At 39.8% G+C, this 242936-nt stretch overlaps 1 protein-coding gene and 1 long non-coding RNA gene across 4 annotated transcripts; one reads left to right on the top strand and one right to left on the bottom strand.

Moving 5' to 3' along the window:
• The first annotated feature begins 12144 nt into the window (after positions 1 to 12144).
• Positions 12145 to 212579, top strand: LOC134527889 (RNA-binding protein 5-like). Of its 2 annotated transcripts, none has more exons than XM_063360892.1 (17): positions 12145 to 12263; positions 20575 to 20655; positions 22056 to 22110; positions 58170 to 58610; positions 71768 to 71870; positions 71956 to 72025; positions 90464 to 90537; positions 97722 to 97808; positions 101450 to 101564; positions 101653 to 101883; positions 110733 to 110941; positions 111023 to 111133; positions 137536 to 137665; positions 161398 to 161726; positions 185432 to 185653; positions 200486 to 200658; positions 212154 to 212579. In XM_063360892.1, exons 2-17 carry the CDS (start codon positions 20595 to 20597, stop codon positions 212215 to 212217), a joined length of 2475 nt encoding a protein of 824 aa, XP_063216962.1. In that variant the 5' UTR covers positions 12145 to 12263; positions 20575 to 20594; the 3' UTR covers positions 212218 to 212579. The 2 variants fall into 2 exon arrangements, with proteins under 2 accessions (XP_063216962.1, XP_063216961.1); XM_063360891.1 differs by having other exon boundaries at positions 12162 to 12263; positions 22056 to 22158.
• On the bottom strand, positions 31928 to 37025 carry LOC134527891 (uncharacterized). 2 transcript variants are annotated; one of them, XR_010074307.1, is made up of 4 exons: positions 37011 to 37025; positions 35435 to 35644; positions 35040 to 35311; positions 31928 to 32264 (listed from the first exon to the last, which is right to left on the bottom strand). It is a non-coding gene; the product is annotated as an uncharacterized LOC134527891 (long non-coding RNA). The 2 variants fall into 2 exon arrangements; XR_010074308.1 differs by lacking the exons at positions 35435 to 35644; positions 37011 to 37025 and having other exon boundaries at positions 31943 to 32264; positions 35040 to 35170; positions 35246 to 35376.
• Positions 212580 to 242936: the final 30357 nt, after the last annotated feature.

Genomic DNA, 242936 nt, shown 5'->3' with positions numbered 1-242936 from the left:
TAACATCGTCTAGAAACGAGAGTGTGAACTGGCCGAGGTACCCTTCTAGAACCCGCGTCATCATTGCTTGGAATGTCGCTGGTGCACAATTGAGCCCAAAAGGCATGGCCCAGTACTGGAATCGCCTGCCATCAGGGACAGTGAAGGCGGTTTTCTCCCTGTCTTGGTGTTTGATTGGTACTTGCCAATCCCCGACTTCAGATCTTGCGTGCTGAACACACGGGCCCTCCCAAGGCCGGATACCGCCGTCTCGACGCTTATCTGCGGGGGTGGTGCGCTGATGGTTACGGGGTTGAGGGGGCGAAAATCAGTACAAAAATGCAGGGTACCGTCCCTTTTGGGGGCCAGAACGATACACGCGTTGTAGGGGTTGTTGGAGGTTTCGATCACCCCACTGTGCAGCATTTCAGTGACCTGCTCCCGTATGATCCTCTGCTCATTGTACCCATAACCCCGGAATGATTCATAGATGGGTTGGTCGGTAGTAGTCGGGATGGAGTGCTCAGCTACAGTGGTGCGCCGTAGGGGCTCGGCGGTCGCGAACACGCCTCGTCGTTCGTGCAGGACTTTGTTGATGGTGCTACGGAACTCCGGTGGTACATCGTGGTGGAGGTCGTCTAGGGTTATGGTCGGGCCTGATGGACTAGGTGTTCGACCCACCGCATACACAGCGAATCTCTCAGTTCGCCCCACATTGATTTTAGCTGGGGCCATATCCAACACAGCGTCGTGTTCTGCCAGCCAGGGTTGCCCTAACACAATCTCTTCCCTTAAGTTCCCCACAACAACATGTTTTCGGAGGCCCAAAGGCCAACGCACCCGCCTTCCACACATCCCAAATGTGCGCCCTTTAAGGGTAGATTGGGAGTCTGCTTACAGATCTGTATAGTCCAGAGCCCCGCCTTACTAGAGCTACCAGATCCAGAAAACATGTCCCCTCCACCACTACAGCACCCGCTGGGCTAGAACAGTGGCTTCACAGGAACCTGGAGACTGAAATCCCCAGGTGGAGCTACGTCCGGGTAAGGGTTCAAGTCAGGTGCTTCCACAGCCCAGCAACTAATTCCATTTTTTTTTATCCACTATATGTCCATTATATGCCCATTATATGTCCATTATACTTATATTGCCAGACATGCTTCATCACACTGCTACCCATCAGTCAATCCAGGTGTATCCATAATTGGGGACTCTCCACTGGGGCCAGTTCCCATTAGGGCCCTGACTTACCAGTAGTCAGTCAATTGCTCCTGGTGCGTGCTTTATACCCAGGAGAGCATATGCCAAGTATCTCAGCAGTGGATAAACCCTGCTCCACTAGCAGCTGCAAGAGGAGAACTGCTCACGGAGCTGGTGACCCATTTTCATCAGCCACTCGCAGTCTCACTATAACTCGCCAAGCAAATTCACGGAAGAGAACCCAACTCTCCTTCCGCACCACCACATTTGCAAGGTCATAATCACACCCAATCAGACCCAAATGGAACTTCAGGTGATCTCGAAGATCCTCAATTCTTTCACAATTGTACAGAACATGGTTGACATCATCCTCTGTGTGGCAATGCCCACACAGAGGATTCTCTGCTAGGCCAAATTGGTGGAGTTTGGCCTTAAAATTGCCATGCCCAGATAGAAGTTGAACCATGGCCCGCGTAAGTTCTATATGCTTGCAATGGAGTCGTTCTTGTACCCTTGGGAAGATCTCAAAGGTGTGACTACCTTTGTCACTTGCTTCCCAGTTACGCTGCCACTGCCCCATGGTCACTTCCCTGAGCCTTTTGTAGTCCTCTGGCCTGAGGGTGCCCGCAGCTTTCAGGGCAGCAAGCTGCCCCTTTTCAGCCGCAAGCAGATCCAGGGGGATCTCCCCAGCGAGAACATGCAGAGCATCATTGGATACAGTACAGTAGGTCCCGGTAACCGCAAGTAGGGCAGCACGCTGCGCCGATTGCAGTTTCTTCCTCATATGTACTAATCCTGATCGATGCCACCACGCAACTGCACCATAGGTCATGATTGGGATGAACACCCCCCTGTACAGACATGCCAGTGTAGGCGACGATAGGCCCTGGTTGGTCGGGGACAATCCTCGGAGGCGATGAAACATCACCACAGACTTCTGCGACACGTACTCCAAGTGCTTCGCAAATGTGAGCCGGTCGTCAAGTAATACTCCCAGATACTTATGTGTAGTGGTAAACTTCAGGCGCTTACCCCCCAGGCTCACATTTGGGTAGTGAGCCCAGGCTCTTCTAAACTTGCCCTTTAGCATAATGCATCTGGACTTTCCCGACGAGAACTGAAGTTTCACCGAGTCAGCCCAAGATGAAATCTGCCCCAAGATCTCATCACATTGCTGCTCAAGAGCAGCCCTGGAACCACCAGAAATGAGAATGAGTCCATCATCAGCGTACCCAAAGATCTCGCAACCCTCAGGCAGCCGAATCTGGAGAAATCCATCGATTAGTATGTTCCATAACAAGGGACCAAGCACGGAGCCCTGGGGGCAGCCCTGTGGCAAATTATTTTCTACCTCCGCATTCCGAAATTCCACCACAGCTATGCGGTTGCGGAAGTAGTCACACAACAAGGAATAGAGGTTCTGAGGACACTCCAGCTCTCTCAGCCGGCTGAGGATTCCCGGCCACCATGCAGTGTCAAAGGCACTGGCAATGTCCAGGAATATCCCCATCTGGTACTTTTCCGTACATCGCTCCACACCGCTGAGGAGGTTGTGTAGAGCGGTTTCTGTTCCAATACCAGATCGAAAGCCGTACTGACAGAAATGCAGTCCCCCCACTTGCTCAAGGTGGAGAGTCAGCCGCCTGTTGATAAGCTTTTCGAGGACTTTCCCCAGGACTGGCAGTAGTGTGAGAGGCCGGTATGATTTTGCATTAGCCGGGTCCTTCCCATCTCCTTTATATAGGGCTCGTAGAATACCCTTTTTCCAAGTCTTCGGAAATTTCCCCTCCAGTAAGGGATTTGTTACATAACTGCAGTAGATGGTGTGAAATCCTGGGGTAGACCCTCTTAAGTATCTCTGACGTTATTTTGTCATGGCCAGGGGCTTTCCTGTTTTTCATCTTGTAGACTGCATCCGTAAGCTCGTCCCCTCAAAGGGAGGAGTGTCCTCCGCATGATATGGTTGTGAGATTGCCATTCTGGTGTGCATATGCGAGTTGCTCTCCCCAACAAGAGAGTTATCAGAGAGAAGCATTCCCATCATCTCAGCCGAGCTCTCCACTATAGCCGTACTGAACTGATTCCCCATGTTCAGTCCATGCATCGCACTGGCCACTCGCCGTTTCTGAGCAGCTATTTTATATACAATTCCCCATGGATCCTTTTTACCTTCAGTTTCCAAAAAACTTCGCCATGACTCCAATCAGACTTCCCTTACACGGTGGATATACTCATGGCAGAGCTGCCGATACCGCAGCGACCCCTCCTCACGGTCAAATCCTTGCAGAGAGGACAGCCGACACCGAGCTGCCTTCAACCGCTTCCATGCACATTCTATTTCGCTTGTCCACCAGGGATTCCCAACGCGGTTGTTTTTGCATTGCCTCAGCACAGCTTCCGAAGTCTCCTGTATTATCTTCGTAATAGCTTGTGCTATCTCATCAATGGAGTTAGATTCTAGCGTGTCTTGGTACTCCAGTACCTTCTGCAGAAGTACATCATCAAATTGTTTCCAATTTGTACCTTTGTGGATGTAACAGGTCCTGGGAACAGTCTCAGTTATGGCATTGACAGGGAAGTGGTCTATACAGAATTGGATCATTCTATGATCGCTTGAGGTATGATCTGTTACCTCCCAATTTGGAATCACTCCCCAGGCACATTCCGTACATGCTGTTACATCAATAAATGTTTCGCTTCCTTGGGCCGAAACATATGTGGCCAGCCTCCCAGGCTGGTTTACGATATGCAAACCGTTTGCCAAGAGAAACCTGTCAACCTACTCTCCATTCCAGTCAACTACGGGTGAATGCCACAGCTGGGATTTGGCATTCACATCTGCACAGAGTATAACTCGCTTGTGCCCGATACTTCTTAGGATTTTATCCCAATGGTCCAGGTGAACTTGGACATCATCCGAAAACTTGAAGTAGGAGGAGACTAGGTATATATCTTCTCGTGCAGCCCCCGTTAACTGCACCACTATATGATATTTCCCAGAGAGGTGACCACATACCAGCATATCTATAGTCTCATTTCAGACTATAATCGCCGCCTGAGGGTGTTCTCCAACAAATACCTTTCTTCCCGTCAATCCCGACAGATTTTTGCCTACTGAATATGGCTCCTGTACCAGTGCAATGTCGATCTTATTCTCGCGGCATACAGCTTCAAGCTCAGCCGAGACAACCGAAGAACCTCGCATATTGAGTTGTGCACACTTAACCATAATCTATGCGAGAAGCCTCTAAGGCGGTCATCTTGACCAGAGTGGGACATGTGCGGGCAGTTACCTCATGATCGAGATCAGTGAGGTTCTCTCGCTTACAGTTGGCACTGCAAACCCTCGTGGACTCACACTGCTTATTAGAGTGCCCTTCTTTACCACATTGTCCAAATGTTTGTACTTGCTTACAGTTACCGGAGAGATGTCCATACCTCTGGCATTTGTAGCACCTCATTGGGCTCAGAAAATCTGTGACCCTACAAGAGGTGTACCCCAGGTAGATCCGACCCATCGAGATCATTGTACGTCTGGTTCTCGCATTACATTGAACCACCAGATGTACTTCCTCATTCTTCCTGTCCCCAATCATCCGCCTGATCTTAAAGACCGCCTTAAACTCCTCACGAGCTCCATCAGCTGGGCTACAGTTCTTTTTGTAAATCAAATCTGCCACAGCTTCAGTTGCCAGATGTCTTGGTACATCATAAACAATCACTGATGGAAGGAGCTTCCTAGGTTCGTGCACCCGAACCTCTGAGGAGTCCTTAAGCACGGATCGTATATGCTTAAGTGTGGCGTCATATCCGGCTTCAACCAACACTCCACCTTTGGCGACTGGCCTAATCGCCTTTATCTTGACTTCTTTTTTTGTCTTGTCAAGACCACCAACCAAGGCAGCTTTGGTTGAAGTACTCGGTGTAAGTGTGTTCACTGGATAGACAACCAACACCTTCTTTGCTGGCTGGATGGGGACAGGTCCCACTGATGTCTTCACCACCCAAATTGGTCCTGGTTGATATATATTCACTCCCCGGGCTTCAGCAGCGTATGAGGGACGCTGTCCCCACAACAACAGTGGTCACTGATGTAGTTAGCTCCCGAAGGCTTACCTTCACATACGCGTGTCCCATCATCTGGCCGGTGTGGGTGGTGGTTGCCAGCCGGAGCTCGCCCTGGTGTGGGCGCAAGGTGCTGGGAGGTATCAGCGAGGGGTGGATTAACACCTGGTTCGCCCCCGTATCGATGAGGGCGAGGGTCGGGCATCCATTCCCTCGACAGGCACGCGGAGCATGTGGTCGCTGGGCTGTGCGAGTTGTCCCATCCTGGGGGGTTGTTGTAACTGGATTAGTCCGCTGTGGCCAGGCTGTTGGGCGTGGTGTATGTCAGCATGGTGAGTGCGCTCAGCGGTTGAGCATGGTGTGGTGCTGGGGTTGCCGGGTCCTGTCGTGAGTGTCGTGGTGGGTTCTGTCGTGGTTGGCATACCTGGTCGTCTTCGGTAGCGAGGTGTTGTGGAGGCCAGCGCTTGTCGTGGCTCGTCGTGGTTGTCACCAATGCTCATGTGGCGTATGTCGGCATGGTGGATGCACTCAGCGGTTGAGCGTGGTGAGGCACTGGGGTCATCGCGCTCTGTCGTGAGTGTCGTGGTGGGTGGTTCATGTAGTGCTGCCCTTGTCGCGGGTCGTTTTGCCTTGGTCGTGGCATCATCTGGTTCGCGTGTCGGTATTGCGGGCGGGGGGCTCCATCTGTGTCCCCCCCTTACTCATTTCCAATAGTATCTTGGTTGTGCGAGGTGGTGGGTGTCCGGTAGGCTGGTTGTGTCGTGCGCAGGGTGTTTGCCCCCCTAGGACAGTCGCTGTGCCAGTGGTACGTGCCTTGGGAGCATCCTATCCTGCTCTGCGGCGGTTAATAACTCGCGCTGGCTTCTGGCGGCGTCAGAACGTCGATGCGTAGCGTTCTTGGCTCCCTGGAGTTGGGGCCCCTCGGTTGTGGTTGGGGTAGTGGTGCCTGGATTGCTAGCAGGTGTCGGTGGTTGGGTGGGCTGCTCCGTTCTCGCTCGGGGCCACGTGCACTCCTTCCCCACATTTTCTGAACATTTTGCTCCATCGCCACCGCGAGTTGCACGTTATCCATGATGGTGTTTACGTGGGTGACACGCATTAAAGGCTGGAGCTCGTCCCTTAACAGTAGGGTGATGGTGGGAAGTGCTCTGGTGGGCTCTGCGAGTGGTGCTATGAGCTTGAAGAGCTGTAGCTTGTGTGCCACGAAGTTCTCAACGGGTTCGCCATTTCGCTGTGTGTTCCCGTAGAATTGCATGGTGCATTGCACCATCGTCGCGCTTGCATCGAACCGTTGGCTGAAGGCCTCTGTGAACTCCTGCCACTCCATATCGAAGCGGCCTCATAGGCACCACCATGTCAGGGCGCTTCCCCGCAGCTGTTCGCCGGTCCGCCCGAGCCACTCGTCGATTGGGGTTCTGCTTCGCATGAGTCGGATTTCGCACTGGTGGAGGTATGAGCGAGGGTCCTCGTGAGATGCACCACTGAATTTGGGTAACCTCGATGAGTATGGGGCGGGTCGCACCGACTCAATGCGCGTGTTGGTGGGTCGTGTTGCTATGTCGTGCCCAATAGGTTGTGCTGTGGTTTGGTGTCGGGGCATGCCGTAACACGTGTTTGGCTTGTTCCCGGTGACTGGCACTATCAGTATGGGTTGTAGTGGTATTGTATACCATGTCTCTAATTTTTCCTTCCAAATCTTCTCCCAGTCTATGTTCCACTGTTTGTGGTTCGCTTGGTTGGTATTGGTTTGCGCTGCGCATTAGCACATGCTTTGCCAAGGTAGTTTACCTGTCAGCATGTCGGCTGTTCTTGGTTGCTTGCAGTGTGCGCATGTCCCGTTGGATGTTTGGTGAAACATAGTTGTGTTGCGACTCTTGGTGCTTTGGACAGCTGTTATCGTTGACGTGCCACACACTCCTTAGCGGGTCCGCGGGCTAGGTGCCTGGACAGCCGCACAAAGCGGAGATCGCGATTGGGAGGGCGGGTTGGTTGCGCGCGTTGCTCGAGTGGCCGGAAGAAGGGGGTAGTGCGAACACCAGCGTGAAGGTAGGGGTCGAGAGCACCCGGACTGCCACACAAAGCGGTGGACCGAACTGGCTTGGTGGGGGAGGGGAGTGTGGATAGCATTGCGCAGCGGCAGCCCAGAGCGCCGGACAGCCGCACAAAGCGAAGGTCAAGAATGGACGTGGCGGAGCAGGGGATGCGGATTGGCGTGCGAAGCGTGGGCCGAGAGTGTCTGGACAGCCGCACAAAGCGGAGGTGAAAACTGATCGTTAAGGGGAGGGGATGTCGGGCTGTGGAGTCGCGCTCCCGCGTCGCGAAGGTCACCAGGTGGGTCAAACACTGGGTCATCGGTCAGAGTGGGGATGCGGTGTTCGGTGACAGTGGTCCGCCTTAAGGGACAGTCTACAGCAATTACCTCGGGTCGGACAGCGAGGACCTTTTTACTTCAGTCCGGCAGGTAGGTGAGGACGTTGTGGCGCAAGTCCGTTAGGTTCAGTACTGTGCCCTGGTGGAGGGGCGTCTGTCCTAGAGCATACACCACATGTCTCTCCGCCTGCCCCAGGCTGAGGCGGGGACGTCTAAGCTGGACCGCGTCTTGCTGGGCCAGCCAGGGGTGTCCAAGCACTACCTCCTCGAAAAAATCCTGCACTACTACTACGGACACACGACTGTTTAGTTCCTGGGTACTCACCTTGATGTCGGCGTGTCCGAGCATCCGCCCGATGTGCGTGGTGGTGGCCAGGTGCAGTCCGCCGTTTCCCCGGCGCAAAGCGCCTCCAGGCACGAACGAGGGGCGCACGAACATGTCGCTCGATCCGGTTTCGATGAGCACAGCTGCTGGTCGGCCGTTAACCTTTACGGGGATGCGAAACAGGTTGTCCAGCAGGCGGCCCAGCTGTCCCAAGGTCGGGAGTGCGGGCGCCTCACCGGGCGCGGTGATGAAGGCCGGTGTGGGGGGGGGGGGCTGGAAAGGTTTGCCCTTATCCCGGTCCCTTCGTGAGCCGTTTCCTGGTGCATGCTGGTTGGTGCGCTGTGGTGGAGGAGGTCTTGCGGGTGTCTCCTGTCGCGGCGGTGTGGCGAGTTGCACTGTCCGTAATCCCCGCGGGCACTCACCGTGCCAGTGGCGTTCGCCACGCAGGCACCCCAAGCGACACAGGGGGACTAGTTCTCGTGTCTTGGTGTCCCACAGCGGTCGCTCCGCTCTCCAAGATGGCAGCGCCTCAATTGTTTATGGTCCTCTGGTTTGGTATGAGGGTGTGTCTCATGGTGCCGTGTTCTGCCGGGCTCCCAGTGGGCTGTCACTCCCTCGCAGGTCCGTGGCCAGGCCGCGCCTGCATGCTCGCTGGAGGTTACGCTCTGTTTCCCGTGCTTCTTGCACATACTCTGCTACATCACCGGCATGGCAGTGGCACAGGAAGGGCTGTAGTTCTTCCCTCACTAGGCCGGTGATGACAGGCAGTGCCCTGGACAGGTCGGTGCCGGGGGAGATGCGGAGGAAAAGTTGGAGCTTCGTGGCTATGAATGCTTCGACAGCCTCGCCGTCCTTCTGTCGTGTCCTGTAGAAGTGAGAGGTGCACTCGACAAGGGGCGATCCTGTTTCGAATCGGTGGTTGAGTGTGTGGGCGAACTCACTCCACGGCATCGGACCCACTTGCTGCACCAGCTCCGAGTGGCACCTCGCAGCTGCTCGCTGTCCCGCTCCCTAAACTCCGACGGGTACATGCGGCACTCGACTAGATGCGCCTCGCACAGCGTCAGGAATTCCCTCGGGGCTTCGTGCGGGGCTCTCGCGAACTCCGGCAGAGTCACTCTGCTAGAAGTGGCAGGGCTCGTGCCAAGTCCCCCAGGGAGGGGCCACATGCCTCTGTCGTCTCCGGCGCATGCATTGCGTGGTCGGCGTGCGAGCCCCAATCACAGGCATGGGTGGTCGGAGGAGTGGTGATAGCCGGGGTGGTGTGAACCAGCAATGGGGTGTGGTTCACCAGGGGTGTCCTCGCTCGTGTCTGTGTTCCCGTGCCGTTGTGCCACGATTCCTGCAGCCCTTCGGTCTTGACTGTCAGCGAATTATTGTACGGTGCGCATTTGCAAGTCTGTATTGGATTTGCTTTTTCCGTCAGCATGTCGCTGCCCTGTGGCCAGTAGCAGACTCCACATGTATTCGTCTTGAGCCTGTCTGCCATTGCGTCGCGCGTGGCTTTGATGTGTGTATCTAGTCTGCGCGTGCACGTGGCTCTGTTGACAAACTGCTACCGGCGGTTAATAGGGGAGAGGGGGGTTGGTGCGTGCGCTGATTCCGGCCGCTGGCTGAGAGGTACCCGGACAGCCGCAGAATAGAGAGGTCCGAGACTGGCCACTGTGAAGGGGGGATGCGGATAGCCGTGTGTAGCTGCGGCCGAGAGCGCCCGGACAGCCGCACAAAGCGGAGAGCGCGGGGATGTGATGGGGAGGTGGGGGTGGTGTACGGGCGAGGATGTTTGCTGAAGGACAGAAGGGGAGGGGTGAAAGTTGGCGGAGGGTCAGCGCGAGCGGTGATGCGCTCTTCCGGGTGGTCCCTATGTAGCTTCTCCTCTGTGTGCCAAATTCCACAGCACGCGTCCAAATTGGCCCTCTTCTGGCCCCTTTGTCTGATCTCCATGATTTTGGCCTTTGTACGATCTTGATCCGATTTTTGTGATTTTGGTTCCATTAATTATGCCCAACGCAAGGGCGCCATTTGCCATCACCCTAACTCTGATTAAGGCCCGGGAGGTACCTTACGGGCGCTACGGGCGTCGTGGTGCTGCTGATGTCCGGGGGGCGCCAGGCTTGTGCGATACTAGGCGGTTGATGGTGGGTCGTGGGTACTCTGCCCCCGCATGCCCTGCCAGGTACACGGCTTGAAACATATCCTGAGTTGCGGTGCTCGGCCGTGTGGAGGACGGAAGGGTGCAGAATGACAGTACTACACAGTTTATATTAAAAGGTGTTTAATTCATGTACTTTCCGGTGGTATTCCCTACACATACACTATTCATTACAATTTCGCTACACAAACCGTGCTATTGTGCTGTGCGGCATCTATGCCGTATTACATTTACACTTTAAACCAAAACACAACACTATAACAACCCTTGGATTTTACCGTGGCAGTCTCACAGGAATGTAATTAATGTTTGCTGGAAACGGTCAGTGCTGAGAGTTTACGAGTCTGGGAGGGCTCGACGAGCGTTACCCTAAATTAACTGTAACATTTACGTGTCGTTGGAGCCGGCAGGTGTATGCCTGGCGAATTAACTAAAAAAAAAACACTGTTGCTGGAGTCGGCCAGTACCGTAAGAGGCGTGATCCGCGATGCGGTGCGGAATCACTAAAAGGAATGTCGTGATAGGCCCGGTTCCGCGGAATACACGCCGAGTCGACGTAAGCAGCCGCGAATTAGGAGGTTACGTGATTACATTACTTACAGAAGTAGAGATCGGTGAACACAAAGGTGAAGGCTTCTCACGGACGAACACGTCTTGACCCGGCGCGGAGTGGTTCGCATCTGCCTAACATGTCCGCCTCGTTTGTTTGTAGGGGGGGGGGGGGGGGTGGAACTTTCACTTCCCTTGTGAGACGGCCCAAAAAACTTATATTATATTAATTGGTTGAATTATAACAAAAGACACATACCAGGAGCGTAAATAAAATCTAGCACCTGGTAATTGAGTGTTCAAGGCTTAACAGCTGTTTTGTATTATTTTATGATTTGAAATGTCGCACCAAGTTGGCGACTGTCAATATAGTGACAAATTGTCTCAATGTAAATCTTTTAGGTTGGATTACTCCTAACATGACTTGATCAGGTTCATGGGCACTTTAAATAAGGCCAGTGGCCGCGGCGACTGGTAATGAGGTTCGTTGCCCACTCCGTGCGTGCAGTGCTCGCACGGATTACCTACGACGCACTTGCTTAATGCTTATGAATAATTACTATTGTTCTAGTGTCTCATTCATTGATTGTTTAATGAATCAAGTCCCCAGGGTCTTTTGTCCTGAAGTTTATACGAGTTTATTGAGATCACGCCTGGGGCGCTCATTTGACTCATTCCGGGTGTGCTAGGGGTGCGCTCCGAAAACGGGATCCGGTACTGGCGGTGCGAAGCATGGGCTTAGAGTCCATGGTCGTGACAACGCCAAACGCCCTCCCCCCCCAGCGGAAAACCGTCACTGCCCCATGTTCCCGATCCCGCAGCTCGACGACCCCTAGACAGCCGGCACCCTCCGTGAAGTAATCCCGTGGATCGCGGTGTCTTGGCGCTGGCGGACGCCGCGGCGCACAATGAGTTGGTGCTGGTGGACGCCGCCTAGGATGCTGCATGTGCAGCTGGGCCGGGAGGCGGCGCCGCGGCACATGATGTGGTGGCGCTGGCGGACACCGCCTCGGATGCTGCATGTACATACGCCAGGGCGAGGTGACAATATACATTAGCAACTAGTGTGGATTGGCCTTCCGTAGGGCAAATGTGCAGTTACCTGTTGGTTTTCTATCAATGTTATACTCCAGGTTTTTCTTTGATTAACATAATTACGTTCAATTTAATTTATAACTGAAAAAATATCTTAAAGATATAGAGGGATTTAATTTTTCTTAAATGACTGGACCCCCTTCTACTTACATTCCTTTTTTCATGATAATGGGTTTCTGGGGTTGATAGTCCTTTACCTAATATATTTCTAGATTTTGTTTTCATATCATACATTCTCTGCATCTGGATAGTTATTGATTGTTGAATAAAAACTTTTGAATTTGAATATGAATTTGTATTTGGTCTAAGCTGATTTTATAAAAAATATTTTTTTTATTCATTGTCTTTACTTTAGCGCTAGTTGTCTTTAGGGTTTCGGATGAACCACACCTTTAATATCTCTAAATTTCTATTAACTATGAAGAAGACATTTTGTTTTGGATTTTGGAATTGCTGAAATCGTGTAATGTTTATTTTACGATATTCAAGTTGGAGTATTTATTAAACGGCTGTCCAGTCTTTATCTGTGTAAGAATGTTGAATTTATCTAATTGATCACTAACTTATCTTAAGTTTAATTTAGTGAATTAAGCGTTGGTTCAGTTGTAATTATGTCATTGTTTTTATTTTATAATATTGGCGGTGTTCAAATTCTTTGCTTTGAGCTTTAGTTCACGTTCCTCAGATCTCTTTATGGAGTTATTTCAGTAATTTCCTAGAGTAGGTGGTCTTTAAAAAAAATTGGTAATTCCGAAAATGATGTATTGTATACAACTTGTCTCAAAAAACGCCACCGAATATTTTTAAAGTATCTAACATAACCAAGCATTTCGAATCAGTTTATAAACTAAACAAAAATGCAAGAAATACATGATGGTTGGATCTAATTGACGTTTTCAATAACCCATTTATAAACTACGTAAGACGCAACATGGAACGTAAGCACAATTTTCAACTTCTTGCATGTCGGCTTGCATCTACGCCTTCCATATTTCAAGTGAGTCTTCTGAAATTTTCTTACTGTAAAGGTCGAATTTAGTCCGTTGCCTCCGTCGGTCATCCGTCCCTGCTGTCACCCTTTTGGTTGTTATCCACCCACCCGCCTGTCCGTCCGTCACTCGTCCGTCAATGCAAAGCATCTAGCCCAGCGATTTACAACTTGACTTAATCCGGCCGTCAGAATATTTGGTAATATTCTGTTTGACTTGATCCTGTGGTACATGATGCTTGCTGTCTTAGTTCAGTACGTAGGAAGATCCTGTATATGAAAGAAATTGCGAAATAAAAAGAATTATGATTGTAGTTGGAAAAAAATTCTTTTTATTCAACTTACGTACATAATTCATTAGTGTAAGATAATTTTTTTTTATGTACAGGATCTTCTAACGTACTGAATTAAAACAGGAAACATCATGTACCACAGGATCAAGCCAACAGGCTCATGTCATCAGGATCAAGCTTTCAAGATTCCAGGGATAAACTTCAGTATATGAAATGGAAGAATTAGCTTATTTTTAATCCTCCATAGTTGGCTGCAGGTCTGCTAAACAAAGAGTTACCATATCGCTTGTAAATAATAATTGGTGGCGGCAGTGTAAAAACAGGTATTATAAAGTAAGCATTAAAGTGTTAATTTTTCACGAATCAGTAGGAATTAATAAACTATGTTTTCAGGGTAAATTTACAGACATCTCTAGAACTTGAAAAACATATTTTCCGTATTTATTTACTTTTCGTTCCACGAATCCGAGACATCTGATGCTGGTATAGTAATGTAAGCTATAAACTATTTTTTTTCACAAACTAGTAGGAATTAAGAAACCATTCCTTTTCAGGGTAAATTTTGGGATGTGTATAGTATTAAAACCATGTTTTCAGATTTTTTGCTTCCCGTTCTAAAAAGCAGCAATGTCCGTATTACCTCTTCTGATGTACTGAACTAAAACAGCAAGCAGCAAGCATCATGTACCACAGGATCATGCCATCAGGATCATGCCATCAGGATCAAGCCTTCAAGATTCAGGGATACGTTGGGATACATGAAAGACCAGCCATATCAAACACAGAATATATGATGGCTGTAATCAAAGAATTCCTTGGAAAGACTTCAGAATTCAAAGTGTCAGCACTTGGGTGCACAGCACGTATTCCTCACAAATGTTGCAATGCAGTTGTTTATTTTTACCCTTATGTGAAAGCCAAAATACTCACTTTTACCTGCACTTCTAAAAGATCTGTAGTATAGTTTTATGCCAGGGAAAATGGAACAAAAGAGCAGTGAAACTAAGTTTTTCTGGAGTTATAACTTTATGATCTATTAATGCAAAAAAAATGTGGAAAATTAACTATATGCTGATTTTAACCTTTTTGGAACTGACATTTCTGTTTTGACAACTGAACATACGTATCAAATAAAATTAAAAAAAAAAAAACTCTGCATGTAGCGCTAGCCTAGGTAACCATGTGAAAATTGTTTTGTTTTACAAGAACTGAAAGCTGTCAACATCAAAATGTTAGTTCATATAGGTTGAGGTTAAGTAGTAGTTCAATCATAGATATGAGGCATTCCATGTCAGATCATCCATGGGTGTCCACTACACCATTTCAGATTTGGATGAAATTTTGTACCGGTACTCAGTATCTTCAGACAAATATAAGAACCAGTATCTTTCATTTTTTAGAATATTAGCTTTAGTTTAGAATTTAAAGCCCTTCAAAGTTTCCCTCTGTTGGAAATTTTTTAATCTGCAACCAAAGTCTATTGACACATCTTGCTTCAACTTACATTTGTAATAACAGTTATTAATGTAGAATCATGTAATTCAACCATACTTATTCAGAAATTTATGTAGATTTATAATATTCGTAAAATGTAATTAAATGCCCAGAAGTACGTGCAATTTATGTTAGAAGTGGAAAAAATGAATTACAAAAAATTGTAAACATCAGTTCAGTAATCCTATTATAACTTTTTATATTTTATTTTAGTGTTTTCTTTAACTTAATTTTAAAAAACTGGAAAACATTTAACATAAATGGCTCATTTCATCCGAATGGTGCTCAACTCATTTCTGGGGTTGTAGCTTCTGTTTGTTCTAGCAAATACCAAAATAAATCATTTTTGTTTTGGATATATGCTTTTATCTTCCCCATGTGAATGGTATTTTTTTTAAAGTAAAGTGATTTATGGTACTGTAGTTGGCATCAGTAGTGCCTGTGTAATATATCATGGGGGAGGATGAAATATAAATGGGTACGGTAATTATAACTTGAACATGAAGTTGATTAAACTACATGTTTAATAATTATAGTCCAGGAATAAGGTATTCTTTTTCACACACTGCAGTTTTATGAAGATTAAATTTAAGATAATTCTGAAGGAAAGCCTCTTTAAAAAAAATTCCTTTCCCCCCTTGCCCCCTCCCCTTTTCACTCTCTGACATTATTTTGATTTATCTAAGAGGGTGTGATACTTCAATTAGTTTACCATTTTAATGGTTAGATTAGGTTCATTAAAATAAGGGTCAAATCGTGAAAATAGTTTTTTGAATTAAGTTGCTACATTTGATATGCTTAAAAATAGTGTAGAATGTAGATGGTTAGTTAGGTTAGGTTAGCTCCATTTAATGTATGAGGGTCATTTATGTAGCTTAAAAACAGTTTATTTAATAAAAATAAAATTTTACCTATTTTTCAACATAATCACCCCATCACTTATACACTTGTCCCATCAATTCCTTAAGTTGCATATGCCCCTGGCATAAAATTCTTTTGGCTGCTTTCGGAGCGACATTTGCACCTGAATCTTGATTTCTTTTTTGCCGCCTAGAGCTTCCTTAAGAGGGTTAAACATATGAAAGTCTGAGGGGGCGAGATCTGGACTGTAAGGAGGGCGTGGAAGAATCTTCCAGCCCAGTTTTTGAATGCATTCTTGTGCTATCTGTACTGTATGCGGCCGTGCATTGTCATCAAGCAAAATCACACCACGTTTAGTGCGAATTGCAGGCTTTAATTTGTTTTCTAGCATTTTAGCCTGCTACTCCGTGCCAGGGTGAGCAGCCCACGTCCGTCCCTACCAGGACAGCCAGTTACAATCATTCTGTTTAAACCCAGCTGTCTTTGACTTTACCATGGCTAGTCGCGTAGACACGGTAGAGACGCAAAACTAAAATTAAACACTTGATTAGGTGTTGAGTAGATTATTGCAGGGTTCATACTAATTGCTTCGTAAGCAAACATTTAAATTTATTCTGACACATAAAAAAAAGGATAAATAATAATACACGTAATACTGACAAGTGGCATTTTAGACATAAAAATTACAATCCTTACGTGATGCCCGGCCGTAGCAATCACGTTACCTACAACACCAAGACCTTGCCTTCGCATAAGTCTTAAGTCCGTACTTGAAGGACGGAGGGGGGGGGGGGGGATGACCACACCAAAGCTTGCACACCATCCCAAACCAACTTCTTCTTCCACCAATAACAGTTAAAGTTTTACTTACAATAATTCTCGCCGTGTAGTAGAAATTTACCAAAACTGTAGCGCACGTGGCGCCTCCGGGTACCAGGGGTGTAGACTCAGCGTAGGTAACACATGTAGCACAGTCAAATGGCAGCGTCTTCGCACTTCGGGACGAGTTCCATTAACACTTGCGACTCACGAGAAGTTAAACATCGCTTACGGTAAATACGTTGCCGTTCCTTCCAATTTTTAAAATAAAATAAACCAGCTGATGCAGGCCGCGGCAACGATCACACCGTGTAGCACTCTCCAGGGTTAACAGTTAACAACGACCATATGGGTCGCGTCCCTACTCCCGTGCACGGAGCTACACCGAGACCCCATATTCATGGCTCTCCGCTCCAGTTCAGGAACTACCAGCTGTTCCGTCGTCGGTCAACGCCCGCAAGCCACTGTCCCCTAGAGTCCAAACAGTCTCTCACCTTCATACGTCACACACCCGTGACGTCATCCACCTCCCTCCGCTAATTCCCCTCTTTCATACATGGACATGTCCATTCAACTGAGGTAAATGGCCGCACGGAAAACCAAAGTCTGATTAATTTTAACTGAGACTTTTGAAGACATAAATAAAAATAAATATAAAAGCATTAACTAACATTAACATTAAAATTAAACATAATTAAACATTAAACATAATAACATGAGACACTAGAAGTGTCTCAGCATATTAGTGTAATATTGACTGTTGATTGTTTGTTGATCTTCATAAATCTCATAAAATAGGGCCTTGTGAGTTTCCAGAAAAGTGTAAGCATCGCTTTACCAGCAGATGGCTGAGTCTTGAATTTTTTACCACATTAGATAACTCGTGTGTTTTCATTCAAGGCTTTGTCTCGTCTATTCAGGCTCATATAGTGAATCCATGTCTCATCGCCCATTACAATTCTTTCAAAAAGAGTTGCTTTCTCAGTGGAACAACTAGCTTTGAACTGTTACTGATATGAAACGTCGTTTCTTTGTGGATGTCCGTAAGTTGTCTCAGCACCCCTCTCACGCAGGTTTTCTTCTATTGCAGTTTATTTTGAATGATGTTACGGACAGTTCCAACACTTGCAGACTCTTTTGCAGCTATAATTTTAACACTGATTCTTCTGTTGTCTCGAATTATCGTGTCAGTGCGAGAGTCAAAGGAGGAAGTGGCAACTTTGACTGATCGGCAACTTCGCTGCTGATTACAGATACTTTTGCGACCACTTTTAAATCGCAGGCCAGCGAGATGTCCTTGATTTCGGCTCGCCTTCGGTGAAGTACCTGGAAAAGATCGATAAGGGGGGGGGGGATCTTCTAGCGCGTGAGAAATGTGTTAGGGCTGGCGCCCATACGTGCTGACAGCCCTGGAACATTAGAATGGGGCATGTCTGGAGCTGCTTACCTAAGCTGAGCTCTGGGAAGAGGGCAGCCCTGAAAGGACTCGTAGAAAAGCACTCTTGCTCACGAAGCCAGAAACTGTTACTTGTCGTGTTCGTGGCCTGAGGCGGGAAGAAAAATTATGTCTTATACTTGGCTAATGAAATCACATCAGACTCTGTTGCGGAGTTGGGAAAACGTAGCGGGACTCTAATAGGAATGATTTTATCAGAATGAACAATGCGCTAACAAAGTTTATATTAGGGGTTTTAGGTGAAAAATAAATTTGTGCCAATTATTTCAAATTTGTGGAACAACGTGCCGACTAGGGCATGTTCATTGAAGATGCCCGGAAAAGAAATGTGCCCAGCGGTGTTTCCCCATGGAAAGGAAAGCGCCACGGCAGCAAGTGCAGAAGAGCGAGACCCATAGGTATCGCAAAGCGGACCTATGGTCCCAAAGAGTCAGAGGACGGCTGTGATGTTACATCTGTCAAGAAGTGGGCCATATCCACAACACTTGCCTGATGCATAGGATGGCTTTGCAGCATGATCCTCAACAGCACATTGTTTACCTGTTTGGAACGAACAGGTTTAAGGAGGGGGCAGTGTTACGAATGCGAGAGACCAGACCATGATGCCAGGTTTAGAGCTAGCTAGCGGCCCTGCATGGCCACTGGTATTAATGCGGCATGCCACATGCCATCTGCTGACATAAGGCATGCCACGCGTGACTGGCTGGATTACAAGGGTTGTCGCTACCCTCCTCCTCCCTCTGCTTCTCACCCATCGTCCTGCCTCTAGCTATTATCACCTTCAGCAGCCTGGGAATTTCAGGCTTACAGAAGATGCCACGTGGAGTGGCATGAATAAGTGTCACTATTCTCTATGTTTCTGGCATCGTCCCGGGATGACGCGACTCGTCATAGCTGCTCTCGTCGGTTCGAGAAGGGCACCACAGGTACTTAAGAACTTACGCCGGCCTCCGCGGAAGTCCCGCGACGAGTTCCGTGAGTGAAGAGGGTGAGACACTCCCTTGAGAGTGGCGTGACACAGAGTGATCGGATCGAGATAGTGCGAAGGAGTGGCGCGAGATAGTGTGTGTGTGTGGACAGGTGCGAGGTAAGGGACGAACCACTGTTGAGCCTAGCTCCAGTGAGATGTGCTAACTGTGGAACTTGACAGACATCGAGTGATTTGCGAATAAACATTTTTAAGTGCGAGTGATTGGTGATAAGACATTTTTAAGTATAATCATTTATTAGTAATGTAAATATTAGTAATTAATAAAACAGTAATAAAACTTAATTGGGCTATCCCTCACAAACCCAGTTGTCCCCACTCAGGTCGTAACAATATGTTTTTGTTCTTGAAATCGTTAACTTTGACACATGAGGAATGCACTAATTAGATCTTCCATGTTAGGGCTTTATTACTTGGTAGACATTTCACTTGCAAATTGATCCTGTTTAGCAATGGTTTTTGTTGTAGATTTTTTAGACAGAGATCTGGACATGATTGAGTCCACGTCTAGCACCTAATTATTGATAGAAACATCATAAATGGGTACACTGAACCCAAAGAAATCAGATTGTTTGATAAGAGATGAGTTAATGTTGAAAAACACAGAACCCTTGACAATTAACTGTAACAATCAAATAAGAACTCGAAGAGAAGACGGAGACGGAGCTCACGCACGACACGTCCATCAGCTTACAACTCCCTGCCACTTAGTAATGCTAAGTAATATTATAAATGTGGTTGAGAATAAATTTTATCGAAGTTGATTTGCTTTTTAAAACGTGTATAAATTGTAGTTAGAATTGTTTTCATGCTATAAGTTAGTTGGGGTCCTGAATTTCCTAGTATAACATTTTATGGTGTGATTATTTCAACAGTGAATATTTATTTATATTTTGAGCAGTTATTTTGAAGTGAGTAATAATTTCGTTAATTCATGTTTATTTAGGAAATTGTCTTCATCGCTTTTTCTTTCTTTGCCGTTTTGCTCCTTACAGCATAGTTACGAGTTAAGGTTTGGATTGCCAAATATGTTTTACTTCTGTTACAGGTACTGGGTTATACACACTTAATCTGTGTGTGTGTGTGTCTGTGTGTGTGTGTGTATGTGTGTAATTTCAGCGTTACTTTTTTCACACCCCACCTATGGGTACACAGTTAACATAAAAAATTCAAGAAATTGTTTTGTTATCTATTTGAAAGTAGAAACTACTTGTTTCTAAAATCATCTTGCATCTAAAATATAAGAATGAAGTTAGCTGTGATTAAAGAATTACTGTACTTCTCACCTTTTGACTTTCCAGGTACATTTACAAACATTCAGTCATTCCATGAGTTTTTAAAAGCACTAATAAAATATATGTTGTTAGTAGCTGCTTCGAGTGTAAAAGAGGGTTTATTTTACTAAGCTGTGATATACGATCAAGTTTAATTAGTTTTCTTCGGACTGTCTCTTGAATAACTTTATATGGAATTATACTTACAGTTTATTTTAAAGAAGAAAGAGAATGTGCTTATTTATTGCACTATCTAAAAAGCAATAAATAATTTAAATATATTTTTAGTAAGTAATTGTTTGGATTAATCTAATTAAAAAATTGTGCTGATGTTGGGACAAATGGAGGAATTTCAGGTGGGGGTGTGATTAGAAATACTAATTTCTACAATATTCTGCATAGTTGAAAACTTAGAGCCCTCCTCCCAACAACTTCCATGCAGTAATGAAGCTAATCCTTCGTCTTTGTTGGTGACTCTGCTTTCCAATTGCTAGTCAGTTTCATCAAAGCGTACTCACTATCTATGTTAAATACTGACAGACAATTTACAACTATATACATTCAAGAGTATTTATGGCTTTTTATTAGTTAACAATGCATACAGTAAAAGAATATAGCAGTGTGTAAAATTGAAAAATATAGGAAGAGTTGTTTGTACTTGTGCAGGCCCAGCAAGCAGTTCCAGCATGGTCACGAGAGAGGGCTACCCGCGGTGGCAGGCCGAAGATCACGACCCAGATGAAAATTGTGAGTAGTAAATATTATTCTTTTCATTTCGTAATTTCTCAAATCTCTTCTCTCGTGTGATAGACTTTTCATTTCATACTAAATTTTGAGATTTATTTTTTTTCCGTCAAAAACCAAACTTGATTTAACGTTTCTTTAAAATTGTATTGCAGCCGTTAAAATCATTCACTGTTCTTTGAAAATCACAAGTAGTTGCAGCTTTACAACTGCCCTTTTCTCATAGAAATCAATGTCCTTAAGAGTTCTAACTTTGTTCCCCTGGAAACTCAAGACATAAACTATTTTAATGAGCCTGCAAATGCTATTTTTCTTCTTTACCATGTACCGTGTTTTATCGCATAATCATCGCACATTTTATACTAAAATCAAGTTTAAAAAGTAGGGGTGCGACAATTATGTGAAAAAAAATCATTTTTTGTGAGGTAAAGTTATTCATAAAAACAAAACCTATTCAAGGAACGTACGTTCATTTAAAAAGTAGTATACAAAAGCACGCCAAACAATTTAAATTAAAAGTCGTGTAACAAAAACATTATGTTCAACTTTCAATAGAAAAACTAAAACTGTGACGCGAACGTGAGTTGGAGCGCATAACTATCGTAGCACACACCACGATAAAGCGTGGTCTATCAAATGTAGTTAACTTGGCACCAGTCAGAGAGCTTGTGGTGCATACAATCGATGAGCTATCTGTTTCGATATTTGACTACGTGCGCGCGCTCTATACGGTGAACAACATAACCCAACATGAATGATGCCAACTAGCGCTGGCTACATTTTTATAAGCGGTACACAGCAGCGACGAAGACGAAAAGATAAAAATTATAAGGTTTGAAAATGCCTTTAAAAGAAAATTTACACATCGGACAACTTCGTATTTCAGTTAATTAAATAAGTAAGCAGTAACATCCGAATGAATATTAGATTTCAACTTTAAAATACATTGTTTTATACGGGAAAACTACCTACACAAAGCGCTCGGAATCTAAGAACATCATGCAACATTTATGAGAGAAATTTTTTTCCTCCAAATTTTTATGTCCTAAAATAATGGTGCGAAGATTATGCGCATGCGACGATTATGTGATAAAACACAGTATAAAATTGGCTGCAACTTGAAAATAACACATTAAAAAAAATTTACTTTTTACCTTGAACGCAAAAGTATTTCATAAATGTGTTTTCACTTGTCAAGACAAACACCAGTAACAATAATTATGAGCCTGTTGACATGTAATCAAGTCTGGACAAATTATAGCTTATCCATGTCTATTGTAAAAATAATCACTACACAAAAACACACATCATGTAACAATTTAAGGTGATAAAACTCAATCAAAATGGTGTGATACTACCATTTCACATGTATCTTCTACATGTAAGTTTTTATAACATTTCAGATGATTACGATTATTATGAACACCGGAATGCCCAGATGCGTGAAGAATACAACAGGTATTTACAGCAAAACAACTACAATGAGAGACAGTTTAGCAGAGACAGGTAAGTAGTAACCCAATATATGTGTGAGATCAAGTTAGGGTAAGGGTAGTTCTACTGTAAAATAGCACAGTTCCGTAGTTTTGTACTTTTGCACCGTTTTTATCTATGATAGGCCATCAATAACAGTGTCAGTTTCAGTTTTTGTGAATGGGACTTTTCATTTACATTAATGATTGCTGGTTTTGGACTTATTTTACATAAAATTTAACAAGCAGTTATTAAAACAATTACTTATAATTACATATTGAACTTTCTTTTTATTTTTTTTCATACTAAATGTATGCTATGAAGTAAAAAAAAAACAGTGCATTCTTCCTTCTAGTTTACATAAATTACAGTACAATACCCTTCCTGAGGAAGTGCAGCAACAGCATAGTATTACCACTTTTAAACCTAGATATAGTAGTTAATTTTATATCGGTAATTGTAGTCACATGGGTACACTGCATCTAAAATAGATCATCAAATGTATCAGGTTAGTACATTTTATTATAATTTTATTGATAATTATAGTTATCACATTTGTTTAAATTATTTTTCTCAGTAATCTGGGGAAAAAATAAAAATTTTTGCATTGTATTCATAATATGTGCTGTAACGAAAGTAGCATATCGATGGCTTAGAATGATAACCTCGTACCTATCTCAATTTTTGGACAAAAATACGTTATTTATGTTTTTGGCTGGAAAACCTCGTATCTCACAAAATGTTTGGCTGAAAGAAATAAATTGTGCATCCTACTGCTTTCTATTGGGAAAAAAAGAAACCACGTAGCACTCCACATTGTAGAGAGAAAACCTCGTATGTTCGGTATGAGATACAAGGTTTTCATTCTAAGCCATCGATATGTACCAAATGTCGCAGCTCATTCTGTGAGTTTAAGTACTGTATGTCTTGATGCCAGGATCATACAAAAAATTTAATCTCTGAGGGGAGTTAAACCCTTTTGGTCCACTGTTTGCTTTCAGATTCTTTTCTTGTGTTGGTGAGAATTATAATATATATATTTAATATTTTGGAAGGGGGAGGGACACATTCACTCCCTTGTGCATGCACCCCTGCTTAATGCATACTGTACTTAATGTGAATATTTTTTCAAGTACTAGTTGCATGACTGTAGGTGAAATAAGTTAGTGTGTCTTTTTCAAGTAAGGATGTGAAGAATGAGGACTTGTGTCTACAGGAAAAGGTGTTACAGGAGAGTTAAATGTACAGTGTGACAGTGTGATGGCTGGTCTTGGTACGTGTAATCAATTTGTCACGTTTAGAAGACATGTTGGACGGTGTAGAGCATACCTGTCTGATGGCTGAATCAGGGTGTCTACCGGTCACGGAAGTCACGGAAAAGTCACGGAATTGAACACATGGTCACGGATGTCACGGATAAGTCACGAAAGTGGCCATATGGGTCACGTTTTTTTTCGTAATAGAAATAATAATTTCCAGTCTACAACTACGGGTGCTTGTTTTGTATTTTTTTCTTTTATCATACGTTAAGGCTTAATTTTTTATTAAAATTTTCATTCTTTTTTCAACTTTTCAGCGAAAACTAACCTACTTTATGCAAACAAATACCGTAATCAAAGAATGTAAACATCAAATATGTTTCGTCATGCAAGTGTCTCGCTTTACGCGGCATGATGGGTAGTGTATCGTTTTGTTGACAATATGGCGCCGCGAGCGTGTGTTATACGTGATGGCTATGCAGTTAAGCCCACCGCACACGGTACAATATTTCTACTAGTTTGCTTACTAGAATGCTTACTGGTTTCTGTACTGTGTAGGCTACAAGCTGAAACACTAGGTGCACTACAAGTTTCTGCTGCACACGATTCTAGCTGCCTTACTAGTTTTGTTAAGAGAATATTTTCCACAACAAATTTTTATTATGATAATTCACATTTTTTACTACATACAAGCAAGGCTCTTTTTTGTATGCATTTATTAAAACGAGGAGTTGGTTACTATTCCACTTCTTTCCGTCCATGTTTATCACGACATGCGCGCTTAAAAGTGTAAACAACCCCTCATGCTGTTTTCGTGAGTTCTGATTGGCCACTCCTTAAATATTGTAGCACACCAAGCAACGAAAATAGGACGCAGTCTATTACGCAAAACCAGTAGCCCAGCTAGTACAGCTACTAGTATCCAGTTTGAATTTGAGTGAAGAAACGAGTAGTAGAGCCAGTACGACTCCTAGCATACAATATTGTAAGGAATATTGTACCGTGTGCGGCAGGCTTTAATCGGTAACTTTTTAATGCTTGCAGTGAAAGGATATACGATGTAATGTATTGGTTAATTGAAGTTTTCTGCGTAAAAGATTACCGATAAAAAGTATCAAGTGTTTCTGTAAGATTTAGAAGTATTTTCTGGACGTGTGTTTACAAAAACTGTGTTTTCAACGGTTTTATATTGTTTTTTATTAGCATTGGGTGTTTGCATGTAAAGTTTTAATAGTTCAAAAAGCTGTGTTAAACGTATTCAGCACACCTATAGCACGCACGCCTCAGCAAGACGGAAGGAAGACCTAATTGATAATTGATAATATTTATTGTCATTAGACACAGGGTGCAATAGACATTGTCATTGAAAATACATAATAATAATAATATATAAATACACATTTTTATGTTTAAAGAAAAACATCTTAACAATAATATAACTTTACACAAACTTAAGGTCGTTAAAATTTAAATTGTTCCATTCGTCTAGAGAGCATAAAGGATTGGATATGAGCCATTGTTCTAAGATTTGTTTATACTTATCAAAAGATACTGTCCTTGCACACAAGGGTAATCTATTAAAAAAACTTACACTTACATTTTCAAAACTCATATATGATTTACATAGTCGTTTATAAATGACATCAATTAAATATCTATTTCTGGTAAGAAGGAAACATAACGAACAGGATGAGGTGTTAAATGCAAGAAAAAGAGCTGCACATGAAATCAAATTACTCGAAATGAAAAAGGAAAAATTGCTTGAAAAGAAAAAAAGGAGAATTATTAGAAATAGAGAATGAATTGAAAAAACTCAAGAAAAGTGTATAAACTGTTTTAGTGTCGGTAAATAGCCTAATATAGAATGTTTAGGTTAGATGATAGTGCATAACCTTGAAAATTTTTTGTGTACTCTGTTTCAAAAGAGTCTAATGCATAATATATATTAAAATTTTTGGTCATAAAATTTTTTTAAAAGGTCCCAAAAAGTCCCCAAAAAATCACTGATTTTGGCTTTTGGGACTTGGTAGACACCCTGACTGAATGCCTCTCTGCTCGTTGCTGCTAACACATTCCCAAATTACAAATATTTTTGAATAAATCAAAGGGGAAGATGCCAATTCTCTTTTATGATATTATTTAGGCAAGTGTGAATGTTAAATTTTCTTTGCAAATCGAAGTGCGAAGCAAATAGTAACAATTTGTATGAAGTCAAATTGAATGCAAATGGTTGCATTTTACAAGCAAAAAAATTTTCTTAATTGTTTTTATATCAACTCGCCAACCCCATTAATAAAGTGCCCCACTTTAAAAAAATTGCAGCTTTAATCTGTTTTATTTAAAAACACGAAACAAACTATTTTGAAAAAATCCTTATATGTAATATTAAATTATAGTTTTATAAACACGCACACTATCACACAACATAAATTGAAGTGCTGTTCTTTTGAGCCTTCAAAAATTTTTCATTGTTATAAGTATAATGAACTCTTTAATAAATTGAGAAAAATTATTGAACTCCAATGTCCATTTGGGGCAAGAAAAAAACACATAAACTATTTAAAAATATACACACACAAAACACCATTTAAATCTATTGGTATATAAAACATTTAAACACTAGGCTCTAGTTATAGCATATCAGCAGTTTATCTTTTACTTTAAGTTGGCATTTAAAAACACCAATTGCTCTACAGGTTGAAGATCCAAGTTTTCTCTTCGTGTTGAAACAAATTTCCCAGCTGCTGATAAGAGACGCTCTGTATTTACTTGTGTGGCAGGAACCCCCAGATACTTAAGAGCTACTTAGGATAAATATCGGTACTTTGTGCCTTCATTTTTCCACCAATACAATGGATTCTCATGTCTGCTGATGCGGGGTTCTTTTAAGTACCATCGCACCTCTTCTTCTCTTTCATCATAATCTTTATTGTCTTGCGCTGGAATATTATCCAAGATAGCCCATAAAGAAGACGTTGGTGCAGAGCTGAGAATGCTAGATTTAACTTCTTTAACTGCATGAATGGAATCCATTTTCATACTTTTAATTTCTGACAAAAGATTGGCTTCTGATTCCATTGTTGATAGAAGAACACCTTTAAATCTGGGATCTACCAATATTGCAGCACGTTGTAGAGGCTCTTGCATTTAGTTTGGAAACCTCGACTTAAGGTTTTTATGCAACGCTCTTGCAAGTGTCACTCCATCTTTTTGGCAGCGATGTGCGATTCAAGGTTACAAAGAAGACAGTGAAGTACTGGAATGATCATAGACAATGTTGGGTGTTTCCACTCATTTCTTCTGTGGTCTCTGCAAGTGGTTGTAAAACTTGAACAAAGTTCTCAGCATGTTTCCATTCCACTGCAGTCAGCATGTCTGTATCACCAGAGTTCACGTGGTCGGCAACAAGAGCAGGTTTTATTTCCAGCAGTCTCTTGAGCATTTGGTACTCTGAGCACCAACGAATATCAACATGCTGAATTACCTCTAGTTTAGGCATGTTCAACTGCTCCTGGAGTGTGTGTAGTCTTTTCCTAGCACGAGTGCTTCTTCGGTAATGACCAACTATACTCCTGGTCTTACTAAGATGTGTGGTTGTACCGGGGAAATTTAAAGGGTATGAGCAAAACATGATTTTGAACCATCTCTAAATAATTATGCAGAAGCCTGTCTGGAATTATGAGCATCGTCAGTGATACAGAATAATGGTATAGGCGACACTGCTGGGTCGATTCCCCAGTCAATGAGAACATGTTTTAGGGTAGCAGCCAAATGAACACTTGTGTGGGATTTATTTATAACAATGTTGCTCATTGCAAATGACATAGAAGTAAAGTCAGGTTGGAGATAATGGCAGGTAAGGCTGATGTAAATGTCTGTTGAACGTGAAGTCTGACGCTTGCCCGCCCTCTCTATATTAAATATTACGTTACTTTACGTTATAATTAAACCCAAAATGAGTTCTAATAAGCTCAGAAGCCATTCAGGGAAGAAAAGTATTTTGGCAGTAGGCCTACTCACGTAATATGCGGCAAGGAATCTATACGACGTCATAGGTTATAAACAAAGCGACGAACAATAGAATAATTCATTAAAGCAACCAACCATCTTGGCCCTTTATTTTTTACGTTGCTATAACCGCACATATTTACTTACTTCGGTATATAATAGTAAATATGGACGAGTTATGTACACAAATGGATATTTTTCTTTCGCCACAGCTGAACATGTATAGAATAATTTTCTGGCGCCCAACGTGGGGCCCGATGATTGTTCTACAATACCCATAAGGACCCATTGCAAGCCCTACCAGACGAACTAGCCAACAACCACTGGAATGGACCCCTGCCACCACTTGCAGCTCATAGAAGACTTAACCAACAACAGCAGGCACACCATGGCCCACACCAGGAACAGCAGCAAGCAGGCAAGTGCTCCTGACCTTCCTACCACCAGGGATTCCCGAGAAGCAGACCCAGACAGTGGAGGGGAACAGCCTCCCCTCCTGGCACATAACAATTCACCTACCTGTACATACCCAACGACGGCGGACACAGCCCATCGACTCTGCGCTGTAGAAGACTGCCCTGGCACCGGAATCCACCAGATCAACTGTGCTCACTTTGGACTCCTGTTCCATCACTCTTGTCTGGGATGGCCAGACGAACCCCGAGATCACACCGGACTAGAGTATCGATACCCCGCATGCCAGCAGAGACCATCCTGCTGCAGCCATGGAACCAATTAGCCCTAGACCTGATGGGACCTTACCCCAGAAGCACGACAGGTAAGTGCTTCCTACTCGTCGTCACAGACCTTTTCTCACGATGGGTCGAAGCCTTTCCCCTCGCAAAAGCTGATTCATTTTCTATCTTAAAAAAAACTCCAAGATGAAGTGTTCCCTCGATGGGGATACCCCAAAAGCATACTTACAGACAATGGGGTGCAATTCACTAGCAAACTATGGGCCGACACTTGCGCCAAATGGGAAATAGAAACCTGGGCCACTCCAGTTTACCATCCCCAGGCAAACCCTACTGAGCGCCGTAATCAGGAACTGAAGAAAGGGCTCAGGTTGCGTACTGCGGCCAATCATCGACACTGGGATCGCTACCTGGGAGAAATCCTCTTCACACTGTGGCGTAGGCACAATGAAGCAATCAGAACCAGCCCCAGCGAATTTAACTTGGGACGACAGATCCAGCGACCCGGAGATTGGTAATGGAGTTCCAACCCCACATACCACCCTTCAGCCGAAGCTGCCACCAGAATAGACGCCGCATGAAAGGCTCAACTAGGGTACCTAGCCCGCAAGTATCCTACACCGAAGAATCCTCCCAACCACCAGCTTGCTGAAGGACAAATGGTACTAGCCAAGACCCATCTACTCAGCAATAAGCCTAACCACTTCTGCGCCGGATTCGCACCAAAGTGGGAAGGACCCTACCAAGTCCTCCAGCGACAAGGAAATGTCTACTGTATAGAGGACCCACACGGGAAAATACGGAAAATATCTCGTGACCAGCTCAAGCCAGCACCCTCAACTACTATACTGAGGGAGGCTCCCAGTCCTCCTCCCACACAAGTAAGAAGAAGAGGCATCCTCACCCCAGCAATGGAAAATCAGGAAGATGAAGGTTGTCCGAGCTCAGTAGCTGACAATAAAAACCGGCAAGTCACCACGGGAAAGGCAAGTAATAAACCCATTATCTTGCCCTCTGTAACCAAATAAACTTATCCTCCCATGGCTTTCCAGCCAGAAGGCGCAATGCCTTCCACGAACCCATGGAAAGCACAGGAGACCCCGACCAGAATCCCACTCCCAACCACTCCAAGGGAGGTTCAACCAACCCAGTTCCAGGATAACCAGGGCTGGACCAGCCACTCCAAGGGCAAGGATCCAGAACATCTCCCAGGGAAAGGACAATCAATCGCTCCAGAGCAAACGTTTGCCTCAAGGCAGCCCCTGAACTCCAAGCAAATCATCACAGGACAGCACCCAAAACCAACGGAGCTCATACAGCAGAGGCCAGTCAAACCCTAACTAGGCCTCTAACAGCCTCCACAGCGACGCCAGATGCCGTGGCGGAGCTGCAAAGGACCTACAATGACGGTACCGAGAGACGGTTTGGCGGCCACCAAACCAACGGCCTTACCAATGGCAGAATCCTACAATCACCGGCAGCTGTCCCAATAGGCGTTCCCAGGAAACCACCGGCAGATGTCCCAATAGGCGTTCCCAGGAGACCACCGGCAGCTGTCCCCAATCAGGACTTCCAGAAAGCTAAAGAAGCCATATCCGAAGTGATAACCCAGAGACTCGTACACTACAGAGACTGACAGTTATCTATGTGTAAAGAGTTCCTCCAAGATTTCCTAGCTTCTTCTCGTAAAGTAACGCTCGCCACTAAGGGGGAAATTGACGCTTGCCCGCCCTCTCTATATTAAATATCATGTTACTTTACGTTATAATTAAACCCAAAACGAGTTCTAATAAGCTCAGAAGCCATTCAGGGAAAAAGGTATTTCGGCAGTAGGCCTACTCATGTAATATGCGGCAAGGAATCTGTGCGACGTCATAGGTTATAAACAAAGCGACGAACAATAGAATAATTCATTTAATCAACCAACCATCTTGGCCCTTTATTTTTTATGTTGCTATAACCACACATATTTACTTACTTTGCGATATAATAGTAAATATGGACGAGTTATGTACACAAATGGATATTTTTCTTTCGCCACAGCTGATCATGTACATTGGGACGCCATCTTGTGACCGGCGATCTACCAACTATATTTATATTTCATAAGAGTATAAATTAAGTTGTGAAAGCAAGTTTAAATACTTTTTAATACATAGGATTGAATATATATGTTTGTACATATCATTATTTATGCCACGTTTATCTTTTCTTTTTAATTATTAATATCTAGTTTATACTTCCACCACCAGGGTAGGCAAATTTCGGCGAGATTTATGCGCGCGCATCTCATCCCTTCCAAAGGGGAGTTAGTTCGCCCCTCCCTTCCTTTTTTCGTTCCCGCGCTTTTCTCCCTATATAAAGGGAAGGTCAACCACCTGAAGGCAGTTGATCGGCCTGACGGCCAGTGAGGCTGGAATCCGCCCACTGACCACAGGACGATCCTAGGGGGAGCAGCAGAACATCTGGCTATCCGTTTTCTGCAGCTCGCACCCCTCCTTCGCGAGTCAGGGCATCCGAGGACCTATCCCGGCATAGAGAATTTGTCCCCCCCCCCCCCCCCTTACTTGATGCTAGGGTGTATAGTGTAATTTTTGTGCATGTGAAAGTCCTCGCAGACGACCAACTGAACTGTGTAATTATCCAGGACAATTAAAGTACTCTTGTGAACATAACGTCATTCTCAATTAATAGTTTAGCCCCATCCCTCACCCCTCTAGCTATTCACCTGCATACCAGCCGGATGTGAATCCTACTGCAAGACCAGCTCGATCTTCTCCACAGGATACCTGGCACTCACCCAAGAGGGCTCAGTGCGAGAAGTCAAGCTATCAGATGTAAATGCTATGGATGATACTGTTGGTAAATCTTGTACAAGCATTTCCTTAGGGTTTGTTTTTTTTCCTCATAAAGAGCTGGAATGTAATTTTCAGAGAATGTAGTTCTATAGTCCATCCACGGTAACCTCCTACTTTTCTGAAGCCCTGCTTTTCACCGGATCTACTTTAATGTCACTATGTATCCTTCCGCCGTATGTAAACAAAAACATTGCCATGTGACAAATGTCAAATGGTTTGTTTACAATCACCAGCTGTCAAAACAATGTGTGTGTGTATGTATGTATGTATGTATGTATGTGTGTGTATATATATATATATATATATATATATATATATATATATATAAAAGTAATTTGAATATGATCTAAGTATACATGTATATGTTCATAACATTTATGATACCCAATGGTAAAAATATTAAAAAAATAAGTTTGTTAGCTAAAGAAATAACATATAATTTAAAGTAAATTTTTAGGAGAACATATAAATTTACAACATTTATGTAAGCAATAAATATCATCCTTTAGTACAGTTCAACACAGTTTTCTGCATCTGAAAAAAAAAAGTATTGTAAATTATACATATGGCTGTCCATCTAAGCAATCTGGAAAAGACTAAGGATTGAAGGTTTAATAAAATTAACAAATTCAGATGAAAACATTTAAAAATGAATTTTCTTCTTTTATTTAGTAAACTCCTACCATTTTGCCGGTTAAGGCCACAAATAAAAATATGGTTATATACATTTTCCTGAGTATACTTATTAGACAAAATCATAATTTTATGAACAGTAAAATTGTGGTAAAGAATTGACAGTAATTTCTATACCACTTATATGCATTATTTATTTGTGGCCCTGGATGGGGACTGGCTTTTTGTTTTCCAAGTAAGTTCACTGAAAAATGAAGACACACAACAAAATAAAATGTTTCACATACACCTATACGAATCCAGAAATGAAATTTATTATAAATTTATCATAATATGTGTAATATAAAGTTAATACATAAAGTTCCAGTAATCAACATACTTAATGGGAATGCATAAAAGAAAAAAAAATGTTTCAAACCCCAATACTTACAGTTGCCCAGGTGTTTATTACATACAGACCTCAATAAGAACACCCGGGTAAATCATCAAGAGGAACTGCCAGTACTTCACTGTCTCCATCTACTTGCTGTGTCGTAACCTCAAATTCTTCGCTGTCACTGTCTTCACTTGAACTATCCTTGCCGAGGTGGATGATGAGTGGAGGAATGGTGCCGCTGTCTATGTGGACTTCTCTCTCCCAGTCTGCTTGAATTAGCTTCTCCACGTGATCCACACACCTCGCCCATCTAAAAAAATTAATGTATACAGTAAAACCTCTATATAAATGACCTGTTTATAGCAAAAACCACTCTATAACAAAATATGTTTGTTTCTGTCAAAACGGCATAGTAAACAATGCATGGCATGCTCTTTATTACATACAATTTTGAACTCACTCCACAAGAAACTATTTTTAAACACAACAAAACTCATTTAATGTGTTTTCCTCAACTATCAAAGCTATTATTTAATACTTGAAGTAACATGTTTTGTTTTATGTTATCTGGAAAAAAAAATTTATAGTGGTTTATTCAAGATATAATAAAGCTGTAAATATTTTCTATGTTATCAATAAAGGCTTAGAATGCATATGATAAAATATTTATTTCATAAGTTTTGTGTTTGTTTTTGGTTAAAATTTGTCCCAGACAAAAACAGTGAGATATAGCGAAAATTTAATTTTTTGAATAGTTTTGATGATTTACTGTATATGTATTTCACTATAATAACATAACTTTTGAAAATACTAATGTGCAAGAACTACATGTGTAAATACCTATTCAAGTTCGCTAGATGAAAATATTTAAAATTCTCTACGTTGAAATTTTATCTGAATATTGAAATCTGCCTACAGCACTGAACCCACCATAACTTTAAAGTCATTGACACAAGATTAAGCATAACAGAAAGTAATATCACAATTACTAATAAATACAAAACTATTTATGGAAATGAAACAATTGCAAATGGACTGCAATTACAAAAAAAAAAAACCTTGCAAATAAGTCACCACTGTTAGATCTAGAAACTACACAGATATGTATGAATCACATGGGAATAAAATTACAAACACAAACACATACATGCAACACATTTTCAAAACGACAACTACACAAATTCAAACCACTTATTTTTACCAATTGTTTTAAAACTGTATTACTGGTATATGAATATACACAAAATGATAATCACACTATACACACACTAGCACACAAAGTTATCAAAAGGAATGGTAGGACCAGGCTGCTAGGCAACAATACTTACGTATTATGTAAAAATGTATGGTAAGGGTTTTGCTGAAGCTTGAGGAATGTTCTACAGGAAAATAAAACAATTTCTACTTCAAAAGGAATACCCCATTGGTCATGCAACATGAAAATACCTCTCTGGTGTGGAAGCATCAAGAGCCTCTTTCCAGATGGCTGCAACTGCATCATTGTCAAATCTCTTGGCCCGCCCCACGTTACTATTGTAATGGTGTTTACATTGAGCCCAAACTAGTTCGATTGCATTATAGTGGCAGTGATAGGGTGGGAGTCGTAGAATTTCGTGGCCATAGTTACGAGCCAACTCGTCTACCTCATATCTGAAAAGTGTGTTAGAACAAGGCGTATACGTAATTTTTTGCAACTATCTCACTTTTAAAGAAATGCTGTAAAAAAAACGAAATAATATACCGTATTCGGGGCTTGTTTTGTTTAGCTATTCTCAGCAGCTCCACTTTCAACAAATTATTTTCATGTTTTATCTCATTCTTCTCCAGCCACGCGATCAGTGCATCCTTGGTCCAGTTCGTTGTAGGTGTTTTCTCAACCTACGTTATGCCAACATTTAACTAAATACTCAAGTAGCTGATAAGAATTCATGACAGTAGAACCCTGTTACAATTTTACTGCTTATAAAGTTTTCCTGCCTATAATGTATTATTTTTCAAGTCCAATATTTTCCCTATAAGGACAATGTATTTAATTCCTGGATATAATGTTTCACAAATTATGCGTTTCGTGCTTGTAATGTTCACTTCATAAAATTTTAGAAGACGAAAAAAATTAAAAGCCTTTGTCTATACTGTCTATGTATATGTGTATGTTAGCAGTTAACTGCCTGTTGACACCCTTGGAAAACAAATAAATTCATAAATTTTTAGCCATTCTGTGTGTTTTCAAATGTATTCACTTAAATCACATGTTCAAGTGGCAAAAGAACTGGACTTAAGCATTTCCACTGTAAACACTGTCGTGAATTATGACAATTATACAGAAATGAGACAATTTTACAGCAATGAGACAATGTGTAAGTAAAGACAAAGCAGATAGAAGCTGGAAGCACCATGATGTTAAAGAAAAATTGTTTTTGGCTTGCTACAAGCAAATTGGAGCATCAAATATATCTTTATGCAGCTTGTTGAGTCCATTGGCAATAAATCCACACTAAAAAGTACTAAATTGAATTTCCTGCTTATGTTTTTTTTTCTTGTAGCCCCTTAAAAACAAATTATAACAGGGTTCTACTGTACTTATGCAAAGCAAACATGTGTTTTGGCATATTGTCGTAATGAATTTCTAAATTTAACAAAGCATGTTAGTTTAGTGACTAGAAATTTTTTTGAAAATATTATTTTAATTTATTAAGTAGGGCAACAGAGCATTCATAAAGTGGGTCCTTTTACCAAACAAGTAATTATGTCATTTTCAAATGCTATTTGCAATAAAAAAAATTTATTTGGTATTTCAAACCCTCTACTAAATTAGTTTGCACTACGATGTAATTCAATTACATTATATATATATATATATATATATATATATATATATCTGTGTGTGTGTGTGTGTGTAATCAATTTCAGCTCAAACATTATAGTTTATAAAAATGTAGTGTAGGCATACTATTAAGATAACAATTATTGCTGGCAAAATGTATTAGTCTCGAATATTCGTACTTATACACAATAATAAACACATGTAAATTTTTCACATTACAATTTGAGCAATAAAAAGACACTGCTTTACCATTGCACATACCTGGGTGCTGTGATATGAAGCATTGTCCATTATGATGACACTGGGTTCCTCAAGATGCACCAACATGTCTTCAAACCACATCAAGAAAGTTTCCCCATTCATCTCGCCATGGTAGTCTGCAGTCTTCTGACCTGAAACAAAAAGTAATCCTGCTCCTGGCACAAAGCCAGTGCGCCCTCCAGCATTAACAACAATAAACCTTTTACCATCTCCAACAGTACGTCTCTTCGCAGATTGTAGACTCTTGTCCTGCCATGACTTTGATACAGTTCCTGAAAAATATATGAAATGGAAATGAAATACTTTGTATTGGACCACAGAACAAATTTTCAAATAAATTAATGCCTTGCCTCTCTGGAAAATCCATGTTTCATCAACAAATATGAAATTGGCACCTCTTTCTTTTTCTTCTTTATACTTTCTCAAGAAATCTATTCGCTGCAATACTATGTTTTCATTCTCTATCAAAGCTTTTCGTCCATCAACAGTTGTCCATGAAAATCCCATCTTCTTTAACAATTTATGAAGACTTGATCTTCCACCATAATAATCTATTTGTCTTTCCCTGATTTCTTTCAAAATGGTGTCGACTGTAACATTCAAACCTGTAAATTTATTGCATACATTAACAATACATGAAATAACAGAGGTACACAAAACTAAGCGAAACCACAACCCCGTAGAAGATAATTTAAGTGCACAATTTACATTTATTAAATAGTTTTAATAAACTTACATTTCAAAAATACTTTTAAATTAATTTAAATTTTGTAGTTTGCTTAGAGGAATTCTACATTGCAGTATTTTTGTCTGCAATGATATGACGATTATATTGCGCGTTTGTATTGAAGTTGTGTAAAATATTAGTATTTCAGCATTCAATTTAGCAATCAATAAGTTACAAGCTCTACACTGTGTTATAGGTAAATGTTTTGTATCGTGTATCCCATGTGATCCCTAGATCTTTATGCATGAACCTGTACATCCTATTGATCGTGTGGTGCATGTTTTTTTTCATTTATTCAGATCAAAGATCCTGAACATAATCAAATATTGTGGTATAGCAAGAATAATTATCATAAGTTTAATAAAACATATATATTTTCATTATTATTCAACTTTAAATCATAACTCATTACTATATCACAGGTTTTTAGTTTTGGTTTTGTACAGGATTTTTAAAACGTAATAAATTAGAAAAGCAAGCATCATCAATCACAGGATCAATATTTGCAGGATCATGCGATCAGGATCAATGTATCGAATTGGATACGCGATACTAAACTTTTACTGTTTTATAACCTTCTGTTACTTCATACACTAACACACAGTTTGTCTGGCTAAGTTGTGTTTTCATATGATACTTCATTACAATTAAGTAGGCCTATTGTTTATAAAATAACAATACCCCTATATTTTCTAAAGGGTTAGGCGGGGCATGACACTATTTTGCAATAGAATATATATTGTACTGGACCCTGCCACACAGTACAATTTAGCCAATTAAGTATCCCAATTTTTTTTTAATAACCATGCTTGCTTAGACCACAACTCACTAATTTGTAACCAATTACTGCTAAAGCGCACAACTGGATATTATTGATACTGGAAATAGTCATTATTTAACCTTCTGATACATCATAAAAGTTGAGGTTATTTAATATGTATACTGTGTATAACGATATAAACATTACTTGTAGTTTTAGAATGTAACAATTTTCTTTCTATCTTTAACCTAACCTTAAAAGGACGTGTACCTATTTCATATGTTGCACAATATTCTATATATCAATACCATATCAATAAAGAAACCTAACAAACCACCCAAAAATGTTAAGTATTTTTAAAGGACAGATTATATCGGGAAAAAAACTGAACCGGTCAATCTGCATATGGATATATGAAATGAATACAATTAAGTAGGGCCTACCCCAGTGATATTGAAACTACTCTTCAGTATCAAATTTTTACCTTCAGCGTACATCCTGTAAATTGCATTCCTGATTGCATTTACTGCATCGACTGTGTCAAGTGACTTTCCTTCCTGTGGCCTTTTTTTCCTCTTTTTTCCTGGTGTTGAAACTTCTTCAATGTCTTTCTTGTAGTACCTAACCAAAAAAAAAAACATTTGTCATAACACTTTTCCGGGGACCCGTTCACAATACGCAGTTAGGCAGTGTTCCAAATATGGCATTTTGTCACAAATATTTGCTTTGTGGTCACTAAATGGAAACATGACAGACTTTGTCCACGAAATTAATGAAGTGTTTTTTTATTTATTTTGTGATCTCCCAAACAGATGAAAAACTAATTAAATGCAAATTATAAAATCACTCCCTTATGTTATAGTTAAACCTATCATAAAGTTTATAAACATCGTTATAAACAAACGTGTATCACACCCATAAAAATACTTGAAAGTGCCTATATTGTTATTGTTAGGATCTGAGTAGGCCTAATATGATTTTAGGTTAACTTTTCAACAGAGACGCCACATGGCGGTGTTGTCTCACACCAAAAATTATAAATTGGAAATAAAACACAAAAAACCTCGTGAGTTAAAACACAGGCCGACAATACTTAGGACACAGTCGATATTTTTTTTACGTGCATGAAAACGAAAAAAGCCTACTTACTTGAGAACAGTTGACTTTGCGATGTTGAGAAGAAACGCGGTCGTCTGCGTAACGTCACATTTCTTCAAGTCGCCTTTCCTAATTAAAACATATAAGTTCTGAGCGACGTTAATGATGTCCATCTGACGCTGCGAAGAAGTAGCTTTCCCCATCCCGGAACCAATTACCATTACAGCAATCACAAGAACCACACAAAATATCAAAACGATAACAAATTCCATCATTACAATAGTAGATAATAAATAATATAACAAAGTTAAAATACACAATATTAACACAAAATCCTGAAACACAAACTGTACGTTATTTCACGGTCAGTAATATATTAAAACACACTGCAATATGGCGTAACTGCAAACAAACGGCTGAAAGAGAAAACAAACAAGTGACTATTAACATTATTAATGCGCGACCACGGTTTCGGCACGTAATATTTTTTTACCGTTAACATAACGTTTTTATTTCACCAGAGATTTAAAAAAATGTTCAAACTTAACAAATACCCAAACAAATTCTTAAATACACGCGGAAAGTCAAAAAATATATATTTTGGCTATGGAACTATTTCGTTCTAATCATTGCCAACACACCACTTCTCTCACTGTTTCATTTACACACATGCGAGATCATTAATATTAATAATATTGTACATAGATAGTTACTTTTTTTGTAAAATTTTATTTAACATCATTATACGGTAATTTAGTGTTAATGCATGTTTAATATGCATATGATGGAAAGTATTTTTGCAAACGAACCAAACATGCTGCATCCTGGTGTGTTTTTTCAAAGGTTCGTTTAAAAAAGTAGGAGGTTACCGTGGATGGACTATATATGGTACTGTATATGTAGGTGCAACATTTTTGTGTACCATTAACTCTTGAAACCCACGCCCTTCTACAAACTCATTAGGCAAATGTTCTGTTGGCAACATTTTGGTAATTTGTTTTGTAATACTTTGTGCTTTAGGACCTGTTGGTGACATCTTCTGCGTACTTCTGAACATAGTCTATAAAGTAGACTGCAGCAATTGTGGTTTTTTCTTTGTAGAAGTTTCTTCAAGTTCATGAATTTTTTTCTTTATCTTTCAATAGCTACTTGTACAACACTGTGTGTTTTGCCTCCAAATGGTTCTGGAGTGTTGTTGTAGTGCCTACAAGAAATATATATATATTTTTTTGATAAGTCATAGTCATTTTCGTGAGTAAATGATTTCAATTGTAAAATCAACATAACATTTAAAATTTACTAGATGTGTTTTTAAAATAGAAAAGGTTATATTTTAAATATTTAAACAAAAGGCATTCAACTGTTTTCATGTTTTAAATGTAAATCATCTGTAATAACGAAACTGCCCTCCGATGGCAATTAAAAATATTGCAATATTCTAGAATAGGTATTCTTCTGAAAAACAACATTATGATAATTTTATTTTTGAGTTCCTATCATTTTAGTTTATGACTGGTAAACTGCATTGCAGCATTTTAAGTTGTTAATCGGTCGTTTGCAGTTCTTGTAACATTTGGTTAGGTAAGCTTAGCTTAGCTACATTTAATTTATTCTAAATCATTTGATTGGGTGGTTAGGGTGTTAACTACATGTAAAATAGGCCCTATTGTTTAAATGCTTTAACCATTGGTTAGGTAAGCTTAGCTACAAATTAAGATACTGTCAGTTGGCATTAATTGTTTGTTAAATTAGGTTAGCAACATTATAAATACTTTTTGTGGTTTTAAGAACAAATAGTAGCCTGCTCAAAAATACCATTTTCTGTATTTTTAATTTTTTGGTATAGTTCTAACAGTATTAGAAAAACACCAAAACCAGAATAATTATTTATTCCACAGATCACTAAAGTCTAATAATATTTGCTATTTTCTCATCCGCATCAAACTACTACTCAAAACAACTAAAAACTAGCGATAATTGCGATACGTGTTTTGTGGAAAATTCGGTATTGTAGAAAGATACTAAAATTTCCAAATTCGCTATCTAAACAATATAAATCTACCACACACACATTAACACTCTTTTGTAGCAAATTACTTCGTCATGGCTCCAAAAATCCCCGCAAAAACGTTATTATGAACGTTACGACAAAAATCTTGTCTAAAGTAGTCAAAATGAAACGTTATTAGTTTGAAGGCATAAGAAAACGAACGAAAAAAATACATTTCAAGAATGGTCGCAATGTGACATATTTGCGTTTTACTTTGTCCTTTTTACTGCTGGATATTGAATTACAATCGGAGAACAGTTATTACCACGCGTATAATAAATTATATCGCAGTGTACAACCTACACATTATAAAAACAATAGAATTATTATTGTAACATAACCTACCACGCAGGCATTTGAACAATTGTTTGCATTTATCGCATTGTACGAAACAATTGCCAACATCTGTGAAAAAATTCCATATTGCACTATGTTTTTTTTTCATTTTGACTGTATTTCTTTAGATTGGAATCATCCCTCTACGCCTTTATCCATTTATAATTTCGTTAGACGAAATTAATAAGCCCAGTATGCGACAAAGCTGCAATAGGTTACGTAACTCTTTAGATTAATCGCTTATGAAGTCACACTCGTGCGAGAGGTCGATCTTCCAAAGTTAACAGAAAATAAATCGCACGTGCGACATTACTTTCGTACTAGATCTAGTACTTTTATAAGTTTTTTAGTGGTCTAGTACATTTATGCTCAGATCTAGTACTTTTTTTCTTTAATATAATAATATTACAGTAACTCCAATATATTTTATTATTAAGCATAATTATTTTTAAAAACTATGGAATTTATGTGTGTGTGTGGTGTGATATTTAAGTTAGAGCATTGCAATTTCATAATAACTTACTAAATTGTTAAAACCATAACAAATTATAATTTAGGACTTTTTTTCAAATCTAGTACTTTTTTCTCGCTTAAGTTGGTACGAAATATTTTTTCCTTGTGGACACCCTGGCGATGTAAAAACTTGAATGATATGAAGCTTCGTTTAATGCGAATAGTTCATATCATTTCAAAGTGTTATCGAATATTAAAAAAACTTCAAATTTGATTGTACCATCGATGCTTCGCACATGCCTAATATTATTCTATCTTGAGTTACTGATACAATTGATTTCTATTTTTTCCTTCCAAATAATTGTATTTGACATACGAAACATTACTTTGAAGTTTCGGCTGAAAGGATGCAAAACAGAATGGTGTAGGTACTCTGCATTGCCAGTTTGATGGGTAGTTAGGGCAAGAAACAAAGCTTTTGTTGAGTAAAGAGCTTGTAATTACAGAAACTATCATTAGAATTTTGAAGGCTGTATTTTGCTGATATCAAAAAATCATTAAATGGTGATTTTTTGCAACTATTAAGAAAGTATTGCTGTAAAAATATAATTGATATAAGTTATTTAATTCAAGGTGGTTTTTATTTACAAACAAAAATGCTTAACACAGGTGATATTAAATGTAAAGTCATCATAAATAGGTCTAGGCCAATGATGTTTGAGATTCTAGTTGTCTTGTTCTTCAATGCCATGTATACATTAGCATATGGATATGTCTGTTGGTTTCACAAAGCACAGACATGTTTGATAGTTTGTCATCAGCACAACAATAACAAAGTATAATAGATGATTATATGAAGTGGGGAAATATTTAATGTTATTGATTTGAAAGGCCAAAACAATTTATTGAAGGAACCAAAATTGGGACTGTCACAAAAACACAAAGAGAGAGAGAGCGAGAGCAAGGTAGAGTGAGAGAGAGATGTAGAGAGAGAGAGAGGTAGGTAGAGAGATGTAGAGAGAGAGGGGTAGGTAGAGAGATGTAGAGGGAGAGAGATAGGTAGGTAGAGAGATGTAGAGAGAGAGAGGGAGGTAGGTAGAGAGATGTAGAGAGAGAGAGAGGGAGGGAGGTAGGTAGGTATACAGAAAGAGGGAGGTAGGTATGTATAGAGAGAGAGGGAGGTAGGTAAGTATAGAGAAAGAGGGAGGTAGGTAGGTATAGAGAGAGAGAGGTAGGTAGAGAGAGATAAGGAATTAGGTAGGTAGGTAGGTAGAGAGAGAGGTAGGTAGGTAGAGAGAGAGGTAGGTAGAGAGAGAGAGGTAGGTAGGTAGGTAAAGGTAGAGAGGTAGGTAGAGGTAGAGAGGTAGGTAGGTAGGTAAAGGTAGAGAGGTAGGTAGAGGTAGAGAGGTAGGTAGGTAAAGGTAGAGAGGTAGGTAGGTAGGTAGAGAGAGAGGTAGGTAGGTAGAGAGAGAGGTAGGTAGGTAGAGAGAGAGAGAGAGAAGGAGAGATAGAGGGAGGGAGGGAGGGAGGGAGGTAGGTAGGTAGGTAGGTAGAGAGGTAGGTAAAGGTAGAGAGGTAGGTAGGTAGAGGTAGGTAGGTAGGTAGAGAGGTAGGTAGATTTAGAGAGGTAGGTAGTGAGGTAGGTAGAGGTAGAGAGAGAGAGAGAGGTAGGTAGAGGTAGGTAGAGAGAGAGATAGTTGGCACAGTGCTTTGAACACAAAAGTTTTAAAATGTCAACTCTCACCCTGAAGGCTTCCATGAGCTTCATGGGACAGTGTAAACAGGTGAAGTACATTCACGTGAACCTTCAACTGCGTGTAACACTATCCTAAAAATACTGAATAAATTATGCTGAATAAAAGGTTTTCAAAGAGGTAATATAACAATTATAGCCAAGGATGGATGCAAAGGTTGAATTAGCAAGAATGAATTTACATACATGTCGTTTAATCCTGGGCAAAAGCCTCACGTAAAACATTCTTTCACATACAAGAGTAATACTGGGTTTTTAATAATACTGATAGCAAGAAAAATTAGCGGTACAAATGCTACGGCAAAATACGTGAACACATATCCATGTTTTCTTTAGGATTAAATGCTTGATTGAATACATAATATTAACTTGATAAGAAATTTTACAATTAAGTATTAACGCTTACACACAAGGATAAAGAACACTAACATGCCTCATTAGAGAATACAAAAACGTCAAATGAACATGCAGGCGACCGCGGCCTAACCTACACTAGGCGGTATAAGCTTACTGTAAAGCATGATAAGGCATGATATAAAAGGAAAATTTACATATTAATACATTAAATTCATTACGAAAAAACAAGTCCTAACGAAGACTGTAGACCAGACGGGGAGAGACGTCAAACAAACTATGCATGGTATTAATACAAAAACGATCAAGGAAAACAATAAATGCCAAATTGAATTTAGACGGTGACGGCCGAAATGGAATTTATAATACAGCTATTACCAAGTACCGTTTACATTACTGTAAGGGTCACCACCTTACAACACTTACGTGCATTCTCCCCGCTGTCACACACTCTCTCTAAAGCAAGTATCAGACTACATGCTTAAGTCACGACCAGCACCGACTGTGTGCTAACCAACAAGAACCTTCAAGGCATTACACCTAGTTTTAATTAAGCAAGAGGGCGCCACGCGCATGCGCGGACACCTCACGAGGGGAAGACAAAACACAGCACTGGACGCAGATAGGAGGGGGAAAGTAGGAAGGGAAGGAGCGCCGAAGTCCGCCGCGCGGCGCGAAATTCAAGTGACGCGCACCGACCACTTCAACTCCCCCACCCTTGACGAACGCAACCGCGAGCCTCGCCAACCAAGTCACAAGGACACGAGGAACTGCAGGTCCGGTCACAACTCTTGAAGTAACTCAAATGTCAAGCCAACACAATTCCATGTGTGTACAAATACAAACAATGTTTCTAAATAACAATTTCTTGATATCTAACTGATGATTTCTTGAAGTAAGTTCAACACATTTCTCTGTGTATACGAATACAAACAATGTTTCTAACTAGCAATTTCTTGAAGTGAGTTCATGACTGGCATAGTTTCCGTGTAGGACACCAAGTAAGGATTATCAGTGTATCCACAGAAATAAAGAGTCTTCAGCGTTTCCACTGAAATAAAGACTCTTCAGCGTTTCCACTGAAATAAAGACTCTTCAGCGTTGAAGAGAAAGTTTAGAGTACGGGACGTCCCTAATAAATTCAATTTCGAACAGCATCTTCTTCATCCCAGAGTAGCAGGAACAGCATGCCTTCCCCCAGCGCGACACCAGGGCAAGAACGGCGGGCGTCCCCACCGCCTGCCCACGCTCGACGCCTGGCAGGCAGGGCCATCCGAAGCGGCCGCTGCAGGAGAGTCAGTCTCCGCACGCGTCACGGCCCCTCACAGGCAGGAGACGGCGGCGACTCCATGCCACCGCTCCTCATCGGTGACGTGACGGCGACCAACGTCCCAGCAAGCAAGTGACCTCGCAGACACGACGAACCCGGCGGGCGGCTGCGGTCACGCTATCTCGGGCAGGGCGAGGAGCGTCGGGTGCGCTGCGGCGCGAAGTCCTCTTCTGGGCGTGGCGGGAGCATCGGTGGGAGGAAAGGAAAAAAAAAAAGAGAAGGAAACACGAACACCCAAACAACAACAAAAAAAACTAAGTCCAAAAAAAGGAAAAAAAAAATTATTGATGAAATTTCTTTAATTGACCCACATGGGCCTTTTTATATTTTCTAGAACCAGAAGGGTTACGCAATAGGACCGTGTTGTCTCCCAAAAATCTATCAATCACAAATGGCCCAACAAAAGCAGAAATCAATTTTGAATTAACATTATCAGCCAGTTTTGGCAATTTAAAATTCTTTAAGAGAACCAAGTCATTAACAGCAAAACCATGTGGTCTCCGCGTAGCATTATAAGAGGCGGCTACAGCCTCGCGGGCCTTCTTAAGATTACAACTCACATCGTCAAGCATGGCCTCCAGGGAATCACTGTCAGACGCGAGTTCCAGAGGCGGCAGTCCCCAGGAGTTAAGCAAAGGATGGGTCAACTCACGGCCCATGAAGGGGATGGAAGGGGGAAACCCTGTCGCCATATGGACAGCAGAATTAAACGCCACGTTGATGAATTCAAGGTCACTGTCCCACAATGACTGGTCATCCCTGTAATAAGCAGTTAGAGTGGCTTTAAGCACCTTGTTTACACGTTCAGACTGATTACCCTGGGGGCAATAGGGACTACTGTAAATGGGTTTAATAGCCCATTCAAAACACATATCCTTAAATAATACAGACCGGAAGTAACGGGCATTATCACAGGTTATCATAGCAGGAGCACCAAAAAATTTCCACACTTGCTCTCTTAAGGCTTTAACAATACTAGTCGCCTTCATATTTTTTAAGGGGAGTAGTAACACAAATTTGGAAAAGATGTCCAGAACCACTAGAATGCAAATATTTCCCTTTTTGGAGCGTGTAAGGGGGCCAAAAATATCCATATGCAGAACGTGCCATGGAGCAACCGGGGGATCCGCACAATACAGGCCAACCTTGGCACATTGCGGAGGTTTAGAAACCTGGCAGTCAACACAGGACCTCACGTGGTGACGCACGTCTGCACGTAGTTCGGGCCATGCCAGATGCGCGCTGATGCGGCGGAACGTTTTTTCGATACCCAAGTGAGCACCCAACAATGAGTCATGAAAGTATTTAAGAACCATCGGACGAAGGGAGGCAGGGACCACTGCCTTCCTCTGCTTGCCTGATTTCCCTGTGTAATAAATTACACCTTGTTCCTCTACGTAGGGCGTAACAGTGCCATGATGCAAATCCCTGCGTATGCGAACGCACAGCGGGTCATCCTTCTGACAATCACGGATACTAAGAAAAGACTCTGGGAAGACCTTGCACACCGCGGCACTAATCGGCTCAGAACAGGATACTGGCAAGGCACTGGTGTCAAACTCCTCAGGGGTAAACATCCGTGACAACGTGTCAGCGACCACATTGTCACTACCCTTAAGATGGTGTAGCTTAAAGTTAAAGCGGGACAGCCGTAACACCCAGCGCCCTAATTTCCCTAGCTGGTTAGGGTGGTTAAATAACCAGCTAAGTGCCTGATTGTCAGTGTACAGGTCAAATTCCTGACAGTCCAGGTACGAGGCGAACTTCTCAACGCCGAACAAGCATGCAAGCGCCTCCTTCTCATACACGCCGAGACGCCTTTCTCCGTCTGTCAACGATCGGCTAGCATAAGCTATGGGACGTAATCTATCATTTTCGAGGTGACCTAGGACGGCTCCTAGAGCAATACTAGACGCATCGACCTGAAGTGCGAACCTACGCTGAAAATCCGGAAGGATCAAAACGGGAGGAGAAGAGACAAGGGCCTTAAGATTATCAAAGGCTTTCTGTTGCGCGTCACCCCATTCAAAGGCTGTGTTTTTCTTGCGCAACTTATTCAACGGACCACAAACCGCAGCATAGTCCGGTATAAAGCGTGCATAGTAACCTGTCATGCCTAGGAATCTCTGAATTCCTTTGACGTTTTTAGGGGGCGGAAAATTAACTATGGGTAAAACCTTGTCAGGGTCCATAATGAGCTTTCCCTTAGAAATAATGTAACCAAGGAACTTAACATGGTCCTGGGCCAAACGAAGTTTGTCAGGATTAACAGTTAACCCAGCCGCTCGAAGACGGTCAAACACCTGAGTTAGATGTTGTTTGTGCTCGTCTAAGCTAGCGCTATAAACAATAATATCATCAATATAGTTAAAGACAAATTTATACTTTAAATCAGAAAGAATATGGTCCAGCACGCGGCTCATGGCCTGACTACCAAAAGAAACGCCCATGGGCACCCTATTGAACTGAAATTGTCCCCAAGGGGTAGAAAATGCGGTGTATTTACGGCAATCAGGATGCAAGAGGATTTGATGGAAACTGGCGTTCAAATCGATGACGGAAAAAATGGCTGCCTCTCCTAGGTGTTGTAGAGCGCTCTCTACCGTCGGTAATTCGTAAGAGTCCTGAATGACCTTATCATTTAAAGATTTGAAGTTGTGAACCAAGCGAAATTCTCCAGCCTCCTTTTTAGGAACTAGAAAAGTAGGCGAGCTAAAATCAGAAATAGATGGGGCAATGACCCCAGCTTCCATGAGGTGATCGACAATAATCTTCATTTTTTGTAGTTTAGGGGGTGATACTCTGTGGCCTTTGGCCTTAACAGGCGTGCGATCCTTTAAATAAAACTTATAGGGCAATACATCACACCTACCTATACGACTATTTATTACGTCAGGATAACGACTGAAAACGTCCGAAATCAGAGAGTCTCTGAAGGTCACGTCACTCATGTCAGGACAAGACATGACTTCAGGGGCGGCATTCTGCGGAATTAATTTAATTTTTAATGAAGGGCGAAAGCCAAAAACAAGATGCTGATTAGCCACGTCAATCAAACAACGAGTTTTCCCCAGAAAATCCAGACCAAGGATAAGTGAATGACACAAACCAGGAATAATGTAAAAATGCCAGTTCCAGGAAAATCCGGCAATTTTAATGTGAAGCTCAACTGTCATGTGAGCGCGTACTACTTCTCCGTTAGCTACACAAATAATGACGTCAGGGCACGTAGTCACACGGCTCCGCAATGCAGGAAATTTATTACATAAGGAATCAAAAAAATCAGCACTCAACAAAGAACGAGTGGCTCCGGAATCCACTAATGCCGGAACAATATCACTAAACAAATTAACATGAACAAAATTGTAAAATTTATGAAAGGCGGCTTTTCTCTGACGACGATCGCGGCGACCGCTCATACGCCCTGATCGGGGCCCGTTTCCCGGACACTGATCCCTATAGTGCCCTGCGCGGTTGCACCTAAAGCATTTGCGTAAATCACGGCTCACAGCGGGCTGCGTGCACTCAGACACCGCGTGACCGAACTTTCCGCAGTTGGCACACCTAGACCGGCTGGCCTTAAGGCCGGGCGCATTAGTGGGAGGGGCGCCTGTCGGTAGCGCGGCCGGAGCCGACAAGGGGCTCGGTTACACTAACCGCACAATCAACGAGCTGCGGCGCGCGCGTAGCACGAGCAGACTGAGAATAAACATTCACAGCAGGCTGAAATTCTAAGTTTTTAGGCTTATAAAACCGCGATGTAGATGAAATGGGGAATTCCTCCTTATATTTTCTAACAGCGAGCAAGCGATTCTCCACTTCAGAGCTCCACTTGCGTAAAGCATTCAAAGTTGTGGGAGGACTAAGCATGGCGCTATGTTGAAGCACAAGCGGAGAGACATTCCCTAATATAGTTTGTACTAACTCAGTTTCCGTGAGATTTAAATTAAGAACGGCCGCATAATTGGCCACGGAATTAATGAACTGAAGAGTGGGCTCGTTAGGCAATTGAAACCTAAATACTAAGTCACGTTTACAGCTCTCAAGCACACGTGGAGGACAGGCAAATTGCAAAACTGAGCTTTTGAACTGAGCAAAAGAAAGATTCTGAGTAATTGCGTCAGTAAGTAATTGCAAAAATGCGGCTCCACAAAGACTCAGCAGGGCCTTTAACAATTCTGCCTCACTAACTAATTTCAGCCCTTCAAGACGTGATGCCGCACATAAAAAATCCAAAACAGCTCGTGGCTCGCAGCTATCAAGCCGAGGAAGAAGCTTAAGGTTAGAAAAAAATATTTTTGTATTAAATTTTGAGTTCAAGGCGGGGCCAGAAGGGGGTGGGAACTGCCGAGACGGTACCTCATCAGCTGATTCCCAGGAGTTACGAACATGCTGGACGAGTAGGCTCCTCAAAACAGCAACAGTAGCGCCCTCCTCGAAGGAAACGCCCTCCTCGGAGAGGATTTGAACCAGCTCGTCACGGCGTAGACGATACACCCATCCCGTGACCGGTGACCCCATGGTGCATGCAAGACAAAAGAGAAAAACAAAAACGTTAATAGTCAGCATAACACAGCAGAGTTGCGCAGTTGAAGGCTTCCATGAGCTTCATGGGACAGTGTAAACAGGTGAAGTACATTCACGTGAACCTTCAACTGCGTGTAACACTATCCTAAAAATACTGAATAAATTATGCTGAATAAAAGGTTTTCAAAGAGGTAATATAACAATTATAGCCAAGGATGGATGCAAAGGTTGAATTAGCAAGAATGAATTTACATACATGTCGTTTAATCCTGGGCAAAAGCCTCACGTAAAACATTCTTTCACATACAAGAGTAATACTGGGTTTTTAATAATACTGATAGCAAGAAAAATTAGCGGTACAAATGCTACGGCAAAATACGTGAACACATATCCATGTTTTCTTTAGGATTAAATGCTTGATTGAATACATAATATTAACTTGATAAGAAATTTTACAATTAAGTATTAACGCTTACACACAAGGATAAAGAACACTAACATGCCTCATTAGAGAATACAAAAACGTCAAATGAACATGCAGGCGACCGCGGCCTAACCTACACTAGGCGGTATAAGCTTACTGTAAAGCATGATAAGGCATGATATAAAAGGAAAATTTACATATTAATACATTAAATTCATTACGAAAAAACAAGTCCTAACGAAGACTGTAGACCAGACGGGGAGAGACGTCAAACAAACTATGCATGGTATTAATACAAAAACGATCAAGGAAAACAATAAATGCCAAATTGAATTTAGACGGTGACGGCCGAAATGGAATTTATAATACAGCTATTACCAAGTACCGTTTACATTACTGTAAGGGTCACCACCTTACAACACTTACGTGCATTCTCCCCGCTGTCACACACTCTCTCTAAAGCAAGTATCAGACTACATGCTTAAGTCACGACCAGCACCGACTGTGTGCTAACCAACAAGAACCTTCAAGGCATTACACCTAGTTTTAATTAAGCAAGAGGGCGCCACGCGCATGCGCGGACACCTCACGAGGGGAAGACAAAACACAGCACTGGACGCAGATAGGAGGGGGAAAGTAGGAAGGGAAGGAGCGCCGAAGTCCGCCGCGCGGCGCGAAATTCAAGTGACGCGCACCGACCACTTCAACCCTCTAAGAAGTTTTCTTTTACTAAAATATTTTCTCGTGTAAAATTTTAGCTCATTTGCACAATATTAAATCATCCTGAAAGGAAAGTATGTAGTTAGCTAATGTTAAAATTACACATATACTAGCTGAAGTACTTGGTGTTGCCCGGGGCTAATCAAATCATAATATAAAGAACATCACTACTGAGTTTCAAGTCTGCAGGACATACACTTATAAAATGGGAAGTTTGGATTTTAAAGCCTCATTGATTGCACAATCTCAGGGCATAAGCATCAGCAAAACTGGGTTGACAAAATTTAGCTTCATTTTGTGGTAAGGCAGATAACCCCAAGGCAAGACGTGACGGACGCACCAAACGATAGCGCGTTACAAATTCAAAACAACTGCATTTATTGACAAAGTTCTAAACTGTTATTAGCGCTTTTAGTTTGCTAGCAGCCGCGAGTTTCACTAAGCAAATGGGTTTCGCCAAGGAGAAGGATAGGAAGTTGCCAGACCTTACTATATGACCATGTGGCAGACATACAGAAAAGACACAAACTCACTGTCTGTGTGTCTCTGACCTACCTTCTATGATTTTCTATTATAAAACTGAATTTACATAGTCCTTTTTCACTTATTTAGGGATGGAATTTCATAATTCTCTGGCTAATAAACTATCTATATGCAAAAAAAATTGTTTCGATCTGTTGCTCTGCACTTACACATTTATATTAGTAGGGATACAGCATACAAATGGTTGTGAGACACTAGACTTGGCTAAGTGATGAAGCAACAAGACAAAAAATTTAAGGGTGCCAAAGTATCACTAAATGACTGTCATTACAGGTAAGTACAGTATGCGATTGCATTAGATACAATTCATGTTGTATGTCATATATTATTTATATTTTAAGAACCTGTTGGTGTGGTGGTTCAGCATTTGAAATGATTTTCAATACTTCTCAAAAATTGATCCTTTGTTGTTTGTTGCATTGAATTGCGAATAAGAGCAAAACTATGCTCTGCACAGTCACTGACACAATATGTGTTTTTCACAAATTTTCGGCAGCTTCGAATGATTCAAACTCTGTCCAAGTTTTAATTGATGCATGTAGAAAAGTCTAGTCTATAGCAGCTGTTTGAAAGAAGTGTGAAATGCTCAGGTCAGCAACACTTTGAGGAAGGGATTTGATTAAGTGTGAACCTTGTTGTTTAATGTTCAGAATAAGTTTTTATTTTTTGTCTGATGACAGGATCAGTGAGAAAAGAGACAGGAGTGCAAGTTCTGGACTTAAATACCATGAGTGCTGAACCATTATCTTGGACCAATCTAGCTAATCACTTCATCATCGTAGGCAGATTGCCATTGAATTAAGTAAATATCTTTGATTGGTGCATCAGTTGCAGATTTGCATGTAAACCACAATTTTAAGTACACAGTGATAAAACGGTTTAATTTTTTAATTTCTTGGTGTCGGTACTGTCCAACACAGTTGCCACCTTAGGAGTTACCAGAATTAAGGGGTCTTCCTTTGGACTGCAACTTTGGCCCTCTGCTCAGGTCAACGTCTCACCTACAGTGCTTGGGTACAGCGTAAATAGTTTCTTTACAATCCACAGGGATGCTATGAGCTTCCACTGCATCTGCTCAAAGTTCTCGATGAAAACTAGTCGGATTTCACATATGTCACTCTTGATCTTCGCACAAATTACTGATGTTAGCTTAAGGGGATTGGTGCACCAGCATCGTATTAAAAAAAACAATATATTTGTTAATGATTCAGCTGCTAGAGAAGATTTGAACCATTCTAATGTAAAATTTATTTTTTTATTTTTTTATTTTAATTAAGTTATTGCTGATTTTCGGAAATTTTTTAAATTCAAGCTTTATTAAAAAACTATAAAGAATTCAGTGGTAAAACTTTCGCAGATAAATTTTCAGACACGGGAGATATGACTGTGACCATTATTTTATCTGTAATCATTATTAATTTAACGTATTTACAATTTGAATTTTAAATAATGAGCTGCTACGAAATTGCGTGATATTCATTTGCGAATTTAATAACATTCGCGTTTTCATTTGTAATTCAAACGCCTACATATATGTCGGCTGAATGATTGACTTTATTTTAGTCTTTAGCTTATTGCAGTCGGACCTAAAGTAAAAACGTAGCTGTAGAAATTTGAGCCGCGTGCAAGCTCGGATACGAGGAATTATGGAGCGCACTGGACAGTAGTGACACCTTGCGACAGTTTTCCAAACTTTTTGCAGCTCGTTCCCACTCTGCCACAGCTGTCTGCTGTTTACGAAGGGGAGACGGGATTTCGCGGGAAACTGATATGAAGGCCAACGTACTCATTTTCAGTAGATAAGAGAACGTGTTTGGTTTAGCTCGGCGTATAATTGAATGGTTATTCTCTGTTATTATTTAGCTAGATGTTTTTTGTTGCAAGCGTAAGATTTATTCAGGATTAAAATGCAGAAGAAACCTCCACCAAGCAGAGTACACAAAAGAACAAAACTATCGAAAGCCATTAGAGCGCTTAGAAAAAAGAATAAAGAAAGATAAGAGATTATTTTATTATAGCTTTTTTAACCATATATTTATTTTTCAGAGTTGCGTATGTACAACGAGATGGACGCGATGCGACAACAAAAAGATGTGTAAAATTGTAAACATGTTTTTTTTCAGCAATGCGTAAACCATTCATAAACTATACTCAACATGTATCCTTATAATTACGTTTGGATTTTTTTTATGACAGGCATCAATGTTAACAAGTTTATTAAGCCACAATAGACTTTTTTCAGAAAACTAAGTGTAGCAGAAAACACTCAACATAGTCTCACACAAAATCAGTTTACATGAATGCAGTTTTAAGAAGTATGCTACGTAAATAATAGTTAAACATTATTTAATATCTGCTGGTAACGTTTCCAAAGTATCAGCTTCGCCTTCATTCACGAACAATATTCGTGAGCTTATTTATGTATTTTGCTGGCTATTCGTTGGTGACTGTTAGGACTGCAAAATTAGTAAATATTTTTTACCCTATCCTGAGTTAAATCTAAGTGTGCGCGGTTAGATGAGGACCTAGATGTCTCTCAGGCTTACTCTACTCATGCGGGGCATTAACCATGCACGTAAGGGCGCGTTGCCATTGACCTGTAGGATAGTCTCAACAATCCTCTACGGACTCGAAAAATGTCACCTGCTCATTGGCTACTTGACTTGTGACAACTGTTTGTTGTAATGCCTGTGATTCATCGTTTATTTGGTTGATGAGTTTTCAGTGATTCAGAGCCTCCCATTTAACTGTGGCCGAATTGAAGAAGCAGTACACATGTTACATGCTTTAATTCATAGCGAATGGAAACCACAAATATTTACTGATGCAGTGGTTGGTAAAAAAAAAATATTATTCGTATCGCGTCCATCGCTTTGCGCCATGTTGGCTCCTATATTATATGGATTTACAAAATATAACGATTCATTTACGACACTTAAGATAAGGTGTGTAGGATTTTAAGAATTCACTTGAATTAATATTTAAGAACATTTTTCAGGATAACTTGTGAAGACGCTCGTACAGACGGCACCGGTTGTGATGACTCATTGTTACCAGAGCAGGGGCCATCTCGTGTACACGAAGTGGCATGTGAAACCTCAACATAACTCGAAAATCACTAAGTGTTACATTGAAATGTGTCCGCTACAAATGTTCAGGAATTATAATTTTGAAATCGAGTAGAAATATTCCTGCAATTAATATTAGGTATATTTTAATAGACATTGAAAGCGAATCATTAAGTAGCTTCAAAATCAAAATACCAGAATACAGATAATCTGTAACAATACAGACCTCACCGACTAGATATGGTCCAGATTGTTAATACTAACACATTTGAAAATCTGACTAGTTACTGAATATGTTGAAATTTTGTAAACCTGTTATTTTAGATGATTGGTGATGTAATAATGTCTCTTGGAAACTACATAAGATTTTAACTGCTTTTTTTTCTCCATAAATTCGCAAATCACCGTGGCGGCCATTTTACGATCACGATTTAGTTCTTAAATTTTAAATTAGTTTATTTGTTGAGATCCTGGTACAATGTGTCTGACCAGTAAAGCGATCCGAGCAGCGTAGTGTATACTACTGCGAGGTTGCCGAAGTAGGCTCGGGTCGGGACGAATTTCGCTGTGAAGAAACAAAGGTTTTTAATACATAGAAAATTATCCCAAAGCCGAAAATTTGTACAGTAGTAGAATGAACATTTCTTAGTAACACGTCAAAAGTTTAAGTACTGCCGCAAACCTTGTGCGTCACACCAAAAACGAGCAGTTAAGTCCAAAATGACAATTTTTGCAACGATCCACAATAATGGATATTGCAAATGCAGTTTATGGAGTAGCCCGTCAGTATGGAACCCAAAATAATCTAGAAACATTGCCCCATCTGAGGATAGTGATAAAAAGCACAAAGTTTAAACATGTTTCTATAAAATAGACCTTTTAAATCATTAAAGTTAACGAATTAACTTTCATTCAATTTTAAGGAAATATAAATACATCTTACATAAACTTAAAGAGCCCAAGGTGTAGCTTACAGTAAACGTTGTTGCATATTTATTCATCTTTAAATTGGTATATTTTTTAAGTGTCTCATACAATTAGTCTGACCACTAAAGCGATCCGAGCCGCGTAGTGTATACTACTGCGAGGTTGTCGAAGTAGGCTCTGGTCGGGACGAATTTCGCTGTTAAGAAACAAAAATTTTTAATACATGGAAAATTATCCCAAAGCAAAAATTTTGTACAGTAGTAGAATGAACATTTCTTAGTAACACGTCAAAAGTTTACCGATGAAACCTTGTGATCACACCAATAATGAGCAGTTGAGTCCTTAATGATAATTTCCACAATGATCCACAAAAATGTTTCGTAAATTTAATAACTTTAATTTTTTTTAAGCCGGTTCTCATTATGGCACCAAAGTAATATAAAAGAATGTCCTACATGGTAACTGTGATAAACACCTCAAAGTTTAAACGTCCTATTATAAAATTGGTAATTTAAATCATAAAAGGTAAGAAATATATATTATTTTATAGAAATTTGACTATACATGTTACATAAATATGTTGAGCTTAGCGTCAAAATCACTTCATAAATATTGTCTGTGTTTTTTTTTTGTAAGGTTTAAATGTGTATATTTTGAGTGTCTGGTACAATAGTCTGACCACTGATGTATTTCAAGCTGTGTAGTGTGTGTGCAGCAGTGTTAAAGTCGCTCGTGCTGGGACGTTTTTTGCTCCAGAAAACTAAGGTTTTTAATGTATGGTAATTCCAGACTGAATTTTACTCTGAAAGAATAAAAGTTTCCTAACTGCAAGTGATTTTTGCTGCAAACGTAGATAAAAATCTTCCAGAATGCGATTTGCTTAGGTAAAAATATTAGTATGATCGACTCTTTAATTTCTAAATTATAAATAAATAACAACAATAGAACTTCCCGGAAAGTTGTGATAAACTGACGATATTACGCGAGTAGCAGACCCGTACGTGACTACAGAGAAAGGCTATTTTCCTTGACCGTTAGGATTTCTGGGACGAACACCCTCTCACAGCTGGGGTCATAAAATATGGTCAAACTCTTGCAAAAACATCCACCACCGCTCTTTGCCACTAGCAATTCAACGAAGTAAGCTAGGTGCAGCACTCCAATGAATTAACTTCGAAAAAAAATACTAAATATATAATTCTATCAATACATTTTACAACACAACTTATGTTTTATTTATTTTCTGGAAAGAAAATAATATTATCACACGAATTATGTTATAAAAGTGACAAAACTCAATAAGCACATTTACGGTGTATCGTTTTCTTCAATTGTTATGTAGTAAACTAATTTCATACAATTAAATATATATATTTTATAATATAGGCTACATTAAAATTTTGCACAGTTCTGATCTAAAATAATATAATGTATTATAAATAAAAAATTATTATATTTTTTGGTATTAAAATAATTTTTAATAATAAAATTTTTGTAAGAAAATACAAACACACACATATAAAACCAGAGGTCCTCTAGAATTTTGATTTACAAGTTCCAAGCAGAAATTGTTTATTGTTAATTTTATTGTATCAAAAATCATTCATATAAGAAAAAAGAATATGTATATCTCAATAGATGTAACATGAATACACCCTATCATATGCATTAAATATATTTTGGGTAATCCCTAAATAAGACCAAGTTTATTGAGTGTCGCAGTACGCAGCGTGTTTCAAAGCCCGCCGGCCGTGAAAGATCAGTACGGCCGCAGTACACTGCAACGCTCGGGCAGCTTTAATGAGGCAACTAATTATGCTAGACTCTTTATAAATATACTATCTTAAAGCTAAAAGTATAACTAAAAACATTTATTTAGACATTTTTTCGCATTGGGCTCTTAAAATTGATGTAAATCGTATTTTTATCTGGGTGGCAAAGATAAAAAAATATATGTCGTGAATTAATCGCTTTATATCATATCTTAAATATTAAAAATTTAAATTTTTTATAACATTAATGGGTTTATTAAAGATTCTAGATTATTTTGGTAAGTTTACGGACAGTCAAAATTAAAAACTGTATAAATGGGTAGCATTTTAATGGACTGATGCAAGTTGCTGTCACCTAGGACTTAAATGCAAATTTTCGGTAATAACGCACAAGGTCTACAGCGGTAAACTTTCGGTATGTTATTAAGCATAGTCAACTCTACCACAGTACAAAAATTCAGCTTTGGACAAATTTTTCACAGGTTGTCTTGGTTTCCTGGAGTAACACGAAAGTCTACGCGGGGAAGGGCGGCTACCTGATCCGAGAATGAAGGATAGGGCGAGATGGGAAGCGAAGATAAGAGCTGGTTGGGTGTCCGTGTTGGAGAGAGAGAGAGAGAGAGATAGAGAGAGAGACAGAGAGAGAGAGAGAAAGGCGATATTGTGGAAGACCTTCGAAAGATTCCCGCTAGATGGCAGGCCTCAGAGCTGCAATCTTCGACAACCTCCCCTCACGGAAGCTCTCTCGCCACTAACTTGCCAAATCTCACCCGCTAGCTTATATACATGCTGGCTGGCCGTACAGTAGTAATAAACAAGCATTTATAAAACACTTAAACTCATTTCCAACAAATTCTGACGAATGACTGTTTTTTGTCCTGCACCAATCCCCTTAAGATTATATTTTTAAATGAAAACTTAACTTTCACTTGGTAGCTCAGGTGAAAGTATTTGTCAGTAACACAATTTTTCATTAATTCCTCTACAATTTTAGTATAAATAGCTTTGATTAGAATCAAATATACTATTTTGTCCTTTACTAACAATTCTTAGTTCACGAAAAAAAAAAAAAAACATGAATATCATTGCTCCTCAAAAGGCTCAGAACAAACTGTTTATTCCTAATCGTAGGTCGTTGGTATGTGCTATCAGCTGCTAGATCTTTCAACCAATCAGAATGGTTCTTTCAAAACTAATATCTACATTAAAGTCAATACAAATACACTTAAATTATTTTTACATTATAATTTAGAGCACAAAAATACACTTCTGTGAGTAGTATTAAACCTTGGTAAACCATTAGATAAAAATGTAATGCAGAATATAATTTTAGACATATTAAAAACGGGACTTTTCGTTGGTCATCAAGATCTTTAAGATAACATTAAAAACCAAAGAATAAAAATTATGTTAATTGGAAATCACAAAAGAATACATTATGTTCGAATAGAGAATGGGAATACAAAATAAAACTTCAAAACAAATACAATCACATGACTGTGGGGATAATACTCCTCACAAAGTGTATTACTATAACAATATATAAACACAAGGTATTTTAGTTGTGGAAAGTTGAAAATGAAATATATTCATCTTTTGAATATGGAAAATAATACAGAGTTATTGAGATAGCTCCACATATGTCACGTAGTTTGAGAACCAGCCACTCTACCTGGATTCTCTGCTGTGGGAAATGTGCTCTTGCCCAATGAAACACTCATGTGCTGCATCCCAATAGCTTTACACTGAACTAAACATTTTTATAAGATTTCATGTAAAGTTCCACCAATTATAAACAGAAGTGACAAGCAACAACACAAATTGTACACTACCAGGTTGAGGGCAAACTGCTGAGTGGATGGTTTTTGAGATAAGAAAATTTTCAGACAAAATCTTATGCTTAGGGCAAATACTTTTAGGGCATAAGTTCTTTATCTTACACATACTTTAAAACAAATGAAATTTAGTGCACCGTGAGGAATTGCTTCTTTACAATTTTCATCTGCATTATTGACATGTTGCTAGGTAGGGTTGTTAAATTATGTAAGTTTTAAACTCACGCTTTGACCTTTCTTACTTCAAATTACGTTCTGCTGTCTATTTAATTATCTGTCTCAACCATGTAAAATTATTACTTTCTTTTATTTTGTCAGTGGCTGGTAGTGAATACCATGGCTAGTTGTGAAGAGGTATTTACACTCTGGTTAAAGTGCTGATGTGTATCTCAAACTTACTGACATAAATATGTTTTGTGCTACTCATTGCTAATTTAATTGTTTTTGTTTCAGAGACAGGCGGCAAGGGCGAATGGGGGCGGATTACGAGCACGGGGGTTACGACAGGGAAGAGGACAGATACGAGAGGGAGTTCGAGGATGTGCGTGGGAGGAGGAGAAGTGACGACCGAAGGCTGCCGAGAGGTGGACGAGGCATCAGGAACGTGGATGCTCAGAGGATGTACGACAGGGAAAGGCGGGGCGTGAGGGCTCCCGTAGATGGCAGGTACGACAGAGACAGGAGAGATCTGTATCATGATGGAAGCAGAGAGAGTTCGCCACGGCTTCCTAGAAATGGACGGGCGAGAAGTGACTCCCATGACCGCAGTAGGGAACGGAATGGACCGCGTGATACGAGGAGGGATTCCCGAGACTACAGATCCAGATCAGACTTGTATCTCAGGATGATGGATGACAACAGTGAAGACAGCTCCGACTTCTACGACCATGCCAGGTATGCATAATTTGTTAGCTTAGAGGATTTGTTAGTGACTTAGCATAACCATGCCATTTAAAACCCTGTTTTTGTTTAGTGTGAGAAGCATTGTGAAACACTCCTAGGATCTTCTTCATGTATAATATACCATTTATTCACAATTTAAGACAGTTATATAGATCAAATTGACTATCTTAAACTTGAACACTAAATAAAGAAATTAGTTAATATTTGATTTAAAAAAAAAAAGATACAGTTAATAAACTACTGAGATATCATCAGCACTAACACGAGACTAAATGGTGTCGCTACCTCGGTTTCTATCAACAAAATTAGGGGTATCTAAAAGGCAAATGTAGAAACCTGATATAAAAAAACTAGGATACAAGTTATATTTAATATGACTCTCTTTCCTTTTCAACTAATGAAAGCAAGCTATAGTAATATCATGTGACGTTAAGCAGTAAATAACAATAACAACATTGATTTTACTTTACCATTCAACAGAATTACTTCCAATATGCGAATATTGTAGGGTTTTAAGGGCGCTGGAAGGCTAATGCAGTCGCCCGAATTCCGCTAGGTAGCAGAGGCTGCTCTATCCGCGGTGGCGGCTGGAAGCGCGCCTTATCTCAGTTACAATCTGCGGTTGCCCTCTCTCTCGCACCCGGGCCGTGCCGAGCCGCGCTGGGCGACAGGCAGGGATCAGCTTACCAGCGTTGTCAACTCCACGGGCTATCCTCGGGTGACATCACATCCGAGAGCTTTTATCCTTGAAGGAACACATGGCTCTTGCCGATGAGTACTCGGCTTTCTGAAGCCAGTGCTTGCCACCGTATCTTAGCATATGACCTACCCGAGTTAAATATAGACAAATTTGTATGATAAAATATTCTATAATGTACATTCCTAAACTTTTATACTTGCATATAATTGATAATGTATTTTGTGTTCCGTTGTTTTGTATACATTAGCTATATGTGAAATTGGAAATCTAAAAACTACAACGCCGAGAATTACGATTTATGTAATTATTATCTTTTAAATAAACACATATACAAACATAGCGTGTAATAAAAATTATATTCTAAAGGAATGGTGTCGCTTACGTATCACTAATGTGCCATGGGTCGTGGGTTTTATCCCAACACTTTTTGTCTTAGTTTATCAAAACTGAGTTGTTACCACAGTGATTGCATGTGTAATTTTTGCAGTCTAATTTGCACATTATTACATCGTTTATTATAAGATGTTACTAAATTATTGATGTTTTACTACACATAAAAAGTTTATTTAAAAGGAAATAAAAAAACGGGATTTTTAAGTTATATCTCAAACAGTTCTATTTAAAATTCTAAGTGATCTAAAATTCATACGTAACAGTTTTCTTAGTACATAAGAAATGGCGCGTGGCTTGATCGTTGAATCTTGATAACTTAAGTAAGACATGCGTACTCATTTTTAATGATAAACAGCCCTAGCATTAAAACTCTCTACAGACGGGAACACACAGTTTAAACTTTTAAAAACCGACAAAAGAAAAGGAATATACTTTATTACAAACCAAAAACTTTCATCAAGAAATATTCTGCTTACTAACAAATTGTTTGGGATCCCAGTTTTTCTGTGTTTTTTTTAATGAAGACATTTTTTAGTGATTAACTACCTACCGTGTTTATTGCCCTACAAATCTTTGTAGTTGTATTACAGATACATATTGTTTCGATATCGCCAAACATATCTAAATGCAAACTTGATTTATTTATAGTAGACCATAATATATTCTTTTATATACATACATCAATTACCATTTTTGGATTGTGTCATTATTGAGTATTACAGTCTATGGAAGTCTCCAAACAGCGTTTTATATTTTTATATACTGTATACATATTTACGTATAAAAACGTTACGGCACGATATTTAGCGAGATGCTTTTGTTCAGGAATCACTAACATTAATTTAATGAAACATTTATAACTGGCAATCACCAACAGCAAGGCCCTTCCTCAATTAAATATTAATGTAACAAGAAATTTGTAAAAATGTTTGTCCACTGCCTCAGAGAAAGCAACTGGAGGGAATTATTTTTATTTAAATATTAAATTCAAACAGCTAATATATTAACACGCACAAAGTGATTGACCAAATATGGTCAATTGTTTGATTTATTTTTTGGCAAACCTTTTTGTACAAAAGCAAACAGGCAATGTAATAAGATGTAATGTCTCATTAGCTAACTATTCAGCCAAATACTATTAGAATATTTTTACTGTAATTTTTGTTTTGATACTATTAACATATTTACAACACAAAAAGTAGAAACACATTAACAGTCATCTGAATACAAATTTAAACACAAGTTCTATAAGCCAATAAATTAGACTAAAAAAAGACAGTGCTGACGAATAATTAGAGGAAAGCTGGAAACTGTTTTAATGTATTCAGCATACCCCTAGTATGATCACATTAGGTTTTCCCCAATTTCCGAGTAAAGCTTCATCCGCCATTTTGAAAAAACTGAATATTTTTGTTTGTTTTTGAGGTTTTTCTCAAATTTCTCCAAAACGAAGCGACCAATCAAAAAGTATGTAAAGAAGTTAAATTTAGATAGTTGAATTTCGCTTCAAATGAATACCATATATACGAAAAGGGGTATTGCGTTTTCTTTAGAAGACAATTTGAAAATTACTCATTTATTTAGATTTGTGGGAAATTCCAAATCTATCGGTTTTGCACGTTCAACATCTCTGAAGCGGCTCATCATTAAACAAAAAAAAAGGGGTACATCATTTATAGGAAATTTATTTCAATATTTAGAAAAACCTAATTATTTTACTAATTTTTTACATTAACAGGTATATGCGATTTTACATGTTGAGGTGTGAATGATTTTGGTTTTTTTCCCACTTATAGATAATTCAGTAGAATGCTTGCATTTATTCATCGTAAATATGTAGGTTAAAATCAAGTATATTAAACATTTGATTTTATTAGATATTCATTAAGTTATGAATATGGAAACCATTTACATGTACAAGTAAGATGTATTACAGACAGTACTCTGGCAAAGTGGATCTCTTCAATGCCTGCTGCTATTGCGATTTTAGACCAAATTGAAACATTCTGTGGAGTGTCATTTGCGACAACTGAGCAGCATGTTGATGCCAGGGCATCACGTATATTAAGAGACGACATTGATGTACAGAAATTGCTGGACTGGTTTACCTCTCATTATCCATTCCCAGTTAAGGAAGAAGTAATGTCCATAAGTACTGGACTGACAAGAGAGAGAAGATTAACTGCCACCTAGTTTATGAAGCCGGAAATTTCAGCATTTCGAGGATGATTGGCAGTAATTTTGGTATTGTCAAGTTTCAGCGAAAACAAAGAGTGATGCCCCTACGATGTGTTAATTCTGCTGTGAAAATTCACAAGGAAGAAGTTACAGTCAACCCTGTTACGATTTTCCGCAGAATTTCATTACATAAAAAAATCAAATGAACAACTGAAACAATACTTTCAATTTGAGCTGGCTCCGTATCCGTTGTCCTTATTTGACGAAGTTGGTGTGCGTAAAACACGCAAATCAGCATTCTACGAACTGTTTACTCCTGAAAAGGATTCAATGGATATGAGTAACTCTGCTTCTGTCATAGATGGAGGCTACCTCTTACACCGTGTGTTGTGGCAGGCCCGAGAACCATTTTCGTCAATATTAAATAAATATGTCGAGTATGTTAAACATTACTTTGAACAAGGTGCAACCATTGTTTTCGATGGATATCCAGATGAAACAAGTGCTAACGGTATAAAATCTGCGGAACGACTTCGAAGAGGCAATAAGCTGACAGCAGCAAATGTTATGTTTGATGAGACAATGTCGGTGACAATGCCACAATAATTATTTCTATCAAATGAACATAACAAGAACCGTCTTATCTCCATGTTGAATGAGAAATTTAAAGCTGAGCAGTTTGTTGTAAAGCAGGCGAAGGAGGATGCTGACACTAATTGTGACCAGTGCAATTGTCATCGCCCAGCATGCTGATTGTGTGGTTATTGTGGGGGAAGACACTGACCTGTTGGTGATTTTGACTGCATTAGCTCCAGACTCCCCCAACATATATTTATTGAAGCCAGGAAAGGGTCAACATAGCAATGCACTTTACAGTCCACGCAATTTCAATTCATCCAAACCTGCTAAGGATAATATCCTATTCATTCATGCATTCAGTGGTTGCGACATTATATCAGCTTTTTTCAGAAAAGGAAAACTGAAATTCGTTAAGATGCTGGAGAAATAGAGTCAGTTGCAAGAAGCTGTAAGGGTGTTTAACAAAGCCGAAACTACTGCAGATGAGGTTGATGTGGCAGGACTGAAATTCATTGCGGCAATCTACTCTGGACGTAGTGATATACCACTAGATGAAATACGCTACAAGATTTTTCAGAAATCGCTACAAAGAAATGAATTTAACCTCGCTTCTTTGCCTCCAACTCCAGCAGCTGCTCGCCAGCATTCCTTGAGAACATATTTGCAAGTGCAACTGTGGAGCAACAACCACACCGATCCACTGCTATGGGGCTGGAAGATTTCCAAACATGGTCTAGTCCCTGCTACAACAAAGAGTTGCAGCACCCGAAGAGCTCCTCAAAACTGTGTCTTGCAGGTGTGCCAAAGGCTGTCATGGAGTCTGCTCTTGCCGAAAAAGTAATTTGAAATGTACAACGATCTGCAAGAATTGCAAAGGCCTATCGTGTGCCAATTCCCCAGTAGACGACATTGTTCAACCAAACTTCGTCTGCAACGAAGAGCATATAGACCTCCAAGAAGACAAGTGTTTATCAGACTATGAGAATGAGATCTTAGAGCAGCCACCTGAATTACTTTGTTCTAAAAGAAAGAAAACATAAGTGTGTGTATTATGTACTTAAAAAGTGATTTATTAGCTCACATGTTATGTACTGTTTTGTTTGTAAAAATTGTTTGTTATAACTGTACAATATAAATGATAATGAAATGTCTCTTGATTATCATAGATGCACTGCTGAATGATTTGTTTTAAGATGAGAAGGGAGATTGGTAAATCTACAGAGTTAGAGGCACCATGTATTACGAATAACTGTCTGATGTGATATTATTTTGAAAATATGTTAACATATCATTTGTGTTTTGTTTTAATCACATGTGTGGTTATGTAAGCAATAATATGTCATATTCTCAGTGTCGAGTTAACTGGCCAGTCTTTAAATCATTATAATATGTGTTTATTGTATTCTCTGTGTTATAAATATTTTATTTTGAATCGTTATTATTTAAAGAGAAACTGTTTAATTCTCCACGAATGCACAGTGCTAATTGATATTAACAAGTTTCTGATAATGTTGTCATGAGACTGATAAAGCCATAGTACATTATATTGAATATATTTGATAGAACAAGTTTCTAGTTTTTTTGTTTTATTATAATGTTATATTTGATAATCACTATTTTGTATTTATCTATAAAGATACTGGTAAAACATTTTAATGCTGTTTTTAATCACTGTGTTTCTATATTTTCGGTAGTATGTATGTTACGAGTATCCAATAAATCTATCATATATGATAATTCTTAAGTGCTAAAACTTTCAATGGATTGTATGTATAGTGTGTAAACGAATAAGTATGTATATTATTCCTTCATTTTCAGTAACAATAGAACTTTTTCGATTGTCAAAATTATTTCGGATTAGGAAACATTTATTTTATTTTTTACCTTTGTCGGCACCCAGCCTTCCATTGATTTTGATTACCTTATTTTCAATATATTTATTAAGTCACAAAACCATTTCTTATTCTCAATACAACAGATGAAGTAAAAGAAAAGTTTATATCACTTAAGTGGTTTAGCATGTGTGATCCTTTTTAAAGTGTTTTTAATCCTATGTTGTATAAAGTTTGCGTTTCCTACCAAATCAAATTAGATGGTAAATGTTATGTTTGACCAAATAAATATCTGCTTATCAAAAAAAAATTAATCGAAAAGAAAGATTTCTCACAACATAACCGTTTTACAATAGTGGCTCAAATTATTAATTTATATATACAAATGTATGTGTACTAAATAAAACTCAGTGTTCGTAAAAAGCATAATAATATGTTCTTCATTTTTTATTACATTAATTTTTCGGTTAGGATGGGCTATTTCGGATATATTGCTAGTAATTAAACTAAAAAATTAAATATTTAGAAAATACTTTTTAAAAGGTGGTTTTCAAAAAGTGTTAATTAAGTTAAAAAATAACCCATTTCAATGTATTTTGTACTCTTACGAATCGTAATTTAATAAGCTACATTTATCTTCGGAACAATTTCTTTGATTGGAAAATTCGTTTTCGAATATTGAGAAAAATCAGGAAAAAAAGGAAAAAATATACAGTTTTTTAAAAATGGCTGCCAACGCTCCACTCGTAAATCGGGGCAAACGTAGGATACTCTTACTACGAATGAACTCCGTCGATTTAAACCGATTCCAGCTTTCCTCTAATTATTCGTCACCAAAACCTTTATTTTACTGGCCTATATTGTCTACCAACAAAACACCAAATTACAAAAGCATTAACCCACAGACCGAATCGGTGGATGATAAGTTAGTTTAATACAATGTACACAAAACTCTGAAGTTAATATTCAATACAATTTACATAAAACAACCCGAATATCAAGTCAAATAATAAGAAGGGAAAATGTTTACACAAAGAAGTGACTAATCAAGGTATCAGAATTTATCCCGGTAACATTTATATACATTTTATATTGGCTACTAATAAAACTAATAATAACAAAAACATATTAACTCACAAAAAATGTCAAATACCTAACAGAGAAAACAAATGCCGATAGTAAAAATACTTTAAAAATAATATCACGTTATTTAGCATTTACAATGTAGGTATAGTGATTATTTAAGCTTCCTAATAATTTTTGATGACATACATATCTTGTATTGCCTACCAATAAAACTTGTTATTGCAAAAAAACATGACAACATACAGAATTACATGGCAGATGCTTAGAAAAACATTTCACTACACTATTCACAAAATAAATGTAATAATTTATTTGGCGTAAATATATCAATTATAGCATATACAAAATAGACTATATTATTTAAATGGATACATTCGTTACTAACAAACGTGTATGTATATATATATATATATATATATATATATGGTGTGTGTGTGTGTGTGTGTGTGTGTATTTACTGCTGCCACAATTTTTTATAATACACATACATAAAACAAAACATGGAAAAACGCATCAATATTTTTATCTTACATTAAAAAATGGATGGCTGGCACCTAAAATAAACTTGTGTTCTCAACAGTCATACAAAATTAAAAACGAGTGGGAAATATACACACATATATGATAACTTAAGACATAAGAGAGAATATTATTTAAATAAAAATATCAATATACAACGTTTTTAAAACGGACTAAAAAGTATAAAATAATTTATCCTAGTCTCATACAGATTTATAACCCCATCCAGATTCCTAACTCCACACAGATTGTCCTGTAATATTGTATTTATGAAATTTTAAAATCTATGAAAATGCCTGTCCACATAAAAATGAAAACAAATTACATTAATTTAATTAGTTAAAACAACTTAACACGTACTTCTAATGTAAAAATGCTTCTGGGCTCATGAATAAACCTAGTTATTTTTAATATGACCCACTACCATGGGCGCCGTTAGCGAGGGGCAGGAATTGCCCCCCCCCCCTCCTCTAATATTTTAAAATTTGTGCCCCCGGACCCTCCTGTGCGCAGTATTCCATATTCTCCCACTCCCCAGATTAGGTTTGTCCCCCTAATTAATTTTTCCTAACGACGCTGGTGCCCACTACTATGGAGGCACAGTTTTTTATGGTCTATATCATAGGCGGATTTATGGGGTGTACCCTAGAAGGGTAAAATATGCACTGGATAATATGACTTATGCAGTAATACACAGGTATTATACTAGATACAGACTACCCGTGCACCCCCCCCCTTCCCGTCACCCAAAGGTCATTCCGCTTGGGCCCCCCAAAGGTCATTCCTATGCCCGTCCCCCCCCCCCCCCCCCAAAAAAAAAAAGAAGGAATTCCTGGTTCCGCCCCTGGTCTATAGTAAGGAACCATCCCGGCGTTTGCCTGGAGTTATTTCAGAAAATATTGTGGAACGGGCCTTAGAAACACCGTAGCACCATGTAAAATTAGTAATTACAACCAACTCTATTTTAAATGAAGCATATATTTTTTAATTCACCCTAAGATAAAATTTAAAGAAAGTAACTGACAAACCATTTTACATTATTTTGTGTAATAACTTACCGCTCATCGGCACATTCTTGGTACATTTAACATTCACCGGAATTAGATGCTGTAGAAACAGTTAATTGCACGCATTCGGAAGTAGATGCGGTAGGTGCGCACAATTTTGAATCGGAACCTTCACATTGTTGTGAAATATAATTTTTTTAATTTTCGCTCTGCGTGAAATTTCTTTTTAATCCTCGCTTTCTTGTTGTTTTTTGTTTTCTTATAAGGCCGCCCAACCACAAATTTTTGTAGGGCCATTTGGAAACAAAATAAAATAAAATCTACTCAAACGCGGAAAAAAACCACTAGTTTGTGTTGCACACTGAGCGATGCTAGCCGCACGAGTGGAGCTACGGGCTGCTGCCTGCTGGCAGCGCGGCAACAGCGCGCGCCACGAGGCCAGGCCGTGCCGAGCTGCGCTGGCTCCAGACGCGATAACACCAGACACCGCGGCGCCTCCAGTGCTGCGGGCTGCATCCGATATATTCTCAGAATGCCAGGCGCAAAAAATACATGCACTGCTTGCATCCTACAAATCTGCTGCAATTTTATTACAATCCAGCATTGTGAAACATGAATAATAAAATGAAATCCAAACGCATTTCGCGCATGTTCTCATTTTCTTATAAGTATTACCATGACGTTTATATAGTCTAATGAAAAATGACTTATTTACATGCCTGCACACTTTTTTCGTAACAATTTATGAGTAATTTCATTTAATCCCTTCAATAGATTACTTAACATACTTCAGTTATACCAAATTTCATTGACATATCTTATCTTGTTTTCAAGATTTGTATAATGCAAAATTGAAAAAAACCAAACTTTGAAAGCGATTTATTTAAAAACTATTTGCCTAAATAATATTAAATTTGGTACAATCGATGCTCTTCGCAGGATGAATAAATGTTACAAAGAAAAACGAAAAAATATTTTGCGAGCAGCCCCCTTAACAGCTTTAGCACTGGGGCTGCATCCACATCTGCATCACTATGCATGCATCAACTTATGTGAGCATATTCACACTGCATCATTATCAATACATAACTATAATGTGCAAACCTTATGGTAACATAGTTTTCTTACTACGCAATTACTAGGGACAGAAAAATATGGTTTTATATTTTTGTTAATTTCGTTTTAAAAATTAAGGATTTCGGTGTTTTGTGGTTTTATAAAAAAAAAGCCCATACATGATTAGGTTACTCGCAAAAAAGTCTTTAAAACTGAAATATTTCCCATCATTAATTTCTGTAGTCAATTAAATTAAAAAATTATCTATTTTTCAATAAAATACTTTTATGCATTAAGCATAAACTACAATAATTATTATTTACGATAACGATAACCTCTAAAATGAACAAAATAATATACATTTATTAAAATCGTAGAACTCCTATATGATCCATATAACTGTTCTTCACTTCACTCATTGCTGGCAGAAGATTGCGGCACCTGTCGCTCACTACAAGTGAATATTGGGAGAATGATCTCTCACTGTCCACATTTCTGGTAGGCAACCATATTGCCTTCAAACATCCTGAAGCAAAATCACTATGGTCAGCCTTCAATGAGCACAGCAGATTCACCATGTCTACTTCAGAACAATCTGGCCTCCCTAGATCTTCTACGATTGTGTTTCTCATGGCATGAAAACCTTCTAAAAAGGTTTGCAGGGCAAGTTGTTTGATAAAAGGTTTGTTGTTCATATCCTTCTGAAGCTGTTTGTTGTCTGGGGTTGGTTTCATAATGTTTCATGGTCGGCATTAAGAACAAATTATAACCCTTATCCAGCTCCCTGGTCGGAATAATCGTTTGGGATGAATGCATGATGGCACACAAAAAATCTTTGGAGGCATTAGACAGCACAATGAAAGATTTATGAAACAACCAAAACCAGTTTGGTGGAGCGATGATTCTATTGCAGGTGATTTTCGACAAACATTACCAGTAATGCCTCGATCAGCGCCAGCCGACGAACTTAATGCATGTTTGAAGTCGTCCATTTTATGGAAATACGTCAAGACACTAAAATTAAATATGAATATGCGAGTCGTATTGCAAAATGACGAATCTGGTGAAGTATTTTCCAAACAATTGCTCGATATTGGTTATGGTAAAATTCCCGTTGACACATCGTCTGGATACATTACATTACCTGCAAACTTTTTTCACTTTACTGAATCAAAGACCGAACTCATCGAGATGGTTTTCCCAAACATTGCTGAAAATTACAAAAATCATGTTTGGTTAAGTGAACGTGTTATATTGGCTGCAAAAAACGTTGATGTCAACGAAATGAATTTTCAAATTCAAAGTAAGGTAGCTGGCTAATTGATGACATACAAATCGGTTGATTCCGTTACTAACCAAGATGATGATGTCAACTATCCAACGGAATTTTTAAATTCCCTGGAATTGCCCAGATTACCACCTCTTAATCTGCAACTAAAAATCAGATCGTAATCATGATGTTACGAAACATAAATCAGCCACGTCTTTGTAATGGCACCCGGCTTGCGTCATCGAAGCCACAATTTAAAAGGGAAGTATGAAGGCGAAGACGTTTTGATTCCATGCATCTCTATTATTCCGAACGACATGCCATTCGACTTTAAACGGTTAAAATTTCCAGTGCGGCTTGCATTTGCAATGTCAATAAATAAATCTCAAGGGCAGTCGTTAAGTGTTTGTGGCATTAATCTTGAAAATCCATGTTTTTCACATGGCCAACTGTATGTCACCTGTTACCGTGTCGGAAAACCATCAGCATTATTTATTTATGCGCCAGGAAATAAAACTAACACTGTTGTGTATCAACAAGCATTACAATAAACAATATGTTATAGTGTTATAGAGATAATAAAAATTTACAAACATATACAATATCAAAATATACAGCAATAGAAATAATTATTATTAGTATAGTATTCCAGTTTGAATTGAATGACAGGACGTCTGTCGGGTCAGCTAGTCTAGTTATAAATTACACAGAAAATCCAAATTGTAAAAAAAAAATTATATTCAGAATTTGGATACAAATATGTGTAAAAAGTTATCAAAAATTCTAACATGCAATAAACATTTATAACTACTCATAGTTATAAGTTATGTGTTTATTACATAGCAAAAAATAATAAATGGATTTCTCTTTTATAGCGATAAATAACCTCCATTTTCCACAATGTATCAAGCAGCAAATTTTATGTGTTGATAATTTGTATTATTCAAATGGCTTTCATAATACAATAGTAGAACAAACTTTTTTATTAAGAACTTTACTAATAACCTCTCAAATTGTTTATTTGGTAACTGTATTTACTTTCACTCACAAAAATATCAGTGTGTTTATTTTATATTGGTCTCAAGAAAAATACCAATATTATGGCCAACCACTTTAGTAATTATCACTTTATCATGATGCCTAAATTATTCAATAGCATTTGTACCTCTACTTTGCGAAATTTTACTGATAACCAACAAACATTGCTGGTGTTTCAACCAAGCACAATATCACAGGTATGAATTTTTAGAGTAACATTGTTACTACAAATTTATCGACTTTTACTGTCATCCACAAACAAATTTATATATGTATTTGTCAACTCACTTCATGAACCTTTACTGTCGACTAAATAATGTCAATGATATTCCAACACAAAACACCTAGAGAAATTTCTTCGTAAACTTGGGTGAGTTCACTCGGTTATTTCAAAAATATGTACATTTGCTTTCAACTTCGTAACACATTGCTTTAGCCGATTACAACTGTGCAGTGGAATAAAATAATAGCCAAAATAATAGCCTAGAGACCGTTACCAACATTTCAACTGATGGTCACACCATTTACAAAAATTAGGCATACTTCATTAAAAAATAATGTACAGCTTGTTATGAAAGTTAATTTGCACAGCATCGGGCAAACCAAAATGCTCATTAAAAAATTAAAAAAGTACTAAAAAAATTATACAACTGTACAGTATCTTCAAATATTCCAGGACGCAAGTTCCGTTAAAAAACTTAGTCAACTTTCAATTTAAGCACTGACGACTGATTTTAAATGATCATATATTAACTCTTCTTTCTTTCATCAGCTGAATGGTTATCTCATAAAATGACGGAGATAACTGATAACTGCGTCAGGCCAGTAGAAGCGCAATTATTCATATGTATGGTTTATTGATGTGTAAAATATTAAATGTAGGATACATGCTTCTTATATTTGAGTCAAATGGACAGCTTCAATTTAAATTTTCATGTCAATAAAGGATTGTGGTTTTCTGGTTTTGGTCATTTGGCAGCTTTTTTTGTTAGAAATGTGCTACCAAAACCAGCAGTATTTGCCTGCAGCGTCTTTTAGTTAGTCAATGCAGCTGGAGAAACAGTCTTTGGCAAGAGAAAATTAATTAAAATATCATTACGGCTTTCATGTTACCAAATACCAGTTTGAGTTGATGAGAATACGTGGATATTTGTTAGACATAAAAACATTTTTATTTGATGTGTTTTGTTTATATTATGTGTTAATATTTCTAGCAAAAAACATTCTACAGTGTTCCAATTGTGATACTTTAATTGAAAACAATTGACTTGAGTACTACAATGTGTAGATATGTATGTTTCTTAGGAGTGTATAATTGGCTTATTTCTAAAAAATATAATCTATGATAACGAGAAAACGAAGAAAAAAGTTTAGTATGAGGTTTATAAGATCTCTACATTATATACTTGGTAATATGATGATATTTGAGGAATGGTTTCGTGCTTGCCTGATGTGAAATGTTAGTAATTTATTCCGTTGCTTTGTGCCAGTCACAGCTCTCACATCGACTCTAAGGCGGAGGACTACCGGACGCAGACGCCGTCCAACACTGTGATCATACGAGGGCTCGCCCAGCACATCACTGAACACGATGTATGTACACTGCTCTTTGTGCTTGGTAGCTGCTTCTGCTCCACACACACACACCTACCATACACGTACGTCACTGTTCTTTCAGATTAAAGAAGATATCATCAAATGCGGTTTGATGCCAAAAGACATACGGCTGATCAGAAGAAAGGATACAGGTAGGTGATCCATCTCTTGACTTAAGTACGGTCGTACATGTTTGTGCTATGATTACTTTGATCATATTAAAAATGGAATGATGTTTAGGCTTCTGTGAATCATGTTTTTTAATTTTATTAGAATATAAAATTATTCACCAACAGTGAATATTTTTCAAATGAAATTTAAACATACAATGGAACTTTTTTTTCAAACTTCACAGATATTTAAGAGTAATTGATGTAAAATAAGTAAAATAAAAATAGAGAAATATATGGAACCATAATAGAGTAGTATAAATTGCAAGAAAATAAAAACTTGAAACAGTAAAATGTTAGTTTTGATAATAATTTTTGTAATCCAACTAATTTTATACTAAAAAATAGGGTATTTTTAATAATTTTGATTTATAATCAAACAAAACAATTCTAATATGTTTCAATAAATCTTTCAGCATTATTTATCTTAATTTTTTTCACTTTGTGTATAAAATAATTAAAAAATTGTTCTTTTTGAATTTTTCGTTGGATATCATATATATATATATATTTTTTCTTTCTAATCCTTGCAAGACCCCTATTGAATTTCTCAAGAGAAGACTTGTTTGGTTGGTGACAGTTAGGTCTGTTGGGTTTTTAGTATTACAGCTGTAATATATGTTTTCCACAATGTTTAAAAAGGAACTATCATTTTATTTTATTCCTGTGTTATTTCTATTTGGCATAAGTTCCTCTGATGGGGTGGCAAGACTGAATGATGTAATTATGAATAAAGTAAGAAGCTATTTTTGAGCTTTCCAGTAGCCAAGCTATATTATGATGGGCTGACTGTTTGAAGCCGCACTGTGCGCCTATACCTCTAATGAGATGAGAGTCATAAAGAGGTCTTCCCTGCAGGGCTGCAGCCATTTCTGCCTTTGGGGATGTCCCTTCTTGCCCAGAGCAGGGTGTGAATTTCACGTGATAAAATTCATTAAGGTTAAACATTATAATTGAGCTAGAAAAATTTAAGTTCAGTCTCACACATCATAATGGTTATGTTGGTTATGTTTTCTTCTTGTAATGTCATTGTTTTTACAGTTATTAAAGAGATAATTCTACAAGTTACCGTATTTACTCGCATATAGGTCGCCATCGCAGATAGGTCGCACCCATAATTTGAGGTCTTGAATTTGGTATTTAAGATTCCCCCCATATAGGTCGCACCGGTAATTCATTACACATACGCATTGCACCACAGTAAAAAAAATTAAAAAAAGGGCCGCAAATTGATGGAAATTTACCGTCAATAGCGCGCCGTGCTCGGAGAAAGGTCATTGTACTCGATCAGCTGCTGTTACGGTGCGCCGGCTGGCTCTCTTTGTTCACTGAGCTGCGCATGCGCAGTATAACTCACTCAACGCTCCGCCCAGACTCGTGACATTCCATCAGCAGCCAGCCAATAGATGCTAGCTTAGCGGAAAAAAATATAAGCTCCACCTACCGTGTACCAGTTTTGTCCAGTACCAATACCAGTTTATTGGTATACGCACCAGTTTTCTCGCTGCTGTGACGTGTTCAAGTTTACGTTCATCTTGATGTCTTGATACCAATAATTAATTAATTACGATCCCCAGAAATAAATTATTAGTTTAAAAAATATGCGTCAACTGTACAATACTTCCGAAATTATAAAATACGTATAAACAGTTACCAAGACTCCGCTCATTTTATCTTGTGAAGTTTGTCTCGTACCAGTATTTCGGCTAAGTTGTGACATAAATACAGTATCAGAACTTAACAATCAGCCACGTTTATACATTCGTGAGTTTACGTTTTTCCCTCGTGTATTTTAGATTGTCTCCTGCTATAATTACTCGAACTTTTACACGCCTAGGCTTAAATTATTACATGTTTAGAAATAAAAGCAACTTTTCATGTTATAAAATATGTATATTTTGCTATTTAAAATGTTCATTGCCGACTATAAACGTTACGTTTTTCACGATGTTTTTAGGCCTACTAGCTAATCTTATCTACTCTTAAAGTACCCACAGTATTTTCTGGTTGTTTATGGTTGTTACGTGACGTAAATAGCGGGATGGATTCGATTTTTGAGACGTAATTTGCGTGAAAGTATTGTATTGGACTAAATGGGAACTAAACGGGACCTAAAGTATATAGTGCAAATAACGGGAAAACGTAAATAACGGTAACGTAAACAAGGGGTTTCGCTGTATGTGTACATTGTAAATAAATTTGCCTATACAGTAAGTCCTCTATTTAGGTCGTACCGATTTACGTCGTTTCGGATTAACGTCGCTAATGTTTGAGTACTCATGTATCAATTTAAGTTGTCGCCGATTCACAATAACGTCGTTTACAATGACCGTAAATCTTTATTTTAACCAAAAAACCGTATATAATTCGTTTATAATTCTTTGTTTCCTTCGGTAGTTAATTTATGTTATGTAGCGTAAGCTACACGTTCACCGCCTTATCTTATCATACATCATGAGGGACGCTTCCTGCTCAATGCTGCTCTCCGCGCGGTGATGCAATACTACCAGCCCGCCCGCTCGGCCACCCTTGTATCTCGCACGTAGAAGTGTTATCTACTTCCCGCAACGACACAGCATTTTCTCCTACCCCTTTTCGTCCAACTCCTTGGCACTTCAGTAGAGGTGTAAAAGTAACTAAAAAAGTGTACACTGACACATACCACAATGTACGTTTACTAAAGCGAGTATCCCAGACCCCTCCCATATAGTCGTGATATTTTCCAACCTGCAGGGGAGGAGCATACGGCTATCAATCAGCATAAATAGAATATATCTTGGTGTAAGGGTAACTTTGCAATAAGGGATGACCACTAGTCTACTCATATACAAGAGAGATTTCAAGTATCTTTTTAATAGATCCCAACTCATCAAAAGGGAGGTATATAAACTTAAGATATACATAAGTATTCCATGAATACAAAAGTTTACAACACGTTAAGCTAAACAGTACAATATTGAGTAGAGCGTGACCGTAGTCGTCAAACCGTGTCTCTTACAATATGTGTTCGCTACACGGGCGAAAAGTCTTATATGTCAAACAGTACTACCTTAAGGTTAACATTGAATACTTAATTCTACTCCTAATTTCGTACACGCGCGTGTGGGGCGTATAATTTAGTTCGGTTATACAACAGTGGTTACAGACTTTAAACTTACGTACGTAAATATTACTAGTGTCACAGAAACATGTCTTTAATTACTTCTAACAACGTATATATTGGAACAGTGTTTCTGGACATAAGCAGGGGTTGGGCGCATCGCGCACATTTTCATAGTGAGCCTAAGCGGACAATATAAGGAAGCGAGGTGCGTTCTACGTTAAGTATACGAGAGACGCAACAGAAGGAAACCCGATAGTGCAAAATGTACATATCCTCCTAAGACGGGAGCGGGCCGGATTCCCGGCCATGGGCGGCGCCGAGGACAAGAACTAGTATAAATGAAAAAAGAAAAATTTAGAATTTTGAACGTGGCGGCCAAACGTAAGCGAAGGGGAATTCAAGCCACTACACACCAACACTCACCCACCCATGACCGGTGACCGGAGCAACACCCGCGACAAACTATTCGCACTAGAACTATGTACTATCTAAGAACGAGGCAAGCGCGCCCAGCCCCTTTATACTCTAAGGAAATTACTCCGGCGTAAGAACACACACATGCATAGTTACAAGCGACAAGCAAAATCCTTCCGCGCACCACAAGTGCCTAGAGAGGGGACACGTTGACGTCAACACTGGAGGGAGAAAAGGAGGGGTAATACTCCGCTCAAGGGACGGCGCACTCACAGGTGAAAGAAAACAAAAAAAAACATCACGTAATTAATAAGATATGACGGAAGCAGTGCGCCTCAGCACACTGCAACCACCCTCGCTTAAGGGAGAACACACCCCTGACGAAACAAGTGCTGGAAGGTGTAGACTTCGGCAATCGCAGACATGCAGGCGGCCAAATGGTGGGGGGGGGGGGGGGGGGGTACGATGATCTTGAAGAAGACTTCCCGTGCCCGCATCTTGTTTAAGGGCGCATGCGGCAAACTAGCGCACTGTGCTCCTTCCTTCGAGACGATTGCGTTCCGAACAATGCCGTGGCTCCCAGTGTTAGCGCAGTCAACGACTCAGAGCATGTAGTTGTTGAGTCGGGTATCAGAGTTGTCAATATACTCGCCACGCCTCACACCGTTGACGAGAGATTCAATGTGAGGAGCACGTGCGGTGCATCGATGGGGGAGTAGCAACTGACTCACCCCAAAGGCGCGTCTTCAAGCGTCCGAAGTTCCAGCATCCGGGACCACCAGTAGTAAGCGGCGGCGATGGCGGGCACGGTACTGCGAAGACTGTGGCAAGGGGAAGGGGGGGGGGGGGAAAGCGGCGAAGCGTGGATCTCAGGCGGTGACGTACGAGGGGGGGGCGGGCCCGGCCCTCCCGTAGCACGTCGGCTAAGGTGATCGGCGATGACAAGTCGAAGCGATGGCTGGGGGGGGGGGGGGGGGGGGAACGAAGCGAAGCACACGCGAATTGAGTCGGAGTATCGGAAGGGGGGAAAGAGAACTTCATTGTTCTGGCGCATAAGCGGAACACTAATACACAATCTTTAAGAGAAATCAACAATATTTTACTGCCATATTCATAAATATAAATAATAAACTCTAAAAAGATACAGAAGATACACCAAAGTTGTTTCACAACTCTAACGCACATAAGCCACCAACAAGTATACATTAAAAAAGGATTATAACCCCACATGCCAACCACAAAACCAAGCGTACGTAATAGATTACAAAATTACAAGATTACCAAAAGAAATTTTTGGAACACGCGCGTGTACTATCCTATAAACGATTTATTGTTAAGCATGATACGCTTTTAAATGGCTAACGTGGCTTTTCCTCAGACGCCCTCGTGTGCCGGGTTTTGCCAGGAGCACCGTGTTGGCCCCCAGAAACCTAGAGATCCTATACGGGCCGACGAAGGGGGGGATAAACTTAGAGCCCAGCTTCCCAATCTTTGAGGGGAGCGCAAAATTGCGTACCAAAACAAGGTCGCCTACTTGAAAATCGCTCGGATGTCTGCCAGTATTGTACGCATCGGAAACCCGTTCCCTGGCCCTTTGCAAATTAATTGCCACGGAATCTACGATAGCTTCGAGCGCTGAAGGGTCCCAAGCCTCATCTACGGGAGGGAGTCCCCAGATATTAAGGAGAGGGTGAGCGAAACTGCGGCCCAAAAACGGGACAGAGGGGGGGAACCCAGTGGCAGAATGAACAGCACTATTGAGGCCTATCGAAATAAATTCGATGTCTCGGTCCCATAGAGTCTGGTCTTCTCTGTAATAAGCTGTGAACACGCTTTTTAGGACTTTATTCACCCTTTCGGACATATTCCCCTGGGGGAAGTAAGCGCTGGAGTGAACAGGCTTCATGGCCCACTCCATGTACATGGCTTGCCATTCCGCTGAGCGGAAATAAGAAGCGTTGTCCGACACGATGATAGCGGGGGCTCCCAGTATCTGCCAGACTCGCGTCCGAAGAGCGCGAGTTATCGTAGCCGCTTTGAAATTCCGTAGAGGTAGTAGGATAATGAATTTTGAAAAAATATCAACTAGAACTAATAGGCAATTGTTCCCCAGCGTAGACCGGGTTAACGGCCCGAATATATCGACGTGCACGGTGTGCCAGGGGGCCACGGGAGGGTCAGCGGCATACATCCCTATTTTCCCACAAGAGGGGGGTTTGGAAACCTGACAATCATGGCACGCGCGCACGTATTGACGTACGTCGCCGCGTATATTGGGCCAGGCAAAATGAGCGGAAATTTTTTGAAACGTTTTCGAGATGCCGAAGTGACTGCCCAGGAAAGAGCCGTGAAAGTATTTAAGGATCAGGGGGCGTAGTGAAACAGGTACTAACATTTTACGCGCTCGTCCCGACTTCCCTGTGTAAAAGACGACACCGTTTTCAAAAACATAGGGTACGTTGGCGCCGGCACTAATTTGGCGACGAATGTCACTACAAAAAGGATCCGTAGACTGTTGCTCTTTAACATTAACGTAGGATTCCGGAAAGATTCTACTTGTATTCACGTGAGCCTCGACAAGTGGGCTAGTGAGCTTATCGTCCTCCGAAAGGTGGGTATCAACAGAAAATTCTTCCGGATTGAACATCCGTGATAACGAGTCAGCGACTACGTTATCAGTTCCTTTTACGTGTCGGATAACGAAATCGAATCGGGATAGGCGGAGGATCCACCGGCCCAACTTACCCAGTTGGTTGGGGTGGTTAAACAACCATTTAAGGGCCTGGTTGTCCGTATACAGGTCGAATTCGGACCCTTCGAGGTAGGAGTGAAACTTCTCTACGCCGAAGAGGCACCCAAGGGCCTCCTTCTCGTATGTACCGAGCCGTTTCTCCCCATCTGACAAAGTTCGGCTGGCGTAGGCAATGGGTCTGAAGGAACCGGCGATTTCGTGACTAAGCACCGCGCCCAAAGCTAGAGAAGAAGCGTCCACATGTAGAGAAAATCTTTTATCAAAATCGGGTAGAATGAGGACTGGGGGACTCGCTATGACTGCCTTTAATTTATTGAAAGCAGTATCACAATCCTCTGACCATGTGAAGGGGACGTGTTTCTTCCGAAGCGAATTCAGGGGCGCGCACAGTCGCGCAAAATTGGGTATAAAGCGCGAATAGTACCCCAATAATCCCAAAAAACGCTGCAGGCCCTTCAAATTCCGGGGGCGCGGGAAGTTTACTACCGGGGATACCTTGTCCGGATCCATCAACAACGTACCCTCGGCAACCACATACCCCAAGAACTTGACGGACTTTTGCGCCAGCGAAATTTTTTCGGGATTGACGGTGAGGCCTGCACCGCGCAATCGCAAAAAAACCTCGCGCAAATGATGCATATGTTCACCAAAGGAATTGCTATAGATGATGATGTCATCGATATAGTTGAAGGCAAAAACCATTTTAACGTCTCGCAGAATGTGGTCGAGAACCCGGCTAAGAGCCTGACTACCAAACTTTACTCCCATGGGTATTCTTTTATATTCGTACTGGCCCCAAGGGGTGGAAAAGGCCGTGTAGGGTCTGCAAGAAGGGTCTAAGAGGCACTGGTGGAAGCTATTGTTGAGGTCGATAACGGAAAAAATTTTGCTCTTTCCCAATTGTTGTAGGGCCATTTCTACGGTGGGCAAACCAAAATTATCGTTAATTATTTTCCTATTTAAGGGAATAAAATTATGAACAATGCGGTAGTCTACGCCTTTTTTCTTAACCTTTAAAAAGGTAGGGGTGCTGTAGTTGGAAGTTGAAGGAGCTATGACGTCGGCTTTCAAAAGTTTGTCAAGAATTTCTCTCATTTTAGTCATCAATATGGGGTTAGGCTTAAAAAATTTAGACTTAACGGGTTCCAGGTCTTTCAAATAGAACTTGTACGGCTGCAAGTCACATTTTCCAATTCTTTTCGTAAGGACATCCGGGAACTCCATACGGAGATCCTGCAAAATCTTATCCTCCGCGTTATCAGGCGTAACTTGATCGCTTTGAAGCACATAATTACGCGAAAGGGTTTTCGAGCACAAGGGCACGTCGAAAAGGAGTTCGAAACCAAAATTGATTTTACGGTTGGCAACATCCACCCTGGCTCGCGTTCTCCCTAAAAAATCCAATCCCAAAATCATTGGAAGGGAAACGTTAGGCACAATCAAAAAAGAATGCCGCCATGAAAACCTATCTATTTTAAGATGCAGATTTAGAAGAGACGTAGCATGAAGCAATTTGTTATCAGCCAAGCAAATACTTGTGCGAGCGTGTTCGCTAATAGAAAAATGCCTCGAATGGACGTGTTGTCGGAGTTGTTCAACGAACTTATCACTGACTAAAGAGTGAGTAGCCCCCGAGTCTACGAGCGCCAAAATAGAAAATCCAAAAAGGAACACATTAGCAAAGAGCAGGGAATTTTGCACCGAGAAGTTACCGTCAGCACTGGGGCCGCAACGCATCCCTACACGCGCGGTCCTCCGGCGTTTCCCGGACATTGGTCACGAAAGTGGCCGGGGCTGCGGCAGCGGAAACAAAGACGCTGGCTAACGTCACGAACGGGTTCAGTGCAATCAGACATGAGGTGTCCGTATCTCGTGCAATTACTGCACCGATAACGGCCGCTGCGGGGCGCCGGCCCATTAGATTCCATAGGTGGAGCAGAAGCGGCCATGCGCTGCGTGACGGGTGCACTTACACTCGCCGCGTGAGTTGCGCGAGTTACACTGGGGCTTCGCGGATTCAGGTCTCTCGCGCGAAATACTTGTCCTGCGGATGCAAGGTCCCCAGACGGAACCACGGCGCGCCTACTCAACCCGGGCGCACTGGGAAATTCTTTCGCATAACATTCATGCGCTACAAGTCTGTTTTGAATTTCTACGCTCCAAGCGCGCAGCTCCAACATGGTGGTGGGGACTGAGAGCATCGAACCATGTTGCAGAGTAGACGGAGATACATTCCCTAAAATGATTTCCACTAATCTTTCCTCCGGGAGTCCGAGATCTAGCGCTTCTGCGAAAAGACTAACAGAGTTTATGAAGTCTGAAAGTGACTCGTGGGGCCGCTGAAAACGGTAAACGAATTTGCGTTTACACGTTTCCAGTACTCTGGGCGGGCAAACCAATTTTAAAACATTTGCCTTAAAGACGTCAAAGGAAGAGCCGGCGGTGATAGCTTCACTGAGAAGCGAAACGTACGCGTCGCTACACTTACTCAAATAGGCTTTGAGAAAATCGGCCTCGCTCACCAGCTTCAGGTTATATATCCTGCTAGCTTCCGCTAATTGCATTATAACCGCGTCCGGGACATTTCCCTCTAAGCGCGGCAGGGCCTTAAGCGCAGACAGGAATATCTTTTGACTAAATACGGGCGCGGCTCTGGGTTCAGGTGCTACGCTGACAGGAGGGTGTAGCGCGGCGGCTGCGGTTTCCCGCACGTGAGCAATTACACGTATGCGCAACTCACGTACGGTCTCGGATTCCCCAACTTCCAGCCCGTGATCACCCAAGTAATCCAACAAATCTTCTCTACGCAAAGTGTAAACCCACCCGACGGCGGGGGCGGCTGAGGAACTGGCCATTACACTACCTATCTAGTGGTCACCTGTTAAGCTAATGTTACGTTGCTGCTCACCAAGTCAGCAGAGTGGCGCAGGTTGAAACATACCACGATGTACGTTTACTAAAGCGAGTATCCCAGACCCCTCCCATATAGTCGTGATATTTTCCAACCTGCAGGGGAGGAGCATACGGCTATCAATCAGCATAAATAGAATATATCTTGGTGTAAGGGTAACTTTGCAATAAGGGATGACCACTAGTCTACTCATATACAAGAGAGATTTCAAGTATCTTTTTAATAGATCCCAACTCATCAAAAGGGAGGTATATAAACTTAAGATATACATAAGTATTCCATGAATACAAAAGTTTACAACACGTTAAGCTAAACAGTACAATATTGAGTAGAGCGTGACCATAGTCGTCAAACCGTGTCTCTTACAATATGTGTTCGCTACACGGGCGAAAAGTCTTATATGTCAAACAGTACTACCTTAAGGTTAACATTGAATACTTAATTCTACTCCTAATTTCGTACACGCACGTGTGGGGCGTATAATTTAGTTCGGTTATACAACAGTGGTTACAGACTTTAAACTTACGTACGTAAATATTACTAGTGTCACAGAAACATGTCTTTAATTACTTCTAACAACGTATATATTGGAACAGTGTTTCTGGACATAAGCAGGGGTTGGGCGCATCGCGCACATTTTCATAGTGAGCCTAAGCGGACAATATAAGGAAGCGAGGTGCGTTCTACGTTAAGTATACGAGAGACGCAACAGAAGGAAACCCGATAGTGCAAAATGTACATATCCTCCTAAGACGGGAGCGGGCCGGATTCCCGGCCATGGGCGGCGCCGAGGACAAGAACTAGTATAAATGAAAAAAGAAAAATTTAGAATTTTGAACGTGGCGGCCAAACGTAAGCGAAGGGGAATTCAAGCCACTACACACCAACACTCACCCACCCATGACCGGTGACCGGAGCAACACCCGCGACAAACTATTCGCACTAGAACTATGTACTATCTAAGAACGAGGCGAGCGCGCCCAGCCCCTTTATACTCTAAGGAAATTAGTCCGGCGTAAGAACACACACATGCATAGTTACAAGCGACAAGCAAAATCCTTCCGCGCACCACAAGTGCCTAGAGAGGGGACACGTTGACGTCAACACTGGAGGGAGAAAAGGAGGGGTAATACTCCGCTCAAGGGACGGCGCACTCACAGGTGAAAGAAAACAAAAAAAAACATCACGTAATTAATAAGATATGACGGAAGCAGTGCGCCTCAGCACACTGCAACACGTATGTATTCGTTACTATAACAATTAGTACTCATTACTTTCGTATCGTTACTCGTTACTTCTGATACCGCATAACATGCTATGTTATGTAACAGCAACGAATCGAGTCGTATTTTGTACGCGTACAGTATGACGTCGCGTAAATAATAATAAATTGAATATAAACAATTAAAAGTATTTGATAATTAACAGCTTTTGTTAACCAAGAAACAATAAAATCTCATTAGAGCAGCTTTATTATAATATCTCTTTTAAGATAAGAACAAAAAACGTGAAAATACGCGATAATATAAAACAAAAACATACATATTTTTAATTTGTAAAAAATACTTTCTTACGTTGTTTCTGTTACAATCTCAAACTTTGTCTACACACACAATACCTTTAATAAATAGTAAAAAACTTGGACGACGAATTTCCAAATTATACTTTTCTTAATAAACAAACATCGTTCTTTGTAACGAATAAGCGCGCGCATGCGTAAAACATACGAAAAATGCGAGTAACAAAATGCATTCGTGTGTAACGTTTCGTTACTCGTTACTAGATGCCGCACCCGTTACTCAGTAACGAATACATACGGTTTGCTACAGCTCTACACTTCAGTTGCTATGATATCATTGAGTTGGCCGGAGTTTTAAACGTGCCGTTGTTAACTTTATCGTGATTAAATGCGTTTGTAGTAGGCCTACAGTATCAGCTCACTGCAATTTATGATTTTTTCTTCATAAGATGTCTTCCAAACGACTATATATCTGTTTTTATATTTCAATCAATAAAGGTAATAAAGCAGCTGGTTAAATGACCATTCTATAAAGCTGAGAAGTACTAGTTGGACTTGTTTCCCACGCTGTCGGTTGTAATTTGCTGATAAAATTGCCCGTTGTCACGTCTGTATGCCAGCGCTTCCGGCCGACCTTGGGCCGTGGTCGGCCGGTGGCATGAAACATGGCTTATTTTGCGTCGTTTCTATTTACGTCGCGGTTTTCAGGAACGTAACCCCGACGTAAACCGAGGAATTACTGTACCTATAAAAACTTCTTTTTCGCATTTTAGATAAAGTTTAGGAGTTGTACAATAAATTATAATAAATTTGACAGAATATCTATTAAAAAGAAGTAATGACATTTTTCTTTCTACTCTTGTTATTTCCACCCCTTTGCAGTAAAAATTTGTAATATAAAAATCACTTTAGACAAAAGTTTCCAACAATATTTAAAAAGTTGAACAAAAATAAACATTAATTCAATAGAGTACATGGTAGGGAAGTTTTATTTATTTTCTTATTTGAACCCCAGATTTTTTCAAACCCCTTGCAGTAGTAGTTCATCTAATAAAAAATTGTTTCAGACAAAAGTTTTAGATAAAAATTTTAATATGTACGACAATTTGAACAAATTTGATGGTGTGCCTACAAAGGCAGTTAAGATATTTTTTGTCTTGCAACCTTTGTTTTTTCAACCCCTTGCAGTTATGGTTGGTTGTATCAAAAACTTATTCAGACAAAATATTTTAGTATTACTCCTACGAGATATAATATGTTCAAACAGATGTGATATTGTCCATATTATGGGAGTCAAAGCAAATTTTTTGTTTGGTCGGATAATGCCCATTAACGAACTCGGTTGAGATTTTCCACTATTAGATTTTATGTATCAGTTTGGAAGTTATAAGTGAAAAATGGCAGCAGTTATCATGCCCACATGATTTTTTTTATTAAGTTCATGATGGTTTTGGGGTCTATGGACCATGAAACAAAAGAATTATATAAAAATTTTACAGAAGTAGTACTATGGTAAAGGCTACAATAGGTAGTATTTCTTTGAAAGCTACCTAATAAATACAATAAATACAAAATAATGGCATGACAATACAATAAAAAACAGAATACAATGATGATACTAAACAGGTAATTTTTTCAACAGAATGCAAAACAAAGAAGCACAGGCAAGCCCAGTGATCTGATAAAACAGATATTTTGGACACTGCAACGGTGACAGCAGACAACAGTTGCGTGACAAAACAGATAATATGGACATCACGATGACAGCACAGACAAGCACTGTAGGCTTCCTAGGTTGCAAACTGTTGTGTCTAGGAAGCTTACAATTTGTAATTTTAATTTTGTAATTTCAGACATTTCATTCTTAAGATCTGAGATTTATTTCCTCGAGTTGTTCAACAATGTTTTTAGCACTTGATTTTTACTTTTTTAGATAGTCGATTCTGGTGTACAGAGTTTTCACTAAATCAGTTAGTTCTGTTAATGTGCTGTCTTCCAATGGTGCTAACATAGATCCAGGGGTAAATTATATACTAAGATTCAGCTAACAATTTCAGTTGAGAGATTTTACTTTTATTGTATTTGCATTTGACACAAGCTAAAATGCTAACACATTTTGATATTGACCTTTATCTTGGGGCATTGAAAACCCCAAGAATTTCTGACTTTCATCAATGTAGAATTAATGTTACTGTTTCACGTTGCTATCAAGAACATACACAACAACAAACATTCGGCTGCTTGACTCCTGATGCATGTGAGTGAGCAATAAAACACGTCTTGTCAGCTTCAGACGAGAGGCCGCAGCATGAAACTATTATTGAAACAGGTTAAAAGTTGTCTTAGGCATGTTTAAATTTCATTATTGCAGTGCTACTGTATTGCTACTGTAGTCACACATTTAGGCTCGTGTTCAAGATTCTGCTTAATGGAAGGGAAATATTATTCATGGGGTTATGAAATGTTAAAATATTTATAATAATGGTTTATGGTACAAGATAATCATGAGAACTACAATGCTCTGTTTTTATTTAGATTGTTGGATCTTGAATTCACATTTTAAAATCTTCAAATTTTGTTAGTTATTTTACTACACATATAGATCATGCCATTAAATATAAAAAAATTAGGCTATAATTTTTTTTAACAACAAAAAATGTTTGAAGATATTCTTGGCAAATATTGCAAAATAATATTTAAAGGTTTCATGTAAGCATTAAAATATTTTTTTGGTATATATAATTATTTGAAAAAAATGTTTTTTAACATATGAAACATGCACAAGTAATGTTGCCTTCAAGAAAAGCAAAAATTTTTAGAATGCTTGGAGTTCTGAATCCAAAGTTATCATGACTGCTTTGCTGTCAGAAGTAATATCTGTTAAGAAACATACTCTCATTGGCCGAGAAACGAATCCAGGAGAACACATTCAAAAAGATAGCACTGTGTCAGCTTTTGATAGTGGCAACCCAGCCCACAGCCTCCTGTTTAGTGCAAACAAGACCTAATGCATACAACCTTCTTCGATACATTCTGTCTACAGCAAGCCTAAAATATCATAGATTCTGAAACATATTTTCTCTTTTGGGCCTTAGTCAGCCTAAAGAAATTAAAAGTTTTCTGATAAATCTAAAACACACTGCACTTTTATAAACAGACTTCTGAGTAAAAAATGAGTTTCAGTAATTATGCAGTCAATTTTCTTAAAGAAGTTAAGTAACACAACTAACCATGCTGCGGGTAAGGTTCTGCATACAGACTTGACTGGTTTGTAGTGAAGACTTCATCTCACTCCATCCTGCCTGTGTTACCAGGATATCAGATGTAATTATGAACTTGAGATTTTTATTGTTCAATTTCTTGTAAAATTGAAGAAATCACCAACTTTGTATGAGATAAGAGTTGTTTGTTGCGGCATGATCCTGACACAGAAGTACACTGGAAACTCCAATGTCACAAGAGTTTTATTAAAGCAAGATTGATAGTGTGCTGTATGGATACAAGAGGACCAAACTATTACCAGCATTATAACTTTGAGGTTTTTTTTTATTACCTATCTGATGGCTAGAACACCCAACACTATTCATCATGGTTTTACATGACTCCGACAGTATGTTACTGTACAAACAGTGCAGCCCTGTCCCCGCTGTCTTGAAGGAGATACAAGGTGTAAGTTAACAAATACACCAAGGGTTCAGCTACTTCTCTACAAAATAGAGATACTTGTCATACTGTAGAATCAAATTTTGGATTCCTGCGTTACTTTGAAAATGCTGACTGGTCTGGAATTGGTTGTGTAGTAAGAACAGTTGACAATGGGTGGGAGTGAGAGTTGACCACAGGGTAGAAGGGCAAACACCTCCCCAATAAATCCTGCAGAAGCATGGGCGAGTATCATTGGGGATCAACACAACACCTGCTTGTAGCCTCTCCCATGCTGCTTCTTTTGAATGGCCCTTTACAAAGTCCTGTGTTCAACGTAATAATCAGCATTCACCGTATCACCTCTGGCCAGGAAGTCAAAGTCCTCAACACACAGCATATCGGTTTCTGCAGTGACACTGCTTGAGTTCTGTTCTGAGCAGAGATCTTCCAGACTTGCGGTGATCCTGTTGAGGAATTGGTCCGTAAAATGTTGCCAGTTAGGAACCATCCATGCTTATCACCATGCGTTTGCTTTGTGCCTGGGCATCAGGTTCTTCGTGACAACACAGTGAAAGACTGGTTCTCCGAAATGCCTTGCCGCACCGGCACTGCTGTCAGCTTAATACTTCATCTTGGGCATTTTGACAACATTAGGAAACCTGCTGGCCATGATGTTCTGTTCATACACTTGACACAGCTCACACACATGGTGATCAGTGAGCGCTATGTTCTGTGCATTCAAAACTAGGACTGTTTCAGTACCTCCTTTTCCTGATATCCCAATTCTACAACCACCGATATCACCACAAGTACCTGATATTACAATCGACATTTACATTACTAGCCACACAATTTGAATAAATAATTGAAACACACACACACACACACACACACACACACACACATATATATATATATATATATATATATATATATATATATTTCTAATGAGGTTGGACAATTTCATTATTTTATTTCAAAATTCTAAATTCAAAGCAAGTGAAGCGAAAAATTGTGTATAATTTATTAGGTAAACAATATTTTTGTTTACTTGTAATTACGACAGTGCCTAAGTTTGTAACTTTTAAGGTTTTCTTTTTATAATGTTAGTGAATTCTCAAAAGATAAAAATATAATTAAAACTATGTACTATAAATAAACATAGCGTTCACGATACTGTACCTGTTCGACAAGCCTAATTTATTAAAAAAACAAACAAAAAAAAACATGTATTTCCCACCAGCTGCAAACCAGGTATTTTGAGTTTGAATCAATTTTTTGAGCAAATTGAAAATTAAGCTAGAAGTTTTATTTTTCATGATAAAACTGCAATTAGTTTCAAATAACATTTCCTTTTGTAAATCAGCGTAAGTCAGTTAAGTTCCTGTTGTAGAGATAACTTATACCAATTTTAATAACACACTTCCGAATGAGTAACCTTAACGGACGGGACTGGTGTCAGATGAAGGCTGCTTGTGGTTGGGGAGACCAGAGGGGCGGAGAGATGCACAGGCAGTTGACATAAGGAAGGAATGTCTTGTCATATCCCCAGATATCACTTGTCTGTGGAATGTTATTTGTTCTAATGTTAAAATTACCGTAACTTTAAAAAAAATTAAGGATCATGATACAAACTTGAAACCTGTTATGAAAGAACACCTTATTTATTCTCCTGTGAGAAACATGAAGTGAAGAGGGGAAGAGGAGGATGCAAGTGTCCGACCAGACCTGAAGAGGGTGGGGTCACCATGCCACCGCCGGGGCAGCCAGCTGGCCTGCTTGGTTCAGCCTGTGCACGCATCATTTTGTAGTGAAACATTACCAGTTAGCTGAATTTTTGCTGAAATTATACATACACCAAGACAAGTATTTAAAAAAAAAATCAAAATCCTACACATTTTTATACCGGCGCTGATACGTTGGCATCGCTTGAGAGCTAACAATAGGCTGATGTTATACACCAGTTTCTTGTGTCGAAACACCCCTATTCAAAACCTTTACCACAGACCTGACCTCACAGTCATTCTTCTCGGTCATTAGGACAGCGATATTGCGAGTAATTGCAAAGTGCCAAATATTGTTTAAAAAATCAAGCCCTAAATCTCTTGGGTAACATTGTCTAGTGTGGGAAACTTACTTTCTGTACAAACTTGATACAATAGACATTTTGTATTTTTTTTTCTTATTAGGAATGCTGAGTAGTGGATGACACTACAATACTTCAATAATAGGTTTAATACTCTCAAAAGGTTGCGAAATGCTTATCATTGGAGCCTGAAGCTACTCTCCTGCTGCCTTCCGCCCTTCTTAATTGGGTTCAAACATGGTTGCCACAAGTATGAAGGAGCTAAATAATGATGCTGTCACAGAGGTTTTTTTTTACTGAAATACTGCTAGTAGGCTACTACCAAAATTTTAACTTGCATTGTTACTTTTTGTGTATCACTCAGATGTGTATAACACCTCCAAAAAATTAATAATTATTTAAAAAAGCTTGTACTATTATAAATAATTGATGGAGTTTTTGTATGCAGTATAATTTGGTTAGGTGGTTTCAATTTCTCCTTATTAACGAAGACTTTTCCTTACCTTTCACACAGTTATAATTTGGAAAAATTTACTTTCCAAAATGAGAATTTTTTTTTTGAGACAAAACACACATGAACATGTGTAGCTTAAATATTTTATTGAATTTGACATTTTTTTGTTTTGTTATTCAAACAAAATGGTTGCAGCAAATGTGCTTGATCATGATGCATGGTAGATTGATAGTTCCAAGTAATCTAAGCAACCTGATCTGAAGAAGATGAATGTTAGTAAGTTCAGTGATTTTGAAGTGTGAATATGACTCAAAAGTGAGTCACTTTTGACCTTGGGGAATTTAATGCAGGGTGCCCCAGCCTAGTTCTGCAGCCCCTCCCCTCCAGTCCACCTTAACTTGTCACGTATTTGTTACCCATCTGGCATTCCTTCAACAGCCTGACCATTCCTCCATCTTTGGCCCTTTTAGCGATACCTCACCCTCTCTACTGCCCCATCCTGACCTTCTGCACTTCGTACATCACTTTTAATCTCCTCGCCCAGTGTCACTTCCCTAAGAATCAGCTCAGTCACATTCCCAATCTCAAAACTTCCTTTCCCCACCTAAACCTTGTGCTTTCTCACCTGCTTGCTTTGTGTATATCAACCTGCATTTCTTAAACCACGAGCCATTATGTACAATAAGACCTTATTAAGAAGCTTTTCACTTTAAAGGTGGGGTCTCGCACACTGAGTTGGTTTATTTAATTTTGTTGTCATTACTGTTGGTTAAGGATTTTTTAATAGCTCTCTTGCATTTGTTGTTGGGTTTCACATTATTCTCACCAGATATTTCTAACAATTTATTTTCGAGCTGTAACCAAAACATTAGCAAGTCTTAGTTCTCAAACCATTTTACAGTACATTTAGATAAGTGTTGTGCTCCTAGTGATGACTGGCAGGGTAGGAAAAACCTAGTTGCGTCTGGGTGTTTAACAATTCATACATTTGTGGCAACCATGCTTTGACCATCTGTGCAGTGACTGCTGATGAAAGCAAGCCCTTTTTTATATGGGTGCTGCTATTCTGGAATGATTTGAGACTGCTGTTAATTTATTTTTATCACTTCAAACTATAAATCCTTAATTTTTTATTCTCAGTTATATGGAAGTGTTAAACATTAGATTAAACCGGAATCCAGCTGTACTAGTGTTTTAACACAAAAATTTACTTGTGAATGTTGAGAAGAATAATGTGGGGTTCCATTGTATAGAAATTTAGACTGTTGACTATAAAAATAAATGTTCCTAATGTATGCATTTATCTTTGATGCTATGATTGCCATACAACATTTATTCATATAGTTTTGTTATATTTTAATGACAGAATATTTATTATAAGTGATTACTTATTATAATGTTCTGGCAAAATTTTGTTATTAATTTATTAGTGGAATATTTAGCAAGGGTGACTAGAACGAAGGGCAATACGTGTGTACTGAAAGTGTTAAAGAATTGGTTTTAATAACACAAGATTATGTTGATTCATCTCTGTAGGTGCATCACGAGGCTTTGCTTTTGTCGAGTTTAACACGAAGCAGGAAGCCTCTCGGTGGATCGAGACCAAACAGGTATTCATCTGAGTTGACTGTGATTCTCGGAGCCACACAGGCTTCTCTTCGTCGCGTCACTTGCAGATGTAAAGTAAACAACTGAGTTAGTCCGTGGCAAGTGGAGCATCATCCTCAATGGAGCGAGTTAGACAAGTCATAAGGTGGCCAACATTGTTGCATTTCTTTCCTTTATAATTATTACAAGCACAGAAAACATGGAAGGAGCACTGATTGACAGGCACATCAGGTTCATTACAAGTGGCTTGCTATCACTGTCCAGTTCCAGCGTAATGTGGTGTTTAGTATGACAATGTGGCCTGATTTTGTGCAGCTGTCAGAAAAATTGTATTAATTGTAGGTTTTATATGAAGCTCAGGCCAGGAAACTCCCTGTTGTGTTTGAATATGCAGGTTACTCATTTGTCACATTTTTGTCAGTGTGTATTTGTGTAAGAGATGCCAGTGTTTGTAATTTCATACTGTTTATATTTTTTGGGTGTGAATTTCAGATTGTTTACATTTTTGGCCATGAAAGTGTGTTTATGAATGTATTTTGAGAATGATTCTGCCGTTCCTCATAAAGTGACAAAGGGCACTAGAGTTGTCGTCAGAAATTTTAATAGTAGTGGATCTCTGCCATGATGAATTGTTGACATAACCGACTATAAAGAATGTTTTCTCCAGTTTTTTTTACATTAAGCCATGAAATAAAATACTAATTTTGCAATTAGAGGTAGTATTTAAACAACCCAAGCTGAGAAGGCACCAAATATTATCCAAAGTTTCAGCAAGAAAACATTATTTTAGTAACATGTTAGTATTTTCGGAGACCCTAATTCACACCCTTCGCGACTATTAGAAAAAGTGCCCAACGTGGGGCATCCAATGTTCTAAGTTGTGCATGTTTTAAAACTTGTGATGTTTGCTGTGGGTAAATAACTCACTAGTTTTTAATCCTATTCATTGGATGTGTTAGGAAATTGAGAAGTTTTTTTTTGGTGGTTTTATAAATGCAGACATGAACACATTTTTTGATTTTCATCACACGTACATAGATTATCGTTCGTCCAAAAAATACCTGGAACACATTAAGAAAGGGATGCTCCAGTCACACATTTTGGGTACGGCTTCATGATGGCGGGCGTCGGAGGATCGGGATGTGTTGGAGAGTGTTGTGAAGAGAAGTTTATCGGTGGCGTTGCACCATACCGCACCTTTGTGGTTAGGTATGGGACACAACGCGAAGGTGAAGTACTTGCGCAGTACATTTCGTTCACTCTCTTTGATGCAGTCATGTTGCCACAGGCGGGCACATTCCATGAGGTGGCGTGCCTCGTAATTTCCTTGACACAAACATGCTCCACATTTCGTTAATGCGTGCATGCGTTACTCGGTGTAATAGCCTCATTCATAACCTACGGCAGTCCTGCCTCCAAAAGTCCCACTTCATGCAAGGTTAGTAACACCTGATTCATTCATCCATAGTCATGTTCACACACGTTATACTAATTACAGTCCTCATGATATTACTCAACATAGTTCTCACGAACGTCTCGGGTACAGTCTTACTCATTATTTTTATGGCAGGTGTTGTGCATGGCCACATGATTGGGAATTCCAATGCGCACGTAATGGTCATGTAATGGGTTGCAGCCGGAGTACCGTTGGGCTGCGTGCTCAATGGTCGCCTCGCGTCTCGCGTTCCATGCAACAACCGCATATATTACACATCTTTAAGGATTGAGGGTACTAACTTGTCTGCCCACATGCTCCTGGGGGTCATGTTCATGTCATAGGGCCTAACAAGTCCTTCACATGTACGTTGATAGTGTGTGCTGCCTGAGCGCCACTGTATGTTTGTTGGGCACACAGACCTGGCGGAGACTTCTTTACAAGTCAAACCTCTCAGGTTGCTGTGTCCTAGAGTCTATGATTAGGACCAGCTGCCTATTCACAAAAACCCTTTGGCTAACTTCTTTGGCTCTCTGGAAGGAAAAATCAGTGAAACTCATAATGTACCAGATAATTTATTTTTATAAATCTGGATTATCACAACTTGCATCCGACACGAAAATAACTTTAAACCACTAAGCCTCCTGTTTATATTCTATACTTCTAAGGCTATGCTCTACTTCTTTACACGTAATTTATCTTAATTTGTAAATATAAAAAAAAAATATAAGCCATTCAGAGAATACATCAGTAATTAACTTCTGCAGACTGCTTAATGTTATTATGTAACTTCAAGGATTAATTAAGTCCATACTTGTAAAATCAAATAAAGTACTATGTTACATTTAGGCATTGCACAAAAAATCTGCTGAAACCTGTATTTTTCCTGAAAAACCGGTCTCTAACCATAGCCAGTATCAAATTACAAAAAAATTGATTCTCTGTATGATGCTATTTCTTGCACTGCTCACACCAACATACTAATTGTAACACACCAGATTGATGCGTAATACCAGCAGCATGATGTTACTCTTTTGCAATTAATTACGTCTATGTACCATGAACTATAAGTGCCACTGACCAGCAACTGCGAATAGAGTCCCCGTTTGTATTACCTACTTGATTTTACAACCTTTACAAATCTAGGTCATACAGCAACTGTTTTCACACCTAGTGAATCCTCTTCAGAAAACTGTGTTTCAGTGCAAATTAAAAGCTGCTTAAAACATAAACACCAAAACCTACAGTTTCTCTTGGATGTTGGTGCACGGCTGCACGCTCTAGCCACTGGCATGGTAATATGCATACATACTTCTTCTTGCTGGCATGCCCACTTAGTTATGCTAGGCTGTGTCAGATTCATCCCCTTTGTAGCTCTCTTTGTGGCCTTACACTCTTACAGTACTAATGCTAATGCTTAATCAAAAAAACATACTGCTTGTACAATATTGAATTCTGACTTTCTCGGTGACATCAATGTTAATAATTGTTTTTCAATACAATGTCTTTGTGCATCTTTTTCTTGGCTAGTTCAGCCCTCGCATCAACTCACTCTCATTGTGTTTTTTTTGGGCCTTCTTTCCACACTGCACATGAATGCATACCGTCCTGTGCAAGGATGGGCCAATCGAATCCTCAAATTCCCAAAGACCATAAATCCTTAGTATTCCAAGGATTCAATATTTGAGTAAAAAGAATATAAAAAATATTAGAGAAAATGAAGTAAGTAAAAAAAAAAAATTAAACACTGAAACATTTTTAAGTTAACAAAGTCAATATTTTTCTTAATACCTTTTCTGTTACCATTCCCCAAGATATTGTACTTTTAACATGTAATTGTATAAATAAAATTACAATGTGTTTTGATTCTGAAAACTTAGTTCATGAATTTAAAGAGTTGAATGTTTAAAATCAATTGCGGCATGTTTGTAAGATCACCACTTGAAAACTGCTCGACCGAGATTTTTTTTTTTGTATTCGTAATTGTCAAGACTTGGTTTGTATGAAAGAAAATTTTTGGGAAATCAACCAGAAAATTCTAAAAACATTTGTTCGGTTTGAGAGTTTGCTGTCACAGGTTTTCATAACAACAAAAAATTCCGCATTAAATATTTCAGTGTTTCATCAGTGGTTATTGTATTTTTTTTTTGCATTCAAAACCATCAAATATTTTCATAATATAACCTTAAAATTCATCAAATTCCACATTGATAATTTCAGTGTTTTACCTGTGGTAATCATATCTTTGGTGCATTCAAAACCGTAACATGTTTTCATAGCATAACATAACCATTAAAATTATCATATTGGAACTTAAATTGAATTTAGTTCGTAGTTAATTGGTATAAATACCACCAGTGAGGCATGGAAATATTGGTCAGCATACACGCAACACAAGCCAACTATATGATCGTCGAGTAAATGAGACTGACGAAGAGTAGGGACGCAGTTTGGAAGAAAATCAAATAAGAATTTCTCAAGTGGAATCGATTATGATACCAGAACAACGAATACAGTCGAGTACGACTCTCTCAGTTGGAGCGGCCACAAAACAAACTGCCAAGCATGACATTACGACATAAACATTTGGCGTTCAGAGATGATCCAACAGTCAATTACGCCGCGGATCGTCTATACATATAATATAGGAATTTTATATGTATGAGGTTGATAAACTTCGACACTGTTTGACCGATCGCCTTGAAAGTTGGCACATCAAAGTGTTTTTTCACAGAGAAGGTTTTTATGCTCTCCATTTTTTTTGTATCTTGCCGCTAGCTGGCGCTGTAACAACTCAACTTTTAAACCATTCATCCGATCCCCATGAAAATTAGTATACATAGATATTTGAACACTGAGAATATTTTTGTAATATCCATTTTTCTATAACTCACCACTAGATGGTGCTACAGTTTATCAACTTCTACACCGTTCAATCAATCTCTATGGAAATTGGTATACTTAGATATTTGAACACGGAGAATATTTTCAAGATATCCATTTTGCTATAACTGGCCACTAGATGGCGCTGCAGGGCATCAACTTCTAAACCATTCAACTGATCCCCATGGGTAAACAGAAAACCATAGGTCATAGACAAACAGTAATTGTGTGTCACTTCTCTATGTCCACTACACTGTCATATAGTGCTATCCATTTTGCTTTAACTCGTGGACAATATATCACTCTGTGTTCAGCACGGGCAAGGTTATGTACTGCAGCTAGTAGTGAATAATTTTTTTTCTTATAAATTATTTTATTTTGGACTCTTGGGACCTAGATTCAGAATCGAGGGGTGTATTCAACGTACTCTTTGGGATTTGAATTAGATATTCAAATTTGAGAAAATTGGGATTTGACTCATCATTAATACTATGTTTCATGGGAAACGCCTTGTCTAATCGGTAACTTCCTCCGCCGGTCGTCGCGCACCAGAAGCCTGTATGTAGTGCAGTACCAAGCAGTATGATCTCTGGTGCCAAAAGATTGTTCTAGAAGGGCTCTTCCTAAATTTTCTCTCATTGAGACTTTAACAGCATTACCAGGTAAATAAAAATAAAAATAAGTAATCCATGATTTAGTGAAACAATGAATAAACAATTATTTAAACACAAAAAAAAACTTATTTCATGTATGTTGGGTAAGAATACATATTTAATAAAAACATTTTATACATGAGATGCATGATACCTTATTACACTTCACTTAATGAAATAAAAAGATTTTCTTTCTTTTCCATTTGAAAGTTTTTTTATTGTCCGAAAGACGAAACAACCGAATCCAATCACTTTCAATAATTTTCTCACGCGTTCAGCTCATCCATCCAATTGTCGATAATTGCTTTTTGCTCGGGCGATGAAAATTAAGCAGAAAAAAAAACAAGCGTAGATTAAGTCCTTCAGTAAAAAGTTACTTGAAGTACACAACTAGTGAGGCCCCAAACCTGGCCGCACCTGGCGAAACACAGTCGCCACGAGCCAAAATGCAGACGAAGATGGTCACAATTTCTATTTAAATGGCCGAATGAAAATAAAAATGTTAGGTTAACTTAAAACTCGGCATGGCTCTGACCACCAACGTTAAATTTTCTATTCCACAATTCTCCTACATATTTGGCGAGAAACCACCGAACGCGCCCTCGTTTTGCAGCGATCGACAGACGACGACTAGATCATGGCACTGGTTCCTCCACGCAGGAAGGACAGTCACATGACCTCAGCGACCAATCACATACACTCTTCATTCACACTAACAATTACAAGCCAATCAGAACACAGAACATATACACTGAAAACCATTTTCACACATAGAAACAGGGGATTCACTTTCTCCTTCTCTCTCCAACACCGTGTGAAGAGTAGTCCTCCTCCAGTTCCCACCCTTTGACAAGATATCGTTACAGTCTCTCTCTTACTGGGGAATCACTGTTTTGTTCTCACTCGCACTTACAGGCCTCTTCACATCACCCCAGACACAGTCCCTTGTTCTAGAACCATTATGCAACATCTGCATTCTAATAAAAACGTAATATATAATTATAATACAATATTCAAATTTAAATAAATAATAGAAAAAACTCATTACACATAATATTAGGTAAATTTAACTAGCAAAACAAAGTTGAAAAGATGACAGAAGAAACGTGATTATTAAATTATTATAAATTCAGAATAAAATATACTGGCAACCTAACCCGTTCTTAGTAACAATTTTATTTGTAGAAAAGGCATGTATACTGCAATGCTACAACCTCATTGATAAATATGTTTTCTTGAAACAATTGAATGATGTTCTGAGTAAACTTCCATTTTTGTTAGCCAAGTTAAAAAAAAAAGACTATTGGCAACACACAACATTATTCAAAAGTCATAACAGACAGATAATCAAAACAGATACAAACTATGTTAATTCTTCATTAAAGTACTATGTTTTATGAATGAAATTAATAAATTAGAGCCAATGACATAATTTAATGCCCATTGTTACTGTCATAACTTTATTAAAAAAATTTGTAATATGGTGCAATTACTAACATTTTCATTGTTTTCATAATTTCATTTTTTTTTTTTTTAATTCTCTGCAGTTTTTAAAACTATAAGTCTTGCTTTTCGTAATTTCTTTCCTCAAGTTGTATTAAGGCCTAATGTTTTAGTAATTTTATTGCAAAAAAGTCATGTTACATGTCTTATTTGTTTGTAATGATGAACACGTTATTGCAAAAGAATATTTTTGCTAAAGTTGCTCTTTCTTAATTACTGTATATATTTTAGTAAAGAATTTCATATCAAAATATGTAGACAATCTGTGGTGTATTCATGTTTATAAATAATTTATGTATGTACAAAACTGGCACTATTTTACATAAATGTACCAATATGAGAAAAAAATGTGGCCAAAGAAATAAGTTTTGTTAAATTCGTATATAAAATAAAAATAATTTTTCTTGTTTTTGTAACTTACATTTTTCCAAACAAGCCTGTCATCAGTAAATTTACAGTAATCCCTTCCATGTTATTTAGTTGTGTACAGTTATTCACATGTGCATTTGCAGCACAAAGATCAGAAAGCCTGTTCTGTTGTTGGTTCAGTTAAATTAGAAGTGATTCCAGTGGACGCAGCTCAGGTTAATAGTTGGTGGATTTTGGAAGCATTAGACGCAATGTACGTGAAATTCCGTATCAGCGCGAACTGGTGATACCCTTGTTGCTATCCCACACGCTGACTATCCATCCTGTTTGCTGCTGTTTCCAGGGCGAGTTGATTCTGCACGACCAATACCGCGCTGTCATCCACTACAGCATCTCCGTCAAGTGTGTCAATGACTGGGTTTGTTCCAAGGTATTGGCCATGCTCAACACTTTGAAAAGAGTACCTATTTTTAAGTATATGTTATAGATGCCAAAGTAGATTCCTTAAGTGTTTACTGTATTATCCAGCCACTGAAAATCTGGGAGAAACCTGTGAATCCTTGAAAACTATCGGCAATTATCTGTCTGCCTAGCAAGTTGAACAGCTTAGTTTAAAAACACATAAACTACCTAAAAAAAGCATCACTTATTGCCACTTTTGAGCACTGTTTAATATGTCACACTTCGCATCAGGATGTGAACAGAACCCACCAAACAGACTGTAGTTGCAACAAATTTTTGAAACTACGGGCATGCAGTGATTTAACAGTATAAAACTGGAGCATGTCAATGGCTGGAAAACTTGAAAAGTATTCATCCCTGTATCATTCTTTACTGTTTAATGGTGCCAGGAAAATCTTTTCTGTTATTGCTAAAATATTTGCCAGATTTAAAGCCAGCCATGCTTTTTACACCACCATTCTTTCATTTGAAATTATAAAACATTAATCCCCACAATTTATTGGAAGGTTTTGCGGAAGACTGCTTAAAACTAATTTAAAAAAAAAAAATCATGTTGATTCCTTTTGTACCAGTGACCACAGAGATAGACGTTATATGAAGTGTGATGCCCTTGAGTTTGAGTTAAATCCTTAATTTAAGTAATATGCTTTTCTGTGAACCTGTAATTATGTTTGATTGTTTTTGGAACACTTCTTTTAATTGATGTCTTCATATTCAATTCATTAATTTCAGGAGTAATACTTTGTTATAATTCAATTTTAAATATACAATAGTAAGATCAGTTTTAACATAAAATTATACAAACAAAGTTTTATTTAGTCTTAACATTCAATAAGATGACTTTGAAAAACCTGAGAATGAGAATGTATCTCGCCATCAAGATCTGCAAGTCAGCAGTGATTAGCTCTATTCCATGGTTTAGGTCAGCTTGAAAATACATTTACTTAAAAAGTAAATATCCTTCTCTGTTCTGTGTTATTGAATTGTTTTCAATAACCTTTGAATGGTTTAGATAGAATGACAAACCTTATTCATATGTTTTGTTTAGCTCTGAGGAATGAAATTTTTTATTTGGAAATAAAATCAAAATAGAAAACCAAGGTTCTTGATGTAAAATCAAACCAAAAGAGAATGACCAATAAAACATGTAACCACACAGCAGTGATTGTACTTGCAGCTCTCGGTTCATATCATGGTATGGATTGTGTTTCATAGTAATTCACATAAGATATGTTTAAAAAGTACACTATGAAAGCATAGTGATTTTGTGTGTAGTATCATTATTATGAAAGAAAGATACAAACTATAAATTGCTGCTTTCGTAATGTGTTTGTTATCATTTATGCTCAATTCCACTGGTCTACGTTCATATACAAAAAAAAACCTTTATGTCACTTTTAACCAAATATATCACATTATCAAGGAAATGTTATTAAAAATTTGTCTCTCCACCTCCAACCCCCTCCCCCCTCCCCACCCCTTCTCCACCAATACCATTTCAAACTTTCCTGCAACTTACACATTCATTGTTACATCTTTAATTCATGCAGTGACATTAGTATTTAATGCATCCAAAACACTATCCTTATGATATTAGAATATTTTTATGTCAAAACAGTTAAAATTAAACATTGAACACCATTTTTTAACACTGTTCAATGTAAATGTTACATATCTATGCATAAAAATATTTTCAGTATAAATATAAATTGAAAAAGGTGCTACCTTTTAATTTCTTAAATTAAAAAAAAAAAAAATTGGCTCAGCCATATTTATTTACACAAAAAATATGTATAAAAGAACACAATATGATGTAATTTCGTGTCATGAAAGATTATTTTTAGGCTCATAGATTTAAAAAACTGGACTGCAATTGTAAATAAATAAAAGTGAAACATAAGGTCTTTATATTTTTTCACATTTTTTCATCTGTTTAGCTAGCAAAGATTTAGTTTAAAAGAAAATACTGAAACTTTAACGCAGAAGGTAAAACTTTTGTGACTGGTGTGGCTTGTGACTGCTTTGAGCAGTTTGTTCTGAGCTTTCTAAAAAAAAAAAGTCCTGCATTCACCTGATTTGTGCTTACATGAGGAAAACAATATTTTTTGTACTATCTTAAAATGAATGAACACTGTATATTTGCTAATAGTTACACGTGCCACTGTGAACTATGTAGGTATTAATACTGACTGGTCACCTCTCTGTCAACATACACTAACTAAAATGAACTAAAATCATAGTTTCAAGAATACTTAGTACAGACAGATGTATTATATTTTATCTAATTATGTGACAAACAGCTTAGCTAAAATAAATACATGCCCTACGTTGAATGAAGCTGTTCGCTTGCATTTGTTTCAGTCATTATGTTTACCGATTTTTCTTTCTCTTCTTTCTCCGCCAATAAACCAGAGTGTACATGGTATTATTACTCAGGAATAATAGCATTAATTCCTCCAGTGGACCAGGGATGTACATGATATCATTACTTTTGGATATCAGAACTCACTCCTCCAATGTCCAAGGAGTGTACATGGTATCAATACTTGTAGATAATAGCACTCACTGACAAATGTACCACATGTGTACATGGTATCATTACTAAAGTATAGTAGCAGTCAGGGTCTGATTGTACCAGGGGCATTACTGTATCATTACTAAAGTATAGTAGCAGTCACGGTCTGATTGTACCAGGGGCATTACAGTATCATTACTGGTGTTTTTTTAACATTGACTCCCCAATTTACCAGAAGTGTATCATTTCTAATGTATTAACAACACCTGGCTCTCTGATCCCTGTTGCGAGTGATTCCCTGTCGTGACGAGGGTGCCGACCAGCCTAAAACTCTAAACGGTTCTCACCTTCTGGCTTACAACAGGTGGCCAGGACAACAGCAACCCCTTGAGCTGTCGGCCGCTCAAGACGCCATTTAGTATGAATGTATGTCCGTAGTTCGGTCTATGTCATTAAGGCATTGGCTGCTAAACGGTGAACCACTCGAGAATCTCTAGCGGTGAAGCGCGGAGCAGCGCTCAGAGGCGTCCGTCGCGGATGAGAGGCGAGCTACGACTGACTCCCACGCACCGGCGCATGGTGAGTGGGAAGCAGGGGAGGAGGACGCACGAGATGCGTGGGAGACAGTACGCGGTCCGGATCCGATGACACCGTCGTTCGTCACACCAGCCGCCGCGTTAGGGTGCGTTCACCGCTCGAAGCACCACTCAAGGCACTTTGTTACACTCATGCCAGGACCAGACGGCTATGGGCAACAGCGGGCCTAGGGACCAGAATAGACACGACAGCCCCCCCTTCTCCGAGGCCGCTTTGCCCACCGACGCCGGACTTGGCTGCCTAACACTCCTGTGGCCTTAGTGTGTTCGTGTGTACAGGGATGAGGTCGGCGGCGGCAAGAGGATGCCTTCAGAGAAAAATAATGTCATAAAAATGAGATAACCAACATACCATGAGAGACAGGCTTCAGTGAAAGGATGTTATTTGCATGCCAGTGTGGAAGGTTTGGCGGGCTGCATGTGGCCTGTTATGTAAGATGCTTGAAGGCATTCCAGTAGGGGGTGATTGTTAAAATGAGGCTTGGGTTTGTCTGGTAGTGTGGAGGCCACAACTTCCGCCGGCGAGACACTTGCTATAAGTGTTGCACTTCACGGCTGGATTCTCGCGATGATGCAGAGGAGCAGGATGAAGTGAGTCGCCATCCAACACATGGTATGTTTGGTTGTTGTCGTGCTGCTGCATATACTGCCTGCCGTTGTATCGCAGCCTTGCCCATGTGCGATGATGTGTGTGTGCGCAGCCATTCTGTTGCGCAACCTGGACATATTGACGACAGAGGAAACGGTGAAGCAGGCTCTGAGGAACAACCCATCCCTCCCCATGCAACATGTGTTGAGCGTCCGTCTGGGGCGAGACCCCCTCACCAACACGTCTCTAGGAATGTGCTACATCGAGTGTAGCAGTGTGGCCAATGCCATCAACTTCTACCGCATCCTCAACGAGAGTCACTTGGAGATAGATGGTAAAAGAGGTGAGTGAATTGAGCCACATATTACAGCAGTTTATATCTCCTTGACCTTGTCACTCGCCTGCCAACAAGGTAAACCATGTTACATTCCATTTGAAAAACATGACACACATTGCGGTGCACGGTGGGTTTCTCTGGGTAATCTTGTTTTCCCAACTCAATTATTCCATCTCCACACTAATATCATAACCCTTCATGGTGTATCATGACCTCCATGCCTGCAAGCTGATAGTCTCAGTCCATTTACATTTTTAAATATTTTTCACAATATTAATAAACAGTTTTGTCTTTCAAAATTTGTGTAAACCATTAGTAACAGTAAAAAAACTAAAGATTAACAAGTTGCCTTTTAGCATTCACCACCCTGAAATCAGTAGTGCCACACCTAACAAGGCATCGGGGAGACTACAAGCCAATAGCTCTAGGCATACCAGACAGGTGATTAATGCAACATTAACAAAAATATTATTAGATCAATACAGTATTTCAACCAAGTTACGTCTTAAAATATACAAGAGTTGGTGTGTGCAAAGTAATAATAAAACCATGTAATATTAACTGACACAGGATCACCATCTGTGTTCTGATTAATGATTCATTCAAACGCGCTGAGATTGGGAAGGCCAACATCACACTTTCAGCCAGGCTGCACCATACATGACCCAAAACAGCGGATGCAGCTTCTAGCCAATCTGAATCAGACAGGACCCCCAAAAAACAGCAGATCTTCCAGCTGGACTGTCCAAAGCAAGACCCTCAAACAGAAGACACAATTAGAGCTAGACTGCGCTTGACAGGACATCCAAATGGTAGATGCAATTTCCTTCCAGACTTAGCAAAGAACCCATAAGAATAGATGCAGCTTTCAGCCAGGCTGTACCTGACAGTACCCCCAAGAGTAGATGCAATCTCCAGCTAGACTGCAGCTACTAGCTAGACTGCACCAGACAGGACCCCCAAACTGAACATGCAGCTTCCAGACAGACTATACCAGACAGGATCCCCCCAAACAGAACATTAGCTTCCAGCCAAACTGCATCAGACTGGTCTCCCAAACAGGAGACTCAATTTCCAGTTAGACTCCGATATACAAGCCACTTATACAGCAGACACAGCTTCCAGCTAAACTGCACACAAACTAAACCCCCAGCAGTCCCAAACTCCAGTTATACTGTACCAGATGGGACCCCAAACACAGCTTCCAGCCAGACTATACCAGACAGGACTACCAAACAGCAAATGCCTGCTTCAAGCTAGACTACACCAAATTGGACCCCTAAAAACTATATCCAACAGCTTATAGCTGAACTGCACTAGAAGGCACCCCGAAAGAGATTTGCAGCTTCCAGCTAGACTGCACCAGTCAGAACCCCCATACAGCAGATTCAGCTTCTAGCTAACCTGCAACAGACAGGTTTCTCAAATAGCAGACACAGCTTCCAATTAGACTTTACCAAGAACCTCCAAAGATCAAATGCAGCTACCAGCTAAACTTACCAAGAACTCCTGGAGTGCAGATGTAACTTCCAGATGAACTGTACTTGTCAGGATTCCCAAACAGCAGACAGGACTTCCAAACAGCAAATGAAGCTACCATTGAGACTTTGCCAAGAATAAGTAGCAGATGTGTCTTCCAGCCATACTGCACTAGACAGTGTGCTGTTGCATTGTCTCTCCTCGGCATACTTTTACATTTTTTATACATTTTTTTGGTTTACATTTTTGACTCTTATGTCAGAGACTCTTATTAAAATTTTCTTTTCTCCCACTGTATTTTCTGTACTGTTTCTGATTTAAACTTTACCCAGTAGGTTCCCTCCTTGTCTCAGCACCTTGGCTGGATGCACTATGGCTCGCATGCGGTGTTGGCAATACAATTCCTATTTTTCCTGCCTACCTGCATGACCCGGCATGTTATTTCAACCGCCCTCCATGACTACAGCTTCCATCCCATCACTATGCGTTGCGTAGGAGTGTTGGTTATGCGTGGTGCTCCTGTTTTTGTGCTCCAGAGCACACCGGCAGTATTGGGTCCTGCAGCATTCTCACAATGCAAGCTTGTTCCTCCTCTCCCCTAATAAGTTTTTTTACAGGCCTTCTCAGAACCAGCACCTGGCAATGGGCAGCCCCCTCCGTAAACCCCTCCCCTTTGAAAACGGGCCACGCCCATACTAGCACATGTGCCGCCCTTGGGCACAATCTCTCGGATGCCTTTGGAACTAAACTCTTATTAACTCCTGTTCGTCCCACCAGGGAGTGACAGCTCCGCGAGCTCTATAAACCTAGCTGGATCCGCCACCGACGTCTTGCTCCGTGCAATCTGGCAGCAGTCGTGCAAACTATAGTTTGGCACGGTCAAAATTTATCCTGGGTGTTTTGGACACCCCTACATCTCTCAGGCCCCTGGCCAATCAAGACAAAGTCTCTCCTCCCTCATCCCTTCTAGCCACACCTCCTGTTTTTCTCTTGCCCCCACCCTTTTTTGAGGACCTGTTGGGCTTTTAACTTAGTGACCCTCCCATCCCCTTAGGAAGTCCCAGTGCATCTGTCGTCGTGGTCACGTGTGGAATCACCAACAGTTTGTATACGAGCTTCCGTGTAACTAGCGAGTAGAGAGTTAAATTACAGTGAAGCATGTAGTTACTATATAAAGGGGTTTTTCCCTTTATTCCGTTTAAAGTTATAGATGTATTGAGTTTGTACTGGTTACTAATGTTTTCATCTCCGCATCCGTGGGTGTTTCTTACGATGGTTTAACTTCACCTCTGGACACCCGACACTATGGTGAATAATACTTCCGACTTTTCCCTTGTGGCGCTGTTTCTCAAGCGCCGTATTTTACTGGTCATTCCGGTATGTCTTTATATTTCCAGAACACTGTGTGAACTATGTTTCACAGTGAGGCCCCAGCGACGGGCTGAATATTGCACATCCCAAGCTGTGTTCCTTCTTTCGGCCTCCAAAAGTCCTTCAGGAGCTGCCCTCTTCAGCCACCCCTCTCTTGCATCTAGACTTCAAAATCTATGCCTTGCGTGCAGCTGAGTGTTAAAAGATAAAACTTAGCAATGTAAGACTTCATTTAAATAGTCATATTTGGAACCTACTTGTTGATTTTATTTTAAAATCCAAAAGACATGAAGACTACTACTTTGTATCATGGGACAGTTAGTAAAAAATAATATTTATCAATTTTAATATTATGTAATCTCATCAGTCATATAATGGTTAGTGTTTAGAAAACCTTAAGGCATGGTCATTAATAAAACTTTAGATAACCATGAGCACCTTGTGACTAATTGTTACTATTTTATTATTGTATTTGAATTTTGATGATTTATTCTAAAAGTGTATAAACTCAATCAAGTAAGTTTCTCCCAGAATTCTCTGAGTTATGCCAATCGAAGGAATGCCTTCAACTGTGATAAACCTTGCAAGGTAAAAACAAAAAAATATATCTCCACATTAAAAATTTTATATAGTAACCAGAGACCAGTTGTTATTTCATTATAAGTTTCCCTCGTACAATCCATCATTCACACTCGTGTTTTGTGCGTGTAGAATCCAAATTTGAAGTTCTCTCACTGTATACCTCTTCTGGTCTATTGCCTTTAACTTAATCTTTACCAGCACTTTTTGTAAGCACTCCAAGAGTACATCTGTTCTGTAAAGAACACAGGAGGTACAACAGGACCTCCAAAAAGCAGATGCAGCTTCCAGCTAGACTGCAGTAGTGATGATTGCCAAACTGCACCAGACTGGACTCCCGAACAGCAGAAGCAGCTATCATGTAGACTTTACCAAGATTACTCAAGGAACAGGCGTGTCTTCCAGGCAGACTGCAGTAGTCAGAATTCCCAAAGAGCAGATGCAGGTACCAGCTATAATTTATCAAGAACCCCTAAAGAGCAGATGAAGCTTTCAGTAGACTGCACCAGACAGGTGACTCAGTTTTCAGCATGGCAACATCCTCAAACAGCACACCTAGTTTCCAGCCAGACAACACTGGACAGATTCGTTTTTAGCGGTGAAGATTAGAGCATTTTAGAAAGCTTTCAGTTCGTGAAGAAGCAACATCATCTTCGGACAGTTGCCTCAGTAGTTCTGATATGTCACAAGGTAACTGTCATCGACGGTTCCAGCAAACTGTCTAGCAGCATGGCAGCGAGCAGCATATTTGCCCTCCCGGAAGGACTGTGGGTCATGCGCTTCTCAAGCATGACTACCCGCTCAGTCCTCTGTTGGAGGTGGTCTGGTCAAGGGGCTTCACCGGGGTCAGAAGGTCGGTGACTCGGGAGTCACACGCCAGCAGGTATGGCTGCTCGCAGAACATCGGAGTGGAGCAGTTTGTCTGGACACAGAGCACAGCCCTCTTTCGCACGGGTGACTTGGCCATTCGCAAGTTAGCACCAGTTGACAAGCATATGCACTCGCCCTACACAAGAGCGGCTGTGAAGACGTTTCACTGTTGATGATGACTCCGCGTAGTCCACAGCACCATCTGCCGGCGGCATTTCCCAAGAGACAGGACTGAAACAGGTTCAGCAAGATGAGGGGCGAGCAGGTAGTTCATCAGAGACTGCTCACTCAGGTGCTCACATCTCTTGCCAGATGAGAGCTAGCTGGCTTACAGCATATAGGAGCGACCACCAAGTGGGTCCGAGGGCGGGCCCTGCCACTGTGCCGGCGGGCGTCCATCTGACAGCTGGAAGTCAGTACTCACAAGACGACGATGGCAGAGAGGCGATAAGGTAGCTCAGCAAGAAACAGGTGCTTGGACCTTCCCCTGAAGTGGCACAGCAGCACCGATGATTGGTTATTTTCAGTCGTTGGGAGTATCTTTTTAGAGAGGGTGGAAGGGGGAGTATTTGATATACTTTCAATATTTTTTCATGCCTATGTTTTACATTTGTGTTAATTTAGAAGCTATAATTATTGTTCTAGAACAGTGTGTACGGTTTTGGGGAAAAAAAAGAATGAGAGACAAGTGCCAAATTTTTAAAACATTTTTTTTTAGTAACAGAGACATTCTGTATGTTCTTTCATGATGGGAAAATCAGCAGGTGTTCACTCCCATGGGAGACAGTAAAATTATTGGGCTTTTGTCACAGCCAATCAGAGAGGATTTTGCATTTTATATGTTTGTTTTTTTACAGATATGTCTCAATGGGAGAGTAAAGTAATTTGTATGCTGTTATTTTACAGAGAAACTGTGTTGTGATTGGTTGGTGAGATCGTGCACCTGCCTCCACTCGGCATGGCAGTAGTAGGCAGTTGTGTAGCCTAGTCAGTCGTTGTTCAAGTGCTGTGGCGATAGGTTGTACCGTTCTGCAGCTCACAAAAACTTATTATGAGTGCATAGAGGTGGAAATTTTCATGTCTGGGTGCCGGGGCCATGCTGCAGTAAGCTTTAACCTTTATATTTTTTGTCAATTTTCTGACGTTTTATTTAAAAATTTAGGACCAGACGCACAATGCAGGCCCAGGTTGTATGTTGGTCCACCGAGTTGTAATTCCAATTTATTCAGTATCTAGCTAGACAAGTTCACTTGAGACAATCTTCCATGCATGCGTAAGACTATGAGGAACTATTGGCAAAATAGTGTGTTTTATTTTCTGGTACATGATGGGATTGTGTAGCAGACATGTAAATTGAACATGAGAAGAATAAAAACCAAAATTCATTTGAAATGCTTATATTTGAAAGAGAAAAAAACCATTAACATTTCCGAGTAAATCAACAGTTGTAGACAGAACTTTACATTCAACTACCTGCAACATCAGACAAAATAATTATCAAGTGTTTTTGTTTGTGCAAGGAATGGATATTTGTCTTGAGGCAGGCACGATTGTGACTTGTCACAAATTAGCAAAATTATGTTTTTAAGGGATGTGTTAGAGGGATGGAGATAGTTTTTTTTTTTCAAAATCAAGTGCAAACTGTAATTTTCTCTTTATTTTCAACATTGAGTATGCAAACAAAAGTTTATAAATTTTTACCAGGTTTAATAGGTGAAAAGGGGGTGGTAGCAGCTTTTCTGTGTGTATTTTCTAATGCTGGATTAGATTCCAAGCTAGGATAAATTATTTTAAAACCATTTTACATTTTTTTCATCTCCTTAGTGCTAGAATTATATACATAATTACATATAGCCTTGTGTTGTAGTTGATCAAATACATTACTAATTAAAATGTTGATCAAAATCCGTTGAGTAGTTTTGATTGATGCCGGAACAGACAGACAACAAAAAACCGGGAAAAAATTTTTAAATCTGGGTTTGGGTTCTAAATAATATAAATAACCATTTCCAATTATTTATATATAGTTTCATCCAATTTACTAATTTATTACCTTAAACATTTTAATTAATGGTATAGATAGAATTAGGTCATCCTGAGTTAATAGACAGATCCTACATAGTCATTTTGTGCATTGTCGGCCTAACTGCAGTCCAATTCCTACTGCTTCTAAGTTTGTAAAGTTCTGCAGGGGAATGTATAAATGTGTAATAGAATAAAAATATAAAGGGTTCCACTTCAACCCTTCTCTGCTGAGGCCCTGAGGGGCCATGTAGGCAAGGTAAAAGAAGGTGGGGGGCAGTGACCACTAGGCCTGGTTTGCATATTTGTTTTTAGTAACTCACGTGACTGAGATTCTCAACATTCGTGTGTGTCCGCGGGAAATGTAATAATGAGTGCAGTGAATTTCGCCACTTTACCTTGCTGTTGCCACCGCTGATTGTGCAGGCTGTTGTGCCCACTGCAGTAACAGCATCTGGGTGCTGTGCTGCAGCCGCCTGCTGGCACCATGAGCATGGGTGCTGGGCTCTTTGGTAGCAGTAGTTTTCCGGGAAGTCTGGTAGTCCTATGAATTGTCTTAAGTCCGAGGTATGGTGCAATGCTTGTGCCATCAGGCAGTTCCAAGACTGGCTTGTTAGTGCTGACTGGCCAGATAGAACTCCATGGAAGACTAATTTGTCAAGGATTTCGTAGCCTAGTGTCTTTTTTAGCCTGAAGGACGGTTTGTATTAATTTATGGTACTTGTGTTTACCCTAATTGTACTTTTGCTGCTGTTGATAGTGCTCCATGTGATTGTCATATTGAAGTCAGCTCTTTTTTCAGTGCAGGTATGATTTTTGTTTGCTCTGGTACACTTTAGATGGCATACTCTAGCATCTAGGCCATCTTCGGCAGGTTGCTGCACTAGTGTTACTATTACTATTTGCTGGGTTTCCTCTCGTCTGCATTACAATTTGGGTCAGGCCCATGTTCGCTTAATGTTGGAGTCCTAACAAACTCAAGTCCAAGTAAATAATAAATTTGGAATAAACATATCACAATTACAAAAACAGCATGTCTGAATTAAAATTTTTGAACGAGTCATAAATTACTATATCTTAATGCTAGAATTTGTATTGATGTGAATATTTAAGTAATAATTTACGCTAAAGTTTTCAATAAAAGTTTTTTCCTTTTATTTCAGATGGATTGATTTTTATCCCTCAGAAGGTTTCTTTCTTTATGGTACCAATGTCATGATTCTCAGAATTAACTTTGCCTATTCTAAAAACTTCTTGCCTAAAATACGGCCTCTGTGCATAGCCCATTTTAGCATTAATGATGTGTTCATTAGTTTTGCTAGCATCATTCTCTTTAATGATGAAATGTTAGTATCAATTTCGGATATGGAGAATAACTTTACAGGTAATCTTAAAATACAAAAGGATTTAAAACGTGCAATAATTTACCGTATATACTCGTGTATAGCGTGCCCTTTTTTCCCCTCAAGTAAAGGAAAAAAATAAGGATGCGCGCTATACACGGAAAAATAAAATTAGTGGGGGGGCGGGGGGGGGGTAGGCGGGGAGGAGTGGAAGTCGTTACGTGACGGGTGATGTTTCTGACCAGCCCCCACACATACGCACAAGCAACAAGTCCTCTGTTTCACACACACACAGACTCACAACCTGGTCTCTCGCAAACACACACACTCACAGCACACACACACACGTGCGCACGCGCGTGCAAGCTCGCACATCATGGTCTCTTGTTTATTTTTCGACCTCCCCCCTTTACAGAAAGCCAGCTCAGAAGCTAGTAAAAAAAGAGAGAGAGAGAGAATGTTGTCACCAGTTCCCCCCCCCCCCCCCCCCCAGGGCTTTCTCCGCTTCCTCCATTCCTCGTCCCAGCAGCGACCGGTGAGTCATCTTGTTCTTCGCGCCAGCTTAGCAACGTAGCGCGGCACGCCTCCCTCCCTCCCTCCCTCCCTCCCTTGTACCAATTGTGACGATACAGGGCTTCATTATCTTCCGTCTACACAGCAGAGTTTAAGTATTTTCCTGACGCATCACCACACATCAATTTAAATAATCAGGTACCACAAAATGTTAGTAAAATTTATTTATGGGGGAAAAAAATTCAATTTTTTTTTCTTTGGAATTTGTTGCAAAAATCGTGGTGCGCGCTATACACGAGGGCGCGCTATACACGAGTAAATACGGTATAATTAGGGACAAACTTAATCAAAATAATGATTTTAGCACTGGGGCAGTGATGTGAAAAATGTAATGCTGTTCATAATACAAACCATGTTTTACTGTTTGAATATGAAAATTTGGGATTACTTAATGTTTGCAATTTAAAAAAAACCTATAATGCAAGCACCTTAAATTATATCATAGTCAATAGCGATGCTGTAAGGGTGTTGGTGTGTTTGTTCATGTGTATATTAACATGGTTTTGCTACCTATTGACAAGTGCTTTATGTGATATTAATCTATTGTGTAGTGTAATGTGAGAAAGGATAATGCAAGTTGGGGGTCTATATTCTTGCTTTTCCTGTTGGGTGTTGCAGTGTTGGTGTCGTACTGCAAGGTTAATGATGCGAACTCCCAATCAAGCTGTGGCGAAGGCATCTTGTACAGTAGTGCCGTAACACAGTACACAGAGAGCGACATCCCACGATTGGCAGAGTACAGTGCGTCTCTGTACGCAACAACGCCGCAGGAACATGCCACATACTTGCAGTATTACACGGAGTACTTTCAGAACCAGGTTAAAGAGGCAAGTACCCCTCCCATGTATGATGATGGTGCTGTGGTTGGAGTGGGGTGGATGCCAGTAATGGCTGTGTGCTTGATGCAGGGTGGCACGATATCGCTGCCTTCCCAGACGCAGATGGACTCTGTGAATGCCGCCGCGGCAGTCGCCCAGTCGGCCATTCAGCAAGTGCTGGCAGCCAAGGGCAGCAAAAAAGTGAGTGGTAGATCTGTGTATGTAATAATTTTTAGTTGCAAATTGAGTTAGAGCAATATATAGCAAAACCAGCTTAATAACATAATGGCAAAAAACAATATGTACTTTTTAAACAGGAAAACTTAATAAAAGGGTAAGTAAAAATGTGTAGTTTTCATAAGTTAAGGCTCGGTCTCAGTCATGAGAAATTGTCCTTGCGGCACTCAGGCCGTTGAGGGGTGGAAAGATGAGCAGAATTCATAACACAATGCCTTACCCCCTCTCTAGATCAGCGAGGGAGGTAGGTTTTCCTTCGCCCCTTGGTCACCCTTCACCCCTCCTACGCATGGAACCGGTATTTACGGACTGCACCCCTCCCCCTCTTCCTACCAGTAAGTTGTTATCTCACAGGCGACCGGGAGGGAAAATCCTTCCTTCTGGCCTAGGCTCAGTAGCCTCGCATTTTAGACATGTAATTTGTCACGGCCACTATTGGTAACACACCGCCCCAGTTAGAAGGTGTCGTCTGCGTGTCATCTGCTTTGATATTAGTTTGTATAGACCTAGTAACACAGAATTTTGCCCTAGTTTTATTGCTGGTTTGTTTTTATATCTCAGCGCTATGGATAAGCGTATCAGTATAAATAGTTTTCCAATAACAAATTGGTAAATAATAATAAAAAATTAAAAAAGATAAAATTTATCTTATTTTCCTAATTATGGTGTTTATAAGATCTTGTTTGGCTAGCCTTGCGCTGCATTCCTACTCCAGACATTACAATCTGTAAGTGCGAGGTTTACTTTTACCAATGCCAAACAGCAAATCGACACATAAACACACTGCATTTCTTGAAAACACTGTACCGTTGTCATGTAATTTTCATAACAAATCATCAAATTCGGCCATTAAAAATACTTGAAGGAAACTACGCAGGCAAGATTTAAATATGAGCTTTTTGACAATTTTCAAAATTTTGTTTTCTTTTCATATACTAAATAGGATAAAAACTAAAGGATCATCCTTAGATAATAAATGTTTAAATTTTATTTTAAAATACCATAATCCCACACCGTTTACTTCCTGAGATACGCACATATGCATACAAGTTGAGTCTCACTAAAAAAAAAACTACGTCCCCAGTCCTCTTGAATAGATGTATGGGAACGTTGTCAGTTTTCTGTATAATCAGTTTTAAGACAGTAATTTACAATAAAAGAATGTAAACATCAACGCAAGTTAGTCTCCAAATGAAAAAAGTTGTCCGATTATGTGTAAAATGTCAAAGAACCATATTCTAAACTCATCCGCTTAAATGTCATGCTGTAAACAAGGGAGCATTTCATGGAGTAAAGCGGGAGTACAAATTCGATACTAACACACACACACACACACACACACACACACACACACACACACACACACACACACACACACACACACACACACACACACACACACACACACACACACACACACACACACACACACACACACACACACACACACACACACACACACACACACACACACACACACACACACACACACACACACACACACACACACACACACACACACACACACACACACACACACACACACACACACACACACACACACACACACACACACACACACACACACACACACACACACACACACACACACACACACACACACACACACACACACACACACACACACACACACACACACACACACACACACACACACACACACACACACACACACACACACACACACACACACACACACACACACACACACACACACACACACACACACACACACACACACACACACACACACACACACACACACACACACACACACACACACACACACACACACACACACACACACACACACACACACACACACACACACACACACACACACACACACACACACACACACACACACACACACACACACACACACACACACACACACACACACACACACACACACACACACACACACACACACACACACACACACACACACACACACACACACACACACACACACACACACACACACACACACACACACACACACACACACACACACACACACACACACACACACACACACACACACACACACACACACACACACACACACACACACACACACACACACACACACACACACACACACACACACACACACACACACACACACACACACACACACACACACACACACACACACACACACACACACACACACACACACACACACACACACACACACACACACACACACACACACACACACACACACACACACACACACACACACACACACACACACACACACACACACACACACACACACACACACACACACACACACACACACACACACACACACACACACACACACACACACACACACACACACACACACCCCCGGCAAACGTTGTTTTGCCATATAAATTATTTCTAGGGAATTTCTTGTGTAGAAAAAACTAACTTATTGTAGGTGTGTAAGGATGTGGTATATGAGGATGTGGTGAAAGAGGCATGGAGCGCTGTGAACGATGAGGGAATATAAAAATAAACAAAACACCAAAAATTAATTTTTATAATTTATTTTAATTTATTATTTAAAATTATATATATCATTAATTAAATACGATAGTAACAATAACAATCAATGGCATTGGCAGCAATGAGCCCATTTTATGATACTTGGCCTCTGATTTTGAATGTACAATTGTATTGTTGACCATTTGCATTAGTATTTCGAACTATTTCTGTTGCTCCAAATGATGTCATTTGAAAGCATGAACTGAATGTTCGAATTGACTTCAGGAACACGTTAGAATCTGGATCCGTGCCGATAAGTAAACCGTTCAATGGTGGTGTTTCAATTTCAGGTAGTTGCACCTTTCCTGACGCGCAACACATCCCGGCTGGCTCATTTTTGAATTTCAGAGCATGACAATGCGGGCATTCCTTGTCCATAGCACCAATTACCGCTTTTGAATGAGCATAATATTCAATATCGCGTTCATACTGGAATGCTGGACGCAGGAATGAATCAGATGTAAATGCTCGATGTACCTGTTGGCGTTGTTGGTCATTTGTTCTGCGTCTATTGACTGTGAAACGGCGTGATTGTCGTTGTTCTAATCTTCTTTATTTATTGCGTTCAGCTCGAGTATCTTCTGATAGTTCTTGACGCAATTGCGCCATGCTCACACGCGCATCAGTATTTTGTTGCTGGATTTCTTCTTCGGTTCTTTGATCTCGTCTATTTCGCATGCTTCTAGATCTACTTGTATCACGGCTCAAATTAGCCCATTTGCGTTGTTTTGTTGGCATTGTTCACTGTACAAAACACACATAAATAAAACTAATTGAATTACTTAATGAAGAAAAAGATTATAGTAGTAATGTATTTAATCTTTGATTGTACACACATAGATATACATATACATGTAAATATTAGACTGTTTTACGAAAGGGAAAAATGTTACTTTTCTTAATTATATCAAAAATATATTGTTAGAAATGGTGAAAAAGAAAATATATGGAAATTACAACTCTTATAAATGAATAAAAAAAATTTACCCAATTATAATAAAAATCTAACTTTCACCTAAATTTTTATTAACATTTCCAACAATATATTTTCGATATAAATAAAAAAATATTTATTTTATAATAAATGTATAAGAATAATTTATACTTACAACACAAAAGCCGTTGTTGGCGGGAGCTCGTGACACGTGTTCAGTACTTTTGATGTTATGTAAATCACTTAATTAACTAATGGTGCGAACTACACTCAAAATTAATAATTTTATTAATTATTAATAAAATTGGAATAAATAATTATAGTCAATCAAATTAATAATAAATTTATTTGAGAATATAGTTAATATGAGAGTTACACTGAGATAGTAAAATTATAAATGTAAACGTTACTACTACGCTTGATGCATAAACATTAATAATGGCCGAAAATTTTTGAGGGAGTGAGAGAAGGCTTATTGTGTGAGAGAAACAGGAGACCGGCTTCGGTCTCATCCCTACTCCGTGCTGTTTACGGGGTGAGAAGTGACACGGGTAGACTCCTGGCGGGGAAGGTTGATCAAGTGTTAATTGATCAGCTATCGACCAGGGTTGAAAAATATAAAATTCTATTAAAAATTAGTGGTAGGTGATAGAAGGGTGAAAATTTATGGTTGTATGTATTTTTTTAATGGCACATTATAAAAAACTTAAAAAATTAAAAAAATTGTCCAAAAAATTAAAAAAATTGTTAGGGGTTGACAACCCTTATCACTTAGGGGTATGAAAAATAGATAGTAGCCGATTCTCAGACCTACTGAATATGCATACAAAATTTGATAAAAATCTGTTAAGCCGTTTCGGAGGAGTATTGTAACTAACACTGTGACACGAGAATGTTATATATATATATATAAGATATATATATACACACACACACAAATATAAAGAAATAAAATCGTACAGATATGGTACTTACTACACCAAAAAGTGAACTATAGTTGTTTCTGTAAGATCTCTTCCCCCGGCTGCAACAGCTACAACTGTGAGTAATGGAATGCCCTCATATTCTATGTGACCACGTTTCTTGGCCTCTTCAATTTCTTCCTTCACAGCTGTTTTCATTTCAGCTTGCGCAGCCTTCGCCCAATGTTCCTCCAAATTGTCATGATAATTTTTAAATGTGTTAGGTGCCATTCATGGGATATTCATTTCTTCTAGCTGAGACTGTCCTTCGCCAGTACTTATTGATGCTGACATAGCAGCAGTGTTTACATCCATGGACGTAGAGCTCCGTTTTATATTCGTCCAAACGGTGGATTTCAAATCGCACAATTTGGCATTTCAGTACTCTTCCCGAATTCAGGCCTTCTCTTTTCTCAGAAATGGGAATCATATTTTTCAATGAACAATGAAAGGGAATGTGATCATCTAAGTCTTTTAACAGTTGGAAAAGGAAGCCGATATCAACAATATGTCTACCTTTAAAGGAATATGCACTTTTCTATGCACTCGTATCAACAATGGTAAATGCGTACTGCGAATTGCAATAGAAAATAGTGTATTTATATGGTTGCTATTAAATACTTAAAAAAAAAAAAATTAAATAGTACGCTGGTACAATTTGTAAATCTTCATATACTTCACAAGTTTAAGGACAGTTTTTTCCTATGCGTAAAATGGCTAAGTTCCAGTAAAATAATATTTAGATCCTAAGGCAAGTGCACAATGGAAAATAAAGTGGTAAGGACTATGAGAGGCTGTTCAAATATACAACTTTTGTAAGGCGTTTCTTAAATTCTAAATTGTGTGTGTCTACCAAAGTATGCACAACACAGTGCAACTAGTTTCCTCTCGTCAATACGAATACAACGCAGTTAATAACAGTCTGCGAGTACGTTTAATTTCAGGGACATACAGAGTCAGGTAGGGACAATTTTCATATGTTGATTTCAAAAGACCTAAACTTACCGTGAACAGCCTACACTGTAAAACATTACATACAGTAAAAAATGTTTTATACTTTTTAAAAAAAAATCGAAAGTAGCTGGCAAGAATTTTATGGTAAAAATACACATCATTTACAATAAATTTTACAAGTAATTTGTGTGTGGTCTACCAGTATCACATATCTTGTCGAATTGTCGAGTGAAAATAGTTTTTTTTAAATATTTGGCTATAATTTATTTGTAAGTTCGCAAAAATCTATATGTGTAATTTTATACATTTTTTTTAAGTAGCTAATAATACCGTCATAGATAAGTGTAAATTATCTAATTTATTTAATTACCTTAGTTTGTATTATGGTACTTCTGTTAAAATAAATAATAGTTTAAGAAACTAAAAAACACGCTTTGATAGAAAAAAACAGACTAAAAAGTTAAAATTAATATTTTAAAAAACTAAAAATACACGCTTTAATAGAAAACCAAACTAAAATAAAAAGTGTAAAATAATTTTTAATAAATTAAAATTAATAATAGTGTGACTAACCAAAAACATTATTTAATTGTAAAAATGCGTGGGGTGCTTTTTAAGATATTTCCATAATGACTCTACTCTTATCAATAAAATATAACAATTGACATCAAGCACCCCACGTTTTTTACAATAATTTTTTTTGTTTATCACACTATTCATAAATTAAATTTATTGAAAATTATTTTCTACTTTTTAGTTTGGTTTTCTATTAAAACTTGTTTTTTTATTTTTTTTTTAACTATTTATTTTTTAATTTTTAGTTTGGTTTTCTATCAAAGCGTGTTTTTTTTTTTTAGTTTTTAAAATATTATTTATTTTTTACTTTTTAGTTTGGTTTTCTATTAAAGTGTGTTTTTTTAAGTTTTTAAAACTATTATTTACTTTTACTTTTTATATCAATTTATCATTAATGTGTGGTTTTTAATTTTAGACGATAATTTATTAAGCTCCCTCTGGAAACTTTATTTCATACGAGTACATGGTGCAAGACACTACCGTGTCTCCGGGTATAAAAAATCTCTAATCCTGAAGATCCTGATCAGGATAATAGGACAAACTGGTACTTTGTATAGAATGAAACTCGGTGGTCTTTGTCGTCTCGAGCTAAACAGGGTCCGCTCCCGCGCCGACGAAGCTAAAACAATAAAACAAATACCTGGAACGCGGGAAAGACAACATCCGCCCGACCGACCACATCGTGCATCTTCGTGTATTGTCGGAAGCAAAAAGAAAAAGAGGGTCGCAGGTAAGTTTTGGCCACAGCGGGTGGTACCCCACCCCCTAATCCGCCCTTGCGAAAGTCCAAGCTCTCGCTCTGCCGGTGGTGGGGGAACAGATCTCAGGGTCGCGCATTCTTGAGGGAAACGCCGGAACTAAATATAAATATTTGAAATACTCTTTATAAGCAAACCATCTATCGAATGTACACAAATGTATATATATTCAATATCCTCGTAAAATTTCCTATAGCTGTATTGTAAAATAAAACCAATTTTTGTTAATTAAAAAATGAACAAATATAATATTTTTTAAAACTTATTAAAAACAGTTAAGCCGCTAACTTTTACTATGCAGCCAATGTAAACCATGTCTACTTGCTGTAGATAATTAATTTTATGCTTTCTGATGTTTCTAAGCTGTGCTAAGAGTGCAGCAAAATTAACACTTTTTCCCATTGCATTTCTGCTATGAGACCGAGCCTTAAATTATTCTGATGTCAGAAAAATACAGTCCGTACTTAGTAAATTGTACATGGAATTACAGTTTACTTAAAGCATTTTTATTGGGATAGGAAATATAGACAAACTGCAGAAATGTAAAACATTATAACAGTTTTTTATGCAAAGTACTATTGACAAAAAAAAGCTCATTTTTTTCATTTTGAAACCTGTTTATTCTTCCGTTTTGGTCATTAACAATGGCTATGTAAACTATATTTTTAGTTCAGCAATATAAAGACAAAATTATTGCACCTTTTATTTACGTAATTTTGTTTTGGAGTTGCAAGGTCTTGTTCATCATAGATAAATACGGCAAACAAGCTGTTGCTGTGCCCATGGTTGGAAATCGATTTTGCCTATACAGTAATAATCGTAGTATTTATAAAAAGTTCTGTGACTGGCACGAAATTGCCTACTATCTATGTCTGTCATATAAACACCGTGGGTACTGACTCACAGTTTTGTTGCAGTTTTAACACCAAGGGGGGAAGAACATGTGCAGCACAACTGGCTGCCTGACCACTGAAGCCGTTGTCACACTCTGTAGTTGAACTAAAGTGGTTACCAGTTTATACTCTGTGATTACTTCTAGATCAGTTGTTTCAACGTTCAATTTTGATAAATTTACTTAGGGCATTCTTGAGAGACCTACATTGAGCCCTCTAAGAAAAGTTTTCGAAAATATATTCACCCAAAAAAGCAGCGGAAGTTGTATTTGCAGTGGCGGAACATGCTGTGTGACACTGGCCTTATTAGTCACCACATGCAGGAAAGTACTATGGCTAATCAAAATAAAATTGGAGGGTACCCATTTTAGATATTTTCTTCCAAATATTAGTAAAATATCATAGTTTTAGATTTTTACTTGTAATTTTAAGTCAGTATTCAAAAATTTAACTGTTCCAGAGTGTTGCTACTACATCATGATTTAGCCAGGTAGGTGATATATAAAAGCTTTGTCAAGTCCGCAGTAAAAATATTTATATTTCATCCAAAATTTGTAGTCATAAGGCTAAATTTTGTGTTAAAAACAGAACCTAAAAGTAAAAATTCTTCTAGAGGTATCTAATGAATTAATGTATTTGTGCATTCTTCACAAAAAGGTTATATAGAAGGCAAAAAATTAATCACGTCTTGCTTAAGTGCATAGCTGTAATACATAAACGTGTCAGAATTTACGTGAATCACTTTTTTTTGTGTTGTCAACAGCCATCCACACAGTGGACTATGGTGCTGTAACCATTTGAGTTAGGCCGTTAAAATTTTGCACAGCTTCATTTAAGACATTTGACCATTATGTGAAAATTTAAACCAAATAAAAAAGGGTCGAGCCAGAGCCATTTTCAAAATTTGGTAAGTTGATCTGGTATAACCCTGACTGTGTACATACTTAATACTAAAACTTTGTTGTTACAACCCCTCCGGATTTCCTGGTAAAGGGTTTTGGGAGGGGGGGGGTTGTGATAACCATTTTGCACTGACAAACAACCCTTTCCCCCCTCATTTCAAGTTTCCTGTACGTCAAAATACCTATGCTATTTTTCACATCAAGTCTGTGGTAAGTCCTCTCTGGCAAGAAATAGACAAGTTTTCATACTCAACTATGAATTTATTTTAATAGCACAGACCTCTTCTAAAACCAAAGGTAACCAAGAACAGCATATTACCTACTGTCACCTAAATGAGCATAATCATGGTGCAATGTGTGGTGTAACTTATATTTTTATGAGCAATAAGTTCATTTGACACAGACTTCATAAAGAAAATGAACAGAGTTTATGTTAAAATGTTAATTTATAAGACGTGGGCCGAAACTATATATATACACACATAGACACACACACACACTCACGCACACACCCATGCACACATAGACACACACACGCATGTGCGCACATGGTTAAGCGCTGTGACATTGCTTTGTTATCACTAGTGGGAATTGTTGAGACAAGACATGGATGTTTCGAAAAGTGTAGCGGGCAATCGCACCCAGCGGAGCAGTATGTTTAACGGAAAAGGGGCATAATTTTTTTTTTAAGCTATGAAGTGATCCCCCCTTCCCTTTTATATCAACCCATGGGAAAAAATAATTGCCTGAGCTGTCAAGGTAATCATCATCGGCAGCAGTTAAAATGAAGGGCGAAGAGGCAGACATGCATATGTAGGGTCGCTGTGTACAGTAAATTCCCTTTATTAAGTACTTGAGCGGACCAGAATATTACACACTACTTAATGGAGGTGTACTTTATATTGGAATCATCATAAGAAATGTTACAATTTGTCACTTAGCGCCAATTTCAACAACCTGATGGCTTTTTTATTGTAGGCCTAATTACTACATTATTTTTATTATTATTTCTAGTAGTGAACTAATGACATAAAATAAAAAAAGGTTAAATTTCAAGACTAAACAGCACAATTTAAAAAAAAAATTGAAATCCTGCACGACCTTTTGTTACAGTTGAATTTGACATGCCAAATGCACTGACATGCAATGGAACAGTACCAGTCCATGAGAAATAATTGGCAGAATTTGCATTGTGTGTGTACTTTTTCCCTAAGAGCTGGACATATTCAAACCCAATTATAAAATAATGTTCAACGGTACAACATACAGTACCTACAGTTTTTTTCATATAGTCAAGAATGTTTGTTTGAACTTTCCTTTGAGAAATGTCTTTCATAACTGCACACTCTATTTTCCTAAATAGTTCCATGTTTGCCTCTGGAATATCTGATGTCAGAAATCCCTGTGCAGAACATCCAGTTTATTTGTAGCCTCTTGTTTACTAGGACTTTTTCTTCAGATTCTGCTTCTTCCTCTTGCTGATCTTCATGATTAGAAGTAGAACTGTCATCCTCATTTTCTTGGCAAGTTACTAAAGCATTGTCAACATCAACAAAATCATTGAATGTTGTTGCCTCTACCATAAGACTTTGCGAGACTTGAGACCACTCAGGAACATCATCGTGGCCCTGGTCATCAAGTTCCAAAGTCACATCTGTAGAAGTGTCTCCCTTGAACCCTGCCCTCTTGAAACATTTCGCTATGGAAAGAGGTGGGATATTGTCCCATACCAGGCAGAGTCTTTGTATGGCATTAAAAATATTCCACTTCAGTTTAGAAACATCTTTTTGATGCCCCATCTGCCAACACAAGAACTGCACCAGCTACCGCTTATACAAGCACTTCACTTGTGAAATAACGCCCTGGTCTAAAGGCTGCAATTTACTAGTGCAGTTGGGTGGGAAGAAAATAATTTTTATGTTTCGTAGCTCAACACAAACTTTGTGAGCACTGCATGAATCTAAAAACAGTAAAAAAAATTCTGTTGTGTGCTCCCATTCTAGCATCCAAACTTTGCAACCATTCTTTGAACAAAACTGCAGTCATCCAGGAATTTTTATTATTTCTGTACGTGCAAGCAGAGATGCCAAGTACTACGGATTTTCCGTAGTTTCTACGATTTTCGTTACTTGACTACGGCAATACGGATGGTAGGTTAAAACTACGGATTTAATGCATTTGATGGTTTTTCGGTTTGTTTAAATCACGTCGCAGCAATATGCGGTATGTTGTGTTCGTGGTTCCATAGATATATGCATGTGTGATGTCAAACTTGTGAAACAAAATGCCCTAGACTCACGTTTCGTAACATTTTATTTTCAAGTGTCCAGTAATGACTCAATATATCTATGCCGTTTCGTTTTGCTTTGTTATTTTCCGGTGTGTCGGTTATGTGTGTATTGATTCCGTGTGTATGCTACACTACATTTGGCGTTTTATTTGCGATATAATGACAGAAAATGTCGAAACGTAAAAGTTCTATCACTGAAAATATGTGCGAGCCTTCAAGTTCGAAGAAATAAGCGGGCTACCGAATCAGCAGTATCGGAGATCTTACACGGATTTAGGCCGTGTTTTGATTGTTTCGTGTGTTTAGCAGACATTATTTGTTCAAATACGATATCAACCCTCCCAAGTCTCCTATTTCAGAAAATGTGTCTTAAATTAATATTGGTATTGCTACCAGGAAAATGATTTAAATAGCACCATTTTGTACTTACTAAACAAAATTTTCCCGGGGGAGGGCCCCCGTTCCCCCCCCCCCCCCCCTCCACACTTTATTATGCCAAATGTTGCTCACTACTGACAGACACTCCACAAGGTTGGCATCTCTGTGCAAGGCATCTTCTTGATATTTTTGAAGCACCTAGGTTTGGAGTACTTTCCAATGATAAAAGGTTTTAATTTTTCGGAGCCATCAGAGTTTGTGCAAAAAAGTACAGTGAATCTTTCCTTACTGTGTTTCCTTCCGTGACAAGCTTCCCCCTTTAGGCCTAATGTACTGTCTGGCAAAAGATTATAGAAAAAACCAGCTTCGTCAGTATTAAAGATGTTCTTGTCATCGTAACCTTCTGTGAGACTCTGTAAATTTTCCTTCCAATTGTCTGTTATTTTTGTGTCTTCTGTTGCTTCTTCGCCACATATCTGCAGTGTACTTAAATTCCACCTGGCTTTGAAGTGTGTGAGCCAGCCATTTGAGGCTTGAAGCCTTAGTGCCTCCATTCGTGCTTTTTCTTGCAGTGCTGTGTCCGAGATGGGTATGTTATTAGAGCATGCTTGCACAATCCAATCATAAAGAATTTTGTCAAGGTCACTATCGATACATTTGCTATATCTTTTCCTCTTCTGGTGCAGTTTTGCAGCATTTTCTTCAATTTTTGCTCTGTCTTATTGTGGACAGAGTTGTAGGTGCAATATTAAAGCGTTTTGCAACATCACACTTTTTCTTGCAGTTGTCAACAGCTGTAAGAATCTCTAGTTTTTTTGCAATGCTGATACCCACACGCTTTTGGGTACTCATAACTTCTGCGGGTAGGCCTACCTACATATGCTGCCATAATACACTAAATATAAAAATATAAACTAGTTATCCACGTCGTCACGTCGCCATTAAACAAGCTTCACGAAACGTCACAAAATGTTCACTAGCGTCGGAAACTTTGTGCCACTAGATCTGTTAAATAAATGTTGTATACGTAATACATTTGTGTACGATTGCGAAAGATGTCAATCTGAAATGATGTTTAAAAACAAATTATAGGTTAAGTCATAGTAATAGAAAACAAACGGTAATAAAAAACGCATTAGTAGTCGTTGGCCATCGTATAATCCACGTTTTATGTACCTAGCCAGATATGGCCGCCATCGCCAATATCCATTGCTACAAATTCAAACGCGAAAATATGCATTTTGTAGGATAAATATTATAATCAAATAGTTTTTTTCTTAATTGAAAAAGTTCAGGGTTTTTTATTTATAACTCTTGATTATTCCGCATAAATGTTATGTTGCTACACCAATCACACAAAAAATGGACATTTTTTTTATACAAATGAAATTTCTATCCACGGTTACCAGCACTGTAACTGCCATTTTACTCAACAAAATAAATAAAATGTCTGTAAACAATTTCCACAAGACCTGTCGTTAAACAAAGCTATAGAATTGTGAATGAAATGAGAAAATGTTTAATATTTTGTGTATTAATATCGGCAAAACGATACGTATTAATGAAAAATTACAGTCCATGGCTTTTTTTGAAAAACGTACGTTATATATTTATTATGCCTATTAATTTTCATGGTGTTTCAAAGGCGGCTTTATACGTTATACTGGATTGTACGTTAACAAGAGGGACGTACTAGAGAGAATTTGCTCAATATCTCCTCCAGAAAAATATTATATAATTTCAGGCAAACAAGGTCCTTATGTCTTACGTTTATAGCCGGATCTTTTCTACCTGTTCTACAGAAGTTCCTTAGCCACGTTTTGAATGGAACTAACCACTGGCCTGCCATTGTTGTCTCCTGTTTTAGGGACACATATAAGCCCTCTTATTGCATCCTTATTGGAAAACAAGAGAATAGTTTTTGTTCATAGAACAAGAAAGGCTGTGAGTAATGTGAATTTATTTTATTTTCTCACTGCATTCACCAGACAAAATCATTTACACATGCTCCCGTGGCAACACAATTCTCTCTTCATTTATACAGGCGTACTCGCTTGACTCCAACCTGGTGTGAACACACAAAGTATCAAACTATCAACAAGAAAAGTATCACATCATGGAAGGTACTACTCTGAGGTCACATATTAATTCTTAAAAACCATACACTAAGTTGATTAATTTAAAAAGCTTTGTTTCTATAGCAAGTTCTCAAGTTTACAGGGCTTTACAATACTATGCCACAATAATATTACATTTTTCCTAAGCTTCAAATTTAGCATTCATAAAACAATTACAATTTACTTGAATTTAACAGCTATCATGATTCATCAAATACTGAGATAGCTTCAAAGGCTGATAGCCATGACATCAACAACACTAAAATATACAAATATAAATTCCCCGCTATAAATAGGGAGTATCACATTGGCATACAGTTTGTACTATTAAATTAAGTACTCAACATCAATTACCATTCCTTCAGGGTCAATTTTAGGGATGTTTACATTCTGCCAGTTTCTCCACATTACTTGTCTACTCAGATGCAACCCCCTCTGTAATGGGAATGGAGACCACATCAACACTCGCCTTAAATAGTTGGTTGCTGCCTGCGAGAGAGCCCCCACAGTGAGTTGTCTTCTTCTCGCCACACAGCGCAGTGAGTTGGGTACTCATTCACGAGTACTCGTTCCAGGTTGACTCACTGGCGTGTGCTCCGTGCTGTCTCTGGACACGGCGTCTTCCGCAGCGTCTCGCCCAAACCACCGACTCTCTTTCGGAAGGGAGTAAACTCACACTCGTTCAGCACCTCTGCTGAACCAACTGACAAAGCATAATAAAGTCCCAAAGTTCAGTACTGCTTACTGTACGTTTTGGTCCGTCCCAGAAGTGAGTGAAGTCTAATTTATTCTTGTCCAGTATCGAAGAAACATATGTGCAAATTTTTAGCTGCCTGCCCTACATCAGCTGGTCTATACTTATTGTAGCTGCCACGCCGTTTACCATCACTGTCTTTCACAACTACGTTCTACTTGGTTTGCATCCACATATTGTTACTCACAGTACAAGCAATTCAACTTACACCACCTAGTTATTTACCTGACTCGTTACAGTAATTACCTTTTTTAACCAATGAGTGAGTTTTACCAACCACTCGCTGAGCAAGTATCCTGCTGCTCATGGAGTAAGTGAACTTCCGTATTCGCCGCTTGAGTTACTGTGGGACTCGTTCTGCTTTTGGTCCTTGATGATTGCTGTCTTAGTGACTGGCTGACTAACTAAGTACATTGCTTAAATACCATACTGTAACGAATTGTCTATGTCTGAAGTTGCCGGGACAGTGCACCGATGGGCAGCATGACATTACTGGCAGCAGCAGGCAGGACAGTGGAAACGTTTTCGTAGAGCACATTCTATACTAGGCTCGCTACCGTGATTGATTTCGGGTCATGCTGCTGTGACGTGGAGCTAGGCAGGGAGCCTAAACTTTCAGGGATGAAGCAAGCTTACTGCTGTGTCACTGGGAAAGGAGCGTGTGATATTCTACCAGGGGCTAACACTTAAGTCAAGTTCAGGCTCTCCAAACGAGAACATTACTACTTAGAGCTTACAACCATAAATAATTAAGCTTTTTCAGTTTGCTGACAGTGCTTGTATATTTTTACTCTCTTCTTAGTAAAGTAAGCCAATGATGCTGTTGTAATTTTCTGACCAACCATGTTGAATTGGTCTATTTCTGTATTAGTTTTCTCTTAATTTACATCATTGAGTGTTGAAGAAATTAAAATCCTCCACATCAAAAACCCTAAAAATATTCCAAATTTTTTCCTCCTCAAATTTTTGGCTCCCACACAGCCCTACATCTACTCATTTTACAAAAATCAGAATTCATATATTACATTAACAAATGTTGTGTTAACAATTGTTCAAAATCAATAAGCGTAACTGAATCTGAGTAAAAAAAAAAGTGATAGTCCATCAACAAACATAATCAAAGCCTGCAGAGATCCAAAATCACGCAAATCTAAGTCATAACAACAGTAGCAAACAGAGGGGACAATGTGTCCAAAAGCAAGTGATATCACAATGGTTGGCTGCAAGGTGGTTTATGGGCAGATAGACATGCCTGGTGCCTTGGAATCATTATCTGTGTGAGTAGGGAAAAGAGGACCAGTCAGGGGACGGGTTCTACTGTGCTGTGTGCACTACAGCATTCGCCAAGAGAAAAGCGGTGCAAAGCATTATAAATTTTCAGCCACTTTCATTTAAATTTTTTACTTTAAAAAATGTTTCTCATGGTAACTTGTAAAGTGGTCTAACATAGAGGTTGAAGAGTATCTTCAGTTTTAAGTGTTCCTATCTTATAGTTCACCTAAACTGAAAAGTCAGCTAGTGTAATTATGTAAATTATTAAATGTACTTAATAATTCTAGTTTCTCTAGCCTTCCTCTATCAGTTTTAAGAATTGTTTCTAGAAGTTTGTGTCTGAGAATCAAAATTACAGTGTGTCAAAGGTATGTTAAATGCTAATTTCGTGGCTAGACCTGGTAATGACGTGTTAACAAATTCCAATGTAATATTTATATTTGCGTGTAAGGTTTTGTGCAGACGGTGACAATATACTTCGACAAACACAATATTACAATTTATATAAATATCTTAACTAAAATAGTTTATGTTAAAATACAGATGGAATTTGTTATGATTCTCGACTTCAAAGATTCTACCAATTCTTTCATTAGAGTAATTTATCTTTAGGTAAAAATGTTAATCAATTGTGTATTATTTATTTTAAAACTAGCTTCAGTCCGCAGAGCGTGGACTACTGGGTACGTAACTTGCAGTACCCGTCAAACAAAATAGCAACATGTTCTTTCAATAGCAAGTTCCATCTATACTGTCTTATGTTATTAGGTTCGGGATCGCGATTCCGTAATTTAAATGATAAATCTAAAGATGAACAAGTACACGGTCTTTCTATACAAAGAATACGTTTGATAACCAAAAAATTCTAGTTCGGTGAAAATGTTCGTCTTGTTTAAATCGTCGTTAGTGAAGGTACTTGTTTAATCAGCGAGTCTTCGGGGTGATGGGGTAAGGGACCAAACCTTGCTGCAGAATACCCACGAGACGTGTAGGTTCTCGGAGGATCCTTGGTTCGCCTCAGTCAGGACTGCGAACTTGGTGTTGCTCCTCCGGTCTCTAGCGGGCGGCAGGAATACGCGCCGTCACGACTCCATCCTTCGGGCTGCGTGCGGGAACTGGGCTGGACTGCACAACGGTCATCCTTCCCGGGCTCGAACTGCGACTTTTCATTATTCGACTGAATTCTTCTTTCTTCAGGATGATCAACGACATCTATTCTTCGTAGTTTCAATGCAATTTATATTCATTCGACGCTCTCTTGAAATCTGGATATTCGTCGTTCTCTCTTCTTAAATAATGGTTTGAATTCTTGACGTTTGAGTTTTATCTTCGTTGATTCAAATTAGTAATTCCCTCGAAATCTGATTCAATATTAGCATTAATAAGCATTTTCAATTCTTCTAGGAATAGTCAAATTATCAATTAAGGTCGAAATCGTTGCGTTTTTAGATGTTGCCTTCATCGAGTCTCCATTTGTTCTAAAGAATCTTTTTCACCGTTACTAATAAACGACTCTCTTAAAGTTGTTGATAAAACAAAAACTATTAAATTTACTACCAATTACTGTCGTTGTTCATCTTTAAATTAGTATTAGTTTCAAAAAAATACTGCTATACTAGCTTTGACAATTATTTAAAATAAAATTTAACATTGAGTAATACATGTACAAAACGATAACCAAAGAACTTTAAATCTGAATTACTCATAGATGACAAAATGTAAACATGCGGAATAAATTGTAATTAAACAAAATACATACTAAGGAAATTAAATATTTACTTTCTATAAAGGGTAAATATTGCCTTTATAGAATTGCCCCTTTCAGAAATGTTCATAATGGCAATTATTCATGACGACATGATGACATTTCTAACAACTTAACTTGAAGTGTCCTTTCTATTTCGACTATCAAATGTTCGATACTATCGAAAACTAATCACCAATTAGTTAGTTCATGTACACACACTAAACCATAATCTGACAATAACAAACGATACATCTATACGTTAATACTTACAACAAAATACCATTATCATCAACCAATAGTATATTGTAAACGTCTGTGAGGTAATAACATATTTATATGAATTTACGTTACAGCAGGAGGGTAATATTCCCTGAGTTGTGTGATATTGTAGCAACCTACTACTTGATTAGTAACTCTATCAGAGATTTCATAACAATTGTTTCTAATTATTTTCGTGACAATATAAGGTCCTTCAAAAAGTAGAAATAATTTCTTTGTGACAAATCTCCAAAACTGACTACTAGGGTTGGTTCTTTTGAGAACGAGATCTCCACATTTGAAATTAATGTTTCTCGATGTTTTCTGCTGCTTCTTACGAATTCTGGCCGGCGATGTTTTGTCTTTAACCATTTCTTCTGTTTCTTTACTTATTACATATACTTCCATCTGCTCTTCGTTGGAAATTTCAGTAGTTGTAGTTTTTTCTATTTCATCCATGGCGGTAACTATCCCTCCGTTGAAATCTAGTATTACCTTATATGCGGTAAGAAAATCTACTCCTAAAATAATAGGTTTGGCTAACCCTTTGACAATTAATACGGGTACATGTTTCTTATGTCCCAATCCTTCTATCTCCAATAAGGTCTGTTTGTTTATAATGGGACTAGCCCTAGAAGTTACTCCTAAAATTTTCAAACTGGGTACAGGCATTAGTGGTAATTTTACTCCAGTAGATTCTATCATATTGACGCAATCTTCACTAATACACGATATTTCCGCACCACTGTCTAATAATATGGGTGTTTTAACTCCATTTACTGAAAGTGTGATTTCCGGACATAAAGCTGCTTTGCAATGTTCGGTGTTTTCGCTTGGTTCGCTAAGTAAAAATTCTCTTTCATTTTCTTTGAATAATATGGTATTAATTCTCCTCGTAGCATGACTATTATACGTAGTGTTAGCCCCTTTCATTTCCTCATTATGGAATGACGTACGGAGCCGTTTTTCGTCATTCCTACTTAGTTTCCCTCATTACCGACAAAACCTTTTTTATGATTTGGTAACCATGTTGTCGCTAAATTTTCGTTATTCTGAGGTGACGAAAACGCCTGCGTTTCTCCTTGCATTACTTCGGTTCCTCCATTTGCTTGCCTCGGCGTCCATTTTGTGTTATTACTCTCTTCCCTCGGTGGAATAGAATAATGTGTATTTCCTCCTTGTTTAATCTTATAGTTTATACTCGTAAACTCATTATCCCTCTGCGATGGTATAAAATTCCTAGCATCGACTCTACATGAATTAGGTGCTGTTTCCTCAGAACTTATAAATTGGTTATCTGCGTGTTCTGAATGTAATTGTTTGGATTTAAACCAAACTGCCCCTTCCTGACGTGGACTATGTGGTCGTTCCGGTTCTCGGCTATCTTGTCTCTTCCCGTTTTGATTTCCGTAACTTCGTCGGTTCCAGAAATTGTTATACCGACGTCGCCCCTGATAACTATTATTGTGCCAGTTATCATTAGAGTATTTAACGTGTAACGAATTAACTTGTGGTGGTTTAGTTCCGTGATTCTGGTCGTCTTTCCTATTTCTCCAATTCTGATATAACGGTGCCGACTGACTTGCGTTCTTACGTTCGCTAAATTCCTTTTGATTGTGAGAACGATCTAATTTTTCTAGTCTATCGTATGTTAACAGTTGTTCTTTAAAGTCAACTATACCGTTATACTGACGTCCTGTCAATTGCAACTGATATTTTAACGGCAATTGAGATAGTATCATGGCAATGAATTCCTCATCTTCCATATTACAATCTAAATATCTTGTTCTTTCATACATATCACTGATATGGGATTCTAAATTTTGAAATTTCTTGTTCTCGAATTTCTCTGAGTGTAGTTGAATCCTGAGATTACTTTGAATTCTGGTACTCCAAAATTGTTGCAAGAATAAATTCTTGAAATTACTAAAATTGGTGACAGTGTCTCTGAGTAATTCCCACCAAAAATACGCAGTTTTTTTAAACACTGACTAACGCATTTTAACTTCTCTCCATCTGAAAGATTAAATACCATACAACATTCTTCAAATTGTTTCAAAAATCTTTTCGGATTTTCTGTACTCTTTCCAGTATAAGTTGGCACATTATCTAACCATTTTCTGGCAGGGTGGTGTAATGTTAAAATAGGGTCAGTGGTCATTGGTAAAATATTTCTATTGGAAGTGTTTGGTTCAGTGTTGATATCTGTAGAACTAGCTACACTAACGGTTTCCTTGTTGCTAATACGTAGTTCATTAGTGTTTTGTCCCATTTCCTTTTCTATGTCACTTATCCTAAGTTCTACCCTATTTACTTTACCTTCCAGATTCTTTTGTAACTGATCTAGTTCCTTTTGAATTATTGTAACTGTATTTTCCTTACATTTATTTTGATGTTCATGTAAAGTATCATTAATGTTAGCTTGTATGCGAGGTATGGCATTTTCTACTGTTTCTAATCGTGTTTCCACTACAGAAAAGCTTTGTTCCATTTGTTGTTGTGTTTGTGTTACCTCTGCTCGAATTTGATCAGTTTCTGCTGCAATCTTATTCAAAGCAGTATTTAAAATTTTGGCAATATTATCTAACCTAGCACTCTGTTCCTGTTCTTTACGTTCGCGTTCCTGTTTTTCACGTTCGCGTTCTTGTTTTTCCTTATGCTCGCGTTCCTGTTTCTCACGTTCACGTTCCTCCTTCTCATTAATTTTCTCTTGCTGTATGAATTTGAACAATTGCTCTATGGTAGTAGTTTGCGATTCTTTTACCTCGGATACTATTTCTTCCTCCTGTCGCGGCTGATGATCGTTCGATGTGTTCACCTCTAGAAATTCCTGAACTAGTGCTCGCTTCCATTTCTTCGGTCACTAACCTCACTTCGTCAGCTACGTCTGAACTAGAACTGCTACCGATATTATCCTTGTTTCCTCTGAGGAAGTACGTTGTCCTATTTTCTTCTGCTGCCATAGTGTTAACTGCAAGTTTACCGTTACTCGAGCTTCAACTTTGGGTGCCAAAAACTGAAGAGTATCTTCAGTTTTAAGTGTTCCTATCTTATAGTTCACCTAAACTGAAAAGTCAGCTAGTGTAATTATGTAAATTATTAAATGTACTTAATAATTCTAGTTTCTCTAGCCTTCCTCTATCAGTTTTAAGAATTGTTTCTAGAAGTTTGTGTCTGAGAATCAAAATTACAGTGTGTCAAAGGTATGTTAAATGCTAATTTCATGGCTAGACCTGGTAATGACGTGTTAACAAATTCCAATGTAATATTTATATTTGCGTGTAAGGTTTTGTGCAGACGGTGACAATATACTTCGACAAACACAATATTACAATTTATATAAATATCTTAACTAAAATAGTTTATGTTAAAATACAGATGGAATTTGTTATGATTCTCGACTTCAAAGATTCTACCAATTCTTTCATTAGAGTAATTTATCTTTAGGTTAAAATGTTAATCAATTGTGTATTATTTATTTTAAAACTAGCTTCAGTCCGCAGAGCGTGGACTACTGGGTACGTAACTTGCAGTACCCGTCAAACAAAATAGCAACATGTTCTTTCAATAGCAAGTTCCATCTATACTGTCTTATGTTATTAGGTTCGGGATCGCGATTCCGTAATTTAAATGATAAATCTAAAGATGAACAAGTACACGGTCTTTCTATACAAAGAATACGTTTGATAACCAAAAAATTCTAGTTCGGTGAAAATGTTCGTCTTGTTTAAATCGTCGTTAGTGAAGGTACTTGTTTAATCAGCGAGTCTTCGGGGTGATGGGGTAAGGGACCAAACCTTGCTGCAGAATACCCACGAGACGTGTAGGTTCTCGGAGGATCCTTGGTTCGCCTCAGTCAGGACTGCGAACTTGGTGTTGCTCCTCCGGTCTCTAGCGGGCGGCAGGAATACGCGCCGTCACGACTCCATCCTTCGGGCTGCGTGCGGGAACTGGGCTGGACTGCACAACGGTCATCCTTCCCGGGCTCGAACTGCGACTTTTCATTATTCGACTGAATTCTTCTTTCTTCAGGATGATCAACGACATCTATTCTTCGTAGTTTCAATACAATTTATATTCATTCGACGCTCTCTTGAAATCTGGATATTCGTCGTTCTCTCTTCTTAAATAATGGTTTGAATTCTTGACGTTTGAGTTTTATCTTCGTTGATTCAAATTAGTAATTCCCTCGAAATCTGATTCAATATTAGCATTAATAAGCATTTTCAATTCTTCTAGGAATAGTCAAATTATCAATTAAGGTCGAAATCGTTGCGTTTTTAGATGTTGCCTTCATCGAGTCTCCATTTGTTCTAAAGAATCTTTTTCACCGTTACTAATAAACGACTCTCTTAAAGTTGTTGATAAAACAAAAACTATTAAATTTACTACCAATTACTGTCGTTGTTCATCTTTAAATTAGTATTAGTTTCAAAAAAATACTGCTATACTAGCTTTGACAATTATTTAAAATAAAATTTAACATAGAGTAATACATGTACAAAACGATAACCAAAGAACTTTAAATCTGAATTACTCATAGATGACAAAATGTAAACATGCGGAATAAATTGTAATTAAACAAAATACATACTAAGGAAATTAAATATTTACTTTCTATAAAGGGTAAATATTGCATTTATAAGGTGGTCATAGTAAACGAGGTCTTAACAATTCGGTTTGTCTGTATTTTTTTCAAAATTAGATATAAAAAAAATTATTTTCATCTAGTGTACAAATTTTTGTCAAGAAGTACCAAAATTCTACTTAATGGGTTGGAAAAGGAAGATGTGATGGTTTTTCCAAATCGCATGTGAACAGTAAATTTTTTAGTGTTTTGAAACACATGTAAATAGTAAATACAAATACAAGAAAAAGTGTCTTGGGAGGGGCCAGAGGACGCCGACCACGGATGAGTCCTTTTGCTGGAGGGCGAAAGCAGATAGTTCAGATCAAAATCTGCAGTGTAAGGCAATAGGGAGGGGGGTAATTGAAGAAAGAAAAATTTTAAAAGTATTTTGGAACCATACTTGTGTCTAAGCAGGAATGCTGACGAATTGCGGAAAAGATCTTGGACAAGGGGAGCGTGGTAAGAGTGCAAATTGCTTTTGTGATAAGTAGGTGGGAAAGGGGCATGATTCTGAGGCCCAGTAGGACAGGAAGTGCCAAAGCAGCACACTGACTAAAAGCGAAACAAGGCTACTGACTAGTGAAGGTGATCTGAAGAATTGTAACTTTCAGGCAGAAAGTCTTAAATAATAAAAGTGAAATGCTCCAAATTTAAAATTCCCCTTAAAAGAAATTACAAATCAAAGTTAGGTACAATGAAAAATCGAAATTTGAAGCATTGGATCAGAGAAACCTTCAATAACTATGTTCTATTTTTGATGTCTAATAAAGTAATTTGGACCTTAATTCGATCTAAAAACAATGAAACACTCGCACATGATACACTGAATTACAAGTAACAAAATTATAGTCAATAATTCTTAAGTATTACCATGGTTGGCCACCCAATAATACATACTTCACTTCTTAAGAGTTAATTTTTAGGTTAACCTTCTGCTTGAATTTCAATAATTTCATTTAGAATGAAAGATGGGAATTATAATTGGAATCAAACCTGTAATTGAGGGATTTTGTGTAATCTGAATTGGAATCGAAGAAATGTAGAACCGAACCCATCCCTAAGCAGTACTGTAGGGAGTGGAGGGAGGGTACCTAGTGCCGGAGGAGGGAGGGGTGTTATTACACCGAAGGTAGAACAAGAATTCCCAATGTCACCACACAACTTCGAGCAAGAACGACAGGCTATTCACACTGCAGCGCGTTTGCACGCCAGCCAAATGGTGCCCTGAAAGGGATCTTTTGTATTTGTCACTTGTGTGGGGGAGCTCCCAAATCCATGTTTCCTTGTTCACTCCACATTCAATAGTTCTAGAGTGCCATTCAACTATTTTTGGTGCTCATTAATTAGCTGCCCACATGGCGTCTTGCTTAAATGTTTGGCCCAGACGACCAGACACTTAATTCAGCATCACATCTTGTGGACTGACCCCTAGGCTTTAGTTCTCTTTGTAATTTAACACCTCGAATATTTTAGTGTAACCATGTGTAAACATTCAGACAACTCTAAATTATGCAGTGACCACATGCTGCCTTTCTCCAACGACCGCCCACGCTACGTAGTATAAGTTCTACACGTAATGCCACGGTCACGTGCAATAACTGGTCTTGACCTCATTAGTAGAGCCAAGATTATATGGTTTTATGCGAAATCGCGAATTTTCACGCGAAATTCATCCCAAACCGCGAAAAATGTGAAATGTTTTCTAACCACAAATAAACACCTCAATATTGATATAAATCGTTAACTACCGACTATTGGTTGATTGACAAAAATTCCGTATCTGTTTGTAGAAGAAATGGTCGTCATCCAACTGCAGTGTGGTGGTTATTTAATGCGTTAATTATTCATCTTAAAAAATTACAAGATATCACAAAAATTGACGATTTCACGAACAAAAAAAGATCGTTATCGGAGTTAGGTTAGAGTTTTTAAACGCATCTAGCCACTAGAGATCACGCAATATTAACTGACGATCGTAAACTTAAAATTATCAAGTTAACAAACACAATAACGTGAAAAATCTCAGCGCCTTGTTTGCTGTATCCTTTGAAAAATACACGTGAAAAAAAACTGCATTCATTAAATAAATACGTATGAAAATAAAATAAAAGCGAACATTGATATTTAATGATCACTTAATATTTAATGAAATTTCACTGTAACGCAATTTTGTGTGCTTGAATAAGCAGTTTACCGTGAAGCCTTCATTTTCATTTCACACTTCACAGGCGAGAGTGCCAAAATCGTAACATAATCGAAGTTTTCCGATCGCTAATGAAGAAGCACCTTATTGCAAGGATTTATTTATTTTACGGTCATTAAATATTTTAAATAACGCTTACCTACCCAACCCTCCCGGAAAATAAATAAAAACATTTATTTCACTGACCTGACATAACCTAACCTTTTACTTCGGGTTGAGTTTATGGCTCTCTCGCCTGTAAAAAGTAGGCTTCCCGCGGTTTATTTTTTCGCTAAAACTTCAGTAAATACTAGTTTTTGGTACCTCCGGGCTTTGTTTACAAATGACGGGCATAAATGAAAGCTAAATTTCTTAATCATGCCGAAAAATAAAGATACTGCGGCATCACGTGCTGACGAGTTTAAGAATGAGGGATTATATGTCAGTGACGGAAAAATACTTTTCTGTAAATATTGTAATTGCCGTTTGGAGCATGAACGTAAGGACACGGTAAACAAGCACATAATTAGCGACAAACATGTAAAAGCTAAACGATCCCCATGCACTTTGAAACGACAGCTTTCTATCCCAGAAGCAGGAGTGGCGCAAATATGCGCAAAAAAACAAAAGGAAGATTTTGTTCTCGAAACTGTTGAAGCCTTTGTAGCTGCAGGTATTCCTCTTGAGAAACTTGACTACAGCAAGCTGACTGCATGGATGCAGAAGCATGTAAGTGGTGCTGGTGATCTTCCAACAGCGGATTGGATGAGGAAAAAGTACATTCCCCTACTTAGAGAGAAAAAAGAAGTGGAAATCAAGCAGCAGCTCTTGGGGCAAGATGTGGTCATACTCGCAGATGAAACCACTGACAAGAGTAATAATTGTGTTTTCAACATCTTGTTTAAAATTCTGAAACCAGGTGCTGAACAAGATGTTATCTTAGGGGCTTCTTGTGTCCTTGATGCAGCAAATGCTGTTTGTTGTTCTCGGGCAGTGATTGATGTATGCTACAAATATGAAGTCAAAGAAGAAAACATAATTGCGTATGTTACAGATAGTGCCAGGTACATGACAAAATCTGCTGGTACCCTTGAAGGTGTATTTGGTGACCATATGTACCACATACAATGTTGGGCCCATAAAGTAAACAAAATGAAAGCGGATTATCCTGAATTTGCAGCTGCTGCTTTAAAGTTAATATGGATACCTGCAACGAATGTGGACTCAGAAAGATCTTTTTCTAAGTATTCTGTAGTTGTAAGTGACAGAAGAAGATCTCTAAAACCAGAGAATGCTGAACTGCTGACAATGGTGGCTTTTTCCTGAGCTTAATTATATTGCATTTATAGAACAAAAGTTTAACTGTAGTTTCTATTTTAATTAATTTAGACTCTCTCCTGAACTCAGGAACAGTACTTACCTGCATAAGAATACTAAATATTTTAGTTGTTAATTTTTTATGTACTCTCAACATAGTATTGTTTAATGTGCATATTTTAAGTCTCTAACCACGAATTATTGAAGCATTTGATCAAGGCAGCTCTGCTAGGTGTGTACATGTTATTACATGTGTTTTAATTTTTTATGACGATAAAGACGAAATCCATAATTCTTAATGACGAAAAGTCCTTTTTCATAACACCATAAAATCTTGGCTCTACTCATTAGTCATTGGGGACAGATAACGTCCACATGAATACTGTGTACTAGGGCTGCTCTGCAATAAGACACTATTAACGGAACCATGTCTAGTATTGTGTGTGTGTTGATAGCACCTGGGCCCGGGGGGTGGGGGGGGCTGACACCTCGTGATAACACAATTTTGCCAACTTACTACTGTATCAACTGCCACATGGTGATGTAATGTCCTGAGGACACTCCAGGTCTCTACGCATGTGGGTAACGACACGTCAACTGGTGCCCCAGCGATTTTCAACCTTGACATACTGAGACAGGCAGTAGGCTTCTAATCTATTTTGCTTATACAAAAATTTAGATTTCTTGTGGTATTTTTGATGCAAGGTAAAAGATTAGTTGCCATGTCGAACCATTCTAATAAAAAATTTACTTCCTCCATTGCTGAAACCCTACCCACTCTTGACTGTAGCCTATCACATCTTGCTGCTTGTCTCAGTTGTGTTGTCTTCCTCAGTGGGTATTACCTAATGTAGAGTGCCTGTTGGTATGCTTGATGCAGGGTAAAGGAGCATCGGTAGTGGACAGTGCAGCCTACTACGCAGCGAGCCCTGCGACTATCTCCGCTGCCCCTACTATAGCTGCAGCACCAGTCCCTGCCACCTCGGTGGACACTAGTGTCGCTCAGTATCGTACGTATTGCTGCAATTACAATGGCTTGCCTACAGGTTTATTTTATTATTATTATTATTATTATTATTATTATTATTACTTTTTTAAAATTGTATCATGAAAACAGAAATATGTCTTAATAAGTGAAAAATACATAACACTTATAAATTAGTTGTTCTAGCTTCTACTACAGTTAACACCTATGCATATATATACAGTTAACACCAATGCACATAATTAATTACATTATTGTAATGTAGCTAATTTATGCTTAATTGTTATTTGGCATTTTCTAAACCATACATTTTCAACAGTAGAACCTTGTATTATATATTTTTTAATTTATAACTACAGTCAAACCTCTCTGAAACGACCCCTCACGGTTCCCAGGAATAGGGTCGTAATAGAGGGGGGGTCGTAATAGATGTTTTCCGAAATTTTCAGTTGATTTCAACCCCCCTTCCCAAACCGCTACTCGCTAAGAAACCAGCCGTACAATGGCAGGATTCTGTCACTCAGAATGCTAGACGGATTTGCTTTAAACCCACTTCAACCTTCATGACAAGTCCGTCGCCCTACAGGCCACCTCTAAAGAAAATATGTCAAAGACAGTTTATTTTTACTGGTTAGTTTACATGTACGTTTTCTGCTTGCCGTAGTTAAATACACTAGAACCCCGATGTCACGAACCCCAGATTAAACGAAGCAGTGATTTTACGAATAAATTCTCGGGAACCGTCAAAAAATTGGATATTTTGACCAAAAAGTAATATCAGAAAAAAATTAAAAAAAAAAAAGAAACTAAATGAAAGATCATTAAAATCTGTTAATTTTAACACACAGCGTATTTTTGTGTCAGCTTTATTACTTCCAGTAATGTTCATGTAAGAATAACAAAAAATGTGACATTTCCTTAAAAAATATGGCAGCGGTAGGTTCTGCAACGCGAGTGGATGCTCGCCCGGCTGGCTGGCGGCAGAGGCTTCATGATGCATAAGCTCACCCCTCCCTCCCTGCGGTAACATTCTTCAAGGCTAGCTCATCCCTCCCAGACACACAAACCATCTAGTCTTCTAGTGTCCTCCCTTATAACACCCCAACTTCGCTCTCCTTTGAAAAACCTTCAGTGAGAAAATGCTCTTTTCACCCTCCCTTCTCCCATAAAATATGGCTATTATGAATGGGGTACTAAAGAAGTGAGGGAGGGGTAAGATCATTGTAAATATTTTCGAACCCCTTCCTCCACACCAAACACGCCCAAAAAAAAGAATGTCAAAATATGTCACTTTTCACACCAAGTTTGTGTTCAGTCATCTCTGGCAAGGAATTTACAAGCTTTCAAACTTAAATATAAATGTATTTTAATAGCAAGGGTCCTATGAAAAGTAATATACCGAATAAAATCAAGCTGCTGTCACCAAACAAAGCATAAAACGGCCCAATGCGTGGTCGCTTCGTTATTGCTCGCGCGAGAGGCGAGACGTGGAATGTTAGAAGAAAGATAAATGCGGGGGAGACGGTGGCAGCCAGTGTGTTTCCTGCTTGGGGAATAAGTGGCGTAGCCTTTTTTTTTATGCTGGGTGAAGTGACCTCTTTCTATCAACCCACAGGAAAAGATAATTGCTTGAGCTGTCAAAATAAACATCGCTGCGGCAGTTAAAACAAGTCGAGGGGGGCGTGCATCCAGTCGGTCGCTGTGTATATCTACTCGAAAAACATAACGTCTCAATTCATAACAAGATTCCTTATAACCTACACGTATTGCCGGATGTTTTCAGCCTGATCGATGCAAGTTCTTTAGCCACGTTTTGAATGAAAACAACTGGCGGGCCAGTGTTGTGCCCTGTTTTGCAGACACACAAAGCTTTTATCAATTTGCTGACAGTTTTAATATATTTTTACTCTCGTTAAAATGAAGCAGACAACGTGATTGATAACAAGTACAAGCAGCATCCGAGATTGGTCGCAGCGCACGGTACGGGGAGAGGGTGAGCAAGGGCGAGCGAGCGGCCGACTACCATGTTCACACGCTGCGGCCGGAGGGTTTTTCCTGCATTGTATTAATAGTAGGGATGGGTCGGTACTGGTTTTCGGTTCTCGGTTCCTACAGTTCTCAGCATTTTAACCGGCACCGAGAACCGCAGCTAAAATGTCGGTGCCGGTACCGGTACCGGCAGTATAGCAAAACCCTTTACGAAAATAGTCCTTCACTACAACTTAACTGCAGCATGAAATGGCCCAACTCACATTAATTTCACATATGATTTATTTTTTTGGACTTCTGTGGAATAATATTCATCTCTAACTATAAAATAAATTACACGTGAAAATATTTAATGTTCTTGTCACATCTGTAAACAAAGTACGTTATACGATCAAAACATAACAGCCATAGATGTATGTAGTTCATAGTTGTGTGCAACTCTATAACGTTCCTCAGCAGAGATGTGAGAACAGGAAGACGCCATTTTTGTTTCAATTTGTTTTTAAAAATAGGTAGTTAATTGAGTTGTTGACATGTTAGTAAGGGTGACTGGTGTATAAAGAACAATTAAAAGTGCAAAATTCCACAGAATATTTGTTTAATAGAATTAATGGTTGATTTAAAATTTCCCGTAATAATTTTCGTCATTCTAAAATTTTATGCTTTTTGTGCAGTGCCTTGGACTGTTAAGTTCACTGCATCTGCAGCCATCTAGCCTCTAGCGTAATGGCTAGTAACTTTCTCTTTTAGGTAAACGGGATTGTTTTGAAGGGGGAAGGTTTTCTTTTTATTTTATTTTATTTTAGTAAAGTGGTGTATGGATGTGTGGATGTATTTTACTATTGGCTGGTCAAACGAAATGCTTGTTGACACTTGTAAAGTATAATTATTCTGGCCAAATAGAGCAAATTGTGTAAGAAATGGCATCAGAAGTGTGGCAGTAATTTACTGTTGACTGTGCAAACAAACTGAATTCAATGTAGGCAATAAGTTTGATGGACAATTTAATATTTTAATTCCTTGAAGGTTCGCCATCATTGTATTTATTTCCATTATTGTAACATTTTCTTTTTATTCCTATGTTTTAAAGGAGGGTGTATGTAGATTTCTTGAGGTAATTACTAGATTGATATAGTAAATTTTAGTTTTATTAAGTGTTCTCTATATTATTTCAAATTAATTTTTTTATTAATACATATTACATTTTTAATAGGTTGGTGTGTTTACTGTAGCTTGAAACAGTGATTTTTTTGTAGCCAAAACAATAAATAGTTTATTACTTAAAACACCTCATAAATAATGTGTGAATAATATTTATTTTATTGTTTAAATCAGAACAGAGAACCGATAACCGATTTTTAAGAACCGGTACCGAACCAAGAACCGGGAAAAAACAGGAATTGACCATCACTAATTAATAGTAATTAATATTTAATGGTATTTTATTTATTAAGTCATAATACACAAAATCGGAAGGAAACAAAAGAAAAACCTGCATAAGTCATCAATAGGGCCATACAATTTTCGCGATCGCGAAACACGACGTAAAACGCGGAATATTCAATAAATCTGATTTTCCCCTCGAAATTCACTTTTTTTTTTTTTTTTGACAATTCACAATAAAACACGCAAAAAACGCAAAAAATATTTATTAACTCCTTTGTTCAACACAACAGAGACAGTGCCAACTTGTACCACCTTACTACGGAAATAATATGCAATACGTTTTATAACTGTAAACACGCCAAGAAATTTCAACAATCCTTAAAAATCTGACGTGAGTAGAGTATTAAACTTGTATTCTCATAAATTCATGCGGTAAGGGATGTGGATTGGAATCCAAACGGTATTTTTTTTTCCCCGTGGCAACGTTACCAATTTATAATATATTTTTTCTAACCTCAGATAAATTGTCGTATATATAAAGCTGTCGTAAAAAAATTAAATAGAACTATCCATCGAAGCGATCGTGATAATATATTTTATTAATGAAGTCACGCGCCATCTTCTTTGTTGATACTGCAAATTTGACCAAAGGGTCACAGACTCTTTCTATGCATAGATGTGTCTATCCAGATGTAGAAAGCCGCTCACCCGAACAGTTCCGAAGTTTTGCGATCGCAAGTAAAAAAAGCACCATAATTAAAGGATTAAAATAGTTTTATTTTACGGTCATTAAGTATTTTAAATAACGCCAACCTAACCTAAGATAACGTTTAACTTCGGAAGGTTTCAGGTTGTGCTTGTGGTTTCTATTTGAACTGTAAGTTATCTATCCAATACAGCACAATGTTTTTAAAAGGCAATATCGCCACTATTCCAACATGGCGCCGTTGTGGAAATGTTCAGTATTCACAATGAATGCAAAAAAATTAAAAAAAACTTTCTTGGAAGTAATTAATTGTTGGTTATTTCAACATGCCAAAAACGTGTAAAGGAATTTAAAACTGATGGCTTTTTTATTTTTGATGAAGGAAGTAAAATTATGATGTGCAAGTATTGCACAAGTATTGTATACAGTAGAACCTCAATGATACGTTCCCGTTTCATACATTTTCCCGTGTCATACGCCGATTAATTTTGGTCCCGCCGAAAGTACTATATTTACAATGGTTTACTTTCCCGGAACATACACTTATAAAATCACGAATTTCCCGTTTCATACGTTTTTACAAAGCGGAAAAGTCCTAAAATTCACAAATTTTTTTGTTATATTCCTCCTGAAAAAATACGTTTTAATGCTTTTATTTTGAAAAAAGTTCATTGTTTACCTTTGCAAACGTAAAAAAATAACTTTATCGCACCATAGATATGGATAGTATCAGGAAGACTGTGCACCTCGCTACTAGCATCTATGGCCAGCACCAAGCGAGACTAGTGGCGCAAACTAGCAATGATTAGGTTTGTTTGACTCGAGGTCTCTTTTTGACCTGTCAACTCTCGGGGCGCCCTTTTCCGGAAGCAGTATGGCGGATGGTCGTTTTACTCGCGGGGGCAAGTTGCTCTCAGGTCACTCAGGTCATGCTCTCGATGCTCCTCCTCTCGAGGAAGAGTTGCGAGGGCAAGTCGTCTTCTGGTTGTTTTGGCGCGACTTTGACGATGGAGTCAATATGTTATCAAGCTACATTTGGTGATGATGGTAATATTTTAATAGATGACGACATTGAAGCGGAAAAAACATTACAATATAACTTATTCGGCGTCCTTTATTTAACAATCAAAAGATTTGCAATAGTTTCCTAGTACAGGTTAGCTTATGCATACCACAGGCGGTTTAAAGTCAGAAAGCAATAATTATATTTTTTTTTTACCTTTATCAAGCTCTCTCATAATTTGTAGTCCAATATATGGTAAATCAATAGCTACTTCATCTTCAGATGAATCTTCATTTCCAAACAAATTTCTCACGATGTCTTCTATATTTTCCGCCATCATTGTTTTACAACAAATCGCGTTTTCTTCGTGTATTAAAAGTTACCAACTCTTTTTGCCCTCAGGTCAACTTGCTCCCAACTCTTTCAACTCCCGAGGAGCACGAGAGACCTCGAGTCAAACAAACCTATTATGAAAATGGTCAACGTGCTTTACCAAGGCACGGATCTCATATTTTGTGTATTCATTAATCTTTGAACTGAATATAGCCGTTTGTTATTGTTTACTTACGATCGGATTGTTTTGTATGGTACGTTTCTCAAGTTAACATTTTATTGAAAATTGTTCTGTTGCATAAAGTTGTTTGTAAAATGAAACAAACAAGCAAAAATTTCTGATTTTCTTTTTACAATAGCCTAATTTTTTTAATTTTTAATTTAGGCTTGGTAACCTTTCCCCCCCTCCAAGAAAGGACTGCTTTACTTGGTTATGGACTGTATTTTACATTTCTGGTGGTTTTATTGTATGTATATATAATGATGAATTCATATCTTTCATTAATATAATGCAATTATTTACACATTATGTATTTAAGTTTAATCAGACATTGTGCTGGTATGCTAGATTGGAAAAAAATTTCATTATTGCCATTCCCTTTTCATACACTTTCCCGCATCATACACCATTTTTGTGCCCTCCGTTGAAAAGTGTATGATAGGGGTTCTACTGTATAGTGTGGAGTGGCTGCGAAAAGACTTGAATCCTGTAACTGCCGTCTGATACTTCAGGCCAACCATTTCAAGCATACAACATTGTTGTACATTTTAAATAAATTATCAATATAAATATACCTATATATGTATATATTTTTAAAAATTATTGCCAGGTATATGCATTAAGTGGCTTGAATATAAATGCATTATATATTATATGCAAAGTTAATTAGTTTTAATATGCTATTCTAAAGTTAATAAAGTGTATATATGCATATTTGTATAAGAAATTCAATGGAAAAATAATTTTAAAAAATAATATTATTTGCCGGTAATTTTTTTTGCCGTTTTTTAACACCGCTTTTCAGTTTTTTTAACGAATTTTTATACCGCTTTTACCTGTTTATAATGACGAAATACCTCATTTTTATTCACCACTTTCAGGTGGCCCTAGTCATCAACAATAGTTCACAAATTCAAGCCAGAAAATATACCAAATCGGACTTCAAAACTAAGCAAACATTGTCAACTGATAGTAATCAAAATCAAGAGAAATCCAGCAGGTAGCTTTGCCTTAACTGCGTACCACACTAGACACTCGCAAAAAGCTAAACGTAAACATGTTGCCACAAAAACCTTTATCTGCACCCTGCCGGCAAAGGGACGTGGAATGGGGGTTGTCAAGCGCTGACAGCGGTCGACAGGAAGTGGTATCTATTTTTAGATATGTGCTGCCTACGGCAGTACAGAACTCGGCAAGAGAAACGCAGTAACACGCTACTCACCACAAGAAACTTATTTTCTGTCCGATTTTCTTCGGATTTTCGGCAATTTATTCACGGTTCCTCGAAATCGGGTTGTAATAGAGAGGTGGTCGTAATAAATGGGGTCGCAACAAAAAGGTTTTACTTTATCTTCTTTTAACTACCATTGAAACAGTTCTAATTTGCTCAGCTCTCCAGGAAACAAGTGAGATAGTTCTCACCCAAGGGTTAGGTTTGCTTATGGTTTTGTATTTTAATTTTTTCGGTAAGCCCAGTTTTATAATAATTATTTTAATTAGTTTCTATAATTAAATTTGTATCTATTTGCAAACTTTTTGTGACCATTTTAATTTAATACATATAATATTACTTAATGTCTAAAAAAACCAGAATAAAAAATATAAATTTTATAAATATATCTGTTTATGTTTTATCAGTACCTTCAATATTGGTAAGTTTTTAATAGTAAAGTTAAAATCAAGTAGATAAACAAAATTGACTGAGAACTAATGTAAATATTTTACTCAGAATTTTTTTTTCCTGTTTCAAAATATTAATTTAATCTCATTAGAACCATCTGACAATAAGATTAATTACTTGGCATTTTGCACATTTTTATTGTATCAAGAAGAATTTTGAAGAAACTGTACAAAAATGCACAACAATTGTACATCAATTTTTTGGGATCATTGACGAGCAAGGTGCTTGGTGACTATATATATTTATAAAACTATCTGATATATCTCTGCTTTGCTATGGCAGTCTACAGAAAGATAGTCTCGCACTGCTCATACAAGACCCTTGTCTCTACACCAATACATTATAAACCATTAACAATAAAGCAGCCTTGCCAGGAGATGAAGAAAGTATCAACACTGCAATGGCCATTGCTAGGAGATGAATACATCAACAATGCTATGGTCTTTGCCAGGAGAGTTAAAGAAATAAACAATCCAATGACCTTTCAAGTAGATAAAGTATTAACAATATAATGACCATTGCTAGGATATGAAGAAAACATCAACAATGCAATGGTCATTGCTAGGAGATGAAGAAAGCATCATCATTGTAATGACAGTTGCAAGGAGATGCAGAAAACTTCATTACTGGAGTGGCCTTTACCAGAAAATAAAGAAATCATCAGACAATTGCATTGTTAATTCTTTCTTCATCTCCTGTTAACAGCCATTGCATTTTTAATGTTTTCTCCATCTCCTGTCATTGTTAATTTGCATTGTTGATGGTTTCTTCATTTCTGGAAAATTGCTATTGCATTGTCATTACCAGTGATGAATAAAACACTAACAATGCAATGACCATTGCCAGGAAATAAAGAAAACTTGCATCAATGCAATGGCTATTTCCATGATATGAAGAAAGTATTAACAAGGCAATGGCCATTGCCAAAATATGGAAAGCATCAATATGGCAATGACATTTGCTATTCTCGGGCCTCTCCGTCATGACTAGCCAGTGCGAGTGAGACGGAACCATTTTACCTCTCTTTTTATTATTTCACGCGTTAGCGAGTATTTTTCGTCTTTGGCCGTCGAGTGCCGAGCGTTCTATAGTTATCCTTACTAATATTATAAATGCGAATGTGAGTTAGTTTATTTGTTTTATTTTTTTTTGTTTCACCTTTCACGCGGAAACTACACAACCGATCATCATGAAATTTTGTGCTCATATTTTCAAGGGTATATATAGTAAAGGACAGAGAACACTTTATATATAAAAAAAACAGAATTTTACCGAAGAGCAAAAAAATTGATATTGGTTGGATATGTATGAACGTCCGATTGTGATTTTGAGTAATTTTAATGAAATTTAACGCCATCTGGCATTTCAATAAATAAATTAAATAATTCGCCATTTAATAATATTTTACCGGTGGTAAATTCACTATTAAATTTTATTTTTCTGTCACCACCAAGCAATACAGTAAAACCTTTTTGTTGCAACCCCATTTATTGGGACCACCTCTCTATTACAACCCGATTTCGAGGAACCGTGAAAAATTGCCGAAAATCCGAAGAAAATCGGACAGAAAATAAGTTTCTTGTGGTGAGTAGTGTGTTACTGCGTTTCTCTTGCCGAGTGCTGTACTGCCGTAGGCAGCGCATATCTAAAAATAGATACCACTTCCTGTCGACCGCTGTCAGCGCTTAACAACCCCCATTCCACGTCCCTTTGCCGGCAGGGTGCAGACAAAGGTTTTTGTGGCAACGTGTTTACGACCACTGTCAGCGCTTAACAACCCCCATTCCACGTCCCTTTGCCGACAGGGTGCAGATAAAGGTTTTTGTGGCAACATGTTTACGTTTAGCTTTTTGCGAGTGTCTAGTGTGGTATGCAGTTAAGGCAAAGAAAGCTACCTGCTGGATTTCTCTTGATTTTGATTACTATCGGTTGACAATACACAGCGACCGACTGGATGCACGCCCGCCTCGACTTGTTTTAACTGCAGCAGTGATGTTTAGTTTGACAGCTCAAGCAATTATCTTTTCCCGTGGGTTGATAGAAAAATGTCACTTCACCCAGCATAAAAAAAAGGCTACGCCACTTATTGCCCACGCAGGAAACACACAGGCTGCCGTCTGTCTCCCTCGCATTTATCTTTCTTCTAACACTCCACGTCTCACATCTCGCGCGAGCAATAACGAAGCAACCACGCATTGGGCCGTTTTATGCTTTGTTTGGTGACAGCAGCTTGATTTTATTCGGTATATTACTTTTCATAGGACCCTTGCTATTAAAATACATTTATATTTAAGTTTGAAAGCTTGTAAATTCCTTGCCAGAGATGACTGAACTCGAACTTGGTGTGAAAAGTGACATATTTTGACCCCTCCCTCGCCGCTTTAGTACCCCATTCATAATAGCCCAATTTTACGGGAGAAGGGAGGGTGAAATGAGCATTTTCTCACTGAAGGTTTTTCAAAGGGGAGCGAAGTTGGGGTGTTATAAGGGAGGACATTAGATGGTTTGTGTGTCTGGGAGGGATGAGCTAGCCTTGAAGAATGTTAACAAGAGTGGAGGGAGGGGTGAGCTTATGCGTCATGAAGCCGTTGCTGCCAGCCAGCTGGGCGAGCTTCGTGTGCGCCCACTCGCATTGCAGAACCTACAGCTGCCATTTTTTTAAAGGTAATGTCCCATTATTTTTCTGTTATTCTTACATGAGCATTATTGGAAGTATTAAAGCCGACACAAAAATACGCTGTGTGTTAAAATAACAGATTTTAATGATCTTTCATTTGGTTTTTTTTTTTTTTTAAATTTTTTTTTCTGATTTTCACATTTTGGTCAAAATGTCCAATTTTTTGACAGTTCCAGAGTATGTATTCGTAAAATCACTGCTTCGTTAAATCCGGGGTTCGTGACATCGGGGTTCTAGTGTATTTAACTACGGAAAGCAGAAAACGTACATGTAAACTAACACATATTTTCTTTAGAGGTGGCCTGTAGGGCGACGGACTTGTCATGAAGGTTGAAGTGTGTTTAAAGCAATGCCGTCTAGCATTGTGAGTGACAGCATCCTGCCATTTTACGGCTGGTTAGCGGGTAGCGGTTTGTCGGGGGGGGGGGGGGGGGGGGGGGGGGGTTTGAAATGAACTGAACATTTCGGAAAACATCTATTACGACCCCCCCTCTATTACGACCCTATTCCTGGGAACCGTGAGGGGTCGTTTCAGAAAGATTTGACTGTACTTAACCTTTTTTTTGAGGTTAGGTTTTTGTTTATTTTCATCGGTGATTGTTGTTTGGACATATTTGCTGAATGTTATGTTTTACTTTCAATAGAATTTTGTAATTTAGTGAAAATGATGTGGATCTAATTACTCAAGTTTTCCCGGACTTGCAGCAAAATTTAAATAGTGATCGGTGGTTGTACGCAAGAGCAACATTGGCGTCAAAAACTTTATATCGTTAATAAAATCTACACTTATATTTTAAAAGAGGTGCAAGGTAAATTGTAGCAGTATTTGTCAATAGATACAATCATGGATACAGAACAAAGTACTTCATATCCTGCGGAGTTTTTAAATTCACTTGAACTTTCGGGTGTACCCTCACGTAAACTTCAAATGAAACTAAATGTACAAGTTACGCTTATACGAAATCTAGATGCTCCTCGACTATGTAATGAAACGAGTTTTCGGATCACACAATGGGGGCAGAATATTTATTTGTTTATTCTACGTTAATACTTTGAACTTTTTAAAATGTTAGAATTTAAAATTTTTTTTTTCTTGTAATAGTTTAACATATTTCAATAAAGCTTGTGGACATTTTTTTAAGCTAAATAGTATGTTAAAATTTTTAAATACTGATGATCCCAGTCATGCAATAAAAAAAAATTACCATATTATTTTTTTTGCAATTATCTTTGATAATTATTTAAGGACATAACGCGAGCGAAGCCGCGGGTAAAAGCTAGTATCTATATACATTTATGTATGTGTGTGTGTGTGTATATGTGTGTGTGTGTGTGTGTGTGTGTGTGTGTGTGTGTGTGTGTGTGTATATATATATATATAAAATCGGTGTATAAGCGCGCTTTTTTAAATTGAATCATGATGCTTATGGCACGTCGTTTTATTATTTATTGTCAAAAATAGTGAACCATAAATAAATAAAAATAAAACAATATTTCATTTTAACAGAAACCAATAGTTTCCGAAACCATTTTAGTAATTGTTTAATAATTTATAATTATTAATTAATAATTTTAAATATCCCATCTTTTATTATTTGAAAATTTGTAATCAGTCATCACCTGTTACTAAAATTTTGTTAATTATAACTCATTATAAGTCGTTTATAGTTATCTTAGCATTCAAATAATTAATGTTATACTTTTATTTTCGTTAAAGCGTTTACTAATTTTGGGCAAGCCTTTCCTTAATATATTTTTAATTATTATTTTTAATGTGTTTTCTATTACTATATACATATAGTATAGAATTAAGACGTAATGTTTTAAGAGTTTCAAACTATACTCGCTAAATGTCTGCTTAATAAGTTTGCTTATACATTAAAAAAGATTTACCCAAACATTTCAACATATCTTTAAAAGTTTTTTTTGAAACTTTAAGATTTCTAAAATAAAAGAAATAGGAATAATAAAATGTCTACGCTAGAATATTGTAGACATAACAGAATATACAAAGGTCCCGCCTACAAAATAAAAACATGTGTGTACAGCAATTGTTTTGAGAACCACGTGACAACCACGTGTAAAATAGAAGCGGAGCAAAATGTATCCATGTTCCCAAAATATTAACAAAAAAATAGCTCATAGAACGTTCAACTTCGTGCAAATTTTATAATGAAAAATTCATTCCTTACAACAAAAAATTTTAATATAATTTATTATAATTATATTAATATTTTAAATAATTAAAAATCATATATTAGTCAATAATAAATTGATTAACAATTAGTAAATATTAATTTATATTTCTTAATTTTAATAAATTGACAACAAATTATCAATAAATAATAATTAATAAATAGTTAATTGATAAACAATTATTAAATGAGAAAAAAAATTAATTTCATGAATTTATTAACCAATAATAAATAAATGCTAAATGAAACAGAATTATTAATAAAGAATAATAATAAATTATTAAAAAATTAATTAATTAATAACCGAAAATTTATAGAAATTCTAAGTGAATCTAATATGTCCGAGTTCTTTCTATTACAATTATAATTGTATATGAAAATAACATATGCGAATATTGAACTTACCTAGATACCTATAGTTAAAAAAAAAGTTCGAAGTGCGTACATGCAGCATACCAAACTCACACAGCACAACACATTTGCAAACTGAAATATATAACGTTTAAACAAATTTTCTGCTCCGAATCGTCCTACGGCTCAATACACAATTCTACAAAAAAAAAAAAAAAGTAATAATTACAACAGTAATAACAATTTGTACACGAAACGAACAGAATACGATACACGAAGCCGGAGCGGCCCGTTTTTGACGTAACAACGTCTAATAAATCGAAGAACGCCGGCTGCACGCACGAAAAAGAGTTCCGTTATGCACATTGCCCTGTTGCGCTGTGTCCCGTTACGCTCATTGTACGCTTGTGCTGCATCTATCTTCAGGGTGTCTACTGACCCTGGAAAACCTGGAAAAATCAGGGAATATTGTAATCAGGGAATAATCAGGGAAAAATCAGGGAATTTTGTTAAAAATCAGGGAATTTTTGTTTGGTAGGTTGTAGTTGGCAATACATTTTTTGTTTATTGATCTGCTTGCATTGACGTAGCATCAAGTGTATCGCGTCCCATTATTTTATTTTTGGATGGAAAATAACGAACAGTTCCCACCTCCATTTTCTTTTATTTACCATCGGATTCGGAAATGGCGTTAAATCACGTGATACAAACTGGTTCAAGCTGGTCTGTTATCCTGCTGCCGTACGTACTGCAGCATGTGCTTCCCACGTTCGGATTATACCGACAGGTGCATTTAATTTTAAGTATTTATGGATGCCCTCAACGTAAACTGGGCATTTTTGTTAGCTTTGAAAATACATATCACAGACACTTTTGGTGAAGATTCGCCATCGTTGCTAGAAATTGGTAGCTGTGGGCTTCATACGGTCCATGGTGCTTTCAAAACTGGAATTTCTGCTATACAATTGGACGTTGTTAGTTTTTTTCAGGCACAGTTACTATTTGTTTATGTATGTACCTGCAAGGAGGGCAGATAGATTACATTAGACTAACTGGATCAGAGCTTTTTTCCAAGAAATTTTGTGCAATCAGATGGAATACTGCAGTTGCTGAGCGTGTCATGAAAATGTTACCCCACCTAAAGAAATTTGTTAGTGAAGTTTCTATTTCATCTGTGTCTTTTAGTGTAGTGAAAAGTGCTCTTGAAGATAATCTTCTAGAAGTAAAATTGACATTCTTCTACTCTTTGGCATCAGAGCTGGAATATTTTCTCACAATGTTCCAAAGTGAAGCACCCATGGCACCTTTTCTCTATGATTCACTGGTAGACATTTTATTAGCTTTGGCAGGAAAGTTTTTGAAACCAGAGGTACTGAAGAGCTTTAGAGAGAAACGCAATGTATCTCGATTGGATGTAGATATCCAGGAAAATCTATTGACTGCTAACAATATCAAGTTGGGTTATGCAGTATGCCATGCCATCAAGAAAGAGAAAGTACCAGTAAAATCTGTCCTGTTACTGAAAAATGATGTTAGGACTTGTCTAAAGGTTATGGTAAAAAAACTTCAAGACAAAAGTCCCCTGAAGTACAAACTTACCAAGGGAATTTCCTGCTTATGTCCGTCTGTGGCTTTAAATTCGGGTGTGAGGAAACAGCGTGTGAATTACAGTTTAGAATTTTGTCTTCAAAACAAGTGGCTATAAGGACAAGAAGCTGATAACATTGAGTGATCATATCAGTTGGTATGTTCCTCGCAAGATTCTGAACCACTGTTCTCGTCTTTTTATCGAGAAGACTGGCGCTTTGATCACATGTGGATGCTCATCCTTAAGGCATATACAGTAGCTGCCAAAACAGGCCTTCTAAAGTTTGTGAGGATGATGTTGGTACTTTCCAATGGAAATGCATCATTGGAAAGAGGATTTTCAATGAATTCTAATTTGCTGACTGAAAACTTGCAGGAAGAAATACTGATCGCACTAAGACAGATGTACGACTTTGTTCAACGTTCTGCAGGTGTAGAGCATGTTGATATCACCAAGTCCATGTTACAGTATGTAAGAAATGCTAGTTGTAGGCGTAAGAAAAGGAAGCTACAGACAAGAAGAAGGTAGAAAAAGAAGAGTTGAAGAGGAGATCAAGGCATTGCAGTTGAAGAAGGCTCGAGTGTTGGATTTGGCTCGTTCTGAAGCAAGTGCAATAGACGCAAAAGTTGAGTCACTGCGGAATTGATGGGCGCTTCTTTTTACTTATGTTTTTGCAAAAGTAAGTGTGTGAAATATTTGTAGCAGCATGTTTTATTTGCCATCAATTGAGTCACTTTAGCCACGTCTGGAAGAAGGTATTTTTTTTTTTTAATAATTTAAGTGAGTTGAAATACTTTGAAACCCGTCAATGTACTGTTATGCAGTTTTTTCAGTTTTGTGGAATGTCGTAATTGTGTTACAGAAAACCTGGAAAAGTTCAGTTTTAGACCTGGAAAACCTGGAAAAATCAGGGAATTTCATTTACTAGATCTGGTAGACACCCTGATCTTCCACTCGATTGGCCTATGAATCTACTATTTTATTAAATAGGTTAAGGCGGGCTTTTCAAAAGTAGCTTTTAAATTTAGTACTTTAACTAAACTATTTAAACTTTAATTAAACTTCTTTGTATCCATACAAAATAGTGATAATTCAATAAAAATGATTCATTTTTATTCATAAAAGTATGCAATCATTTCATCAATGTTTTGTTATGACGTCACGTTAAACTAACGTCCGTAAACCTACTTTGCAGACAACCACAGACTTGCCAACTTGTACGATTTTCCCGTACAATGTACGGAAAACGACTTACTTGTACGGTTTACGGGGACGTATGGAAATCTTCCGGATTTTTTGCATTTTGTAGTGTATGTTGGTGAAAAGTGAAACGTTAGTTGCTCGCGCTCATGTGTCATGTTTAGGCTTACTGGCAATTTTATTTTTTTTTTTTTGTGATTTACTGTTAGTCACGCCATACCCTTTTCGCCGCCAACCAATACAAATATTTTCACAAATAGAAAATATACTGGTAAGTTTTGGATAATTAACATACTACGAATACGTTTGTGTGGCCGGCCGTCTTTTGTTTAGATAGCTGTATGCAGTGACAGTTGCGCGCGCACAGGTCAGTGTAAATAACATGGCGTCTCGCAGTGCGTGCCTTTGTTGATCGTTAAGGTTTTATATGCATATATTCTTTGCCAACTCATGTAGAAAGTTCTTTTGTGCAGTGGATCTAAATCTGGTTTACATTTTTGTGCTCACACTTTCGCTCTCCGCCCGCGAAGATTTAATTTCCTTCATGTAATTATATTGTTGATAGTTGACGACGCTTCAGGTGGGAAATGCCTCCAAAGTTGAAAAAACAGTATATGCAAGTTTTCCTTGACGTTTACGCGAAAGATTTTCCGTGTATGATTAAATCTAGAAAAGGAATAAACTTCGCGTTTTGTTCGATTTGTAGGTGTGACATAAATATCGGACATGGTGGCAGAAGTGATATAAATGCTCACTTAAAATGTGCAAAACATGTTTCGAATATTATGAGTAAGGAGACGAGTTCAAAATTTCTTGACTACTTTGCTAGGAATGAAAAATCTGACAGTGCTGTGATAAATGCTGAATGTCTTTTCACAAGTTTTCTTGTGGAACATAACATTCCGTTAAGTGTTTCTGACCATGCCGGCCCACTCTTTAGGAAAATGTTCCCAAATTCTGAGACCGCCAAGAGATACGGTTGTGGTAGAACTAAGTCGACAGCTATTATGCAAGAAATGGCTGCATCTGCCACCGAGGATATTATTTCTTTGTTGCAGTCTGTACCATTTTCGATAGCAACAGACGGCAGTAATGATTCAAATTCTAAATTATATCCTTTGGTAATTACATTTTACGATGAACATTTGAAGTCTGTAGTGTCCAAATTGCTTTCGTTGCCAGTTTTAAAGGGGGATGCCACTGGCCGAAATATTGGCAACCTAGTAATTTCAGAATTGGAACATTTGAATGTCCCTTTAACACACTTACTTGCATTTTCTGCAGATAATGCTCCAGTTATGCTGGGAAGCAAAAATGGTGCAGCTTCTGTGTTAAGGGAAAAACAAGAAGCGCTTATTGTAGTTGGGTGTCCCTGTCATCTGATTAATTTGGCAGCGGAGAAGGCAGCTGCTGGTCTCCCTTGTAATGTCCATGACATTTTGATAGATGTCTACTACTATCTTGAAAAAAGTTCAAAAAGAAAAGAAAAACTGCAGAAATTTCAGATGTTGCATAACAAAGAAGCACGAAAGATTCTTAAACACGTGTGCACTAGGTGGTTGTCTCTTGGAAAAGGTCTTCTTCGTTTTGTGGATCAGTGGGATCCTTTATTAAGTGTTTTTAAAGATGAGGTTACTGTTCAGAAAAGTGATTCATCTCTTCAAACATATAAAATTCCTAAACAAAGTACTAGTGCTGCACCCAAAATCCCCACGTCTTCAACACAAGTTTCGCCATTTCTAGTTGCCACTTCCAGTAAAACAGTAGGTCTATGCAGTTCTGATGTAAGGAAGCCTGATAATGAGAAGGAAATTAAGTCCAAATCAACTGAAGCTTCAAGATCAAAATCTGGCCTGTGTGCAAAAAAACGTGAAACACAAGACATTTCGACTTCATTTGGAAAGAAAAGAAAGTTGGATTCAGACAAGGAAAGTTTGACTCATTCTTCACCAGGTAATGCTAAGCAGAGCTTAAAAAACATAAATTCAAATATCACAAGGGAAGAAAAAATATTTATGTTTTTATCCTCACCATTGAACAAAGCCATATGTTATTTTTTGCTTCATGTGACACCTTCTTTTGATAAAGTAAATGTCATTTTGCAGTCAGCGACTCCTCAAATACATGTTGTCAGGAAATTACTTTGTGGACTTCTTCAGGAACTCTTATCCAAATTTGTCAAACCAGTAGCAATCAAGAACAAACAATTTCATGAAGTGAAGTATCACTTGCCTGGAAACCAGCTAGAAAATTCAGAAATAGTAGTTGGTTGTCAAACTTCAAGGGTTGTTGACATGTTGAGTGAAGCTGACAAAATTGTTTTTTTCACTTCAGTTAAAAAGTATTTGATAATTGCCTGTGACTATATGTTACATAAGTTTCCTCTAAACGAAGAAGTGTTGCAAAAAGCAGAAGTTGTAGATGTTGACAGGATTGAAAGGGCTTCATTTTCTGACATAAAATTTTTCCTGGAAAAATTTTCCTTTATATTGCCTGTAAAAGAAAATGAGAGTAATGACTGTGCAATTGACGAGCTACAAAAACAATTTATTTCACTTCAGCTAGAAGATGTATCTTCCATCATAAATAAGGAAGACAGAATTGATGCAAAGTGGGTTAAATTAAGTTCTGTTGTGGGTGCTGATGGACTGCCAAAATATGACAGATTAGCAAAAGTAATGCTCTCAGTGTTGAGTGTTCCTCATAGCAATGCTGAGTGTGAGCGGGTATTCAGTCTCGTGACCAAGAACAGAACTAAGTTCAGACCTCAGCTTTCAGACAAATCTCTAGAAAGTTTGCTGGTTATGAAATGCAACAAATCAGGTGTTTGTTATGAACAGAAATTTTCTGATGACTTTTTACAGAAAGCGAAGAAAGCTACTGCAGCTTCTCTGAAGAAGCAGTGATTTTATCCAGTTTTTTAAAGTGGTATTGTGAGTGTGTGCTACTTTTATGGACTGTTAGGAAATTTAAAACTCTAAATATGTGTTTAAAATTGTTTGACTTTAACTAAGAATCCACTTAATATTCAACCAAACACCATTATAAGTTTTAACACTTCTGGGAAATTAAGGTAAGTGTGACTTGAGTTGTATATCTTAGTATGTTTAAGTTTTAACTTGTCACAGTTCCTCTTTTTTTTTCTTCCAGAATATTTATTTATTTGAATGCACATATTTTGTATGCCATTAAGACAGTGCTCAACAGGTCATGATGCCATAAAAGGTTTGATAACATCTCTATAAGGACATCAGTTTTTACAGATACTTGTTCCAAAACTCCCGCGAGCATTTTACGCACTTTTTAAACATTTTTGCTTATTGTACTATTTGAGAATTTTAAAAGTTGGCAAGTCTGCAACCAATTTTTTGATCAGTCACCTTGTTCATAGAACTATCACGTTTTTTTTATTCATAACATTTTCAATAATTTTAATTTGGGAATTAAAATTATGTACATAACTGAATGTCCTAAATTTTATTGTGAGAATTAATTATATATATATATAATTTTATTAGAGTTATAATTCTGTATATAATTTTGAATTCTGAATAAAATTCACTGAATTTGATTTTAAATATTTGCTTTATTCACATCGTGAAAATTGGCAATGACATTTTGTGTGGGTTAAATACAAATTACGTGCGATATAAAATTTATTTCAATTAATTGAATTTTTATAATTGTGGTATTTAAATTTTTAGTTTGAATTAGCACGCAGTCGTAGTATAATTTTAATTCATCGAATTTAAATTCCAAATATTTTGAGGCCCATCAAAATATTTTCCTGCAATTTTATCGACTTTGAAGCTGAAAAAATGCATTAATGTTTCTTATACCATAATAAAAATGAACTAAAATTATATCTAGACAAAAAATCAATTCTAGGTTTTTATTATCCTTTTCTGTATATTTAAAATGAATTATATGTATGGACATAAAATTATACTTTTGAAAATATGTATTCAATTTGATATACAAATTAATATTTTATGCGGCAAAAAATCTATAAATAAAATTGTATAAAATGCTGTATTTACTAGGAATATTTTTAAAATTTTTAATTTTGTCTTAAAAATAATACATATTCAATTTGAACAAATAAATATTTGTGAGGCAAAATATTTATATCAATTAATTATATCAATTAATTTTATGTCCAGACACAAAACTATTTCATTATTTTTACTCTTGACTGAAGAAAAATGGTTTCGGAAACTATTAGTTTCTGTTAAAATGAGATATTGTTTTAATTTTATTTATTTGTGGTCACTATTTTTGACTATAAATTAGAAAACAACGTGCTATAAGCAACACGATTCAATTTAAAAACGGCGCTCTTTTACGCCGATATATATAGATATATAGAACGCTCGACACTCGATGGCCAAAGACAAAAAATACTCACTAATGCGTGAAATAATAAAAAGAGAGGTCAAATGGTTCCGTCTCACTCGCACTGGCTAGTCATGACGGAGAGGCCCAAGAATAGCCGAAGACCCTTCGTTTGTGTTTAGTTCACATGTACGCTCGCACGTACACTAGCCCCACTTTTACAATTAACAGCTTTACTACTTTCTTTCCAATATTTCTCGCTCATGTTTGCAAATACACAGATGGACCTGGGAACCTTTTTTTATGTATTTTTTAACTCTCCACAACTTTTTTTTGAAACCTTTTTCGCTTAAACGCCTATATTCTGAGAAAAACTGAGTCAAAATTTTTTTTAACCCTTTTCTCCAAAAACTTCAAGTCCGATTTCAAAAAAATTAGTACCATTCGATTCAGCGTCCTCGAATTACCCTTATATCAAGTTTTCAGGTCTGCTGGTAAAAAGTGCTTACTTTGCCTCTTGTTGACTGGCCTAATAGAGAAATGACACTCACTCACTATTTGTATGTTATGACCTATGATTTTTGTTATAAAATGAAATTATCACTTTTTCACTCCCTTAGGGATGGAATTTCATATTAATATGGGGTCTATGTGTTAATCCAGGTTATAAGCTAGCTGTAGGCCAAATTTCATTCAAATCCATTCAGTAGTTTTTACATGAAAGAGTACCAAACATCCATCCATCCATACTTACAAACTTTCGCGTTTATAATACTATCATAGTATATCAATTGCAAAATAGAATACTACCTGCCTTCAGAATTTGAATTTACAAAAAAATAATGACTTAACTATACTGTACTTTTTAATGTAAATTAGCCAATAAAATTTCCTTTATAAAATAATTTTTAGGAACTAGTATAAATAAAAAATAATACGTATGTCTTAAAATGTAATGTTGCATTATAGACTTTTAATTTAAGGTGTTGATTTGTAACACTTAAATGAAAATTTTTTATACCAACACTATCATTTTATTGCTATTTGAAATATTTAAGTTGGAAATTGCCCTGTATACTGATCCTACAATTTGTTGCGTGGCGCTATCCCATCAGAGGCTACAAGGGCATCCTTCGCTCACCAATCTTATTTTCTAATTCAGTCTGCTGGTTTTATCATGCATTGACTCGTCTTTGCCTTAGTGTAGGTTCCTCAGCGGGGTTGGTGGGAATGCCCTGGTAAGTTAATGGGGTTGTTTCCATTGGGGAAAGCCCTAGAAGTGGTTGTAAGTGGTCCCTAAGAGCTTTCAAGGGGATGGCTGTCCTGTAGGGTGTTGGCTTGCCTTCGATACTTTGGCGGAGGGGGTCGGGGCTGGTATCAGCCTGATGGGCGGGTGTGGGTAAGAACACTGTGGCCCGGCTTGTGGGCCGCTACATCCGCATCCTTTCAGCCGCCGCATAATCTCGGGCCTTTGTGTATACACATGGGGCCTTGTCAGGCAAGTCTCCCTCCACTGGAATGGGTCTTTGCCTGGAGGGGGGGAAAGTGCAAGGGCCTGGCTGGGCCTGAGGGGTCTTCTTTCTCCCGCTTCTGTGTGTGAACGTCATCAGTTGACTACTTGCAGGCTGCTGTCTTCTCTGATGGCTGCTGGTTGGCTGGTCTCGACTGGAGAAGATGGTGCTGGCTGGCTATAAGTCTGATTAGGTTCTCTGGTACAGTCTCACCTCCCCCAAAAAATTCACGTATTCACGGGTACAATCAGTGTATTCTAAACAACCTCACAGCCCCTCCTTATACACTGGTCTAAGATCTTTTGACTTCCACTACTCCTGAGGCTTATAAGCAGGCAGGTCCTAACCTCGTTGCTCTCTACCACTTGTACTCTTGACTGCGGGTACACGGGTCTCTCGCGGATAGATAATGGACACTCGGGTCTTGGTCTCTGACAGGCGATACTCCCGGCATCCGATGCAGCCAGCAAAGGTCCTGACTGGTCGAAGTAGCACGGTGAGTGAGGCATGGCTGCTAGAATAGGCGTGGTGAGTGAGGTTTGGCTGCCGTTATAGCCGCTGAGACACCGCCTGCTGTTCTCTGCCCAAGGGCCGGCCTTATATACCCCTCCTGAGGGCCCGGGAGTGACGTTAAGAATGGAGGGATTCTGGGAATCCCTGGCCACTTGCAAGAATTCCAGCCGGCTGTAGTACCGTGCGCTCTCGGCAGGCCTGGTTGGAGAGGAGTTAAGCGGGGGGCAGGGCCAGTTGGGGAGGCTCGGACAGCTTCGCCTGCGCTTGGCGTGGTTGCCCCGCCGAAGACACTGCTGTTGTCGTCCTGGCAATGGGCAACTCTACTTTGGCCAGGCGGCTCTGGCAAACATGTTTAGGAAGGAAGGGGCTGACGGCTTCGGGATTATAGCCGTGGGCGGCACGTTGAACATCAAATTTATACACCAAGTATGAAAATACTCTTGAGTTTATGTTATCTTATATTGGGTTTATGCTCAGCACTTTAAGGAGCCTTCATAGTCAGGGGTGTACTTGTATTAGTGAAGCAGGATACTAAGTACGATGCTCGCTGGTGCCTCTAAGCGCAAGGATCGGAACTGGCATACATTATTTCCGTAATGCATGGAACTTTATAAATTTGGGTGGCAAACATTATATGGTGGAGAAATAAAGATAAAGGTTAACTGCAAGTCCATCGAAAGTTTTCAAGAATCTGTATCGGAAGTATTTAATGCCTAAAAATTATAATGAAAACACAAGTTTTAGCCTTTTTTCACTTTCCTAAAAATTCCGTTTAAAACAAAATACGGAAACAGAACTACTCATCTTTCCTCAGCATATTATTAAATGCTTTTCGTAAACTTACCCCACTCTGATATCTTGAGCAGTTTACAAATTGTGTGGATTTTTTCTGAAGCTCTAACACATGGTTGTATTCAGGCAGACCGAGTCTTTAAGCAGCAGTTCTGTAATATATATAGTAACTATTATACTTTGTTTTTATTTCTCACTTGCTGATTATTCTTTTCACTTCATTTGTGCTATTATTTTCAGCTAGACGGATGGTAAATAATAGTTGTTTATGTTGTATGTTTATTACTTTCTAATGACACATGGTACAAATATAAATTGTGTGGAAAAGGATGTCTGTAGCATATTTTTTAATTATTTACGTTGTTTATTATAATGAAAAAATAGGAGAAGATGCATTTCATACTAAAGTACATACTTAATTTGTAGCAAATGTGATTATAATCACGTTTTATACTGAACTGTACTCTACGAGATTAAAAATTTCTTAACACAAGGTTTGTGTCAGTAATTTTATTTTTTCGTTAACCAAATAAATAATAGCTAAAAAATTTTTATCTTTAAATTATGCTGGTGTCCAGTTCTTAAACGTAGATTCAATTCAACATGTTGAGTACTCGTGCACCCCTACTTGTATAAGGGGCTTCACTCATGATGTGCACGGGCTGTGCTATGTAAACATGCTTGGCCAGGGTTGCTACAGGTAAAGAAAATAAGGAAGATCAGGGACTACCTGAAAAAGTTAGGGATATTCCAAAATATTTCAGTATTTTTTTATGTGACATCAAAATTAACCCAAAAATACTGCTGCTGCCAATGTTTAGGTGCCTCAAAAATTGCTCAAACGTTAACCTATCACGTAATTACATAGGTTGATTTTTCTTTTTGTCAAACCCTGGGCTTTTTACCTGAAACACAAAGGGGGAACTTATATTTCCACATGCTTCCATACAAGTTTGATAGCCTACATTCCATAGTTTCAGGTGAATGTATAGCAATTGTTTACAAATATGTGTATCTATCTGAAGTGATGTTAATTTTGCTAAGGTGACACATTTGAATGGTGTAAAACATACAATCTCTCTTTCTCCCAGAAAGCAAACCAAATGGGCCGCGGTAGATTTGTGTCTGTCAGGTCAGGAAAACTTGTTGATTATGATCTGGAAATGTTGGAAACGTCAAGGAATTTGGTAATTTCAAACTTGTAGCGACCCTTTTAGTGATAACAGTCACTTAGGTGTTGCTGTTGTGCTCTGTAACGCTGGCTTGTTTGTGCGCAGCAACGCCGGATGTGAGCACCTACCAGTTGGACAAGGCGTCGGGCTATTACTACGATCCTCAGACGGGGCTTTACTACGACGCATCGTCGCAGTACTACTACAACTCGCAGACGCAGCAGTTCCTGTACTGGGACTGCGAGCGCCACACGTACGTGGCAGCGCCACAGTCCAGCCAGCCCAGCCAGCCCAGCCAGACACCTGCCACCACGCCCTCCACACCCACTGCGACGCCTGCCACCGCACCAGACGATGCAGACTCCAAGGACGACAAGAAGGGCAAGGAGAAGGAGAAGCAAGACCGGGTCAAGGTGGCCAAAAAAGTTGTGAAGGTATGCTGTCCCAACATTGCCTCGATGGATTTCTCTCACCTCACATGCTCCCTTCCTTTTTCTGTCTGGCTCGTCTGCTTCGTGAGCTCTTGCTTCTTCCTGACTTCCTGTTGAAATTTCCTTGTAAAGCATGTTTTTGTGTATGATGTCTAGGGGATTGTTGGAGTTGTTATTCTTAACGTCGTCAGTGGATTCCCTGAGGTGCCACCACGTGAAAAGGCATGTGGACCCAGTGTACTTTCTCTGCTACATGACCATGACTTGGACCGTGTGGGGGCAAGATTTCATCTGACCACAGGATCTGATCTGCTACAAGTGTCTGCAATATTAATTTATACTTAAGAGAGATAAATACCCGTGGGACTTAGCCATCCCACATGCCTCGATCCCCAAGTCATCGAACAAGTGGTCGCTTAGAAAGATACACTATGATATCTGTTAAGAGATGATTTATTTAATGCAGGTCTTTTTCATTTTTATGTTATAATTAAAGGACATGTAAAACTGTTCAAAGGCACACAAAAGTGCTATCCAGGTCATCACATGGCCTGGTCTATATTCAGAATTTGTCATTAAGTGGAAAATATCTGTAATAATAAATAATTAAGGGAAACTGTCCACTACCTGAAGGAAGAGCGAAAAGGTTACGAAATATTTAAGCAAACAGCGGCAGCGACTAGATCAGTGATGAAAACGGAAGTCCTTGTTATGCGGCAGTCTTTACCTCTGGGTGGCACAATGGTCACAGGAGGGCGTTAAGTTGATTAGAAAACCTGCCAAGTGCAAATTTTAAATATTTTTTTTTTAATTTCTAATATATATAAATATTTTGAATAGGGTGTCTTTCAAAATTTATGTTCATAGCATGGCCACGTACTTATTGTTTACTGTTGTAACAGTCACACATACACTTAAGAGGTTTAAAAAGAAAAGTTTACAACATTAATTATTAGTTTAATGAAGGTTACTGGCACTGAATGAACGATTCCCTGTAAGGAACACTCACACACGAAGGCAGGGTAAAAGTATTGGGGAGATGGGTCACATCTGACTCACAGGAAGGAAATCAAATCTGCACTCAGTTTGGCTAGGTCTGAAGGTATTATTACTGATTTCAGCTTGGCTCGTCACAAAAATTACAGACTCGTTGATAACTATAATAAGTAGAGGTACTTGTTTGTGTTTTCATTTCATGGTATATAGTGTTGTTATTTTTAGCTTAAAATAGTGTAATTTTTCTAAGTTATTTTGTTTTTTATGTAAATTTTTGTCTAAATGCTTACATTTTCTTTTAGAAATACCAATTTAATCATGTAATTTATTAGCGCTACAGCTAATTGCTAGTACTATCAGTACAAAGTAATGTACTGCTCAGCAAAATTATAGTGATATGTCAGTCTCGGTTCTCAGTTCCGCCTGTTCTCAGCATTAAAACCTGCTCTGAGAATCGTTAATACAATCTCGGTACCAGGGTACCACAGAAAGCTTAACATCCTAACCTTTTGTAAATCTTTGAAAATTTCCAGCAGCTACAGCACGCAGTCTCCTTATCCTTTCCTTCTCTCCCCCACTACCGTGGATACCTTGCGCCCGCCTGCCCAGATGGTCAGACAACATTGGCAGGATGTGTCTTAACGTAAACAAAACCGTTTTTGTGCTGGAATCCCAACTTTTTTTGTCCATATTTTCTCTAGGAGACAGGAATGGTCGTTTCAACTGAAAGTATACCTATGGAAAAATAACAAAAGCTGAATATACTTTTAAAAATTCTAACTAAAAAATAAACTACCATGATTTGTGGTTGTCTACTACTTATGAATTATAGGTGTTTGGTACTACTTTGGCAGTGCTGCAAATTTTTAACTAAAATAACAAGTCATGTGTATATCCTTAAAAGATCTGTTTTAACATCCTGTACCAATTATAATGCAGTCATAACTGTACTTGCAATTGCTTTGTGGTGTTGCGACTGCTGTATAAGTTTTTATTTTTGATATTATACTTTATCTGTTGTTAACAAATGTATTCATTTTTCTCAGGCAATATAAATATATATATTTTTTCCTAATTAAATACTGTCCCAGTGAAAAAACGATGTTAATATTGAACCGGTGAAGGGATTAATGGCCAAAACAAGAACGAACGTACGGTCTAACGCCCTTACTGATTCACATACAATCATAGTAATTACCCTCATAGGACTCAAGCTAGTTCACAGTTGCTTGTAAGGAAACAAAGAGGGTTCCATGCAAATAGCTTTATATTCTCTGATAGCAGGTCATAACTCATGCTGCCGCACATATAGCACATCTGCACTGCAGACACAAAGTAAATCGTATGAACAATTCAAATCTTAGCCCTGGATATTAAGAACGTAATTAATATACAATATTAAAAGCTGCAGACATTACAATCCCAAATGATTAATAAGCAAAATCAAAAAGAGTTGCAGAAATTACAGTAATGATTACTAAACCAGTGTCTTCATTAATTACAGGAAATACAAATCACAAATATAGAATAAAAACGATACAGACATTAATGATTCACGCTAAGCATGCGCATTGCATCAACGACCCACACAGATAATTTACAGGTCCCATTAGACAGCGCGGGCGCTTACACGAAGAGAGCTAAGCAGATCAAATAGTTGGAGGTTTCTGCATGACTAACCGATAACTGAAGAAACATGGCCCAGACAGACATTAAATTGAAATGGAATTTAGAAGGATGGTGCGAAACAAAAATTTGAAATTAAGCCGCAATGTATTAAGTCAACTTACTTGGCACGCCGTCCTCGTGACCACAGTCCAGAAGGGATCCCCTGCTGCTACCTCAACATGTTGGTCCGTTCCCCGCTCGCTCAAAAAACCCCCACACCTCTCAAGCTTCACGTTTACAGCTTGGCGAACTAACAGCGCAGGCGCCACGAAACCAAGACAATGCACAAGGGGAAGGGGGAACAAGGAGGGGAAACATTTCAGTCGAGGCGGATCTCTAAAGCAGTTTTGGCGCTCCGTAGATGTCTTCCCTTGGCGACCCCGGCGCCGGCTCAACCCCCCATCCTAAAAGCCCCGAGTAGGGGACCAGCTCCAATGTTAATCGGCAAATATGCAGTCTTCTCGCGCTACTGTCCTCTCCGATCATCCCTCGTCATCCATTCAGGTCCATAAAGTCAAAGGAAGAGAAAGCCACCTGGCATTCTGAAGTGATGAAGAGTAGACAGAAGATGCGAAGTTGAGCCAAAAATGAAGAAGTAGGCCCAGCCTTGAAGAAGGGATCGCTAGCGATGTGATCAAAGCGGCCAAGGGCCGAGCGCGTACAGTCCCCGCTTCGCAGCGGCGTCGTGAGGGAAGAGAGACTTCAGGCGCTTGATCCGCCGGCCAATCTATCATCCAAGCGTCCACTCCATCGGTGTAGAAGGGGAGCTGGCAGCGGAGGTCGCCAATGTGCAGCTCCACACATCAGTGTCGTAGCAGTCCACTCTACGTCGTCCTCTTCTTCCTCGGCTCAACGCCCGACCGAGATGCGGGATATAAAACAGATAAACATTTTTTAACAGACTCTGCTGGACAGGAAGAACACACCAGAGGATCTTACAAAAGAGGATGGAGAACTCAGGAAACACAATACAAGAATACGGAGCAACCTGCACCGAATGCCATCTACCCGGCTCACAATTCAAAAGGTTTACTTGTGTTTCCTTTACATTATTTATAATTATCATCAAACTTGAAGTACTAGAAAATTGATTATTAGAGCCATTGATAAAGTGCTTAAGTAAAATAACACAAATAATTCCTTAGCAAAGGACAACCTATAAACAAGAGAATACAGCATGACCAAACACAATCATAAACAATACGCAAAGCTAACATACCCTAATCTACATTTCAAATCTTAAAAAGAGCATCAGTACAATCCTAACCTCTTGTCCTAATCATTTAGACCAAAAATGCATGGAGTTCACCCAGGTCACTATTTAATCCACTTTTCAAAACAAACTTACAATTTACACACATTCTACACTAAATTTACACCTGTTATAAACATTACTCCTTTATTACTGACTACATATCAGTCCTACCTACAGTAGTCATACCAAACAAACCCTAGCTCCAATCTGTGAGGTTAACAAACAAATTTCTTTAATTGCGTACAGTGGGCCTTCCTGTATATCTTGCCGCTTTCAGCATGTCCCAGCAGAAAAGTGTTGGGACCCAAAGCCTTCTTTATTAAAAAGGGCCCAACAAATTTCAGAATGAACTTACCACCTACATAATCCGCTGCAACTGGCAGAACTAAGTTCTTACATAAAACCAACTCCCGTGGCCGAAAATCGTGCTCAATACGCGTAGCATCATGGCGTTTTGCAACCACATCATGTGCCTTCTTTAAGTTACTGGCCACCACCCTGTACAATGCCTCGTGGGAGGCCTCATCGTCTGGAAGGAGAGGAGAAGGAATTCCCCACTCATTCAGAAGGGGGTGGGTGAGATGCCTACCCAGGAAAGGGATGCAAGGAGGAAAGCCCGTAGACCCATGCTCCGTGGAATTAAAGCCCACATTCAAGAGGTCTAAGTCCTCATCCCATCTAGTGTGATCTCTATTGTAGAAAATAAACAGGCAGGCCTTGAGGTTGCGATTGAAATGCTGTACCATATTCCCTTTCGGGAAGTAGGGAGTGCTATAAATAGGGCTGGGCCGATGCCGATTCCCGATCGTAATAATCGGCCGATTTTGTTAATTTTGCCGATCATAATAATCGGCAAAACGTAGCCGATTATTTGAGCCGATCATTGGTCTCCTACTGCAAACTTATAACATTGAATAATTACCTATACCTAACAACTTTCCATGTTTGTTTACGGTACTTTTCGGGGAGAAAATTCAATTATTCATCGAAAAATTATAGGTTTTAATAATATAAAACTAACCACACACGAAAAAAATATACCAATAAAGTAAACAAATAGAGTAAGTTTTATAAACATTGAACAGTTACATACCTAAGTATCAATTTCCACGTATATTTACGGTAATTTTGGTAAAATAATTATCCATTATACCATTTGCAAAGTTATTTCTTATCATTTACGAACCAAAAACTATCCATTTACAGTTAATATTACCACAATAGTGAATGGCGACTGTTTAGGTTGGTTATGTAACACCAGAGATTAGAGTGACGCGCGTCACGCGACGGAATTCGTACGGATTAATGGCGCTAGTAGTCTCGTGGTTAGTAAACAACTACCTCTTCGGGAATTCATCTATTTAATTTTTTCTCGCTAAATATGGCCTATTGAAATGTTTGTGTAGCAAAATTAATATTCTTATCCTGTTTAGCGGTAAATAGAGCTTATATTTCTTTTGTATAAAAACCTGGTTGATGAAGAGTTTTGTTCCCCATTTAGTGGTATTTTGTATTCACAAATTAACTTACAATCGGGAATTATTGAAAGTTTGTTGGCGGCACTGGGGGGAACGAAGGGCAATAAAATTATCGCTGACGTCTACCGGCACACACAGATCACAGAATGACGGAGTTGTGATTATAGGTGAAAATTTGGTTTGACCTTATTACATTTTAACGCAGTTAAGTGTGTGTGCGTGTTTGTGTGGTGATTTATAAGTAATCATGTCAAAGAAAAGTAGTTTTGTCTGGGAATATTTCACCGTTTATAGTGATCCGTCAAAAGCAACGTGTAATTATTGTAACGCGATAATTTCACATGGCGGTACCAGTTTATGAGGATTCACGACAACAAATTTATCTAGACATTTACTGACGTTTCATAGCAAAGCAATGGAAATACAGGTGCATGAAGATCTGACCAACAAATCACAAGTATCTGATCTTACAGCAACAGCAAGCATTGTTTCAAGCAACACAGCCTCATTTATCTGGTATTCTGGTAGGCCAAGTAACATAGACTTATAGCAAAGTAGCAGTTGTGCAATGTTCATTGATTGTCAGTTTTCTGTTCAACATTATTATTTTAATTAGAATTAAACAGTGTGTTGATTGACCAATAATGCATTATTGGAATTGAAGCATGCACGACTTTATTGTGAAATATAGATTTAGTAATATGGTTTTGGTTGTAATTGTAATTAGTATTGAAAATTTAAATTTTAAATTCTCACCTTAAGTAATTCACACTTACATTAAAAAACTGTCAATTTTAAATCCTGTAATGTTGCTTCGATAGGCCACACATTTCCAGTTTTTTTTTTCTTCAGGTTTTTTAAAATTTGGTTTATTACAAAATTAATCAATTCAGATGTACATGAAAGGCTCTAATCGGCTCAGAAGATCGGCAAGATCGGCAGCAGATGATCAGCATCGGCATGATCAGCAAAATAGGTGATCGGCCCAGCTCTAGCTATAAATGGGGCGCATCGCCCACTCAAAGCACATGTTGCAGTAAACTGCAGACTGAAAGTACCGAGCATTGTCAGAGACCAAAAAAATGGGAGCCCCGAAAATTTTCCATACTGAATTGGTTAGGGTCCTCACGATGGTGGTAGCCTTCATGTTGCACATAGGCAACAAGAAAACAAACTTCGTAAAAACGTCCAGAGCAATCAACAAACTAATTTTACCCTTTCTAGATCTAACTAGGGGCCGAAAAACATCCAAGTAGACAGTATGCCAAGGAGCCTCAGGAAAGTCGGCCGTGTAGAGCCCAACATTCGTCTGTCGAGGAGGTTTACAAAGTTGACAATCCAGGCACTTCTTAACAAAGTCCTTGACATCAGAAGCTAAAGTGGGCCAAGCAAACTGCAGTGCTATCTTTTTGAGTGTTTCCGCCACACCCAGATGTCCACCGAATACTGTAGAATGGAAATACTTTAGCACCATGGCTTTTAGAGAGGAAGGCACTAACACCTTTCGAGCCTTCCCACTTTTCCCCGTGTAACACACGAGCTCCTTGTAGATAGCATAAGGCACTTCCTCCCCTTGTTCGAATTTCTCTCTAATTTCTATGCATAGAAGGTCTGACGCCTGAGCCTCCTTCAAATTTAGGAAGGACTCTGGAATGACACGCAAGGCAGACACCTCGTTCGCAGTCCCTGATTCATCGTCAGTACAAAACTCATCAGCATTAAACATGCGTGAGAGCGCATCGGCTGTGACATTCTCTGAACCCCGTATATGCTGGACCCTGAATCTGGACCTAGACCACCGCAACACCCACCTACCCAGCTTGCCCAACTGGTGTGGATGATTAAGCACCCATGTTAGCGCTTAATTATCCGCATACAAATCAAATTCTGCACAATCAAGATATGAGTGAAATTTCTCCATGCCGAAGAGGCAGGCAAGAGCCTCCTTCTCGTATGCCCCTAATCTCCTTTCCGAATCAGATAAGGCACGGCTCGCATAAGCCACGGGTTCAACCTCCCTTTCTCCAAGTGCCCAAGAACTGCGCCCAGCGCAGTAGAGGAGGCATCCACATGCAGGACAAAACGCTTCTCAAAGTCAGGAAGTATCAAAATGGGAGGAGTAGCTAGCCTATTCTTCATTTCCTGAAAAGCGACCTCCTGCTCCTCACCCCACTCAAAGTCCTGTCCCTTCCTTTTAAGTTTATTCAAGGGAGCTGCCAGCCCCGCAAAGCTCTCAATAAACCGGGCATAATATCCGAGCATTCCCATGAACCTTTGCACACCCTTAACATTTTTTGGTTTGGGAAAGTTCAAAAGAGGCTGAATTTTTTCAGAATCCATACTGATCTCGCCTTGAGATATCACACCCGAGTTTTACCCAGGGTTACCTTATCCGGGTTCAGCGTAATCCCCGCAGCCCTAAGTCTAAACAAGACCTGCTTCAAGTGTTCCATGTGTTCTTCCCAGTAGTTACTGTACACAATGATGTCATCTATATAATTAAAAACACCCTGAAACTTCAGGTCTCCTAACACCTGGTCCAGAACACGAGACAATGCCTGAGAGCCAAAAGAGGCCCCAAGAGGCACCCTATTATATTCGAAATGGCCCCAAGGTGTGGAAAATGCTAAATGTTTTACGGCATTGCGGATGGATAAGACACTGGTGGAAACTCGAATTCAAGTCAAGAACCGAACATCCCCAGATGTTGGAGAGCACTTTCAATGGTATGCATCGGAAATGGGTCAAAGGCAATCTTATTTATTTACCTGAGTGTAAGAATGCACTAATCGGAATTCGCCTGGTTCCCTTTTAACCACCAGGAATGTGGGAGTGCAAAATTCAGACGTTGAGGGTGAAATCACACCCTCATGCAGCATGCGGTCAATAATGCCGCGCATAATTTTAAGTTTCGGGGGAGAAAGACGATGATGAGGAGCCCTCACTGGGGTGTCATCCTTAACATGGAATCTATACGGCAAGATATCACATTTCCCAAGCTTCTTGGTTAAAACATCAGGGTACAGAGCCCTTAAGCCGTCTAACGACCTCTGTTCCAGACTGCCAACCTTGTCATCCCTACGGTCCCTTGTCATTTTGCCAGTAGCCAGAGAACCAGTGCTGACGAGCGCAAAATTACCTACTAAATGAACTCTTTCATGGGGGGGCAAAGCAAAAACTTAAACAAAGCTCTGACGCATCCACAATTCATTGCACATGGCTCAAGAAATCAAATCCCAAAATAATCTCAGAAGTGAGATTAGGAACTACCCAGAACACATACATAATTCCAAGAAAATCTACCTATTTTCAAATGAAGTTTCACAGAAACCTTCGCTTCCACTATTTCCCCATTGGCTACACATACATACAAGCGCAAGTCACGGGAACACGCCTAGAGGAGGTGCGGAAATTCCACACACACCGTCAAACCATGATTGGCTCACTATACTGCGGGAAGCCCCAGTGTCAACCAATGCCGGCAACTGACGTCCATACAACTGTACCTAGACCCTACACATTGACAATGGCTTTTTTATACCTTTTGTTGAGTTCACGCCATGCACACCTTTTACATGCGCGGAGCGGTTGCGTTTCACGGACAAGCCCTTCGCTCGTGACTGGGAGAATTACACCGAAAGCACAAACGCCTTTCCGCCGGCACCCTCGGCATCGAGCATTCCCAAGCCTGGTGTCCAAAGCGATGGCAATTAGCGCACCGCGACCCTCGTCCCCCCGGATGTGTGACCGCTCCACCAGCGGGTTCCCTCCGTCCCGCGTCCGCAGCCTGTAACCAAGGCCGCGCGCCGTCCGCAACGTGTGCCATGGCCTGCGGGCTAACACCCGCAGCCACCCGGGCCCTACTTGACTGTTGCGTCGCCAAACCTGCCAGAGCACGCGTGGAGTGACGGCCGGAAACTGCGTCGCGTATACACGCGTGGCAAGCAGCCGATTTTCCACCTCGCTCGCTAAAGATCTAAGCTCGTCCAATGTCTGAGGGACGGTCGCAAAAATGCAGTGTTGACGAGTCACCGGAGAAACATTTCCGAGAATAACTTCCACAAGTTCCTTCTCAGTCAATCCCACCTCCAAGACGTGAGCGTAATCAACAATAGACTGAATGAAATCCACAAAAGGCTCGTGAGAAGCCTGAAATCGGAACACCCAATCCGACTTGCATTTCTCCCGAACACAAGGAGGACATGCGTACCCAAGTACTGCCCGTGAAAATTCCTTGAACGTCCCGTTGCATTTAATGACCTCAGCTAATATTTGCAAAAAATACCCAGAACATTTGGTCAATAGTGACCGAAAAATCAATCAATCTTCGAAACCAAATTAAGCTCCGCCATTTTCCCGGCGGCTACTAGAAAATCAAGAACGGACGCAGGATTCTAGGTCGACAGAATGGGAATGGAGTGCAAAGACTTGAAAAATAGTTTTTGACCTAAATGCGTTATTGTTCGGACTCACGTCAGGGGGAGATGAGGCTTCAGGCACCGGCGCGGTAGCGAGCTCTGAGCGAAGATACTGCACCGCTCTCCGCCGCAGCTCTTGCATGTTGTCTCGTTCGTCGGCCGCGACACCGGCGTCCTCCAGGAAACGTAAGAACTCGACCTTCGTCACGGTGTAGACCCACGACAGCGCCTTGCTCGAAACTCAAACAAAAACAAACAACAGGCAGAGTTGCGCAGATTGAACTGGTGAAGGGATTAATGGCCAAAACAAGAACGAAAGTACGGTCTAACACCCTTCCTGATTCACATACAATCATAGTAATGAGCCTCGTAGGACTCAAGCTAGTTCACAGTTGCTTGTAAGGAAACAAAGAGGGTTCCATGCAAATAGCTTTATATTTTCTGATAGCAGGTCATAACTCATGCTGCAGCACATAGAGCACATCTGCACAGCAGACACAAAGTAAATCATATGAACAATTCAAATCTTAGCCCTGGATATTACGAACGTGATTAATATACAATATTAAAAGCTGCAGACAGAATCCGAAACCATTACGTAAGGTTTTTTATTTTGTTTTTGAGCTGCAACCAATAGAAGGAGCTTGTAAGGTGCAGGGAGCTGGTTGGAAATAATGGGTTATAGGTAGAGACCTGAAATTTTCGCGATCGCGATAACGCAAAAAATAACGCGAATTTCATTGATTTTCGCGAAATAATACGATTTCGTCTAGTTTTCTGTATACACGCGAAATTTTAAGAAATGTACAGTAACAAAATTGGTTTCATCTTGAGTTCGCCGGCATCGCCATTGTCAGAACTAAAACTAACCAACCTTAGCGGTAGCCTGCCACTGTTTACGTTTCGAAAATCACATACTTTACATGTATGTATGGAAGAACGAAATATATTGCTGCTAAGATGTGACCACAACACAAAATAAACATAATGTACGCAACCACAACTCCACGTCATAAATGAGCGATACTGTTGATGTAATGGCTGGAAGGAGGCGGCAAGTTGTGAGCAAGCGGAACCAGCTTGGCCAACCCTTCAGCAAGAAATGTCCGTACGAAAATGTCATTTGGACCGTATTTCCCGATCCAGGTCCGTACATGAATTTTTTTTTACGATTATATTAATAAAACTATTGCACAATAATGACTTCGTGATTTAATTTTGCCATGAAATAGAATTACGAAATAAACGAATTAAAATCTTGTTCTCACACAACGCAGTTATGGAATAAACGATTTGTGACGCCACAAAAGATTGCATGCTGGGAAGAATCAGCTTTTATTTCACAAACAACCGGCACTGGCAGTCATGCGCACGTCTGCCGTAAGGATCAATGCTATGTGTTTGTAACGCGATTCCAGCTGAAGTATAAGATAAACACCGTACAAACATACATTGCCACTTCTTTCGTTTAATGTATCGTATTTTATTGCTGCATGGGAACATTAAAATAAAATAACTTGAGTTTGTGTAACAATATGCCGAAAAATGCTGCAAGTGCGCGGCAACGTGCCGACGATTTCAAAAGCGACAGACTATATGCACCCGATACGGCGACGTTAATGTGCAAATTTTGTAATTGTAAAGTCGCATTTGAGAGAAAAGACACCGTGATAAAGCACACTAAGAGCGAAAAACACATAACTAAAAGAAAAAAATATGATGATGGGTGTGCTGATAAAAAAATTCAGAGCTCTGTTGCAGAGTGCTTTGGTAGTGCTAAACGTAAAAAAGCAGACGTCGAACATTTGGCACTGAGGACAACAGAGGCCTTCGCTAAAACTAACATACCTCTTCAAAAATTGGATGATCCTAACATAAGGGCATGGTTAAATGAATTTGTGGCAGGTTCTGGAGACATGCCTTGTGTCAAAACACTGAGGGAAAAGTATGTTCCTAAACTTGCTGAATACCACTTTGAAAACGTGATGGAAATTGTTAAAGATAAACTAATTTTTATCTATTCGGATGAGACTACAGATAGTCAGGGAAGATGTGTTTTTGTGGTACTCTTTCTAGTGCTCCAAGAACCAGTAGGCGAACCTCAGGTAGTAGTAGCTTCAGTTAATTTTCTTGCAAAAGCGGATGCGACCACATGTGCACAAGTTATTTCAGAATGTGTAAATAAGTATGCAATTTCATACAAGAACATCAGAGGTTTGGTTACAGACTCAGCTCGCTACATGACAAAGTGTGTCAACAGCTTGCAAGTTCTGTATGGAGATCACGTACTCCATATTCAGTGCTGGGCCCACAAAGTTGCCCTAGTAGGAAATGTGTTGTCATGTGAACTTGTTGAGGTAAACGATGTCGTAGTGAAGGTAAAGTCTGCCTTTTTAAACACTCGCAAGAGGAAACACCAATATTTGCAATATTTGCGAGAAGAAACTGTGAAACCAGATAAATTGTTTCCAATGCCAGTCAATACTCGTTGGAATTCATGGTTTCGTGCAGTGTTCTACCTGGCTGAATATTTTTTGGAAATCATCAACTTTTTCAGAAATAGTGACTTTCAGGAAACTAACAATGCAGGAATTAAGTATCTGATCATGCTTTCAGACAAAGAAGTATCCGTAATTTTAGCACAGTGTATTTTTGTACAGCAGCATGCTTCTGAAATAATGGATTTGCTAACGAAACTTGAAGGGTCTAAGTACCCTACATCACATACTCTGTATGGGGATCTGGAAAATATACAAAAAGGTTTGGACTGTGCAGCAAAGGGTATATTTTCCAATACGTTCGAAAACAGTAGTGTCCTCAAAAATTTGAACACCACTGACATTGCACATGTGAAGCACAACTGCCAAAAAGCCACAACACTGTGCATGAATAAACTGCAGACACTCATGAACAGTGATCCTTGTGCACATGTTTACAGGTCATTGAACCAGCTTTTCAACCCTAAGAACATTCTGCTTAACAAAACAGAAAACATAGTTACACAACTAAAATCCATTGCTGACCTGAAGATGATAGACAGTGTTGACCTTTTTAAAGGGTACCAGTCTCTAAAAGATGCAGCAGAGTCACTGTGCAGAGCTGGTGAAGTTGTTGATGTAGTGAAAATTCTCACTGCACTGACAACTGACTGTCAACAGTTTGCTTCAGCTGTACTTAAATCAATATGGATGCCTACAAATAATGTTGAGAGTGAGAGGTTGTTGAGTCACTACAATATTGTTGTTTCAGATAGACGGCAGAACTTAAAAGAAGAGAATATTGAAGTGTTTACAATGCTCTCCTTTGATGATTGATATATATATATTTTTTTTTTAAGAATTTTATGCAACAGTTATGTTAAGCTAATGTGTGTGTAAAATTTTTACAAGGAAATTATTAACACATAGTGTTCAATAGTGAAATGAAATGTTTTTGTGGTTCTACATATGATGAACAGTTCTTTAATTTATTATGTTATGTACTGAACAATGCATTAAGCAACCAAGTGACTAAAAAATTTCTGTATGGAAGTTTCACAGTCAGTGGTGAGCAATTTTTATGTACAACTGGAAATTTAATGTTTTCATTGTTATTTATTTTTGGTTTAAGCAAATGTAAAGAGTGTGTTTAAATTAGGATAATTATAAGCTATGCCAAAGAAAATTAATTACGTAACAAATATTAAGCCTATACAGTTAAAACTATTTAATTTAATTATACAGATAAAAAAATAACACCGCTTTTTTACACCGCTTTTTGGCAAAAATAATACCGCTTTTGGCCAAAAATAACACCGCCAATTTCAGGTCTCTAGTTATAGGCCTTTGTTTGTACGCCTCTGCCCAAACTTTTCCGAAACCCCCATGAAACTGGCTGGCCCATCCAGAGCCGCATTTGCACATAAACGCGAGAAGATGTTGGTGTGCTGCAGCACTGGTTGGGGGAAGAGTTGCCATACTTAAAGTGGATTTATAAGCTGAGTCTTATAGCATTTGTACAGCAGCTCATCTAGAGGCACTTGCTTGTTTCTACTGTACAAGGCAAATATAAATTTCTTTCCATCTGTGAAGATGATCTTGACATCAATGTCTTTGTAATGTTTTTTGGACAGCAACAGAAGGCTGAGGTTGGGGTTTTTGTCCATAGTTTTCAAGGTTTTCACCTTTCCTAGTTTAAACTAGGTGATGTAGTATCACATCCACATAACAGCATGCAAGTAAAGAACATGTTGAGACAACATTTCATTTAATTTTGTGTTTTAATGAAACTACATAGGAAAGGCTCTTACTCCTTCTCCCTTGTTTGAGAAAGTAGATGTTGGTTGGAGCTGACAGGCCTATCAACAGTACAAGGAGATCAACATCCTCCCCTACAACTGCCACTGTGTTGTGATCAGATGATAATTAGTTGGCAGAGGTGACAATCAGTCTGTCAGCATCCTCCTCCGCTTGATAGGACACAATTTGGGCCTCGTTTAGTTTCGCCCTCGACAATAAAATCATGCGACTTTTGTTGCATTAGTTTGCCAGGAAGAGTTCTTGAGAGACCTTTGGTGACGTATCTTCAGTGAAGACCACTTCAATGGCATGCATACCTGCCAACCCTCCCGCTTTAGGCGGGAGTCTCCCGCTTTTGTGTGTAGCCTCCCGCCCTCCCGCTTTTGCTTCCTTTCGCTTAGCGGCACTAGAAATGGCCGGTATCAGGTTTCAAGGTTATGTTTCTCCATGTGCTCGGCGCTGCGCTGTGGCGCTCGCACAGCTGTCTCAGCTCGGCGATCGGTAACGTTCGTCTCACTTCGGCTAGAACACGAAGGGCGTAGCCAACCCGTAATCAGCGCTTAAAATAATTCGCCAATAGAAATGTTGCATTCTTGACCTTCTTACATGCTTTGTCCAGCTTGGGTTTTTTTTTTAGTTGGTCATCTATGGTAGTTTGTGTCGTGATAAATATCAATATGTTTACAAAATTAATTGCACGGCGAATGTGTTTATGAAATGAATTATGCGGTTAAAGCAGCAAGTAAGGTTCCATACCTCAAGTAACATGGCGGAAAATAAAGTGACTAAATACTTGACTGTATACAAGAAAGCTTATAGTGACGAGTTTCCTTGTATTTTAACTTCCAGAAAAGGAGATCATTTTGCTTTTTGTTCGCTGTGTCGTTGTGACTTTGCTGTACCGCATGGGGGAAGGTGGGACGTCGTGAAACACATCCAAACCATGAAACATCAAGATAATGTACGCTGTGTTGATGCAAACAAGAAGTTAAGCTTTTGTGGCAGTGCAAGCCGGCAAGAAGAAAGTGTTACGAATGCCGAGTGCTTGTTTACGTGTTTTGTTTTAGAACACAATCTCCCTGTTAGTTGTTCAGATCATGCTGGGTTGTTGTTTCGCAAAATGTTCCCTGATAGCGCTATAGCTCAACAATTTGGCTGTGCACGTACAAAAACGTCAGCAATTATATCTGAAATGGCAAAAACGGAAGAAGAAAAACTTGTGCAGACGTTAAAAAACGGTGCATTCTCTGTGGCGACAGATGGGAGTAACGATAGCGATTCAAAATTATACCCCGTTGTTGTAAGTTATTACAGCAGTGAAGCAGGTAAGGTGGAAAGTTCAGTGCTTTGTGTACCTGTACTGTCTGGAGACTCTACTGGAGTTAATATTGCAGCATTGGTCATACAGTCTTTGAGGTCACGGAATATTAAACTTCAAAATTGAATATCATTCAGCACTGATAATGCTCCTGTAATGATAGGCTTGAAAAACGGGGCAGCAGCACACTTAAAAAAAGAAATGCCCAAAATGTTTGTTGTGGGTTGTGCTTGTCATTTAATCAATTTGGCTGCAGAAAAGGCAGCAGCAACTCTTCCTTGCAAATTTGATGAGATATTAGTAGATATTTATTTTTATCTTGAAAAAATTGCAAAAAGGAAAGATAAGCTAAAATAATTTCAAGTATTGCATGACAGATGTAAAAAAAAAAAATGTTAAAACATTTTTGCACTCACTGGCTCTCGCTAGGGAAATGTTTGTCAAGAATGCTGCAACAGTGGGACCCCCTAGCTAGTTATTACAATTTTGAGGTTAAGTCTTCACGCCTACATGAGAAGTCGGGACAATTAGATTCGTACAGGATACCAAAAATGTCCAAAGCTGCCTCTTCAGTAAATATGTAGGGTAACGGTATATGCGAAAAAAAATGCTAAAAATCCGAAAATACTTTTATTCTATGCTCTTTCACTTCCTCTTTTCAAATCAACCGGCGGAGATAAGAAATTCCAAATACTTTAGGAGATATGGAATTTTTTAATTTTGATCATGTAGAGTAGCGGTATTTGCGAAAAAAAATTCTAAAAATCTGAAATTACTTTTATTATATGCTCTTTCACTTCCTCTTTTCATTAAAACCGGCGGAGATAAGTCATTCCAAATACTTTAGGAGATATCGAATTTTTAAATTTTCATCACAATACCTGTGAATTCAGGCGGCCACCATTGTTTCTTGTTTACGAGACGAGAATGATTTTTTTTTTCCGCGACGTAGGTGAACGACTACATTGTTGCTTGTTTAGGAGTATCTATTAAAATCTGAAAATACTTTTATTATAGTTATGTTAGGTTAGCTACATTAAAACACTTTAAAACACTATGGACGGTTTGTTAGGTTAGTATAGCTACATTAAAATAAACAGAGAAATATAAATATTAATAATTAAACCCGAGGTTGGCCGAAGGTAAATTGTACGGGTGTAATCGGGAATGGCAGAACTTAATGTGCATCTTGATTTACCGTTCGTGAATGCCTAATTAATTAAAATGGTCGATTAGGTCAGGTCAGTTACATTATTAATACTTTCAAACTAAGCAGACATTAAAAATAATATAAATTAATTTTAATGGTTGTTTAGTTTTAAAGTATTTATAATGTAGCTGACCTGACCTAACAAACCGGGACAAAGGATGAACGGTAGGAACTCACGTAATTTTTTTTTTTTTTTACTTATTACTTGCGCAACACGCAACAAATAAAACATTAAAATTTGAAACGTTAAAAACTCACCTACATTAGAGGCGGGTACAATTCCTTTGCCATTAGTAGAAAATGATGTAGTAGTTCTACCTACGTCGCGAAAATAAAAAAAATCATAAACGTAAACAAGCAACAATGGTCGGTATTGTGATGGAAAATAAAAATTCGATATCTCCTACAGTATTTGGAATTTCTTATCTCCGCCGGGTTTATTGAAAAGAGGAAGTGAAAGAGCATAGAATAAAAGTATTTTCGGATTTTTAGCATTTTTTTCGCATATACCGCGACTCATATTTACCGCCTCTTCTGATAGCCAAACTTCAGTTAAATGTTCTAGCTTGAAACGAAGTTCTGAATCACCAGGTCCAGAGTCAAAAGTATCAAAATTCCACCCTGCACAAAAAAGTGGAAATAGTTCATGTAATCTTTCAAGAGAAGAGAGATTATTGATGTTCCTAACATGGCAACTAAATAAATCATTTTGTCTGTTCCTTCAGAATACATTGCCAGTATTTGAAAAACCAAATGTGGTTTTGCAATCGCAGAAACCACAAATTCACTTGTTACGCTGTATTCTAATAGAATTGTTCAAATATGTCATTACAAAATTTGTGAAACCTACTGTTGTTAAAAACTCTTCATCATTGTTGGAGGTTGATTATCACAAGAGAATGAACCAAAAAGAAGATAATGACATTACAATTGGAAATTCTACTTCTAGGGCAGTGTGTGACCTTAAACCTGAAGAAAAGTCAATTTTTTACTCGTCTGTTAGGGCGTATTTTGTACGTGCATGTGATTACATGCTTCACAAATTTCCCTTCAATGATAAAGTTTTAATCAATATTGAGGTAGCCCAGATTAATAATGTTTGTAATGCATCATTCTCCAGTTTGACATTTTTTGTAAATAAATTTCCATTCATGTTAAGTTATGAAGACTAGGTTTTAGATTCTGCCATTGATGATTTGCAGTCGGAGTTTTGTCAGTTTCAACTTGAAGATCTTGATGAAGCCATCAAGAAAGAAGAAAGGATTGATATTCAGTGGAGTTTGGTGGGAAAAATTAAAAGTGCATCTGGAAGTTTGAAGTATGAAAAACTGTCTAAGGTTATTCTGGCAATTTTGACAATTCCCCACAGCAATGCTGAATCTGAGAGAATATTCAGCCAGGTACGAAAGTCAAGGACACATTTTAGGTCATCCATGTCTAATGAGACATTCGACAGATTGATGGTGGTAAAATCAAGGCAACAGGGATGCTGCTATGAACAACAATTTGACTCTGCTTTCCTGAAGAAAGCTAAATCTGCAACCAGAGAAAGCTTGAAGAAGTAATTTATCAGCCAAGTTAAAACTACCTGTAAGTAACTAAGAGTTATATTAACTAAATTAATTTTTGCCATTGATTGTTATTTAGTATCCTGTATGTTTTTCTTTGAGTTTGGTGTTGAAACAAACTTGCCTCTAGAAATGCCTAACTGTATTCTGTGGTGGTTACTTGCGACAATAATGAGATACAAAAGATTGAGAGTTCTGTGTTGTGAATTTCCATATTGAATAGTGATTTCATTGCTTTAAATATTGCCAAACTTGTATTGGATTAATTTAGATCACGGAGCATTGCTTTCCACAATGCTCCAGTGGGTGTAAAGAGTGGGTGTAAAAAATGGTGCAGAAAATATTTCTTAAAAATAGCAACTAGCCCCATAAAAATATAAAAAATTCCACCATCTAATTTTCAATTTTTACTTCGAAAAATGGTTAAATAGCGCCATTTTGCACCTTCCAATCAAAATTTTCCCGGGGGAAAAAACCTCTCTCTTTTTGACTAGCCAAGGTTGGCAGGTATGATGCATTTTTGCTGCCCATAAGCGTTCCATGTATGGTGCTGGTGGATGATTCACAGTATCTTTCAAATACAATGACAGATTCAGAGGTGTAGTGGCAACATATGTAATTGATAAAGTGTCACAGATGTTGGAGAAATTTTGAGTACGTATTTGGCCACACCATTCTCCATCAATTACATGTACTGTTTTCCCGGCTACCATGTTGTCTGGCACAAAGTTGAAAAACTTGTACAGACTGGACTTTGTTTCTTTCCTCATTTCCGCTACGTCAGATAATAACATGTAATAGGTAATGAGTTTGTATGTTAAGAAGTTTGGGGAAAGGGTTTAGATTAGTGATGGTTCGAATCCCATTCTTCTCGAATCCGAATCTCGAATCCGAATCCCAAACAGTACCTCGAATCCACCCCTCGAATCCGAATCCAGTTCTCAAGGGTTAATTTAAAAATATTATATACGTTAAGAGAAAAAATTAAACATTATGCAGAATTATTTAACCCTTTAAATTTTTTAAAAAAAACAAGGATTTTGACACGGTCTGGATCAAGACGATTCCGTTTTTGGTCACATATGTTTCCTGCAGTGCTGAACAAACGTTCAGAGAACACTGTCGCAGGTGGTGAACACAAATATTTTTGGGACAGTTTATGTAGCCTGGGTGAACACGCAGACAGTTTTCCAGTATTCGAGAATGTTTATTTCTGGGTTAACTGTAGGATCACGTAAGAATCTGGTCACTTCATCAATTGCTGTAGAATCCGACTTGGTGGATTTAAGGCATTCAGGCATTATCTGTGAGTACAGTGATTCATGTATCCACGGAAATCTGAAAACGAAATTCAACATCCGACGGAACAATATTTTGTAGTTACCAACTTGACATTTGTTTAAAGTCCCAAATGAAGGTAAACGCTTTCCTGAAATATTTAATGGAAACTGAAAGGCGCCATCTTGGCTTGAATGGTTTTAGGCCATAAGAAATATTGTTGTGCGTCTTTTAAAATTAAGCCTCAATAAAGCATAGTGATTAATATGCCCGAAGTTAAAAGTGACGGGGTGTTTTCTCTAGTTTACCCATTAAATTTTTTTATATTAATATTAGTTATTTTTTATGTTGCTCAAAATGATTGGCTAACAAATTCATTGGTTGGCCATCATGGAATTCTCAGATAATACATATTTTAACGTTGGTAGTCTACACAAACCAAACTTGGTCCTAAAAAAATTCATAAATAGAACGTGTATCAGAATATTTAACATTGAATTGCGATTAAAATTGTGCCGTTAATTAGTAATTTCGACACGATATATTTTAAATTTTTATTATGATTTTAAATTTTTGTGTGGAAATTTTATTTGCTCTACTATAGTGTGATTTTACTTTGTTAGTCTGGTGTACTCCTCTGAGTTAAACTTTGTCTCAGTGCTCTGAAGCCCCTTTCCCATCGGCGTATCGGATATTTTGCTGGCCTAATCCCTGACATGCAGACAGCTTACCATTTCCCCCGCCTTCAGTCACGCCTCAAGCCTGTAATATCATTTCTCTTCGTGACCCTAACTGCATAGACAAGCCTGTAGCTTGCAGGCGACCAGTTCTCAGAGACGAGCTGAGATTGGCCTTTTTCATCACGTATTAGTGTTATGTTCGCTCCTCTGCAGCCACGACGGGACGCTTGTTCTCCGCGCCGTGCACGGCGCAGCACAGCGCCAGAGAGAACACCAGGCCCAGCACCTCGATGACGACGATGGCCAGCCCCACGCCCAGGACCACGTTCATGTGCTGGCGAAGCGTGTCGTCATCGAGGTGCTGGGCCTGGTGTTCTCTCTGGCGCTGTGCTGCGCCGTGCACGGCGCGGAGAACAAGCGTCCCGTCGTGGCTGCAGAGGAGCGAACATAACACTTATACGTGATGAAAAAGGCCAATCTCAGCTCGTCTCTGAGAACTGGTCGCCTGCAAGCTACAGGCTTGTCTATGCAGTTAGGGTCACGAAGAGAAATGATATTACAGGCTTGAGGCGTGACTGAAGGCGGGGGAAATGGTAAGCTGTCTGCATGTCAGGGATTAGGCCAGCAAAATATCCGATACGCCGATGGGAAAGGGGCTTCAGAGCACTGAGACAAAGTTTAACTCAGAGGAGTACACCAGACTAACAAAGTAAAATCACACTATAGTAGAGCAAATAAAATTTCCACACAAAAATTTAAAATCATAATAAAAATTTAAACTATATTGTGTCGAAATTACTAATTCAGGGTGGCCAGCCAACCGGGAAATACGGGAAATAGCCAGGATTTCTTAAAAAAAACCAGGAATACCTGGAATCAACCAGGAATTTTTATTAGAACCGGGAATTTTTTTTATGAAGTAACAATCACAATAACATACGGCTGTTAAATGAGCACGTTCACCACCCGTCGAAGCACGACAGTGTGCTCGTGTGCTATATTTTGTGAAAGTTAATTTGTTCATATTGCATTTAAAAACTTTTGTAGAACGTAAGAAACCGTTAACATATCAGACTTCCATACTTATTATGTTTCTGTATTCAAAAGCAACAGCATTTTGGCTGAAAATGTTGTTGTAGGATGGTAGTAATTTCTCGCACGGCATGTTGGTAGCACTAGTTTTGTATGTATATTTGTTTTTACTTTGCGCTCATGTTGTTGCGTCACGGTATCACGGATACTTTTCTCGAGTTTTTTTTAAAAGTTTTAGTTGTGCGGGACGTTGTTTTGAATCTTTTAATCTAACATGTAATTGGAGCAGACTATCAAAATGTCAACGAGTTCGGTCACCACATACAATGACAAATGTACGGAAGAGTTTGAATGGGTGGAGAAAGATCCAAAGTGCGGGACGAACGCTATTTGCAATTTCTGTAATGTTAAAATCTATATCGGTAGCATGGATGGGAAGAACAGCATTAGCCAGCCACGCAAGAGGGGCAAAACACGTGCGTTTGGTGTCAAGTAATTTTTGTGACGTGAGATTATAAATTTTTTGTTGGTGGTAGGTTTTTTTTTAAGCAAGTTCATTGATTTAATTTTTAAGCCTATAGTTAAGTTGTCTATTGTTTAACGGCAATAAAACATCATATTGTGTGTGCTTTGTGTAACAAAAATGCAAATTGTATGCAAATATTGATAAAAACCACCCTTGAAAAAACCTGGAAAAAACCAGGAATTTTATTATCCCAGAAGAGTGGCCACCCTGTAATTAACGGCACAAAATAATCATTGTATGTATAATGTATTAATTTTTGTCATTAATTATTTCATTGTTATTACTACATGTGCGACCGTAACTTGTGATGAAAGTCTGCATTATTGTTGTATTACTAATTAACAGATTTCTCAGTAAAGTTATTAAAAAAAAAAAAACAAGATTCATATTTAGTCTAGATTCTAAATGTGCTTTATTTTATTTTTTAGCATATTCTGAGAATACATATGTGATTTATGCCTTATTTAATGCCAATATAGTGACAATGCATCCATGTTCATGAATATAAAGTAAGTTTCCCAAATCAGTACATGCTTCATAATTTTTTTTTATATAATAACGAATTAAAAGTACAATACAGTAGAACCTCGTTAATCCGTGATGCGCTAATTCTGGAATAGGATAATCCGGGACGATTTAAAAGAGAAGAAAAAAAAGAACCGACCCTTTGTGTCGCCCCCCTTTCAGCGGTCACATTTGTCACTCTTTAAACTTGAGGGGGATGTCCTGACTTCTGCTTCCTGTCTCCCTTTGTTTGTTTCCACCCGCCAACGCACGGCAGGCACCTGGCGAGTGACGTGTCTGGCTGGCATTCGGCTGTACGAGGGGGAGGGGGGAGGGTGCAAGGTCAGCAAGATCTTATCTTTCTCTCTTCGGCTGTTGTAAATGACCGTGAACTAATGGCTAGGCAGTGCTGTATTTTTTTAAGCCGAGAAACTAATTCGAAGATGGCCGGCACTTACCGGCCTTAACCCAGCTGCACGCCGGTGTCTGAGAAACTTGACAAGACTTTCCTGGCTTTTAATCGCTAGTCCGTGAAATTCGGTAATCCGTGATTATCTCGGTCCTGACCATCACGTATTAACGAGGTTCTACTGTACCTCAATAGGATGTGTTCCAAGGAAAACGTAAACAGGCCAAGTAAATAGTAAGCATTTAAGTTTTTAAAGTACTAAATTTACATCAACATTTTTCCTCGAATCCCGAATCTTTTCCCTCGAATTTCGAATCTTTCGAATACTAGAGATTCGGTGGAATTCGAGGATTCGAGGATTCGACCGGCCCATCCCTAGTTTAGATCAAATTCCAAAATCCAATTATCTCATTTGTTTTAGTTTTTTTGAAAATTATGAGTCAACTATTAGATCTACGTATTTTGTTTTGTTCTAGAATTTAAGTTAAATCTATTTTCTTCATCTTCACTCATGATAAATTTCCTCATAGTATTATAATGTTTCCCAATATTAGGTATTAGGTTCAAAATTTGACCCAGAACTTAAAATTTCACTTTTTGGAAAAAATTACCAATTTTTTATGTGAACTATATTACGTACAGAGCTGAAGTTAAGCTCAAATTGTGGAACATTTAGTCTGATTTAAAAATGGTAATAATGAGTAATAAGCTGTCTCACATACTGTTGAAATTAGAATTGAAAAATCAAAAAAGGGGCAGAAATTTTGCAATTTTTGTGAATATCTCAAAGACCACCATGAAATTTTGTTGGATAGCTCCAGATTCGGATTCAGCACCCCAGAAAACATAAGGAATGAAAATAAAACAAACTAATCGATTTTTTGCAACATGATACTGAATTGTTTGTAAAATAGCAAACAAACTTTAAAATGATATCATTATATTATCTCAAATATATACTTTTTCAGCTAAACTGTCAGTTGATATTATCACTGTTTTTTTTTCCCACCTAGAAAATGTTATATATTTTTAGTATTAATTAGTTCTCTGTGAATTGCTGGAGAGTTGACTGGAGATGGTGCCCTGTGCAGGAGATGGAGAAGTGGGCTAGAATGCTGAACCAGAAGAAGGAGAACGCTCAGCAGAATCTGACTCTGGCATCGGCCAGCCTGATGCAAGCCAAGTCGAGCGGGACAGCAGACATCGGCTATGCAGTCCTGGAGAGGAAGGACCTCCAGGCTGCGCCCGTCACATCTCCCAGAAGCCTGCCGTTCACCTTGAGCGACCCCGAACCCAGCGTGCTGGCAGTGCAGGTCAGTGCCGTACCATGTCCGTCAATGTGTTCTTGTCCGTCATTCATTTCATGTCTGGTAAAAATAGTAATTATATCAGTTTCAAAATGTGGTGCAGTAGAGTGGAGGTTTTGCTGTTCGATCACCATCTGTCTGAAGACCTCGTGATTAGCTGTTGTGGGCAGTCATTATATTACTTTTGTGTAGTGGCAGAAGTTTAAAGCTTTAACTGAAAATAAATATTGCAGTGGAACCTCAAAACATACTAAGAACTTCACTTAAATTATTTTTTTTCTTTAAAGTACTGTATGTCCAGGGAAACCCCTTATTTACTCTTTGCCAAGGACCATTAGTAAAGCCTCGGTTACTGCTTTAAATCATGCTATGCAAACAGCTTTAGTTTTTGATGATATTGTAACGTTTTCCACCCCCGACTCACTTTTGTTCGGGCGCCATTGGTTGTTGCACAACTCCCCAACCAAAGGGATTTTCCAGCGGTTCAGTGGTTACCGAAAAATGGCTACACAAGAGTTTGTCGCATCACTTCCACTCAACCAACTCGCAACACGTTGATCCAGTCCTTTTTCAGTCTCGCTTCCTTCCTCCTCCCCTGTGCACCTTACACCCACGTTTTCTCACAGCGTCCCCTCCTCCATCTTGACCTCCTTCTTCCTCAGTCCTCTCTTCCGCCGGCAGTCCGTATCCCTCCGCCACACTCCAAATGAGGGAATTTGACTTCACCACTGTTTAGCAAGCTCACTTATTCTAACGAAGTCTAATTTCAGCAAATGTTTAACCACTATTATTGACGTCCTACAAGTTAGTTCACACGCAAAAGTTTCAAGCTAAAAACTAAGTGGATCCGGGCGCAAGAAAGTAGTTCCTAGCCAATAACAGCCCCCTGGCTGTAGACAATACTGCTATCAAAGTTGGAAAAAAGTGGCTTAACTGCCATTTTATCAGGGCATGGGGATAAGCTGCAGTCCACCTCACAATATCAACCCAATCCCTTTTGATATTGAACCTTATTTAATGTATGAATAGTCTAAATAACCTATTGAATTCTATTTTTAATATCAGTTAATCAGGGTTCCTAAGGCAGGGAGAGTTTGTAGAACAGGGAAGAATCTGGCAATTCAATTGTCTTCAAGTCCGTAAAAGCACAGCTGAAGTGGACCAAATGTTGTCTACTTTTATGTACAGTTAACCCTCGATTAGTCGGACCTCGATGTTCCGGACATCGGATAAGTCGGACAACCATTAAAAATAAATAAATAAATTTAAAAAATTTGCAACAGACAATATTAATTTCCTTAACGTATAAGACACCACAATAGCAATGGCGGTGTTCAATAATGTGCAAAAAAAACAAACAAAGTATGTACAGCGTGGTATGGGCCGATTCTTGGAAGGGGAAAAAAGTGGCAATTCGGATTTCAGAGACTTGACAACGCTGCCTTGCCGGCGGAGACGTGGCGTCATAGCCGGCCGGCCGCTAGCTAGAACACGTCCTTCTCTTCCCCTCTTTCAAGTTCTTGGCGGCAGGTGCATGGACTACTGTGCGTCACGTGCTGTTAAACAGCAGGTGTACATGTCAGTATGCGGCTAGCTTATTGTTAACACTTGGTATACTTCCCCAGTTCCGCACGCCGCCATTTTTTTGTGTTATGATCATTCACATTTCACAATGGGGCTTATAAGAAAGTGCGTGACTTTGACTGTTGCTGAAAAATGAAAATTGATAATAAAAAAAACTTCAGTCTGGTGTTTCTGTGGCGAATCTATGTCTCGAGTACGGTATTGCGAAACAAAAAGTGTCGGACATTAAAAAAAATAAAGACAGGTTTAAGCAGTTTGTGTTAAAGTGTGACTCGGAAAAAATTGTTTACAGCAGAAAACGGCTTAAGCAGCCTACAGAAACAGATCTTGAAGAAGCAGTTTACAAATGGTATGTACAGCAACGATCAAGTGGCGTCGCAGTGCATCGTGTAGAGCTGCAAGCAGCCACTGAAAGACTATAGCGATGCACCTGAACATAGAGTCCCGAGCAAGTGATGGCTGGTTGTGGCGTTTTCGCAACAGACACGGCATAATCAACAAGAGAATGTTTGGCGAAGCCCTAAGTGCTGATACTGCTAGTGTTGAGCCATTTAGAAACACGGCTTAATAATCTACTTGAAGAAGAAAACCTATCTCGTGCACAACTATACAACGCTGACGAGACAGGGCTGTTTTGGAGATCACTACCAGAAAGCACACAGGCCTACAAGCATGAGGGTACTGCACCTGGACGAAAACTTAGTAAGGAGAGACTTTCAGCTTTACTGTGTGCAAACGCTGATGGAAGTCACCGCCTTAAATCAGTTGTGTGGAAAATCTCTCAAGCCGCGTGTCCTCAAGGACATTATGAATAACCTGCCTGTTCACTTTTACAACTCAAAGAATGCGGGGTTCACACAAGAAATCACAAACGACTGGTTTCAAAACCACTTTGTACCTGAAGTGCATCGATTCCAGGAGGATGTTTTGAAGATTTCTCCTTATGAAGTCAAAGCTTTGTTGCTCGTCGATAATGCCCCTTCCCACCCCCAAAGTGAGAAGATGTGTAGTAGTGACGGCACAATTAAGTGTGGCACTGCCTCCAAACACAACATCCCTGATTCAGCCTATGGATCAGGGAATTATCTTGGCCTGGAAGAGATTGTACAAAAAGAAATTTCTTTTTGAAGTGATGTTTGTATTGGAGGAACCACAAGATGAAAAAGAGGACACACGGGGCCAGAGAACACTGCAAAAACTGCGGGCCTACAACATAGTCAGCCATTTTCAATTGGGCCTCGGCTTGGAGGGAAATAAAAACGTCCACGCTAGTCAATGAATGGAATAAGCTTCTCTTCGACAAAGACGTAGAGCACGACTTTAAGGGGTTCGAGGCCACTGATTACCAGGAGACATTGTTGGCATGTGGCGAAACTGGCCCCACAGAAGCAGATATCCATCCGCGAGTGGTTAGATGCTGATGAGGCAGAACTTCGTTGTCAGATACTGCCTGGCGAAGAAATTGTTCTAGAGGTTATGTATCTAACACAGAACATAGCACAGATGAAGAAGAGGAATTAGAACCCCTCTCAAAATCAAAATTATCAAGTGCCAGAGATGCGTTAGATACTTTAATTAGCATTATTGATTCAACCACTGACACTGCCATGAAACCACTGACACAGCCATTCTATCATCATTTCCGGTCAGCACGAGAAATTGTGATTCGAAAGCAGCACCACAAGACCACACAGCTGAAGATTGACAGTTTCTTCCAGGCAACACCTCTATCAACTCTGACAGCTCCCACCACAGTGCCACAAAGTGTAGACGAGTTTCCATCATGTTCATACAGTAGGCCTAAGGAAAGTGTAGTGTTCCCTATCCCGAAAAGTGTTACTGATTCCGACAGTGATTAAATTGCTACTCGTATTAAATGAAGGTCCGAAAGTTTGTGGTAGCCTAAAATTCACAGTTTTTATACCATATATTGGTATGTATAAGCAGCACCGATATTTTGAGCCTTCAAAATTGGAAAAACTTAAAATTTATTATGCCCGGTGTTGTGTACGAGGTACGTGCGGCGGCAACGCAGCAACAGCTGAGTTGATAGATACGCACAGCACGCCGGCAGACTACTGTGACCTTGCGCGCGACCTTGCCCAGCCGTCTCGTGCTCGCTGCTCACAGTTGACCTTGCTAGCGGCCATACGCAGCTATGGACTTGTGTTTCGCTGCAGAATGTTTGTGCCGTGCTTTACTTAAAAGACGCTGAATAATAAATTATGTATTACATTTAGTGATGGGATTTTCGATACCTCGATACCTTCGATGCTTGACGGTATTGCAAAGTATCGAGTATCGAAACTGTAAGTTTGATACATTTTTTCACCGGAATGCTTGTTCATTTGTATTGAATTAAGTTTTGAGTCGCCATCGTACAAAATACAACTACAGTAGAACCTCGATGATATGTTCCCGTTTCATACATTTTCCAGTGTCATACGTCAATTAATTTTGGTCCCGCCAAAAGTACTATATTTACAATGGTTTACTTTCCCGGAACATACACTTATAAAATAATTAATTTCCCATTTCACACATTTTTACGAAGCGGAAAAGGTTTAAAATGCACAAATTTTTTTGTTATATTCCTCTTGATAAACTACGTTTTAATGCTTTATTTTTAAAAACATTCATTGTTTACCCTTGCAAACGTAAGAAAATAACTTTATCGCACCATAGATACAGATAGTATCAGGAAGATTGTGCACTTCGCTAGTATCATCTATGGCCAGCACCAAGCGAGACTAGTGGCGCAAACTAGCAATGATTATGAAAATGGTGCACGCGCTTTACCAAGGCACGGATCTCATATTTTGTGCATTCATTAATCTTTGAACTGAATATACCCGTTTGTTATTGTTTTCTTACGATCGGATTGTTTTGTATTTTACGTTTCTCAAGTTAAAATTTTATTGAAAATTGTTCTGTTGCATAAAGTTGTTTGTAAAATGAAACAAACAAGAAAAAATTTATGATTTTCTTTTTACAATAGCCAAATTTTTTTTATTTCTAATTTAGGCTTGGTGACTTTTCCCCCCCTCCAAGAAAGGACTTCATAACATTTTGTAAGGCCACTGTTTCTCATGTCAGCTTTTCTTGATTATGGACTGATATTACATTTCTGGTGGATTAATTATATGTATATGTAATGATGAATTCATATCTCATTAATATAATGCAATTATTTACACATTATGTATTTAAGTTTAATCTGACGTAGTGCTGGTATGCTAGATTGAATTCATATACTTTAAAACTAATTTATGTTATTTGTAATAATTGTTACTTAATGGGAAAATATTTTTTCCTGGAGTATCGAAAGTATCGAAAGGATCGAAAGTATCGAACTGAAAAAACAATACAGAATCGAGTATCGAAAGTGTGGTATCGTCCCACCTCTAATTACATTGCAACTGTCTTTAAACTGATACCACTTTGTATACTTTTATTTCGTAACACTGATATGTATGTAGTTATCTTTGGGTGTAACCTAAAATTATCCACTCGATAACTCTTACAAATCATAACTCGGACAACTTCTCCCCCCTTTAAGTCCGACTTATTGAGGGTTTACTGTATATACATACACACACACACAGACACACACACACATGCATGCATGCATACACGCGCACGCGCACAAGCATTAGTTGTTCCTGTCAGTTTTTTTGAAATCACAAATTCTTGTGTAATTTAGAACCCATCTGTTTTCATCATTAATTAAACCTAAGAGAATCATCTGTGAATCAACTGTATGTTGATGTGATGACCTGGTCACAGTAGTATATTGGTTTAAAATTTGATTAAATATTTGTACTAGTTTAACATTACAGACTGCCATTATTGGTTGCATAGAATGGCCTAAATATTATTAGGATTGTGTTGTTTTGGATTAAAGAAGGGAGCTACAGTTGCTTTTTTTTTTGTTATAATGTTGAGCTAAAAAAATAAGGGACGGTTCCTTTGATAGTCCGTGAACTCAACATTGTTGGCATGAATACACAATCGGTCCAGCTCAGAAAAATTCTGTGGACAAGCTTGGAAGGCAGCGCTTGAGCACTCAGCAGGATTAATGCCATTCAGAATGTTTGTAACTATTTCAGATTCTGAAAACACCTAAATGAAGGACTTGTGCTGACTCTTTTGTGTCAGCAATGTAACGTGGTAAAGCTCTGGCCTTTTCTGCAGACAATTTAACCTAGCCAGTCTTATATTGGTTAGCATTTGAGAGGAAATAAAAAAATTAAAATCATCTGCATAATACTGATCAAAGAATAAATTATTTTCTATAGCTGAAGAAGTGCATTCATTCACTTAGTGGTGACTAGGTTAAACTAAAGGAAACATCACTTCAAACAATTGCTGTCGCGTATGATACCCTTCTGATGTAACTTGAGAAAGCGACATAAAAACTCAATCAGATTTTTTGGGTATACGATTAGTTTCTGGGAGCCTAGCAAGTTGACCCTAAATGGGGTGAGGAAATGTCGTATAAATAGGGGTATGCAAAATTCACATTTGCGATAAAACGATTTTTTACGGGAATTTTGAAATTTTAAAGCGAATAATCACGAATTTGCAATAAAATAATTTTCACGCGAATTTTAACAGTTTAAAACGAATAAACCTGATATCCACATTATAGGATACTATTTTTACGTGAATATTAACATTTGAAAACAGATATACCTGATATCCATAACTATTATATTAAACTATGCTAAAAATACGTACTTCTGACGAAGTCCGTAACGTAGGCCTAACCTGGTGCAGAATTAGTAAATCAACACGTCCGCCATAATTCATCTAGAGTACAATGCGCTGCTTCCTCTCACACGCGAACATGTGACGATGTTTTTAGTATTTATGGTAAGAAAAACGGTGTAAACATGTATAGAGGCGAAATTGAATGTTTTGAATAAATTGAACGATGTAAGCAAAGACGTGAGTATAGTTTGATACACTTGTACACAAAACATCAAACAAATACGCAGTAGCTACACAACACATCGTTACTCGCTGAGCTCACACAATGATGCAATCAGCAGCAGCAGTGCAGCTGGCAGCCGGTAGGCTGCGCGTGCAGTCATGCTCACGCACACTCACACGAAGTCACAACAAAACAAAGCTGTTTACGGCCGTGCCCGCGTGTGGTTGAATACGACAAACTTGTAAACGGAATTAATTGAACTTGCGTGGCATGGTAGTTGTGCTCTAATACTTACGTGGTGTAGGCCTACGTACTTATCCGAAGTAATAAATATTTTTAACAAAAATGCGTTAATTTACCGTAATTACTTTTGTTGACAAAAATGCCGAAACCTGCTACAGTAAGTATTTAAATAAGAATTGAGAAATGACTTCATACTTTTCTCCACATACTGGACATTCAATTTCAATTATACCTTTTTAATGTCATCTTTTTTAATATTAAGTAGTTAGTATTTGGTGTGTATTAAGTGTTAAAACAATTTTTATGACACTTGAGATATGAAATTGGTATTACTGTTATCCATTTTGGTAGTCAAAATAACCTCCCTTTCAGAGAAAAATAACACAGATTTTCCAGAAAAATAACCTCGAATTCTTTGAACAAATAAACACGAAAAGTGCATACCCCTACGTATAAAACTGGTATTCATATCCAGTAGCTGTTGTGGGTTGAAAAACCTGATCTGGGTTTGATGGTTGGGGCTGTGGGGGTGTATCTTGTTAGAGGGATGCAGGAAGCCTTGCAAGGCGATATGCGGTTCAGGGCCTGAACTGAGAGGGTGTCAAATGAGGTGAAACATGAGACTGTGGAGCAATGGATGAGGGGAGGGTACACGAAAGATTAGTTCCTGGGGGAAGAGTAGTAGTTTTCCATGATGTGAACACAGTGGGGAACTGCAGATAGGGGTTGAAACTGGCTGTAGTGGCAGTGAAGGGTAAAAACATCGCTGGAAGGCTGTAATGAAAATGCTGTGGAATGATTTCTGGTAAAGGGCGAGAATAGATTACATTTGTGGCAGGCTGGGTGACCGGCATCATTTTAGGAGCGGTACTGAAATGCTTGGGAGTGAAGGGATGGGTAGTGGGAAATAATGTATGCACAATTGAAATGGTTTTGGAAGGGTGATATATGGTGGGAGGGAGTGAAGGTGGGTGCGGTGGTGACAATGGCGACAAGAGGTGAAAGTGGTATGAGCGTGCAGCAGCTTCAGGTCAGATGGTGAAACTACTGGTGGTGGAGTCTTTGCCTGAACAAAATTAGCCATGGTTTGTACCAAGCAGTGTCTCCTAACTCTTTTCGTGTGGGTTTAGGAGGGTGGCATCCAACATTCCTAATTTGTTTCTCATCTTGGAAGTGAGAACAGGCACTTGTTGTGAACATTTCTCAATTAATTTTTTTACACTCCATTTAAAATGTTTGCAGAGACTAATGCCAGATTTGAAAATGTGCATGTAACATTCTCAAGCCTAGTAATAGTGTGTAGAACGTTGTATCGACTTGTTTCATTTTCAAGGTTATGGGTGGAAGCCATGATATCCTGTTACTTCGAACAACAAATATTAAACTTTTCGAGGATATCTAATGTTAAATTATGAAAGGAAGTTTGGAGGTTGTCTTGGCATGCTAGACTTAAAATGTTTTCTAAATGCCTGAGCATCACCTGAGGAGTCAACTCCTCTCAGAAGATGTTTATAAATAAGTTCATCTTTTAAGAAATACTCCGGTACAATAATGTTGTTCATAAAAAAATTTTTACTGAAAATTAATTAATTAATTTAATGCACAAACTAAGCTAATGGAGAGCATTAATGACTGAAGAAAAACAAGTACCTTATGGGGGTGCCTCTAATTTCAGGTCATGATTTTATATTTATATTAATCCCTGATCAACTTTTAGACTTTTTCAATTGTTTAACTTTCACGAAATGAAAAATAGATACAGCGCATACTTTTTGCATAATTAGGTGCCAAAGTTACATTTTTAACATTTTTGGGTTGTACAAATAATGAGAATTTAATTTATTGCAGAACTGAAACTTTTTGGGTTTAACTGCAATGCCACTGGCTACTTCATGATATGGTTTGCATTTCTATCACAAAAACCCATTTCATGTTTCTTGGCTGTCAAAATCCTAACAAATTAATTAATATTTTCTGAAAGAAATTCAAACCATTTCTTGAAGTAGCCAGTGGCATTGCAGTTAAACCTAAAAAGTTTCAGTTTTGCAATAAATTAAATTTTCCTTATTTGTACAACCCAAAAACATTAAAAATGTAGCTTTGGCAGCTAATTATGCAAAAAGTATGCACTGTATAAATTTTTAATTTTGTGAAAGTTAAACAATTGAAAAAGTCTACATGTTTATCTGCAATTACTGTAAATATAAAATCTTGACCTGAAATGGGAGGCACCCCCTTATAGCTGGGTAGTAAGAGGTTAGACTGCAGCTATATTTGTAAACCCGCTAACATCACAAGCGGGTTTGGGGTCACTTCGCGCTGAGACATACCTGGGAAGGTTGTCCCGCCACGTAGGCTGAGCAGGAGGGGATTGTTGACATCCAGCATGATAACACAAGGGAAGGGCGACGGACAGCTGCCGGCCACGGGTAATGGCTGAAGTAGGCGGGGGTGGGGTGTTTGATGTAAGGAGCTGGTGACACAAGTAGCCCAACCTGTACACACTGTGCAGTGTGGGGGGGGGATCAGCAGGCTGACAGGCCAGCGACCGGGAACAATGGCCACGCCGAAAGAAAAAAGGAGATAAGCCAAAGATTTACGTTAAAATATATGAGTTTAAACTCATAGTAAAGCGTGCACAAAGTTAGAGCAACAATACAAAAAATAAACATCTGAAAATCACTATTGTGGGTCTATGTAAACAAACCCCAAAATTTAGCTTTAAAGAAGAATAAGCTTGTAGACAGAAAATTATATCAATTATGCTCTTAGGCATATGGGAAATGGGTGTTATATTTGCATTTAAAAGGGGAAAAATTGCTGTAACTGGTCTAAAATATGTAAAAACTTTGTCTCATGCGGCATGCAGTTTACACAAAATCCACATTTAGCAATAAACTGAGGTCATATTGCTTGCTGCCTTTAGTGAAACAAACAAAAATAAAATGATGATAAGGAATAAACTTTGGCTCAAACTGACTTTACCAGTCAACATTAAATAATCATGGGAACAGCTTGATAAATATATAGCACACAATGACTCTTGTAAGTACTAGACAGCTACCTACTTAGACACTATTAAAACAAATCACGCTCAATTGCCTTTTGCAGTCAGCGATAATGACCAATGTTAAATGCTACCAGTTGCCATGGTGCCCTCCCTAGAGGTTCATTATTGGTCTGTTTGTCAAGAGTTAAGATGTACACATGTCAATATGGAAGGCGTACTTGAGGGAAGGAAAACATCATTACAAAATAAATTTAAAATATGTATGCAGACATTCATTTGCTACCTGCATTTCAGTAGATCGAAAAGTTAACCTTGTGAAAACTGGATGTCGGAAAGAAATAAAAAGATAAGAAGTAAGTCTGGTTTGTCGCTCATATTTACTGATTAATAAACAACATTGTAAACTCTTTGTGAAGAGAACAAAACCACAAATGGTAACAGTAAAAAAAGTCATTTCCTCCAGAAAAGGAAACTTGCTAAATGCGAAAATAAAACTGGCCAGTTAACAAAATATTTTAAATAATTAAGAGTCTACATCATTTTAATGATTACAATACAGTAATATTTATCGTTTATTTTATTTTAATGTTTTACAAAGACATAATTATTTTAGAATTTTAATATGATGAAACATTGCATGCATTTTTGTTTGATGAGTCGATTTGAGATCTCTTTGTTTATGATTAGGGGTGAGCCGATGCCGATTGCCGATTATTAAGATCGGCCGATTTTGGTCATTTTGGTCATTTGCATGATCGGCTTCATGCATGCCGATCCTTTTTGCCGATTACCGCTTTCTGAAGACAAAAAAATCTCTACGTAACACAAAAGCGCCGACATATTTTTTGCTTCAGAACTGTTGCTTGACGTTTTAAAGTAACACTTACGTTACTTACGTGTTTTAATCTTTTCTGCAGAAAAAAAAATTAAGTAAAGTTATTCTTAAATATAAACATATTCATGAAAAGTACGTTTGTTAAAAAATAGTAAACAAAAGCACACCAAATCGTTTAATAAGTCATGCATAGGGGCCTGTTCTTTTCGCGATCGCGATTAAACGACGATAAACGCGAAATCGCCATAACACAGCGTTTTTACACAAAATTTAGTATTAAAACGCAAAATCGCAGTGTTTTTAAGCGAAATTTAAAAACTGGGTAAAATACTGTCTCGTCACTGATAAACAAACACCGCAACATGGCCGCCACTGAACATTAGTCATAAACAGGGTCTCCAGATTGAGTTTTCAAAATTTCCCCAAAACAGACAAAAAATTTCCCCAAAATGATACAGATTTCCCCAAAAATCTTTAACCTACCTTATCTACCTATTCCTTTAAAATATTATTTATTATCAGAGTTGGTCGCTTAAAGGTGTGGTATTATATGTTCAGAGCTGTAAAACTATCGTACGTATCAAGAATCAAAGTATATAAATTATTTTTTTTATATATAAATAAAAAAATTCGTCTAACCAGAAAAATAAAAAAATAATAAAACCTGCTGCACGGGCGTCACTTTTGATTTTTTTATGATTTTTTTTTTTCGTTCTATTGATTTACCGATCACGATGGGTTTTTTTTTAAATTGTATACAAGAGAGCTAATTTGTGGTTTAATGACTGACTAAAGTAAAATTAAGTACAGCAGCATAATTTTATTTATTAATTTTTGATAATATTGAGTACCTATATACCAACACAAAATATACATTTTCTCTGTCATAAATATTACAGTAGATTGACCTATTATAGTAAAAAGATTGTGTTACATAGTACAATTAACGAATGAAATTAAGTGAAATCTACTATACATAACTATTTTACTAATGAAAACACTAAATATCATTTATGCTGGAATAAAACAACAATAATATCAGTACAACCATACTTATGCCAAAAGCAACATGATACCGGCATCGTATGATTATTATATACATCCTCTGACTTAAACTTGGCAAGCCTTTTAGTGCTTAGCTCAAATTTATTACAGCCTTCGTTTCTCAAACTGTACCGCACTCTAATTATGTGATCTGCTGTGCTTGTATGCATTCTATTTCTCAATTTGTTTTTCACCACATTCATTATGGAGAATGCTCTCTCCACACTAGCATTCTAGAACACCAATACCTATCAACTTATTCAAATCAAGGCCATCTGTAGCTAGCTGCTTTTTAAATGCATTCAATAAGTGAGTGTTTAAAAAACTAAACATGTTTTGTTTGAAAAAAGGATTAGAGATGGCATTATAAGTAATACTAAGCAGGCAGATTAAATAGTTCCCCATTTTTCCCCGTTACCGAAATATTTTTCCCCAAAAATTTCCCCAAGGATCTAGTTTCCCCAAAATTTCCCCCCAAAAAATAATTTTCCCCAATATGGGGAAAAAAAAACCCAATCTGGAGACACTGGTCATAAATGCACTAAAGCAAACAAAAGCTTACACACGCTCACGTTATAATGTTAAACTCAAAAATATACTGTAAAAATACGTAAAACTACAGCGTTTATTTTCCTTTCCGGCATAATGTTTGGATAGATAAGACAAACAGGCGAAGTTTTAAGGCCTACGTACACCGCTCGGGGCACTGACGTCACCTTAGAACAGCGACACCCGATAAATACAAAAGCACGCAGATGATTGGGCGAACGGTGGCGGTGTTTGGAACAGCCTTACGTGAGTGGCCATACCACGTCAGCCGGGGGCGCTGGCATATAGTTGGAACAGTGTCTTAATATCAAGCAGAAAGCATTTTAAATCGCGCCAAAAAGCGGAAAAATGTAAACAAACATTCATTTTCGAATGGTGTGACGATGATGATTAGTTGGTTAACAGTGTGTTATAGATTTTGTTAAAGGGATTAATAGATTTCCAGATTAGTTTATGGGAACAACTAATAATCAGTGTCTAAATCAAAAGTTTGTCATATAAATATATGTAACCTATTTGTTTAGGGTATTCAGTAATGAGTAGTTTCAAGTAAAATTATTTAACTTAAGTAATTTGGAGCACATTCATTTTCGAATTGTGTGACGATGATTTTTTAGTTGGTCAACAGTGTGTTATAGACTTTGTTAAAGGGGTTAATAGATTTCCAGATTAGTTTATGGGAACAACTAAAAATCAGTGTCTAAATCAAAAGTTTGTCATATAAATATATGTAACCTATTTGTTTAGGGTATTCAGTAATGAGTAGTTTCAAGTAAAATTATTTAACTTAAGTAATTCGGAGCATATTTTACAACCAACTTAAAAAAGCACTAATCGGTCAAAAAAATCGGCATGATCGGTACCACATTTCTGGCATCGGCATGATCGGCAAATGTGGTGATCGGCTCACCCCTATTTATGATCCAAGTTATTTTTTAAAAAATATACTTTGACCAAAGAAATAATGTAGAGTAAAACAATTGCAGGATAATACACATTTCGTTGGACTTGGCTGATAAATTGTGCGCTGGACTTTGATTTGGGGGTTGGTCCTGCTGGATGCTAATCAGTGAAATCCACTGATTAGCTCAGGCTTTCAAGTGGTCATGCATCTCTCGAGAACATGGCAAAGAGTGCCAATAGAGTCATCAGGATGGCAGGCAGATGTGTGAACCCGAAGTCTGAAGGCAGAGTAGTCCCAGACGGGGAAACCCACTGCGCGCACAGGAACAGGCAGTGATAGTTACAAAACTACTAGAGAAAACAAACTGAATGGAAAAGGACTTAATGAATTAAAATCTTGATCAATAGATTAAGTTAGGTTGATGGTTTTAAATGTCGGGGTATCCAGAAATTAGTCCATTTTAGCAACAAAAAAAAATCCAGAAGCAGAATGCAGGCACAAAACCATAAAAAGTTTAGGAAAAACAGTGTGACTACCAAATAGAAGGCTCAGGAGGGACTAAATCCCTAGTTTATCGGAATTACATGCTGATTAAATCCCTGCAGCAGCACTTCTGAATCCATAGATGTAGACCAGTAGGATCGCGCTAGGATGACATGACGTACCAAAAAGACTGCCTCTGGGTGGCAATTGACAAACACCGTTAAAGCTGTCCTTCGGTAGGGTGAGAGGCTGAAGGAAAAAAAGGTGTTGGAAGTGTGGGACAAAGGGGTCAAGGAAAGGGAGACTGAAAAATTGTGCTTGGAGTTGAAAAATAGCCAAACTATTAGTCCTACTTATTTGGCAAGGTTTCTGTAAGATGGTGGCCATAGCACAAAGTTAAGCATAGGAGAGGATCTAGGGAAACCCATTAAATGGCTAAAGAGAAAGGGCGGGAGCTATGTCGTAAGGTTGATGTTTTGGGAGCTGGTGCTTCGAAGTGGCAGAGCACTACAAGAAGGGGAGGCATAGTTTAGTTCCTATTGAGTCCTACAGATGGTACACCGAGGCTATGGGCATCCCCTGAATGGGGGGGAGGGGGGCATTGGTCTTTGCACAGCCCTGTGCACAACAGAAAAGAGGGGGGAGGAACTTCTGGCATGGTGCGGACTCTGCTCAACACGCAATGCCTAGTGTGCCCTAGCAGGCCAGAATGGGAGTCAGGTACATTACAAAAGTTGCAGAGCTCCCTCGGGTACCTAGCCAGGCTCATTCTTTGGGCTAGCTGACGGTAGAGAGAAGCACCGAGACAGGGACAGATGATGATCATGCTGTAGGAGGGAAGAAGTTGAACACCCGTACATGCAGAGAGGCGAGGAAAACCGGAGAAGCACTGTCAAGGCAGGCAACATAGAAGAAAAAAGGCAGCTAGGGAAAATGCGGCGATTGACCAGTCTGGTTGGCGGACAAGCCTCTGACGAGAAAAGATTACAAATACTCACTAAAATCAAAGAAAAAATAAATAATAAAGATTGTGCATGCAACATTCCGAATTAATGGCTCAGTACTCTCAGGGCCTAGAGTATAGGCAGGGAAAAGATTGACTGATAGCAGGTTATTTTTGTTTGTAAAGACTTAGTAGCAGAGGCAGGAGCATCGTTGGTGCTCTTGTACTGAGCCAGCAAGGACAGTGAGGTTAAAGATTACCTTCAGGGCCAAGGGTATTGGTTGCAGGTCATGTTTGGTTTTTGCAGAGCCGCACAGCAGAGTCAGGATCATCGCTGGTGCCTAGGTACGGAGGTGGCAGTGACAGTGAAGATGGTGACGATGCCCTGACCCAATTAGAGGACTCTCAACTTACAAACTGGGTTAAGCTGGCGTGCTTACTGTGCAAGAGACAGTTTCCTACGAAAGATGCTCTTGTCAGGTAATCACTTTTGTTCTTTGTTCTTGTTAATAAATATTAGCTATTTTTTTATAATTACTTTTTAAACAATCCTTCTATCTCAAATAAAAATATTTACAAATTTTTTCATATATACACACATACTGTAACAAATTTACTCTATCAGACTTGCCATTTTTATGTATTTTATCTGTTTTCACGGATATTTGAAGAGTATAACAGATTTGCGGTAAAACGCCGCCATTCACAGATATTTACAATCGTAGGACCAATATTTTCCCATTAAAATTACATTCCGGTAAATACTATTTACATTTTACTTCACAATCAACACAGAGATGTCCTAAAGTGAACAACTACCATCACAGTGGTACCATTACACTTCCAAGCTTTATATCAACAGACCAAAAACATTTACCCAAAGTATCTTTTGTACAGCAATATCTATGAACGTGAGGTAAATGGTTTTGGTATGTTGAAAGATTAGAAGTGTCATGGCGGTACTCTGTTTTTAAATTATTTGCAGTTTGAGTTTTCGATGCCATGTTGTTTAAATAAGTTTATATGACTTTTAGATTGTTATGATGGAGAAAAGGCAGCTTACGTAAAATTAATCTTTGTAAAAATAAAGTAATCTTATAAATTCATAACAGCCGTTAAATTGATTGAGGCGTGTCAAAACAATATGTTCAACGGTTAGTTTTCCTGAGATTCTGAACAAAATGTGACAGGGTGTGTTGAAAGATCTTTGGCGGCACGAAAGTATGTAAACATTGTTCATGCTGTAATTGACGTGTTGCGTAGCAAAGTCGATTGTGATAATTTTTTCGTCTTAAAACCAGACAGCAAAACGACTAATACAAAAAAACTGTTATAGGAAAACTTTGTGCATGAACATTGGCGGAATCGCCAATGCTGAATGCCCTGTGCATTGTCGAAAGCTAAAATCTAATACGTTCATTTTGAACTTGTATATGTGTAATTTTAATTTTATGTATTAATATTCAAACAAGGAAAATACTGAGGATGCCTAGATTTTATTTAATTTATGTTTATACTTAAAGCAAATGTATTTAATGAAATGTAGTAGATTTAGGTGAAATTTTAGATTTTTTTAATGAAATAAATCTTTTTTTAAAGGGCTATGTACCTTATAGTGAAAGTTGCAGCTTATTGGAAATAAGTAAGAAATTAAGGAAATGTTTTTGCTTGTAGAAACATTACCAAGTTGTTTGCTATACACGTGAAATATATATAAGTGATTTTTACATGTGAACATTGTAGAGTTGTGGCTTCGAAGAAATAAGTCAAATAGTAACTAAATAAAAGTTTGGTTAAGTTAGGTAAGCTACAGTAATTAAATGAGTTGTCAATAGGAAAACCTGTTAAAGGCATCATAAATGGAACAGAGAAAATCGGAAATAACATTTTTCGCCCGACTCGCATAATGCACAACAATGATTTTTGTTTTAAAAAAAGTGCAAAAAATAATTTTTTGACTGTGAAAATTTGTATAATCATACTCAACTGGTTTTTAAATTTTTATAATTTTATTTTACACTTAACGGGTTTTGGATCTGTAACACAAATTAGACGGGTTTTGCTCATTGATGTTCGGCCATCTTTAGAATGTACCCACTAGCAAAACCTGTTAAATGCATCCTACTCTTTCAAAACCTGCTGAATTAATATGTTTTCAATAATAATAGCTTACAGCTTGTGTCTTTTGGCAGGGAAATTTTTAGTCAATTTTACAGTATACATAATGGGGAAATAGTAATTACAAAACAAAAGTCTTTGTACAGTTTGTTAAATTGTGATGTGCCAAATACTAAAACACTTTACTTGAGTAACTCACAAACACAATTTAGATCCAAATAATTTGTTTAACTACAGTAAACTCCCGGTATACCGCGCCCCGATAGATCGCGGAATCGGGTATATCGCGGGTCAAACCATGTCCCCCAATCAGAAATGAATAATAATAATAATAATAATAACAGTAGAACCTCGTTGATTCGTGATGGTCGGGACCGAGATAATCACGGATTACCGAATTTCACGGGCTAGCGATTAAAAGCCCGGAAGGTCTTGTCAAGCTTCTCAGACACCAGCGTGCAGCTGGGTTAAGGCCAAGGTCATGTGACGTAACGTCTACCGAGGCTTACTGCGCCTTGGCAGCAGATGGATAAAAAATAGTAAACTCTCCATTATTCGTGTTAATTGGGACCCGCCGATGCCCGGATAGTTAAAATCCTGTAAAAAAAGGTAATAAACCCGGATAATCCGTTCAAGGTAAGGACCGTCTTCGAATTAGTCTCGGCTTAAAAAAATACGGCACTGCCTAGCCATTAGTTCACGGTCATTTACAACAGCCGAAGAGAGAAAGATAAGATCGTGCTGAACTTGCACACATCAATTTTGGGTAGCCCCCCCCCCCCCCCCCCCCCCACTCATCCCACTTCGTCCAGCCGAATGCCAGCCAGACACGTCACTCGCCAGGCGCCTGCCATGCGTTGGTGCGTTGGCGGGTGGAAACAAACAAAGGGAGACGGGAAGCAGAAGTCAGGACATCCCCCTCAAGTTTAAAGAGTGACAAATGTGACAGCTGAAAGGGGGACGACACAAAGGGTCGGTACAAACAGCTTTGCAGAGTTTGGCGGCCCATGCGAAGGCTTGCAGTGTTTGCCGGCCGCCGGCCCGCGTGACGTTAATTTTAAGCGCTGACAAATTTTTACTTCTCTTTTTTTTTCTGCACTTTTAAATCGTCACGGATTAACGAGTTTCTACTGTAATAATAATGGAATAAATGGTTGACAGCCGATTAGGATAATTTTGCTTTGTAACTCACAAACTAAGCACCGGGAAGAAAAAATCCTAGGCGTAGAAAATGTCCGCAGTGAAATTCTAAACAAGATATCTCCGTACATTATTCCTCTATCTTGTAGTGTTTTCAAATTATGGTCCAATCCAGCCCAGTGTTATTTTCTGAAACACTAGTTCTTAACATTTTTTTTTAACCCACAAATAAAGCATCGGAAAGGGGACCCGATAAAGCCCACCGTCCAGCGACATTATCCAGCGTGACTCGGCTGGGGATTGATTTTGGATAGGTTTGGTTGACGGCCAGCGTTTGGAGGGGAGAGGCGAGCCGAGAATATGCGACCAAGACACCCGGGTAGACGGGAGGAGTGGAATATAAGCGCCAGTGATGAGAGGGGCGATTAAGCCGAAAGGGGGGAAGTATGGTGACCTTGAGTAGTTCACTCATTTCCGTCTGCACACTTCTCGTGGTCACGTGTGTTGACAAGCGGAGACATATAAATGTTTTGTTACAACTTGAACCTACAGACGTAATATTATTCGTTGTATTATACACGTTCATCTTTTTACTTTGGTATAATGTTTTAACATTAAATAGTAAAGTAAATCGGCTAGCGTATTTTTAATCTTTGCCGAGGAATTCCCAGTGGTCCAATACTTACGTGAACCATACTGTACCACTTTTGCCGTGAGGTAGTAAACAAGCCCCGGAAATGTTTATGTGTAGCTGCCTCCCGACCTTTAACCAGAGGCTGGGGAATATAACACTTGCCGATCCGAGCCACACACACTCAGCAACTCGACACAGCGTTTGATGGAATAAGTAAAGACAACGTTTAACAGACTTTTTAATACGGCGCCACTGATTGCGCTAAAATTATTTTGGCGCAATTTTTGTATCCCACATGTGACCATTTATAATTTACTATAAGCATGGATAACAAAGTTTAACCACTTTACACGATAGACGATTCTTTATTTTATATTGTACGAATGCTAGAATCGTTTTTTACGTATCTGCTGCATACTTCTGCAAAAGACACGCTATCTGTAAGTACGTAAATCTAGAATTTTTATTTTGTCAATCAAACTCGGTACTTTGCGATTCATATTCGGTTTGAAGTATTACTATGGCCTTTCTATTTAGAAGACTTTGACCACAGAATCGTGTGTAACCGCACACACTGCACTTACTTTGTTACGGACACTTAGACGAAGCAGATACTGTGGCTGACACCACGAGACTGGCAGCAGCTTGTGTGCCGCACGTGTGTATGGCGGCTTGTGGCGCGCTCGTAGGCCGTGCGACAAACTGTGCGCGGCATGCGGAAAAATAAAAAATAAAATTCAACATTTAATATTTATCTTTAAAATTTATTATTTTTATTTTTTCACCCGCGTTTAGTGAAAACTGCGGATGCAAAGTCCGCACAAAGGCGGGCCGTCTATACTGTGCGTGCTTGCCGACCTATTAGAACACAGGCGGTGTTTTATGCCTTTTGACCTTGGTCACATCGAAACATCGCGGTTATGCAACAACGCGGGTAAAAGTTATGTCCCCCGACAACCGCGTTAAATAGGGAGTGTACTGTATTAACTTCATTTGGCCAATTTGTACCTGTACCCAGCTTTCTAACAAAACCAGCACAAACACTGTGTTAGATGAGAAAGATTAAGAAGTTCACATCAGTGTTATCAATTATAAATAAGGGCACATTATTTACGTAATTTCAGTATCCTGTTTGTCTATAACATATCAAAATTAGCGTCAGCATCGTTTGTGTCTTCTACTATTCCCAGGCGTTCTTGCTCTCTAAAAATATCTGAGAAAAAGATCAGGCTTTCAGAGTCTTCCCACTGATTGCCATAATGTTTCTTCAAGAGTGTTTTGATGTCTTCTGCCTTCTTCGATTTCAATGCGACACCTTTGGGGACAAGTGTTGATAGATTATGGTTCGTGTTGTCGCAGTAAGAGGTGCGCTCTACCAGGTATCCCTTGGCCCCATTATGGTCGCATGGGGTGGTTCCCTAGTGTAACGAGTCTTCACTCTACGTCCATTTATAACCGAGACTGCCTACTCGTGTGGATGGGTCGGGTTGGTGGAATAAGTGCAGGTTCCGAGGGGGTGTAGGAGGGAAGGGCCTGATTAGTTCAGGTGGACATCCCCACCAGGGAATTCCCTTCAGGTGGTCCTTGGCGGCTCGTGGTACACCCTTCCGTGGCTGCAGCCTAGTCGTGGTGCTATTGCCCTGGCTACTGGAGATAGCGAGAGTGGGTTTGCCTCCAACTGGGGTGTGGTGCGGAGGTACTGGCTGGAAGGGGCCTGCGATGCTCTGGCGGCGGGCTGCCGCTGCTCGGTCTTGAGCCTTCTCGTAAACCCAAGGTGCCTTGTCTCGGGAGTCGCCCTCCACTGGAATGTATCTGGGGTAGCACGGGGGTATCGGACTAATCCCTGTGGTTTTCTGGGAGTTCTTCTGGACTCCTCTCCGTGAGTAAGGCATTGGTGATAGTCGTCTTACCCAGGAGTAGCTGAGATGGCGGCTGCGGCGATGACCTCCTCCGGGTGCTGATGGTAGTTGTCCAGGTGATGGCGGCAATGAGGTTTCCTCTGGGATGGTCCCTCTCCCCGAAAGCACAAGTCACTCGGTTTGGAGATACACCAGTTTATTCAGTACTGGCACGGGCCGACAGCCTTCCCTCTACAAACTATCTCCTGTTTATCTGCGGCCTATAGATAGGCAGATCCTATCACTCTTGCCCTATATACACTCGACTAATCTGGCGTCGAACTCGCGAGCGACGCGGAAAACAGACTCCCGGTGGCCGGCGCGGTTGCTCGGAATCTTGGCCGGAGTTCTTGGTTAGCGAGGTGAGCCGGAGCTCATCAGCTAGCTGTCTGGAGTGGCGCGGTGAGTAAGCTCGGCAGCCTTGGTGCCTCCAGGACACCAACTGACCTCCTGGCCCAAGGGCCGGCCTTTTATACCCCTCTTGAGGGCCGGGGCGTGACGTAGGGAGGGCTGGGGGTTCCAGGAATTGCGGGCGCTTCCAGGAATTCCAGGTGGCCGTAAGGCCGTGCGCACCGCGCTGGCCTGGTGGGAGAGGAGTATACGGGGTGGCTGGGATCGGAGGAGGAGCGAGGGGTGTAGGGGGGAGAGTGCGCGCACACTCGGCTGGCCTGGCGAGAGAGGGGTAGGTGAGGGGTGGCAGCCACTGAGTGGAGTGTGCGCGCGCACCCAGGGGCAACCTAGGACGTGGCGTGGTCGCCCTGGCAACCGGTGATGGCTGTGGCTGAGCGGTGTCAGCTGTCGCGGCCGACGGCGGCGGCTCGCACACGTGTTTAGGAAGAGAGGGGCTGACGGCTTCGAGATTACAGATGTGTGCGGCATGTTGCGCGTCATGGTAACTCTTTCCTCTTTTATTCACAGCTTTGGGCTCCCCGAATTCCAAATTATAGAATGGTTAGCCTTGTACTAGACAAGCATTCTTGTTCTTGGTTTTGGTAATGATAATTTTTTTTGCCTTTTCAAACTTAAAATGCCTGTTTCCTGGTTCTTTTAGCTGATCATATGCATACGTCTTCCAATCTCGGACTGGGCAACATTCTCCTCCCAGGCTGATGACAGTCGCGTGTTTTTTCTTGATGTCCATGTATATTTCTGGCTTCTCAATCACGTCAATTTTCCGGAACTCTCCTTCTAAATTTCTGAATACTCTATCGGGAGGAATGAAGGAGTGTCCCACAATAGGAAACCACATATGAATTTCTTGAATGGTAGTGGGAGCCTCGTTCAGAAACCAGTGCATCAACATGCCTATTACAGTTTTGTTTTTAGTTTGTCCCCCACACCCATCTGCAAACAAGCAGATCTTTGTCACCCCATCAAAATCTGCTTGCTGGGATAGGTTTTGATGGACGGCAGAAGCTATTTGGTTCGATGCTTTAGCAAAATCATTTTTTAGCCACGCATAAGTGAACACATTTTCCAGAGTTTGGGAAGAATGAGAATTTCCTTGGCACACTGTGAAGTTGTACAGGTACATCTGACGTAGGTAATAAGCAGCTTGGTCCAGGAGTTTCGGTAGCACAAGGTTTTTCTGGCAATCGTAGCTGAACGTGAGCGTACCTTCCACATCTTCTTTTCATCTTTCGTAGAACACATCAGCTCTCCTTTTGTGCGCCATTAGCTGACGTCTCAGATCCCCCTAGAGCTGGGCCGATGCCGATCCCCGATCGTAATAATCGGCCGATTTTGTTAATTTTGCCGATCATAATGATCGGCAAAACGTAGCCGATTATTTGAGCCGATCATTGGTCTCCTACTGCAAACTTATAACATTGAATAATTACCTATACCTAACAACTTTCCATGTTTGTTTACGGTACTTTTCGGGAAGAAAATTACATTATTCATCAAAAATAGTATGATTTAATAATTTAAAACTAACCACACACGAAAAAAAATATACCAATAAAGTAAACAAATACCGTAAGTCTTATAAACATTGAACAGTTACATACCTAAGTATCAATTTCCACGTATATTTACGGTACTTTCGGTAAAATAATTTTCCATTATACTATTTGCAAAGTTATTTATCATTTACGAACCTAAAACTATGTATTTGTTTACCATTTACGGTTAATATTACCGGAATGGCGAATGGCGACTGTTTAGGTTAGTTATGTGACGCCAGAGATTAAAGTGACGCGCGTCGCGCGTCGGAATTCGTACGGATTAATGGCGCTAGTAGTCTCGTGGTTAGTAAACAACTACTCTTCGGGAATTCATCTATTTAGTTTTTTATCGCTAAATATGGCCTATTGAATGTTTTGTTTAGCGAAATTATTATTCTTATCCTGTTTAGCGGGAAATAGAGCTTAACTTTCTTTTGTATAAAAACCTGGTTGATGAAGAGTTTTGTTTCCCACAGTAGATCCTCGTTAATCCGTGACGCGCTAATACGGGAATCGGATAATCCGGGACGATTTAAAAGTGCAGAAAAAAAAGAGAAGCTAAAGTTGTCAGCGCTTAAAATTAACGTTACGCGGGCCGGCGGCCGGCAAACACTGCAAGCCATCGCGTGAGCCGCCCAACTCTGCAACGCTGTTTGTACCGACCCTTTGTGTCGCCCCCCCCCCCCCTTCTCCCTTTCAGCTGTCACATTTGTCACTCTTTAAACTTGAGGGGGATGTCCTGACTTCTACTTCCCGTCTCCCGTTTGTTTGAATGTTGTTTCACGTGCTGCTGTGTTACTTTCCGCCCGCCAACGCACGGCAGGCGCCTGGCGAGTGACGTGTCTGGCTGGCATTCGTATGGTCGAAGGGGTGGAGGGGGGTGGGGAGCTACCCAAAATTTATGTGTACAAGGTCAGCACGATCTTATCTTTCTCTCTTCGGCTGTTGTAAATGACCGTGAACTAATAGCTAGGCAGTGCCGTATTTTTTTAAGCCGAGACAACAATTCGAAGGCGGCCCTTACCGTTAACCGATTATCCGGGTTTATTTATTTATTTTACAGAATTTCAATTATCCGGACATCGGCGGGTCCCAATGAACACGAATAATGGGGAGTTTACTATTTTTATCCATCTGCTGCCAAGGCGCAGTAAGCCTCGGGAGATGTTACGTCACATGACCTTGGCCTTAACCCAGCTGCACGCTGGTGTCTGAGAAGCTTGACAAGACCTTCCGGGCTTACCTGTATAATCGCTAGTCCGTGAAATTTATGATGTCGTGATTTTTAAGTAATCATGTCAATGAAAAGTAGTTTTGTCTGGGAATATTTCACCGTTTATAGTGATCCGTCAAAAGCAACGTGTAATCAGAGGTACTTGAAAGGCTCTAATCGGCTCAGAAGATCGGCAAGATCGGCAGCAGATGATCGGCATCGGCATGATCGGCAAAATAGGTGATCGGCCCAGCTCTAGATCCCCCCTATCTTCTTCAGTCGTTGCAGCTTCGATTCTTGAACAAAGACTAGCGCATGTTGAACATGCATCGACACAGGGTGCGCCAAAGCCAATATTAAAGTTGTTACAAAGAATTCTTCTGTAGTACTTGTATTGAACCGGAGTTCTTGGGTATTCTTTGTTAAACACCTCATGCATCTTCGTAATGGTAAGATCTGAGCTGAGGTACTGTCGTTCACAGTTTTTGGCTCTTAAGTAGTGGGCTTCAAGTGGGATAAATTTACCAACGTGGCTCTTTACTTTTTTTTTTATCTCTGAAAATTTTGCCGATGTGCGGTCTCCTCCTCTCTTTTCGGGCGGGGTTTCTGGACTTTTCAGAATCTTCTAACAAAAACATTGCAGCCTGTTATGTATAGCTACAATTATTATACGTAAAAAGATTGTTATAACCATTTAAATTATTAAAAAATAAATTTAGTTTTTAGTTATGCAACTAACCTAGTTTACATAACCTAACATTACCAACCAATCTTTCATTTCAGTTCCTATTTGCCTTATTTTCCACAACATGCTACTCTACATACTGATCCAGAAAATTTTTGTAAACTGCAAATTACCTTGAAATCCAAACAATTTTTCAAAATGCTATATTCCCAAAATTAGTGATTAAATGAGCTCATATCTCCACATATGAACCCTAGTTATTCATGCATTTTCATTGTTAACGTCAGCCAGATAAATCATATTTTAGTTCAGCAATATTATAAACGCAATTTCCGCTAGTTTCATCTAAAATACGAAACCATTATTTGCTTTTTTTTATTTTTTTTTTTGAGCCACAACATCTGTTTCGTCATTGATAAATATATATAACAAGTAAGCTGCAACTGTGTAACGTGGTGTTAAATAGATTGCAACTATCAATTTATATGTTGTTGAAACTATGGTTTTCACTTCTTTTAATGGCCATCACAATGGAGTGTCCGTATTATGGGTTATTGTAGTCCATGGTTGTGATGTTTAGTTATTTATCCCACATCTGGTATGTGTGATGAAATGAGTACAAATAATGTTTTTTTTTCTCCCAAGTTTTAAATGTTACAAATATGCAGTGTTTTGTAAAACATTTGTGTGATTTTTCCATTACTGTTTAGCGAGACAGTAGTTTAAAAAAAAACTTTGAATACTTTTTGAATGTTTAAATGTTGATTATTGTTCATATTTTGAGTTAGGAAGTCCTAAGTAAACAAAAAAAAAGTATTTGTATTGCACAAATGACAACCTCAACAGTGAACGTTTCTATATGACAAACTCACGAGGTATGTTATATCAAATATTCACAAGCAAAAAAAAATTTGTTTTTTTGTGTTAGTATTGGAGGTTAAATTGAATACAAATACCCCCTTTTATCGCATAATCGTCGCACCTATATTTTAGACAGTCAAATTTGGGATAAAAAAAACATCTCGCGTAAACGTCGCATATTGTTTTTGTTCCCGCTATTAGATGCCGAGCGCTTTGTGTATGTATCTTTTCCTTACAAAACTATGTATTTTAAAGTATAAATCTAATATTTATTCGGACATTACCACTTTTTTAATTAACGTAAATACGAAGTTGTCTGACGTGTAAATTTTCTTTTAAAGACGTTTTTAAACGTTATTTCCTTTATCTCATCGTCTGCGTCGCCGCGGTGTACCGGTGTAGGTATCTTTTCCGTTTAAAATTATGTATTTTAAAGTAGAAATCTAATATTTATTTGGACATTACCACTTATTTAATCAACGAATCCACGAAGTTGTCTGAAGTGTAAATTATCTTTTAAAGACATTTTTAAACGTTATTTGCTTTATCCGATCGTCTGCGTCGCCACAGTGTACCGCTTATCAACATGTAGCCAGCGCTAATTGGCATCATTCAATTTTGGTTATGTTGCTTCCCGTATAGAGCGCGCGCACGTAGTCGAATATCGATACTGATATCTCGCCGATTGCATGCAACGCGCGCTCTCTGTCGAGAGCTGAGTTAACTACATTTATTAGCCCACACTCTTTCGTGGTAAGTGTATACTACGATGGTAGTTACGCATTAGTTCACGTCACAGTTCAAGTCGCTTGCGTTCGGGTTACAAATTTTGTTTTTGTATTTAAAGTTGAAGAAAGGTTTTTGTTTAATGAATTATTAATATAAATTGTTTGGGGTGCTCTTGTATACTCCACCTTTTTTTTAAATAAACTTATTTTACATGAACGGGTTTTGTTTTTATGAATAACTTTACCTAAAAAAAAAAAAAAAAAAAAAAAAACATTTTTTCCCGCATAATCGTCGCACCCCTAATTTTCAAACTTGATTTTAGAATAAAATGTGCGACGACTATGCGAGAAAACACGGTAATAAACTATTTCCATTCGTATTCCAAAATTTGAATATTCACACAGCCTAGCTGCCCATAAATAAGGATTTTTTTGTAACTATAAATAATCTACTTAAATTATTCTAGAATTATAGATACATGTCAAGTGTCAAATATATAAATGTTACTGGATGCAAAAACTTTGATTACTTATGGAGAACATGGGTTTACATGCATATTTTGTAGGACTTGCTATTAGTAGAAACTCAAATGTTTTTGATATTATTTGAATTTCAGTTATGATGTCATTTTTATTCGTAGGTTTCAGTAATTTCAGTGTGGCAAGTAAGTGTTTTACTCTGGTCATGTTTAGTTTGTAATAAAATCATAATGATAATAATTTTATAATTTTAGATTTTTTGTTTTCAGGCATCAGCAACTGTCGGACCTTCACAAGGAAAATCTTGCAAAATGGCGGTTGTCAAGAAAGTAGGCTCCATGATGTACAAGTCAATCACTGTATGTTCCGTGTTTGTGTAAATGTTTCATGAGATTATAGATTAGTTGTAATACAGTTTTACATGATTTCAGTTTTTATTTTCTGTACACTTGGCTTTTAAAACATTCTTATCAACTTATATTATGAACATAAATTGTGTGTGTGTGTGTGTGTGTGTGTGTGTTGTACATAGATGATAGTGTACATGTGTGCACAAACTATAGCTGTACTATAGTTTTCTGTTTATAAGCTGATCAGCTAAAATACCATATTGGTTTGGCTGATATGCCGGTTTTTTGCCGCTACAGAATAAATGTACCATTTGGTAAAAATAAAAATTATAAGAGCACCCAAAATGTCTCATTTATGAAAAGAGAAAACAATGCATACGATACAATTATGTATGTATTTGCTAACTAAATTAAAATTACATGTTGTTTACTTAAGCAATAAAAATTAGCAAATTATTTTTTATGCACTACCCTCTTTTTTTTTCTTCTTTTTTTTTAAAAATTAAGTTAAACAAGTTTCATACAGTCATGTCAGGGTTTCTAGACAGCTCGTCTCCAAGCTCTTAGTTTTTACCGGGAACAAGTCGTGGGCTTGCAGTAGCATTGCCCAGCATTTTACATTTGGATCTGAGGCCTTGCATGGTTGCCAACCACTTAATCGCTGCACTGACTGTGTGCAGAATAAACTACTGTCTTTCTAGATGGTATGGTACCGCAATAAGGTGGGGTCTCACAATGCCATGTTGATTTTTTTTTCTTGTCATTACTAATAATTAAGGGGTATTTCTGTAAATTTAGCACTAAACATCTCCTAAATCTGTTGTTCTGTTACATATATTTTAAACATTATATTTACTAAGTGTTATGTAACAGGTATGAAATGCTGCCCAAGTATTTGTAATTATTATCACTTTCACAACTTTTTACACCCATTATATCAAATGTAGTAAATATCTGTTGCAAATATTTGTGATAGAACAAATGCATGAAAATTAAAGAAAAAGCCCTTAAATAATAGTAATTATGAGAAAATTAAAAAAAAAAAAAATCCTACATGTTGTGTGAGACTAGGTGTGCATGAGTACTGGAAATGTTGAGTCAGTCAAGTTTTAAGCACAGAGTGGGGCAAAAGGTATGGTTACGGTAGGTGGTCTCCATATAGAAATGGCCGATGAATTTGCGATAGGTACATGGCTTGAAGGAAATGTGTGGACTGACAACCTTGTAGAAACTCGTGTAACAACATTGGAAAGAGCGGAAGTAATGCTGATAGTGTCGCAAATAAAGATAAGTGTTTACCACTCCTCAAGTCCTGGTAGAGATAGCTTATCTAAATACAAAAGAATAAATACATGAAACATTTAAAGAATAGATTAAGCGAAGATCGGAAGATTCGGCATCTAGAGCCAAGATTTTATGGTGTTATGAAAAAGGACTTTTCGTCATTAAGAATTGTGGATTTCGTCTTTATCGTCATAAAAAATTAAAACACATGTAATAACATGTACACACCTAGCAGAGATGCCTTGATCAAATGCTTCAATAATTCGTGGTTAGAGACTTAAAGTATGCACATTAAACAATACTATGTTGAGAGTACATAAAAAATTAACAACTAAAATATTCAGTATTCTTATGCAGGTAAGTACTGTTCCTGAGTTCAGGAGAGAGTCTAAATTAATTAAAATAGAAACTACAGTTAAACTTTTGTTCTATAAATGCAATATAATTAAGCTCAGGAAAAAGCCACCATTGTCAGCAGTTCAGCATTCTCTGGTTTTAGAGATCTTCTTCTGTCACTTACAACTACAGAATACTTAGAAAAAGATCTTTCTGAGTCCACATTCGTTGCAGGTATCCATATTAACTTTAAAGCAGCAGCTGCAAATTCAGGATAATCCGCTTTCATTTTACATAGTATGTCCACCATGTCTATGTAGTTCACATGCGGTTTCTTCTGCTCTTGGGAAACCAGGTTTTGGAGTGTTATGTAGCCTGTCGCTACAGAGGTCTTCTGCACCTTGCAAAGGAAAGGTAGGTTCCCAATATGTTTCTGGAATTCTTTTTCCTCCACACGAATGTTTCCTACATTTTGAGGATTCATTAGAGCGCTGATTCCCAGAAATAGTTGACGAGATGGATCAGTGTTCACCAGATCAATCAGTTTTATAAGACTGAGTTTAGCTGTGTTCTTGAACTGCTCTTTAAGGGCTGCAGAGTTGACAGTTTTCATTTCAGCCAAAATGTCTTCAACATTTTCAGGAAATATTCCCTTAGCCAAGACATCAAGAGTAGTTTGAAGTTTACTCAATTTTGTGCACAACTGATGAGCAGTAGGATACTTTGTTCCTTCAAGAAAATTAATTAGCTCTACAAAGGTGTTACAGTTTTGAGCCACAAATGTAAGAGTGGCCTCAAGACATTGTAACTCTTCCTTCTGGAGTCCCTTGATATATTTAACACCAGAGTTATCTTCGCTAAGCTGCTCAAAGAATTCCACAATGTCATGCAGATGGAGTGCGAGGTATGATACAGATTCAAACCATGTGTTCCAATGTGTAACAACTGGCATGGGGAATAACTTGACCAGAGCCTTGTTTTCTCCATGTTTCTGGAGAAGAAATTGAAGGTATGCATGCCTCCTCTTTCTGGTGTTAAGAAAGGCCATCTTTACCTTACAAACGAAGAGGTTCAGTTCTTCCAAGTTGTTTTGCCAGATCTGCCCAACAATGTTTACTTTATGGGCCCAACATTGTATGTGGTACATGTGGTCACCAAATACACCTTCAAGGGTGCCAGCAGATTTTGTCATGTACCTGGCACTATCTGTAACATACGCAATTATGTTTTCTTCCTTGACTTCATATTTGGAGCATACATCAATCACTGCCCGAGAACAACAAACAGCATTTGCTGCATCAAGGACACAAGAAGCCCCTAAGATAACATCTTGTTCAGCACCTGGTTTCAGAATTTTAAACAAGATGTTGAAAACACAATTATTACTCTTGTCAGTGGTTTCATCTGCGAGTATAACCACATCTTGCCCCAAGAGCTGCTGCTGCTTGATTTCCACTTCTTTTTTCTCTCTAAGTAGGGGAATGTACTTTTTCCTCATCCAATCCGCTGTTGGAAGATCACCAGCACCACTTACATGCTTCTGCATCCATGCAGTCAGCTTGCTGTAGTCAAGTTTCTCAAGAGGAATACCTGCAGCTACAAAGGCTTCAACAGTTTCGAGAACAAAATCTTCCTTTTGTTTTTTTGTGCATATTTGCGCCACTCCTGCTTCTGGGATAGAAAGCTGTCGTTTCAAAGTGCATGGGGATCGTTTAGCTTTTACATGTTTGTCGCTAATAATGTGCTTGTTTACCGTGTCCTTACGTTCATGCTCCAAACGGCAATTACAATATTTACAGAAAAGTATTTTTCCGTCACTGACATATAATCCCTCATTCTTAAACTCGTCAGCACGTGATGCCGCAGTAGCTTTATTTTTCGGCATGATTAAGAAATTTAGCTTTCATTTATGCCCGTCATTTGTAAACAAAGCCCGGAGGTACCAAAAACTAGTATTTACTGAAGTTGTAGCGAAAAAATAAACCGCGGGAAGCCTACTTTTTACAGGCGAGAGAACCATATACTCAACCCGAAGTAAAAGGTTAGGTTATGTTAGGTCCATAGAGTAAATAAAGTACTAGTACAGAGTGGACACTCAATGCTATTGCAGTTCTACGTTTTTTTTATTCAGAAATGCTCTAGTTGCTATACAAAAACGCAAACTTGACAAACATTAAAATGAAGTTGCAATGGCTTAAAACCGAGATAAAATACCTTCTGGAGTAAGACTTACGTTTCAAATTATAAGTAAATTTTAATTTAAATACAACATTGTTCGTAGAAAGTACAATTTGCAGTTAATATGCTTAAAACACTAATTTGAATAGTAGGGAAATTTGTAGCTTCAACTGAATGATGGCGAGCTTGTGACTTTTTTCGTGCATGCATTAATATTTATAAAAATATGGATTTTAATTTTTTTTTCCTTATAAGCAAATCATTTAACTAAATATCGGTAAACGTAACATAAAATGATTTAGGAGAGCAATATTTTTAAAACAATAAGTAAATTTCTTACCTTCGGGACAGTGTTTGCCTTAACCTCATTTCGGTTAATAATGTTTTGTTTACGTATCATAACATTTGTTAAAATGCATAACATGTAACATATTTTTGGATTATATTAAATTGCTGCATTTTTTAATGTCCAAGAAACAATTTCTGTTCTAGTAGAATCACGTTGATTGAAGTTAAGGTTAGGATTTTCGTAGGTACCTACCGAATTGCATTACAAATCGCAAGCAAAACTAATGCATAAAAAAACGTGCAGAAGTATTTAATCATTAACACAGGCAATGTGTATTTCTGGCAAATTTAACTGCCTAAGTTGTACAATTTTCCCACAAAAACTGAAATGAAGCTGTTACCAATGGCATCAATTCTTTATGGATTAGGTGAAAGTACAAATCATTCTCGTATCTTCACTTCTTGAAGACAGGTGTATAGCAATTGTTACGGAAAAAAAACCTTAATTTCAACATAAAAATTTAAAAGACACTTCATTTTATCGCAACCCTCACCTCGGTAATTGTTCCGTATCACGTATCCAAGTTTATCCCTTGATACTGTTGGCATGATCATGTATGATTTATCCGGTGGCACATGATGCTTGCTGTTTTAATTAATGTTAAAACAGCAAGAATCATTACCACAGGATAATGCCATTAGTATCAAGGGATAGACTTGGATACGCAATACAAAATTTTTACCCACACCTCCCTCTCGACCAAAAAATAAAATTCATACAAAACATTTAGACTAATTAAAGTATATAAGTAGCAAGTTTGAGCAGAATTTGAGACTCATTGACATTTAGAACAGTACCTAGGTATTAATGTATTGTGTGCTTGTCCTCAACGTGCGACTACACACAGCCTAAAAAGAGGAAATTCTGTAGGGCATGAAAACAAAATACTCATCACTATTTTAATTACAAAAAACTTTTATTTTGTATCGTTTTAATAATTTACACATACCTAGTTTCGTCAAGCGGAAACTTAAAGTAAAATTAATTATTATTATCTCTTCTCTTGTTGTACCAGTAGTTAACACAACACGTAGCCGAATCAGGCATGTTTCATAACAGTCAACAGTGATTTATAAAGTAGTTCATGAAATCATTGATATTATTTAACGAGATTACTATTTAAACATGATTGAAAGAAAATTTCCTTAGAAAGTTTTTTATTAAACCTAATATTACTTAATTCAACGCCGACGCCATTAATTATGGTGTTGTTGGTTAAACAAGTGGTTCAACATGCCAACGAAAATTTGTTTATTTTCTTTTAAGTAAATATATTATTTTCATTTCAACAATACCAATTTATGCCATAAATTTGATAAAATGTTAAAGAAATGTAATATTTATTTAATCAACGTGGTATTTTGATTATAATTTTCGTGCTCAGATGTTGGATAAAACTGTATAGCAACTGGAAAAATGCGATTGCCTTGCCCTATGAAGTGTCCCCCCCCCTGGTTAGGCCAGTGAAATAAATGTTTTTATTTATTTTCCGGGAGGGTTGGGTAGGTAAGAGTTATTTAAAATATTTAATGACCGTAAAATAAATAAATCCTTGCAATATGGTGCTTTTTCATTAGCGATCGGAAAACTTCGATTATGTTACGATTTCGGCTCTCTTGCCTGTGAAGTGTGAAATGAAAATGAAGGCTTCACGGCGTTGCTTCACGGTAAACTGCTTATTCAACAAGCACACAAAATTGCGTTACAGTGAAATTTCATTAAATATCAAGTGATCATTAAATATCAATGTTCGCTTTTATTTTCATAGGTATTTATGTAATGAATGCAGTTTTTGTTCACGTGTATTTTTCAAAGGATACAGCAAACAAGGCGCTGAGATTTTTTACGTTGTTGTGTTTGTTAACTTGTGTACGATCGTCAGTTGTTATAATTGCGTGATCTCTAATGGCTAGATGCGTTTAAAAACCCTAACCTAACTCCGATAACGATCTGTTTTTTGTTCGTGAAATCGTCAATTTTTGTGATATCTTGTAATTTTTTAAGATGAATAATTAACGCATTAAATAACCACCGCACTGCAGTTGGATGACGACCATTTCTTCTACAGATACGGAATTTTTGTCAATCAACCAATAGTCGGTAGTTAACGATTTAAATCAATATTGAGGTGTTTATTTGTGGTTAAAAAACATTTCGCATTTTTCGCGGTTTGGGATGAATTTCGCGTGAAAATTCGTGATTTCGCATAAAACCATATAATCTTGGCTCTAGTAATATGTCTGCATGAAGAACAATGTTTTTCAGTCTACTTAGGCTGTGCAAACATCAAACTCACGTTATCTGATTCCCTATGGGCTTAATCAAATGAGGTAATGACTGATCTTTTACATGGCAGGTGGAGGTACAAGTACCCGTCACCTACCATGGGCCCCGAGAGCCAGAATGATACGCTATTCAAACACGGCATGATACTAATGGCTGTACGGCTACGCAGAGAGGTTGAGGAAACCCATCTCAACATACAACGCCACCGAACAGCCACCAGCCGCCGTATACTCTCAGGTTACTACCAGTGCTAGCCCCCAATGGAAGCCCGAGTAGTACCGACACGGACCCATACCTCTCACATCCTTGGGACCCCTCTGCCATCCAGTTACTCGTGATCCAGCTGAGGCCATCCGCCTCTACTTGCAGGCTAGTACCCGAGCGTTAAGTAGCTCACCACTTCCACTCGTCAACAGAGCGGGGACTGCTCTGAGTGTGCTCCAAGCTTAGGAGCGACCACTGCCACCAAGAGTCCATCTCCAATTCTGATACAGGGCCGTAAGAGGAAACCTCAGCGGGAATCTGTCTCATTAAGGATCAGTCCCATGGCACACTTCGTCTTCAAGTATAGTGCTTTCCCAGACGAGTCTTCCAACCCGATGACCACCACCCCCATGGTCATATATATTCTTGGATACTCACCTCAGATGCTCGCACGCTATAAGGTTACAGCCAATGAAGGCCCGGGTTGGCCCAGACCATGGCAGTCCACAGGCCATCCAACCGCCTTGAGACACCACTTAGGGTTTGGGGGTCCAAAACCCCCTAGTAGGTTTTCGGTCGAGACTAGTGGTAGCCACCAGTCTGCATCCTATTAGCCCACCAGATGCTCGTTTCACACACCAAGGAAGTTGAGGAGTGAGCACCCCCGGCATTGCCCGTATCTGTTATGTCAACGCTGGCGCCACGAGAAGGCTATGTGTGGCCTGCGTGAGGAACAGCCTGATTCGCTTGGATATGCACATTGGGCCATGCATGTGTTGGACCGGTTCGCACAGGTTTACACAACACACCGCACTCAAAATTAAGTAGGACACTTGAAACTTCAGCACACTCACAAGCCTACAATAGCTCAGACAACACTACACTGCAACACACCAATTAGCATATATAACTAATTAGCCAATATAGGGTTAACTGGGGTAATTGTAAAAACGGGGTAATTGTAAACAATTTGATATTTTTTGTGTAAAATATTTAGGTTGGTGAAACTGCAGTCAACACTAATTTAGTTCCCTCCAAAACCATATCAAGGTTTATAGTCTACAAGTTAAGTGAAGAATTAGTAATTGATCATTTAAGTCTCTTGTGTAAATTTATTTGTATTCATAAACTGCTAGTAGATAGGTACTAAAAGTTTTGATGATTTTTCTGTGACTGCAAGGTACTATTAAATGATCTAAAGGTAAGTTAAATACCTATCTAATTTAAAAGTTGTGTTTGTCATTTTACTTTGTTTTAAAGGTTATGTGAATAAGGCTTTATTTACATTTTCCCCTTTGAAAATAATGCTTGGGGCAATTGAAAAAATCTAAAAGGGGTAATTGTAAATCAATGTTTTAAAATTATGAAAGGATTCCAAACCAGATATGAGAATGAAATTGTTTATTAAACTGCTTTATGCCAAATATAAGTAAATAGTTGGCCTATATTTATACTAACTTTAAAGTATTAGTTATGGTGGGTTGCTTGGATAAAATATTTTCACTACTTCTTGGGTATTGTATCAATGCAGTAAATATATATATTTTTTTTTTTCAGATTTTTCGCAATTATGTGAGAAAAGGGCCTGTTCGTTACTCAGAGGAAGATATTATAAGTTCTGTTTCAGATGTATTGAAAACAAATAAAACCTTCCAACAGGCAGAAGACTACTACAATGTGCCCAAGAGTGTCATATTTCACAGGATTAAGGGCAGAAAACTACCACTAGAGAAAATGGGTGCTGGAAGGAGATGTGCCCTATCACCTGAAGTTGAAAATGACTTAGAAAACGGCATTAAAGCTAGAGGACGTATGACAAACAAGACATGTGACAAACAAGACATAAAAATTATAGTCCAAGAATTTGTTAAAATTAACAATCTAACTACACCAGTTACTGATGGCTTGCCTGGTGATGACTGGTATTACAGTTTTTTGAACCGTCAACCATTACTGTCTTTCAAAAAACCTGAACACTTGCAAAAGAATCAAAGTGATGCAAGAAAACCTGAAGTTATTTATGGGTTTTACAGTAAACTTTCACAGACTGTAAAAAACAATAACTTGGATACTCCGGACAAAGAGTGTTTCATTGTTAACTGTGATGAAAGTGGGTTTGGGTTGGCTCCAAAGTGACAAAGCCATTGGAGAGAAAGGAAAGCCACTAGAAAGAGTGTCAAGTGGACATCAACGTATGCTTACCCTGGTACTCTATATGCAACATCAAAGAGTGGCTGAATGGAAGAGCCCCAATTCTTTCAGTGGTTCACCGATGGTTTTATTCCACATGTAACTAGCTTACGGGAAACTAAAAAGATGCCAGAACAACCAGCACTGTTGATATTTGATGGACACAGTAGCCACATGAGCTGTAGAATCTATAATTTTAATAAAAAATTCACTTACATCATGGAGCTCGGATCTTTAGTTCAAACCCGGTGAGGACGAAAAAAATGTTGACAGGTCCTTCCTCCACGGAGGGTACCAGGAGATTAATCCCTTTCTATTAATACAAGTGCCTATATTATGCCAACTATATGATGCCATGGTGGACATCTTGGATCTTCCATTTTGTTTTCTCGTATTGTGTTGTTCTGTTACCCACTAGAGTGCAGTAGTATGTATTACCAGACAAATAGTATCCACTATCTTATCTGTCATCTTGGCCGCCATCTTGAAATTCTGTAATTATTAACCTATAAATTCAGAAATAATTACAAATATCAACAAAATAAAACTAATAATATATTTATTGGTTTAATTGATTTCAGCCCTTGGTTCAGTCCTTAGTCAATGCTAAAAAGTTAATTTTAATTTAAAATAATTGCAGTAGTACCTCTCATATCCGACCATGATGGGACCGAGCCATGGTCGGAACGGCCGAAAAGTTGGATATCCGTAGGAGTCAAAAAAACGCTTGTGGAAGTGTCCCTCAACCTTTTTTCCCACAATACATCCATTGGGGTTGCTTATGGATGTTGCTCGATGTATTTCAGCACAACTTCAAAGGCATCCTTAGCAGCAGAATGACTCACTACGTTGTCACTGACTGTTTTGTCTTCATCCGAGTCTGTTTCTTCCTCGACTTTGTTCTGCACAACAGCAATGATTTGGTCATCGTTGAGATCTTCATTTGTAACTTCTGAAACATCAGCGTCAACAAGCCACTCTTCTACATCTGTCATCTGGAGATTATTCTGAAACACTTTAGATTTTGTAATGTTTCTGTTGTGTCTGTCTCAACTACTGTTTCTGTCGAGGTCAGCTCATGATCAGTCTCAGGTGCTTCTTGTTTCAATGGTGGTCAAATTTTTTTCCAAGCCCTCTGAAGGGTGGTTTGATTAATTTCGTCCCAAGCTGCAGCAACGATGTAGATAGCATCTTTGATTAAACTTTTCATTGCCTCAAGAAGGTTACATCCTCCTGTTTTGTTCAACAGAGAGCCGACATATTTTCTTCTGTATCGTCTCTAATCACTCAATGACGCCCTGATCCATGGGTTGTATTAAAGGTGTCACATGGGGTGGTAAAAATATAGCCTTGATGTTTCCTTTATTTAGTTCACATTCAGAGGGGTGACTGGGAGCATTATCTAAGAGCAAAAAAGCATAAGCAGGTAAGTTTTTAGACTTTAAATTTTTTTTACTGCAGGGACAAATTTGTCGAAAAACCACTCCTTAAAAATTGCAGCATCCATCCAAGCAGATGATTGATTCCTATAGTAAACTGGAAGTGTTGCCATGTTTATATTTTTTAATGCTCTTGGTTTCTTGGATTTTCCTATGATGAACAGCATTTTGTGGCATCCGTTGGCATTTCTACAAGTTGCGATTGTGAGTCTGTCTTTAGCAAGCTTTGTTCCTAACACAGGTTCATTTTTAGCAGCAAGAGTTTGGAAGCATTTTGTAATTAAGGCCCGTTTCGTCTACATTGTAAACTTGTTCAGGTACAAGATTCTGTTCTGTAACCAACTGCTCAAATTTTTGTACAAATTCTTCAGCAGCATAATTATCACATGTCGCATGCCATGACTTAACTTCCATTTATGAAGCTATCCTTCACTAGCGCAAACTTTTCTAGATCACCTCCCAACTTTTCATATAATTGTATGGTTTTTTCCTTTACGATGATGTGTTCCCTTGCGCCTTTCCTGACAACACCAAACCCATAACGCTTCATCCATAAGTTCAAGTTTTGGTTATTTCAACATTTTTCTACTTTTTAACGCATGGTCTGTCTCAACTGTCATTGAGTACGCTTCCAAATCTTTACGGTTCTTTTTCCAATCTTTTATCCTAGTCACCCCTACACCCAACTCAGAAGCTAGCTTAATAACAGTCTCACCTTGGTCCAATCTTAGTAACACATCAAGTTTTTTTTTTTGCAGAGAAACACAAACACATTTACGTTTGTGAGTTGCTATCGTCACACACGTAACCCCACAATAAAACTATGCGTAGTCGAGAATAAATACAAATCAGTATTGAGCTTATAACGGTTCGTTACATACAAAAATAAACAGATGTTCAAAGCCGATTGCAAATTTTGTTGTTTTATTTTTTAAACTAGAATGCATAGACGAATCCAATCATTTTCACAGTTTTTCTCACTCGTTCAACACGTACATCCGCCCGTCGAAAAATGCTCACAGTTTGCGCGATGTGAATTAACGAACAATAACGTCCTTCAGTAATCTTTTCCTGCAAGTACACAAAATTAGTGCGGCCTTAAACATGACCGCACCCAGCGAAAACGACTTTCGCCACGAGCCAAAATGCCGACGAAGGTGATCAAAATTTCTAAATACTGCCCAAACGAAATAAAAAGAATATTAGGTTAATTTAATACTCGGCATGGCTCTGACCACCAACGTTAAATTATCTCTCTTCAATAACTTCTACATAATTTGCGAGAAGCCACCGAACGCGACCTACTCGTGCAGCGTTCGACGGACGACTGGTGAAGTCTTGCCACCTTCTCCACCACGCAGGGAGGATAAGTCACATGACCTCACCGACCAATCACACGCACGCTTCATTCATGCTTACAGATACAAGCCAATCACAGAACAAATTACAGTACATGAAAAAACCCTGTACACACATAACTCGGGGCTTCCCTTGATCTGTCTCTTTTCAAATTCACATCGAAATCGGGGGCTCCCATTCTCGTTCTCTCTCCCACACCGTGAGACAGCAGTTATCACTCAGTTCCCACGCAGTGGGGGAATTCCCGTCTTTATCTATCTCTGAGGGGAATTACTGTTTCTTTCTCACTCACACTTACAGGCCTCTCATGCCTCTCTCTCTCTAACCATCACATCAGACACAGTCCCGTGTTCTAGAATCATTCCACACGTTAATGAACATTACAAACAGCAATTATAATACAAATTACTTTACAAAATTAAAATCATTTAGAAATAACCTGAAAAAGTAGGCCTAAGCAGGCAAAAATCTAGTACAGCGGCTCATTTGTGAATAATTACATAAAAAATAGTAATGATTAAAAATGTCTAATAAAACAAAATACCTTCTTAAAAACATAGCAAGTGAAAAATATCAACCCTAAAATATATAACAAACGGTAAAATATCATTAGAAAGACTTTTTAAGAAATATTTACATTCATGAAAATAGTTTAAAAGAAAAATATTTATTTAGAAAGGCAGGGTTCTTGCAACGTTACAAGCTATTGACATTAAAAAACATAGAACAGTACAAGATTATAGTACGAGCACATTCTAAACCAACAATCACGTCTGAAATGACAGTTTGCGACACAAAAACATGTAAATGTGTCGCTTTTTCAAGTCTAAACAGGCTCGCCAACCACAGAGGCTAGGTTGGATATCCGGAGGAGTTGGTTGTGGGAAGGTCGGTTATGAAGGGTTCTACTGTATTTAATAAAATATAATGAACAGTTATAAAATACTTTAATCCCTATTTAACAGTCTCCAGTAAGATGCTGATGACATATTGGCAGCCATCTTGAAAATCTCTAATCATTAGCCTAGAAATTTTGGGAAAATTTCAAAAATCATAAATAAAATCACTAATGTAATGATTGATTCAATTGATTTCGGTCCTTAGTCGATGCTAAAAAGTAAGTAGGTTCTAAAATCTTTATTTAAGTATGTTCACTAAGAAAAATTACTCCAAAAACAACTGTCCGATGAAATAAATACATTATTCCAGATTACTATGTCTACTATGGAGATTATTTGATGCACCTTTTGATTACTAGAGTGCTAACACCTTGCATATAGGCCAAGCGAATACGAAGCACGAGATCTTCGTCGATATGTACTTGCTATATCTTTCAAACAATTGTTTCCTATCAAAGCAGACAAGACAAAGATTTGACGCCGTCCCCGCTGCCTGTTTTAAAATTAATGAATTTAAATTGTGAATACTAGGATTTTGACTCGAGGACGGGGTTCTTTGCATCGGGGCTGCAGGCAGGGACGTGTCGACAAGAACTCCCCGGGGTGTTTTGGCCACCCAGGACGCCGTAACGATTAAAAGAACACGTAAAAATAACTGGATTTATTAGCACGTCACATGGTACATTGTCATCTGGTACAGTACGCTGTCACGTAACTGGCGGTATCATCGTCTACCTTCTCATATCCGCACACACAGCCCTTGAATGGCGGCACTAATTCACAACTTGCGGAATTCCCTGAAGATACCCCACTGAGGGTTGCAGGCTATCCTGAGACTAGCGATAGAGGCGATGAAGGCTCGTAGTGCGTCTCGATGCTGCGAGTAATGATACGCCGGACGGCGAAACAAAGTAATAATTCAACTAATTAATTATTAAGTGACCTAGGTGAAACACTAGAATTACAAAACTATACGTGGCTGATCGCTGAAACTAAGGCTAACATTGATACCGTGCGATAAAGTCTAGCATGGATGAGTCCCGCAGGTCGGGATGAATCTGATGCAAGACTAGCTCAGATTCAATTACATAATTACCGAGAGTCCATCCTCATGGTGGCGTGGGGCCATGTAATGCTGGGCGCGGGCACGGCGGTATTGGGGCATGGAAACTCACACGCGACCGCGGCACGTCCCAGGAACTGATTCGTTAGTAAGTCACTGTTCGCATTTGGCACAACGCCACCCAGCGTGGGCAAAGTTCAAATCTCCTGACGGAGGTATTATGGCGTGAAGCGCGGGCACGTTGGCGTGCTGCCCAAAACGACAAGAATTACTTATTAAGAGAAACGGCTCATTACTGAGCCACACACACTTAGTTACGGACCCCGCGACACATCGCATGGTCGATTTAGGGCCGGCAGTGGAGCGGATGAAAACGGATTTAGAACTTTACCTATGGAAGCTACATGCTGGTTTTGGCACGAGAAGTGAAGGCTCCACGTGCGCGGAGCTGCCGGTCCTGGTGAGTGCTGGAAGGCGACTAACTCCTCTCCCTGGCAACCCGGCTAGGGAGGGCTCGATTTCCCGCGGAAGGTTACGGAGCGCGGGAAGATGGTGACGGCCAATTTTGTGATTCAAAGCATTTACATCAAAATGAATTAATTATTCAAGAATATTAAATAGATAAAAAGTTTTAGTTAATTCTCTTAATTATAATTGCATGTGCACTATGTTCAGATTCCGCATTGCCACACCTGGCCGGGCGCTCGAACAACATAAGCTGGCCGTGACTAGCGTCACGTCGTTCGGTGCACTGCCCTAACCTACTCTACCTGGCCAGCGCGGGCGTGTTTATTACACTTGTCCTAATTCAGGTGTTGAGGACACATAACGGCCTGTGCTCTCAGATGGAGCGCCGACAGCGGCGTCAGAGTTTCCAAACTGTTAGACCTATTATATGGATATTATATATTAAAAAGAAAACAGACCAACTAACTTACCATATTTTACACTTACTACAAACCTTTAAAAATATTTTACGCTTACCACAAGACCAAGAGCTTGTATCCATTAAATATTCAGTCCTGACCACAGACTTGACTACGGACACTTAAAGAAAAGTACCTACCTTTGTTCTGATGCCGCCTGTCGGTGCTCCCTCTGAGAGCACAGGCTGTTATGTGCCCTCAACACCTGAATTAGGGCACGTATAACGAACACACCCGCATGTGCGAAGTAGAGTAGGAAGAGCAGTGCATCGAATGGCGTGACTATAGTCACGGCCGGCTGTGTTGCGCGAGCTTGTAGGACCGCTTTCAGCAGGAAGGCTGCCGCAGTAGTTTCATTTCGGAAGGGGGGGTGGCATGGTACAAAAGTTCGAGGAGGGGATTGGCTGTAAAAATACGTGGTAGAAGCTACGAAGGTAACGCTTTCTTGCCGAACTGAAGCGAACATGGCCGAAACAGACCGTGGAATTCTTCCGCCGACTGCTTCGGAAATGTCCGCTACAGTTTGGCACGGCAGATGGCGAGGTGGCGTTTCAGAAATGGAATGATTGACGTGCCAGTTTCTTGGTACACGTACCAGTTAACAGAGTTTCTGATCACGTATGAAGATAATTTATTTTGTGTTTGTATGAAAAATACCAAGATTTAATTTTTACTATTCTAGTACATTTTTATGAGGTTCTTCTCTTTTTTTTTAAGTACTTATTTTGCCATGTGTTGTCTGTTTTTATATTTTGTACCAGATATCGATGATACTACACTCCCACTTAGTATACAAATAATGTAGAGTAGGTATTTTACTATCAAAATAATGTAAGTCAAACATTATTATGTTTCAAAAATAATTTATAATTTAAAAAAAATGCTAATTTTTCTACCTGTGGAACAGTGGAACAGTTCAGTTAAGAAAACTACTTAAATAGCACCCTTTTGTACCTTAAAAATCAATATTTTCCCAGGGGAGGGCCCTCGGACCACCCCCCCCCCCCCCCCCCTCATGTATTGGGGTGAACGGAGTTATTGCTTCCCTTCATGTAAACCTCACGCCTCACCACTGGCCGTGGTCCTCAGTTTTTTCCTAGATCACACGCTCGCAGGACATCCCGGGGCTGCGCAGACACTGGAGACCTTAAGGCGGACATTTTATTGGCCCGGAGTGACAGGTGACATTATGAGGTATGTTAGACAATGCCACACCTGCCAGCAATGGAAGGTGAGGAGAACGGACGGGGAGGAACCGCATAGCCCCCCCGCCAGCCCCAGAAGGCCTTCCAAACCATAGCCCTTGACATATGGGTCCCTACCCCAGGACAGCGAGAGGGAAATGCTTTCTGGTGGTAGTGACGGATTTATTCACAAGATGGGTAGAGGCCTACCCCACCTCAATTGTGAGATCCGGCACCTTGGTATCATTGCTGGAAGAGGAGGTGTTCCCGCGTTTCGGGTACCCGTAGACACTCCTCAGTTTCAATGGGTGTCAGTTCCGTGGGCGTAAATGGAAGGCAGGATGTGGGAGTTGGTGGGTGACACATCACACTACCCCCATGTATCACCCCAGGGCAACCCAACCGAGAGGCGGAACCAGGAAATCAAGGCACAGCTTCGCCTCCAGTTGGGTGACGACCACAGTAAATTGTATGTAAACATACCGAACCTACTATACGGTCTGCGTCGACAGACCAATGCTGTCACAGGCTACTCTCCCACGGAGTTGGTGCAGGGGCAGAACCTGGCCCTCCTGGGGGAGTCCCGGGTGGCATCGGCGGCCACAGAGGGGGAGTGGGTAGGAGAGCTCCGGAAAAAGTTAAAAAAAGTCAGGGAAGAAGTCAGGGCCAACCAGGAGAAATATCTGCAGCAGCACCCACTGTCCTCCCAGACCAAGAAGTTCCACGCCGGGCTGGCCCCCAAATGGCAGGTATCCCGACAGATCATCCGACAGGTGGGGCCCACCTCATATCTGGTCCAAACACGGAGTGGCTGCCCAGCCAAAATACACAGAGACGACCTGTGGTTGGTTGCCGAGGAGACACCACCACCACAAGCTTCCAGCACAGGGACAGGAACAGACCCTTCACCTCATACCACCCCGACGCGACACCGCCAGACTATGGACAACCAGTGCGACAGGAACACGCCGTTACCCGCCGCGCAGAGCACAGTGTACCCGGGTACAGACTCTGGGACCCAGAAAGAGACGCACTTGGAGGAGAAAGCGTCCTCCCAACATCGGAGCGCAGACGAGACAGACGAGAAAGACACGATGAGTTAACAGGCAGGGGAACGGAACACGGTAGAAGGGCTGGATGTGACAGACGCAGACACGATGTGCGAGGGCACGGACGCCGCGGATGCCGACACACAAGTCTCCATGTTCTCCGCGGAAGCATAGCAGAGGAGACAAGAGCACCACGCTGGCCGCTAGACGTGAGCTTGGCGGACGCCAAATTCAAGGAGACAATCACCGAACCAGACTCTGAGATGGAAGACACAGAAGAGGAGACGTGGGCCCCGCGTTGGCCATTCGATGTAAGTTTGACAGACGCAAATTTCATGATGACTATTTCCGAACCAGACTAGAGACGGAGGAGACGGGGTGGGAGATGTCATCCACCATGGAGACGACGAAAATACGAGGCGGGCGTGCTGTTCGGACGACGAAGAAGACGGGGAACGAGTACCGGAGTCTGAGACAGAGACCATCCTCCTCCACATCGCAGGAAGTCCTCGCCTCTCTGTGCCAGGAGACAGACAAATTTTTTAACCCCTACCCCCAGGCGATAACCCCAACACCTGCCAGGGCAGTGCCGGGGTAATCCCCCGCCCGGTACGGACACTCAGGGCCCTCACCTACCTATATGACTACGTGTGCCCACCACATGGCGGTGGTACAGCCACACCAGGACACAGAACTTCGGTTTAGTCTGTATCATTGGCTACCCTATTTTCTGTGGGACCAACACATGACGCCCCTCCTGAATGAAAGGGCACATGTCCTCCCTTGGTTCCCCGTTGCAGTGGCGTGAGAGTAAGTCTGAGATGTTGGCGAGCATAACGGTCTCGTGGGGGGGGGGGGGGGGGGGGCATTTTATGTTGACCCAAGTGTCTACCTAGCTTCCGCAGCACGTTATGCCATGCCAACGCCTTCTCCTGCCCTTTGTCGCGAGTGCGCCATATTGTGCAGTGCAGTGTGGCTAGGGCAGGGGGGAGAAGACTCGCGCATCAGGGGGGCAACGACCGAAGAGGAATTTCCTTTGAGAAGACTCGGAGGTTGTGTAAATAATCATATTAATTAATAATTGTAATAGTTCTGTAAATATTCTTCGTTAATTCCTTTTTATAATGTTATTATTAATATTGAAGGGTTTGCGTTAATCATTGTTCACTGGGCGACTGCATCACGCCTGCGACCTGTCAGTGGCTGCGCGAGCCGCGAGGGAGGGGGAGAGAGTTAGTCACGCGCGGAGCAGCAGTCGCCGACAGGCCTTCACCGCGGACAGACGTGCTATGCAGGACACCGAGGCGGGCAGCGCGTAAATGGACACCAGCGTTGTGATGTGGGGAGCGGCAACAGCTTTCCAGACTACAGGGGACAGTGCCCTGGTCTGGGAGCGAGCTCGGTCGGGCAGCGTTGTTAGCTCAATAGGTCAAGCAGCAGGCACGGGCTAATCGCGGCACACGGACAGCGACAGGATAGACTGCGAATTACCGGCACATTAGCATGGGACGGGTAGAGGCCAATGATAGGACCACACACTTTACCAAGGGACAGTCATCTCTCTTTCACACTTAGTTTGTACATATATGGGTTTAGAGTTAGATTTTCAGTGTTGAATATACTGTATAAATCCATGTACCACCCGCACCTCATTTAAAAAATTCATGTTCGAATAAGTAGGGTGCGTGTGTTACATGGGTCTTGGGCCATTTTTGCACGGTGATGAAATAACGCCGGCGCGACTGGACGTTGCTGCGATAGCCAAGATAGGTAGGGGAAAATTATGGGAAGGAAGCGGCAGACAGCCAAGGTCACATTCCTCACAGCGTTGTCACACTGCAGCTTCTCTGGTTACAAACGCGAGCTACCAAGCACTGTCCTATCCTCATTTGCAAAGTACCCAGTGGTTTTACATGTGTGTTGGCTGCAAGTATTGTAATGAATTGTAAAAAGTTGCATTCTTTCACAGTTGTGGAAAAATTAAAAATAACCAGTGAAGCGGAAGAAATCGGTAACCGTGCTGCTGGGCGAAAATATGTCGACGTATCATGTGTAAGGGATTGGAGGAAAAGTAAAATATACTGCTTTCGGCCAGTGGCAATAGACGTGCGTTCCGTGGTGCGGTAGCATAGTTTCCAGAGATAGAGGAAAAACTCTACGACTACATACAGGACAGATGGCAATTCGGGTATGCTGTAAGCACGGAAATGTGTTCGCTAAAGGCGCTGAAAATTGCTCGTGAACTTTCCGTGGGTGAAGGCTTTAAAGCAAGTAGGAACTGGATGCGCAGGTTCATGGTAAGAAAGAATTTGTCCATGAGGTGGCGTACTACAATCTGCCAGTGTTTACCGACAAGCTACGATGAGAAATTAATAGCATTTCAGAGGCATGTGTTAAAGCTGCCGAAGAAACACAATTATTTGTTTTTACAAATTAGAAAGGTCGACCAAAAACCTGTGTAATTTGAAATGCCTGCAGATACGACAGTTGAAACTAAAGGTGTAAAAACAGTGCGCATTTTAACTGGAGGCTGTGAATAAATTTGGTGCACTGTAATGTTGACTGTTCTTTCCGACGGAAAAAAACTACCGCCGTATGTGATTTTTAAAAGGAAATCGCTCCCAAAAAATAAAAAATTACCTAATGGTTTTATTGTGAGGGCTTAATAGAAGGGATGGATGGACCATGCAATGGTTGTGGACTGGATTAGATGTGTGTGGGAACGACGACCTGGTGCTTTGTTGAAATTACGAAGCATGCTGGTGTTGGACAGCTTTCGCGGTCATTTGACTGAAGAAACAAAGAATTGTCTGAAAGATGGGCGAACAGATCAGGTAGTAATACCTGGAGGATTAACTTCAGTTTTGCAGCCCCTTGACGTCTGTATCAATAGGCCGTTTAAAATGCATCTGGAGCGGCAATACCTGAGTGGATGGCGAGCGGAAACCGCTAAATGACACCGACTGGGAGAATAAGGCGACCAAGCTTGTATCTTGTGTGTCAGTGGATTCTCAATGCCTGGTCTGCGATCCCACAAACATTAGTCGTAAAGAGTTTTAAAATGTGCTGCATTTCAAATGTGCTCGACGGCATGAAAGACGATTGCTTGAGCTCCGATGATGAGTGCTTCGACACTGGCAGCACCGTGGACAACAGCTGTGAGGAAGTTTAATTCCGTTCTTGGCCGACGGCTGTGACATCATGTTATTCTTTTGTTAGTTATATTGTGTCTGTGATTTTGTACATCACTTTTATTTAAGCCTGACATCGTCCGACCGAAGGCCACCCTAAAGCCCGACCTGCAACCGCCAGTATCCGACCCCGCTAACGGAACGCGCCCCTTGCCATGGCCCACCCGAGTCAGACGAGCGCCGCGGAACTTAGGTATTATAACGCCCTTAACTTAATCGGCAAGACAAACCGAGTCATGTACACAGTAAATTCAATACACTTTAAAGAATACCCCACTTTAAATTAACAACACCGTGCAACACAAGTGCGACGTAGGAGTGCCCGGGTCACTCACGTGTAGTTTTTTTTACTAAAACAGCTGTGAGTGCTCCCCTTGCGGCCTTCAGCCTGATTAAAATAGTGTAATATGTGACTTAACAAAAACCGCCCCAAATTAGCATTTATCATTCGCCACTGGAGCAGTCATCAAGCGACGAACAGTCTCCAGTGTGACTGATAATTCAAACTTATTTTGTACAAACTTGTTACATGTCATTTCTAAAACATATATATAGATTGAGTTAATTATTAAGTTTTATTGTGTTAATTTAGAGCCCTTTACCTTTTGTTATTAATATAATTTTTTACGAATAACGGAACTTTAGAAACTCTGGCGCGACAGGAAGCTCACCCCTCCCCTCGCGCCAGGGCCAGACGCCAGTACAGCGTGACTCGCTGACCGGGACGGACGCATGTCCCACGGGGAGCCATCATCTCTTTGTCTTCACTGAACTTCCATCTGGTAACTATAGTCAAACTCCGAAACCTTTTTTAATTACTCCCCGTGTGCGCCTGGTCCTTTTCCGGTGTAGGGCCTATCCCAGCCGCGTAAACTTATCACGCCCTGCACAACGCATTACGCGGGGCCGTGCAATATACGGCACGGGCCGACTCACGCCATACCAGACTTTTAATTAACTGCCGAGTGCACAGGCACTGGCTACATCTAATCAAAGACTTTACTTAATTTAATAGCGAGCCGTGGTCCACACAGGTGGGCCCGCGCGTCGCCGTTCACAAATTACGGGATTGGCCGACTCCAATCAAACTCTCTCCCTCAACCTCGACTGGCGTGAGGACGTAACTTTAGAGACGGCGCGTCAGAGCGCCCAGTGTATAATGACAGTACACTTTATGTAGGGAAATCGTGTGACTGTAATTGCAAGTGTAATTTGCCAGCGTAATTAAACATCCTCTATGCACACTCCCTGCGCGACGAGTAAACGACAGTGCAAAACTGTGTACGTTATTTCTGAGCCTCACCAATCCAGTTAGGGATCTGCGTCCTATGCTGTGTAGGGCCAGTGATGCAGCAGGCATTAGGGACCCCTAACATCACGACCACCGCCGCCGTTCCTAGTGGACCACGCAGGAGCCTTCGGACCTCACGACCCACCTAAATAAATGTCATATTTCTTGTTAACCTAATTTATATTTTTATGTAGAATATGCCACATTTAGGCACAAGGTTTTTTTATAATGCATGTAATAAAAATAGTTTTTATTATGTGTGACTAGGACTCGCGTGCTTTATCGTTTATTTGTTTGAACGAGGTCATTGCCCAGCGCACGATAATGTACGCGGAAGATTGTAACTGTAAACAGCTGGGAGCTGGGCAAGGTCACGCGCACACAGTGTGTGTTGTTATCGATCGCGCGCGCCAATGCCACGTTCTACTCGCGCGATGTTGCCTCATTGCAGTTGCTTGCCTTCTGTACACTTTTAACACAAATGTCGAGGCTTTAATAAGTAGCATATTACTTTTTTATGGTAATTCTTTACGAGTTGTTACTGTTTGAAAGGAAAATAAATCACGGCTAAATTATTTTTTTTCATGCATATTTGCAATAAAAACCTTTTTTCCCACCATGGCATTCTAAAAATAAGGGTGTGGGTCTTACCCGGGGGCGGGTGTTACGTGGGTTTATACAGTAGTTTGTGCAGGACAGTGTGTCAGTGGTGGAGTAGGAGAACAATACTCACGTTGGCGCGAAAAGCTTCAGACTGTCGCAGGCGGAGCCGGGCCAGCCCCATGTAAAGAGTCTCTGTGCGAATAAAACAGAGATTCTGCTAACACAGGCTTTGAATAATTATTACATATTCGAGCTGGTTCCTCCTGGGCCAATCTGGCCGAACTCTTCTCTACCAGGAGCAGCTGGACAGCCGGGCATAAATCAACGAGGGAGGGATAGCCTGGCGGCGTCAAAGGCTTTGCAAGAAGACAGAATTTTTAAGTGTAGCAGGGAAAACTTGTGAAAATTGTTGAAGAAGCTAGGATTCCGCTGGAAAAAATGTCAATCAAAGAGAAATATTTTTATTGAAAAGCCAGAAATTGCTGCTTGGAGAGGGTGTATCTTGAGCAAATACGTAAATTATTTTGTAAGGCTGGCAGAACCGTAGTTTATGTTGACGAAACTTATGTCCATGCTACATACAGCTGACGCCAACCATTAGTGCTCCTCGAATCCGCACAGACCGCTATGGCGCATCGCCGCCTCACCCCGAGCGTGTGCGACGTGAACGCACCTGGGTGCAGGGTGGTGCAACGCCTCGAACATAAGCTGCCTCGCCTAATCGACTGTCACCCGCACGAAAGTCGACCACGGGGAACTGTTAGGAGACCTGATTATCTGGACTTTGAAATTAACTTTCAGCACTCTTAAAAACAATATTAATTGAGTAATGGCTATGTTTAAATATTATTTGTAATTCTGGACTTTAGCGCAATCAGACGGCGTGCATAGCCCGGGGTTACTTTTGCACACGACACGTTTTCGCGGGAGCGAGGCTGGGGAGTCGTGCGGACGTCACAGCCATCGCCAGTTAATCACCGCCCTCAAAGGAGTCTAGTCGCAGGCGCCCGCGGAGCCTCTCGACCTCCGCCCTTGACATCTCTACCGGAATTGCGTGAGTTTTCAACCAATCAGAAACGTGGCCTGTAGAGCGCGACTCCCAGTAAGAGGACCATGCACGACGCAGCGCATGTATAGCGTGCCTGACAATAAAACCCTCAAAATTGAGCCTCCGGGTATCTGTTACAACGTCCGTAGCATAGCGTCCCTGGTGGCTATAACAGCCGGGGGTAACTCTGTCGGAACGACCCTTACTGCCTGCCGGCCACGTGGCGACGTCAAGCCCTGAGTCAAGAGTCTCGGCTACGCCCTAGCACGTAGTTAATATTGCTAGTTGGCCCCCAAAAGCACAGCCACACCCTTAACATCACCTCGGCAGAAGGCAGAAGGCGTCAAAAGGCGCCCACCTAGTGTGGCAACATAACAACGCCGCAAACGCCATCCGAATCACAGAAAATCCGGCCGAGTTACGCGTAGGGACAGCACAAAGGGGAGAGAAAGCGCGCGCAGCCGTGCAGGCGCCGCGGAACGGGACGCGCCGGGGTAATCAGGCCACACCACCCCCCTCCCGCCCTAAGATCGTTCGCTCACTCCCTCCCGCATTTCACGGTTCCACACCACCCCCTCCCGCTTGCAGATCGTTTGCTCACCCCCTCCCGCCGAACCCCTCGCGAGAGAGTGAACTGCCCCGACCGATCGCGAGCCGAGGACAAACAAGCGCGCCGCTTAAACAACCGCGAGACACGTGCGTGCGGGAAAGACCGCTCGGTCGTAAGCGCAAGGGGGCGCACCCCCGGATCTGCCCGCGCCCGCCACCGACGCTTCAACCCGACGCTCGGGTTGGACAGCCGCAGATCGCCCATGGACAAGAGGCCGGACTTAGCCATCACCATGGAGAGCTATTGCACCGGGTGCGGCAAGCTGCACACCACCAGCTACAGCACCGGTGAGTACCCCCACCTGTACTGCACCTGCGAAACGGTACGCATTAAAATGGAGGGACAGCCCAGAACCCAAGCGAGTCCCCAGTGCGCCGCTGTCCACTGTCCCGGTTACCGAGGCGAGATAGCAAGATGCCAGTAGTGCGGAACAATTAAACACTGCGCATGCGCAGACGCGCTGGAATTCGTACATTTCCGGGATGGACTTTTTCTGTGTGGGGGGTGCGAGCGACGCGCACGAGGGCACCCAGGGGATCAGCTGGCTACCACGTCCCGCCCCTCCATTGGGTCTATTACCCTCCCGGAGTTCGCGGGCCTCAACCACGAGGATCCGCGCGTGTTTTTGCGAGCATGCGAGGCGAGACTCGTGCAGCACCAGATACCGCGGGAAGAGTGGGCATAATGCGTATGCGCGTAGCTGCGCGGGGAGGCGTGCGAGTGGTTGGCCCAGGCGGGCAGCTACGACGCAGATTGGGAGAACTTCACCCACCAGCTGGAGGCGTGCTTCAATGACACCCGAGCCCTGAACACATGTCGGAGTGAGATGTTCAGCCGTTGCCAAGGGGACGGTGAAGAGGTAGAGACGTTTGTTTATAACAAGCTCAGACTATACCGTCGCCTAACACCCAGGGGTCAAACTAGCGACATACTTCCCTTCATAGTGGAGCTAGTGTCCCCCGAACTTCGCCCATTCTTGCGCGAAGCAGTGACTCGCGGGTTGGACGTTTTTCTCGCACGAGCACGAGCCGTAGAGCATGACCTCAAATCAGCTCGCAGCGCCAAGGGCGTCGCGACGCCCTGGTCAGCCCTATCCACCAAGGGGGTGGCACGCACAGAGGACGAACGTGCCGTAGTGGCGTACACGGGCCCGCCACCGCCGAGGGGCAACTAACGGCCCATCGACCCTTCTACGATGGGGGATGGGATGCCCCTACCGGGCCCTCCTCACTGTGGCGCTGTACAGACGTGTCACGACGTCCACTGCGGGGGAACACAGGGCGCCCAGGACAGCCGGCCACCCCGCTGCCGCTACTGTGCGACAGAGCAGTACCACTGGCACACGGTGTGCCCGACCCACGAGGCAGTCTGGCGAACGCGAAGGGGCGAGGTGAAACGCCCGGGAAACTTCGTCTAGGGGGCGGTGATGCAGCTGGCCACCACCCCTCAATTAGCAGCCCAGCTCCACCGAGAGACGCACCCTGGCGCCGCGGAACCACTCAGCTGCCGCCCCGCCCACCTATCACAGCTGGAGGGGGCCCGCCTCACCTGTTCGCGATGTTCGCGGCCCGCCCCAGGTCGCCGGCGAATGACGCCGCCCACCTGGCATCGGCGCCGCCCCCGCATGCTGCTGCGGGGGCCACTCAATTGCCGTCTCACCCACCTGGGGCGGGTGGGAGCGGCCCGCCTCACCCGTTCGCGGCCTGCCTCATGTCGCCGGCGAGCGATGCCGCCCACCTGGCGTCGGCGCCGCCCCTGCAATCTGCTGCAGGGGCCACTCAGCTGCCGTCTCAACCACCTGGCGCGGGTGGGGGCGGCCTGCCTCACCCGTTCGCTGTGTGCTTCAGGTCGCCGGCGAGAGATGCCGTCCACATGGCGTCGGCGCCGCCCCCACACACTGCTGCGGGGGCCACTCAGCTGCCGTCTCACCCACTAGGTGCGGGTGGGGGCGGCCCGCCTCACCCGTTCGCGGCTTGCCCCAAGTCGCCGGCGAGCGACGCCGTCCACCTGGTGTCGGCGCCATCCCCGCATGCTGCTGCGGCTGCGGGGGCCACTCAGCTGCCGTCTCACCCACCAGGCGCGGGTGGGGGCGGCCCGCCTCACCCGTTCGCGGCCTGCCCCAGGTCGCCAGCGAGCGACGCCGTCCACCTGGCATCAGCGCCACTCCCACATGCTGCTGCGGGGGCCACCCAGGGGTGTCGGCCCAGGCTGGGCCGAGTGGGGCCCGAGGCTGTTGCGCTGATCCGCATCCCGGTGGAGCTGAACGGCCAGCCCATCACTGCGCTGGTGGACACCGCGGCCACGCATACCTACGTCGCTGCCCACCTCATCCCTGAGGCGGACCTGGTGCGGGAGTTCGACATGGTCCAGCTGGCCACCACTGGGGCCAGCACGTTCACGACGGGGCGTGCCCAGGTAAGGGTCGGCATAAGGGATTTTGTGAGTAGCACCAGTGCCCTAGTGGTGCACGAATTCCGCGATGACCTGATCTTGGGGCTGCCCTGGTTGGAGCAGGAGGATGCTACGGTTTAGGTCTGGGGGAAGCAGGTTAATGTTGGGACCAGGGGCCGACGGACGATATATGGACTCAACTACAGGACCCCGCCACCGCGGGGCGAGCCCCGCCACCTGGTGGACCTCCGCCATGGTGTACCCCCCGTACATGTGGCCATGTTTGATGTGGTCTTGGGGCAGCAGCAGCCCCAGGTGTTTGCCGCCGTGGACCTACTGCGCTGCACCACTATCACAGAACATTGCATACCAACCATACCACACCGGCCCCCTTTCGAGAAGCCTTTTGGGTTTGGACCTCGCGAGCGGCTCACTATCAGGGATCGAATCACATAGATGTGAGATGATGGCATCATCGAGCCAACAGAATCCCCATACAACTGTCGGATCGTCATGGCTAGCAAAAAGGACGGATCTCTCCGTTTTTGCATTAACTTCAAGCCCTTCAACGACATCGCCATCCCAGCACCACCCCCCCTCATTAACATCACTGAGGCACTCACCGGGCTGGGGGACGTCCGCATCTTTTCGTTTCTCGACCTCAAGTCGGGGTACTGGCAAGTCCCAGTACGTCCCGAGGACCGCCCCAAGACAACGTTCACGGCCCCCGATGGGCGGCGCTTCCAGTTCTGTGCGGTACCGTTCGGGCTGAAGGACACCCCCGCGACGTTCCAGACCATGATGGTCCGCGTCCTGGACGGGTACATCGACGAGTTTGCCACCGCGTACCTGGACGACGTGATCATCTGGTTACAGACGTGGGAGGACCATGGCTAACAAATCGCACTGGTCCTCGAACGGCTCGCCACACACGGACTCACATGCTCGCCGCCCAAGTGTCACATCGGTGCCGCTGAGCTGGAATTCTTGGGGCATATTGTCAGCGCCGAGGGATCCCGGCCCATTCCTGCCCAGCTCGACCTCATCGACAGCAAACAGACACCCCGCACCAGGAAGCAGCTCCAGAAACTGATGGGGCTGCTCAACTGGTTGCGGTCGTTCATACCCCATTTCGCCACTATCACAGCACCCATGGCCGACCTCCTATCGCCCAAGTCAAAGTTCCGGTGGACGACCGCCGCCGAGCAGGCCCTGACCGCGGTCAAGCAGCGATTTAGAGAGTGCCACACCCTATCGCGCCTTGACCCAGAGAAACCCATCTTCGTCCAGACGGACGCCAGCCAAGAGGGCATGGGGCGGTGCTCTACCAGGAAGGGGAAGACGGGGAGCGGTGAGTGGCCGAGTATGCCAGCGCCAAGTTCGGCCCCGCAGAACGCAGCTATCATGCAAACAAGCAGGAGTGCCTTTCGGTGGTGTGGGCCCTATGGCGCTATCGGCACCACCTCGAGGGGAGGCCGTTCACCCTGTGCACTGATAGCCAGAATCTGGGGTGGCTGGACTCTGCCCAGGGGCGGAAGTCCAAATTTACCCACTGGGCTCCCATGCTCAAGGGCTTCGCATTCCGCGTCGAACACATCCCTGGGCGGGAGAACCAGCTGGCAGACGAGCTGTCCCATCACCCTGACCCCACTACTGTCTTCCAGGACCCCCAGGGCTGGGAGGAACTCCTGCCACCACCTCACCCACCAGCCAGCGGCACCACGGCACCCGCACCAGCGGCCCTCTACGCCATCCAGCGGGCGAACCCTACCACCCAGGCAGACACACCAGCCACCCTACTCGCCCTAATGGGTTATGTGAGGCAGGCCCAGGTCGATGACCCCGACACGCAGCGCGACATGGCCGCGTGTGGGGAAGGGGTTCAGCCCCATCAGCGTAGTCTGGACGGGGTTTGCAGAATCGGGCCCCAGGTGACATGGACAGCTCGCAGATCCATGTGCCCCCTGCGGCGTAGCAAGGGGTCCTTCAATTTTTTCACGACCATGATCTGGCCGGCCACCCTGGGGCTGAACAGACCCAACATGCACTCCGAAAGCTGTTCTACTGGTCAGGGGTAGCGCGGGATGTCCGCGTGCATGTGCGCAGCTGCCAACCGTGTCAGCAATGCAAGGCGCGCCGTGCGGTTGGGGTAGAACAGCAGCGCCCGCGACGAGCAAAGAAGCCCTTCCTTACTGTGGCCATCGACGTCATGGGGCCCTACCCCCGCATGACCGGGGGAAAGCGCTTCCTCGTTGTGACCACCGATGTATTTACGCGATGGTCAGAGAGGCGTTCGCAGTGTCCAATGCACGCGCAGGGATGATAGTGGCCCTCCTGGACAGCGAGGTGTTCCCTCGCTACGGGTACCCAAAGACGCTACTAACAGACAACGGTACCCAGTTCACAGGGAGATGTTGGGCGGCAGACTGCCGATGCTGGGGAGTTGAGCATCACAATACCCCTACGTACCACCCGAGGGCGAACCCGACGAAGCGACCCAACCAGGACATCAAAGTTCAGTTGCGCCTCCGCCTGGGGGATGATCACTCGAAATTGGACGTACACCTGCCCAAGTTGCTCTACTGCCTGCGCTGGCGAGTCAATGCCGTTATCGGCCATTCCCCCGCGGAACTACTCCACGGTCAGAATCTCGCCCTGCCGGGCGAGCTGCGGGTCGCCGAGGCAGCAGGGGCAGTCACATGCACACCAGCCATTGACCTAAGGGAAGAGGCACGACTGCACCAGGCCCAGTTCCTGGCCACCCGAACCCCGCAGTCAGCCACTCCCCCAACACCACTGGAGCCAGGGCAGATGGTCTATGCCCGGTGTCACCACCTGTCGTCCGGTGGGAAGAACTACTGCGCGGGGCTGAGCCCCAAGTGGGTGGCCCCCTGGGAGGTCTTGCGACGCCTAGGCCCCACCACATACCTCATCAGACTCCCAAATGGTAGGGCCACAAAAATCCACAGGGACGACCTGTGTCTCGTTTCCACCGCCGAGGATCCCTCTGAGGGTAGGGAGTGCACAAGGGCCCCCACCCCAAACGCACCACATCACCAGTCGGCCAATCACCCTACCACCAACCCACCACCATGGACACCACATCGCCGACATCACCACCCCTGTCACCAGCTCCCCATCCTGTGCCACCAGCCACGCCACCAGCCACACCACCACCCACCACCTCACCCGCCGACACGCAGGACGTGTGCCGGCCCACCATCATAGCTGATGCACCATCATCGATGTCACAGTTCGCATCACCAGTCACACGCCCCACGTCACCGACCATGTCACCTGTCACGACTTCCCGCCATCTTAGCCGAAGTGTGAGGAGCGAGCTAAGGAGACTTGGGCGTCTAATTAACAGGTTGGACCCAGGGGGCGAATGCCCCAGTGGGCCAACTACAATGACCACTCAGCCATGCCTGAGGTATTTTACCCCCCCCCCCCCCCCGACCATCCTGATGTCAGGCAGTCCCACCGAGTGCGCAGGACGCCGACGAGAGGATGCTGTGAGGGCAGCAGCCAAGAGGTACCCATTGCTCCTCCCGGCAGGGGGAGGGTGATGACCATACAGCCCCCGGAGGGAGAGGGGGGAACGTTAGTTCCGAGGGACCACGACAGTCCACCCGAGTCCGCCAAAATCTGGGGCACCTCAGGGAGTTCATTTGGCGCCCACTACGACCACCAGTAGACCGGAAACCACACCCCGACGTACCCCGCCTCAGTGTGACAGGGACAGTGTAAGCGAACAGAGATTGGGAAACGCTGTCTTTGTGATTCTGAATAGGTGAGTATTTTAATTGTTTACTAGCTTTCCCCCCTCCCACACTGTGGTATTTTTCTATGCCTGTTTCAATGTATTGAAGCAGGACATTAATGTATAATGGATTTAAAACCACTTCAAGATAATCTCTGTACAAATATAATTTTTTAGCTATCCAAGCCGCAAATTTAGATCCATTTTAAAAGTTTTCAAATTTTTGTGATTTAAACATAGGAAATTTTTTTTTTTCCTAACCTAATGTATTACTAAGTATGTTTGGGAGGGGTCTGGGTTAGGGAGAGACTCTAAGTGCGTCTCAGGCCGAAGCCTATTCGCTCTACACATGCAGGGGGTACCATGCAGAGAGGGGAACATGCATATGTGCTAAGGAGAGGGATTGGCCAGCCATTGCAGCAATTGGCGCCATGACTAACTGCCCTCACTTGGTTATTCTAGACTATAACTAGAGTTAAGTTGGGCCCAGGTAAAACCTCCATAGACAGAGGAAAAACCCTGGGCACTGACATGCGGGATGCAAAATTTCATGCATTATTAGTGCAGGTTGGCTATAGGAACAGAAGGATGGTTCTGGAAGAAGAGGCTACTATGCAAATGGGCGGGAGCTTGGACATTTTGTCCGCATTTGGGTTTGGTGGCACTGGTTGTTTTGGGGGCGACTTAGTCGTTTCCCGCCAGGCTGCCAGCCAGCCGAATTAAACAACGAATAGATACATTAATTCCTAAATCTTGAACCATGATTAATTGGCCAGTGTGGTCAAATGTTTAGGTACCTAATTAAAATGCTTGCGTTACACCGTTGCTGATCGTGTAAGATGGACTTGAACTCATTGGTTTGGATTAACACCCCTCGTTCACCATCGTAATAGGGGAAGTCTGTAAATGCACACATGGATGTCATTTCATTTCTTTTCTTGACGCGTTATAACGGTAGCTGACGATAGGATCCATAGAATGACCATCTCCCAGCGAATGAACACTTGTACGAAATACGCATTTCTTTGATACATTAAGGTTGGTTACAGTTTTAAAATT

Source organism: Bacillus rossius, chromosome 1, assembly GCF_032445375.1.
Source record: "Bacillus rossius redtenbacheri isolate Brsri chromosome 1, Brsri_v3, whole genome shotgun sequence".
NCBI lineage: Eukaryota > Metazoa > Arthropoda > Insecta > Phasmatodea > Bacillidae > Bacillus > Bacillus rossius.
Note: the sequence above shows the minus strand (reverse complement) of the source record. Positions and strands in the feature narration are given on the sequence as shown.

Bases quoted from the DNA above. Each gene is read 5' to 3' on its own strand.
- LOC134527889 (XM_063360891.1), top strand. From the start codon at position 20,595: ATGGTCACGAGAGAGGGCTACCCGCGGTGGCAGGCCGAAGATCACGAC. The intron at 71,871-71,955 runs GTATGTACACTG...CTGTTCTTTCAG, and splicing joins AGCACATCACTGAACACGAT to ATTAAAGAAGATATCATCAA. The intron at 185,654-200,485 runs GTCAGTGCCGTA...TGGTTTTTGCAG, and splicing joins CCAGCGTGCTGGCAGTGCAG to AGCCGCACAGCAGAGTCAGG.